Source organism: Apodemus sylvaticus, chromosome 1 (assembly GCF_947179515.1).
Source record: "Apodemus sylvaticus chromosome 1, mApoSyl1.1, whole genome shotgun sequence".
Lineage (NCBI taxonomy): Eukaryota > Metazoa > Chordata > Mammalia > Rodentia > Muridae > Apodemus > Apodemus sylvaticus.
In genome coordinates, this window is record NC_067472.1 from 48,033,773 (window position 1) to 48,322,130 (window position 288,358).

At 39.3% G+C, this 288,358-nt stretch overlaps 1 protein-coding gene across 8 annotated transcripts; it reads left to right on the top strand.

The window, feature by feature from the left end:
- The first annotated feature begins 62,953 nt into the window (after positions 1-62,953).
- Positions 62,954-204,161, top strand: Tle4 (TLE family member 4, transcriptional corepressor). 8 transcript variants are annotated; one of them, XM_052188812.1, is made up of 21 exons: positions 62,955-63,754; positions 64,278-64,375; positions 65,505-65,568; positions 66,705-66,749; positions 96,506-96,568; positions 115,292-115,366; positions 139,339-139,543; positions 140,336-140,352; positions 179,388-179,453; positions 184,221-184,340; positions 185,250-185,303; positions 185,711-185,863; positions 186,974-187,106; positions 187,420-187,613; positions 188,082-188,158; positions 197,177-197,426; positions 198,337-198,584; positions 199,660-199,807; positions 200,012-200,162; positions 200,490-200,566; positions 202,467-204,161. In XM_052188812.1, the coding sequence occupies exons 1-21, from the start codon at positions 63,710-63,712 to the stop codon at positions 202,572-202,574; spliced, it is 2,391 nt and encodes a 796-aa protein (XP_052044772.1). In that variant the 5' UTR covers positions 62,955-63,709; the 3' UTR covers positions 202,575-204,161. The 8 variants fall into 8 exon arrangements, with proteins under 8 accessions (XP_052044806.1, XP_052044815.1, XP_052044772.1 ...); XM_052188821.1 differs by having other exon boundaries at positions 139,342-139,543; XM_052188846.1 differs by lacking the exon at positions 115,292-115,366 and having other exon boundaries at positions 62,954-63,754.
- The last annotated feature ends 84,197 nt before the right edge of the window (positions 204,162-288,358 follow it).

Below are 288,358 nucleotides of genomic sequence, written 5' to 3' on the forward strand. Positions count from 1 at the left end.
GCGGCCCTGGTCAGCTAACCTAGCCTACGTGGTGAATTCCACACCATTATGAGATCTTGTCTGATAACCATACATCACACACACACACACACACACACACGACTAAATAAATATAAAAATATAAAAGAAAGAAAGGGAGGGAGGGGGAGAGAGAGAGAGAGAGAGGCAGTTGGCACCTGTGAAATGACACTGGATGTTCTCTGGCCTCCACGGGCACATTTGCGCACGTGCACACACAAAGCAGTGAGGTTTCCAACTACCAAAATTTAGAGGTTTCATTTTGGGTTCCCTCATTTTACAAGACATATGTGTGAGAGTGTATTACAGTCTTTTCTACCTAGTAAACCGTGGCCTTGAACTCTGTACTGGTGCCAACACCCGGTGAGTAAGATAAGGGAAGCTGTGTCAGGAGCAATAAAGACAGCAATGAATGTCTTTTGCGTCTAATTTTTGAGATCATGTATTATGAGTTCAATGTTGTCATCAAATAAAATATTTAACAGGTACATTAATAATATGCTCATTATTTGTCATGCTGCATGGTAAAGAGACAGAAAGCGAAGCAGCTCATATACGTGGCTATAATTATTGCTAATCATGTAGGAAAGCACACATTTGATAACCTGTCTTTATTACTTTAAGGCTTTTTGTAGCCATGTTAAGGCTTATTACCTTCCCTAATATCTTGTGTGGTTTTCATTCTATACTCATATGGACTCAGGTACACAGATAACACAGTTCATACAAGAATTGCAGGCTCATTACAGACCAGTTTCTGAGGTCTGCCTCCTTCTTCGCTGAGTTTCCTTTGTCTCACACTCTTCTTGTTTATTTTTTCTATTCTTCCCACTCCTTCCCATGTCCCATTAGGTCAGAGAGGAATGAAGGAGTTTTCTCTAGAAAACAGGTTCTAAAGAATTGTACTAGTTGCCTGAGTGTAGAGGCGTGGTGTATTGAGAACACCATGGCCTTGGATGTAAAGGGGGCTGGTGGTCCTCAGAGGTGATACTTGATTTTCCTGAGACCTACAGAACTTCAGTCTGTCCTAGTCTATGGTCTACTGCTGTGAGGAGACACCAACACCACAGCAACGCTTACAAAAGAAAGTGTTTAAGTGATGCTTGCTAACAGTTTCATAGGTTTAGTCCATTTGCATCATGATGGGAGCATACAGACAGAAAGGCAGACATGGTGCTGGAGAAGTAACTGAGAGCTACATCTAGATTCATAGCCAGAATGAAAAGAAAGCCACTGGGCCGGGGCCTGGCTTGGACTTTTGACCAAAAGTTCACTCCCCAGTCCCCAGTGCCACTCCCAGATGACTAGCATTCAAATATATGAACCTATGGGAACCATTCTTATTCAAATCACCATACGGCCCTTAGAGTTACAGTGAGTAAAGGACTTCAGATAGCAAGAAGGACCTGGGATACCAGCCGTTCTTGCTAACAAGACATCTTTTCAGACTGGGGAGGTGGGAAAGAGAAAGAGAAAAGAACCCAAGATATACTGAAATCATATATGGACAGAGAACACAGACTGTGAAAAAATTGGAACTTGAGAAAGAAGCAGTCAAAGGAGTGAATGCGAATCCACAGAGCTGAAGAAATTCTTGTCAGTGAGTACATCTGGTATCCAGTGAAACCAATTCCCCATTCCCAAAATGTGAAAAGGAACAGAATTTAAACTATTCATAAGAAAAAAAATGTATGGATGTGCAAAGACACCATCATTTTACACACACACACACACAGAGAGAGAGTCTTTTACACCATTCAGGTGCCTTCAACTTGGATCTTCATACTTAAGAGTTTCATTCTTACCCAGGATCACCATCATCCTAATCCCAGTGGAAAATCTGGCAACTTGCTGATCAGTGTGTTGTGCAGGCCTACAGATGTATTTTTCTAGGGGGTTGTGGCCAAAAGAGAGCAGAGTTATCAGCAGGTTACAAATAGTGGCTTAGGCATCTGCAATGGAAAGCTAGTGTAAGGAGAGTGGCACACAGCTTCCAGACAATGCTTCTCCTGGTTGGGGGTATGAGAGTGATAACTCATTGGTGAAAACAGGAAGTGAAGACAATGCTCAATAAGGCTAAGCAGCAGACAATAAAGTCCCCGGGGGAATCTATTGGCAAGAATGCTTGCAGGTTAAAGTCTTTCCCTAGGAATCTGTCCTACCAGTTGGAGAAATTTACCTGAGGTCACCACCTTAAGGGCTACCTGCCTCCCCTACCTTTTTTCTCATTCTCTCACAAATGCTTTGTTCTTTGTTTCAGGATTCTCAAACCAGTAGCTGAAGGTTTTATCCCAGAATTCACTTTATATCTCATAGATTATATGTCAAGTGTTAGATCTGACTGTTTCAGAGATGAATAGTGCTTACTTAACTCAAGGAGTTTACAGTCTAAAAATTTAATGGAAAGGGGGAATAAATTAGAAGGAAAGTCACATCCTTGCTCAAATTTGTATCAAAGTGATAATTGTTGTCACCAGCAGAAGATAGCCTCTTAGGGCTGAAGAGATGAACCAGTACCCAATCAGGCAGCTTGAAACCAGCTGTAATTGTAGCTCCAAAGAATCCAACACCATCTTCTGGGTTCAGAGAGAGCCTGCTTTCATAATGTGCATACCCACACGGAAACACCCTGGACTGACCTAGCCCTCTGCACGCCCGTATGTTAACAGTTGTATATCTTAGTCTTCATGCGGGACTCCTAACAGCAGAAGCTGTCTCTGACTCGGCTGCCTGCCTTTGGGATCCTTTCCCCCTACCAGTAGGAAAAGATGCTCCTAGTCCTACAGCAACTTGATATGCCAAGACTAGTTGCTATCCATGGGAGGCCTCCCCTGATCTGAAAAGAAAGAGAGGAGGAGTGGATGGGGGCTTGAAGGAAGAAGTAGGAGAAGAAGAAGAAGGGGAAACTGCAGTCAGGATGTAAAGATAAAATAAATTTTTAATAAATCTTGGAAAACAAACAAACAAATGGCCTCTGCTGGGCAGTAGTGGCACATGCCTCTAATCCCAGCACTTGGGAGGCAGAGGCAGGAGGATTTCTGAGTTCAAGGCCGGCCTGATCTTCAGAGTGAGTTCCAAGACAGCCAGGGCTACACAGAGAAACCCTGCCTCGGAAAAAACAAAAAAGAAGTTGTCCTCCTTTAGACAAACTGTCCACAAATGAATTTCTGTGATGAGGAATATGAACACCTATAATTGACCGTAGTCTAGCAACTTTAAGATAGGTCTCATGTCTTAACTCATAGAAGATGGGGTCCCCCTTACTTCCAGGGAACATATGTGGCAAGATATATAACAATGTTGGAAACATTTTTGTTTGTACCAATTGAAAACATGCACAGAGGAGATAGAACTGGGGTAGTACTTACCATTCTGCCCTGCACAGTAATGGACTGAGCAACAGAGAACGTGCTCAGCTCGAAACCCGAGAACTACGCTATATTAACACCCGCACAAACAGCTTATCCCTCTCCTTGTTGGGCTCACAATTGCTTGACACGTCTTTCTTTTCATTTACTACAATTGACACTATTAACAAATGCCACATTTATTAGGTGCTCAGGTTTGGGATGTGGCCCCAGCTCTGCTCCATGCTTTAGAAAGGAAGGCCCATCCCTTTCTTCCCAGTGATCCACTCTCTCCACAGCTTGGATGTATCCTCCTCTGAAGATATCCCAGGAGCTCACGTTGAATGGCTGGGAAGAATTATCAAATAAAATTCAGATATGTTATCAAATCTGCATTTCAAAAAATTGGTAAATAGTTCTTGAACAAGTATGCCAAGTAAAATTTGAGACAATTAACATTTAGAGTTTGAATATAACTTAGGTTTGTTTTTGTTTTATTAGGGAGGGGTGTTGAGACATGATCTCTTTATGTAGCTCTGGCTGTCTTGGAACTTGCTATGTAGACCAGGATGTCCTCATGTTCACATAGCTCTGCCTACCTCTGCCTCTCAAAGTATATCCTGTGTGATCGTTGAAAAGTAGCTAAACCCAAAGTTATTCTTGAAACTAAAATTCAATTTTAATGGGGTAGCCTATATTTTATCTGGAATTTTTTTCTCAACTTTACAAGTTTTTATATCCTCTCAATTTCTATGACATTATGATTTATATTCCATAGTCTGCACTTTAATAACTACATATGATAATTTTCTATCCATATATCTTAGCCAAGCAAGTAAAATCTAAATGTGGATGTGTGTGGATCCTGTAGGTTTAAAGGGTGACTTTTGTCTAGAAAAAAATATTCTAAACATTTTAAGAACCTAATAACTATTTGGCAGTGTTTCATATCACTCTGTGCCAGGCTGGGAAACTCGAAGTTCTGTCGTTTCCAATAGGTGTTCCTAAGCCATGACTGTGAGATGAAGACGAACTGATGATGAAGATGCCAAAGGGAAGAAAACATCACCCCCAACACAAAACACACACACTGACTCGTCTCTTGTGTGAAGCAGGCTGAAGAACAAAAGGGCAATCTCATGGAGAGCCTACCTGCCCAGAGAGCCATGCTTTTCCAATTGTACCCTCCCTTCCCCACAGTGGACTTAATCCCCACACTCCAAGTGTTTGCCGGATCTAGACCTGGCTCTCTTATCCACATACCATAAACAATGAAGGCAAAAGAAAAAGAAAAGTCCACTCTACCCTCAAGAGCTTCCTTTTGTAGAACAGAGCTGGCAAGCTCTGTGCAGCTGCATGGGGAGCAGACAAATATTCAGGTGGCTCCCGTGTGTTCTGGAGAGAAGTAGACCAGCTCAGTGTGAGGTTAAGTGCTGAAAGACAGGGAGAATGGGTACCTGATGGGAAAGGAACGCCTTTGCCCCAGAGCTCCTCCAAAGCCACTCTTTAAGTTCAGGGCTGCTTGGGACATGTGCTCTTTGAAATCCCATTGGCAAAGCATTGGAGAAATTCCTGACCAACATCACTTTCTCAAATCCTTGTCATTTGTTTGCAGTCGCCCTGTTTTTACCACCTTTCTCGTGGTTTCTGGTACACAGACCTGCCATCCCATCCCTGAGACTTCATCTGTATCCTGCATCATGGTGAATTTTTGTCTGTTCCCATTTTATTATCCCTTAAACTATCGGCATCTTGAGGTCAGAGGTGATTTTGAAATCATGTTTGTGGCTTCCAGTTTTTACATACATGACACACTTAATATTTGTTTCAAGAGTGAGCCAACTGCCTCCTGCTAAGTGTGGCAGTGTGATATATGTGCACAGGCGCGGAAGGGAGACATTCCTTTTTATCATTAATGGTTGCAAAGATAATGTACTGCAGAGATTATTTCATTTTGTTAAGCGGATTTGGTAAAGAGGGGAAATGAGTTTGTTTGGGAACCATAGGAAGCTTTTTAATATAATTGATGTGAAAGTCTTAAGATTTGGGATAAAAAAATCCTGCCCCAGTCTGCTCAGAAAAGCCGAAAGTCTGCAAACCTTGCCATTACTGAACCACACGGTGTAGAAAGGCTGTTAGGGAAGGCTAATGCCTATACAGCTGGTGTAATGAAGAAATGGAGGTTTAGGCACGGGAAACCACAGCTCCAACAGAAGGAGCTGAAAAGATATAGATAAGATTAGTGACATATGTAAAGGCCCAGATACTGTGTGACAAAGCCTACCCAGCTGAATAGGCTGAAGCCAGAAGTAATAGGAAGGCCATGTTCTCCCTAATCCTCCCAGATAAGCTGTTCCATCCAGAATTATCAGCCAACAATCTTCAGGGTATCAGGCTGAAAATGAAGTTTCAGACTGCTTTGATTCCTCATCCATAAATGAGAAAGTGCCTGAAGGATCTTTATTTATTCTCGCTCCCGCCGAAACACTCTTCAAAAAGTGCCAATATACTAGCAACAGATGCAGAAAGCCTCCCTTCCTTTGATTGACAGAACATGATATAAAGCAACCCTCACTTGACATTTCAGTTTCATAAGGTTCCTAGCAGGGGCAGAGAAAAAAATCCAGAAAGAAAAAAAAAATCCACTAGAAAATAAAGAGGATTTATGCAAACTCACATGAATGTTTTCAGAATTAAATTTAACAGCTTTCTTTTTCTGTAGCCCATATCTGATATTTTGAGTTGCAGATAAAGAATTTCAGTAGAAATAATTTCAGCCACGTGCATATTAATGTTCATGGCTTATTAAAACAAAGTATTTACATGTTAATGTTTGTTGATTACCAGGTACTTAAGTTGCTTAGTTATAAATGATTGGGGTATTCACTCTGGGGAGGAGATGTTTAATTTGGTGTTGTGTGTGCTTTAATTTAGACTTCAAAATATGTAATTGAATGAGAAAATGTCATCCCCACTTTTGCATTTCAGTTTTGAAAGGTCATCCCACAGTTAGTTTGTACATTTTCAAATTCTTGTCACATTGCTCAATAAGATATTAAAGTCAACTGCACCCCTCGACACATTTCTTGGAATTGACATATAAATGTTCTATTGAAATAAGAAGTAAGCTTCAAGCCTCCAGACATCTTAAGGAAAAGGGCTTGAAGAATCTTCGAGGTGAGCCCTCCAAAAAGATACTAATTTTTTGTTTTGTTTTGTTTTATCTAAGCCAATTCTTTATATTCAATCCAAGTTTTCTGATAGATTCTCTGTACTGAAGTAGTTAGCTCTGTGGAAACCCACCATCCTTTGGAACTCCTGGCAAACTTCAAAGCTACTTTAGATCCTGGGGTTCACTGCCTGTCATTCAAAGAGCATTTCAAATGGAAATCTTCAGATTGCAAAAAAGCTTGAGGTGAGTAAGCACACAAGGAAGAAGGAGGCCCATGGGACAAGGCTCAGCTGGGTGGCAGCCAGATGTTTCCAAAACCAACACTCTCATCTGTGTCTCTTCCTGCTTGCCCCTGCTTCCAACAAGCCAAAACACAGGGAGCAAACAAGTGTTAGTAATAATCGTATTTGGTTTTTGTTTTGGTAGGTGGTGGAAGCATGTGGGTTGCTTAGAAAGCTTGATTATTTTACAGAAAGAGGCAGAGACCTGATAGAAGCAAGCAGGAGGCAATAGTGAGTCCTCTAGCTGGGCTCTCGGACGCCAGCAGGTTATGCAGGGCTCTGTCTCCTTGTCTTTTTTGATTGGGTAAGAAATGGCTGTAATGTTTTCAGACCCTAACCAACTACCAAGGGCACCTTAGGCTCCTTAATGAAGAACAAGCTTCAGCTTGGGAGAGGGAACCCTGTCTGTATTCCTTTAGCAGGGAGTAGAGAAAGAGACAGGAAAGGATGAAGGAAAACACAGATAGAAAGCTTTCCCATAAACTTGTAGAACGTCACTGTAAAGGCAGACCTCCAAAGCCTATTCACTCAGCACTGGCATATCCACCTTCAGTGCACAATTGAAATGATGCTTGCCAAATAGATTAGGGGCAGGAGGGCATTGAGTGGAGTTGGATATCAGACTATGTGAGTGCGCCCTAGGAAAAATTTAACTAAATTTTACACATTTGTTCAACTACAGGCCCTGTCAAAGGAATAGATTTGAAAGCATATATAAAACTGGCTCCTGAAAACCTCAAGGCTTGACTCCTAAAAACATCCATGGGAGATATATTGGAATAACTGTAGTTCTCAATGCCTCAAACCCCTTCAGCTTATATTATTTATTTATTCAGCAATTCAATGGATGCTGTCTTGGGCACAATAGTCTTCTCTCCTCATTCTGGCACGTAAGACCGTAGGCTGGAAGTGGGGGGAGGGGTGTGCCCACCGTATCTTCTGCCCACTCTGGGCAAGATGAGTATGCCCTTCGATGTTTCAAAAGCATTGTGCTATAACCATACCTTAAGAAGAAACATTCTAAATCAGCAGACAATATTGAAAATGTGGTTGCTATGCAAGTTTCTCCTGAAATTTTGATAGTCCTCTTTGAAAACTCCTAATGAGAATGGAACTTTGTATGTTTTACCTCATTGAATTCTCTCCAGTAATCTCTAGGAGATAAGCAATATAATAAGCCCGAGTTCACATAGAAGGAGTCAGAACCTGACTGAGAGAAGTACATTGTCCAAGACCACACAGTTAATGAGTAGCTGAACTCAGTTCTGCATTCATCTTGCCTGACCTCAAGCCCAGCCTGTGGTCACCACTTTATATTGCTAAATTTATGACCCTTACTTTTGCACCCTTAATTTATATTGTAATTTGCTTAAGTTCAGCCTGTATCTTGTAAGATCTCTGGATCTTCAGGTTTGAAAGAAACTTCTGAATATGCCATGTGCCACAATATGAGTATATGGTATCAGTGTGTGTGTGTCTGTGTGTCTGTGTGTCTGTGTGTCTGTGTGTGATTAAAAGTCATGCCATCATTCTAAAATGTACTTTTCATGCATAAGAATACATACTTTGCTAAAGGCAGCATGTCAGAATAGCAATTATAATTTCAGGATAAGCACAAATTAAGTCTACCACTTAAAATGCAAAAACTTCAAATATACAGACTAGATTCCAAAAATGGCCATTTAACATAGAAGCGTTGAATAATTCATGCCACACTATATGGGCAAAGCTTGCGTGCAGCTGGCATCGGTACAAGTCACGTCTAAGCTTACACACTCCTGGTTGCTATTTATTGGCCAAATTTCTTACAAATGTATAATGTTGCTTATAGAGGAAAGGAATGGAAATGTGGATGAATCTGTCAAGACTCCCTGACTCTCTTACCAGGCCTTGTGTCAGCAGAATACAATATTTACAAATAAAGACTGTGGCTTTTTTTATAAGGTAAATATAGGCATACACTCATTAACACAGGAGATGCATTCCCAGAAAAGGAAGTGCAAAGTGAAAGGAAAAAAATAAACCCTGTTCATTGTGGCATAGCCCATAAGAAGCTATGTCCCTGAGATGTTTGCTTAATCATTTACAGTACCTAACAATCCCTGTTCAAGAACAGACACTCAATAAATACTTGAATGAATGGATTATCCATTGAGTTCAATGCGCTTGAAGTCCTTGCATGCCTTTGGCCATTATCTGTTCTGCATAGCTGCCACACCTTTGGAGCCTGCCCTCCAGACAACAGAAATGTCTATCTGATCTTTGCATTCTCCTTCTGCACCGAGGATCTTCCCCTAGGGTGCCTCAGATCGCCCTCACAAGTTAAAATGCCAATTGATAGGCTTCCGACCTTGTAGCCCTGTCTCAGACTGTTTCCTAACCTGCCTTTTATCAGTTGGTAGGCATTAACCTTGATCTGGTGGACACAAAGGGACAACAGAACTAAAGAGTAAACAGAGGCAACAGACAAACCCTTTCTTAGTTGAGGACAGCCCAGAATACATTGAATGTCAAAATGGTGAATGTATTCCATGGCTTAGTACCTTGAGCTTTAAAACAAAGATTTGAGTCAGTGGGGAGACTGTACTCCCATATTCTAATAGAGAGTAAGAGATTTGTATTACAGTTTTTAAAATACAGCATGCGTATCAGAAAGCGTACAAATCTAAAGAATTTATTTCTCTGGATTTGGCAGAAGTGAGGAAATCACCACATAAAGCAGATACAGATGATTATCAACAAGGCTGTGGTCTTATTCATACCCTGCAGCCATTACTCACCCCTTGCTTATCTTACTTACTAGAAATGGTTTATTCAGTAAAGCTTCTTAGTGCAATATAAACTCACCCAATGTCTTTCAGCCAGTTTTTTATCTGAGTGATTCCTGCAGAGGGTTATAGGGAGCAGTGACTCATTCCTCCCCCCTTGCCGGGGTGTGGCCCATTGCATCATTACATCATCATTTGTCTAGGGTAGGGCATGGTTGCTCCTGTCTGTAATCCCAGCAAGCAAAAGGCTGAAGCAGAAGGATTGCCATGAGTTTGAGGCCAAACAGGACTACAGCACAAAACCGTGTCTCCAAAGAAAACAAAATACAGCCGGGCGGTGGTGATGCACGCCTTTAATCCCAGCACTTGGGAGGCTGAGGCAGGCGGATTTCTGAGTTTGAGGCCAGCCTGGTCTACAGAGTGAGTTCCAGGACAGCCAGGGCTACCCAGAGAAACCCTGTCTCGAAAAACAAAAACAAAAACAAAATACAAATGAAACAAAAAAGAAAAAAAACATGGTGCCTGAGAAACGATTCAGCATTTAAAAGCATTTGTTCTTGCAAAGGACCCAAGTTCGATTCCCAGCATTCACATGGTAGCTCACAACCATCCATAAGTCCAGTTCCAGGGTCTCCTATTTCTTCTTCTGACCACAAAGGACATCAGACATACATGTAATATATAGTCATATATGCAAATAGAACACTCATAAACATAAGAAATAAATCTTTAATTTTTTTTTAATTCTTTAATCTTTTTTTTACAATCCAGTCTTTATCCCGCCCCCCCCCCACTTCTGGTCTGCCCTCTAGCTGTTCCTCATCCCATACCTCCCCACCCCCATCTTCAAGAAGATGTTCGCCCTCTCTTCAGGCCTTCCCACTCCCTGGGGCCTCAAGTCTCTTGAGGATTAGGTGCATCTTCTCTCAGTGAGTCTAGACCAGGCAGTTCTCTGCTGTAAAAGCAAAATGAATAAATAATAGCTTGGATTTTTTTTTTCTTTTCTGACTTTAGGGCTATTATAAATAACACTGTCTTCAATATTGTAGTATATTTTTTTAGTGTTGGTATATCGCACTTAAGTTAATGTTACCTAAGAGAAAAATTAAGAAAGGCATATGGTGTGTGTGTGTGTGTGTGTGTGCACATTCTCATGTATGTATATACATGTGGAAGGAGGGGACAAACTCAGGTGTCACTCCTCAGGCACTGCTGGTTATTTGGGGATGGGTGTTTGTCTTTTTTTTTTTTTTTTTTTAATGACAGGGTCTCACACTGCCTTGGCATTTTCTTAATAGACCAGGCTAGCTGGCCGGTAAGCCCTGAGTCCTAGAGACCCACCAGTTTCTGCTCTCTTCCTCTTTCCTGTTTCTCCCGCCTCCCACCTGTGCTGGAATTATAAGTGTGTACTACCCCACCTAACTTAAAAAACAAAACAACAACAAAAAACAAACAAACAAAAACTTCTTCTGGAAGTCAAACTCATCCTTGTGCTTGCAGGTACATTACTGACTTTCCTCCCATCCTGGAAAAGCATATTTTTAAATTTTGGAAGGTAACACCAAAGAAGTTCCCAGAATGTCTGAGAATTCCAGCTCCTCTGCCTCCACTGAACCTTGCTATGGTCTAGTATGGTTTTGGTCTCTTTGCTCTCTGTTTTGTCTTCCTGTGTTTTGGGTTTGTTTTAGTTATTCTGTGGATGTACAGAGGCATGAGTGTGGCTCTGTTTGTATTTCCCAAACACCTGGTGTCACTAAACATATTCAAGGTGATTGAAGTCTGTTGCAGGATATTTGATCACACTGTGAACCCAAAGATTGTGTCATTTACTGGGGAGGAAAAAACTGTTTCTAGTTGTGGTGTACTTCACCCTTAGCACATACCTTTAATCCCTTGGCTGGAATAGAGACTTCCCCCTTAGTACACACCTTTAATCCCAAACAATGAGGGTAAAGTCAGTTTGTAGAAGGAAGTACTATGTCTGAAAGTGATGTCTAACTGAGTGGCAGACAGAGTAACAAATCAGAGAAAGATTTGACAGAATAGGATGTGTCCAACTCTCAGAAGAGAAGAGAGAAGAGAAGGACGCTCCTTGGAGAGCGCTGCAGAGAGAGAAAGAGGCAGTTTTACTGGGGCAGTTGTACAGAGACAGGTTGCAGAAAGAGAACAAGCTAGACACAGGTGAAGAGGGAAGCCAGAAGATTAGAACATATTGCCAAAGTTAACATGAGGTCAAGCAGAGCAATTCAGGGGAAGCCAGATTGAATCAGTGTGGAGAGGAGTTCTGAGCCAGAAACAGTTGAATTGACTAGCCAGCAAAAGTTCAGAAAGAACTAGAAAGGGTGAAGTTATTCAGGAGCAAGTCTCAGAAGCTGAAAACATTCTAGGTCAGGATAAGATTGTATAGAAGCTTAGAGGCTTCCAGGAGTAGGCTTAGGTTATCAGACAGAAACAGTAAGGCTCCAACATGACAATTACATCTGGTGAATAAAAGATACTTTTACAGAAGTCATTTTCATAAAATGCTGTCTTGAATTATTGGATACTTTATCATTAACTACTCTTTTCTTATTAAGATGGACATCTGCTTACTTGTGCTCTCTCTCTCTCCCTCTCTCTCCCTCTCTCACTCTCTCTCTCTCTCTCTCTCTCACACACACACACAAACACACACACACACACTTACATAACTCTAGAAGGTCTTCTGTGGAGACATAGAACAAATGTTTTCTCCCTAGGCCTTCCCATTACCTGAATGGCCATTTGATCTGCCAAGTTCTCAGTTTAGTGTGCTTCAAGCTCGTCAGTTTTTCCTTGTGGCTACTCTTCTTAGCATGCCATTTAAGGGAAGCTTCTAGCTGCCCAAGTGGAAAAGAATCTCCCTGTGACCTTCTAAGAAGCCATAAACCCTTAACTTTTCAATTTAGTTCTATGATCTTTCCAGAACTTTTTTTTAAAATCTTAGTAGGAATTGTAGGATGTTTTTATGTTTAGAATAATAAATGAATCCAGCACCATTTTCAAAATGTACTCTGCTCTGCACCATAATAAAACTGCACATATGTTGGAAATAGTATTTTTTTAATGAACTTGATTTATTTTCTTACTATGTGTTTGTCCAATGTGCATGAATACAGCCTTAATTAGTTCAGTTATTTTTGTTTGTTTGTTTTCTTTGTTTTGAGGCAGAGAGTGTTATAGGAGGTAGCCCTAAATCCATGGTGGTTTTTGTTATTGTTGTTGAGATTTTTTGTTTGCTTTTTTAGCTAAATAGCAACTAGTTTGCTTTATATTCTTCAAATTATAGCCCAAACACAGAAGGATCCTCCTGCCTTAGCCTTCTGAGTTCTGAGGTGACTGAGGTGATAGATGTGAGACATTAACCTGGAATAACTGTTTGTAGACCTCAAACAATCTCTCCTGTTTTCAACAGTATCTCTGCTAGTCCTTCTCTTGTTACCTCCAAACAAACTTTAGAGTCAGATTGGCAATTTCTTCAAAACAAAAAATAAAATGTATCTTGGAGTTAGATTGTGCTATTACTGAATGCTGGTGAAGTCAGGATTTGTGTCCTAATGATAATGGGTCTTCACATAGTTGTGCTAAACCTTTTATTTGAACACTTTAAATTTTATTTTTTAATTTTAATTTTTATTTTTTCAAGACAGGGTCTCTTTGTATAGCCCTGGCTGTTCTGGACCTCACTCTGTAGACTAGGTTGGCCTTGAACTCAGAAATCCGCCTGCCTCTGCCTTCCAAGTGCTGGGATTAAAGGCGTGTACCACCACTGCCCGGCCACTTTAAATTTTATGTTAGCAATTTTGTTTTTTCATTTTTCTGTGCACATATTTTATACAATGTTTGCTACATATAATCACAAGTACTTGATATGATAAAGGAGGAAAAAGCCTTTGGGTATTTTTTATATGTTTCAAAAGATACAGACTATCAGATTGTACAGGTTCCTTCCCATCCTGATTTCAGGAGCTTTAATTATTACTAAATGTTGTTTACAGAAAAATGTCAATACGTTTGTGGAAGTGATCCTATGATTTTTCTCCTTTATTCAATCAATGAAGGCAGTTCCATTGATTGTTTTGTCATTTAGTTGTGTTTGTTTGCTTACTTGCTTATATGTTTTGTTTTGTTTTGTTTTGTTTTGTTTGAAATGGTTTCTCTGTGTAAGCTGGCTGTCCTGGAACTCACTTTGTAGAACAGGCTGTCCTATGAGTCAGAGATCCATCTGTATCTGCCTCCTGAACGCTGGGGTTAACAGTGTGCTCCACAAGGCCCCAGCAGGCTGTTTTGTCAATTGTTAAATCAATCTCCCATATCAGGAAAATCATAACCAGCTTTCTCTCCCCTCCACCTGATCCTCCTTCTTTTCCTTCCTCCTCCTGTTTGTTTTTTCCTGTTTTTTTTTTCCAACACCAGGAATTTATCATAAAGCTGCTCAAATGCCAGGTAAGCACTCTACCAGCAAGCTACCGCTTCCATCCTATTTTGATTTTTTTTCTTTGAAACAAGGTCTCACTAAATTGCCTAGAATGGCCTTGAACTCACGAAGTTGGCTCTTTAATTTATGAGCTTCCTTGTCTCAGCCTTCTAAGGAGCCAGTCATTACAGGCCTACGCCCTCAGGCCTGACTCTATTATTCCTGTTACACAGTCCAGCATTTAATTTGCAGATTCCGTTCAGAAATATTACCTCCATGTTAATAAGTTCTAAACATGGAAACCTGTACTAGTCAGCAAAACACAGAGCAGGGGCCAGAGGTGTGTAGGTCAAAATCATCATGGTGGCTGCTCTGTGGTACTGGCTACCTGCTGACTCCTGGAGAAAAGGAGCCAGCCAAGACTCTGACCCCTCCGCAGTTCTAAACCAGGGCACTTAACCAGATTGTAATTCCATTCATGTTTGTTTATCTCAGAGCTTCTGTAATAAATGTTGTTTGAGGATCAGTCAGGGTCCCTCATTTTAGAGGAGCTGTGAGGTCAGAACTATAATACTAAGATGGTAACACAAAGATTACCTGGCCTCTTTACCTCATTACTTCATGAGAGCATGAGAGAGAGTTCCAGGAACTACACATGAAGTAAGAGCCATCTATTGAATCTGACATTAGAGAGACTTACAGATACTTTATAGTATCATCCTTTACATTGTTTTGATCTAAACCATGTAGCACATTAACAAAATTACTGTCCACATTGACATCTAATGGTTTATTGCCTCATTTTAAAATAATTTAATAAATACTTTAATTTTCAATCATTGACTCCTAGAATGATAAATATTGACAGATAAAAGACTATAGGAACAAAAGCTGGAGTTCTCAGAAGGACTTAGCAATATAAATGAGTCCTGAGAACCAATGTTTGAGAACCATTGGTTTAGCTGGCAGAGTTAAGGTCATGTGAAAAGAATATGTTCTTGGGGGAATCAAATATACAAGATAATTATTTTCAAATGATCTTGCTTGGGGATCCTCTAACTTTGAGCAAAAATTGAAAGCACCTGCTTGCAAACTGACACATTCAGTCAAGCATCTCTAATGTCCCCCCAGCCCCAGTGTTCAGCAGGTTGTGGAGAAAACACTCTGGATATTTGGATGAGCAGGGGCAAGGTCCATGGTGAAATTCTCATCCAATTACCTGGTGCCCATAGACTCTGCCTAGGCATTTTCCATTTTAATTGGAAAAGTTTGCAGCTTCTTGCTTATAGCACAAGGGATAGGAAACCAGGCATGCTTATGTGAAATAAAAATAGAAGCAACTCCTCAATTTTAGCTTCTGCAGTGTTTCCCTTGAAATGGTGCCCACAGGCCTCTCCACCCAATTACTCAGCACCAGGCCTATCTAGCCACTATCTAGTGATCAAGCTCGAACCAGACTCCACAGACTATTCAATAACTCAGTCCTCAGCCTGCAATCTAAGAACCAGGGGCACAGTCTCTCCATCACATTTTAAAATAATCTGACCCCATTGACAAGAGTAAAGGTGATGACACTGCACACCATAAATGGTCCATTATGGAGGAAAGGTTTACCTAATGCTCCCAGAAAAAAAAAAAAAGAAAGCGATAACACAATAAAACCTAAGTCAATTGTTTTGTCATGCTGAAGAAAAGTTCCTTCTGTAAGACCATACATATTAGTCAAAAACTAAACAAGCTCTTTCAGTTAGCTCAAAAATAACAAGACTCTCATTAAAATAAAATTAAGAAAATAATTCAAATTGGAAAAGTTGTACAAATGTTTTTCTAGCTTTAATGTACTACCTCAGAAAATATTTGTGTCTTTACCACAATTTGTAGGCAGGAATTATCATATTAATTAGAGAATCTTTCTATTTGAACTGAGCCTTTTGCAAAGCTTGAACCCGCTTTTCCTGGTGGAGATATGATAGTGTAGCTTTAGACAAGAAAATGCATATCAATTGCTTTGCTGTATAACTTTATATACTAATATTATTAATATAAGTAAAACAATGAAAGCACGAAAGGGGAGCTGGAGAATCTCTGGGTGGCTCAGGAATTATGAGCATTTGCTGATTCTGCAGAGGACCAGAGTTCTCTTTCCAGTACCCATGCCAGGTGGCTCAAAATCAATCACCTATAACTCCAAGATATTGGACACACTCTTCTGTGCCCATATACACACATATACATACATACATACATACAAACACAGACATACAAACAAAATAATCCTCTTTTTAAAAAACAAAAAAAGTAACCTCTTCAAATTAAAAAGAACCACTAAAAATACTCATTTCCAGCCCTCTTTCATCCACCTGTAACAACTCCTATCTGAATCTGGTCTTTTTTTTTTTTTTTTTTTTTTTTTTTTTTGACTAATGAGACACTTCTAGATTGACACTTAAGAGTACACATGCCACAAGCAATCAGTCTGTAGCTTTCTTTGGTTAAAGACCTACAAGTGTGTCTAATTAATGCATTTTAGAAAGATTTCTACTAGGGAAATTCCCTAACATGCATTCCCTTACCTATATAAATACTGAAACAACAGTAATAATAGACCAATCTTTCCCATTATATATTCTTCACACAAGTGTCTGTGAGACAATGGTACATGCTGCACACGTAAACTTTTCAATTCAGATAGCTGCAGCTTCTTAGGGGTTCACGGAAATAAGGAGGGAATGCGGGCACTGGAGTAACAAACTCACCATGTTTTTACTTTCTGTTCTGGTGATGCAGAGATTTGACTGGAAAAATAATATTCAAAGAATGTAAGAATATCATTACTATATTACCTTCCAATAGGCTGTTAGTAACTAGAACTACATCATGATGCTGTATGATAAAAAGATAAAACATATAAACTTGCATTTTGTTAACAGAATTTTGTAAAATCTTCCATAAAGTGACCATTGTACTTGGAGATCCTTGACCATATTGTGTTAATATTTCTAAGCTTTCCAACATAACTATGATTTAGAAATGTGGAAATATCTATATCAATGTGTTTACGTGTGTGTGTGTGTGTGTGTGTGCTTTACCTAAGGGTTTCTATTGCTGTGAAGAGATACTATGACCCAGAAAAATCTTATAAAGGAAACCATTTAATTGGGGACTGTCTTACAGTTTGGAGGTTTAGTCCTTTATCTTCAGGTGAGAAGTGTGGTGGAGTGAAGGAAGACATGGTGCTGGAGGGGGTTGAGAGTTCTATATCTATATCCTCAGTCAGCAAGAAGGAAGAGTGAGCCAGTAGGCCTAGGTTCAGCTTCTGAAACCTCAAAGCCCTCCCTCAGTGATGGTGATATACTTTTTAACAAGGTCTAATAGTGCTACTCTCTATTATGAGAGAGTGATGAGCCTAGTGGGGCCATTTTAATTCAAGCTGCCATTATGTATATGTATGTATATACCATATATACACGTATATACAGTATATGCATATGTATGTGTATATGTGCATTATATATAGCATATATATATTATGTTTATGCAATGATGCATATGTATATGCATATGCATGCGCATATACATGTGTATATATACACATATACATGTGTATACATATATAAACACACATGTATAAACTGGGCTTATTGGCTATTTATGCTCCCTCATGGAGGTATAAGGAAGGTCAGAGACTCTTACCTGAATATCCAGCTGACCCCTACCACCTGTTGTATGCAACTGTGTCTTAGATAGGAGAAGGAGCTTCATCTATCACAACAGGGAAAAAAATACAGCAGCAAAGTTATAAAGTATGCTGTGGGCTAGGAAAGTAGCTCCGTTGGTACAGTACTTGTCTGGTGTGAAAGAGACGCTAGGTCGAATCCTCAGCACTGTATAAGTGGTGGAATACAACTATAATCTCAGCACTTGAAATGGGAGTCAGGAAGATCAGAAGTTCAAGGTGATCCTCAGCTACATAGCAACCTCAGATAGACACAGTCATGTCACATATGTTCACAGATGAGTAGCCTTGTGGCAGTGTTGAGAAGTAAGACCCCTAGGGGGTGATTCTGTCGTTAAGAGGGTTAATGCCTTTCCCCCTCGGCTGGGTTAGTTACTACTAGGGTAAGGTGCCTCTCATGCCTCTCTTTCCCTGCATGTCTGCTTATTCTTCTGGGGTTTTTTTCTTCTGCTGTTATGACGAGGCATAGAGGCCTCACCAGAAACAGCCATGAAATATTGGACTTAACCCTGTCTAGGTCCATAAATGTCTATGCTTTATAAGTTACCTTGAATCTAATACTTTGTTTTAGAAACAGAAAACAGACAAAGACATATATTATGCCAGAGGTTTATGTGTTCATTTGTATGTTTTAAAATAAGTTTTTAAATTTAAAATAATTTCATCTCAAGAATAAGTGAAAATACTCGATTTTCTCCAGGAGTGAGTAAAAGAGCTAGAAAACACAGTTTTAAAGATGTAAACACAGACAAGAAACAATTGCTCAGAGAGCTGACCAAAAAATAATTCAGGATTATAGCAAACTAAAACAAGATGAAAACACTTGTCTATTTCCTACTGTTTTATCTCCCAAGAGATGAATCTCAAAATTTGAGTTCCAAATTTATATGCACTTTTCTCTATTTCAGTGTATTGATTCGTAGTTCCTTAGAGAATTATTTTGGCAGATGTGTCCTTTTTCTAATATTTCTTAGTGAGGCCACCTTCCAAATGCTCTGCCTAAGGTTTTATAAATGTTTCAGTATGGCACATATATCTCCCCTATATGAGAAAATAGAGAGATTTTTAAGATTCTAGAAAATTCCTAGACAACAATGAGCATTAGCTTGAGATATTGTAGATGATTTTTTCCCTCCCACTAGCACCTGGACTTAAATGTAGTAGAGAAGAAGGGCTTTGTTGGAGATGGTTCTCAGGAAGCAGGAGATTTAGTGTGCAATCCCATCTTTCTCCATGGTCATGTCTAATTCTGTAGATCATGCTTCATAGCTTAACTGTGAAACTATTTCTTAAACCTCTTACTAAGAAAATAAACCTTCGTCTCAATATTTATCTGCGCTATGAATTGCAATAAGCATTTCTGTCATTTTAATACTAACGTCTAACATTCTTCAAAATAGTTTGTTTGAGGAATTTAAATAGCTTCCCCTGAAATAAACTAAATAAATGTGTGGGAAAGAGAAAACAATCGAATCTGGGCAGAAACCTAGACTGCAAGAACGGGGTGAGGGAAGGCGATGGCGGCTCACAGCATCGTTAACCTTGCGAAACTCTATGAAGTAGGCACTATAATTATGTTCGTTTTATTAAGTGGAAGAACTGGGTTCCAGCAAGAACAGTCACTTGTCAAAGGTCACAGAATAAATGGAAGGTGATCCGAGCTCCAAATGGAAGCCAAAATGCCCCTCTTACATGCACAGGGTTTGTGAACTACCAGTGGATCTTCCATGATTTCCTCAGCTTTCCAGCTTCACTTACATCTTCCTGTCTCTGTTCAAAGGGTGGAGACTCTAGAGGTCTTTGATATAAACTTAAAACCTTAAAGTTACACATTTTCAGAGCCTCAGGTCCTAGGCACACAAGGGCACTTGAGTCAGTACGAGTGAAGAAGCTAATCTGTTTTTTAATAAGAAACTCTTTATTTTCTACTGTTACCTTTTTTTTTTTATAGTACTCTACTTTTACCCTATAGGTTTCTGCAATAAAAACTGAGTCAGGGGAAAGCGAACAGAGTTTACATTATCTTTCCTGACCACACAGGACAAGCTGCTGTCCTTTACCCTTCTCACAGGTTCGAAGCTTGTTCAGGTCTTTGAACAGGTCTGATGCACCGACCACCACAGCATTCATTCACTCAGCAAAAACATTGGCGGACCAAATGTCTTTGTGCCAAGTCCTTCATAAATACACTGTGAATTGGGCAGACTTCCCACTATAGAGTTAGACTAGGAAACAATGAGAGCCGAATAGGACCTGAGTGTGGGGAAGGTCACGTGTGAAGATAGAAAGAAGCTACCGGAAGTAGAAAGGCACCATGGAGGGAGTGGGACAGGGAAAGGAACGGCCAAAAGAATTGCTTTAAAATGCCATAATGAAACCTAATTCTTTAAAGCTAATAAAAATTATTTTAAAAGTTTTTCTGTTTTTAGCAAAGATCCCCCCCACCCCCGGCATCTTCATAGGGATCAGTGCAGGAGGAGCATGAGTTTAAAAAATTACTGATTAATTTATTTCCCACAGAGAAAAGAGGAGTGAAGGGTATCAGCAGTGGCAGGCAAGGGCTAAACAGCAGGCTGGAGTGTGAAGCGGGGACACTTCAAGGTGATGTCATGGGAATCAATCCAAACCCTTTCATCTAACCCGTTCCCAGGCTGCTTCCACATGCATTGCCAGTAAGTCACCACAAACTTGTGCCGATGAAAACTTCAAGTGGAAATAATTTAACTGGAATGACTTAAATTATTAATTGAATCGTATAACCTTGCATTTGGTGTCACAATTGAGTGGTGAGTTATAGAACTCTGAAGTTAAAGAGGAAAAGTCTACTTAGAAAACTCATCCCATGGATAATGAAATTAAGGTTTAAGATTTAAGCGATTAAGGTCCGAATCACAGGGCCAGTAAATGGCCTAAGGAGAACTGAAACAGTCGTATCAAAAAAAATTATTTTGTAAACAAATTTTCAATTTTTATGTCACATTTACTTTTCTGTCTGTTGTTTAGTTCTCATTCCTCCCTGCTATAGTGTTGCCAGTTCTCTGTGTCCTTCTGTGCCTTCCTTGTTCTCTGGGTGTTCAGGTGTGTGTGTGTGTGTATGGTGTGATTTGCAATTCCAAAGCTATGCATATTACCTAATCTCTTTGAAATACAGAAGTCACCTGTAAGCACTCTTCTATCCTTCTGCTTTTACCTGGTAGACTGTCAGGAGAAACCCTTACCTAGGAAAAACTCCTCCATCCATCGCTGTCTTGCAGTGAAGGATGTCACACTAACAGTGGATTTTCTGGCTTTCTGGAAATGAGCCCTGGTCCTTTGGTTGAACCTTCAGTTGAAAAAGATTCATTTTTAACTCCAAAGCCTTCTATATGCCTCTCCTTGCTCTCTTTCAAATTCATGGCCTCTGTTTTCATTAATTGTCATTACATATGTATGCATATGTATATATATTCCTAAATTCAACCTGCTCACATGTATTATGTTGTGTGTGCTTTCCTGGTTTTATTTGTTTGTTTGGTTTGGTTTTTCGTTTTGTTTTGTTGACTGCAGATAATAAAATCTGATTTACAGACTCAAAGAAATCGGCTCTTGAGTCTTGTCTTAGAAGCCTGGAGGTAGTCATGTGCTGGCTCTGATTCAGCAGTCTATGGTGAGTCAGGAACCTGAGTCTGGATGTCTCTTGCTGCCATTGTTCAAAGTAGGCGAGCTTTCTGCCTGTGGCTTCTCAACTGTAAAGGCTGCTATGCTTTTAAGTACTATATGCCTCAGGAAGGGTGTAGGGTGGGTGAGAAGAGCCCTTTCTCCATTCCAGAGGAAAAGCCCTACCTGCCAGACCTGTTATGTACCACAGGACAGATTCTAAACCAGTTAGTGTATAAAACAATCCATCAGCCCCAGGGGCTTGTGGGCAACTCCCACCCTCCCAGGGATCTTTGTCCTCCTCTCCTTAAGCAAAATAGCATTCCTCAGGGCAGGAAGAAATCCGAAGTAATTACTGCATGGCCACCAACTGCATGGTTGGTCAGCCACCAACCCCTAAAACTCCCAGGAGAATTGTGTTTACTGAGTCCACTGTTAGCAGTTTGCACACTATGGGAACCCAGAATTGCATTAGCTATAGTATGTTTATCTTCTTAAAACCCACACCACTGTTCCATTAGTTAGTGTTTTACACAGCTTTCAAGCATTTGTAACAAACACATGATTTGATCTCCTCTATCAATTTAGGAGGAGGAAAAGTCACTCTGGCCACAGCTTCTGAGGTTCTGCTCTGTGCTGGGGGCCCTGCTGCTTTGGGTCTGAGGTGAGGCATGTTGTAATAAGGACTGCTGTGGTGACCAAACTGCTCACCCTAAGGCATTCTAGAATCAAAGTGCAGAGGAAAGACTGGGGGCCCCATGGATCTTCTAGAGCACACTCAAATTTGGCCCAGGGACTGATTTGTGTGGCCTCACTTTGTAGAAGTTTCCATGGCTTCTTAGTAGTTTGTGGGTTGGGAACCATATGTGGGATTTTAGGGGACTCTTATCCACAACATACCAATTATGTGCCTCCATTTTAATAAATACTTTTAAGGACATAGATATTAAAACATAAGAGGAAAACTTACATAAAATAAAAAAATGAAGAAATGAGGTGAATAATATCTTGGATACCACTTGTGAGATGAAGCAAGGAAAGCCAGGCTCCCAAACCTGGTTATATTAAGGTTATTTCAAAATATAAACCTCACAGACTATAAGCAAGTGACTTATTACAATTATCCCAAAAGATACTATGTATATATTGCATATGTGCATATGTAAGTAGATATGTGGATATGTATGTGTATCTATGAGGGATTGGGATTGAAGGATATCTTCCTCAAGCAACTTCATGATGTTAGTTAGCCCCCTTCTAATTAATACTTACCAATTACAAAGAAATAAAAAAAAAACAAAACCTCAAAGCAAAAACACCTAGCAAATATGACCTTAATCAAAGAGTCCTGTTTAACCTCACCAGCAATGGTACAAATTGAAGTCATGTGCTGCTGGATAAACTGCAAAGAGAAGATTATCTTGCCAAACATGAATAGCCTGCTTCTAATCAAGCCTGAAGGAGGGGCAGGCCGCACATTGCTGCCTCTCAGTCATCTTAAGTGTGAAGGTCATGCAGGTTAGGACAGGATTGGGCGGCAGACCTGAGCAGAGACTGAACCATAATGGAAGGCAGCTGGGTGCCTTGCCTGCCCTAAGAAAGGACAGTATCAAAATAACAACGTTTGACAGGGATTATGAGAAAGATGTAATGGTAATATTTCCTGATAGTGATATTCATGTGTTTGTTTTGGTGTTTTATAGGAGAATTCCTTTTTAAAAGAAATGCAAACCAAAGTGTTCAGAACTCAATGGGGGAAATGCACTTTTCATCACTCTTGCAAATTTCCCATGAGCTTGAGACCATTCCAAAACAAACAAACCAAAGCATACTTTACTATTCAACTGATCCTCACCAAAGCAAATCTTAGTAATGTCTGTATAGTATTCTGCTGTGTAGTAGTAACCAGTTGTCTATGGATGGCATTAGGTTGTTCTCAGTCTTGTGCTATTATAACCTGTGCTATTATAACCTGTGTGGCAATGGCTATCTAGGACCTTGTGCTATTTTGCACATGTACTGCTTTATAAGGTAAATATTCAGATGGGAATCATTTTAGATGATTGTTAGTGAAACACTGCTATGATTTGAATGCATTCATTAAAGTTCATGTGTTGAAATGTGATTCCCCATGCAGCTGCTGGGAGACATGCCTAATTTGAGATGTCTGGGTCACAGGACACTGTCCTCTGTGGGTAACTGGTACCTTACTATGGAAGTATTGTGCTCTGTGGAGTGACTTCCTTATAAAAGAGCATGTTAGCCTCTTTTCATTTCTTTGTCCTACCATGAAATGATTGCAATATAGGCACTGGCCAAGTTGTGGCCTTGTGATTTTGGGCTTTCCAGTGTCTAGTACAGTCAGCAATATATTTTTGTCAATTACAAATTACTGGCCTCTGTTATTCTGCTATATCATTGAAAAATATTAAGACAGAGATAATGTTCCAAGATAAATAGCACAGAATGCAATAGGGTAAAATTCACTAGCAGGATATTTAGGGTGATAGATCTGGTTAAGTATCTCAGTTCATTGATCCATTGATTCTTCCTTGTACAGTCCTCTATAGCAAACTGTTTAGTCTGGGATTACAACTGAAAGGAAATGAGGCCGTGACTGCTCCAAGGTATAGTTGGGGAGAAGAGTTTTATTGTAGATATGAAGGAGGGCACCCAGAGGCATCCGAAAGGATATAGACTAAACTGATATGAGAGGCAAGATGGGGAGAACAAAAGAGAAAAATGAGCAAAGTGGGGAGAAGAGGGAGGAAGATGAAGGAAGAGGAAGAGGAGGAGGAGAGAGTGAAAGCAGACCAAGAGAAGAGCCACCAACCAAAAGCCAAGAGAGTGATTGACCAAAATGACTAGTTTATATAAAAATCAGAAGGCGGAGGAAGAAGAGGGAAGAACGTCCACTGTGCTGGAGAGGTTTAAGTAGAGGACACGGTGAGAAGTCCTCAGAAGAGCCACAGGTATTGAGTAAGACTTGTCCTGGGTTTCTCTGGGACCTGAAACAGCTCTAACCTTTTTCTTTTTCATTTTTTCTTTTTATTGAATATTTTATTCATTTATATTTCAAATGTTATCCCCTTTCCCAGTTTCCCCCCCAGAAACCCCTATCCCATCCCCCCTCCTCCTGCTTCTATAAGGGTGTGCCCGCAACCACCCACTCCCACCTCCCCACAGCCATTCCCCTATACTGGGGCATGGACACTGGGGCATGGACCAAGGGCCTCTTCTGCCATTGATGTTGACAAGGCAATCCTTTGCTACATAGACAGCTGGAGACATGGGTCCCTCCATGTGTACTCTTTGGTTGGTGGTTTAGACCCTGAGAGCTCTGGTTGGTTGATATTGTTGTACTTCCTATGGGGTTGCAAACCCCTTTAGTTCCTTCAGTCCTTTCTCTAACTCCTCCATTGGGGACCCCGTGATCAGTTCAATGGTTGGCTGCGAGCATCTGCCTTTGTATATGTCAAGCTCTGGCAATGCCTTTCAAAAGACAGCTATATCAGGCTCCTGTCAGCATGCATTTCTTGGCATCTACAATAGTGTTTTCATTTGGTGACTGTATATGGGGTGGATCCCCAGGTGCTGCAGTCTCTGGATGGCCTTTCCTTCATGGGAGCAAATGTGGAGACAAGATATGAAGCAGAGACTGTAACCTTTTTCTTACTGTGATACAAAAACTTAAGAATCAAGCAGACTGGAATGGATTCATGTTTTCTTATTTAAAGTATGTCTTAACACTAATAATTTTAATAGAAGTTTGAAAAAGGTAATAGCCTCCCCCCACACCCTGTTTATAATGTGGAAACTCTTAAAAATTAGTTAGCTTAGTAAATATGCAGTTCTTTGTATTGCTATTAACACTTACCTCACTGTTGTGCTGGTGTGTTGGTCATTTCCAACCAGTCTAGTTTATAGTATGCCACAGGGATTCCTGGATTTAAGCTTTATCAGTTTGGTCTCATCTTTTTTTTTTTAATGTATTTTTTTCAAGTTTCTTTTCCCCACATATCTTCCAAAAATAATTCAGGAGCAAAAACATTCATAAAAATATTTCAGACATAAGTGGAGGCCACTGAAGACACTCACTCCAGGAAATTGATACTTAGAGAGCTGACAAATTGCTCAAATGGCCTTTTATGGATATTGATACCAGCTGTGCAGAGGAAGCTCTCCACCACGAATTTATCAAAAAGAGCTACAAAATAAACAACTGCAAATCTCAGAGTATCTCTAGTCAGAGTAGTTAAAGAATAAACAATAACAAACAATTAGGACACAATTATAAGGAAACAAAATCTCTTAAGGTCAGGAAAATAATTCTTCTAAATCAATGGTTGAAGTTAGAGCTGTCATCAAAATTTGCAAACCGACTATGATCTTTACAGAGGGTCAGGGTCAGGACAGGGTCTGGGATAGTATGCGGGGATGCACTGATGGCTTTGCATTTCAGCTGTGGTGACTTGGAGTGGAAGGCATGAGTTCCTGGCTGTGATTAGTTTGATTCATATCTGGGTAAAGACTTGGCAGAAGATTGCGTCATAGAGGTAGGACACAGACCTGAGCAGGCAGAATCACTGGTGCTGACACCTGGTCAGTTTGCAGCACTTTGCCATTTTACGTTAGGGATCGTGTTAGATTTCCACTAAAGACCCAGATGAGCTAGCCTCTTACATTACACCTGTCTTCACATTGCATCTAGTACATAAGACTATAGGAAAGTGCCCACAACCCCCATTTTCTACCATATTTGTTTGTATATACACGTGTTCCTTTTAGTTGGAATTTCTGCTTCCCTCATGATCAGGTGCAGGATAACATCTACCAAGGTTGGTCTTGCTCACTGACATGTGCCTGTGAGCCTGTAGATCTGTGTATATTAGGAAGGAGAAGAGGAAGTCATATTGGAGGGAGAGTCAGGCAGGAAATGGAAGATGAGGCTTAGCCTGAGGGAGTCCTTTGGGGCCAGCTTGACAAGAACGTTATTCTAAAGAGCTGAAATTAATTTTATTATCTAGCTTTCATCTATCTATCTATCTATCCATCTATCTATCTATCTGTCTGTCTGTCTATCTCTATATTTCCATCTCTCTCTCTTTCTCTCCAGATTGAACATGCTGGATAGACACTATACCACTGAGGTATACTCAAAACTGGACTAAATCTAAAAGGCTAAAGAACATTTTTAGTAGAAGAGAGATAGGGTCAGATATTTTTATTTAAGAAGATAATCTGCTGCAGAAAGGACCAATTAGAGAGGGTAGCAAAGCCACAAGTCCAGATAGAGTCTGCCTGCCTGATGAAGAATTTCTAGTGAATTTTCTTATCCTCTGTCTCTCTGGTGAACGTAGTGAGGATTTTTTTTTTTTAAACAGGAATCCTGGAAACAGAGAAAGCACTAAAGCACTAAGGAATGAGTGTTGAGGTCTCTGGGGTATGAGTCTGGCTGTGACAGTCTGGCTTCTCCCCGGGGTTTTGTTTCTTCCCCTTTCCCTCTCTAACAGAGAAGTCAGGGGTGATAGTAGTATATTCCAATTTATCATATTGGAGCATGGAAAGATAATTGAAGACTCGGATGAAGACGGCGCACACTGATAAACGCAGTTACCACTTTCACACGTGGACGCTGCCAGGGGCTTTCTAGCTTCTGAGTTCTTCAATTTTATCCTGCAGTTATCCACTGGGAGGCTTATTAAGCTATAGACTGGGTAACTCTAATTCTGCTAACGGCCAGGGATGTGGCCAATAATTTGCATTTTTAACAAGATCCCTTGGGAGTCTATGATGTTGATCCTCGAGACCGCTTTTGAAAAGCACTGCCCTAATTTATTCAACCTTATTTTCTCAAAACCCTGGCAGGACTGGTATGTCGGCAACTAAACTGCAAACTGTCTAAAAATGAGAAAATTAAGCAAACTGTGCTCTTCCCTACAGCAGCTAGTAAGCCGGAAGCAGCCTAACTTCCACTTGCTATCTTGAGAAAAAGCCCGTGCTTCCCCCATAGTTCCCTTTCTTCCACGGCTGATACTTCATGGAGACCGTGGGGCTAAAGCTGGCCATCTCTTTCCATCACTCAAATTGCCTGCAGCATGTAAGGGTGCTGTGCTCTTAATGGGCCTTCCTGGCCTTCGGTGTCTCCTTTTCTCCAGTAACAAGGCCTTTTCATCATTTCAATGCTTTAAGCTGCAGCTTCTCATTCTAGCCCTCACGGTTGTCCAGATACTGCATGTGCATTGGCTCTGACACTTCCTCTAACTTGGGTTTAGAAGGAAATACAGTCTGTGGAAGGGTGGGCCCTGTGAACACCATCTGCCTCTGATGCCTCCTCCAGTGAACCCCAGCAGTACAGGAGAATGCACAGGCGCCACTCCAGTGTACTTGGGTCTTTCTAACATTTCATGAATATTTCTGCAGGCTGAGCATGTCCTGCCCACTCTGCTTCTCACTTTTGACCATTCGAGTGTTGCCAATCAGCTACTTTCAGATATACAGAGAGGGAGAGAATTCTCCTGAACCTTCCTTTTGTTGTTGTTGTTTTTAATTGGCTATAATTGCACATGTTCATGGTTACAGTGTAATGTTTTAATATGTGTTCAATGTAGAAGATAGTTAAGGTCTATACTTGTACATGCAGCTTGGACATGGAGTTCCTCCAAACACATACAAGGGCAAGCAGGGCTGACCTCCAGGGAATCCTGCTGAGCAGCTGCTGGAGCACAAGATGGAATCATCAGTTTCCTATGCCTGTCCTTTGCTACTTTTACAGTTTTTGCCATATAGTTGTGTTACCCTCATTTCACATTTAAGAAAACATATACTTAAAATATGTAAACACTTAAAAATACAAATTAATTCTGTTTCTGATCAAAATGCTAGAGATATCAGATAGCTCAGAAAACCCCAAGGCTAAATTCATGTATTTAAGATGGTATAACCAAACACTACTCAAAACTACAGGATAAAGTAGTGTATTATAGAGCCAGGTGTGGTGGCACATATCTTTATACTGGCACTAGAAGAGGCAGGTGGATCTCTGTAGCCTGGTCTACAGAGTGAGTTCCAGGATAGCCAGCGCTACAAGAGAAACCCAGTCTCAAAAAAACCAAAACAGAAAAACAAAACAAAAAATGCTTAAGGAGGGAAAAGAAAACCAAAGCATTGTATTATAATACAGAGTAAAAGGGGTTTAGGTTCAAATCTGATGCTCTCAGCAGCAGTGACTTGGGTTAAGAACTTTCTCTCACCGATCTTCCTCTTTCCTTATCACTAGGTACTGTCTGTCTGGCAAGAGTTCTGGGTTCTGCCCTCCTGGGCATGAGGCCTGTAACCACACTTGTTGCCACTCTGGATCTTGGGGAAGCGAACAGCTCTCTTCAACCCAGGCTCTTCATTTGCTATGATTGTTTTAGCTTTACAACAGCATATCTGAGATGCCATGGATTACTTAAAATGCACATTTTATCTTCTAATAACTTCTAAGAATTACAATTGGAGTTACATCCAATTTCAAAGATTTTTTTTAAAGTGAAAAACATGTATCTTAAAGTCATTAACTGACATTTATCAAAAAATTAAACACATATTCACACACACACACACACACACACACACACACACACACACACGAGAAGGGGGGAGTGTCCAATGGTAAATGATAAATAAAGAGATAAAATTCAAAAAAATCAGGTATGCATCAAGACATTATGGGTTTTGGGGAAGAAAAAATGGTATACAATGGAGAAATTAAGTATTTCAATCTTTATATAGTTTTGACTGTAGAAGCATAAACAATTTGCACATGCCTGTAAGTAAATTAAAAACATAACATGATAATGTTAAGATTGCTTCCCTAGAAGGTTGCACTGGTGTCAAGAAGCACACTCAAGAACTGAAAGCTATTCTGTGTCTTGTAGTGACATGGCAATAGGAAGTTTTACGTTGGGCACATACCCAGATAGCATCAGGGACTTCACGGGTGGGCACTGGGACAGATCATCTTAAGCCAGCATCTTAGTGAAATCATAAGAGACAATACAATAAGAGGCTTAGAAAATAAGTCAACCTGCTCAGATACAAACTACAGGGAAACTGTGGGCCTGTGTGGTCCCCTGTTGCCCCTATGAGACAGAAAAACTAAAAAGTAATGTAGGAGAGTGTCCAGAGTACCTTTGCAGTTCCCAGGCCTGCCTGATCATCACCATGGACTGGAACTGAACCTAGAAAGATAGTCATTTGTAGGAAGGTAACAGGTCATACCTTAGTGTTTCCAAGATGACAGGGGTCCAGTTAGACCTGTATTTAATATCCTCGTGGAGGATGAGTTTGGAGAGTGGAGTGACAAAGAGGACATAAGCTATTACTTCCTTGAGGTATTGAAAGAAGAATTGACATCATTGTGTTAGGTATATGGTACATGCTCAATTAATGTTGTTAAAACTTGCCTTTGTTGAGCATCAGATGAAATTCACATCTTTAGACTATATAATTCAAGTATCCCTCACAGTTAAATCTTTGGACTTGGGGATCACAATCTAAACCTCTAAGCAATCATGCCACACTATACTTTTTTTTTCATGCACTATGACTTTAAACTGAACCCTTTTAAAATAAACTTTATTATATATGCACAATTTGTGCACAATGTTTTTTGCACACAGGTGATCCATAATACTTACAACATAATATAACACAGAAGCAGATTTTTCTTTAAATCACAAAGCCTCCACAATTTCTCTGAGTTTTGTTCTGTCATTTGACTGCATTAGATCTCTGATGTTCAATTTGCACTGAGTACATTATGGACTTCTCTAGGGAATAGAATTTTTTTTAAGTAAATGTAAAATGCTTTGATAAATCAAAACATGTGAGTGAAATTCTTAAAAATGTCCCAGTCTGTTTTGAGACTTAAAATAAAGCTTGGTCTTAACAAAATAAAATCTATTAACCTAACAGCAGCAACAGAATTTTTTTTTTTGAGAAGTAATGCATAAGGCATACTTTAAAAGGTTAGTTAGATAAACTACAAGGAAAAAGTTGATATCAGGTAATTGTAAAGAAATAGAAAGCTGTTAAAGTCTGTGTAACTGCTATATTGTAAATTAGCAATGGCATCTTTCATATTGAAAACCCAATCACCTAAATTTCATGGAATCTTGTTTTTTGTTTTCTTGGTTTTTTTTTTTTTATTGTTGTTTTGTTTTGAGACAGGGTTTCTCTGTGTAGTCCTGGCTGTCCTGGAGCTCACTCTAGGCCAGGATGGCCTTGAACTCAAAAATCTGCCTGCCTCTGCCTCCTGAGCGCTGGGATTAAAGGAGCACCACCACTGCCCAGCAATTTCATGGAATCTTAAGTCAGTAATACCTTGATAACAACAGTGACCTTGACTGGATTATTCTTAATTGCATTTTTCACTAGAATAATGTTTCCCATATGTGGTGATTTGAATGAGAATGGCCTCATAGACTCATGTTTAAATACTTAATCTTCAGTCAGTAGAACTGTTTGGGAAAGATTTGGAGGTATGGCCTTGTTGGAGATGTATCAATGGGAGTAGGCTTTATGATTTCAAAAAACACACACCAGGCCCAGTCTCACTCTCTGCCTGTTGCAGAACTATCAGGAGATAGCTCTCAGTGACATCTTTAGCACCATTCCTACCTGCCTGCCACCATACTCCCTGTCATGATGATAATGGACTAAACCTCTGAAGCTGTAAGCAAGTCCCAAATTAAATGTTTTCTTCTGTAAGTTGCCTTGGTCATGGTGTTTCTTCATATTATCAAAATCACTATCAAAATTGGCAGTGTGGTAGTAACTGTCGGTTTCCTCCAAAATCTGTACTCTCTTCTTCCTAAGCACACAAACTAGGCAATGTTTGCTTAATAGCAAAGTGCATACTTGTGTATGCAAGGGTGTGCACTGTGGTTAATAAAATCTCTCATGTGTAGCAACAATTCTGGAATTTTAGTTTCTTTAAAAAACACAGAAATATTATATGAGCATGTTTTCATTTTACTCTCAGGTATGGGCTACTTCAGAGCGTTCACAGCAGCTGCCTATGATTTGCCTTGTAGTCTCGCAGGGGCATGGTATTTCCAGCTGCAGATAGTTTCTGAGCTTGTGTGACATGGGAAGTCTGGGGACTTTTCAGAGGGTATACAACTGCTAGAGCCTCGAGAGGCATGGTGGGTTATTGGTTGTTTATTGGCTGCTTTTGGTTGTTGTTGTTTATGGTTGATCATAGTTTGTTAAGTTGTTATGCACAAAGAAGATACAGAAGAAAAAGAAATGAGATATCCTGACAAGTGAAGATTAAACTTGCCCCAAGGAGTTCAAAGTCCCTAATTAGCAGGAAGTAGTCTAAGGATAATGTCACCCCTTTCTAATCCTGATTTTATTCAGGAATCTCTTTCCTTTTCTATCCTTGTTTCTTTCTTATCTAGTGTTAGTGGGTTGAAATGGTGGAAGAAAAGGGATGGAGAAGGGTGGAAGAAAGAACAACCCACAAAGTAGTCAAAGACAAGTCATACTCATGTGTATTTCTTCAAACTCTGGCCCCTCCTGCTGTCTCAAACGATGACCCTACCACCACCATATGCTCAGAGCTATTTTAGAAGCTGTGTTTTGAACATAATAAAGCTTCATTTGCCAGAGTTTCCCATGCAGAAAAACAGATACTTACTGATACTCCACAAAAATAGTAGATAAACTCCACAGGTCCTTCATTTTACTGCACATTCAGTGAGCATAAACATTAAATGCCTTGATCCAAGACTATCTCTCCAAGGACATTTATATAGTGAACAACATTGAAAGAGAAATTCACCCTCAGAAGTAAAAGAGAGATTTGTTTATTTCCAGTAAAATAAAGTCTTTTGGGGGAGGCTAAGGGCAGATTTTGGTGCCCTATGTTCAAGGATCCTCATCTCCATTTCAAACTCACTCCATGAACAGCCTTCAATAGTTATGTCATATCAAAAGGACTTGAGGGTCAACAAGATGTTGCCTGCTACAAAATGAGAGATACAGACATTATTCTCTCACACAAGAGTTTTGTGTCTTCTTTCAGCTTTCATGAGCCTGGAGTCAGCTAACCTGTGAGCTCTTGGGTAAGAGAACATCTCCAATATTCACAGTTCTTGGCACTGGCTCACTCTCCCACATCAGAAAAATAGCAAAGAATAGAATAAGGAGTCATTGTATTTTCGTCATCTTTTATAAGCAGAACAGCAGTAGTTACATTCCAGTTTTAAAGAACAAACAATAAGGTATTAGAGTTAAGTACCAATGTCTGCCAAATAAAGAAATGAAAAATTAAAGAATATGAGTCTCTTACATGAGATGATTAAAACTGAACACATCTCCTGCACGCCTCTCAAATTAAAGGGTGGTGCTATGGGTTCAACACGTGTTCTTTCCTCTGTTGCTGAAATTTAATTTATTCTCAGTGCATTGGTATTAAGAGGTATGTATTTGAGGAATGACTTTGTCCTAAGAACTCAGCTGTCAAAAATGGGAATAGTGATCTCAGAATTGAGCTGAGGGGGACTTCTGTGCCTATTGCCCTTCACCCTTCTACCAGGTCAGCAAAGAACCATCTTGGGAGCAGAGAGCTCTTACCAAACATCACCCCCAGGGGATGACAAGACCCTGTTCCACAGAGCCCTCACCCAACACTGACTCTTCTGCTATCTTTATTTTGCATTTTTCAACTTCTAGAACTTCAGTAACTATTTTCCTACTGCTGATTAAGCATCAAGTCCAACATATTTTCCAGAATGGACTAAGACAGACACCTTATTGATAAAATGTTTGTGAAAATGGTATACCAGGTTTGGCTGTATTGTAATACTGTTTTTACAATCTCACTATACCACCCTGGAATCAAAATGCATAATAATGTATTTATGATTCTGAGAAATCCTGATGTGAACTATTCACATTATTTCACTAGCAGGACTTTCTAAACCTTCAATGAAACCCAACTGACACTGACACATTGTGAGACCAGAACTGAATGCAATACAAAGACGAAGAGTGCAGGGTTGGGTGATGCCTGAAATCCCTCTATGATTCAAATGTCTGAAGTATGTAAGAAGTGTTAACTTCATAAACAAATGTGGCTAAACACAGGTCATCTGGTGATCTACATAAAATGTACATTTTGGTTCAGAAGATCTACACAGGGCCTGGTGTTCTGTATTTCTAACTAATTCTCAGGCGATGTCAACTTCCTACTCCACAGAACATTGAGTAGCATGGATATTGTCAATGCAGGATCTAGAAAAATAATAGTTATACTCTTGATGATGATTTAAAACTATTTAACACATTCCTAGACAAAGATACATTACCACAAATACTATTGTTGTTGTTGTTTTGTTTTGAAGGGGTAGAGAGTGAGACAGGGTCTTAACTTTGTATCTCCAGACTATTTTGGAACGCCTTTCCTATCCCAAGCTGGTTTCAAATATACTATAAACTCCTTTCCTATCCCAAGCTGGTTACAAATGTGCCTCTGAGTGTTAGAGTTGGAGGCATGAGTCATCAGACTTGGTTGCAAATGTACATTAGTTATATATTTAAAGAACCATCTCTACCAGTCAACATGGGAGTGATTTCAGAATTTCTCAGTTACACTTAATGAATTCTGGGACATTTTGGTTTAGTAGAAAACTTCTTGGATTTAGTATAGGATTCTCACCCCCATGCAGTCCACTTACCTGTGAGAAGAGCATGAAAGGCAGCCAATCCAAACACTAATATGAGCTTGTGAGTAGGCCAACCAGAGACGGCAACTTACACGGTTCCTTATACACTCAGAGCTAAACATGACTAAAAATGCTTCTTGAAAGAAGAAAAAAATTTTTCTTTTGTTTTCTCCTAACTTAGGTTTGAACTCCCTTGGCCCTCGTTTCAAGGATCATCTTTCCTGCTTTGCTCTAACTGTTCTGTGCAGAATGTTTTCAGTGTAATAGAAGGCATATAAGATCATGTAGAAAGGTTACAAGGAGACGAGCTTTCCGGAAGAATAAAAAACTTAATATCAACGAAGTGACTTCCAACAATGACAATGAAGGGGAGTCTGGCATGTGCTAATTAAGGAGTTTGAGACGTGTGAATTTGTTTCCAATTATGAGATCTGAGTCCAATAATGAATTCTTTGAACCTGTTTCCAGAGTAACATATTTGGTCCCAGAATAAAATTTCATACCAATCCTTAAACAAAAATAATTTGCAACCTTTGTGACATATAGAAGGAAGAAGTCAGAGGTGCCCTGCATGATCTTAATGGGAAAAATACCATATTCAAAATTATAACCACCAAGGAGAATTCTCAATACAGCATGTGAAGTAAAAAGGAGAGGAAATGTATCTTTCTATAATTTTAAAGGTGCTGTTTAGCATGTGGGTCACAAATCCAAGAGTGAATTTCCCTTTCAATCTCATCTCTATTAATATTTTTTTCCTGTAGTGGTAGAAATGTATTCATGTGAATGTGCCTTCAGAGATAGCATTAGTTTTCTCAGAAGAACTTGGAACAATACCAGGTTTATTTGGTTAGAAGCTTTTGTTGCTTTTGTTTTTTAATGCATTTGGATGGAAGAAAGGTTGATTGGTCAGAACTTTGTCATAATGCATATGACTAAACTATATATAGGGAGTCAATAATATGTAGGGTGAAAAAGCACAGGGCATGCCCAGAATGAACAGCTGAGAGTTTAATAGACTGTCCAGACTGAGCAGGGTTTAGAGTAACCAGCAAGGGATAACAGTTCCATGGGAGGAGGACTTGGATATAGAAAGCTGTTGGCATAAAAGATGCAAAAATGGAGCATCTACTGGTACCTGGCTTGGATGGTCAGTGGGAAGAACTACTAAAGGTATAGGTGTAGCTCATAAATAGTAGCTGGACAGAGAGAACCTAAGGAACTGGTACCCCAACCACACATTTCTGCTAAATTCCAGTTCTAGATCCTAACCAAAGCCCGCAGTGCTTGGTGAAGGTAACCTCCATGCTCAGAGAAGGGTGAAAGAGGAGTGGAATGAACAAGTAGAACACTTATACAAGAAGCAGAGCGAGGTGTACAGCAGTGTAGGGAGAAAACTGAGTCTCTGTATACAGGTTCACAGGAAGCTTGTGGCCAAGGACTTCCAGCTAATGCAAGTGAAGAGAAAACAGACCATTGCATGTTTCATTCTCCTTGTGTGTTAGAGTATCCATGCTGTGTTTGCTTGGCCAAAATAAAATGGTCTCAAGCAGCCTGCACTAATGTCTCCATTACAAACAAGGGCCAAGGGTCTTAAAAGTGAGAAAAATTCTATCAGACTAAGATTTAAAAACCTGTCCCAATCACATTTTCTTATGGCATATTTTACATGTATTATATGTATGATTAATCAATCATCCTTAGTCACCATGGTAACTTCCCCCCCACACATAATTCTCTTTTGTGTGATGATGTTAATGCTCATAACTGTCATATGTTAAATGTGTACTCCATGTAGAAGTTCCTAAGATGCATGCACTATTATTTTCTCTATTTTAACATTACATGGATAAAAAGCTAAGGTGAAAGTAAGTCCATTAACTTCTGCAAATCATATTGCCAAAAATGATTGATGGTTTGGAGTGAGTCAATCTACAAAGACCAGAATTTTAAATACTCTATTGCCTTCCTCTCTGGAAATGTATTTTATTTTAATATTGAGCATGACAGTTGATAGCTTTCAAACTTTTTCTTGAAAGATAATCAATAAAATATAAAATTGTCAATGATGGAGGAAAAACAAGAGAAATGTCAGTATAAGCAAGATGAACTGAGCTGAGATGGTAGACAAGGAAAGTCCTAACTGAGTTCAGTGAACTTTTAGTTCCTGTCACTCATGAATACTCTCTGTTTTGTGCCTTTTCATTTAAACTAGATATTTGTTCTTCCCTATCCTTAGTGATTATTGCAAACACTTAAAAGAGAGGAGCCAACATTTTGATGTATCTGTGTTAATGCCCCATATTCACAGGTCTAACATAACATCATTGCCATAGGCCTTACAGTCATTCTATACCAGCTTTGTTCACTAACATGATAAGAAGTATGATTGGAATTGTGTAATGTGAATATAGTCATCATATCAGTCTGAGTGTTTTGCTGTTACTCTAATATGGTAAGGTATCATTTATAAAGCATGATAACCAAAACAAAGGTTTTTTTTCTAATAGATTTTTCTCCCCAACAGAACTAGATGCTTCTCTCTCTCTCTCTGACTGAGTGGCTTATTTTTCTACTTATTGATGATAGCTCAAATAATATGTAAAAGTAGAACATTTCAGCCAGTTAATGAGTGATTCATTAAAGCTTGGACAAAAAAATGGTTGGTGATGAAACTGAAATACGTACGCAAATGACACATCAAGGTTAACACTTGAAACTCAATTAACCATCATGAACATGAAGATGAAGTTGTTATAAACTTCCTAAAACACAGGATGCTTCATAGTTTAAGCATCAAGCAGAAGAGATGAGCAAGAATTTGCTGACTCAGAGTCCATCTGATTTGTCTGGTGCCAGTATGGCAGTCTCCATGGGGACAGATGTATGAACTGTAGCCTAATAAGGCCAATCTTGTTATGACCCTCATCTTAGCAATGTGCGAGAAGAGACTTCATTTGCTCCAAATCTAAGCTTTTGAACTATTGTAGTGGTCACTGTCATATTCGCCTCTGTGGCATCTCTGTCTTTTCCCCCTCAGATTTTCAGATTTTCAATTTCTTTTGTGGAGTTATTTTATACCAATCCTAGATCAAGTTTTTTGAGATGTTTCATGTGATTGATGTTTATACTACCGAGGCACTGGAATTCCTTGGCCATGATGACTGTTCAGAGATAGGCATATGAGCTAGGCCATCTCTTCAACAAAATTACATCTGTTTGTGTGTATTGATTGACCTATCTATGGGCATAAATCCAAACTAATCTAATCACAGTGTTGATTATAAGTATTGAGTAAGTATAAAATTTTAAGAATATTTTGCTCCTAACATGACTGGCATTAGCTATAAAATAATCAATCTTAAAACTAAGGGCAATTTACCCAGAGTTTAAGAAAGGTGTCCATGAATATAATGAACATAAAGCAGAGAATCCTGGTCAAACCTTCCCTGAAGATATAAGTAATAAATTTTTAGAGTGTTAGTCATTTTTTCTTCTATTTGCTTAAATTAGTTTGAAGTAGTTTCATTTTTTTCCATTTGCAATAAGAACGTTCTAGATAATACATTTCTTAACTCCATCTAGTGTCACTTTCTGGCTCTAAAAAAAAAAATCTCTCTATTGATTTCCCTTTTGGTCTAGCACTGCTGTGTTAAAGAAAATTGGACAATAAATCTCCGGTGTTTAGCTTGAAGAGCACAATCCGTTCTCTGCTTAACTTGGCTGCATCCGACCTGTGGTGTGGCAGAGTGAAGCCAGTTGAGAGAAAGGAGGCAGAAGTTTTAGGTGGGAAGTGGTCAAGATGTTGTGGTCTGCTTGGGGAAAAGGCAGATTTGGTGGCTAAGAATAGAATATTGTAATCATTTAGAAAATCAGAAGTAAAATAAGTAAGAAATATTGGAGCACAAACCAATCTCTTAGAAGCATCATTCTTGGAAATCATTGCAACTCAAAGGTAGGTTTCCCTCCATCCTTTAACTCTTGAAGCAGATAGGTGGTACACAGAGAGCTAGGCATGTGACTAGGCCACCAAACCGCAGGTCTGAGAGCAACCAGGCTAAATCTACCTGGTGAGGCAATGTAGGAAAAGCCCTAACCCTGTTGATATCTACTCATGAAAACAGTCCTGGGCTGAGCCCACAAATTCTTCATTAGTTTCAATTGGAGGAGACAGAAACAAGGCAGCAGACAGCAGGTACCACTTGCCTTACAGTCCTGGTTAGTATTGGATGCTTTGGCCTGGAGATCAACTTAGACCTGGTGTTAAGTCCACCTCTAACTATTATTTGTATGATCTTAAGCAAATGCTATGTTCTCCATTCTTTTCATCCACAAACTATTTTTCTCCTTAAATTATGAGGCTTAATTGACAAATGAGTGACCAGTGCTTGGCACAAAGCATGCAGTATATGCTATTTTGTCCTACCCTGAATGCTTCCATTGTGGTTAGCTGGATACACCTTTCTGGTATATTCACAGTGCCTTTGACATCTATGTGGTCTTTTTTCTTCCTTTATGTTTTGTGACTGAAATGCTACCCATCCATTAACATTTAATTCAAAACTCCCTGTTTCATCAAGCCTTACTCCCAGCTGGATGCAATCTTTCCTTTGACTCTGGCTCTTTGTGTCAGACAGAAACTACATTCAGGGCAGTGCTTCTTAATCCTGGCTGCATATTAGAACCACTTGGAAATCTATTAAAAATATTGATGGCTGGGCCCCAATCCCAGAAATTCAGATTTAATTGGTCTGGGGTGAAGCTCAAGCACCAATATATTTATAAAGCTCCCCAGGTGATTCAACTGTGCAGCCAAGATTTAGAGTTACTGATGGGTGAGTAAGTACATTCTTAAATAATGTTTATCAATGAATTCAAGCTAGGATATTAATGGCTTAAAGTTTTAATCTTTAGAATACTTGCATTTTTATTAAAATCAATGCAATGCTATGATCCAAGAATGCAAAGGTAAATAAGATTTTTTTTTAAAGTGTCTAGCCTAAAGGAAGGAATCACAATTTAACTAGATGGATGCAGATAGAATTGTAAACATAAGTGATCTGGGTACCTCTAACATATGTGTGAAGTACATCAGAAGCATAAAGAGGAAATGGATGTAGCAGAAAAGACAGGAAAGGGACTTCAAAATGTGGATGACATTGAGCTAAATACTGAAGATGTTAGAGTGTTCCAGCCCATATATCTTTCTAACAGAGTAGATAAGGCCACAGTGAAAAGATACTGAAAAGCTGCAGGCTCTTCCCCAAATCTTATTCTACATATGTAACCTGGGTTTGTGGGAATGGCTCCTATGAACCAGCTTCTAGCTTGCCTTGGAAATGAAGAGAGGAAGAATTGCCTTCCAAAACCAATGCACAGGAACAATGGGTGTGACAAAGTTTCTGAACTATTGTAAAAGGGACTGGACTGACCTGAGACTTTATTTTCCCATTGTTTGGGTATTCTCCAGGTGTCAATTTCAGTGTCATGGGCTTGCTTTTTTCTTGAGGCTGTGGGTGCTATCAGTTTCTGGATTCATGGGTTCTCAAGCCTCCCACTGTCAGAAGCATTTTGAGTGGCCTTCATTAAGCTAGATCATCTTCTAGGAAGAGAAAAAAAACATAAAGATGAGCTATGGGAAAGGTGCAAGATAGCTGATTAACCAAGGCTGGGACAGATGTCCATCTCTGGATAATCACTATGGCCAAAGAAATAGAGTCTACAGAAAGTTTTCTGATAGTAAGGGCTATAGTTAAAATAGGAACTTCTTAGAGAGGTATGTGCTGCTTATAAAATAACAAGACTGTTGAGATGATCTGAATGATAAGGAGATCCTGCCATCTCTTGGCCACCACCTCTTTCAAGTACTCTCTCCTCTTATTTACATAATTTCCCAAGTGATTTTCGTCGTTAACTGATGGGGCAAATGTTTACAGTTCTCCATTTTGCCCACAGCCACAGTATTCACTCTAGGATTTTGTAGTAACTTCCATCAAGAGGTGGAGCCAAAGCTGGACACAATTACATGTGCTTAGAATATCAGCTACTCAAGAAATTGAGGTAGAATGATTGCAAGCTCAAAGCTAGCCCGAGCTAAACACTGAAACACTCATCTCCAAAATGCTTTGTTTAAAAAAGAAAGTAGAGCTGGATCCCAAAACAGGCTGGTCACTGGACTTCCTTTCCCTCAGTCTCTTCTCCGTTTTTGTCCCTGCAGTTCTTTTAGATAGGGAAAATTCTGGGTCAGAGTTTTTGACTGTGGGGTGGCAACCACATCTCTCCACTTGATGCCCTGTCTTTCTACTGGAGGTGGACTCTACAAGTTCCCTCTCCCACTGTTGGGCATTACATCTAAGATCTCTCCCTCTGAGCCCTGAGCAGCTTTCAGCTGCCAGGTCTCTGGTACATTGTAGAGGGTTCTCCCACTGCTTGGCCCAAATTGGGATCCAGCTCAAGGGAAGGCTTCAAGGCCTGATATTATTACTGATGCTATGGTGTGCTTACAGACAGGAGTCTAGCATGGTTGCCCTCCCAGGGGCCCAACAAGCAGATGAAATAGTCAGGTGCAGATACTTACACCCAAACCAATGGACAAAAGCTGGGGACCCCTGTGGTTGAATTAGGGAAAGGCTGGAAGAAGCTGTAGAGAAGGGTAACCCCGTAGAAGGACCAGAAGTCTCAACTAACCTGAACTCTTGAGAACTCTCAGACACTGAGCCAAACAACCTGGCAACATACACCAGCTGATATGTGGCCCCCGACACATACACAGCAAAGGACTGCCTCATTTGACCTCAGTGAGAGAAGACACACCTAACCCTGGAAAGACTTGAGGCTCCAGGGAAGGGGGAAGTCTGGTGGGGTGGGTGGGGACATTCTCTTGGAGACAGGGGAGGAGGAATGGGATGAGGAACTGTTGGAGGGTGAACCCCAGGAGGGAGAAAAAATGATTAAAATTAATAATAATAATAATAATAATAATAAAGAAGATCTACTTAATAGAAAAAAAGAAAATAGACTTTATTTTTCCTCATCTTTTGTGACTTACTAAAGTCAGCAGAATAGGATATAAGGGATTAATTATAGAGTAAATCTGATTTCAAGAAGACCTACGTGCTTTTGCTTCTTTCAAAACCCTGCCATCAACATCAGAACAAGCCCAAGCTGGTTTGTGGAGGAGGAAGGATAATGTAGGCAGAGCCAGATGGTTCTAGATGAGTCTATTCTAGACCAGTAAGCCACCAGCCAAACCACCAGTTGAGTCACAGACCTATGAGTAAGCTCAGCCAAGACCAGCCAAGCCTGGCCAAGACTAGAACTGCCCAACGAAGCCACAAACTCAAGAGCTAAAGGAAAATGTTGTTGTTTTAAGCTACTGGATCTTGTGGTTGAATGTTAACAGAATTTTTGTGGAAATAGATAACCAATATAGCCACGGATTTACAAAACAGAATAATCCCACATTTAACCACAGATATAATCATTCTACCTCAGTGCTACTAGCATAATATCCAGAATCAGAGGGTGGTCTGATCCCATCCACAGCATGCAAATGTAATTCTTCTATCACGAACAGTTAATGCTGGTAGAAAATGACTAGACCGCAGTTGAGGCTTCTCACTTAGAAATGGGGAAAAGGCAAGGACCCAAGTTACTGATTCTTATTCCCAAATACTCCAGTGTAATTTTGGATCTCCCTGTCCCTCTCCCTCTGTCTCCCTCTTCTCCCCTCCAATGTGTATGTGTATATGTATGTGTGGTGTGTAGTCTTAGCAAGAAGGTAATTCCATTATTCTCTCTCTCTGTCTCTCTGTCTCTGTCTCTCTCTCTCCCTCTCTCTCTCCCTCTGTCACACACACACACACACACACACACACACACAAAATCCAGCTTGAATAATAAGATACATGATGGCTTTAGTAGGTGTCATTGGCATCACAGTATTGAATCATTTTCCTGGCAATACATTGAGCTCTTTAATTGGCCAATCTGGAAACTCAGTTTTTGCCAGCTGGGCAGTTTTCCTCTTCCATTTTCTTCAGCTACAACAGGAAGATAGAGGAAAGGCACTTGGGGAATTTTCATAGCCCTCTAGCTTACTACAGTTGATTCAGGAAAACTTAGAGGGCCCTGGATTTCCTTAGGGATTAAGCAATTCCTGGCCCCTGTATTCAGGCTTGGGCTTTCTCTTGCAACATCACAATCAACTAGTCATCATTGCCAGAACTATAGTCCAGCTAAATATCACCCACACTCTTTTGCTCTTAACCTCTTTCCTTAGCGTTTAGTTAATGAATCAGATCTTTGCTTATGTTAAGTGGTTGCGAGGGTGGGTGAAGGAAGTAAGTAAAACCTAACCTCTCTCCTAACCCTAGCTAAGGAATGAGGAAAGAAAGGCAGATTAGACTTCTTAATTCTCCAGGGTTTTCCATGGAATTCCATAACATGTTGAACTGAGAAACAGTTTCTTAAAATTTGACAGGAATGGCAGATCTTCAGCAGTATAGAACCACTGCTGACAGATGCAAATGGCTCTGTTTGACAGTGATCTCTCTCTTCTGATGCCGTTGTGCTTTCCAAATGGGTGAAGTTCACCTCTTCTTGTAGCATTGTACAGAATGTCCCAAGAGAAAGTCCCCAAAAGCCACTACTGTGACATTTTTCTATCACATCCTCAGAACTTTAGCTTGATGGATGATACGTGGTTTGAATTCCGCAGACTGGCATTTAAGTAAATAGCATCTATCTGTGGAACCACGCCAGATCTGAACTCCAAGTTTTGAAGGCTGTTTCCCAAAGCAGGGTGCTCTTTCTAGAACAAGCATATTCCTTGAGCTCAGCTCCATATTGAAGACTTCTCCAGAACTGGCAGTTGAGCTGCATCCAAAGCAGCACTGAGAGCAACCCCAGGTCATGTCCAGGTAGTATGTACAAGATGCTCTTGATTAGGTAGTTCTATTTGCTAAGGTCAAGGGGTAGCAGAGTAACACAATAAGGTCATTTTTGATACTTTTGTTCTATATAAACTTAACTGAAGATCAGGTCTGTTGTGTGGCTCTGTCTTTACAGAATGAGAGTTTAAATGTTGATAAGCATTTGAAATAAAATCTAGAAAGAGTCTAATGAAAAAGAATCACCTTAACTTCCCAACAGAATACCATTGCTTTTAAGAAAATGAATTCACTTGTATAGAAAATTCAATCCTGTTCAGAGTTTGTTTATATTTAAATATACCATAGCCATTCCCAGCTGAAATTATCACATAGGCACACATATTTTCCTTTATAAATAAAAATTCAGATAATAGTCATATTCCGTAAAAGCAATCTTAATGTTTTGAGGCTCAGAATATGTACTCTATCTGAACCTGTTTGATAAAAATCAAATACACTTTAAAACTGTTAGAATCATGATAAAAGTTACATTTACCGGTTTTGCACTTTGAAAACTGCAGGTATCAATGGATGGGTATGTTATATTTACCACTATGCACTTTTATATTTTGGAAACTTAGCATTGACCTGTTCTTTCCAGAGTCTTGTAATCTCCTGAGCCACTTGTCAGACCATATTTTAGCAAAATGATGGTTCTAGCACTCCATCCATAAAGAAGAGAGGTTCTGGCCGAGGCTCTAATCCTTCCACTAACTCTCTGAAACGGCCAATGTGTGGGCATGTAAGAAAGCCTAACAGAATCAGATGATGGAAGGAAGTTAGCTAAGGCAGCAGATTTGGCCTCAGCCTTATCAGAGACTGTGATAGTGGCAGTGTCCAGTCCGTGGGACAAAGAACATAGCATGTGCTCAACAAATACTTGCTAAAATTCTGACCTTGTCCTCTTTACTTTTATTAGCCACAGGCTTATCCCACTGTTCCAGACAATGTGTCTGAGCTCATCAGGAAGTGCTACGCCAGTTAAACCTGTTCTCCTTGATGAAGGAGGTAAATTCTTTCCTGGAAACCATCATCCAGACACAGAAAGGAAGTTCTATTAATAAAGAAGAAATAGATAAATGAATATTGCCTCGACAGCTAATGATGTCTCCAACTAGGAAAGGGATTACCAATGAGGCAAGAACTCTGGTCTCCTGACAGACATCCTGGGAGTCTGGACTAAGGAAATGAATACCTAATAAACATGAGCCCTAATCCCAAGGGTCAAGGCCCTTTGCTCCGGCCCAAGAATAGATGTCCCCGCAGAGAATCATTTCATTTGAGAATCAGGCTCTATATCTAGATATGAGTGTGTAACCTCCAAAGGGAGAAGACATCTTCATTTCAAAGAAGCAGAATTACTGCAGTTCAGTAAACCTTTCCAATCTGGCAGGATTCTGTTGAAGGCTGAGATAGTCCTAATTGTTCAGAATTAAAGGCATGCTTTCTGCCATGTTCCCAAGGTAACGTGGATTCTTGTTGCTCCATCCTACACTAACTGCCTCCCAAGGGCCATCCCAGGCTCCTGATCTGGCTCTGGCCTCTTCTTTCAGTGTGGACTCTCCCCTAAGGCCCCACTAACCCAGCAATGACCCTTGCCCCTCTAACCTTTCTCTGAGTCCACTTCCTCTGACCACAAGAACTAAACAGCTCCATGCTCTGCCCCACAAAGGCTCCAAACAGTGGGCCTGAGGAGTAGCTAATTGGTTTTTTACAAGCCTCAGATAATCCAGACATTTAAATATTGATGTTCACTTCTGGGTAGCCATAAACACGAAGGGAGGAAACAGCATATGTAACCACTTCCTCTCATTCATCTCACCATGATAATGGCCTTCATTCAATAAGCCCAGCTTCATAAAAAGAGGAGTCATTCAAATTCAAAGGGAAGATCCAATGTGCTCTGTCATCATGACACAACAGGCCATCCGTTTGATGTTACCTGCTCTGCTTACCCAACACCTATATACCTAGATATACACAAGTGTACACACAGGGTTGGGAGTAGGAGGAGAACGAGAGGAATCCTGGTCCTGAACTGAAGGGAAAAAAACCAAGCAGATGATGCATATCAAAGCTGGAAGGCCATGGTGTCATCTGTGAGGAAGATACACACAGACCGTTAGGATGCCATGGGTAGACCACAGTGTTGACATGCCCCAAAGAATGCACAGTTCCATTTCTATTTCTCTCCCAATCTTCTAATCTTCTCTGGCCCTTTTCTGCTTTGGCATACTGATCTTAAAAGACACTTCTCTGTGTATCTCTGCCATCTGCTTATCTTTCTCTTGCTTTATATTATTTCTTAAAAGTTCCATCACGAAGCAGACATTAATTTGTTGCAGTGCTAAAACTCTTGTTGTTACCTGTAACTGGCAGTTATGATTAAAGGTTTATAATCCACTGAAATACCTGCTTGCTTCTAAACTAGGATCAAGGAATAGCATTAAGACCTCACACAGCAATCTTAATAATACCATCCTTAGGTTCAGTGAAAATATCATTAATGTCACAGTGACACTCACAGAATCACAATTTGTTGACTTATTCATAATTGAAAGTTGATCTGTCTTGCACAGACTTTCATGTTAATGGACACTATATTATACTGGTGTGGGTTTCCCTACTATCACTCTTCCGAGTCTTTCCTTCTTGAGAGCAGTGCCTTCATTACTCTGAGGCCAAGAGTCACAGATTCACTTGTATTACCAACAGATCTTGATAGAAGCAGTTTCTCCCATTTTTCTGTGAACTGATAAATACCTACCTCAGCAGCAGAGATGAAAAAGAAAGAAAGAAAGAAAGAAAGAAAGAAAGAAAGAAAGAAAGAAAGAAAGAAAGAAAGAAAGAAAGAAAGAAAGAGAAAGAAAGAGCATCACTGGATTTAACAGTCTGGGAGACTTCGTTCTCTCTCTAGTTTCTCTGTATCAACACTCAGCCTGCTTAGGTGAAATGCTCAGCCTTAGATTTCTGCCTTTGTTCCCAATTCCTGCTCAACATTGCTTCTGGGTACAATGGGAAGGCCTATGGAGCTTTGTGGCAAAAGTGAAAAGAGAGTCCTCAGAGACACAGAGTTTACTGTGGGTGTTTGTGGAATCTGCTGCAGAATATCTCTGGGCTAAGGAGCTAGTGACCAAAGAGGCCTTCTAGGAGTGTCTGCGGCAGAGTGATCAGGAGGATGGTCAGTTGGCTCCTCTAGTTCCATCATTGTTATCCATCCCTCTGATGGTTGAGTTCTACATTTGTCCTTGATTATACTGAGGACTCTGAATGGACTCTGACCTGGCAGCTTTCAACTGCTGTTCTATCACAGTGACTGTCTTTTTAAGCAGTTTTTGGAATTCTGAAGCTTTTTAAAAAATATTTATTTATTATTTATTTATTTATTTATTTAATGTATGTGAGTACACCTGTAGCTGTCTCCAGACACACCAGAAGAGGGCATCAGATCCCATTACAGATGGTTGTGGGCCACCACCAAGTGCTTGCTGGGAATCGAACTCAGTACCTTTGGAAGAGCAGCCAGTTCTCTTAACTGCTGAGCCAGCTCTCCAGTCTGAAACTTTTTATACCTTTTGGGTCTCATTCAAGCAACAGAAAAATAGATAGCAGTTTAGTAGGCTCGTGAGCCACCTCACCCCCACCCTGAGTGTACATGTATGTTTATAGTGACAAGGCCATCTGTGTTTGCCTAGATGGTCTACAAGAGTCCCATGTGGAAGGCTAATTTTTCTTCTTCTCCCCAATTTAACATGCCTCACTGAATTAATGACGTACTAGCTAGTTATACCAGTGTTCTGTATTAGGAAGCTCTGACTCACCCTGATTCATCCTCATTGGAGGCACGAGAAAGTATGCAAATGTGTACCTATGAAGTCAGCAGAGTGGCTCGTGTGCCCAAAGGAGTCCTGGCCCCAAGTGGAAAGATGGTGGCCCCTCTGCACCTGGTTTCCCTGCCCTCTCCATCCCTGCATCTGGTGATGCAGGTTCTGGGTTTAGTGGTGGAAGAAGAACAGGCTAAGGGTGTTTTTGGTTCTTGTTTTATAGTCCTCATCCAATTTCACTATCCCGTTTTTCCTCAGCATCTTGTTAACTGCACGCAACTCCCCATGTGATGGGTTTCATATGTGTTTTGTTTCAGAAGCCTAATTTCAAAGAATACCATAACTCACAGCAAAGTTCTCTTTTGTACTTAGAACGCAAATATTAACTCTTTTAAAAACATATTTTATAATTATTTCTAGAACAATCCTTAATTTTTGAAATTTTGGATGAGTAACAAAGTAAGGAGGAATTCAGCTTTAAAAAAAAAATCTATCAGGAGTGGGAAGATGATTCAGGGCCCAAAGGACTTACTTCATAAGCCTGAGAGCATGCATTCCATCCTTAGGACCTATGCAAAAGGCTAAGCATGGTGATGTGCACCATTGCAGCATAGGAAGGCAAAGGCAAGAGGCGATACGGAGGCTTGTCAGCCAGCCGGCCAGCCAGCCAGCCAGTCAGCCAGTCAGCCAGCTTCTGTGAGAGACACTGTCTCAAAAAGCAATTAGAACAGGATACCTGATGTTGACATATGGCCTCCATATACACCTGTACATGCACCTTCAAAACTCTCTCTCTCTGTCTCTGTCACACACACACACACACACACACACACATACACAGGTCAAATAACAAAATATCAGAGCAAATTCTGCAAAAATTAAAACAAAGCAAAACCACATAAACTACTTAACAATGTAGTTTCTTTAGCAATTTATTTTCTATTTTATGTGTATAAGTGATTTGTATGTGTATATGTCTATGTGTATACATACCACATGCATACCTGTTGGCTATGGAGGTCAGAAGAGAGTGTCAAATCCTCTGATACTGAAACTGTAGATTACTATAAGCTACCATGTGAGTGTTGGGAACTGAACTCAGGCCCTCGGCAAGAGCAAAAAGTGCTCTTAACTACTGGGCTGTAGATTCAGCCCCAACATCACATCACAAGGCCTTATCGTGAAGCAATGGTCAGAATGGTCAGAAAGTAAGTTCTGACTGAGAAACAAGCGATAAATATATCTCTACTTATCCTCCCATTTTATTCTGTAAGTTGGAAAGCAAACTCTGTATCATTATGTTTCTTAGATTTCTCCCACAAAGCTACATCAGCTCTTGCTTTCACTGTATACACCATGGATGGTGATTTAGTAATTGACCTCTTCCTTAGTTTCAAATTAACAACATCTCTCCCATGAAATGGAACCCTGGAGCCCTAAATGCTTTTGTAGTCTTTGGGTAGCAATCTATAACAAGAAATGAACATTTAATTCTAATTGCTATTCAGTATTAATATATCATAGGCAGAAAGAAGTTATCTAGGAAAATTGATATTATATACAAATTTGACATTTTAGCAGTATTTCGGAGCAGGACCAAAGAGAAAGCCAGGGGGATGATATCATATTGTAGAAGTTTTGTCTGCTACTGAAGCTATTTGTTCTTTGTTCCTTTATGAAGAAACTCTGGGTCTGGAGATGCAGGCCTGTGATACTAGCTACTCTGGAGGAGGAGGCAGGAAGACTGAGTAAGCTTAAATCTTGCCTGGTCTGTAGAGGGAGTTTAATGCCAATCTGGGAACTTAGTGAGACCCTATTTCAAGAGTAAAAGCTGGGAACATGGTTGATCTGATGATAGTTATTGGGATAATCTACTGCTTTCTGATTGGATTAAAGGAAACATTGCATAGGAGGAAACTCATGCCTCATACTGTAATCTTGGCCAAGAACCCATGGCTAGGGCAGTCAGAGGCCCTTGGGGAAAGGGGAAAGAAGAGAGATATGCAATTATTTTAGATTGGGGTTGGGAAGGACTCCTGTGAAACTGTGTCTTCTTGACATGACTGGTACACAGTCATTTGTGGCTGCCTGCATAAGACCTGTACTAGATCAAGACAGTCTACATTTCTGCATGACTCAGAAGGAGTGAGGTCCCACACTCACCGGAAGAACTATTGGCACTAGGCGGTTTGCAAGGGAATATTGATTTTCTTCAGGGCTGTGATCCATGTTGTTTGCCTACATTCTAGTGGGTAGTTCTATACACATGTGCATATGGGCAGCTCTATTAGACTTAATGGGCTATTCTCTAAAACAGCCAACAGCCTAGAGATAGAGTTCAGCTCAGTGCCAGACTGCTTGCTGTGTGTGTAAAAGGACAATTCTAACTCTCCCATATTATAGAGGTAGAAGATAACCAACTAAATGGACAAAAGAAGAAGAAAAGCCCAAACTCTCCAGAGAACCCTGATTCAGTAACAGGCTGAGCCTCTCTTTCCAGGAAGCAGCTGCTTACAGTAGGAAGAATGTCTGATAAGGCCCGACGTTTGTACAAGCCTCAGGGCACTGACAACAGAATCTAAACACAGTTCTTAAATTGGCTAGTCGATATATGATCGTGGAAGATTTCAGAAGAGAACAGAATAGGACTGCCTAGATTTGTAAAGTACAAAGACTTTCAAGGTGATATGGAGTCTTTCTTCACATTGTGTTTACAAGCCTCTTTATCATATTTTTAGCTGAAAAGTTTTAATCCTGTAGATCCCATTTAAAATAGACTGTTTGGAGCTGGGTATGGTGGTGGATCAATGCAATATCGAAGTTTCAGTGGAAACCAGAGGATAGCAAGGTCATGGCCAGTTAGGCTACACAGCTAGACACTCTCTGAAGCAAAAATAATAAAGTGAGAAGAAAGAAACCAACAAAAGGGATACTTGGTAGGGCCAGATACCTTTACTGATTTATTTTGACATGTATTTATCTGTACCATATTGGGCAAAATTGTGTATGTATGTGTATTGTGGGCATTGCACTGATTCTCATAAGCCTGAGTTCAACATAGATGTTGTCCAGGATGGAGGTGAGCAAACTCCTAAAATTCACATCACAGAGATTACTTTTGGATATTGATAATCAGCTAAGCCACTGTCAGTCTTGCAAACTGATGGTTAAGATCCTAAAATAATGAACTTTTTAGTTAAATGATTGCCACATGTCTGGAAGAAGGGCCTTTCTTTTTCTGGTCACTCTGAATGGCTTCCTCTGGTTGTACATGCAATGTAGCTTTTCCTCATCCATTTCTCCCTTTGTTTGAGATAGGTCCTGCATTTCCAACCAGCAAGTTAATAGGATGCAAAGCACAAAGAGGGCCAGGGAATCTGTTGGTTACAGTCTACTTCCTGAGGCTGTGGCTCAGGCACTGCCTGCTGAAGTAAGGGAAAAGGCACCGCCCAAACATAATCCAAGGAGAATGCAGGCTGATGCAGCACAGAGATGCTTTGTTTAAGGACGGCAGAGATTTCTAGCAACTATCTGGAAAAAAAAAAAATACGCAGGATGGGAGGGAGTGTAACCAAATAACAAAACAAACCCAAACTAAAAGAGAATCTTCATAAGCCAGCACAAGGACACTTTGTTTTGAAGTGCACACAATGAATTTTAAAGATCTTTGTTCTGAAGGAAATAAAGTATTATGAAGGGCTGACACATTTGATGGATGGATGGTTTCTAAAAACCACATTATCAATTACTTTTTTTTTTCTTATTTGGCTCGAGTCCAGTAATTTTTATTTGAACAAGCCACATGCTAGCATGGATTTGATTGCAGGAAGTGCCTGGTTGTGGCTAAAGAGCCCTGTTTTACTGAAGGGCTTATCTCTGCTGTCCCCCTCCCCCTTGCTGATGGGACTCTGATAGGAAAGACACAGCTTCAGTTGTTATAAACAGTCTAGGATTGTTTGCTAGACCCGCCTGTGTTTTGCTTGCAGCCTTCTGTGGTACAATCCAGGGGACTCATCCAGCAGCGCTCCAGAAAACAAACCCTTGAATTCAGCTTGTATTTGTCTTTAACTTGGGTATGAAATTTTGATTCTGCTTCTGCTTGAGTATCACAAATCTGTGTTGGTTAGAAAAAACCCCTGAAGAGATTATATTCTTTTAAAAATTCTGGATTATTTGCTCAAGTGAATCTTTCTGGGGGGGGGGGAAGAGGGGAAGAGCAGTCACCCTAAAATGTCTTAAAATTCTTTTTTTCAAACAATATAGTGCACCTGTTCTAGGGTTGTCTTTTTATCTTTTCAAAACACATATATTAGAACACTGTTTGCTAGTACAATATAAGACATACAGCTAATTAAATGATATTTTTAAGTATTAAGTATCCCCTCCCCTCTGTGACTAATGAAAATGTGAGAATGATCATCAGTTGGCAGGAAGTTACCCATGAAGTGACTGAAAACACATTCAGAAGTATGTGTGTCAGTATTATGTGATCACAGCTTTACGGCTGTGCTGCTTGTATACCAGCATGCCATAAACTTACAACATTTCTAAATTCCCAGGGGTATCAGGGAAACCCTAAGCTTTGGGTGTTTACCTAGGTCTACATCCTGGGTTCTTTCTGTATTTTAAACACTAATTTTAATGATTATTCTTCTGCTGAGAATTAAAACATAAAATGATGATTTAGAGAATGGGCCATTTGATTATTCATCAGTACATGAGAACAATTTGAATGAATTAGAATTTAATTCCGTTCAGTGGAAGAAATATGAATTTAGCAACCATTTGTTGATAAGGCCATTCTAAAAGATCTCACAGCATGAATATACAAAGTGCATTAAACTAGGTGTGGTGGTGCCTGCCTAGGGTCTTAGTATTTGGGGAATTCAGGCCTGAGGTTGATAAGTCCAAGATCACCCAGGGTGACCTAACAAAGTTCAGGGCAGCTTAGATACCTAGCAATCCCCGTCTCCAAAAGCTGAACAAAATGGATTAGCAATCACAATCCTTTAAAGCAAAATATAACCAAAACAATTATATATGTGCTTATAAGGTATGTGTGTGTGTGTGTGTGTGTGTGTGTGTATGCAGCTTGTGAATACATGTATATATTGGATTTGAGTGTTTGCAGGGACATGTAGACATAAGATGTGGGTGTAGGCACTCCATATATATGGAAGCCCGAGGTTGATGTTGGACTCCTCGTTTATCATTCTCCATCTTATTTCCTGTGATAAGGGTCTCTTACTGAAGCTAGAGACTGACTTTTGGCTAGCTGTCCAGTGAGCTTTGGGATCCCCTGCCTCCAGCTCCCCAGCCCTTAACCAGGCAGGTTTCCACTTGAGGCTCTTTATTTCTGCCCTCATGCTGAGCCATCACCCAGCACCGAAAAGGTCTTTTAAAAATATCAAAATTATTTACAAAAACTGGTCATAACAGCATATCCCTTTAGTCCCAGCACTTGAGAATCAGAGATGGGGTACACATAGTTTTAGACCAGTCAGGACTGCATTATAAGACCCTGTTTCAGAAACAAAAATTAAATACCTCAGTGTCTTATTGTTTTTGGCAACAAAGAGAGTGGTTTGGAAACAACAAATAACCTTCTAGAAAATAGTCTTGGATTTGAATCTGACTCAGCGATTTTCTACTTGAGTGAAGTTATAAAAGTAAGAAAACCCGTCCCGGAAACCCAAAGGTTTACTTGTAAAGGCAAGTGAGAGGGAACTTATGGTATCACATTTAGTTCTATTTTATTTTACTTTATTTTATTTTATTTTATTGTATGTGCTAGAAATTGAACCTTGGGTCTCACATGCTGTAGGCAAACAATTCTACCACTGAGCTATATTAGTTCTCTTTTAAAATTTTTCTATCTCTTTAAATTTTGAGGCAGGGTCTCACCAAGTTGCCCAGGTTGGGTTTCAGTTTACTGTTGTAGCCCAGATAAACCCTGACCTTTCAATTTCTCCCAAGTCTTCCTCTCAGGTAGGTGAGATTATTGGTTGCCAAGTCCTTGACACACTCTCAGAGACATGGTCATGACTAGGATGGTAAGGGAATGAAGAAAAGACAAACGATGGATCCACTGCAGGAAGCTGGGGTCGGTTGGACTGGGCTTTCTGATGGAGAAGCTGCAGGAAGCCAGAGCCCAGCATGTTTATTACAGAAATGAACAGGGAGGGGTTGGGAGGAGGAAGTCTATGCTATTGAGTACAGCTGGCAAAGAGGCAGGGTTGTTGTATACAGATAAATGATGAGGAAAGTTTATGATATATATCTGGATCAAGGGGACAGGTTTAACTAATGTAGGTGGGTGCAGTTTCTGTTTGGAAAACAGTCTTCACACTGTAAAAAAACTATGGTGGGCATTTTCAGGACACATTATCAGGTTTTACACATGGACCAGAAGAATGTTTTGCCTTTGCCCTCGGAGGCTCATGGCAGGGGAGCAGCAGGGATGGGAGGCTTTGTCTTCTGCCATAGGTCTGAGGTTCAGGGACATGAATGAGTATGTCCGTGACAACAGCACCCGTTCTCTCAGGACTTCGCTGGCTCCAGTCTTCCTCCGCTCCCTACAATTGGCCTCAACCACCAACCCGTACCATGTTCAACCACTGACTGCTGCAACAGTGCCTTGCAGTTGCAGGGAATGGTAGGGATAGCATAGGTCCTTTGCAGGGGATAACAGAACATTCTCCCCAAATCCTAAGAAACCAGATCTTTCAATACTTTCTTTTTACACCCAAAGTCAAAGTAAAATTGCATGTCCTCTTTTTATTACTTTTTAAATTCCCATTGAATTGACAAGTTAATATTCTCATTTGACAACCCTTCTTCCTTAAGTGATGACTTGAGATGATTTGGGCTTTAATAATTAGTACATTTCTAGTTGTATATGCAGTAGTTTTACATATAATAATGTTTTAATTAGAGTTACTTGACACAGTGTTTATAAATTTCCTGAGCATTGCATAAATAATTAGAAAATGTATGTGACTAACATACATTATTTAGCAAAAATGTAATTTTCTCAAACTCAAAATTAGTGTTAAATACAGTTATTTATATCAAATTATTGTAAACATTCCACCCTCAATCTGATGAGAAATATAGTTAGCATTCGTTTTGCAAGCACAGTAGTTAAGCTTAGCATGGGTCTCTGAATGTGACTATTTTTTACAATGTGATTCACTTATTTCCTGTTTTTGGAAAAAAAAAAGTTGGAGAATAGATAGATCACTGTATAGCTGTCTAATGTTACAAAAAAAGTCTCCAAATTAAACTTGCAGTAAATATCTAGCAATTCTTTTACCTTTCCACTGTCTTATTAAAGTATATTTATACATGACATTTGCCATCATAATAAATAATTTTCCAAATGATTGGTTGCATTCTAGAAAATTTAAAGATCCTACAATCCTTCAAGGAGTTAAAAATAAACTGTTTCCTTTCTAGAAATCCTAAGTGCCAGCTTTCTTTTACTTGTAATGGAAAAATTGTCTACATAGCAAACCTATGCAGTATTTAGGTCCTTCATGAACATCATTCTTGAAAAGTGTATGATTATTTTCATCATGCTTTTCCTTTTCAAAGCCTTAATTCCTTCTTTAAATTCCCACTGGATAAATTATAAAAGGTACTTTGCTTTGAGTTTCAAATTGAGAATAGGAAATGAGTGAATTTTCTTCATCTCTTTTGTGTAGATCTTGCAAAAGTCAAATCTATGCTAAGCTACAAAATAAACTGCAAGGGATGAAGTCTTATCAGGATATGAAAGCCAGTCCCAAGGTCTGTGGATTTTTGCCTTGTTTTTAGACATGCATATGAACCATGTGGACCACTCTTTTCTGAGTTGTACTTACCATTTGGTAAGATAGTTACAACAATTGCCACTTTTCCCCCCCTACTTAACAATTTTATAAGGGACAATACAATTATTGTACAACATTAAAGGGTAGCTTTAGTATACTGGAAAGATATGAATTCTAAAAGCTCAGTCTTTATTTCCAACTTGTTTGCTTACTACAGTTGTATAAGATTAAACGGACTATTGGTTTTATAAAAGCTCTGTTTGTTAGGGTGTACAATGGGCATTTTAAAACTTGTCTATCTCTTGGTGCTTAGTAATATGTGGATATATAATAATAAATGATGGAACTCTATAAACACTTATGATCAATTCAGTCGTCTCTCTTTAAAACATTGTGTTTAACAGATGCTGGTAATAGATGCTGGGAAGATAACTGTCAGGATCACATAGGCTCTATAAGAGAAGCAAAGTTCTGGTCCGAGCTCCTGTGCTGACTGACTCATGCCTGCCTGCAACCCCAGTTCTAGAGTATCAGGGACTTTCCTCTGGCCTATGTAGGCATCTGCACTCAAGTTACATACACACTCATATACATTTAGTTAACAATAAAGCTTTAAAAAACTAGGATAGGGCTGGAGGGATGGCTCAGCAGTTAAGAGCACTGACTGCTCTTGCACAGGACCTGGATTCAATTCCCAACACCCACATGGAGGCTCTCAACTGTTTGTAACTGTGGTTCCAGGGGACTCAACACCCTCACCCAGACAGACACAGGCACAAATAAAACACCAATGTGTATAAAACATAAATACATGATAAAAACTAGGATTAAAAGCATTGCAGTTTTGTTCTATGTAAAAGCAAACAGTGAAGAAAGAGGGCAGCTCTGAGTGAGAATTTCCTACGGTGTCAAAGCCTTTTTCCGCAAAGGAGCAGAGCAATGGGGTGGATACCCAGCCTGACTCTTGTACAGGAATTGCAGTCAAAGGCAGGCATGGGATTCATCAGAGTTGTCCTAAGCACTTTAATCTTGAGAACGTGAACTGAGCTGAATGGTAGCCGGAGGAGTCCACATACAACTGGCCAACTGGCGCTAAGGTGACAGACCCTTACGGTTTAGGCTACTTTGTGAAGCAGTCACTTTTCACCAAGTTGTCGTAAGCCATTGCCCCCCAAATCCACATTCCAGCAGTTTATTCCTTGGGAAATTTAGAAAGATGGGCAGAAAACATAATCACATTTAGCAAAATGATCTTGACTAAAAGTCCTCTCTGAGTTAAGGATCCCACTTCAAAATGATGGTTTTAGAAGTGCCATTGCCTGTATCTAGGTAAGAAAGGGTATGGAGACCACGTGGATCTCCTCTAAGGAAAGACTCCATGTAGGTGAGATCAGAAAGGTTTCAAGTTGAGCAGATTATAAGAGATGAAGAAATAGGCTACAGGTAGAGGCAAAGCTATAAGGGACTTCCATTAATTACTTTCTTGTATAGAATGATGGGTTTAACTGTTCTTTCCTACACCTATCCCGTTCTCAAACTGCCAATTTCGAAAAGTAAATATGCAGTTTTGCTCCTGTAAAATCTGCCCTGCAGGTTGTTGTGATAGTTAGCGAGAGCGGGCGCCTGTGTGAAGGCGCCACGATCCACTGCACAGGTGTGAACCCCGCTGTTCTCTGAAAGCCAAAGTACTGCTTCAGCACAGCTCATCTCCCTTGAATCTCACTTATCAAGCCTTCAGACACTTCAAGCAGGCAACAGAGAGGGGGTGGTGCTTCCTGTGGCTGTGGGAAGACTCAGTTGCTGCTTTTGCCTCGAGGCACCAACAACAGTCCTTCCTGGATTTGCCATCCACCCACATCCCAGCAATAAAACATATGTTTAAAAAGGCTTAAACCAGGCAGGTGAGCTGAAAAGTATTTAAATTGCCTACTTGAATTGACTATCTACTTGTGGAATTTGGGTTTATGCAAGGTATGCTATAAGGAGGCAGGGGACAAGGAGTTCTGACGTCCTTTTAAGGGCTTTCAAGTTGTGTGACCTTGGACAAGTAACTTGTTTGGGGGTCTCAGTTGTTTAGCCTTTAAAGTAAAAATAATGATACCCTGTTTTCGTATAGTCACTAGACAAAACAGAATAATTTATTCAAGGTTCCTTCTAGGAAAATGATGTTAATGTGAGTTTTTCTCCAGGAAGAGATCATTTTGGATAGCAGATTTCTCATATTTAACTAGCTTGATCGACCTAGAATGAAGTGAATCTACAGTTCTCTTTAACTAACTGCCTAGTTTGGTGAGACTTCTAGGGTCTTCTTCAGGTTTCTGAACTTCTGCTGCTAGTTTTGTCATCTTCACACACTGAGTCATTGGGTACCAACCTTTCTCAGCATGAGAAAGATATTTCTTGGGTTGCATATGAGCCTGGTTCACTAGTCCACTCCTTATTCATTGTAAAAACCCGATGGGCCTTCCTTATTACACAAACACAAACCTTGTTGGTACCTCTGCCCTTAGGAGAGAGAAGGGCCTTAGTTACCACCAGATGAGAGTGATCTTAAGAGGTTCAAATAATACACTTCAGTGAAGAATGAGGAGTGCTCTTTTCTCCCTGAAGTCTTCTCAGTATCTCTGTAAGTTTGTCTATTCCATTTCTAGACCATTCACCTCCCAGTAAAACTGACAACCAATGTCTACTTGCTTTGTATCCACCAAGTTAAGAAGGAGCATCCCAACCAAAAGGTAGCTCTTGCATCAACACAAAGGCAACAGGACAAAAAAGGTCTTCTCCTTTGGAGCTTGCGTTTCTCTACCTGCCCCAGAGTCTAGAAATCTGCCACTCCCTGAGACACTGACATGATAAGCTGTTTCAAGTAATAAGACCACTGTGTTGTTATCTCCATCTTACCATAGATGAAGGAGTGGCGAATCTTCTGCTGATCTAGAAATGGTCTCCTTGACTCTTGCTGTTTCTGCGGTGCATTCAGAGCAGACCTACTGTTTCTGAATTGCAGGCAGCATCAACTCAAAACTAAAATGTGACTGCCACTCATTAGTGAGCCAATGGCAGAGCCACAGTTGTGTGTGTGTGTGTGTGTGTATGTGTATGTATGTATGTGAATTGCAGCACGTGTTTCCAAACTCAACTACCTACAGATAAAAACATTATTGACTTGGACTCCTGAATTAATCTTAAATTTCTCTACCTGCTCCATACTTGTCTTTTGTTGTTTTCTCTTACCTTCACCAAATTTTTCTGGATTTTACATCACCTGATTTGTTTCATAGTGAGTTTATTTAATATTTATTTATTCATTCACTTTATAGCATAATCACAACCCCCCTCCTTCTTCTCCTCTCAGTCCCTCTCTCACACCCCTCCTGAATTACCTCATCCCATTTTCCTCAGAGAAGAGGAGCCCACCCACCCATCCATGGCTACCAACCCACCCTGGTATATCAAGTTGCAGTAGGACTAAGTGCATCCTCTCCCTTTGAGGGCAGACAAGGTAGCCCAGCTATGGGAAAGGGATCCAAAGGCAGGTGACCATAGTTAGAGACAGCCCCTGCTCCAATTGGTAGGGAACCAACATGAAGAGCAAGCTACACATCTGCTATGTGACTGTAGGGGGGCTAGGTCCAGCCCCTGCATGGTCTTTGGTTGGTGGTTTAATCTCTGTGAGCCCCCCTGGGCCCAGGTTCATTTACTCTGTAGGTCTTTCTTTGGGGTCTTTGATCCCTCCAGCTCCCTCAATCCTTCTCCTAACTCTTCCACAAGACTCCTTGAGTTCTGCCTATTGTTCAGCTGTGGGTCTCTGCATTGTTTCTATCAGCTGCGAACTTGTTCTTGACATTTAGGTCTGTGCTTAAAACATCATTTCTTCCAATAACCCTTCCCATCTGATGCAGGTTCATTTCTTTGCATAGCATTTGTCTACTCCTCCACATTATGCTCCTACAGAGATACGCAAGATCCAACAGAGAAGACACTTTTTGTTGTTAACTGTCAACCTGGGTCCATTAAGAAGAGAAAAATACAGTAATCTAAACAAGTAAAGTTCCATATAAAAAAATTACCCAAGAAGGAATCTAAGAGAAATGACTGGTAAAAGGTACAGGGCTCCACATCAATTTCTCTCCACCTTTTTTCTACTTGTTAATCCTTTTTGCTGGGAAATTTTGGGTAACCTTGGGTCAAAAGGTCCATTAAGAAGGGATACAAATGAAACATTTACTGATAATAAGTGAAAAATAAATTTGTCATGAAATAACTCATTGATGTATATATAATTTAATCATTAAAGATGAAAGGATATTTGCATACTAATGAGATGGAAGTGCTTATTTATTTTTACACAAAGAATTAAATCCCAGCGGAATATCTGATGCTGCTTCAGGACACTTCAACATTTTTCAGAGTCGACAGATATTATGATGATCATCATCGATTCCGAGAGTACCACTTTGCATAAACACATAAAATAAACGGCAGGGGTATGTTTAGGGCCACTTCGGAAATTGTTGGAGATTCTGTCCTAATCTCAAGCCAAAATTCATTGAATGATTTTTTTATGAAGCTCAAGTCAGCAATTCAAACAGCAATTTTAAAAATCAAACATTCTAACACAATCCTATCCAAAGACATACTAATTTGATACTTACATGCAGAAGAATAGTGGTAGGAAAATATTAAAAGTCTGTTTTCTATAATTAAATTATTTTTCCACAAGAGCGGAAAACTTTGTACGTACACTAAAAATACTGAAATTCATCACTTACATCAGTCTAGACTCAGAACACCAAGGTGATCCAGGGAGCATTCAGTGGTTCTGCATAGCATGGTAGTGTGTACTTGTGTGTTAAGAATCACGGCTACCATCTTGCAGTGTAACACTGCAGAAATAGATTCATCATATGTTGGATTTTGAATCAGTCTTTGGTTATGTGTTCAGAATTCTTTTTACTGCAGTCATTTTGTGTGTGTGTGTGACACACACACACACACACACACACACACACACACAAGGCCCTAGTACAAAATAGATATAAAGACAAAAATCTGCCCCTAGTACTGAGATAGAGTACCCCTACCCTCCTACCCTTACCCAAAAGGAATTGCTCCTAGAAGACCCTGAAGTCTAAGTGCTTAGAACTTGACCTTGCTAGAGAAAGCTGTTGTAACCAGTAGAGACACAGGTGATTCCAGCTGGAAATCTGCTTTCTGGAACTTACCAGAAGTCCACACACTAGAATCTGCTAAAAATGCATCTTTTGCAGTATTAGGAGAAACTGTGGAGGGAGAACACTTGCTCCAAAGCCACCTAACCATGGACTGTAGACTGAAGGAAGCTGCTGAGTGCTGTCTCCTCCTGCTCCGTATCCCTTATCCTTTGGGGAAAGACCCTGCACACACACTGGACTAGGAGGCAAACTTCTTTGTCTTGGAATCTCTCCAGGGCTCTCTATTGATGAACCTTTTCTCTCACCTGGAAAATATTTAAAGGGCCCAGATTCAGCTTTCCTGAGCCCACAAGGAAAAAGTTAGAAAGAGGGGTAATAAATCAGTAATCGCCATGTTTGTTGGTAAATTCTTTTATTTTGGTACTTCTTATATGCTCAGTTGGTGTGTGGTAAAATTATGATTTATAACCTCTAACTTAGTAAAAGGTGTGCTTGGGATGGCATCTGTCACTTTTGAGATTGAACCTGGCTAGGCCTGGCTTTTAGAAACCATTGGTGCCACCAAAGCCATCTCATATGAAAACTCTGGAGTCACCCACCCACTTTGTGGTGGAACAGAATACACCCCCTAACTCATTTCCCAGATTGGCTCAACAGTTTGTGTTAAGAAGCAAGGTTAGGGCAGAGTAGGACAAGATCAACATTCAGTGTAGGGCAGGGCTGAGAGAATGTGTTGGCCCATTTGACAGCTTTCAGATACATGTTACAAAATGATGTAGATCTGCCACAAGGCTAAAATGTGACACATATACACAGGCTGAAGTTTAAAAGTGCATCTAAAAATTAAGAAACAGTGTTTTCTCCAGCCACTTTCTCTTGATTTAAAACTGGTGAGAGAATTAAGAGAAAGGTCTCTCCTATAAGCTGATATTTCCCACCAGCAAGGTTTCTTTCCACCCTGACCCTTTCAATAGCCCTTCAGGCTCAAGCATCTGGTTTCCTGTCCCAGGAAATGACTGCACGGAATTTCAGTAAGTTGGATCCTAATGACACAGCAGCTTTCTATACTGAGAACACAAGGCTCAGATTTGCCAAAGCCATCAACAAGCATTTACTGAGCACCAGCTACATGCCAGGCACCACCCAGGGCATTTGGAGCACAGCCCTGATTAACCAAGTCCCAGTTCCCATGGAACCTACTACCATTTTGATTGAACCGGAGAAAGAACATGGACGTTCCCACAGAGACGTTGTGGTAATAAAGCCACTAAAAAGTTCCAGGGAAAGCAAATAAGCAACCTCAGAAAACTGCGGCTGTTCTTGTTCTGAGACTCAATGTCCTAGTGCAGACATGATTATCACTCAAGCCTTCTGAGAACGACTCGGAACACTGCTGTACAATGGACATCTGTGAGCTTCAGGAAATAACTTAGGGCCAGCAAGATAGCTCAACAGGTACATGCACTTGTCACTTGATCGCCAGGGCTTGGGAACACACACATACACACACACTCACCCCCAACACTAAACATGTAAAATTTTTCAAAATTTCTAAGCAAGTTTTTTTTTTAAACAGGCAAAATAGAGACATTTTGCTTAACTAATACTTTAAAAAATACCGTCCAAATATGCAATTAGTGTTGAGTTTTTTTTTTCTTTAACCTCATGTGTTCTAAAATCCTCTTTATGTGAATCCCCTTTATTCTGGATTGGCCGCATTTTAATAATTGGATATGGGACAGAGGCAAGCCCTCCATCCTCTTATTTTGGAAATAAAAATTATTTACAGAACAGAAGCATTGTATGAGCCTCCGGGATTTTTAGCAAGACTACTGAAGACTTTCTTTGCCCGGGTGTCCTCAGTGGCCAGTACTAGTGAGGCCCACAGAACGCCTTGAATTGCGCATTAAGCTACCGATTCCTCTGCCGAGGAGAGCGCTATCATTCGGAAAAACGGGCTTCCCACTTTTGTTGAACCAACAACTGTGTATTAGCCTGCACTTCGAGTTAGAGTGGGACTCAAGAAATAAATGTCCCAAACGCAGCGGCCTTGGCTACAATCCTGCTTGACTTTTTCCGAATTCTTTTGATTGCCCAGAGGTCAGAGGTTCCTTAGCTCAGCCTGAAGACTTCAACACCCGCCAAATCTCAAAACTGCCACGGGCTGCCATCCCCAGGTTCTGACCCTCTTCCGTAGGCCGTCACAGGCTCAAGGCCCGACCGTCCACACTCGGACCCTCTTTCAACCCGGGAGTAACTTGACTGGTGCTTCTAAAGAAAGGGAATGTCAGCGTCTGCCGGCTGGGAAGCCCCGGGACCGGCCCAGTGCACGCCTCCCGGCTGCGGCTCTAAACCGGGCGGACGGCGTCCGCGCTCACGCGGAAAATTATGCCGGCTCCAGCAGCGCGTAAAATGGATGTGAACCGCACGGAGTGGGATCAGCGCGATCCTCCCTCTCTTGTCTCAACAGGGGTTTCGGCGCGTTGCACAAGGCCGAGCTTGTCTCTTTACGGAGACATCGGGCCCTAATTAGTGAGCACCCCGGCGCGGCCGCCTAGCCCGAGCTCCGCGTCGAGCAGGAGACGAGCCTCGGAGGGCGTCTTCGGACCGGCCTACAGGCTCACCGCCGCCGCCATCGCCGCCGAAACCTGCTTCTAAAGATGCAGCCAGGGCAGCAGCGACAGCAGCCGCTGCGGCTCGCCACCCCACGTTACTTTGATTGACAGCTGAACAAATGTTTCCGCGGTTCGAACGCTAGCGCTAGGGAACAGCGGCCAGGGCGAGGCTCCGCCCCGGGCGGGCCGCTGCGCCCCGCCCCTGCCAGCACCAATTCTTTGCAGTTATTGGTCGGAGCTCCTCATCACGCCCTGTCCCCACGTGGGTCCAGACTGTCCGGCTCCGCCCTCCTGGCTTGCCATTTGTCAGCGGTGAAATGATGGGCAGTAACACAGAACGGCGATTAATGTTCAGCTACCTCCGATTGGTTGATGCGGCGCCCTCGCGCCGCGGGAGGGCGGGGCTCCTGGAGAGCGCCGTGGAGAGCGCGCGGGGCTAGCCGGAGACTGTAGTCAATCTGGAGGCATCCTTGGCCACAGTAGCCACACGAGGACTACATCTCCCGGGATGCTCCTTGGGCCCTTCGCGGATGGTCGTGAATATGTATCAGAATGTTAATGATTAGCTGCTGCTAAATTTGGTCAAAGAAGTCACCTACACAGAGCGCGTTGTTAGAGCGGTTCCGAGCGGGCGTTCGGCTGTTGGCTGCCTTCTTCCCCCTCTTACACACTCGTGTATTATTTTGAGGTGGTGTTCGCAGAGTTTGAAAGAGAATTTTAAAAAGCCGCAAGCGTTTCGCTCTTTTATTTTTATAATCCCCTTCAATTTGGGGCTAAAAAAACAGGAAGGAAGAAAAGGAAATGAAATGTGGTAAAAGAAGCTAAAAGGTGCCTTTTAAAAGATCGTTGCTGTGAAGTGAAAAATCTCCAGAGAACCCCCAAGCGCCGCGAGACCTCTTCCGAACCAAAGGAGTTTGCGCTCGCTCTCAGGGAAGAAGCGACCATTCATTCCGAGGAATAGCAGCCAATTAAAAGACAAATAAAAAAAGTTTGGAGTGGGGCGCGAGCAGGCGGGCGGCGCTCGGCGGGCGCGGGGCTCGGCGGGCGCAGGACGGACGGTGCCCGCCGCCCTCAGTGACGCCCGCGGGGAATGCGGAGCCGGCCGCCCGCGCCCAGCCGCCGCGCCTGCCTGCCGCCCGCGTCACGCGAGACCCGCAGGCCCGGGACGCCGCCGCGGGGCCCTCGAAGCGAATGAGCCGCGCGCCTCTGCCTGGCGCAGCCAACTAAAGCGGCGTGGATGATTCGCGACCTGAGCAAGATGTACCCGCAGACGCGCCACCCGGTGAGTGGCGCCGCGCCCGCAGCCCCGTCCGCGGCCGGCCGCTCCGAGGGTGCGGGAGGCGACCGACTTGTAGCCATTTTCTTATTGTTGTCTCTGAAGCCCCGGGAAGCAGCGCGCCGCCGCTCTCCGCCCGCGCGGCTCTCCCGAGGGGGGCGAGCCAGGCGGCGCGAGTCTGCGGGGTGGAGGGCGCCGGCGGCCACAGGCCGGACTCGCTCTGCTAGCTGACGGCCGCTCGACGCCATGGCGCGGCTGCCCCCGACGGGCCACTTTCGATTCCGGGTAGGGAGGGATGGGAGAGCCGGGCCGGGGGCTCGGAGGTTGTGGGGGGCGGAGGGGGGGCGCGGAAGCCGGGCTGTGGAGCTGAGCGGAGGGAGGCCGCCGGGAGGCATCCGGACCCCAGCAGGGGAGCGGGAGGCGGGAGCTGCGCGATCATCCCCCCCCACCCCCCCATCCCTCAGACCGCGGGCTGTCCACCCCCCACCTGCGATGTGGGCTAATTAAATATTTTATTGTTGTTCTTTAGGCACCGCATCAGCCTGCTCAACCCTTCAAATTTACAATTTCAGAATCCTGTGATCGGATTAAGGAAGAGTTTCAGTTTTTACAGGCTCAGTACCACAGGTAACGATATTGACTTTAGCTGATCCTTCTGTTTGCTTAGCTCTTGTCTTACCCCCCCCCCCCTCCAAGACTAACCCCGTCCTTTCCCTCCCCCCCCACCACAAAGGTATTACCATCCCCCCTCCCCCGTGGGTAGAAAAGGCAAGTCAGGGCCTCTTTTTTCCTTTAGGCAGGTGTAAAGAAATTGAGAATTTTCTCCTGTAAACAGAAAAGGAAACAGAACAATCGAAACTGAGGAGACTTGGAAAACGCTGAGGCCAAACTTTCGATATTGATTTATTGGGTCGGGAGAATGGAAGGTTGGGAAGATTCTGGGGCCCTTTGACTTCTTGGTTCTTTATTACTCTGGCCTTGATTTCTTCCTTCTGCCATTCCATCCATGGCATAATTTAAGAGCCAGGGGAAGTAAGCAGTGAGCCATTTCATTACTTTTATTAAAAAACAAAACAAAACAAAAAACCCAACCACACACACACACACACACACACACACACAAACCCTAATGCTTTCTTGTTCAAGGCTCTTAGACTTGGAGTGCTTTTGAAAATGTTTGTTTCACCGGGTCCTTAGTGATGCAGAATTCTTATTGCATAAATGCAAGAACCCAAACAAGCTGCTGGACCAGATCAATACCTCCCACCCCCACATGGCATTCAGTTTGTCTGTATTTTTTGGAGGGGGAAAATTGTCAGAAGACCGTGTTGCTTCTGATTTTCATTAACCTCATAGAATATTAAAGGTAAAACCTCCCCTGTGGCATTTTCACGTACTTAACTTTGCTAATATATATAATTATTATCGATGTTTATTTCCTTGTTTTAGTAAGTGAATTTAGTGAAGAATATTCAATTCTGGGTGAAGTCACAGAATTCAATTGGGTAGAGGACTTATTTCTTTAAAACATAAACCCCTCTTTCCCAACCCCCACAGTTTAACCTTATCAAAGAGGCCAGTCCAGGCTGCTGATTGTCCCTCACTCCTCTCTCCTCCCTTTCGCTAGTAAAGTGCTGTTTAATATCATTGATTTGACCATAGGAGGTGATGATTTAGAGGAAGGGATGTGGATTTGGAGTTGAAGGATAGAAGTTAAGTTCTGCACTGTACTTAGTCGATTTTATGTCTTGAATAGTCTGAAGCTGGAATGCGAGAAGCTGGCCAGCGAGAAGACAGAGATGCAGCGGCATTATGTCATGGTAAGAAAACTGTGTCACAGATTCAAAGTGCTCATTAGCTTGGGAGACTGAAAGCAAGAATACGTTTTAAATCGCTGGAGGCTGCAGGCTCCATCACAGTGTTGCTGAGGTTGTGGGTATGTGTCCATTAGCAACCTGTAATTCTAGGTGGTTATAACTTGGCTTTGACAACCAGCTTTGATTTAAATTTTCAAAAAGTTCAGTTGCATGGGGTATAATTTTCTGTGCTTTGTTTTTACAGATTTAAAAAAATGGAGAAAGAACTCATTTATTTTTTTTTTTTGTTTAGTCACAAGCAAAATGTTTTTGTTAGTGGTTTTCTTTGTTGTTTTATTGCTTTTGCTCCAATTGTAACCAGACAGTTTTCCTATATACTCTTAAAATTACATGCATTTTATGCCTTTTAATTAATAATTTGGATACAAAATGACACCAGACCCCATCTCAGAAAATTTCCTACTCATCATGCTAATCTGTTTATATTTTTGTGTATATGCTTTCAATTTCTATAGTGTTATTTTGGTTCTTAGGAGTGTTGATTTGAGCTGCCAGGTTTTTTGTACTGTAGCTATACGCCCATTCAGACAAATCAAATCTATGTTTACAGAAATATAATGAAGCATTTTTATGATTCAGAGGTGTATTTTGTGTTGAAAGAACTTACAGGGTGATGCATTAATTAATTTTCTATCCAGTTCTTCCACTTTGCATGTATGTGTAGACACTAGAAACAAGAAACTGAGCTCTGAGGCAGCATCACCTTTTCTCAACTTTTCTTTCAAAGCCTCAGCATCTGGGTGAGATATTTCTGCTGTGCTTAGGAATTAAGAGTCATGTGGAACCAAATTTTTATGACTTTTTCAGTTCATTTGCTTATGATGTAGAAAGACAGTTGTACAGGTTAAGAATGCTGAGTTTTAACATTTATTAGTTTTGAGAGTTTTTCTCTTGGGGTATATCTTAAAGTGGCTTCAGGTTTTTTAAAGATAGTAATTGGGCATCCTTTTTACTTCTTGAGTGGGTTATTTTGGCTAAGGTCTTTGTTAGTTGCCTTGTTTTCCGTGTGTGGACAATTTGAATATACTGGAGAGATGATTTGAAGGGTACAGATTTAATTGCTTTTCCTTCTTTGACAGTATTATGAAATGTCCTATGGGTTGAACATAGAAATGCACAAGCAGGTAAGTTATTTCTTTATAATCATTTTAAGTGACAGTCATACTCATGTACTTTGAAAAGAAAATTGTGTATTTGTGATTTTTCTTTTGTACATTTGAGACGTCTACCTATATCTTCAAAAACTTGGGGGTGCCTAAGTTCTTTTGCATGTGGTTCCTCTTGTTCCATATTATCCTAACTTTTAGTAATTTAAAATTATGTTATTAAATCAGAATGCATATTAAACTTTCCTACACTTTCAAAAACAGCATGTAGAATTTAAAATGTGTATATTCTTTTTGTAAAGAGTTACCTTATATATTTCAGGCATCAAAATTCTCTTATGAAAGAACTTTCCTTGGAAAGTATTAATGAATAAAATTGTAAATTGTGTGAAGCCTTCATTGCTTCCCTGTGAAAGAACAGAGGAGTGAGCTGGGAGGATCAGATGAAATCTGCAGAGCTATAAAAGAAATTGATGTAAAATCCGTGCACTAGTCCCCGGAGCCTACTTAGTAGATCTTACCAGGAAGTCTGGCTTCGACTTCCAAAATTTGTGCAGAGTAAATGAACCTGATAGGAGGATGTGATTAATGTTAAGCCCTGGGTCTTGAAATCTAGCAATTAGTTTGGGGCTAGGGGATGAAAAGCATTGGTGTAGGTGTATATGACTACTACAGCTGCTACAGGGTTTTGTTTTTGTTTTTCTTTTGTTTTCTTTTGTTTTTTTGTTTTTTTGTTTTTTTTTTTTTTTTGGCCAGAGATAAAAAGAAATGATTTGGTTTAAGTTCCCTAAATGGAAAATATAGCCATATATATGCTATTTAGCAATGGTAACTCCTCCAGGACGCATTTCTTTGAAGTCATCTCCTCTTGAAGGACTTCGGAGTCTCATCAACCATTTCAGAATAGATACCATGTATATTTGCCTGCTGAGTTTTTCATGCCTTACTTATTTGTGGTTGGGTGATGTATGTACCTTCTAAGATTAAAAAGTATGAGATGACAATGTCATCAGGATGTAAGAATTCTTTCAACATGGTCAGAATGTACCCATATTATAGTTCATTAAAAGACATCTCTTGGACAATAAAAGCAATCAGATAGTATTTGAAAAATAAAGTTGGGGAAAATTGCAACAGTATTTACATTGATGACTTTATTTCAAGTTCTGTTTTACTCTGTATGCTATTTGGTTGTGCTAATGTTAGCATATTATATACGGTGTATGCTGATACATACATGTTGGAGTTTGAATGGCATATACTTAAATTTTTATTTTAGTATCTTTGCCATTTTTAGATTAGATAAACAAATGCTGCCTAAGCAGAATGTATCCAGCATATGAGTGGACTCCCTTTAGCTCTACCTCACAGGAATACCATTACCTGAATACATTCTGGCTCTTGAGCATACTTTTTGTTTGTTTGTTTTTATGTACCCTCCCAGAACTAGTTTCTCTAGAAGGAATGGACACGATGAATGCCTCTCATTTTCCCCGTTGTATCCTTTCCTCCACATACCTTGATGTCTTCATTTTGGTGTTGGGGTAGATATGAGATCCTTTAATTTTACACATTTTGAACGACTATGAATTTTGTCATCTTCTTGTCCAGCTGGCCTCAAATGCCATCCATTTAAAACTGAGAAGAGTACACTTTGTCTTTCCCCACCCCCTCTTGCTTTTGAATTCAATCATATCAAGAATCCCGAGGGCAGTTTATCACATTATGAAATACAGACAGCCCTGCAAACCACCTACTTATTATATTTTCTTTCTTTCCCCGCCTTAAGCGCAGAGGCAGATCTGTCTTTATTTGTTTTCCTAGGCAGACAGCCTTACTTTCTCTTAGCCTCTCTTCCAGATGTACTCGCTGGATACCCTTGTAATGGAAAGGAGCAATAATGCAAGGAAGTTGCCCTGAGGCATAATTGGGCCTATTTCTCAAGATCAGTTTAGGCTTATTCACTTATTAGATTTGTGTCTCAAAGGGTTCAAGAGTAAGAGTCCCAGGAGGCCTCAGAAGTACCCTAGTAATTGGTGGCCCGATATTTGAAACCTTTGTGTATTTTTTGTTGTTGTTGTTAATATTCCTGTGTTTCTATTCTTCTTGGCTGCAGCCAGCCACACAGTAGTTTTAGAGGAATTTTTTACTGGGACAGAAAATGAAGGTTTTGAAGAAGCCATGACTCCGTGACTTAGCAAATAATGGATAAACGGATGCTAGTGTGCAAGCAGTGATGGACAGGGAGGGTCCCCGTCCTCCCCTCCTCGTAGGTGATGCTCACCATCAGTCGCCCTGGGTTGATTCGGATAGAGAACCATAAAATGAAACCTATGGGGAATTTGTCATTCTGAAATGAAAGCTAATGTAATTAGTACCAATTAAAGTACATTTAGTAAATTGGATTTAATCTTAATTAAGCCTGCATAATGTTGCCAATTTTTAACAATTATGTTTGAGAACATAATTAATTTAAATTTTGGTAACTGAGTAAATAGCATTAGTCTGGAAAAATTAGTGGATTTTTTTTTTAAAAAGGAGAACTCAGTGACATGACATGGAATTGGAGCATAAAATATGAATGTAATTTTTAGTAATCTTTTGTAGGATTGATAGAGCTGGACAGATGAAGCTGGGAAAAAACCATCCGGAGAAGTACAAGTGGAATGTTCTAGGCCACAGTGGGAATTAGTACTTTTCCATTGTCTTCAGATTTACTGTGGATATGGGAATGATAATTAGGACCTGGTTAGAAATGGCCTGGAATTCATTTTGATGTCTTCAAAGTAGAGTTTTTAAAAATGAAAACGCATTGATTCCTTGAAGATTTCCCTGTCTACAGGGTTTGCTTTTGCTTTAGATAGGACAGTTGGTTCAGGGTTCTTGTTACTTTCTTCTGATCCTTTATATAGTGTGACTTTGTGGTCAGTGACCCTGGACAGATGGGATGTTGTGTGTAGTTGATGCCACAGCTAGATGCTGCTTGTTCGAGTACTTTGCAACTCTCTAATAGAAGAATTCCTCTCTAATGGAGTCAGACTCTGGCTGTTGCCACTCTGAAATGTTGATATTGGATGTAGATTAGGAACCGTTGATGTGTGAATTCAACCTGTAAAAATGAAATAGGTGAACATACTGTGTTGTAAAAAGTGGGGATGAGAGTAACTTGCAATTTCTTATGTGTTTTATAACCGGAGTTCTCTTCTAAAATTTACTTGCTTAGTACACGAATTTTAAAAACGGTCAGAAAACCTTTGAATTTGTGACACTTAAAATCTGTATGGAACTTGTACAATTATATGAAAATAGGTGTTTTCCATATGTGCATATTCTTGTGTGTAATTATTTTGTCCTTAAGCAACAAAAATTTTATTTCATCCCAAGCCATGCAAATTTTATTACAAGACATGGGCCACAACCATTTGAGTGCTGCTAAAATATTAATTGAATAGAAATGAAAGGCCTTTCCAACTGATAGAATATCATAATCATAGCCTCTTTGGTCAATGGTAAATGATGATAAATGACATTAGGAACCTTTTAGCAAACTGTACTAACTACAAGGGGGGAAGCAGTATGGATTTGCATTATATCTGATACCCTCTAGTACCAAGTGGATTGCCAATACTGCTTGTTTAGCATTTTCTAAGGGCAATAGGATATTGATTTCTGACTTACAAGGAACAGCTCTATTTTCACCATTGAAAAGTATTGCAGGTTGTTAAGAAGAAATTGACTTGAAGAGGCCGACTGCTGCCCATCATGGAGCAAATAAAGCAAAACTGCCGAAGCATGGTGGAGCAGCGAGACGGGCCCTCAGCAATTTGTTGCTATTAATTTACCATGCTCGACAGCAAATCAATCGGCATCTACTTCATCTGCTGGAGAAAATGCTGTCCAGGGCAGATAAAAGGCTCGGCATGGTACGGAGAATAGACTGGCTTGGCCAAAAGGAGGCTGCAGTTAATGTGTAAATAAGTGAAATCAAGGCCACTGTTGCAGAGGAAGCAGTTGTTAATTAGGTTGGTGCTTTTTAGTGATCTATTTTAGAAAGCAGCCTAGGATTTGGAGAATAAGGAGGAATTTAGTGAGGTTCAAGTAATATATGACTGGCTTGACATTCCAGCCTTCAGTGCACTTGATTTTAGGATGCAGACAATTTATTTGGGGACAGCATTGCTTGCATTGGAAGTCAAATTATTTAAAGTTCTGTATAGGACATATTTCTTTTAAGATAATTTCGTGGGGTGTTATTAGTGATAGCTTATACATCTTATATTGTATATGTTTATATTTGAAAGAATGCCTGGAGAAGCATGTGTCTGAGTATGTAGATAAAAGTAAAAATTTTAAATAGTGGCTTCTTTTCTGAAATGAGTATGGCTAAACTCTTGCATATGTGTACAAGGGAAGCATTATCAAAAGTGGGGTGTTCTATTTGAAAATAACAAACAAGCCAAGGTAGGATAGATTTTGCTTAATAAGCTTTCTTGTGTTTTATATCCATTAAGGAATAATCTACTGCTGGGCATGGTAGCACACACCTTTAATCCCAGCACCTGGAGGCAGAGGCAGGCCTCTTTATATTTGAGGCCAGCCTGGTCTACAAAATGAGTTACAGGACAGCCAGAGCTACATAGAAAAACCATGTCTCAAAAAACCAAACCAAACCCTAGAATGTCTGAACAAATATGGATGGGACTGGGCTGGGAAGTTTTAAAGAGGAATACAAGTAAACGTCTTATGGTTGAACATAAACCCAGCAGGAGGAAAGAGAGAAAGGGAGCTCATGTCCTTAGGATTTTTGTACTTCATTGAGGTTTGAAGTTTGGAGCAGCATTTTATAATTTAAGATTACTGATTACTGATAATCTGATTAATAGTACAGTCGAGGTTGATTTTTTTTTTTTAAACTTCTTTGATTTGGAAGTTTTAGAGTAGGGGGCAACTTTACTCCTATGTAGTAAATCTAAATGGGCATAAATTTAAGTTAAGATTGTTTTCCCCATAAACTGACAGAGGATCTAACATTGTGGCAGTTAATACCAGGTTTCTTGGGCAAGACCCAGTGAGCTTTTTATGCTCTGCAAGAGGACCCAGAAGGTGAAATTTATAACCCACCAGGGTGTGTATATGTGTTAAGGGGACTGTTTTCTAAATTCTTTGTGTTCTTTTCTTTCTTGTGTAGGATTTTTAGTTTTTGAGGTACCATAGGAAAATATACAATTTGTTTTCTCACTTTCAGTAGTGATTGTTGAGTTGGAATTAAGAGTTTCCTTCCAATAGAAGTGAACATTTATTATATATCTGGCATGTGATTACCACAGATCTGGGCATACTGCCAAAAATCTTTAATTCTTATAAAGATCCCAAGAAAAGGATTATGTCTAATCAAGGGATGATTAAACAGGGTCAGATCTGATCATGGTGATATAGTAATAGGTGGTAGGTTAGAGTGGATTGCCTAGGAGGTTGCACTGTTAGGAAATGGATTGGTCATAAATTAGAGATTCAGGCCCTAGCTCATTGCTGGAATGGAGAAGCCCTTGGCTACTAGAATAAACGTTATTTCTGTCTGTGAGCACCTGGACTTAGGACTTCAACCCTAGAACCCCTTGAAGAATCTTCTAGCTGCCTGGAGTCCAAGGATGGAGCCAATCAGGATCCGCTTTCTGTCTAGGCTGCCTCAGTGGGTGGGAGGTCCAGAGGGTGACTTTCCTCTGGCCTCCCTGTGGCAATAGCAAAGCTACTTGCTGCTGCTTGGGAGGGATTTGTCTTCTCTCCAGGCTGCCTGTTTGTTTATGTACGAAGGGGTCTTCTGTTTAATTTATCTTTTCCTGTGGCTTCTTAGACTGTCTGAAGACAAGGGGACTGTTTGTTAATCATCACCTCAGGGTTTCTGAAGGGGAAGCTGGGAGGGGAAAATGTGATGTTTTGTGGCCTCTTTGTAGTTCAGAAGGAGGTTCTTAGATGCAGGAAATCACACAACTCAAAACTTTTAAATGAAGGCAGATGGTTTGCTTTTCCTGCTGAGAATTTCTTTGTAGTATTCAAAGGCATATTTCCTACTCACTGCCCTGCAGTCTCTGCTTCCTATTGTTTATTTTACTTATCATTTTGATTGACAAATTTTTATTTAGGCAGTATAGCTCTGAGCTGTGTTGGACTTATGAGCTAGACAAGAATGAACTGCATCTTTAGATGCTTTCTCTGTCTCAGTGAAGGTTCACGGCTACATTTCACATTTAATTTTACTTTTTCCTTCGCCCTACACAATAGTTAAAGAGAGTTGGTTCGTTATATTTGCTTTTAATAGTAAACTTTTATTACATTTCATATTTGATAGCATGGGTTGTGACTTTGGGTTAATAATGATTTGCTAGTTTGGGAAAAGAGATGTGATTCCTAAAAGGTAGTTTCCTTTATCATTTTCATACCTTCTTTTACAAAATTCAATAGGTAGGCACCCAAATCTTCATCATTTTGAGGTCAGTCTGTTGTTTTACATAGTGAATTCCAGGCCAGATCAGGCCACATTTTGACACTGTCTCAAAATGAAATAAATTAATAAAATTTTAAAAAGAGGGCTGGTGGAGAGGTAGTGGTGGTAGTTAAGTAAGAGTGCATATTGCTTTTGCAGAGGATTGCGGTTCTGTGCCCAGCACCCACATCAAGAAGCTTATAACTGCCTGTAACTCCAGGTCTGGGAGATCTGACCCCCATCTTCTGACTTCTGGTTCTTTGCAGTATGGGCATTCATGTTGCACACACATACACGTACAATTGAAAATTAAAAAAAAAAAAAACAACTTTCATTCTGATAATAGAGTCAGGCTAGGTTATCAGCTTTACAAACAAGGCTGTTGGAAAGAAGTATGAGGCAACACATTTAAGCATGGATACTGATTTACTTTGGTGGCAGTTTGTAAGGTTTAGGACTTAAGTCAGTACACTGAAGACAGTTTACGAAACTGATAGACTAAGGGGGGAAGGCCTCAGAAGTCTTAGCCAAAGGAAAGATAGAGCTGTTTTGACTTTGTCTTAGTAACAGCTGTCAGTGGGAGTTGCTTTCTGCCTGTAAAGAGAGATTTAACTGGTCTTCATCACCACAAATCTATATACCCTCTCTGTTTTCATTGGAACTGACCCACAGCATTGATGCCAGGCTTTTGCTATTTCTATAACACAGAGCCACGACTTCAGAGAACTGTGGTATGTAACTTGCATACCATCCAGGGGGACAGATGGAAAAAGTATAGATTTTTCTTAGCTGGTTTGTCAAAGAAGCAGAATGATAAAACTCTACGATACCCTTTAGGCACTCTGTCCTCTGGGAGATGAGTTGTCTTGTTATCTTTTGGGAAATTTTTTTTGGGGGGGGGGCTCATAAATAGATAGGGATTTGGGTTATGTAGGAGCTTTTGCCTCTTGGAACAACGGCATAACTTCTTTCCTCCCTGTGTTGGCTGGCTGCAGAATGTTCAGAACTCTGCAGGACCCTTCCTCTTAACTACAGCCACCTAGGCAAACGAGAGGTTGGGAGGCAGACTAGACTGACAGTGATTCTTTGACATTGCTGCTAGTTTCTTTTCAGAGATCTCACTGTGTAGCTTTGACCAGACTTGAATTCTTAATCCCCCTGTCTCAGGCTTCTGAATACTAAGATTACAGGTGTGAGTGTCTACACCTGATTTTATTATTTTCCAACTCTGTATTCTGCTCTGAAGGTTTGTAGGTTATTTTGGTTGAAGGTCTTAGGCCTGGAAATACAACTGGTAAGAATAGTGAGTGCTGTTGGAATTGAAAAACACTAGTTCTTTGCAGAGTGCTTAAGGCATTTTACATGATCTCTTCAGTGATCTTGATGTTCCTGTAAAGCAGGTAGCAAGTTTGGATCTGTGTGCTTATTTAAGTAGCTTCTATCAGTAATGTGCCCTACAGTTTGCCAAGCAGTGTCATTCCTCTGGCCTCCTTTAACAGATGACACTAAAGCTTAAGGGCTTAAGAGACTAGCCTGGTGTGATAGGAAGGATCAGCACATGGGTGGGGATACCAGAGTTCACAAAGGTCATTGCATAGGCCTGAGGTCACATAGGAAGTCAGTGGTTGGAGGGGAAATAGTTTAACTTCCCTTTTGGAGTACTTACTATTGGCCTGACCATTTTAAAGTAACAAATGTGCTTGTTTCTGTCCTGTTCTTGGCTTTCTGCAGTAAGTAAGTAAGGTACCACAGTTGGCAGCCCATGAGTGAGAGATCTGATCTGTGTGCTTGTGATGAAGTTCAACTTCTTCCCCCTTCCCTCCACCCTTCAGTGTCCATGTCCTGCCCAGAAGGAGGCTGGGATCAGCAATTGAAATCTAAAGCTAAGATCCACTTTTAGCAAAGTGTTTAATCAAACTGGCTGCTCCCTCATTCCTGAACCATGCCATACAAACAGGCTGTTCTAGACACACTTGTTTATTGCCAGTTTCCCCTTCCCAGCGACCATGTAAGTGCCACTTTTAGAAGTGCTTTCTGCAGCACACCTGTTTTTGGTGCCATGGGATAGTTGGAGAAGGAGAGAACACTTGCATTCAGGTTGTAGTTAAGCCTCTGTGATTAGTACTTTTTTCAGGGAATATTTGGGTAGCAGAATAGACAAGCAGTACTGAACCTTCAAGTATTGGATTTCTTCCTTGTGAAGTTTGTTGGAAAATGACGTATGGAAAGAGGAAGTGAAAACAGCTGAACATGGGGTTCAGGAATGAGAACAGTAAAAGTAAAATGTATGCATTTTAGTGTGATCAGTTCTTTAAAGTTGGAAATCATTTCTAACTGAATTTAAAATTCACTTTGAACACTTTTTACTAGTCAATGTATATTTTTGAAATGTTCAACTATTAATAACTGTACATGTGGCTTGAATGTATGTGGGGAAATATTGATCTTTACTGTAGTGTTTTAAACTAACTTTTTCTCAAGTCTTTTTAGAGGGCTAAATTTGCGAGATCAGACAGAGTTTAAGTAGTGAGATGGAATAATGTTGAAAAATAATTCTAATAGTAAGCATGTTTCTATAAATTATCATGTAGGTGGTCTTCTTTTCTGAGTAACCTTATGAAATTACAGAATTGTTATTATATACTTTCAGCTAAGTTTTCAGCCTGTGACAAGGCAGAGGTAGAGAAAATTTAAATAACTGCAATAGGATCCCCCAGCTGTTTGAATTTGGTTCTGGGGATATAACAGGCTTTGCACCTTGGAGGCTAGTGCTTTGCTCCTGAACTATATTCAGCCCAGAACGTTCCTTGTAAAATTTTCTCTTAGTTTTTGAAATTTATAATTGCCTGTTAGTCCAAGAAATGTGTATTTGTTTATATAATACTTAATATTTTACAAGATGCTTTTGTCCATCTCTCATTTAAGCCTCAGTAATGTCAGAATTATCCCCATCCTGTTCATGAGTAAACTAGAACACAGATGAAGTTCCACAGTTAATTAGTAGATGCTTTGGAGTGTTTTGATTCTCTTAGGATCCGTGTTCAGGCTAAAGTAATGTTCCTGCAGAGTTAGTTAAAGCAGCTATTGTGCAAGAACTGATTTAAAGTTGTCGGGTTTTGTATTTTTCCTTTGGGGTATATACTGCTTGGATTTCAAAGTAGTATGCATTACAATGTGATTTGTATTAATTTCTTCCCAGGATAAATGTGCAAAGGGGTATGCAGGAGTTTATTACCTGCTGTATGACTAGCCCCAGAGATTACATCCTGAAGTCTGTGTAGATGCTGCTGGTCTCTAGCTGAGATTTATCTCATGGCACTTGGTGGGGGGGGGGGGGTAGGGGAAGGATGTGGCTGACAATGAACTTGACAGCTCAAATCCTTGGAGCTTTTGTGCCCCATCTCACTCTTTAAAAGCTTAGGGAAAGTTTAGACTATTGAACTTGGTTAAGAATGAGCTTATGATTTTAAACAAATGACAGTGGTAAATGAAATAATAGAGACATGTTAAATCTTGGCTTTATGATTCAGACACTTAGGAGCAATCAACTTCTTTCATGGATAGTATAAATGCTTTTTTGTTTGTTTCTGAGCTCCTAGGGAAAATTTACCTTTATGATGAGCAAAAAGGCTTTTGATAGACAATCAGAGGTTAGAATATGTTATCCTAATTCTTTTAGAAGTCTCTGAGTGGTTTTTAAAATGTAGAGTTGGATGTAGGGGGAGCTAGAAGTTAAGAATACTCAGCTAATTTAATGTGCAAGCCTGGGCTTTAGCTTTTACCATCACAAACAAAAGTGAAAGGTAGAATTAGTGGATTATTTTCTATCAATAATTTTTTTAAGTTTTAAAAACTTCTGTGTGTGAGTATTTTGCCTGTTAGTATGTCTGTTCACCATGTGCATGCAGTGCCCACAGAGGTGACCAGGGTGTCAGATCCCTTAGAATCAGAGTTACAGATGGTTTTGAGCCATTATGTGGGTGCTAGGAATTGAATCTTGGGTCCTCAGGAGGAGCAGCCAATACTCTTAATTACTGATCCTATCTCTCCAACTCCTTTTAATTCTCTATTGTATGACACCAGTTCTAAAAGTTTAAGGTTTAAGATAATGATATGTAAAAAGAAATACAATTGTTTTGTTTTCGTTTGCTTGTGTTTTTGGTAGAAACTCTGTTTGAACAATCTTAGAATATTGTAGACAGTTACAATAACTACTTTTTGCAGGTGATTCATGATCTAGAATCACTTATAGTATGGACTATTTTGTTTAGCTTTGTTCATCTTTTTTTCAATGTCAAAGTTGACTGTGTTTAGCTAGATTTTTGATGGACACCATTTATCATAAGTCCAGGTTGACTGCGTACTGCATGGGTATCAGGATGAAGGAGTTGATTTTGATGTCTTAATTTAATTTCCCCATTTTTAAGGAAGGGATTGAGGTATCCTCATTGTGCTTGAAACCAAGATAATAAAGGATGTGCGGCTAGTAGGTTGAAGGATTAGTATTCAGGTCCAGAAAATCTGGCTTCAGAGTTCAATTCTGAACTACTGGCAAGCCTGCATCTTAGGTGAACCTTTCCTAGGTGAACCTTTCCATGAGTCAAGTTTTTATATTTTAAATGTGCCTGGTAGACTGCTGTTGTGCTCTATATACAACTTGCTTGAATATAATAAGCGATAAAGAATCTGATTAGGATTTTTTTCTTTTAATTTTTGTCAATAAGTGTGCTAAATTAGTGAATCTACCTATGTCACATTTTTTTTTTTTAAATTGCAGATTCTATAGCTTGTTTGTCTGATGATCACAGGCTCTGGATATTTTTACTCATTTGAAATTGTGATTTCTAACAAAAGCATAGTGTCTTCTTAACCACATGAGAATGGCTATATGATAGCAGAACTTTTGAATCCCTACCTGGAGTGGGGATGGGATGAAGGTTCTTGGCACTTAAATGTTTAATTGTATGCTTCCCCCCATCCGGCCCCAGAGAGAAATTGGGACTCAAACAAAAGTTAATTCAGGAGTTCCAGAGCAGGCGTCTCAAAACCTGGACATATTTGGTGGTACCCAGTGATACTTGAGGATGCAGTGGCTTAGTTGTACCATTGGCTTCTAGTGGGTGGAGGCTGGATATTGATATTGCTGAGCATCCTGCAGTGCATATGACCATCTCTACAACAAAGAGTATCCATCCTACAATTTCAGTTGTGTCAGGGTTAAGAAACAGCTCCAGAGAGTAAAGTATTGTTAATTCTGTTGCATTTTTATGCTTGGGCACATTATGACTTCTGTGAGTAAAGAGATAAGCCAAAAGTCAGCCTTGAATGCCTACTGAAGAGTCCTTCAAATTCTACTTGTCTTGAGTCTTTTCTCCTCCCTTTCCAATGTGGAATTGATGGGAGTTCTGTCAGGTTCTGGATGGAGACATTATATTACATGTTCTTTTTGTAATTAGTGTTTTCCTAAAGAAAGGAAGATAATAAAATCTTTTCAGGAGTGGAGACCTTTTGTTTTTCAGCTTCTTGTTGGATTCTTGATTTCTACCAAAACCACCATATGGTTGTTATGTTGTTATTATGAAAGATGGAATGTTTTAAATTGGCAATACTGCATGGGCCTTTAGAAGGTACTGGAATCATTATTACCCATTGTTAGGAAGTTTTCAGAAGGATTGATTTTTTTTTTTTTTTCCAGTCATCTTAGCAGTCCTCCTGGGACACCAATCTGGGTAGTATCAAGATAAATATTGTCGATTGGACCAGCTAGATTCAGTAGACCCCTTTGCCTGATTTGCTCTTAGCAGAGGGATCAGGACACATCTTGCTGCAGAATAGCTCTTCTCTTCTGTTCATTCACTTGGGTTCTGTTTAGGGCAACGTTTATTGTCCAGTCCTAATGAATGAATAAAATCCTGAGTTTTCTAAGTAGCTAAAGTCTGAAACATAGTGTCAACTTGACACAAAATAGAGTTATCTGCAAGGAGGGAGCCTCTACTGAGAAAATGCTTCCATAGGATCTAGCTGTAGGGCATTTCTTTTATGGTAATTGATGGGTGAAGGCCTGGCCCATGTGGTTGGTGTCATTCTTGGGTTGGTGGTCCTGTATTCTATAAGAAAGTAAGCTAAGAAAGCTGTGGGGAACAAGCCAATAAGCAGCCCCCTTCCATAGCCTCTGCCTCCAGGTTTCTGCCCTTATTGCTTTGATGATGAACTGCTGTATAGAACTGTGAACGAAATAACTTTCCTTTTCAAGTTGCTTTTGGTCATAGTGTATCACAGTGATAGTAACTGTAGCTATGACACATTATCAGTGAGCCTGAGAGTTTTGTGTTTGTTTTTGTGTTACTCTGGCTGTCCTGGAACTCAGAAATCTCCTGATTCTGCCTCTAGAAAAGGTGTGTGCCACCAAACTCCTGAGTTTTGTTTTGTCTTTTTCCCTCCTGTATTGTGCTGTAATATGGGAGATTTTAAAGTTTAGATTTGGTAGACATGTTTAGAGTATAGCTTTTAAAGCATGTCTACCTTGATTAACCTAAATAATAATAATAATAAAATTAATGCCCAGTAAAAAGTACCAACTTCATAGCTACTCTATTGTTTCAATTTTGTTTTTGAGGCAGTGCTTATTTAGGGTTTTTGATAGAGAAACATGATCTAAAAATCCCAAAATACTGTAAGTAAAAAAAGTGCCTCTTCTAGGTATAGAGTATAGAGCCAATATTGTAGCTCTAACAGCAGTTGTAGATTTGGACAGAGCATAGTACATTTCTGTATAAAAATCCACATTTCTAAGTGTTTGATATAGCTGGTCTGTGAAGGTTCTGCTTTACCCAGCTTAACGTGGAATGGATAGAATTTTTTATACTTTAGGCAATAGCTTGAAATTTCAGTTTGGGATATGATTTGGTGAGATAATGCATATCCCTGCCTTCAAATTGCATGTCTAAGTCTCCTGCTTTCATTGGTATTTGACATTCCATATGTTTGCTGTTTTCTTTTGTTTGTTTGAGGCTCACTATTACTTAACATGTGAAGGTGCACATCCTTCTGTATATTTTAGTGTATCTCTTGATTACTTAAAATAAATACATAATACAATGCAAGGGCCGTCCGTGTAAGTAGTTGCTAAATTGTAGTTAGGTAGTACTCCAAAACCATCTTTCTATTTATAAATTGACATAGTTAGCTTCTTAATAAAGAACCTAGGATTATTTGTAAAAGTTAAGATTGTAGCTTGAAAACATAGCTTTGTGAGGTTACATTATTCCTTTGTTGGAAGGTTTATTAGATAAGAAATTATTATAGTCCTGGGCACATCAAAGCTGTGATGGCTTTTATATTTTTATTGAACAACAGTTACTTAAACTCATGCTTCTTTGAGACCTATGGAGTTAGGAGAGGCAGAAGACTTGCCTCCTCAGAAAATACCATCTTTTCTTTTGGATCAGTGTAAACAGTACTGTGGAGACACTGTTGTGGGAGAAACTGGAGAGTAGGTCATCTTTCTGGCTTTGGGGTGCTGTTATAGGAAGTAGATGAAGATTAAGGAGGGAAACCACTTATGAATAGAATGGGTAGGATTCTAAGTGGGATCACAGAATCAAGAATGTTTTGTGCATCACTAATAAGTGGATATTAACCTAGAAAACTGGAATACCCAAAACATAATCCACACATCAAATGAGGTACAAGAAGAAAGGAGGAGTGGCCCCTGGTTCTGGAAAGACTCAGTGAAACAGTATTCAGCAAAACCAGAACGGGGAAGTGGGAAGGGGTGGGTGGGAGGACAGGGGAAGAGAAGGGGGCTTACGGGACTTTCGGGGAGTGGGGGGGCTAGAAAAGGGGAAATCATTTGAAATGTAAATAAATTATATCGAATAAAAAAAAAAAAAAGAATGTTTTGTGCATGTTCACACTGTGGTTTCCATTTCCAGTCTAGTTTAGTAGTAGACAAGAAGAGTAGTAGGTTTTGGTTTAGGATGCCTTTATTAAAGACCTCACATGCTAGATAGAGTGCTTGGATGTTTGGAGGAAACAAAGAGAAAGTCAATAAAATCCCAGGATCACATCTGTTTTGCTGGTATACTCTTTGGTTCCAAGAGCAAATATCAGTCAATGTTGATTAAAGCCATGTGGATAGAGAGACAGCACCGAGAAGGTCATGACTGAATTAGAGGAGCAGTAGGAACAGCACTGGGACTGGAAAGGAGGGAACCGTGTGGTATGGTAGTCCACAGGGTCAGGGTTGTGGTAATGCTTTGAAGAAGGCCCCAAAACACTACAGGGTGGGAGAAATGTGGGGCATTAGCAGAGAGACAGTGAATGGGGGAAAAACTGGTGTCAGGTGTATTGCAGTATGAGTGCCTGGGGAGGAAGGTGGAAGAGAGGGGGAGAAGTGGAGGGAGAGAAGGAGGGAGGGAGGAAAAGTGGGAGGAAAAGAATGAGTTTGTTTTTTCATTTCTCCTGATGCTGAATCTGCTCTTGTCAAGACAGATTCCACTGTTTGTGCCTGTATTCTATACCCAGACCACAAGAGAGTTAGCTTTGTGGGCAGTGGTTTGGGGAACCTTTCCTTTTAAGGAAAGTATTTGGCCGTTGGGTGACTTTATAAGCTTGTGTGAGTCATTTTGTGTGATTGTTGCCATAATTATTATATTGATAGGAATTTTAAGTAATTTCACTTTTAACTTTTTCCTCTTTGGAGATATTCTGAATATTAATATAGATTAAAAAATCCTCTAATCAGGCATTGAAGTATTTCAGTTATTCTTTTTTTTTTGTCTTATATCCTTGACCTCATGTTCCTGAATAAGTTAGTGATTCCTTTGTTGTATTGTGAAATTTAGTAAACATGAAACTGAGTTAAATTTGCTTGAAAAACTACTATGTTTCAAAAGAAATAATTACTTTTTTTCTTCTCATTATGTTCTTGATGAGCTAAACACAGAAATAATAATAGGTACTTTAGTAAACATAATACATTATTTGTGTTTGTTTAACCTCTTTCCTCAATATGGGGCATGTGTTACAGTACCCTTTTAGAAACTTCTTAAGCTTCTGCATTTCAGTTGGAATAGTAGTGATAGTAAGAAAAGTTGAGTACACATGAAATTAGGAAGTCTAAAGAGTACATTTGGTAACCAAAATACTGCTTGGTGACATGGCATGAAGCCACAGATGTAGTCTAAAGGGGTACAGGGTGTGGTTTTACTGCTCTGTCATGCAGTCTGTTGTAACTGTCAGAACATACGTTGCTTTATGGGGTGTGAAATGTTTTCTTCAAATGTGAGCACAGCTTTACATTGCCTGTCCTGCACTCATATAGCTGCTGTTAACTAGGACCGTTTGAATGATCATCAACAGGAAGGTCAGTCAGTAGAGGTGGTGGAAGGCCTAGAGGCAGTTTACTATGGATAGAACAGGCTTGGCTAATACTTTCTTTTGACTGCCCCAGTCTAGTAACTAGCAGGTAGACTGTTACACTGTTACAGAGACGATGGTGGTTTTTCATTTTTCCCCTTTGCTTTGTTCACTGAGACAACCCCACTCTAACCCATGACTTTAAAAACCTTTTTCATTGTGGTATATTTTCCAGATTAACCTCTAAATTCTTAGCATCATTTCAGAGTAAGTAACCAAAAAAATCATTTTGGTGAATTTATTAAATATATTCAGTTAAAGCAGAAAATACCACTTTAGAAGTATATTTTATTGTGGAAGTTCAAACATAATTAAGCTGATATACAATGCTAGCTTAAATTGCATTGGCTATGCTAATCTTAAATTTCATGTTATTTTCATTGTCTCATAGTATTCAGCAAGAAAATACTATTTATAATTTGTGGTTAAGCCCCAGACTAGTGGGCAAGATCTAGGAAGACCTCTGAGTGACTGTAGGCTAGTGGTTCTCAACCTGTGGGCTGGATATCAGAAACATGATTCAAAACAGTAGCAAAATTAAAGGTATGAAGTAGCAATGGAATAATTTTATGATTGGGGGTCAACACAACATGTGTACCAGTATTAAAGGGTTGCAGCATTAGGAAGGTTGAGAAGCACAACTCTAGGCCTTCACTACCATAGTTCCCAAGAGATGTAGCTATGGCCATTTAGCTCTACTAAGCCAAGAAAGAATTAAGAAATGTTTTCTTTCTTGGAGAGCTGTATTGGAGAAGCTTGCTGCCATGGAGAAACATCAACTAACTTCTCTTAAGTTAAAGTTTGGGACTTAGGACTGTTATTGTGGAGTAGGGTTACCCATGCTTTATGGACTGGGGCAACTCTGTGAACATTTGCTAAAATTGGACAACAAGATAGGGAGCTTGTACTGGAATATAATTCAACAGGCAGCTTCTTTTGTGGATAGTGTCTTTATGGGATTAATCATGGAAAGAAATTCTCAGCCGGACAACCGAAAACTGCCTTTTCTGTACCAAATGCTTTGTGTGTGTGTGGTATAAAATCTTTATTCAGTTTAACAGGAGAAAAAATGAAACAGAAAACAAGAGAAATCCACCCACCTGAACTAAAAAGTAATTGATTTATATCCTGGCCAAAAGCACTTTGTTGTTCTCCTAATTGGTGATAATGTATGCGCGTGGGGGACAACTTTTTAGAATTTGTAGTCAATCAAAAAATTCATCATAGTATCTATAAGGTGAATCTGAGTGAATATATGGGTGTAGACCAAAATAAAGTGTGATTTTTTTTTATTTGTAATCTTAAATACTTATAAAAGCAAGTTAAGTAAAAGGTTTGGTCAAATTTTAGGTGGCATGGGTATGCATAGCATGACAGTTGACATGTTCACAAGTTGGCAGCTCTGTTGGATGTTGCAGGTTGTCCTGTGAATGTAAAACTTGTTTAAATTCTTCTAAGTCCTTGTAAATTCTTCTTATAGAGGGTTCTTCTTTCCCCCACTTTTTACCATGAAGTCAATGAAAAGAATATTTCTGTATATATCTTACATAATTTTTATACTGCAGTCTTAAATTTTAGGATCATGTCATCATCAAAGAAGCTTTAAAATCAATCCCATTTGTCTCTCCTGCACCCAGAAGCTGCTGCATCTCCTTACTACAATGCATAAGTTATGCTGCACCCAGGGCAAGTATCTGTTTACTGAGAAAGCAGAAGAGATATCTTTGTCAGTAGTAGAACATAAAGACCAAGAATGCCTTTTTCTGGGTCATAGTGCACAGATTTTCTGGGACTGGTCTGTGACCTCACTCCTAGTCAATTGTGGAAGCACTGTCTGTCCTTTGTTACTGAACCAGTAAGTCTGACATCTCCTGTTTTAGATCTTTCTTTAGCCTCCTCTTGAGCCCTACAGTCCTTCCCCCTGCGTTGCAGTGTAAATTAGTGAGGAAAACTTTGTTAATTGAGAAAACCCTGAGCTTCATTCAATGCCTAAAATATAGCCACTGGTTTTGTTGTACTATTTAATCTCACCTTAAAGGTTTAATCTTACCTTAAACGATTTTATCATACCAGCCCACATAAGTACTTTTGCCATCCATATCTGGGCAGCACTCTCATTCAAGGTTGTGGAAATGGAGTTTGTGCTAGAGACTCTTTTGGCTTCTTGACTGTTTTGTTTTTGCTGGTAGCCTTTGCTGTCTCTGTATTTCTGGTACTGGATCATGTTTAAGGGTAGTGAAAATCTGCCGACTTTATGTTTATCTTTTGAGTGTCTCATGGGTAGTTAACATGTTTTCAAATGTGCTCTCCCACAAGCTTCCTTGAGGTCCATTGGGCCATTGAAAGGAACCTGTCTACCCAGTTTCTTCAGGTAGGACATCCTTAGGGGAGGACAAGATGTCTGTCCCTCTTACTCATTAGCCACACCATGTATCCAGGCCACAGGTTTTCTAGCATCTGCCCCCTGATATTCCTTCTTGCTCTCTTTCTCTCTCGCTATCTTTCAGATTATGATGGTTTTCTTTAACACTTCACTGTTCTTATCTTAAAATAGGGAGAAGAATAAAATTCTTAAATTACTCCAAGCATTAAGTAGTAACATACTTTACACAAACAGGCTGTTCTTGATTGTTAGGATGATTGGTGTGACCTGATGCAGCATTTCTTGATACCATATTTAGAATCACTCACTGGAAGTAAGGTAGTGTCTAAGTGGTCTCATCTGATAGGAGCAGTCCTGTCCACAAGGTTCTCTGAACCACTTCTCAAGCTGCATCTTCTACTGCCATTGCTTTTCCTGTGCTCTACCTACCCCAGGCTGATGTGGTAGGCTGCCCCTTTTTTGATCAGTGTTTTCTTGCCCTTCCCCTCTATTTTCATCTTTCAGGCTCATTTTATCTTGGTCCCTCAGGATAACATTCTTGCCTTAACTATTGAGAAATACTATCCATCTCATTTACTATATTATGGGCTTTGTAAGTCCTATCTGTTCTTCTATTCTTTTAGATATGACATGGAACCTGGCATAGTAGTAGAAAATTATTAAAGATTGAAGTCTTATTATGTTTCATATAAGGCATTTTTTCCCCATTATCTTTAACCCTTTTCTCCAGTTGGGGGATTGAGCCCCAGGCTCCATCTATGATAGGCAAGTGAGCTAAATGAACTATATAAACCAAGCTATCTTTTACTTTATATCCTGGAATTTTGTACATCACATTGTCCAGGCTAGCTTGAGAATATTCTGCAGCTTCGACATGCTTTGAACTTGTGATGTTCCTCCTTCAGCCTCATTAGTACCTGAGATTACAGGCCTGTACCATGAACCTAGCATCTTGTGTTTATTTCTATTTGATCTTCTTTGCTAAACTATAAACACTTCATGAGACTAGACCATTCTGCATTCACTAGACCATGTGCCACAGCTGCTAGCTCAGGTGATAGACAAAATCTGAAATCATATTGCTGCATTTCCTATGTTCGAGGTGCTTTGAGAATTCATTCTATTCTTACTCTAAAATTAACTTTCAATTTCCATCTTTCCTCTTGTATATGTTTTGTGTTTATAATCTTTCCACAACCATTTAAATATAATCAGTGGCAAAATGAGGGTTAGATTCCTAAGGCATTGAGATATCTTAACATGCTAGTAATTTGTCATCACTTTCCTAGAGATTGTCCCTTGTAGATCCTTGCTCCCTATCAAATAAAGTTCAAGCTTTGGAGTATGGCATTAAAGCCTTGCCACATGACTGCCTTTCTGTCTCTTCCCACTCACTGCCTTTTACTGCATCTATCCTGTATTCTAACATAATGGTTTCAGTCCTGCATGTACATTAGAATTATACAAGGAACTTTAAAGTGGAACACTAATACCTGAGTCCTGGCACTTGGAATTTTTGAGTTAATATATGTGGAGTGAGTTCTGGTTTATGAAAGCATTGACCCACTGTTTCATGGGGATATTGTCTGAGATTTTTTAGGGTTTTGTATTCAAGGAAGTTTCAGTAGTACTGCTTTTTGTGTACGTCATTCCAAAGATATTAAACTAGTACTATTAAATGAGAGTCTTTAGATTGAGATGTCTCAATAGAGAAGAGAGCTGTTTAATTTTGTTGAGACAGAGTGAGGCCATCTGGTCAGAGATCACTTTGCATGTATACTTGTTAATGACTTCTGCAAGGTGGGATATGGAACCTGCTTTGGGAGATGATTTTAGACACATTTCAATTCTAAAATCACTTTTTTGTCCCTTTTCACTATTCTATCCAAACCACACTCATCCTTACTCTAGGATTCTATCTAAATTATCATCTTTGTAGATACATTTTTAATACTTGAAATTCCCTTTCATATGTCTATGAACTTTTCTTTGTCATTTTACTCCTGTGTATTAACCTTCAGGACAGCAGGGATTTTCTTGTTCTCTTCACTCTCTTCAGCACCTAAGAGTCCTGACAATAGTAAGTTAATAAATTCTTGGAGAATGAATATCCAGGTAGTCATTTATTCATGGTTTAGGCTTTTACTAAGGTGCATTATTTAAATATTGTAAGTTATATGCATAAAGCAATTTAAAAGTAACTTGAAGTACAATCAACTTCTGTGTCCATGAGCACATTTATAGCCAACTATAAATTCAGTGGATCCAGGCGAAATGTGCCTGTACTGAGCACATGTTTGTTTATCTTATTTCCTAAACAGTAAAGTGTATTAAAGGTATTTATGTTGCATCTACATTCTGTCTGGTGTTATAGCACCTAGAAATGACGTTAAAAACAGACAGGAGGGGAGATAAGGATTCTTTTCAAATCCCTTGGTATTTTATGAATAAGTATTTTCAGATAAGATATTTATGGAGGATCACAGCACAAATCTCTCATGGACACTGAGGGAGATGACTATATTCTTAAAGTAAGTTAGATTATAGAAACGCATAGATAACAATAGTTTCCTTTACCTTTACTTTTCTCAACTTGCCTCATGGAGTATTAAAAGAAAACAAACAAAAAACCAAGTAGAAGTAGCTAGATGTCAGACTACAGGGAACATTTGTGGGTTTTATGGTTAATGGGGCAAGGTGGAGCTTGATCTGTTGAATTGGACTTTCTTTTTGCTGCTTAAATTTTGGGCAAGTCTGTTCCAGATGGCATCCCTCAAGGAAAAAGGGATTGCTACCTCAGTGCAAGCAGTTGAAAGAGGCTTGGATGAGGAATCAGTGATGGCTCCTTTTATGTGGAATATATCACTCCAGCAAGAAGCAAAAATTAGGCAAGATTTGTTTTCTCTTGGCAAAAATTTATAATTATTAAAATATTGAATATGAGTATATTTGTCAAACAAATTTGTCAAGTAGATTGAGGAGCTTGTTTGGGTAGCAGAAAATAGAATTCCAAGTTGGGCTTCCTGATGCCCAGGGCTGATGGAACAAGGAACACAGAAGCAGTTCTTGGCCTTCTTAACAAAGCTCCTGTTCTCTGGAGGCATTGTTTATTTGCTTGTTTATTTGTTAATTAATTTATTTTTATTGAATATCATCTTCATTTATATTGCCAATGGTAAAACCTTTCCCAATTTCTTCCCTCCCTAAAGACCCCCAACCCCTCCTTCTGCCACTACGTATATGCCCCTCCACCAGACACACTCCCACCTGCCCCTCCTCGATTTCCCTTTGTTGGGGCATCTATTGAGCCTTCACCTGACCAAGGACCACTCCTCCCACTGATGTCGGACAAGGCATTCCTCTGCCACATTTTTGGCTGGAACCATATGTACCTCTTGGTTGATGATTTAGTCCCAGGGAGTCATGGGGTGTCTGGGTGGCCGACATCATTTTTCTCCCCATGGGGCTGTAAACACCTTTAGCTCCTCTGGACCACCCTCCAGATCCTCCATTGGGGACCCCCAGGCCCAGACCAATGGTTGGCTGCTAGCATCTGCCTTTATATTTGTAAGGCTCTGGCAGGGCGCCTCCAGAGACAACCATGACATGCTCCTTTTGGTATACACTTCTTGTCGTCCATAGTAGTGTCAGGGTTTGGTGACTGTTGATAGGATGAATCCTCAGGTAGGGCGGTCTCTGCTCCACATTTTGTCTCCTTTATTGCTCCTGTGAATATTTTGTTCTCTTTCTCAGAGGAACCAAAGCACCCTCACCTCAGTCCTCCTTCTTCTTGAGCTTCCTGTGCTGGGTGAATTGTAACATTTTATTTTGAGCTTTTGGGCTAACATCCACTTATCAGTGAGTGCATACCATGTGTGTTCTTTTGTGATTGGGTTACCTTGCTCAGGATGACACTTTCTAGTTCCATCCATTTGCCTAAGAATTTTATGAATTCATTGTTTTTAATAGCTGAATAGTACTCCATTGTGTATATATACCACAGTTTCTGTATCCATTCCTCTGTTGAGGGACATCTGGGTTCTTTCCAGCTTCTGGCTATTATAAATAAGGCAGCTATGAACATAGTGGAACATGTGCCCTTATTACATGTAGGAGCATCTTCTGGGTGTATATGTAAAGCTGGGTCCTCAGGTAGTACTATGTCTAATTTTCTGAGGAATTGCCAACTGATTTCCAGAGTGGTTTTACCAGCTTGCAATCCCACCAACAATGGAGAAGTGTTCCTTTTCCCCCACATCCTCTCCAACATCTGCTGTCCTCTGGAGTTTTTCATCTTAGTCATTCCGACTGGTGTGAGGTGGAATCTCAGTATTATTTTGATTTGCATTTCCCTGATAACTAAGGATGCTGAACATTTTTTTAGGTGTTTTAGAGCCATTCAAGTTTCCTCAGTTGAGAATTCCCTGTTTAGCTTTGTACCCCATTTTTTAATAGGGCTATTTGACTCTGGAGTCTAACTTCATGAGTTCTTTGTATATATTGGATGTTAGTCCTCTATCAGATATAGGGTTGGTGATCTTTTCCCAATTTGTTGGTTGCCATTTTGTCCTATTGACAGTGTCCTTTGCCTTACAGAAGCTTTTCAGTTTTATGAGGTCCCATTTGTCGATTCTTGTTCATAGAGCATAAGCCATTAGTGTTCTGTTCAAGAACATTTCCCCTGTGCCCATGTGTTTAAGATTCATCCCCACTTTCTCCTCTATAAGCGTCAGTGTGTCTGATTTTATGTATAGATCCTTGATCCACTTGGACTTGAGCTTTGTACAAGGAGATAAGAATGGGTCGATTTGTATTTTTCGCCATGCTGACCTCTCTGGAGGCATTTTTACTGCAGCTGTGTCCATGGCTCCTTGGACCTTGATCTCTCATGGTGTATTTTGAACAGGGTTTTAATAGGTACAAGGTGGGTGTGAATATACTGTAGCATCTGTAGTTCCCATGACACACTGCATGTTGAATTAGTAACGGTTCTTTTACTGCCTATGAGCCCTGTCATGCTGCAGCATTACTAAGGTCTTTTTAAGATCTGTTCTAACCAAACTGATTTATTCCAGGTACTATTCCAGAATTTATTTTGAACTCTCCATACAAAGTGCTTTCCTAGTATAGCACTCTAGCATGTGTTCAATGCCAAAGTCTCAGATGATCAGTAATCTGTTGTAAGCAATATTAGGAGACTCAGCTGCATCTGCATTCTGTCTCTAAATAATCTTTGAAATTACATATCCTGCCAAGAATTCAGAATAGAAACTTTAATCATTGACTCTCCAATCAGGAGTTGTCCAGAATGAATTTGCATTTTTCCCCAATCAGGAGTTGTCCAGAATGAATTTGCATTTTTCCTTGTTGTCCAGTAAGAAAATATATGTTGATTTTTAAGTGACATGGTTTCCTAAATGTCAGAAAAGATAGTGTGCTAGGAAGCCAAACAGACCAATTTTGAATGTGAGTAGGTCATTTGTTTGTTACATTGATTTAGTATAGCTCTTCCATAAAAATTTTTGCCTGCTTACAAAAAAAAATGAGGAAATTCCAACCACTTGGTCTGGATTGTAGTTCATTTACAAAATTACATATTAAATGCCTTTTTGTACTCTAGCTATGTGGAATGTCCTTGCTGACTACATGGCCGCCCTCATCAAGATCATGTGCTTTAAAAATGTGCTATTCTAGGGTAGGGTGGTACCCAAGAGGGGCTTTCCCTTCTCTGAGGAGAAGAGAGAGAAGAGAGATTCTGCTGTGAAGTCATTGGAGTAAGAGGATATTTTATGGACTGAGGTGAGAAATGAGTCCGGGACCCTGGTGAAGGCGGTTTTAGGTAGCAAGACCAACCAAAACAGGAAGAGTCTCTGCCTCTGTCATTGTAGTACCTTCTGTACCAGCTGGCCGGGGCTGTGACTCATTTGCCTAGGCTGTCTAACTCAGCACTGTAGCACTATAGGTTAGGAATAAATCACAGCTTTGATTTTGGTCACCATGAGAAAACGTTCAGAGGACTGAAAGGATGTTTTGCAGTGATGGCTTTAAATAGTTGAAATTTCAATTATGTATTCAACAGTAACTAGAGGGTGTATGAAGACATTAGCAAAGGCAGTGCTAGTGCTGGAAGGAAGAGAGAAAAAGAAACGTCTAGAAATATAACCACAGAGGGAGATCTATTAAAAGGGCGATGGCAAGAAGTAAATAGATAAAGATATGCTTACCTAACAAAGTATTGTCCAGCTTTTTGCATTGAAACATGATTTCATCTGCAAATGTCTTGGGCTGCATTCATAGCAGTCTTAGGACCTGTGTGACTTGTGGTCTGTGGCCTTCAGGTTTGACATGCCTGGATATGACCAAGAAGAAATGAACAAATCATCTGGCATGGCTTTCTCTGTCTGCCAGGGTTTACAGTATAGGCATTGTTACTGAGATCTTGATAAGGACCACAAGTTGGTTTTTTATTTATTCCTGCTTCCAAAATTCACTTTTGGTTTTTTTCTCACATCATTTTGGTCATATCAGTCCTGTTGGAAAAAACTGAGGTAAATTATTTCCATTTATTGTCACAGGGAATATTTGTCTCTGTGCCTAGGTATGAAATGTGTAATTGTAAACTAGCATTCAAAGGCCCCAGTATATTTATGGAAAGAAAAGAAACAAAGTAGCTGACTGTACTTGCTGAGACCCTTGGAGAGAAGTATTAGAGAAGCATTTCAGAGCTTGCTGAGCACAGCCAATCAGGTTCTTTATCAGCTCCACCCTATACTGTGAAAGCTCAGGTTAAGTCAGCAGAGCAGTAAATTTTCCTTGCCTTCTATGGATAGCTGACTTTTCTCTTTCAACCTTCTTTCTGTATTTCCTGCCCTTCCTCTTTGAGCTGCTGAGCATAACTGATAACATTAGTTACATTGTTTTTTTTTTTTTTTCCAGACTTGAGAAATGCAGTCATTTGACCTTGTATGAGTGAGTGAATGTCAGGCACATGGATCATTAATCTTTCCTGTATAATACAGCATTCTCTGGTTCCCTCTTAAAGCTAGAATAGTATTAAATATAATATCAAAAGTCAACTAGTATGGTAATAGGTGACTACCTAAGGTTTTCTTCAAGAAATGCTTTTAGAATGTGTAAGGGTAAGAGGGAACAGCACAGTTTAATCACTGTAGAAAGTTCTCATAAGACACTTAGGCATAGACTGAAATAGCTTCCTGAGACAGGGACTCTGCCTCCCTTGAGGACAATGTCCTGCATATTGCTACTTGAGCACCACCAATGAATGTATCTTGTTAGTGCAAAGAAATGGGGTACTTGAAAGTGTTCAATAAACCAGGTTGTGCAGTGGTACTTGATAGCTCACCATATCATACAATAAAATGGCATACAAGTGAGTCAAAACATGAACCAGGATAACATTGTTGTAGTGATACCATCAGTAGAGACTTTGTTTCAGAGTAAGTCAGTGAAGTATGTGTAGAGAAGTAAAAAAAAAAATTATGTGATGTTCAATATAAAATACATTGAATATCAACAGATAGTTCCTCTTATTGAAGAAAGTAATCTTAGCCTGTTCTACGTAGTGAGTTCTAGGACAGTCAGAGCTAAGTAGAGAAACCCTCTCTTCAGAAAACCAAAATAAATAAATACATTTAAAAATTAAAACAGCTTTATTACTTTACAAAAAGTCTTTTCTATGATATAGGATAGTTGATAAGTTTTTCAACTTGTCTTGTGTCTGAGTTGAAATAGAGTGATCTGAGATTTTCTGCTGTATTCTTGCCCTTCATTATTGACTGTTGAAACCTCTGTTCTGTTCTTCATGGCTTCTCTAGAGTTAGCATGATGGTATTCAGGATCAGGTGCATAGTCAAGGGTTTTCATTAAATGGCTTTTTTTGTTGTTACCTTTTTCTAAGATATTTTGCCAAAACCAAATGGCTTTTTAAGTAGGGATGATTGCCATATTTATTGAATCTTTTTGTTTGTTTGTTTGTTTGTTTGTTTTTTGGGAATATGATATGAAGGTAGAAAATAAAAAATGATGGAGTGTGGTGAATTGAGGGTAGGAAAATATGTTTAACTTTTTTTATTAAAAATTTGAAGGAAATTTTTTTTGTGTGGAAGGGGACTGATATATGTATCTACACATGTGTGTATGTGCCAAATGTACAGAAGAGGGTGTCTGATCTCTTTAACCTGGAGATAACAGGTCTTTGACCCCTGCCAGATATGGGTGCTGTGAATGAAGCTTTGGTTCCCTGTAAGAACAGCAATTAGGCCTAAGGACTGAACCATTGCTTCAGCCCCATCAACTACTTTTCTTCAATGTATATCTTGATGACTAGAAAAGATGTAATAGAAGTGTCAAATGTTAATTTATTTGTCAAAGTATAAGTGTTTTTTTTTTTTTTGTCATTTTTGGACATGAACAATTGTCCTTTTATTAGGACTATTAATACTGATTTGGAGTATTGTGGGTGTTAAAGCAGTAGTTTAGCAGTGCCCATAAACCATCAAAGGCAATAATAACACCACCTAATTCTAACAACGAACAGTATTTCAGCATCTTTTCCTGTTTCAATAGGCTATCTGTGAATGCTTTGCTCAGAGATGCGTGACCCACATCACCTATAAATTTGATTGGAAGCCAAAGAACTGGCATAGGCTGATGGATAGCAGATTAGAGTTCTGATTAACCATGTGATTCGAAGACTGGAAATATATTGTCTAAGCCAGATTCATCAGATGCAATCAGAATTTCAAGTGGTCAAATGCAATTCAAATGTGTATTGTGGCTCTTCCTCCTCAGTTGTCTTTTTCCTTCTTTCCCCAAAGCTGAAAAATACTTCTTTGATGAATCTGCTTCTTACCCTAAAGCTGTCTGTCTGTTATTCATCAGAAAGCAGGTCGCAGTTCAGTGAGCAGAAGAAAAGATTTTAATAGAAGCTGTGCCAAGGGCTGTAATGCATCATTTTAGGGCCCTAATTACATTACAATGACAAATATCAATGGTGACAACAGCAATAACCTACATCCTTTAATGGCTGTGCTAGAAAAGGAGTTTGGGCCCCACGCCATTAGATTAGACTCAGTTTCAAAACATAGACCATTAGAAGTGTGTGTCCACAGTATTACTGGTTGATCGCTGAAGCCCAGTAGAAAGGCCTGAAAATAAATGATGCCTCCCCAAAGCTTGGTCCTGTGGGACAAAAGAGGTGAAATTAGATGACCACGGAAGTAGCAGTGTTTCCGAGGCAACTTTAGCTTTCAAAGTGAGGAATGGCCTGCTTAATTGTATGAAATCACACAGACATACCCTACCCCCTTGCTGCCAATTAGCCTGTCCAAGAAAATCTATTGGCATAACAGCATAAAGAAATTAAGAAGTCTTTTAAACAAAAGGAGACCTTTAAAGAAAAAGTTTCAAGATTTTACTCTTTTTCTGTTTGTTTGTTGGTTAGTATACATAATTTTTAGTATTAAGACTTGTTCCTTTTACGTTGGTGGGTTTTTGTTTTTGTTTTTTGTTTTGTCTTAAGTAGGTACTTAGACTTAAAATAGCTTATTAAAGCACCAAATAACTCCTTTTTTCCTTTTTTTAAAAAATGAGACGACTGAGTTTCTTTTATAGTTTTTACTGCCTACATTATGTAGGCAAATTAAAGAACTCAGTTTTCCTACATGCCCACATATTTTTTTCAGCTCTCCTAGCAAGGGACTATTTTATTTATGTAAACAACATAATGAGGAAAATATGCTTGGCAGATGGTTCTAAGCACAAGAATCATCAGTTTGGTCTGCCCCAAAGTCTCATTATCTTTTATTTCTATCCCCACCTCTCGATACAAAAAGCCTAACAACCAAATGCCTTTGAGACGCCGAGCTTTCAGCCTCCTGAATTCTATTTTGCTTTCTTACCTCAGAATTTAACTCCATTACCACTGTGGAATGTTCATCCAGGTGGAGAGGGGCTTGGTGGTTCCCATTGCAGCCTTTCATGGTGGTTTAAGCATTCTTAAAGGATGGCTAAATGATCCATGGGGCCAGGGCAGTAAATTAAATCAGGTCAACACAGTGGAGTCTCAGTCACTGCTGCTTACTGGTACTGGGCTTTGTCTGTCTCTTTAGAACTGGCTGGAATGGGAAGCCTACACTGGGAACTTCTTGGTAAATTTGTGTGTGTGTGTGGGTGTGTGTGTGCGCGCACTGATGAAGTTTTTAAGTTGCTGGCATTTAAGAAATTGCATTGCTACAAAGTTAAAAAAGGGCTACAGCATAAAGAAGGAAGACTAGATTGCACAAGCACTGTTCTGTTGTATAATGACTTAGCAAGAAAGAGTGTGTGCTTTTATAAAATGAACTGATTCTGTGTGGAATTTATTTTAAAAATCTCAGGAATAATAATTGTGTTGCATTTTCAGTCTTTTAAAATTTCTTAACCTCCCCATTTTACCACCCCATCATTAAAATATGAACAATTTTGTATGTATAAATGTGCATATATTAAAAACTGTCTATCACAAGAGATCATGCCATTTGAAGATGCATATTAAGGTGAACATCAGTAAAGCTCTGATTAAAGAAAACATGTAACAGCACATTTTTCGTTTATTATTTTAAAAACCTTCAGTTCCAAGGTAGGAGAATTGTATGCATTTTTTTTTTTTTTGTCCCTGTATTTCCAAAAAAGTTAAAGGATAATTTCTATGGTCTAACTTTGCTAAAAACCTTTCCAGGTCTCCAGATTGCTTTATGCTGAATGTAGACCTTAGTATGCTCTAAACTCCACACTGAAAAACCTTGGCTTACAGATTTAGAAACCTTTACTGTTTGCAAATATTCTACTACTCAGCAATTAATACTTACACCAGTTTACTTGATTGCTGACCCCCTTTGTTGGTTTCAGGAGACTGGGAGCTAAGTATAAAAACCTTCTGTTGTGTTTACAAGTAAAGGCTACCAGGTGCAGCTGCGCATGCCTCAGATTCAAGCATTCTAAAGGAGGAGACATTCAGGTGGTTCAGTTCAAGGTTTGCTTGAACTTAAGAGAGGGCAAGGGAGTGAGATATTTCTACACAACAATCATTTGGTTATGGAAAGCAGTTGGTATATGTAGGGAATAAAAATGTGTGTTATCCCATTAAAAAAGACTTGGGGTTTTATGAAAACAGCATTAGATTGGGCAAGGGTCCCTCCTGCTGAAGGCTTTTGAGAACTGGTTTCTAGTCAAGGAGATTAAATTCATTTTTTATTACTCTGGTGCTTGAAGATTAAATTTTAAGATGAATGCTGTTTAATAAATCCTGCTGTTAATGTGACTCTGTTGTCATTGCCTCCATTAATGGGCTTGCGGAGAAGGTAGTTTTCCTCTTCCTTAGACATTGCCAGCCATAGTACAAAGTGCATTTTAATATCATCTGGTTAATATTTTGGGAATCTAAAACCATCTGACTGCTTTCTTATATTGTGATTCTGTCTTTTTTTGCAGGCAGAGATTGTTAAACGACTCAATGCTATCTGTGCACAGGTCATTCCTTTCCTGTCCCAAGAGGTAAGATTGTTGATCTGATGGCTAGAAGTTGTTGCCTTTTTATTGATTTTTGCAGACAAGGGATTGTAGACCCAATCCTGGCGTTGTCATTTTCTTGATGTTCATATTTCACATTTCTAAAATACATGTTCTCATTTCAACTTTTGAATCTTATTAATGTTTACTGTGATATAATTTAAATGTGTTTATTAATGGAACATTTTGTATTAAGTAAAATTTAATTATTTGTCATTTTTCAAACTAGTGTTGTTCAGAATTATGCCTGTTTATTATAAAGCTCTCTAGTCATGTTACTGTAAAAATACCAGCAAGACAAGAGCTTGATCTGTATATTTGTCACAGAGCATTGAGACTCAGCAAGAGGTATATCATGTAGAAAGGCTTTACCTAGTGGATAAACTAATGGTACTTTTTGGCTGCTGCTTTGAAAAAGTTATTTTTCATTACCTGGTTAATTCTTTGTGTTGACTGTGGAATTAGAAAAGACCTCCAAGGTAAATCCAGTGTACTCATGTCTGTGTTACCTTAGGCTTTGCCGATAGGGGTCTTTTTATGTGTCCAGTGCCTGGCATGTGGCTCACTAGTTGTTTTGTTCATTACTAGGGAAAGTACATACTGTCAAAAATTCACACAGGTTAGAAGGAAGGTCTGTCTTGCTAGTGTTCAGTGGTTTCCTTTGTCCCCACTCTCCCTTTATGTTTATTTACTTGGTTTGGGTAGGTAGAATACTATAGAGAATGCTGGAAAAGGATGGTTTATTGAATCTTTTAATTGCTCTGAATCCTTTATCAGCTATAAGAAGGAAGAACTATTTCTAATGTCTTGTGGCAATAATACTTGGTACTTTGGTTTTAGGCAGAGAAGGTACCTTTCTCCCACTCTTTTTAGTTACTATGTTCTTTCAGTGCTTTTCAGAACAGCTGTTGCACACACTTGTCTGACAATGGCATGGGCTGGGTTAGGCACAAACAGTATTCTGGATTAGTATGTGCATTACAAACGTGGATTTCTGTCCGACTTATGCTGTCCATACCAGGATTCCATTTGAGTAACTATTATGTTGAAGAAGGAGACACTCGTATTCACAAACTTGGCTACTGTCTAATTCACAGGCTGAGAACCACTGAACCTCATTATCCTCTTTTATGTATTTGTCCTTAGTATTTGTCTGTCACTGGATTAGGTATGTTTTGACTAAGAGTGTCAAGGGGCATATTTGCATTTCTTTCTCCTTTCTTCCTTATTTTACAATATATTTATCTTTATTAATACCTGTGTGTGCCTCCATATATGTATGTATGCTATGTATGTGCCTGGTGCCCACAGAAGCCAGAAGAAGGCAGTAGATCCCCCCAAATGGAGTTACAGATGGTTATAAGCCAATTAGTGAGTACTGGAAAACAGGACCTAGTTTCTCCAACCCTGAAGCAAATTTTCATAACATTCAGCCCTCTCTCTAGCCTGTGTTTTCATTTCTTTCTGTTGGCCTCACCTACACTAGTGAGTGGTTCTTACTTGAAGAAGTTCTACTTGTGGAGATAGAGAGTAGAAGACTACATGATTTCAAAACTGTAACCAGGCTGGGATGTGAAACCCAAAGGTAGCAGAAAAAAAAGCTACAATACTAGGGGTGCTGTTAGTCTTTGGACCTAAGCAGGTGCAGACTGCTATATGCAATTACTAGGACAAGTTTGTCTCCATAGCATTTCCAAATAGTCTGGTTTATGGTAAGAAATAGAAGGTGGTCTTGAGGGTACTGATAAGTTATTTTCCCACATAAGTCATATTGTTTGTGTGAGTAGGGCCAGCAGGAAATGAATGTGAAGTGGTAACAGGGCTAAGCCAGAGTGGACTGGAATTAATTGGTTGAGGATGTTGTACCCTGTAAAAGAAAGCCAGGGAAGTGGTAGCAACTCCCTTTCTCTTGCTCTAGGCTGGGAGGGTAGATAGCATTCAGTCAACATTTAACTATTTGTTTCCCAAGGCTTTGACAAGTTTTTCATTTCAGTCTTTAGTATTTGTAATGACCTTACATCACAGTTTCCTGAATCATAATTCTGTGTATATCTTCTTTTACTCTTTCTAATTTTTTAAGATGGAGTATGTTTCTTAAAATTTAAGCTAAAATATGTGTATTCTCATTGTTCAGGATTGCATTTATGTTTGAGGTTGAATATGGTCTACCTTGTTTCTTTGGGGTATTCTGTAAGCAGACACCTTACTTTTCCCCTGAGGACAGATGGACCTTAATCTGGAGGGCAAGGAGGAGGCAGGTCATTAGAGAAAGGAGGATTCTATTTCCTGTTTCTTCAGAAGCAGGAAAATTACTCTTGCATGGAGAAGGGCATCACTTAGTGCCAGGACTGAAGGCTCTTAATCTGATCTTTTAACACCAGCTCTCTGTGAGACAGTGTCACTGCCAGAAAGGCAGCTGTGACATTAGCATTTATTTTTAAATGTTTATTATTTAAAAATTAAATTATTCTTTGGAGAGGAGGGTGTGTGTGTGTTTTACCTCAAATATACTTAAAAAGTTAATCTATAGTTTTAAAATTACAGAAAAATATTTTTTATAATGCTATTTCACTACAACATTAAAAACTAGACCCAACACATATAGCTACGACTATAGTCCTAGGAATTAGATAAAGATAGTGCCGCCTCTTGCTTGTAAAAGTAAATAACAAAATAACTATTACTTAGATTTTAGAATTTCACAGGACCCCTAATACTGCAATTTAGAAACCATGAACCCTCATCTGTCTAGATCCCTCCTCCCTCCCGTTTTTGTTTTGTTTTGCTGTTTCTTACCTGTATTTTACTCTAGGATTTTTGTCCTCGTAAGATACAGCTCCTGGTAATACCTTCATTCTTTCTCATGTTATACCTCATTTTCAGGCAATGAATTTACAAGTTACTGCCTTCAAGCTGGCAGTTTAACAGAAGAAACAGCAGCAGCTAACTTTTGGACCTGAATTGAGTCCTGACTTCCCAGCTACAAATCATAGGGCTTTTTCTAACTCAACCTAAGCTGTGTGACTGTTAGCAAGTACTTTGCCTCTCTCAGCCTCAGTTTCCTCATCTGTGTGATGAAGGGCCTCTACCTGGGCAGCTAGTACACACACGTCCCATGTGGGCATAGCGTCTCTGGCTACAATGGTGTCCGACAGGGCTCTAAGTTCTCTTGGGGTAAGACCTGAAACTGCTTCTAAGTGCTTTTGAATCATAGAATTTTGGAAGCATGTGAATTGATTATTTTTCTTTTTAATATTCCTCCTAGAAGTTAAAACTAAACCCAGAGAGTCTGAGCTAGCTGGACATCTGGTTATTTTCTTGAGCAATTTGAGGATTGTACCTATAGACCTAGTCTTTCTGGGTCCTCAGTCACATTGAATGATGCCAGTAAATGCTGTCTTGGTGTGTGTTGTCCCACTCAAAACCCACCTCCCCTTTCCAGGAGCTTGCATCTTTTAAGTCCACTATGATGTGAATTGAAATCTGTGTAATATTGTTGCACATTTGAGGCAACATTTTTGCTAATGTGAAATCAAATCAAAACTCTTCATTGATTTGTGTTGGGAACATTATCTCTGTAAGCCTCCAGTGTTCTGTTTAAGGAGGAAACCAACTCTACCATAAAATGTGTATTGTATGTATGGAAATAGCATCTGTTAAAGTAAGTGCCCAGTTCCTCTTCTCCTAGTGTTCTTTCAGGGAAATGGAATCTGAGTCCTAAGACATTTATTGGGCAAGGAAGAAAAAACCCGGGAAGAGTTGAAAGTAGTAATACTGCAGAAGAGCTGGCAGTGTAGGTTCAGTTTCTAGGCCTTACCAGTCTAGCAGGAGGCAGACAATTAGTTCTGCAAATACTAGCTTTCAGAAGGAAAGAGATATTTATTTATATGTCATTATTTTGACTTACCTAATTTAAATATTAAATATTGAGCACCTAATTGTGGAACCTGTTTGGAGAACAGTTGTGGTTTTGGTCCTTTTTACTTTCCTATAAAGGTTATTTTTTAGTCAATCAGCATATTCTTTCTTGATGGTAATCAGTCAAGTGTTCTAAACCTTTGAGAATTTCAGACTCCGAAATAGTCTGTAGGTTTATAATATTATAGTTGCAATTCTCTTCTAGGTGAGCAGTTCTGTTTTGTAGAGATTTGCATTGATAACAAGGAACAGAGGTTGCTATAAGAGACAGATTATATGAGAAGTGGCAATGTGATAAGAACCTGAGCTCATCCCGACTCAGGACCAGAATTTTATATTCTTTGTGGTATTGAGCAGAATCCTTGGGTTTGTAAGGCTGCAGTTCCCAGGTTTCTGTGCTAAGCTTCAGGGCTACCTGCATAATAGGGCTTATAACTAACAATTGGTGATAATGTAAAAGACCTAAGTGGATATTTGGCCATTTTAACAGAGTGCAATTTACCTAGCTGATTTATTCATTAAAAAAGCTTAGTCTTTTGTCAGTTCTTGATCTTAGGAACTTTTCTCCTATGCCCATGTCCTCATCTTGCCCAGTTTCTTTTCTATTAGTTTCAGTGTGTCAGGTTTTAGGTGGAGGTCCTTGATCCACTTGGAGTTAGAACAACTCCACTTAGAACTAGGAGATAAGAATGGATCATTTCACATTCTTCTGCATGCTGACCTCCAATTGAACCAGCACCATTTGTTGAAAAAGGCTCTTTTTTCCACTGGATGTTTTCAGGTCCTTTGTCGAAGATCAAGTGACCATAGGTGTGTGGGTTCATTTCTGGGTCTTCAATCTGTCAAAAGGACAAAAAGGCAACCAACAAATTGGAAAAGAATCTTCACCAACCCTAAATCCTACAGAGGGTTGGATTTATCCAATATATACAAAGAACTCAAGAAGTTAGACCCCAGAGAACCAAATAATCCTATTAAATGGGGTACAGAGCTAAACAAAGAATTTTCACCTGAAGAACTTTGGATAGCTGAGAAGCACCTTAAGAAATGTTCAACATCATTAATCATTAGGGAAATGCAAATGAAAACAACCCTGAGATTTCACCTTACACCAGTCAGAATGGCTAAGGTTAAAAATTCAGGAGACAGCAGGTGTTGGTGAGGATGTGGAGAAAGAGGAACACTCCTCCACTGCTGGTGGGATTGCAAGATGGTACAACCACTATGGAAATCAGTCTGGCGCTTCCTCAGAAAACTGGGCATGACACTTCCGGAGGACCCTGTTATACCTCTCCTGGGCATATACCCAAAGGATTCCCTGGCATGCAATGAGGACACGTGCTCCACTATGTTCATAGCAGCCTTATTTATAATAGCCAGAAGCTGGAAAGAACCTAGATGTCCCTCAATGGAGGAATGGATACAGAAAATGTGGTATATTTACCCAATGGAATACTACTCAGCAATTAAAAACAATAAATTCATGAAATTCTTAGGCAAGTGATTGGAACTGGAAAAATCATCCTAAGCCAATCACAAAAGAATACACATGGAATGCAATCACTGATAAGTGGATATTAATTAGCCCAGAAGCTCTGAATTCTGAAGACACAATTAACATATCAAATGATACTCAAGAAGAGGGAAGGAGAGGGCCCTGGTTCTCAAAAGACTTGATCCAGCATTGTAGGGGATTACCTGGACAGTGAAATGGGAGGAGGGTGATTGGGAAATGGGTGGAGGGAAGAGGGCTTATGAGACTGATGGGGAGGGGGGAATCTGGAAAGGGGAAAGCATTCGGAATGTCAAAAAAGAATATAGAAAAAAAATTAAAAAAAATTTTTTTTTAAAAAAGCTTATTCTCAGGTAATAGTTGTTGTATAAGAGAATCCTGCCAATTTCAGGATCCTATAAATTTTGATATTCATATTCATTATCTCTTGCCCTATCTATAGAAATGGGAGAGGAGGAGGAATAGTTTTTCTTTAAAAGGCAGAATGTGGAAGATACTCATTTTTACTGCTGTCTTTGCAGTGTCCCAGATCTAGTTACTGTTACCATGTAGCTATAAGGAGACATTGAAGTGTAGTCTTCCACCACCACCTAAAACTTGTAGTAAGGTTAAAGAAGAGCAATATAGGGATAGCTTTTAGATACAGTGCTATGCATAAGATGAAAATAATGGCTGATTATGCTGTTATGTGGTATTTATAACCTAATATATAAAATAATTATAGTTTTTGCTATAAAAATGATATATCCCAATAGTTGAAATTTTGCTGGACTGTAGCTTATCAAGGAGTTTGTACTTGATATATTCATATATCAAGTATAGAAAGGAAAGGACTACATATGAACAGATATGGACCAGGTAGACTATCTGAACAACCTGTAGAATCTGTTTATTTGTGCCTGTTAAACATCTACAATCCTAGGACTCTTAAACATTTCACTTAAAGACTAGACTGTGGCAAATTATACTTGGTCTGCTGTATTTTGCTGGCTGGAAAATGCTTTTCTTTCCTTTACCATCTCAAATATATTTTGAGGCAGTGAGGTTTAAAAAGTCCAAGTTTGCTTCCCCAAATCAGGAAAGAATCATACTGTAAGTCATTGGTTTTAAGATGTCTTTTTTTTGGAAAAATCTGCTTAAGCTGGGTGGTGGAGTCACAGTCCTTTAATCCTAGCACTCAGGAGGCAGAGGCAGGTAGATGGATCTTTTTGAGTTTGAGGCCAGCCTGGTCTATAGAGTGAGTTCCAGGATAGCTAGGGTTACACAGAGAAACCTGTCTTGAAAAAAACAAAACAAAATTAAAAAAAATAATCTTCTTAAATTTATTGTTTAATGATTTAGGTTGATCCATTTTAATGGCTTGTATTGCAAACCATTTTTAATATAATAGTTTTATCTTTGGGAATTTTGATCATACCCCTACATATCTCCCTAATTAGTGCCTCCCAGATCTACTCTTACTTCCCTAACCCCCAATACCTTTTCTTACCTTATTTAATAATGAAACCCACTTTGTGCTGCCCAAATGTATTCTTTAGCATGGGCTGTCCACAGTAGTATGGTTGAAATAGTAGCGTCCAAACCCTTAAAGAAAATAAATTCTCTATCCTCTAAAGTTGTCGTTTGTCCTTAGCTACTCAGCTAGGGACAGGGCTCACAGTCTTCTTCCACTTTGTGCTGGATTACTGACTCAGCTGCTGCAAGTTCATGAGTGCACGGCCTTGTCATGTCCAGAAGACACCATTTTGCTCAAACTCTTATTGACTTCTTATGAACATTATGAACATTATGCTGCTCTATTGGGATAGTAGTGAACTTCATGTGGTTGTGAAGTAGATGTCCCATCTGTGTCTGAGTACTCACTGACCTATTCTTTGTACTTCTGCAAACCATTTCTATACCACAGCCTAAAATAATCCTGCAGAGTGAAAGCTCCTTATGAGTAGTGGCTGCTGAAATCCTGTTACTTAAACTCGTAATCCTTGTTTTAAATCTTGCCATCATAAATTGAACAGCTTGTTTCTAGTCATTCAGTGCCAAGGAGAATGGCTATTTGGTTCCTTCCTCCTTTTGGAACTCCACAGATAGGTATTTTTGTTTGTAAGTTATTTATACAGGCAGAGCTCCTTGGGAGCTGGTGGAGGCGTCGTGTAGGCTGGATTTCACATTGACATGAAATTTCTTGTAGTCTGGGCTCACAAAGGAGCAGAGCAATTTTTTTTTTTTGTGCATCTGTTATTTTGAATAAATACTGGTTTAATAAGTGAAATAGCTAATTAGGTTTTTTTCGTTACAACATTTAATAGAAATGCTCTCATCATTAGATTTTCTAGACCATAAAAGCTAAATTATGAGTGAAAAATTCTAGTCCTTTACAGCCATCTAACATTTACTTAGAGGAAAGGTAACTTTAACTTAGGTACAAATTAGTTACAGCTTAGAGCTCTCCTTTGCCCATTTCCTTCTTAGGTTTTCTTAACCAGTTGTATCATGTTGCAAATTTTCTTTGTTTCATTGTTTATTTCCTCAGAATTTTGTAGATTAATTTGGACTTTGTACACTGCATTTACAAAGACAATGGAGGTTAGAGAGATTGCTCTGTGTGTTTAAGAGCATTGTTTGTTCTTCCAGAGGTTCTGAGTTCAATTCCTTGCACCCACATGGTGGCTCACAACCATCTGTAATGTGATCTGATGCCCTCTTCTGGTATGCAGGTATACCTGCAGACAGAGCACTCATACTTAAAAATAAATGAATTTTCTGTATCCATTCCTCTGTTGAAGGACATCTGGGTTCTTCCAGCTACTGACTATTATAAATAAGGCTGCTATGAACATAGTGGAACATGTGTCCTTGTTACATGTTAGAGCATCTTTTTGGTATATGCCCTGGAGTGGTATAGCTGGGTCCTCAGGTAATACTGTGTCCAATTTTCTGAGGAACTGCCAGACTGATTTCCAGAGTAGTTATACCATCTTGCAATCCTACCAACAATGGAGGAATGTTCCTCTTTATCTACATTCTTGCCAGCATCTGCTGTCACCTGAGTTTTTGATCTTAGCCATTCTGACTGGTGTGAGGTAGAATCTCAGGATTGTTTTGATTTACATTTTACCAATTACTTTAGCTGTTTCTTGGCCTCTTGATATTTCTCAGTTGAAAATTTTTTGTTTATCTCTGTACCCCATTTTTTAATAGGGTTATTTGATTCTCTGGAGTCTAACTTCTTGAGTTCTTTGTATATATTGAATATTAGCCCTCTAGCAGATGTAGGATTGGCAAAGATCTTTTCCCAGTCTGTTGGTTGCATATTTGTCCTATTACACAATGGAGTGCTACTCAGCTATTAAAAACAGTGAATTAATGAAATTCTTAGGCAAATGGATGGAACTAGAAAATAATCATCCTGAGTGAGGTAGCCAAGAACACGCATGGTATGCACTCACTGCTAAGTGGATATTAGCCCAAAAGTTAAGACTGCCCAAGATACAACTCACAGACAACATGAAGCTCAAGAAGAAGGAAGACCAGAGTATGGGTGCTTCTGTCCTTCTTAGAAAGAGGAACAAAATACTCAATGGGAGCAAATTCAGAGACAAAGTGTGGAGCAGAGGCTGAAGCAAAGGCCATCCAGAGACTGCCCTACCTGTGGATCCATCCCAAATGCACACTATGGTGGATGCCAAGAAGTGCTTGCTGACAGGAACCTGATGTAGTTGTCTCCTGAGAGGCTCTTCCAATGCCTGACAAATACAGAGGCAGATGCTCACAGTCAGCCATTGAACTGAGTATGGGGACCCCAATGGAGGAGTTAAGAGAAAGGACTGAAGGAGCTGAAGAGGTTTGCAACCTCATAGGAATAACAATATCAACCAGCCAGACTCCTCCCTAGAGCTCCCAGGGACTAAACAACCAACCGAAGGGTACCCATGGAGGGACCCATGGCTCCAGCCACATACGTAGCAGAGGATGGTCTTGTTGGGCATCAACAGGAGAGGTCCTTGGGCCTGTGAAGGCTTGATGTTGTAGTGTAGGGGAATGGGAGGGTGGGGAGGCGAGAGTGAGTGAGTGGGTGGGTGGGGAAACACCCTCATAGAAGCTGGGGGATGGGGATGGGATAAGGGTTTTTTGGGGGGGCTGGGAAAAGGGATAACATTTGAAATGTAAATAAAGAAAATATCCAATAAAAAGTAAATGAATCTTAAAGAAAAAAGAAGTAGATAATAACACATAGTTACATAATAGTGGTCATATGAATTTGATAGAGTTATAATTCCAAATGTTGCATACATTTTGAGGAGATAGGTTCTCATTTGTTCCTTCTAACATGAGGTGAAAACAACCTTTCAGGGCATGTGATACAGGAGGAGTATTGTCTAAGCCAGTTATTTTAGCATGTGGGTACTGCCTTTCTCTGAATCACATTTTTATGATCAGAATAATTGTGAAATTAAAGTTGAAAAATGTGATCAGTCACTTTCTTACTTGACCTTTGGGAGGGAAGGAACAAAATACAGTGGTTACACGCACTGGTAGCAGTGTTATCTGTCTGTAATGGCTCCACCTTAATGCCTCATATTGCTTGTCAACGTTTTTAAGAAGTCAATGGCTTGTGGTAACATGGTTTGATGTAGGCGAGCTTGGCTGAAATCACCAGAGAACCTCTGGTGGGCAGGCAAACCGAGATACTTCTACAACCATCTTAGGGGGAGAACATTTAAAGTCTGCCTTACAGTTGGAGTAGTTTTGTCAGTTTGGGAAATGGGTTCCAGTGCATTCTATGCTGAGGATGTCCTGAAGTGCGTGTTCGTAATATATATGCATTGACCTTCAGAAGATTTGGTCCCAGTTTGTGATTTTTACATTGAGGTGTGTGCAGGGTAAATATTTAAAATATTTTCTTTCCCCTCAAAACCCTGAGCTATCAGAGAATATAATACTCCCCTGTGTTCTTTTGGTTGACTAATTAGCTTGCTTCACCTGACCATGTGTTTTAATCACAATTGAGTGGCATAATGGTAGCATTATGGTCTGTTTGACCTCAGGAAATAAAAGATGACTCTCAGGAGGTAATTTTCTTTTTCTCCTGCAGGTTTAATTAAATGTGGGCTTCCCTCCAAAAGCAACATTGACAGCCTTGTATGCATTTTTCCAAAATTAATATATGTTTGAAAAATCTACTATCTTTGAGTGAAGATAGATTTCAAAGTACTTTGCATATAAGCAGAGTTGCATTGTCTAATACAGACGTAGTAACGTTAATTTAAATTATAATTAAGGCTTAAGAAAATTCAGAACTATTTTCTCAGTTACACTAGAAACATTCCCAGTGCTTATTCATTTGTGGTTGGTGGCTGACATATTATTAGTACAAATGGAACCGTGTGAATATTGTAGAAGGTTCTATTGGACAGCAGTAGACCATAGAGCTTCCTTATACAAATAAAATGAATTATGTGTCCTTTTGTGAAGAAGGGAGGAGGCAAGGCAAAGTTATGAGTAGGGAAAGACTTGAACAGTTTTTCTAAAGAGTTCCTAAGAGCTTATTTATATGCTGTTTTTTACCTTTTAATTGTTTTACAAAGTAACAGGTTTCTTTATGGTATTTTCATACATATTCAGTTGTGGTTGAACTCCCCTCTCATTCCTCTTTCCCCCATCTTTCTGACCCATTCCTCAAAGTCTTCTGTTCCAAGTATTTCCCTTCCAATGTCCTATCACCTGTGCTGTTACCCACCCTACTGTATTCATTAAAGCCCTACCCCCACCTTCTAATGGGTCTCCTTTTTTTTCTTGGTCTCTACACACACTCCACATATGTACACTATATAAAACTAAGAGACTGGTATCTTTCTATGTGCAGAAAAAAAATAAAAATAAGATGTTTTTCTGAACCTGGGTTTCCTCAATATTTTCCAGATCTGTCCATGTTTTTATAAATTCATTTTGTAACATTGGAACAAAATTCCATTAGCATATATTCAATGCAGTTTCATTAATATTTATTTACCAGTGATGGTCAGCTAGTCTCACTAGAACATCAGTATCCATTGATGTGATGGTAACTCTGTCATAAAATAGAGTCCTCTGTGTGTGTGTGTGTATGTGTATGTGTGTGTGTGTGTTTGAGTTTGATGGTAGTTCTTTGTAATTTTTGAGAAATTTCACACTGATTTCCATAGTGGATGATAGTTTACTTGTTCACTAACAGAGAATGAGACTCTTTTTTTGCCACATCCTTGCCAGAATTTTTGTTAATTTTTTTCTTTTGATGATAGCCACTTAGCCAGAGTGAAATGAAGCCTCAGAATAATTTTAATTTACATTTCCTTGATGGCTAAGGACACTGAAAAGTATTAGCAGTTTGTATTTCTTCTTTTGAGAACTCTGTTTACATCTGTAGTCTTTGATCCTATGTTTCAAGACGAAATTGTTTGGTAGGCTGTGTGTATTCATCATCTGAACTGTGGGGTTTGAGAAGATCTTCATTTTGCCAAATGTTGGTGATTTTTATGTTTTATAATATCTTTTTTTTTTTTTTTTTTTTTTTTTTGAGAAACAGTTTGGATCACTAGGACAGGCAGATTTGTGGGGTATATTTAAATTGCATAGTAAGAATTCTTTAGTAGATAAGGATTTCAGTGAGACTTACAAAGCATGGAGTGGTATTTTTACTTGAACTTGATCTGTTCAGTTGCAGCCAGTGTTTTGTGTTCTATCCACATTGAGTATTACCTAAAGAATGAACATTAGAGCCTTTGAATAACCTAAGAAAGTTTAACCTGAAAGGGAAGTAAATTAAAGACATACTATTTTCAGATGCCAATTCAGAGAAAATGTTGGGGTCAGTGGGAAGCTTTAGGAAAGCAGATTTTAAATTATAGTATTAGGGTTCATTATCCTCCAGTAGAAAAAACTTATTAATAAGGTATTGTTGTATTCTGTAGCTACCTGCAGCTACTACGAACTGGGTTGCTGGAATAGAAGCTGAGAGATAGATGGGGAAGGGGCGAAAAGAAGGAGATCAGGTCAAGTTTACTGATCGAGGCCCCAACTTTAATGGCGGTCAGACCTTTTAACAGTTTGGGCAAGCCCTTTCCCCCAGACTCCAGGCTGAGTTCCGGCGAAGTCAACTAGCTTCGCCTGTCATTGGCTCAACTGCTCAGGCAGCTGGATGGGTCACCTGCTTAATTCAGGAATTCTTAGACCTGGAGGAACAGTGAATTTAACCTTCACTCTGAGCTTCTCCACCCTAGGATAAAAATTCCTGCTGTAACCTACTTCCCTATTGTCCGGTCTTCAGATTCCTGCCTGAAGCCAGGGGTTGTCCTTGGCTAATGTCAAGTTCCTACCATGTGGCATGACTCCCCAATATGGCTCTGTACAAGGTATCATGAGTTCTTTTCAGAGAATGACTGACAACTGGCTAGAATGCTTCAGAGGGGAGTAAACTTGTGGATACACTGTTTTTTGACCTCTGGATGGTATTGCAGTTCTCCCATACCAACCCAGATAGCATTTGGTTTTTAGAGTCTTGTTCAGTTCTTCATAAAACCTAGTATCTGGGTCTCAGAATCTCTAAAGGGTCTTCTAGGGCCAAATTATGATAAATGGGTGGCATTTATCTACACATGGCTAATGCTTCCTATTAGGAAGAACATTTGGTTAAGTTATGCTTTGAATATCTTTCGCCTGCTGTATTGCATGGCTCTCTAGCTGTCCTCACTTTGTTCACTCCCTGCCCCTGCCTTCAGTAAATTCCATTTTACTAAACTCCAGAAAAACTGATAGAATTCAGTGGCTTAAAACATTTTAATAATGTCTCTCTTTCTACCTGGATAAAATATAGCTGTTTGTCATGTCATGCAAAGCCCTACATTGATGGGCATATTCCATTTTTTTTCAGATATTATTCCTACCATTATGTGCATATCTAGAAATACCTCTATCATAACTCCTATATCTCCATGCATTTGCTTTGTTTTAAATGCTTCTTCCACTTTAAAGAGATTTTGCCTGCCCTAAAGCCCTTTATATCCTATTCTGCCTGTCCTTTGGAGTTCCTCAACCCACAGTCACCCACAGGCTTCTTTGGACTTCACAACCTTTGCAACGTTTCTCCTTTTGCCTGTTTTTTGACTTTTTATTTTTCTTTCTTTCTTTTTCTCTCATTCTTCTTCTCTCATTCTTTGTCCAAAGAAGTCCTTCTAGTTTCAACTGTCAGGTCAGCTTCCTTAGGGACTCATCCTCTAATACTTAGATTAGATTAAGATATTTCCTTGATAAATGATTGCATAACATCCTCTAATTTTCTCTCGGAAATGATTCCCCACTAGTAATTATAGAGCTTTTTGGGTATTAATTTCCCATCTTTCTTCATAAAGTTTTTAAAATTTAGATTTATCTAATTTTCCATCTGAGAGTTTTACCTCTGTGTGTGTTGTGTTTTGTGTGTGTGTATGTTTTATACGTGCATTTCCATGGAGGCCAGAAAAGGGTATTTGATCCACTGGAACTGATGTTAGAGATGATTATGAGCTAATGTGTAGATGCTGAGAATCAAACCTAGCTCCTCTGCAAGAGCAAAAGTGCTCTTAACCTTGAGATTTTCTTCAGCCCTTCTTTGTAGAATTTAAACTGTGAGACCAGAGTGTCTGGTCTGTTGACATAATCTTAACCATCTTAACCTCTGTGTCTGCTGCATATTAGGAACTTTATACATATTTGAATGATTGAATGAATGAATGAATGAAGGGGTGGATGAATGAATGATTGAATGAAAAACAAAAGGCTTTCCTTATTCCCTCCTAAAACCTCTAATTTTATGTCTTACATTTCCTTGTACTCTGTCTGTGGGCTGTATATGAATATAAAATGGGAGTAGTAATCTTACTTTTGTATTTCCATAGCTAGGAATTTGGTGTTCATTATAAGAATCCTGATCACTGTTGCATTTCTGCCAGTATTTTTCCTTCCAATATGTGCAAAATTGTTAAATTGTTTAAGTTGTAACAATTTTTGTTACTTTTCTTATTAACACCACATTTCTTATCTGCCTCAAAATACTGACATGACAGATGTTGGCCTTGTTATCCTTTCTGAAAAATAGCCCTTCTGAAAAAACCTACTATACACACAACTAGTTCATAATGGTCTGTTTATCAGTAAGTTGTATTGTACCTACACGGGCTTATATCCTTTCAATTTCATGGAAAAAATGTCCAGTGCCTTTCTTTTCTTTTTTCTTTTTTGTTAGTAAGTAAATCTTTAATCATGGGTATTGGAACAACGACGGTGAACTGAGTGGAGTTTTGCTCTCAACTTCCAATACTTTTTCTCTCTCTTATCATTTTCTTTAGGGTTCACTGGAGAATTCTGAAACTTGTTTTGGGAACGAATCTCCAGTGACACCACTAGACAGAAAAAGATAAACACCATGTAGATATGTAGAGTCCTTTCCAGTTTCATCCCAAGCATGACTTTTTTTTTATTAGATGTATTCTTATTTATATTTCAGATGTTGTTGTAATATTTTTCTGAATATTAAAAAATAATATTAAATATTAAATAATAATATTTTGTAACTATGAAAATATAGAAAAGTAATTTAATGTCCAGATTTTTGCCCCCCCAGCAATACATATATTCTTTAAATCACAGTATTCTTATATACACCATAAGTTCATTTTATTTTATGTGTCCTTCAATGGTTTTCAGTAACTCTGCAGTCATGAAATTATTTCTGCAATACAGTGTGTTTTTAAATACTAAAGTGTATAGTTTTCAATATTTTAAGGAATAAATAATTAGACATATTTTGTTTCCCTTAAATCACAGTCATACCCTTTGATTGTTAATATTTCCTCAGTGATACTTTGTTTGATAGTGCTGCTGAAACATAGAAAGGATTATTCCCTTCTGCCGACTGGCTGGGTCTAACATGGCTGTGTCACCCCTTGATGAGTGGTATCAGGATAAGCAGAAAGTGGGGCTGGAATAAAATGAGAGTGGAGTATGAAGAGATAACAGGCACAGTGGAACAGCCATCGGCATTCTAAGAAAGTGTGAAACATTTTGTGAATTTTCAGAGTCAGGGAGCTTGTTTGCTAAAAATCTGAGAATGAAAAAAAAATACATTTATACTTGTTGGGCCAGCTTTAGGGAATAGTGTGGGTTTCTGTCTCAAGAGTTACTACCTTCTCCCATTTGTGATCTTTTTGCCTCCTCTTCCTGCCTGGGTTTTAATGTTCATGCTACCTAGTGGATATGTCCAGTCTGTGTGGTGATGTCCTTACCATGTTGTGGAGTGAGGAATGATGGAGTGTTACTGGTGCTTTCAGAACTAACGGGAGAGGTGGCATTGTTTGTCTTAGCAAGCTTATATTATAAAGGTGCTTAAACAGTGCATGTTTCATGGATTGTGAATAGAAATAGGGAAGTTGAATTCCAGTCTGCAGGTAAAGCCCAGAAACTGTATTAGCCCTTAGCCATTGCTGTCAAAGCAGACAAGCTGAGTCACGACTTCCATTTTTATGTTAGCTTCCTAACAAGTTACTGTCAGATCCAATGGCAGATCAGTAAGTTGAGTTTTCTCAAAAATGTACTTGATTTTAATGGCATAGAGCCTTGCCACCTGAGGCATTTTTACCTGTCTTAGCAGCTGGGATACAACTTATGAAGCAATAGTTGCACAGTCCTGATGCTAGAAAGGCCTTATGTAAATATGTTGGGTAGCTTTGTCCTAGGTAATGTTTTTTGAATATTTAATTAAATAAAGGAGTTATTTCAGTAGATGGAGATATGGCAATGGTAGGAGCTTGCGGACACAATGGTAAGTGAGTGAATGCATGAGGAGAGTGAATGCTGTGGTTTGCATTGTGGATGAGTGTAGATGTTATCTTTTGTTTGACTTTCTTGGAAATTTTAAGCAGCTGTCCTTGAATGTTGCAAGTAATAGGTGAAAAGTTTATAACTCTGCACATAATCATTGAGGGAGCTGGAGAGATAATTCAGTGGTTTGGAGTGGTTTCCAGCACTAAGGAGAAAGCTTCACAGCTGCCCATAACTCCAGTACCTGTAGGGGATTCAACACCAGGGCACACAACAGGCAGATACACACACATAGACACACATTTTAAAAATGAATGAAATATTAAATCTCAGAGTCTACTTTGCAAATGCTGCTCTTTTCACTATACTGAAAACTATCATAAGTTTAAAATAGTCTTTGAGCTAGGAACATAGTACATGCTCAGTAAACGTGGCATTGGGTCAGACTGCCTTAATGAATGAAGGATGAAGTTATTACTGGCCATTTTATTGACTTGTACTCTATTCCTTCTAGGTTTGTATATTTATGTGTTTGTGTCTACATACTTGCTTGTGTGATTATGTGTATATGTGCTCCTGGAAGTCAGAGATTGAAATCTTCATTTCACCTTCAGCTCACTTTTTGAAACAGTCTCTCACTGTAGCTAGAACTTGCCAATTGGTTGTACTGGCTGGGAGGATATTGCAGAAATCCTTTCTCTGCCTCCCTAGTGCTGGAATTAAGTGCATATTGTCTCAGCTGGCCAGCGTGTGATGGGGGAATAGAGTTCAGATCTACTCACTCTTTTGCAACAAGCACCTTACTGGTATCCATTTTCAAGACTTTTATTTCAGAACGAGAGAAAATGGATTATTACATTCTAGCAAATATGAGAAAGTAAGTAGACAGATATTTATAAAAACCAAGCTTACTTCTTAGGTCATGAAGCTCCTACAACTGAAGCTCCTACAACTAAAAACAATTCACAAGTTTATCATTTAACAGTTAGTTTCTAGTGAAAACTTAAGAGATATTAATCTCTTTTTGTATTAAGCAAAGGATGAAAACATCTTAATATGTAACTAATTTAAGGCAGTTTCCTCTCCCACATATGCTTCCTCTCATGCCTGTATTCAGGTCAGAAGTAGAAGTTAAGTTATAGTATCATATATGTTTGAGAGTTTTGAAGTAGAAGCTTGACAGTAAGGGAAAACTCCATGTTCAATGCCGAGCTCCTTGCATGTTATAAGTAGACATGCATGTTTTATAGTTGAACCATGTATTTACTTAACATCAGTGAAGGACACATGTTAAAATTTTACCAGAGATCAACTACCACATGTCTCTTCTGACGACACAGAGAAATGCCTGTAACATAGCCTTTTGTCTTTGAAAGCTATTTGAAAGATTTCCAAAGGGGCTGTAGAGATAGCTCAGTAGTTAAGAGCACTGACAACTCTTCTAGAGGTCCTGAGTTCAATTCCCAGCAACCACATGATGGCTCACAACCATCTGTAACGGGATCTGATGTCCTCTTCTGGTGTGTCTGAAGAGAGTTACAGTGTACTCACATAAAATAAATAATATTTTTAAAAAAATTGCCAAAAACCAAAATGTGAGTTCTGTAGATCAGACTCTTCACCTGAGTTTAGTTGGGGTAGTGTTTACACTGAGGGTCTTACATCACTATTTGTATATATCTAGGTTTGTGAATGTCCCATATAAACACTTCTATGTTAGTTTTTTATTTTTACCACTATTATAAAACTTATTAATATCAGTTATTGCTTATTATCTTTGGAAATGAATCAAAGGTGGATAGGTTTTTTCCAATAGTAATGACTCTAGTGTTTTTAAAAATTTTTTTTTTTTTTTTACATTTTAGTTTTTCTGTTGTATTTTTAAAATGGATGTGAGGTACTTCAATTTCATTTGCGTGTTTGTTTAGGCACACAACCCTTTATGACAGAAATACAAACATAGACTTTTACACTTCCAGGAGAGATAGAACATGGAATTAGAAATAACTTTTTGATGTTCATGCTGATAAACTGAGAGGAATTTAAAACTCAGTACCTGTAGGGAATATGTAAAGAATCGTTTTTCCCTGTAGGTGGCATAGAGAAAAGGGAGTAGCAGAAAGAAACAGGTGGGATGATTTGAGCTTTGTCTTTAGTACTGTCAGATGTTTGCTTAGAGTGCTCTCTTGGCCTGAGAATGGAATCTGGGCAGACAGTGCAGATGTAGGAGGCATCTTCCAGGAGCACAGATATGTGTACATCTGACAACTTGTTATTCCTGATGACCCTGGACATCTCGGGTAGTCATCTACCACCTGGGGATTTTATTTGGAAATCTAGAGACCCCCCAAATGCTATTTTGCATGTAAAGTTAGAGGACATATTAGGAAAAGTTGTTCTGAGTAGAAAACAAATAATTGTATTCTGTTTCTGATCTTCATTTATAGCACCAGCAACAAGTGGTGCAGGCTGTGGAACGGGCCAAGCAGGTGACCATGGCAGAACTGAACGCCATCATTGGGGTACGTGGCCTTTCCATTTTAGCTCTGATCTTAGTGTGTGTCCTTAGCTTTCTTGCTTTTCTCTTTTTAAATTTTGTTCCCTCAAAGGGGCAAAAAGTAGTAGATGACCACAGTGAATTAAGCTCTTCCCCTTCAGTCTCTGGAGGCAATTGCTAGCTTCTCAGAAGCTTTGGGCCAGTTTACTAATTAAGTTGGCTCCTGAAAACTCCCTGGAGGAGACTGGACAGCTCTTTCTCATGTTTATTTACTGTGCCATTAGTTTCTGTTGCTAAACTAGACAGAAAAAAAAAAAGATAAAAGATTGCTCGGATGTTACAAATGACCTGATTTTTTTTTTTTTTAATCTTTCCACAAATGACTTAGATTGCCTTAATAGTACTTTAAGTAAAATATGCAGTTTTGTATCTCCTCTCCTACTCTTTCTCCTCTTTGATGAGTGGTTCTAACAGGGTATGCAATTTGTATGAGAAATAGTAGATGAACTAAAAAAAAAAAAAAAAGAAAGAAAGAAAGAAAATCCGTGGCACAGTTGGAAAACCCTAGCTGGCAGTAGTGACAGTGGTCTTTCCTAGAACTTGCTGGACCTATAGGTTTAGACATTCACTGTAGCTCCAAATGTAACAGCTAATAAACTTAGAAACAACAACAAAGAAGAAAACTCTTGCTTGTGAGAAGTCCAGTATTAACTGAACAGTTTATGCAGAAGTCCAAGCCAAACTTTGGCACATTCTAAAGAATACTCCATTTTCTTCTTCTGCTCCCTCCCAAATGCTTTCTGTTGTGTATAAATTATACACACAAGTCTTTTCTCTTTTTTCCTCAGTATATCAAACACACTTTGAAATGCTAATAATTCCATTTACTTTCATTAAAATTGAAATTGCTGAGTGAAGATACAAATAAGGGTCACCTGATAATCAATCTGAAGTGAAGACGCTGCTTCAATTATGCCAACTGTCCTTTCACAAGGAGATCAGAACTCAAGGATCACTGTACTGGTGTAGTAGTAGCAGTAGTCTGATTGTAGCTTGTTACTTAATGGGCTATTTGAAGGTCTGTTTTCTATCTCTGACCACAAGAAAAAAAATGCTGGTAAATTAGCAGACATCATAAACAAAAAGGAGTTATAAAAGTGCCCCTTGGGAAGGAAAGGCTAAATCAAAAGGGCCTATGGACTCAGGAACCTCTCACATGTTTTTATGCTAGGTGGGGAGCAGAGGGCAGTGGAAAGAGAACATTTTATGACTTGTTTTAAGTTAGTCTAAGTTTATTTAGTGATTCTGCATGCATGAAATTTTTTTTTGGTGTGTGAATGTGTGGTTGTGCCAGGATAGAATGTATGTGTATGGCTTTGTTTTTACATTATTTCTCACACGTCAAACATAGAATCTACCCACAGTTGTTACTCTCTGGCAGTGTGCTGTCTGAGAAACTTGCAGGGTCATTTCATGAGTAGTTAGAAGACAGACAGCAGTTCCTACCTACATCTGATTAGCACCTGTTATTAGTGCATTTTTGTTATTTATTTTTGCTTTTCTAGTTTCTAGTGACCATGTTGTACAATTGAAAAATGAAGCTAAATCAGACCTATATTGTTTTAAAAATGAGGACAGCTAAAAATTACGTTTCCTTACCTTTATCATTTTGCATATATTTTAAAGTCTGTTTTTTTTTCTTCTTCATTTGGAATGGGACAATACATTGCTCTTAGAGAAACCACTTATAAATTGTAGTTGTTACTAATGGACATATTGTCTATATAGATTTAATTATTAAAATAAGGCCAATTTAATTTTGTAATCTAAAAGCTTACTTGAAGAAACTAATTCAGTAGAGCTGCATGCTATGAAAGCAGCATGTGTTGGTGTTGATGGATTTTGTGGAGTTTCAGACTATTTGTATTGGGACTAAGAATGGAGTTAAAATTACATAATCTGACTGTTCTGAAAAACAGATCTTACAAAGTGAATGGAGCCATCTTGGGCAACCAAAAACTGAGAAGAAAGGAACCTGGTTACAAACTCATGTGACTTCTGCTGCTGACTTTTTTTTTTTTGTTCTTTTTTTTTTTGTTTGTTTGTTTGTTTGTTTGTTTGTTTTGTTTTTTTAAGCATGGTGATAGTTTCTATAAGTAGGTTTCAGAGTTTATGTAGGATTGTGGGATTTTAAATGCACCCGTGTTTTCAGTCCTCTTGAGCATCATACTAAGTAGTGGTAGCATTCCAGTTTTTAAAACCATTTATTTATTTGTGTTGGGATGGTGGGATACTATGCCATCTTCATTGTAGAGCCTAGGAGGCGTCTTGTGGGAGTCAGTTCTCTCCTGCTACTGTGTGGAATCTAGGGATTAACTTCAGTTTTGAAGCCTTGGTAATAAAAGCCTTTATTTGGCTGAGCTGTCTCACCTTTCCAGGAAATGGTAGTACTTTGATTTGTTACCAAAATGATGATTAACCAGGTTTAGAGTTTTTAACTTAGATGTTAGAATGGAATTGGCAGTGAATTTCTGAACAGAAGTGACAGCATTTCATCTAGGAGGCATAGGACCCATCTACACCACCTCAGACCTTCATTTATTTACCCCTCCATGTGCACCTGCTTTATATGTATGCACACCATCCAGACAGGAGGGAATGTTCCCAGATTTAATGAAATCTGATGAAGCACCTTTTAACTCTGCAATATTATTCTACCTTCATTGGTAAATGAGCCAAGCCAGTGATCCGTGCAGTTTAAATGCAAAAATGCTGAAGTGAGCCTGAAACCTGGAGAGGTGACTGTTCTCCTGACAATAAGCTAGTTGTGTTTAATGGAATGAAACACAGTTATAATGATTTCTTTCACAGGTCATGTTCAGTTTAAAAGTATTGATAGATTGAAATAACTTAAATATCATTCTATTTTTTAATTATAAGAAAGAAAACCAGAAACCTCACCCCCCCTTATTTGTCTGCAGTTACTGTCTTGTATTTTGATTTCACATTTAAACTTTCCTTGAGCTACCCTAAACGGGCTGGCGAAATGTTATATATGTAGTTTGGTCCTGCCATGTGTCCTGCTAGCCACTGTGTTTTTAAATTAGAATCTCTGTGAGATTGCGCTGTTGGAACAACACACAAATTGCAGTTTTAAATCAGTAATATGATCTAATTAGAAATGATGTTTTCATTTCCTGTATTATTAAATTGAGTCATCTGACTGTCTTAAAATGCTTTTTAAATCCATTACACTATATAATCAGTGCATGCTGTGTGAATGTGGTTATGCTTAATAAAGGAGGCTAACACAGACTCATAAGAATTCCAACAAACTTCTAGTAAGAAAAAGTTTCTTAATGTGAACATTAGAAAAAAAAAGATTTGGCTTATGAAAATAGAAAATGTATTTTTTAAAAAAATGCATCCTCATTTCTGTGCTAACTTTTTAAGGGGAAAATGATATAAATGTAAGCATTAAAATATCCCATCCCAATAACCTTTATGAACAGGTATGCCATGGTGATGCAGGAAAATTCAGTTTAGCACCAGAAACGCTGAACTTCAATTTTTAGCAGTGACATTTTAATGATAGGAAGTCTGCAAAATTATTTGCCATCAATTGTGAAGGCAATAACAAGCCTTGGTGGTTTTTCACACTTTCTGTGTTAAGTGCTTTCAGAATGACAGCGTAAACTGTGTTAGAGAACTCCAAGGAAGGAAAACTGATTAAAATGTTCATGCTTGAATGGTGCTGATGGAATAGTTCATTTGGACTTTCTCTACCTCCTGCAGCTCAAGCTGAAATATTAAAATTCAGTGGATTTAAATCTCTCTCCTCTCAGCTCAGGAAAAAAACATTACATTTTAATAGGTTTTAAACCCATAATTCATTGGTTTGGAGCAGCACTATTAAATCTATTTAAATATTACTTGTATTACTAAAGAAATGATTTAAATGCCTTTGCCTTTTACTATCCTATGTATTTGAATTATTTTTTTTAATGAGGCAATATTTACTGTTTCTATTTTCTGTCTTAGGACTTCATTGTCCTTGTCATATGATTGACCCTTACTGAGATATAAATTGTGTGTGCTTATTTTTCTGCTGACCCTCATTTTGTGTGTGTCTGTCCACAGATATGCATTTGTTTATTTCAGATTGACATTCTAGGGCTGAGTCCCATACAACAATTTAGAAAATATGTCCTTTCTTTGCCATTATAAATTTCAAAACTACTATTTTATGTTTCAAATGCATGGGGATGAAAGTCTTTAGATAAAACCTTAAGGGCGCAAGTGTATAGGATGTGTGAAATTAGTGTGTGCACCAGGCTCAGCATTAAGAGCAGTAACTATTTATTGTAGAGGACCTGAGTTTGGCTTCTTAGATTCATCCACATTAGACAGCTAACAACCACTTACTACTACAGCTCAGTGTGGTCTCATGCCTCTGGCCTTCAAGGGCACCTACACTCACTACTTCACATATACATAATTAAAAATTATAAAAACAAGTTTGTGTAGGGTACCTATAGGCATAATGTTATTATTCACTATGTAAATTTTACCCTTGTATTCAAATACTGGTTTCTCTTTACCATTATCTGGCTTCAATCATTGTAATGCTTATGTTAAAACTCTCCTGCCTGAAGTTTATGTAAACAGTCTTCAATTTATTCTTTGCCTTGTCAATAAAAGCTGGAAAAGCCAATGATTAGGTAATAAAAAGAATAGGGAGGGACTTCCACCAGTAAGGGAGAGAGAGAAATCAAGGGAGGGAGGGAAGAAGAAAGGATTCACCATGTGGAAGGGGTGTGGAGAGACATCATGAGAAAGTATACCTGAACCCCAGAGAGCCAGACCAATATAAAAATTTTTGGGGATTTTGTCTGAGAGGTAACCAGATTAGATTAGAGGATTAGAATAGAATTATAATGCCTAGTTGTGCTTTTAAGTTGTAAATAAATCTTAGTCTTTCTGTGTTGTTATTGGGGAACTAACTAGGATGAAGAAAAACAGCTGCTCTAATTTACTGCATATATTTATAATAATAATGTTACAGTATTTCTTCCCTTTTATAAGAATTGTATAATGTATATATCTGTGAATACATAAACCTCTAGTAAGATAAGCCTTGAAATAAAATGAAAAGCACACTTAACTTTTTTTTTTAACAAAAGCCTAAACATAGTAAGTATCCAAGAACACTTTTTCTTTCTTTATGTTCAATAACAAGTCATCAAAGGCCTTGATCTGTCCTGCTCTCCTCCTATACTGAGCATAGCTATCATCTCACACTACTGAAGTTGTCTTTCCTAGGCTCAACTCATTCCATTAACATATATCTCTCTATATATGTTGCTGCTAAAAATGTGCCACAGTTTGAGGGTGCCAGATAGGGAGGGCTTGCTTTCCTCTTACACTTTGTAAAAATTGATCCTTCAAAGAGTCCCAGGAGGATGATACTGAGTTGCCCACAATAGCCATAAATTTAAGAATACCTCTTTCTTTTCCCAATACCCTTTCCTTCAAGACGAACACCAACACCATTGTTTAAAGAGTACAGCAGCATGTGTTAGCCTTTCCTTTACTAACATTTGTATCATCCTCAGGATTTAGCTTCATAGGTATCAGTTTGTGGATGGGCTTTATTATGTAGGGAGAATACTGGGTCATATGTAAGAATTGTGGCTTTTTTTCTGATGTCAGGTCTATGTGTAAACAGTCTTTAACAGCTCGGCATTTACAGCTTAAGTTACTTTTAAAATATAAGCAAACCTATGGCCAGTTAATTTGTTTTTCTCTTTAGACTTTACTATTGTTACTTTCTATTGCATATAATATGAAACTTTAAAATGAGTTATAAAGTAGAATTTGTTTTCTCAGAGATTGCTATTTCAACTTGGTTATTGCCTTCACTGAATAGTAGTCCTGGAGCTTAAAGGCTTTGGAGAGCAAGACTTTTTAAACTGTATTTTCAACCCATTTCATTGAAGGCATGTTTATGTAGTTCTGGATACAGATACACAAAGCATTTACTGATAATAAATCATAAAGAAATTTACCATAAAGTAGTTCTTTGTTGTGTGTATGTATATGTATGCATATAGTTTTACTAATTAGTAAAATAAAAGAATATTTGCATGCTAATGAGATACATAATGCTTATTTTTACAAAGAACATTGAGTATTTGATAATATAAGATGTAGGGTAGTTCAGAGTTTTTCAGAGTTGATCAGTATTCTGATTTTATAATACTTAGTGCTTACAACCCCACTTCACATAAACAGAACAAAATGATCAGTGTAGGGGCACTTTCAGAAACTATTGGAATCTGTCCTAATTCTAAGCAGAGTTCACTTGGTGATTATTTGTGAACTCAAGTCAGCAACTCCAACTGCAAATGCTAAAATCAAACATTCTAACATAGTGCAATTGAGAGAAATTCATGATAAAGAATAACAGGAAAATATTGAAAAATCTTTATTTTCTGTAATTAATTAGACCATTATGGTTTTATAAGGGCAGAAAAATTTGCATGTATAGTAAAACACTGCATTTTATAGCATACAGCAATCTCAGTTATGAGCTGAAGTATTTTAGGTGATCTTTACTGGTGTTGTATGACTTGATGTGTTTACAAGCAAGGCTGCAGTGCAACTCTGTGCCATAGTACAGGAGAGCACTGCCAGAAACACCTCAGGTCGGTAATACATTTTACCTTTTGGTCATTGCTTTTAGAAACATTTTATTGTGGCCTTTTGTTTGTCTGTTTTTACTTACTGTTTAAGAAGCTTGCTTGGTTGTGGGTTGTGCTGGGGGAAAGTGCACTGTCCCTGGGCCTTATGCACTTCTAGGGCTCTGCTTATATGTGAGCTGTGATGATGATGCTTAAAAATGAAGCAGTTTTGCATCAAGTAGTTCACATAGTTTATGTTGATTCTCTGCTCCCTTTTTCCTTTGGAAAAAGGAACTGCAGTATTGAGTGATGTAGTCATAATTCAATCTTTGTGCTGCAGTTTGCTGAGACTCTTAAGAGGCTTTGATTTCACTTCTCTTGTAACAAAGGCTCTCATATATTTAAATAATTCTCAGCTCAATTTTCACTTCAGAACTCAAAAATTTTCTGTGTTAGGGGTATGATTTCTGATTTGTTGCTTGTGATATGTATTCAATTAATTTTTATTAGAGCACTTCTCAATTAGTAAACCAGTTAATTTATCTCCTCCAAACTGTTGATAACCTGAAATATTTTTTTTTCCTGTTTACGGAGGAACCTTCCTTCCTTTCTTCCTTCCTTCCCTTGGTCCCTCCCTCCCTTCTACTAATAACTACATATATAGCTCACTTTGAAATGAGCACAGTCGCACCAGAGATATAGAAAATGTCTACTGTTGGGTAACCGATGAAGCTTAAGGCCAGGTGAGCCCTGGGATTCCTCAGGGAGAAAAACTACTAGATTTGCTAATCTGAGCTTGACAACCTGTGCATAGACTGGATTCACTATTACACAGAGAAAGCAGGTTTGCTCAAAGTAGCTTGTAGGCTGGCAGCTCAGAATTTCTAATCTCTTTATTTTATATACATAATATATGTATATATACATTTTGTATGTATATGTGGATGTGTGTGTGTGTGTGTGTGAGTGCACACACAGGCATGCACACACACGGATCTGTATAGTTTGGCCCTCCACTTTTCCCTGATGACTTCTTCTTATGGTATTTCTCCATGCAACATCACCAGCTAACATTCAGAAGTCTTATTGCTTGTCCGCTTAGCCTGTCTTTTGTATCCCTCAAAAAACTGAGAGGGCAGAGCAAACACGGGCTGTAAGGGAGAGACATACTCACCTGGAACAAGTTTTACTCATTGTGCATGACTCTTGGGACTTTGGGAAAGGTTTAAGGACTTTTAATCTGAACACTCAAAATTCCTAAGAAACCAATTTTAGGTTTCTTCTACCGAAAAGTGCATTTGCATCATCAATGCTGTCTTAAAAGATCTTTTTGAAAAGATTAGAACTACTCTGTGAGTACACAGTTAGTTGCCACATATTTCCTTTTGTCAATTTAGCAGTTCTGGTGCCTTCACAATACCTTGTTTAGTATTTTCATTTGAGGTTAAGCCTCAAATTACACCTTGTTTAAGATTTGGAGTTGTTAAGTTTTCTGGTTTTACATTTTACTGTACAAATCCACTTTAACACATCTTAACAGTTTTTTTTTATAACCACCATCATCCAGCCCTGTTTCTTTAAAGATAAGTGTTTTTTAAATTTTTCAGACTTATATATTTTATTTTATGTATGTGAACATTTTGTCTGCATGTTTTGGGTACACCATGTCAATGCCTGGTGGCCACTGAGGTTAGAAGAGACCATCAGAGCCCCTTGAGTTAGAGTTATGGATAATAGTGGGCCATCATGTAGGTGCTGGGAATTGAATACATATCCTCTGCAAGAGTAATGATTGCTCTTAACCATTGATCCATTTCTCCAGCCCTGCATATTTTAGTTTCATAAAAATTGTTTTGAGGGAATAAGCTCGCCTCTACCCTTCATTCCCCTGTTTTCTTTTTGTAGACAATTTCTTTTCCTCTTATAACAAGGCTCTTAAAACAAGACAAAAATGAGGCTGTAACTATTAATGAGAATTAAAAATACTCATGTATTCTTTTTATATTTATAGATAAAGTTTTTAGATATCTGGAATTAAGAAATCAAGAATATATGTTTATTACTGACATTTAATATTCTTTTAAGATTTAGTTCGGTGTATGGATTTTGACAGCTGACTATAGTAGAGCTGCTACCACAGTCAGGGAGTAAGCTTGTCCCTACCCTTCATTCCTCTTTTTTCTTTTTGTAGACAGTTTCTTTTCCTCTTGCATCCCCTCTGGAATAAAACTTGGTTTTTTTTTTTTTTTTTTCTCAAAGTGAGCTTGCTGGAGAATGTACTGTAAGTGGACTTGTTATTATGTAGCCTTTTAAATGCCACTTCTTTGAACATAAGACCTAGGAGACTTCACCATGTTCTTGCCTTTGTCCATAGCAAGGGTCCCATGTATTGCTGAGTGATTCTCCATTGTGAGTGTAGTCCAGGCTCCTATTCAGACAGTTTTCAGAGGACAAAGGAATTGTCTTCAATTTCCAGTGATTGAGAATAGTACTACAAGAAATAGTCACATCCACATTTTTGAAAGTGAATGTCTCATTTCTTCTGGGTGATTACCTAAAAGTGAAAGTGCTACGTAAGTGATATGCTGAGTGTGTTTCAATTTTAAGTGCTATACTGTTTGCCACAGTGATCCTGCTGTTCTGCAGTCTTGCAGATGATAGGTCTAGAGAGTCTTTGCTCTTTATCCTCACCAACTCTTGAAATCACAGCTTTTTAGTGGGTGGTTCTCACTGTGCATTCTGTTTTGTTTTTTCATACATGTTGATGATGGTCTTAGGGTTTCTGTTGCTGTGAAGGGACAGCATGACCAAGGCAACTCTATAAAGGACAACATTCAATTATGGCTGGCTTATAGGTTCAGGGATTAGGTCCATTATCATCAAGGCAGGAGCATGGCAGCATGCAGGCAGACTTGGGGTTGAAGAAACTGAGAGTCTACATCTTGATCCAAAGGCAGACAGAAGACTAACTTGCAAGCAACTAGGGAAGAGTCTCAAAGCCCCCACCCACAGTTACACTTCTTCCAACAAGGCTACACTTTCCAGTAGTGCTCCGAGCCTAGTTTAGTGAAACTGCCACAATGATGTCTTTTGATGTAGGTATCTCTGTTATCTTCAAAAAGTGTCTAATAAAGTTTTTACCTTTTTCCTTTAGTCATTTATAAGTTTTGGTTGCCTTTTAGTATCCTAGATAAAACTATTTTATGTTTTTGTAACATAAATCCAGACTGACTTCAGACATGCGTCATCCTGCCTCAGCTTGCTGAGTCCTAAGGGCACAGTCATGAGCTACTATGTTGAAGAACACACTTTTATTTTTTAAAAAATAAGGTAATTCCAGTTTGCTAATTGTTTTTTCTTATCTGGTTTTTATGCTATTTTTGTATCTGAGTAATACTTAACTCATCACAAATAGTTTTTCCTATTTTTTTCTTTGAGAAGTTTTAAGTTTAGGTTCATGAACCCATTTATTTTTGTTATGGTGGTGGGTTTTATTTTGTTTGCTGAATATACAAATCTTTTGTTAAAAGTGCTGTCTAATTCCTAGCTTTAGTGCTCCAGTTCTTCATAGCTGCTTTCTAATATGATGGAATTTTTGAGTTTTGATTTTTGGGTGGTGGTGGTAGTGGTGGTAGTTGTTATTGTTGTTCCTTTATTTTAATTTGCAGACCAAGGCTTCAGTGATCTTTGTTTAAAACGAAAATCAGATCTCATTGCTTCTGTGTTAAAATTTTCTGGTCATTGACCTTTTTGCTTAGGAAAATTTTTAAGGGAAATGTTATTATCTCACAGGGTCTACAGACTTTACCCAGCCCCACTCCCACCCCCACCCCATTTAACAGTTGCTAAGCAGGACCCAGTATGTCTTGGTGAAAGTTGTGAAGCAGGTCTTCTGCTCTCCACAGTGCTCTCTTCATGTCTAGATGATACTTTCTTAGTGCTTTTCTTCAAATGTTCATTCAGATGGCCTTGCCTCAGGGAAGGCCTTCCTGGCTGTCAGCCCTTTTTATGGGTGTGTCATCCCTTTGGTTTCTGTGCTATTAGCCTCATGTATTTTCTTCATAGCACTTAGTATTGCTTTGTGTGTGTGTCACTCTTGTTCACTGTCTAGCCATGGTACTAAAACATTGGGTATTTCATATTTTCAATAAATGTTTATAAAACAAATATTAAGCTCTATTTTTTTAAAGTAATATGACTTAAAATATTTAGTAAATGTATCGGTGTTCTATATTTTGAACTGTTACTTGCCCTTTTTTTTCTCTACAGCATTGGACCCAGGTTGAAAGGAAATATAGTCTAGTAGAAAAATACAAACCATAGTATGAGAGCTTAGTAATGTCATTTAAGTTTTCGTTTCTATAAAATTCAAGACTGGAGACGATAGCCACCATTTTGTCTAGTTTAACCTTATACTCCTACTTTAATGATTATGGAATTGTTATTTTAAAATTTAGGGTCCTTTTTACCTTAGTTACTTCTCTAGGTTACATTTCTAGGCTTTTATTCTTGACCTCAGAAATTTTTTGGATTTTTTTTTTTGTTTCAAGCAGTATGCTAATAAGCATTTATATATGCTTTGTTTAATTTGACATTAACTCTATGTAGAAATAGTCACATAACTTTATAATAATGAAACACAACTTAGAATCGAGAAGTAATTTCTGTAAGGGATTATACAAGGAGGAAAGCGCAGAAATGTGTTCTCTGCTTCTACTGATTGTCGGGGTGCTGTCATCCTTTATTTGTTCTCTTGACTGCTCTCCCTTTTTCAGTGAGCATCTTGTCTTTAGCTTCAAATATATTATCAGGGTGGCTGAGGGCTCAGTGTTGGGAGGGAAGTTGGAATGAAGGTGACTGATAAACATACTGATTAGTTAGCACAAATTATCTGATTTAAGTCAATTTCATAGATTGGTTGCATTATCTTGATCCATACCATGCTTTTTCTTGTCTGCTGACGTTACTCTTACATGTAAGAATCAAAAGTTGTAATATATATTAAAATATTACCAGTAAGATAAAAGTTTCTTATCTTTCAATACAAAGGGTCTCAATGCAAATGATTTTTGAATCTGTGCGGATAGGACTATGTAATAAAATTAACATCAAAACCAAATATGGAATAGTAAAACATTATGGAATATATGTACACAGAATGTTTATGTCTCTAGAAGTTTAAGAGGCATTGTTGACATGATCTTTTTGTGCACTGGGTAAAGATTGTCTTAGTATTATTCAAATTCTGATTTTTCTGCTGTAGAAAGTTAAGTGCTGAACCCAGTTAGTTACACAAATTATTACTCACATGGCTGCATCATATCTTGTAAAGTACTGTCCAACAGCTTCTGATTGATTTAATAAAGAGCTGACTGGCCAAGAGCTGAGGCAGGAGAGGAAAGGCAGGACTTCCAGGGAGAGAGAGAACTTTGGGAAAGAGTCTGAGGGGAGGGATTTGTCAGTCAGAAACTTGAGTATGGGACTAGAGGAAGAGGTAACTAACAAGCCGCATGGGGCTATAGACAGAGCTAGACAGTCAAGTTTACTTAGATGAGTTAGTTCAGGGTCTGTTAAGCCAGTGCCAAGCTTTTGTAATTAATAAAAGGCCCCCATGTTGTTATTTGGTAGCTGGCCAGCCAAGAAAGTCAAATTATAGGGCATTGCAGAGTTTATTCAAAATTTGTTAATCAGGAGTTTACAATGAAGTTTTTTCAAATATTGTCTATGGAGTTAGGGACAGAAGGGCTTATTACGGACTGGTGGTTGTTAGCTAATTGTAAGCAATGGCTGAGGAAGCAGGTGACTGAGAGAGAGGAGAACAAGGCAAAGGCCAGTCAGGGAGAAATCAAGTTAGAAGTCATAGGAATTGCCTTATGGTTTGAATAATTCTTTCCTTCAAATTATGTTATTATTTCATTGTAAGCTTTGTTCCTCTTTTGTGGTTCCATTTTCTTGTCTTGTGTTCATATGTTGCTTATGAGTAGCAAATACTTTGAGATAAAAGTAATACTCAAACATAAAACTTAAAAAGCGTTGACCTAATAGGAATAAGAGCTACCTCTCCATCCTCTTAAGAAAAACTCAAGATGGATCACTCTTGAAACCTTTTAAAGGTTTGTTATGTTCCTTACTTTATTTTGTTAGTGGAGCTATAAAGTTGGAGAGGTGAACATTGCCCAGATTTGTCTTCTGAGCAGCAAGGCAGTGCCACTTAGGTGCGGAAGCAAAGGGGTAGTTGTTGTTGTTGTTATTATTTTTCCTGATGTGTTTCTTAGTTAACTCAAAGCAATTTGTAGATAAAGGTCTGTACAAATTTCATACCTAGGAGAAGATAATCATTGAGGGTGAACAAAGAAAACACCCTTCCAGTGGTATAACAAGGTCCTCCAGAAGTGTCATGCCCAGTTTTCTGAGGAACCGCCAGAATGATTTCCAGAGTGGTTGTGCCAGCTTGCAATCCCACCAGCAGTGGAGGAGTGTTCCTCTTGCTCCACATCTTCGCCAACACCTGCTGTCTCCTGAGTTTTTAACCTTAGCCATTCTGACTGGTGTAAGGTGAAATCTCAGGGTTGTTTTAATTTGCATTTCCCCAATGACTAATGATGTTGAACATTTTTTAAGGTGTTTCTCAGCCATTCGAAATTCTTCAGGTGAAAATTCTTTGTTTAGCTCTGTACCCCATTTTTTTTAATAGGGTTATTTGGTTCTCTGGAGTTTAACTTCTTGAGTTCTTTGTATATATTAGATATTAGCCCTCTGTCAGATGTAAGGTTGGTTAGGATCTTTTCCCAATTTGTTGGTTGTTGTTTTGTCCAATTGACCATGTCTTTTGCCTTACAGAAACTTTATAATTTTTTGAGGTACCATATGTCAATTCTTGATCTTAGAGCATAGCTATTGGTGTTCTGTTCAGGAAATTTTCTCCTGTTCTCATGTACTCAATGCTCTTCCCCAGTCGGATTCCCCAGCATGCAGTAAGGACACATGCTCCACTATGTTCATAGCAGCCTTATTTATAATAGCCAGAAGCTGGAAAAGAACCCAGATGTCCCTCAGTGGAGGAATGGATACAGAAAATGTGGTATATTTACACAATGGAATACTACTCAGCAAGTAAAAACAGTGAATTCTTGAAATTCTTAGGCAAATGGTTGGAACTTGAAAATAGCATCCTAAGTGAGGTAACCCAATCACAAAAGAACACACATGGTATACAGTCACTGATAAGTGGATATTAGCCCAGAAGCTCTGAATACCCAAGATACAATTCACATATCAAATGATTCCCAAGAAGAAGAAAGGAGAGGGCCCTGGTCCTGGAAAGACTTGATGCAGCAATGTAGGGGAGCACCAGGACAGAGAAGGGGGAGGGGGTTGATTGGGGAATGGGCGGAGAGAAGAGGGCTTATGGAACTTATGGGGGGGGGGGACTGGGAAAGGGGAAATCATTTGGAATATAAACAAAGAATATAGAAAATTTAAAAATAAGAAAAAGATAAAATTGGGAAGTTGATTTTAGATTTTTAAACAACTTGCTAGAATGATCAAGAGTAAAGACAGATGATGGTAGTTCTTCATTATATGTGGGTTTCACCTTCTATAACGAAGGCCAGCATTCTACATGCCTTGTCCTCCTTACAGGTAAGTGGGCACGTGACCTATTCAAGTTACTGAGGTATAAAGAAGTGTGGTTTCTTTAACAAAGGATGTTTCTCTTCTTTAGAGAAAATGTCTTGCTGTCTTGTTATATGAGAAATGAAAGTTATTTAGCCCACTTTTATTGAGCATTCTATAACTTGAAGAGTTTTAATGCCATGTTTCTATATATAAAATAATGGAAACAGCCTGAATATCTAGTTACTGATAATCACTAAGTGAATACTCACCTATTACCAACAAAGCAGCATTACTTAGAGATACAAACAGCAGAGTAAACTGAAAGAAATTTTGATGTTTTCATGTAAAAATTCTTATGCATTGAAAATACATACATGTAGGACATTAGTGTTTATTTCGGCTAGTAGGATTATTTTTGACTTTTAATTTTTTTATCTCTTCATTTCTAATTGCAAAAACAGAACGAAATTCTTTTTGTTTTCTCTCTTTTTCTATGTAATTGGTTTGATCTGCTTAGTTATGTGAGGTCCAGTTTTACAAGGTATCCTGAGTTTCCTAAGTTATTCTTAAAATCCAGCTCACATAACCCTGTCTTTGGAATTGTCTCTTTTCCTCTTATTTTTTTTTTTTTTGCTTCCAATTTCTTTCTGTTTTCCTGCTGTTCATTCTTGATTTCAGTGTAGTCTCTGCATAGTATTCTGAACTTCAAATAATTAAATACCTTTTTGTTTTATCTTAAAATAGTCTTTTTAGGCTATGTTTAGGCACGATTTATTTTTCAGCCAAAATTATAGTTTTTAAGTAGTATCAGGATCATAAGCATCTATTGATTATATGTTATAAACTCCTGTTCCTGGTTTGTAGCTTTTCTTCTCATTTTCTGTAAGGTGACAATAATAATAAGTACTATGACTCCTTGTCTTACGTGGAGCTTCTTGTGGCCTATTTAAAGCACTAAGAACTAAGGGCTGTAGAGATGGGTTACCGGTTAAGACGACTTGTTGCTCTTGCAGAGGACCTAAATTTGGTTCTTAGTGCCTGCATCATGGCTCACAAGTTTCTGTGACTCTAGTCCAGGGTGTCCTCTTTCCTCTTCTCATCATATACATTGTAGTCTCTCACACACAAAATAAGAATAAATCTTTAAAGTTCTGAGACATAGATATACTTTTATATCAAAAGTAAGCAGATAAGAGAACTTACTGTATGCCAACAGTTTGTTATGGGTAACAAATTGTTCTTAGGGAGGAAATGCAAATTTGATTCCCATATCTCCCAATCTGTAATGTAGTCAATTCAAGAGGTAAAAAAATCTTAAAATTTTAAAAAGTATTATATTTTATTTAACTTCCTAAATGAGTCAAAGAAAGCTCAAATGAGAAAATGATTAATAATTTTTATTACTCAGTTAAAACAAACACAACTGTTTCTTCAAACATTCTTACAAAATTAGATGGTAAATGAGTAAGCAGGAAAAGGCATTCATAGGGCATAACCAGCAAAAGCGTATGATCCTGATCATACTAGTTCTAAAGTCCTCAGCAGCCAAGTATGTCAGCACATACCTTTAATCCTAGCATTTGGGAGGTAGGGGCAGGTTGATCTCTGTGTCCAAGGCCAGCCTGGTCTGCATAGTGAGTTCTTGAAAACCCAGAGCTATATACTAGAGAGGCTACTGTCTCAAAACGAAAATAAAGCAACAAACAAAACAACAGAAAAAAACCAAAAGCAAAAGAACACCAGAACTGGAGCCCGTGTGATGTCTCAAAGATGCTTGCTGACTAGCCCAGTGGCCCGAGGTCAGTCTCCATGGCCCTCCCTCATGGTGGGTGAGAACTTACTCTGACTCCAACATACACAATGTGGCAGGTGATGTGCACGCGCGCACAGACAGACACACACACACTAAGCATAGTGTATACATAGTATTTAATATATATGTATGTATTTGTACTAAATTAAAAGCGCTTACTTTAAGGTTTTATTTTCTTTTATATGTGTATAAATACATGTACATATATACACAGCACACAGGTAAAACAAACATAAGCTGTTAAATTGTTGAAAAGCAACCTAACTAGAGATAACATCTAGGGTTCCTTCTACCTCTCAAATTCTCAGATCAGATTCAGGGAACATGAAATATTAAGTTTTTTAAGTGTAGCCATTTTAAGAATGTTCAAGTAACTACAGAAAGTTTTCTCATCTCAGTTCTTCCACTTGATGACTTCAGTAACTAAAACTCACAAAATAGAAAAGTTAGTTTGACTGTTAAAGTTTTTTGAGCACCTTAATTAAACCTTCATTATTTACCTAGAATTAGATTCCCTAGTAAAGCCTAAATCAACTAAGGGGAAGAAAAAAGTGACAGCACACTTTCTGGTGGTAAGGTTAATAAAATCCCCCTGTTTGGGGAAATGACAGGGACATGTGGGCCAGAAAAGGTCAAGGAGATGGGTGAGGAATATAAAATTTTCAAGCCGAAACAAAGAGAGGTGCTAAAAGGGGAAGGGTCTGCTTCCCTTCCCCTTAAGGTAGAATTGAGAAATCTGCCAGAAGTAAGCTGCTCCTTGTTCCGGAATGTGTATATGTCTGACCTTTGCTACCTGCAGCTAGAATGGAATGCTGTCCTAGAACCCCGTTGTGCATTGTAGTAAGCTTTGGTGAAGTACAGAAGTCTCTCCTTTTCTTCAAGTATTGAACATCTCAAAAGTGAGAATATTTCACCATTCATACTTAAATACGTATCTTCAGTGGACAAGAGTGTCATGGTGTTGGAACAGTGCAGTTAACATACTTCTTTGGTCAGTGTGAGAGCTTATCGTCTTATAACCATCTCCTTATTTTTGTTACACTTTTTTTCTTTCTCAATTTAGGGTTCATATATACTCACCCTTCTATCCATCTCCCTTTATTCTTTTCTTCTTTGCAACAGATCCTACTTTTCTGTATTCTTTTTTTTTTTTTTTTAACATTTCAAAGATTCTAGACTTGCGCCTCTCCCCTCCTCCCATATTCTAGATTTGTTTGTTTCTAATTTTTTTCAAGGTTAAAATCAGGTTAAGGTTTTTGTTTTGTTTTGTTTTTAAGTAGGAATACTACTAGAATGATGTTATATATTTCTAAGTATCACATTGTGGAGAAGATAAGTAATCTATGGATTGATTCTTGACAATGAATAACCTGTTTAACAACTTTGTACCCCTAAATTTTATTATGTGTTTTGAATTAATTCAGAATGAAGAAGTAAATACCTTATGAAAAAGAGATTCTCTCCTGTGGTGGACTTATGATAGCAATAGAAAATAATTGATGCACCTTCTGTGTGTGTGTATGTGTATGTGTGCACACGTGAGTGCATTTTGAGAGGGTATAGATACCTTTTTTAAAGTAATAGTAACAGGTATAATATTCATAGCTACGTTGGAAAGTAGATGTTAGGACTGTCTCACATTTACGTAAGAAACAAGCTTGGGAACATGAGGTGAATGTTTCTTGTACACTTCCTTGAAATGCTTCTTGAATAACTTTCTCAGATTCAGTCCAGTCTCGTAGTTAGTAGCTGGATTAACAAACAGTGCTGTCTGTATTAAAACAGTTTTTTTCACCAGTCACTTATATTACCTCTGTCCAGTTCGTAGCATGGTATGTTCTCTGGCTCCTTCAGTCTGTTTCAGTTTGCCTTTCCTTCTTGTATACGAGATCATTCAGTTATGCGCTGCCAATGGCTGATAGGATGGGTGTGTGCTGTGGAGCCAGTGGCCTCTGTGTTTGAGAGTCTGTACACCTGGGAACTGTTCTTTAGTCATTGACATACAATGTCTGTACTTCACTTGTTTTCTCAGGGTACCAAGGAAGGACTTATGAGAATTAAACAAACAATAAACACTATTTTGCCATCCTTTATGTCTGTCTTTTAAGATGCTGTGAGGCTGTATCCTTATTGCCAGTGAGTTTGTTATTCTTCTGATACAGTTAGTCTGGATAGATTTCTTGCTCTCTAGCAAAGCTCTGCCCTGGGCCTCTTTTGCTTTGCTTTGCTTTTGAAAAACCACCAAGGTAAGAGGGAGCTAGGGGGTCTGAACCAATATATGGGCTCTAAGTGTGTTGTTTCTAATGAGGATGCATAGTGTTTGAGAACTTTGCGGTTGAGAATTTGGTAGATATGAAGGGTTCAGTAATGAGCAAGGAAACCTTGGGCTGGGCAGAATTCAGGTTTAGGGGCAGTGTGTAGGAGCTGTTCTACTCTAGTCAGCACCTGCTTCAGCCTTGGCTAGTCGAGTCCTGGTGATCAAATAGTTGAGGACCTCTGATTTAAAAAAAATTCCTCCTTTTTACTAATAGACAACACATATAAAATTGAATTCGGTTCTTTCTGAACTTGAGAATATAAGGAAATAGTTGTTTGTTAAGGGATATCCAGTAAAATGCAATTAACAGTTTGTGCCACCTTTCTGCTAGGTATTTTCAGTCATAATTACTGGTTTTTCAGAATGGAATTATCTGGCTAGAGTATTTACTTGAGTTTGAAGTTTGCTGTATTTTAATCCTTGAGTAACCAGTTAGGAGAGGAACAGACGTAATTTATTCTTTATTGTTAATAATTTATTCTTTTATATTTTACCCCCAATCCTTAATCGTAGTCTGCCCCATTAGCCCCTTTTATCTCCTCTCTGTCTCTCACTAAATCCCTGCCCCCTCTGGTTTGTTTGTTTTTAGTATATTTTAGTGAACTAAGGCATACAAATAAAGATATGACCTAACAAAAAATATTAGTGAAAATAAGTTTTCTAAGATTTTTTTTTTGTCTCACGAGTTTTTGTTATGGTGGAAAATATACTTATTGTTAAATTGATTTTACAGTTTGTGCCTTTTTCTTTGGTTGTTTTTTCCTTGATGGGGGGTTATTTCCTTTAAAGTTAAATTATTATTATTATTATTATTCAGCTTCTTGATTTTTATTTTCCAGAGCAGTAATTCATCTTGAATTACTTTGATAACAAATCTGTGTCAGCATTCTGTATCCATATTGCCCTTCCTTTGATCATTTAAAGGAGAGGGTAAAGTAGGAAACCTTACAGGGTAATGCTGTGCAGTAAGTGCAGGTGGGCAGGGATCCAAGGGTTGTGGACTCATGGTTTTGCAAAGCAGTCATAGGTAGTAGCTACAGAAAGCCTACTTTTTTTCACATTCTGCTTCGTCAAGAATAAGCCACAATACAAATTGTTTTTGAAATTTAACTCTTGAATTTCATTTGATATTTAATCTATTAAAACTGCTTTTTTTTTTAAATGAAGGTTAAGTGTCTGAGTTAAGTTGGCTTAACAGGTTTTATTTAAAGAAGGTAGTATCTAATGCTGGCTGTAGTTCTAGGTCAGCTCTTTTTTTTTTTTTTAATTTTTAAAGATTTATTTTATTATTATATGTAAGTACACTGTAGCTGTCTTCAGACACACCAGAAGAGGGCATCAAGTCTCATTATAAATGGTTGTGAGCCACCATGTAGTTGCTGGAATTTGAACTCAGACTTCTGGAAGAGCAGCCAGTAACAGCCATCTCTCCAGCCCTCTAGGTCAGTTCTTACAGTGAGAACTTGGGCACAAACTTTAAAACATGGCCACTAAAGTCAGAAAGGAACCTGTTATGCTTCTGTGAAAGTCACTGGAATCTTTTAGTATCTATGTTTTATCATACACATTTTAATGACATTGTTATATTTAATGTTTTATATGTAGTTTTATATTTTGAACACAGTAAAAACCATTCCATCATGGAGAATACCATGATAAATATATTTTATTGTTTATTGTAGGAATGAGTGACTTGTGCCATGAGTTTATGATAGCTCTTTTCAGTTTGTTTTCTTCTAAAAACCTATTCAAACTATATGCCATTTAACAGTAGGACTATAATTGTTACAATTCTTAAAATCTTCAAGGACTTTTTAGAAACAGAAGTGAAAATGTAATGTCTTTAAATGTCCATAGTCTATCATGGTCTGAATTCTGGAACAGAAAAGGTACATTGGTGTGCGATAAGCAGGGTCTGAGTATGGTTGGCAGCTTGGCTGACACTGTGGTGGTGTGAAGTTTTCTAATTTGGTAAATTTAGTAAAACATTATATATGGCATTAATGTTAGTGGAAGCTAGGCAAAGAGTAATCGGAAATATGTTCACTTGAAACAAAAGCTTTGAATAAACTCATATGACTGAGTATCTTGAGTTCATTGGTTTAAGGAAAGTTTGATGGTAGTTCTCCTTTAAGAAATTTGAAATTTATACAAAAAAAAAGTTCAACAATAAAAACAAGCCCGTAAGTCTTATGTGAAGAGGTGCTAAGCTCTTTAGTTTCATCATGATACTATGGGTCTTCCTCATTTTAGATTGTAGTTTATTTTTAAATTGTCACAAATGAAAAATATAGTAGAATCTGCTAGCTTTCTTCTTATTTTAAATTTTGAACTGTGTATCATTAGACGAAAATAAAGCCCAAATTTATTTGCTTATAGGATGGTGCTGACCTTAGTTGATAATCTATTTGATAAATACTAAGAATAAGAAATATCTAGTAATTTGTGATTTTTTTAAAAGAAATAGCTCTATACATAAACTTATAGCAAATGTATTTCCATCTAGCTCTCCCTATAATCTTTATTTTCTTGGGTTATTGAGTGTTATTTATATGATTTGTCCTCAAGTGCCATCAGAATTCAGAGGTAGTACTAGAACATGTACAATCAGTGATTGAATATAATCAGGGTAAGGCATTCCCTTTACAAGGTTGGAATAGAAGGATGAGGAGAATTTAAACACAGAGATTTATTTAGTACATATGCATATTGGTGGTAACTGGTAGTAATAATAATAATAATAATAATAATAATAATAATAGTAATAATAACAATAATAATTATAATATTAATAAATGGAGGTTTGGAGCACTTACTCAATTGTCTACTATTTCAGGCAACTGATACTAGTTTTATGGAAGATCTTGCATGCTAAGAAATCTGAAGTGCTTTAATTTGGGGAGTGGCTATTGTTTTTAAAACCATGGAATATTTTTTCAGAGAGGCATTTTTATTAGAGTAACCCCCTTTTGTTTCCCTGCTGTATCGGGATGAATCCTGCTCTTTGATGTACACATAAAGGAGGAGAGAGCCATATGTCCCCTGTGTGAATGATTCTGAAGGAGAGCAGACCAAAGGGGACCCAAGAAGCTTACTGTGCTCTCATGTGCAGCAAGACACACTGGGATGTATTTTCTGTCCTTGAAAATATCCTGGTTGAATGGAAAAATAAGGCAGTTAATTTTTACTATCTTTAGTGAGAAGAACAATATACTGGAATCACTAAATGTATCATTTAGGCTGAGATTTTCTTTTTATCATGAATTATAACACAAATATTCTTGAGCATATCAGATAATGTGCAGATGCTTCTGTTTCTGAAGGTTTGATGTCATATAGAGACTCCTGCAGTCAAAGAAGAAATACATTCTCAGGTGCTTGTAGTTCCTTGAAAGTTGAACTTAGAGATAGAAGCAGCTATAGGCCCAAACCATACACAGAAATATTAATGAAATTTCAAGGAAAAAGAAAATTGGGATAATTTGTCAATAAGTTGAACTAGATTTTAAGGTAAATTTAATATGTATTTACTTAAATTCCTGTATTCATCACATAGGTAATTTTCTACATATTTAGAAAATATAATTTTGCATGAACACTTTGGTCATAACTAAATAATATTGAAGGATGATCGTGGACATGATTTAGGTCATTCCATTGAGGAACCATCTCATTTTTTAATATGCTTTCCTTCTTTTTATGCTTTATATGATTTTTTAATAGTTTCCTTCCAGCCCTTCCCAGCTACCTTCCCTCAAACCCTGCTCATGCACCTCTGCTTTCAAGTTAATAGCCTATTATTGTTACACATATATGTACATGTGCATATGGGTGCACAATATCTATTTATAGAGATATAGATGCATACCAGCTAGATGTATTTATATGTATGTTCATATTTATTGTATATTTATACATTATACATCATATATAATATATAGGATATATACATATGTATTTCTGTACTGCCTAGTCCATTTTTATTGTTTATATGTTGAGTAACCAATAAGGGTTGCTGCTCCCAAGGTTCATGCTCCCAAGGAAGAAACTACATGCAGTTTGAAAACTACAGGTAGAAAAGGCTTCCTGTGCATGGACTGTGAGGTTAGGTTGGTGGAATCGGAGTTCTGCTCCTAGTTTCTATTCCTTGTGTACTTTTGTTTCAGTTGTTCAGTTTTACTTGCTATATGTTAAATGTATGATCCAGAAGGTCATACAGGTCAGCAGGAGAAAAGAACTGATTCATGATATACTTTAGTCACATACAGGAAGGCACACAGGAGAGGAAGAAGAAAGTAAGTTATTTGAAGAGAGTAAAATTTCACCATTTTCTTTGAAATACTGAAAAGCTACTTTAAGTTTGTCTTTATAGAATAATTTCATTTTTTGAAAACTAGTGAAATCTTGCTAAGAAAGAAAATTATAGTTCTTTGTCTATTTTAGATTTAGCATAAAAACTGGTTTATTTAAAAGAAGAATTAATATTTAGTGACTATAAATGTTGGTCTTAGATTTACCCAGCAATTGTTCTGATAGACTTTCGTTAGCAGGTTTTGAGTTGAAAAGATTCCTGTTGAGGGGTGTATTTAACTCAACATCCCCCCTGTCTTCTCCTCTTGCCCAAGCAGCAGAGGCAGCAAACCTACCCATAGTGGCTCCTGCAGCCAGGCTTGATTCAGTCTCTGCTGAGGTCAAGCACTCCCATTCCAACCTCTTAAGGGCTTTCTCAATGTGTTGCCAGTGTGCTGGTAAAAATGACTTTAAACTCTTGTCAGCGTAGTTACTGGTGCATGCATCATGGTCCCACTCAAATAAACCTGTCACAACACAAAGTCAGCTGCTAGAGAAGAGTACAAGGGCAGGCCTCTAGCTTTTCATTCGAGCATCACTAAACGTGCACAGAGTGCCCAATTATTTCAGCATTATTGAGCAAGCCTACAGGAGAACCCAAGCCTTGCTACATTGGATTTTCTTTAGTAATTTGCTCAAGTGCCACTGAGGACACTTAAAGGGCTTAAAAAACTGTGGCTGCAACCAGCTTCTTTTTCTGGATTGTTAATTCAGGTTTTCTCTTTCAAATTAACTCTCCCTGCATGCTGTGCAGTGGTTCTGGGACAACTGTTTAACACTAATTTTTTCGATTTTTAGCTTTTCTTGTTCAACATCAATGCTTTAACAGTTATTCACATATACATTTTGATTATAAATACATGATAACTCGGCCTGTGCTTTTTGTTCTAGAATAAAATATAGAGATTATGTTAAAGAACGTTTAGCTTTTAAAAGGCATTTAAACAGTTTACCATTTTGAAAATCTAGGTTATTTACCCTACATATTAAAATAACAACAACAGCAACAAAACTCCCTAGATTTTAGAAGAAAAATAACACATCAGTTATACATCTCTCCTCCTTCCCCTTCCCTTCTCCCAACTTTGAAAATGACTCAGGATGAGGGTAACTCCTTCTTGGTGTACAAGCTTGATTTCATGATCTATTTATACCTACTGTTTTTCTTATGGACTATACAAGGGACAAATTCAATATCTGTGTCTAATTTTTCACAGCAGCAACAACTCCAAGCTCAGCATTTATCACATGGACATGGTCTGCCTGTGCCTCTGACACCACACCCTTCAGGGCTTCAGCCCCCAGCCATTCCACCCATCGGTAGCAGTGCAGGACTTTTGGCCCTCTCCAGTGCACTAGGAGGTCAGTCTCACCTCCCAATTAAGGATGAGAAAAAGCACCATGACAATGATCACCAAAGAGGTGAGTGAGGGGATTAGTGTGGCATTATCTGCCTTCTAGGGATAGATTCCATATGCCATCACTTTCTGTCTCTGATTTTTATTTTGCCAGTGTCTAAATAAAAGGATTTCCACCAAAAGGCAGATTATTTATTAGAAGGAGTCCTGTGTCTCATGGGACCCTCGTGGTTGTTCAAAAGGCAAAGAGCTGTTTGCAGGTTTTACCACCCCATGCCCTCCACTGCCTGTGCGTTTGTGCAGTGCTTACTGATAATTTTCAGTAGGTAATCACAAGAGTGAAAAAGAAATTCTTCTACCATTCCTTTATGATAATTTATGCAGCACAGGGACAGTTTGTTGGTTTAAAAGGGTGTAGCTTGTAATAAAAACATCCTATCTACTGCTTTTTCAGTATATTTACCAAAGTTTAGAGCATGGGCAAATTGTTCATATGACATAGAGATAAATTTATCTTATGTGATGCTAGGAATATTATAATATTTGTTTTAGAGTTATCTTAATGCCATGGTACAGAGTTGACTCATGATTATAAACTCATAAGTGGAAAAGTCAATAAGACATAACATAAATAAGAATGGCTAACTTTGGTTCATTTGAAATTATGTCAAAGGTGAACCAGTGCTTTGTGAATCCTGTTAGAATAGTATTAATAATTAACTTTAAAGTTGACATCTGTTCAGTTTATTATTTAGCAGGGTCAGGTTTGATAACCATGATTTTATGTAAACTAACTAGCACTTTTCTTTTTTTCTTGCCTCTCTGTCTGATTGTCTTGCTGCTGTTCTGCCTACAGACAGAGACTCCATCAAGGTAGGACTCATAAACATTCAAACACAAAGATAGTGTAAAGGGATTCTGAGTAATGCGAATAAATCTAAAAATGGATTCTTTGAGACTTAGAGACCAGTATTTACCAATTATGGTCACCTTAGTCACATAGTCTTTTTGAACAATGGTCATATCTTTTTGAGGATCAGATTTGTAGAACATGGTTGACTAATATACTGAATTGCTCATATTTGGCAAAAAATGCAAGTGCTTTAAGATACAGCAGTGAAGTAAATGTATTGAGAAGAAATATGTCCTTATCAGAAAACAATCAAAGCATTATACATCTGTTTGGACCGGATGTATAGTATGGACTCAGTGGGAGAGCTTGTGCTTAGTATGTGAAGGCCCTAGCTTTATGCTCAGCGTGAAGGGGAGGAGACAAAAACCTTCCTTAAGAGTATTTCTCTTTACCAGAGGCATTGCATTTTCTTTTTGTCATACTTGGGTTTGTAGTGTGGCAAGTAATTCTTTGAAGATTTTAATCTGTTTCACCTGCCTTCTGTGTTTCATATTATGCAAACAAAATACAGACTGTTATGCAGGAAATGAATAAACTATGAATGTGTTTCAATCACGCTTGAGTCAGGTCCAGTTAAATATGTTATGTGCATGCATGCGTAGTTGTGTAGCACATACCATTGTATTACCCATCAGAAGTAATGTAGTCTGGTACACTAGCCCAGGGTATGGATACTATTGTTTTGAGTTTTAAATAATTAAATGCTGTGGCCCATCAGTGGTTTTCAATCTTTCTAATGCTGCCACTCTTTAATAACAGTTCCTCTTGTAGTGGTGACCCCCAACCATAAAATTGTTTTTGTTGCTACTCCTAAACATAATTACACTACTGTTGTAAATCATACTATAACCATCTGGTTTTGGGGGGTCTTAGGTGATCTCTGAAGGGTTATTTCACTGCCAGTGGGGTTGAGAACCTCTGGGTTATTTAGACCTTTTGCATTTTTTTTTGTGAACTATATATGAAACTAAAGACTTTCCCAGACATAGGTCTTTGCTTTGACTGTGAATAGTACTTTTCTCTTGACCTTTTGAAAATTAAAATTGTTTTCATAGCCCTTAAATAACAGAAATTCAATATTTAGTATATCCATTTTACCATTTGGGAATCTTTGATTTTAAAAGTGCACTTGCAATCCCAAACAACTGCCAACAATTAGAACTATACACATTAAATGTTAATTATTATATATTTGTAGTTGTACATTTTGTTATATCCTATTCACATCAGTACCTACATTAAAAATTTTTTTAAAGTGTAATTACATGTACATTAGAAGTAATAAGTAAATAATGTAGTCAGGATCAGTTGATAGGAACTCTAGGGAAGCCTGTCTGAGGCTCTAATATAAATACTCCCTGGTGACTTATGATGAATACATACCTTTAGGTAGGCCAGTGGACTAAACAAAAGACTCCTCTCCAGGTCCATTCACAGATGATTGTGAAAACATTTATCCACCACTGTATACTTTATGCTATTTACATTTCATATGACCCCCACACAAGAAAGAATAAGATGTATATTTTTAATCATCTATCATCCAAGTGAGCCTGGACATGTCAGAATACCCAGAAGCCAGAAGAAAGTAATAAGTTGCTGTTTTGCTCTGATTTATTATGAATGACAGCTATAAGTCCATGCTTGAAGTGTGCTGTGTGTGGTCTGGGATTGTCTAATAGGTTTTCAAGGTGAAATAGTTGGCTATTTTTTTTTTTTTTTACATGTTTCTGTGATGGCTTCAAATGTGGCAGGCAGTTCTATTGAACATCCTTATCCTTATGTAAAGAGTTCCCAGTTAAGAGGGGCATTTTATGGATGTTGGCTGATATGTGGCTGGGGGTGGTTTGTCGCAACCAGTTATCCAGTTGTCTGCTATTTGGGCTAGAATGAAATAATTCATTCATAAACAATAAGTCTCCTTAACATTTAACAGGTAATGAATGTGACATAAATTTCCTTCTGGCTCTAATTTTTTCCCTTTCCTCTTCTAATCTGCAAACAGGCAGCTCTTGTACTCTAAATAATAAGTAATTTTTGGCCATCTGTCAAAAGGAAATTTCAATACAAATTTAAATTAATGGTGCCTGAAATTTTTATAGCTCCTCTAAAAGCCTGTAATGTGCAGAAAAATCGGAATGTGCTGGTAGTAATTAGTGTTGCATGTAATGAGGATGTGGGCAGTGTTACACCGCTCCGTTGTAACATTTGATATGGTAGCAAAGTTTTGATTTATACAAAGTTATTGCTGGGTTTAATTATGAGAGACACTCTTAAAAATGTTTTCCTGATGCTACTGATTATTAAACGGGGCAGATTTGAGAACAGCTTATAAGACAGACATTTAGGCTCACTATAAAGATCCAAGTAATTAAGGTGCTTTTCCTTGAGAAACCAAGTAGAGCAGAGCAATCATTTACTGAATTGCTAGGCCTTTCCCTTTTCCTTTCCCCACTGAAGTTTCTGTCCCACTAAATCACATGCTGTTGGCTTTATTGATCTAGTCTTCTTTAGCTCCAGTAGCTGAGTTCATTCTTAAGCCTGTTATTTGCAGACTTCCATCTGAAGTTTTTTGACATTGATAGAGAATGTAAATATGGATCTAAAGGAGAAAGCACTGTAGGGAGTCCTAGAATCAATTTACTTGGTCATGAGAAACTAAAACATTGTGTACAGTAGTACTGTTGAAATAAGGGGCCATGGCACCTGCCACCTTCCTTATTTGTCTTGGCTGTCTGCTGACTGTGACCAGTAGTAAGCCCCACATGGCAAGAAACCAGTTGCTTGAGGTATTTGTTCTCCAGGAGGAGATCAAGTGCTCCAAGCCATTCAGGTCTTATATCACTCTCTAGTTTTCAACCGACTGAAATTGGGTTAATAACTTAGAACAACCACCACCAAGCTGCCTAAACTTTATAGAAACCTAAGGCTAGAAACTGCTCTCAACTACCATACCCACATCCAGTGTCTACATACTCTAGGCAACAAACTTAAGGTCAATTGAAACAAAAAAATCACAACTAGAGAATGTTTATATTAGCTCCGTGATTTCTTCCCAGATGCTAATATTGAACATATTTTCATTAAAATCCCTTTATTTATATACATAGTCCTCTTATGATATCTCTTGAATATAGCACTCTTCTGTATCAGAACTGAAGGATTTGCCATTTCAGAAGTGCAAAACTTTTTTCGCTATAAGTGGTGAAGATTTTAATTTTGTTACTTTGTCAAAATATCTTGCCCAAAATACTGCATGCTTTCAGAGAATCTGATCATTCTCATTGTCCAGTTACCTCCAAAACCTCCACACTCATTTCAGATGCTGAATGCAGTATTTGATTGTAACCTTAGAAATTCCATCAATATTTAGCTTACATTTTACATCGTAATAAGTAGAGATGTTGCACTTAATTTTAAAGGTTTACATATGATTTTTCACACTAAATGCTTTTCTGTGTGTATGCATATTATGCATTTATCCTATGAGAATTCTTTGCTTTTGCTTAAAGGATTTTAAGGTAATCTCTTCAAGTTGTGTGTAAGGCAATGCCTGTTTATTCTGCTTCATCTGTATGTTAGTTACTTATTCTGCACAGATGACTAAAACATCTTATGTTTCTGTTTACTTTCCCAGTTAGTCACTGTTGGCAGTAAAGGTTTATCACTGGAAAATTAGACGGGTTTTATGTTCATACTGAAATATATGGCTCAGTCCAGGAGAGTACTGTTGCCTCATTAGCAGGGTGTTACAGGTGAGAGTGGCTTTTGAGCCTGAATTAGCAGAGTGATTACTACTATTTGCCACTTCACTTTGCACATTAAGATTTAATGGCCAAAGTTCTGTTCCAGGATCTGTAACCTGCATATGCTTGCACCAAACCCTCCCCTCCCCCAAATAAGCATACTATTGTTCCTGTCTCAAAGGATTCTCTGTTTAAAAGACATGTGTTTTGAACGTGTTTAACTCTTTTAAATCTCCTATGTGAGAGAAAAAGACTGATATGACTGAATAAGAAACAGGAGGAAAAGTTCAGGAGAGGTCTAACCACATGCCTTGGGCAGTTTTGTTGTACATATTACTATATGGATATTAGGTTTTCTGGAAAGCATGGTAGGGCAGTTTGTATTACTGTAGATTTTAGAAAGGCACATTGTTTTGTTTTGTTTTCTTTTGTGTGTGGTTTGTTTTCTCCTCTTTGGTTTGCTTTGGCTATCCCAGAACTTGCTTTGTCAATCAGACTGCCTCTGACCTCCTAGTTCTTAGTGCTGTGATTAAAGATGTGAACCACTACCACCAGCCCTTTGATTTCTGAAAGGCATAAAAGAATAGAAAGTGAAATTTAAAAGCGAGGAATAGAAGACACTGCTAAAGTCCTATAAAGAATAGCTAAAGAATTAAATAAGAATAACAGTGGTAGACATGCCTTAAGACTTGTTTTTCTTCAGTAGTCAGTAATCTAAAGAAAATTGGTTTTCTGATTTCCCTTTAGCCACACCCACTCTGTCCACGAACTGTTTCTTCAAACCTAGGGAAGAAAAAATGTTGATGAGGTCCCCTGAGTCCCCAATTAACTTCTTTCATTTTTTTAAATATAGACCCTTCATTTTAATTTTTTTCTAAAATGGTTTTTAATAGATATTTGCTTTATTTACATTTCAAATCGTGTACCCTTTCCTTGTTACCCTTCCTAAAATCCCCTATCCCATCCCCCGTCCATCCCCCCCTCCCCAATTTCCTGATTTGTATTCCCCTATTTTGGGGAATCAAGCGTTCACAGCACCCATGGTCTCTCCTCTCATTGATGTCTGAAATGGTCATCTTCTGCTACATGTGTAGCTGGAGCCATGGGTCCCACTATGTGTACTCTTTGGTTGGTGGTTTAGCCCCTGGGAGCTCTGGGGGTACTGGTTGGTACATATTTTTGTTCCTCCTGCAGGGCTGCAGATCTTCAGCTCCTTGGGTCCTTTCTCTAGGTGTTCCATTGGGGATCCTATGTTCATTCTGTTGGTTGGCTGTGAGCCCTAGGAATTTTGATCCATTTTCCAATAAGGATCAAAGTATCCACATTTTGGTCTTCCTTCTTCTTGAGCTTCATGTGGTCTGTGAGTTGTATCTTGGGTATTCCGAGCTTTTGGGCTAATATCCTCTTATCGATATTAGTGTGCATACCATGTGTGTTCTTTTGTGATTTGGTACTTCTTTCAATCCTTTGGAGACACCTCCATCTTGCACATTGAGATCCTACTTATAGCTGTAACTTGCAAAAAGCAGGTGCCATGCTCACCCTATTGCACAATGTAGGAAAGAGTGTTGTGAAGGCCCTGCCAAAGGTCATATTCCCCGTGCCATCCTCAAAGGAAAGCTCTTTGCGATTTAGTCTTATATTTTGTGTTAAAAATTAGAAATTATTATTAGAAACTAAAAATTAGTCTTTTCACTGAAGTATCTTCAAGTATATTATAGATAACATGCATTTGTCCCTTGGGGAAAAGGTACACATTCATCTAAATAATAATGTTTTTTAAAGACTTGTTTTATTCTTGCCTGTATTTATGTGTTGAAGGTTGGATGTGCTTATGACTTGAAGGACTGTGAACCATCTGATGTGGCTGCTGGGAATGGAACTCTGATCAGTGCTCTTAACTGAGCCCTCCACATTTTTAGGATAACCATGATGTCTTTCATTGCTTAAAAAAATAATGTTTATTATTAGAGATGCAATATTGATCAAAATACATAGTAATTGAACTTGTAAGTATCCACAAAAATCATTTTCTTGAAATATAATCCAAATAGGATTCATTATTCTTTTTGTGATAACTCTTAAGCATGTCTTAACCTAAAAAGATGTCCTTTCTAATTTTTTTCTAATGACACTACAATTTTTTTAATTGTTGATTTTCATGTGAATGTATGTGACTGAATTTATGTGTGTCTTACATTTGTACACCTGGTTCTCCCAACAGCCAGAAGAGGGCAGGGCATCAGGTCCTCTGGAATTGGACTTAGGCTGTTGTGAACCACATGTGATACAGGTGCTGGGAACTAAACCCAGGTACCTTTACCAGCTGAGCAGTTCTTCTGGACTTGGTTTTTTTATAATGCCCTTCTCAAACCAAACTTTGATTTATTTATTTTTTTTCTTTTCTCATTGACTCACAGATTAGATTCTCTCAAGAAAATAAAACTTTAGTGGGAGAGAACTTTGTAGTGTTTATGGGGTAACGTATGTATTTAATATGTTCTTAAAATCCTATTAAAATAGAATTCTAGTTTACATTAAAGGAATATTAAAATATATTTTAAGTTAGTCAATACTTCATTTGGAAAGTAGATTTATATTTTCAATATGTAGTAGTCTCCATATAAAAAATACAGGTGGGAACTCTGTTTATTGATGATTAGTATTGCATTTCCCCCACTTTTAGTATGTGTGCTGTCAAAGCAAGCACAATCTTGCTTTTTGTAACATTCATTTTTTTGTTCATCCCCACATGTATATGTAAATAATACACTTTATTCTTTCTGTCCTCCAGTCATAAGTAAAAGAGTGTTCCTGTTATATTTAAAACCACAAGGAAGCATGTGGAAACATCTAGAATGTGAACTAGTTTACAGGGAGCCAAAGCTAGGTTCTTGATTAAGTCTCTTTTTTAGTGCCAGATAAGTTGTGTGTCATATCACTTAAGTCACTTAACCTCCCTACACCTCAGATCTGCAACTCTAGGTATATTTGGAATGTAGTTGTTATGTTTTGTTCAGGCCCATCCTAGAAATGAATTTGGAAGTGAAAATCTTAAAGTGTAGGACATAATGTATAATGGTTTGAGCAGTGAAAGTGGCCATGTCATTAACCAAACGTGCACATTGGTAATTGTAATTCTTTTGGGGGTAGGTTGCTATAGGGGTTGTTTAATGTAGTGCCTTCCATTTTCGAAAATATAATAGTAACTTGAAATGTTTTAGCATTATTGTTGCTTTCTAATTCGTGTAATGGCATTTTTTTTTAGTGTGAATTTTATTGTTAACAGTTACCTTATCAAAGACCCATCAGGAACTTTTGTTCTGTTGGTTTATGATGCACTAATTTGTGCAGTATTAATTGATCCCTGCCTCCAGGCATGTAAGCTGTGTGAAATGTAACAGGTGCCCTAATTCCAGAAAATGTGTTGTAATTGTTTGTTTGTGGAACAGATGAATGAATGTCTGTAGGGCACAGCTGGTCCTCAGGTGGTGAGCATGAGTGGATTAATGATGTGACAGGGGAGTCACGCTTGTTTTGCTGCACTTGCCTACACCGATTGCTGAAGCAGAACAAATATTAATTAACAGGGTAGGCCGATTGTCAGATCTGCCTTCCCTAGCTGATTTTGCAAAGGTAGTTTAATTCTTTTCCTCCTTAAACCAACAGTTACTAGACATTTTCATCTTGATGCTTATTATCTCTAATTTTCTTAATTAGACTTCATTTTTCTCTTGAAAAAAGATTATATAATAAATTTATGTTTAACATTTAAAAATATTTTGGAGAAGATTGAAGTATTACGCTTGGCACTAGAATTTCAAAAGCATTTGTTTCTCAATGTATGCATAATTTTTTCAAAAGAATATCTCCCAAGTATTATTAACAATCTTTTGTGTTAAAAAATACCTATCTATTTTGGGTGTAGGAAACACAAAAATGACCTAGAAGGATACTTAGTGCTTTTCTCTCTTTGGAGCTTCTGTAATACTACTTTTCAGCCTTCATAATTTGGTCTGTGGTGTACTGTGAAATAATTCATATGTCTTCAGGCTTAGACAGCCCTCTGCATATGTGGAGTCCACTAACAAGGATCATCAGCACTGTAACTTTGGACTTGGAGAGTCTGTCATATCTAACCATTCCCATGCAATGGTCTGTGACAAAGCAGAAGAGAATTAGAAGGCCGAGGAACAAGTGATAAAGAAGTTTGCTGAGGCCTAAGTGGTACTTCTCAACAAGTGTTTGGTTTAAATAAGCTTTCTGCTGTTCATAGAAATAAAATCATTTCAGGATTGATACTGCTTAGTCAGATAATGCATGTCAAACTAAGTGTTACAAGCACTTAATATTCCAAATATTAAGGACCATAAGTCATATTGATTTAAGTTTGCTAGGCAGTTCATCAGAATAACCCATGTGTTTCCTTCCTATATCTGCATTTAATAAGATGTATACTGAAAATCTATCTAACTCACTGTTTTGTGTTTCTGACTTAAGCAATGCCTGTTTGATGTTAGTTTTCATTGGTGGTCAATACTACTCTGGGGTTGGTGGTTGTGCCTAGATTTATATCACTAGAGATCAGAGCAACCTGTCCCTCTTCTTCCTTACACTGTTTAATATTCCATCCCCTGTGCACTCATTAAATGTTCCTGAAAAGCTTATGTGTTCGTACCTCACTCTTTGTTGAACTGCAGGCAGTGAGATGGACATAAAAATCCTTAAGTGTTCTTGTAAGTGAGATTTCAGAATGTGGATAGGGTAAGTGTGAAGAATCTTTTCACACGGAAGTGGACTTATTATATAACTGTATCACATCCTGAAGGATTCTTCAATTTTCTTCTTTAACTTGGTACATTTTGAGCTCCTGATGGTCCAGACTTGAGGGGAAAAGAGCTGTTGAGGGTGGAGTGAACAAGCCTGGATGTCACCTTAGAAGAGTGCCTCAGACGGTCTAATAACACCACTTTGTATTTAGTCCTCCTTAGGATAATCTTAATTATTCTTGAAATTTGTGAAAATTCTGTTTAGCTTTTAAAAAAAACTTATGTTTTCTTGAGTGACATTTGCCCCTTTGAAAAACAATATAAAATTGGAAATGCTAATGTTTTGAGCCAGCTAAGGGAGGAAAATAAAAATGTCACCATGGCAACAAAGCTGCTTTCTAGATGGTTTCCTATGATATGCCTGAACCAGAGGCAGATGTCTGATTTGAGAATCTTGCCTCCTTCAATGTAAACAAATAACTTCTGGGCAGGTGTTGGAAATAATATGGAAATCCTATTAAGGGGCCCTGGGTTGCTGTCAGTCAGGAAGCCTGTGCTACAAAAGATCTGGTTGTCACATAAAGGAGCAGAGTAAATTCTCATTAGGCTTGAGCTTTTCCCAGGAAATGATTGTCTCCTTGTGTGTGTGTGTGTTTTTTTTTTTTTTTTCTCCTGTGAATCTGAATGTAAGCTGTTGCTTCTATTGATCTATTCACTGGCTTTTTTTTTTCCCTCTTCATTACAGATCTTCCTTGTCTGTGCCAGCCCATATTCTCCCCTTCACTCACTACTTCCCTCTAGATTAACACTTGATCTATTTTACTGCCCTGTGATTTTAACCTACCAACCTGGAGGTGTGGGGGTGGGGGGGTTCCTGACGGAGGAAGTGCAGCTTGCTCCCTGAGCATGCCTTACAAAGAGCCAGGCTAATTGGATGGATTCAGGGCTCAGGGCTGTTTGGAACCAGCACTGTGAGCACTGGCTGTGAGCAGAAAGACTGACCTTATATATATATATACATATACGTGAAGTTATATTTTCATGAATTAAGCAATAGTTGAATTATGAAGCTGCATTGTCCAGTATTGTAGGTGCATGAAGCTTTTTTTTTTAAACTTAAATTAGTTAAAATAAAAATATAAAACCCAGTTTCTTAGTTGTACTAGTCACATTTGAGGTGCCCAGTGGCCATAACAAGGGAGACATAGAATACACATCATTGCAGGAAGCTTCCTTAATGACACTGAAACATGAGCCTGATTCGGCTTACTGGTTCTGCTATTTCATCTGGCTAAAGCAAATTGCTGATATTTAAAGGCATGGTCTTCCTGGATATGTAGAAAGTAAGGGCCATGCTGGGCTTGGTAGTGGAGGACTCTAATTCTTGTCACTGAGAAGACTTAGAAGTTCACCCCATTTAAGGCCAGCCTGAGTAACTTAGTGAGACTATCTTATAATAGAAAGTAAAAGGTAAGCTAGGCTAGACTGGGCTGGATTGGGCTGGGCTGGGGCTGAGTGATAGTGAATATTTGCCTGGCAGGCTTGAGGGCTTAGGGGACAGAACTGAGGGGGGGGGGGGGGAGCCAGGTAGGCAGACCAGAGAGGCTGGCTATATGTGTATTGGCTTTGATGGTCAGTGCTGGTGCTGCACTAATATGGTCATCTCTATAAACTGGTTTAGTATTTTATTCATTTATATTTTGGCCATGAGATCGACTGATCAGTTTAAAGAAGTTCTTCCTGAAATGGAGCTGTAGGGAGATGTACTTTCATGGTTCAGTATAGAAATCTATGGCATGGGGAGAGTGGGAAGTGTCACAGGTTGTAGGGAGAGGTGCTCTTTATAATACTTATAAGGTTAACAATGGATAAACACAAAACAAGGCTTCAGAGAAATCACATTATTATTATGCAGCATTTCTTGGACTATAGTCCCTGAGATGCACTTCATAAAGCCAATAAAGCTCACACTGGTGGTCTCCTGTTGCCCTAGCAACGGACCATGGGGCACAGTGTATGTGAAATGCATGAACATCTGCGAATTAATCTTTCTTGGTTTGTTCTTTTCTTGGCACTGATTGGGCCACTTGCGCTTGGGCCTGTGACACTGAGTGTGAAGGGTAATCTGGAGCTGTCCCCAGGGCCTTGCCCTGAGTGGGTGGTGGAATGAAGAGTGAAGGGAGATTTATCCAGGTAGTGCATGCAGGAGTAGAGGGATTTAGCCTGACAGCACTCTCAGTGGGATGTTATTAGCTTACTTTCTGGTGGCATGTGGAACTGAATAAATTTTTTTGCTAGTAAATCTGGACATCATTGAATTTATTGGGCTACCCTGAAAAAATAATCTACAGAAAAAATTAAAATAATCACTTTTGTTTATACTAGTTATCATACTTGAAAGCTCTGAAATTACCTTGTCCTTGGCTTAGCCCTTGCCTTAATATTAGAGTATTAGTGGTCTGAATCACCTTTCTGAATTGGATGGTTAGGCTGGGATTTGTTTTAATAATAAAATTCGGTAGTTACCTAGTATGACCTTATTTTCAAAATTTCTGAATAAACTAGTGATGTTTTTGTCCTTGGGAGAACAAACTATAAGCAAGGTTAGGTTCTCCACCAACCTAATCTTCTTCAGTTTCTGGATTGACTTCTTCAGTCTCTATTTTACACACTGCTCCCACCTTGCTGACATTGGTCTAGCTCCTCAGATTGCATACTTCTTCCTGTTCTTCCCAAATTCTCCAGTGTAAATAGTTCTGCTCTCCCTGGTCGCTGTCACTTCCTTTTACCCTTCCTTGTTTGCCGCTTCTGCCTCTTTGCTTCTCTACCCTTTCCTATGGCTCTTTCTGGGGAGAAATAAAAGAATGCTGTGGCAGGAAATACTATCATGATGGAGGTGGGCTTTTTTCTTTTATTTTTTTTAAGAGTAAAACATTTAGTAAATACACGAAGACAAGAATCTTCACAGTCCATTTGACTTGTTTAGCATTATTGAAGGATATTTGACAGAGAAATTACTTAATTCTTTCAGTTCAGATATCTTTTGTATCAAAAGCAAAAAAAGCATAAGTGAGATAAGGTATTTATTTTTGTGAAACAACTGGTTAAAAGTTCCTTTAACAGTTCCTGACCTTTGAAACCTGATGATATTAATAATTAAACTTGACTTTCTTATTTTATATGTATATGAAAGTATGTGTGTATATATGTATGCGTTGTCATCTAGCAGACAGTCTGTACTGTTTCATTGGCTTACTTAGTAATGGTTAGAGATATTCTTTCCATAAATAAACTTTTTGTAGAATCAGTGAAATGAGGAATGTGGAGACTTTGATCATTGTCACTGTCAGGTGATTTCTCAGATTTGGGTAGGGAGAGTAACCATTGTTGCTTCCCTACTTCTCCATCTGTAGTTCAGATGACCTCTTCTTCCTCTGTAAAGTGAGCAGCTTTAGTTATTGACTTGAAACCAGCCTGTAAAGTAGAACAGTTACAGGAACCACAAGGTACCATTAGAAGGAAGTAGAAATCTTAAATGTGGCTTTCCTGTCCTAGACTACTGTTTTTTTAAGCATAATTCTTTATGTCAAAACCACTAGATTTGTGGTACCTTGTGGTAAGAGTAAAACCCCAGAATTAAATGGACTTGGTGCCTGTCACTTAGTCAGCAAGCTATCAGTATAGTGACAGTGATGACAGGAAATAAATTCGAATTTCTACTTTTTCCTTCACTTAGTTTTGACAAAGTATTTTAAAAATGTAATTTAGTGCTTTGTAGGTTTAAGAACTAGAAAAAAAAAGAATAGCACTGTAGAAGATATTTGGTTAGCATTTAGATATTTTATCTCTTATTTATGTTAGCTTGACAAACAGCTTTGATTGATTGATTGACTGACTGATGTTCTGGACATTGAATGTAGATCCATGCACATGTTAGGCATGTACTCTACCAGTAAGCTTTAAACAGTATAGAACTGTTTTGTGGAAAGAGTTCAGTGTTTTAAGATTGGTCTTCTGAAAACTAGTTAGATCTGCAATGTTGAGTCACTCTGAGTAAAATTTCAATGGTCATCTTAATGCCACTTGTGTAAGTATTTTTCAGTTATGTATATCATTATCAAGTATACCTTTTTTAAGCATGAAGGACACCGGGTGTTAATTATCAACCCTTTGGTGTTGTCTTTATTGGAACCTGGTGGGCTCTCCTGTATTTTCTTAGAGAAACCTGAGTTCCTCGGCTTTCTTATTGCCTAGATACTGCCTTGATGTCTAGGTGCTCTCAAGCAATTTGGGAAGCCTCAAGAAGGGGCCTGGATAAATCCTGGAAGTAATACCCAGGCTCATAATTTTGACTGTTTGTGTACAGAGGTGATCAGTTGTTGAGGCCCTACCTCAAGTCAGGAACCTTTTTGCCAGGTTCTTTGGTTTCTGTTACATTTCATAAATCATACTCTTTTGGAAGAAAAATGGAGCTGGGAGCTTTTGCATCTTGAAATACTGGTTTTTTGAATAAACATTTTTATGAAAACTAGGCCAGGGAATTCTAAGATACTTTCAGGATCCAGTACTTTTAAACTACATTTGCAGCTTGTTTACAGAGTCTAACTATACTTAAAAACATATTCTTTTCAAACCCCAAATTTATGCAGTACCCAAATTTATGCTTACAAAGGGGAGAGAGTTAAGTGGAGCTCTCTGGGGCTCTGTATTAACAGACCCCCCCTACTTCTCTCTCTCTCTCTCTCTCTCTCTCTCTCTCTCTCTCTCTCTCTCTCTCTCTCTCTCTCTCTCTCTCTCTCTCTCTCTCTCTCCCTTCCCCCCTTCCCCTCTACCTCTGCCTCCCCCTCTCCCTCTCCCTCTTCCTCTCCCTCCCTCCCACCACCACTACCACTGCACACACCTGCTCCTAGGCAGTGCTGAGAATGCCATGCAAAGGTTAGACCTAAAAGGATTAGTCATTAAAGCCTTTGGCTTCGTAGAACAGAGACTATTCACTCACAACTAGCTAGGGTCATGATTTCTGTTTTCATCTGCTTTTCTTCCTTTATTGCTCTCTTTTGGTTGGCTAGCTAGAAGTGCCACAGGAATATTTGAAGAGGCTTGTTTAGTAGTTTATGTGGGAAGTTGTTGAATTATTCACATAGCAAATGATTAGACAAGGACTTGTCCATCTGACTGAATTATTCTACATGTTTGCTGAAGCAGCTACGAAGGTGAACAGCGTTTCTTCCTCCATAGGATATACAGTGGCAGTATTGACCCCATCTAGTTATTGGGTTTCAGCCTTTTGTTGACATTGTTGTAAATGAAAGCAGCTCCTGCCGATCTCTGAGCAGCTGGGCTGGATAATTGTGAAGGATTCCTGCTTGTTGCTGTTACCCTGGTGTTTGCAGTGGGTTGTTTGCTTTGACTTTTGTTGAACTGTTGACAAAAGCATTAGATACAAATGGGAACAAATAAAGTGGTGAGATGCCAGGAGGGCTTGGAAGAAGTTGTAGATTTTATCCTGACTTAAAGGAGGATAGTGGAACTTACCTAAATGGAAAACTTTATATATAGTTATATATAGTTATAAATAATGTGTTTTAGAGACCAAACTGGAAAATGATTTGCTGATTATGAACATAGGCTCTTTTGAAAGATCAAAGAACTAATGAGGCTATCAGTGCTATAGCCCTGAAAAAATGCCATATCATAATTCAGCTTCTCTATCAGGTGTGCTGTTGACCAGTAATGATACAATGGAAATAGTTTTGGGACGCCCTTTTAACAAGCCTATCATTAATTTATATATATATATATATATATATATATATATATATATATATATATATATATATATATATAACAAAGGTTGTTTAAAATTGAGTGATGACAAACATGATGTCACGATGGGGGAATTAGGAAGAACCATATATGATAAAATAGTATAGCCAGGAAAATGGAAGTCATTTACTGGAACACTTTTAATTTGGTTGAAACAGAATACTCTTTTGTATATTCAAATGTGGAGTAGCTCAGCTGTTTAAAAGCCAGAAAATTAATGGTATTTTTAGTGAAATAGCAAAAGCATGTCAACAGCATAGCTGCAGATGATAATGTTGGCATTTTATTCATGAGGAATTATCAATGCACGTTACAGGACAGCATGTGTGACTGACTGAAAATGATTGAGTGTTGGAGAAGCTACCATCCTTCTGCTCTAAGATTTCACTTTGAATAAATGTTCTATGGCTTTTTGTATATGTGCTTTCTTTATTAGACCCCAGTATGTAGTCCTTTTTGGCCCTGGGTATTTGCTCACAAGCCAATGAGTTTGTTTTCAGAGCACAAATTGTCAATGGACGTGAATCATCTTTAGAGAAGGGACCCTGCTCACAGATTCCTGTCAGAAAATTTGTAAAGGTAGTCTAAAAACATTGGCCAGCAAAACATACCACAGTGCAGTGAATGGAAACTGTCACAATTTTTTTCTCATTTAGAATAACTAATGAGGCCAGAAAACTGTTTATGAAATATTAGCACACCTAAATGGAAACTATACTGAGGGAATTAAAATGCCCCCTAGAGCAGTACACTTTGATGTACTGTTTGTCAAATTGACTATATTTTAGTGAAAAGATAAGCCCTAACTTGGATTTGTATGCTTCGGTCCAGGGTGCTCTAGTCCTATTAAGGGATGTTTTGTTGGTGCTGCTATACTCCGTTCTGGAGCAAAGGGGATACTGGGACTCTCTTCCCTGTTCTTTTCTCCACCCTCAGATATTTCGTTCCACCCCCCACCAGTAAAGAAGGATTGTATTCTCTTTGCCTTTCTGTAATAAGGCTTTGGCTAACCAAGTACATGGATCAAATCTTAAGAAATAGTATAAATACTGACAGAGTGGGCATTTCAAGATCGATCTTGCAGGTTTGTACTTTATGCAATCCTGGAGATCAGTAGTCAGCTGAGTGTTGGCGACTTGATTTGCAAATACAGGTGTACATTGTGTGCTAGTTTACTAAAAAGTGGTGTAAAATATAGCTCACAGTCTTCTGGTTCTCAGCTGGTATGTTTCTTATTCCAATAATGAGAAACAAAAGGATCTATGTCCTGGAGTTCTGTATTGAGTAGAAATATTGCTCTGAGATTCAGGAGTTGTCATTTCTCCCAACTTTAGTATTCAAGGGGGGTGGGGGGAAGAAAACTTGAAGAAAAAAATAGCAAGACAAGTTTATCATCCTTAACAAGCTTTAAAAAAATAAGAGTAGGAGGATATGAAACATCACATGCTTGTCTCAGCCAGATTCCAAAATTATGAGAGACCTTAGGCAAAGGCAAAGCACAATAAAAGACACGTAAGTGAAAGAATGAGTTCAAGGGAAATGTACTTAGGCCAAGACAAATAGATTGGGACACTGTGCCTAAGGCGGTGACTGGATCTGCAAGGATAAGCATGTTTTCACAGAGACTTTACAGCCTTCTCTGTAGCTTTACTCCTCCTGCTGCTTTTCCTAATACTCCTCCTCCTCCTCCTCCTTTCCCACTGCTTAAGCAAGTATTCATACTTGCTTTGCTCTTAAAGCTAAAATAACATCCTTGTAAAGAGTGAATCAAGAAAGTGCTTTACATACTGTTTGAACCTAGTTCTGAAGGTTGGGAAGCTGGCTTACCTGTTGGGACCTGTCCATTTCTGTGCTTGTTTCAAGAGGTAAATCAGGAAGACAGTGGAGGGATGCTTGCTGTGACAACCAAGGGTAAAGGATTTGCACTTAGCACGTGCTTATTGTTACTCCTTTAAAATAATTCAGCATACTATATGAATAGTTAAAAATGAATTGGGTTTCTTTATTCTTTGGAATATTTATATTAGCTTGTGTTCCATAGGCAGACTGACAGCAGAAAGAAACAAACTAGAAATGTGTGAGGCTGTGGGGGAGATTATTGTGGGATTAAATTTTGGTACAACCAATATGAAATGGATCTTAAAGTGCTGATGATATAAAATTAAGTATAGGTATCTGAGGGAATTTTGTGTTTCAGGATCATTCAGCCTCTGCCGAGATCATAACTTTTATTTGTTTGAGAGCAAGATCACTTGCCACTCATAATACATGAAGTCAAGAGATCACACCGGAGAACCTGGTAGCTTCTTGTCATTTTAAATCTTGTATAACAAAGGCTTCTGTGCTAGCACTGTATATAGCTTCTGCTAGGAAAGGCCAACAACTACCTGTTCAAGAGATGAGTGGACGGCTGAAGAGTGTGGTTTGCTGGTGTTTTACACAGTGCCTCTTTTATTTTCATGTCAGATTATCTGTGAAATGGACTTGTCCCTCTAGCGCTGTAAAGCTTCACAGTGCCTCCTTCCTCTAATTGTGTGGGGAGGGAGCATACCCAGCAGAGGCTTGTTGAGCAGAAGAGATTCTTATTATTTTACTACTCACACACCTAATCCCTGTCAACAAGGTTGGCTATTTGGGGAAAGAACACACATCCCTGCACTATAATACTGATTGATTTGCAGCTTCTTTTTCTTTGGGCTGAGTTAACGTAGGAATCTCTTGAGGCATTAAGAATCAGCTTTGGTGTTGTGCATGTGCAGGGAAGGGGCCTTTTGCAGCATTTAGGGTACTTGGTGGCAGCAGATGCTGATCCAGCAGGCTGTGCCCATCCTTGTCTGAATCCTGAATCCTTCCTTCACATAGTATTATCACAAGTAACCTCAGGAGCAACTAGCCTCACTTTTCTATTACAAATCTATATGGGGAAAAAAAAGTAACTGGGTTTAGGGAGGGAGCTTTGTGCATTTTTGAGGGGTCAGCATTTTGTTGGTTCATTTTGATTTTGGCATGAATTTCCCTTTAGTTACCACTGGTGTGCTATGACTACAGAATGAGGGAGACCATCTATCATATACAGGATAACCAGAATGTAAAATCATATTGATAAAACGAACAGAGGTATAGCCTATTTCATGATTCTTAATACAAATGCCAAAGATGCCAGAGCTCTTGAAAATAAAATGTTGGGCATAGGGTGGTACTTGCCTTTGGCAGATAGGAGAGCTAGGATTGAAGGTTGATGAAACTGAATTTACCAGTTTGGTCAAACTCTCAGAGCCTTCTGAATTATGAGATTTTTGTCTTCTCACATGAGCCAGCAACTGTTCTAGCAAAGATCTGTTTTCTAGAGATTTGCCTCATTCGTTAAGTGGAAAGCTCTTTTCGTGGATAATCCGGGTGAGGCTCGGAATCATCATGTCAGATTTGGGGCAGCCTCTTTTTACCAGTCACTAGACCCTTGTATTTTCAAAAGTAGGTCCACCAAAACACCCAATAAAAGACATCTTTGTGTTTTGTAATTGTTCTGCTTTCTACCCAACTGGAATGCTAGTTTACATGCTTAAGCTATGTTTGCAATTTTGTTAAGAGGGATTCATATTTCTGCAGTCATCAAATTAGGCACCCATTTTGTTTCTTTGAGAATTTGTTTTATGTAAAATTATAATTTTGCTAGCTCAGAAAATACTAAGAGGAAGGACTAGATTAAGTGGAAATTTTATATAACCTTATAGTTTGGGGGTGTGGGGACAAGTGGGAGTAGGTAGAGTAGGGAAAACATTCAGCCCAGGGGCTCAGTTAAAAAATGTTGGTGGAATGGCTCAGCTGAATTAGTAACTGCCACCAAACTTGACAGACTGAGTTCTTTCCCTAGGACCCACATGATGGAATGAACAAAGGTGGCCTCTGACCACTACATGCATGCACTCCCACAAACAAAATAAATAAGTAGTGTAATGAAAATATTATAACATTTTAAAAAATGTATTTCCAATCAATTTAGATAGTCTTAGAGCATTGTAAGATGTGTTAAAGCATGTTTAAAATGTCAGCAGCCAGTGAAAAGGGCACTGCTGATAGAAAACTTTGGCCTTCAAGAACCTAGAGGATATATCCCTAAAATAGATAAATGCCAAAAGAATTGTCTAGTATATTGATTCCATAAGGAATGAAATTCCATAAGGAATGAAAAAGCTCATTCTGTTTGACTTTTTAAATCTAGAAATTTTTAAATGGTTGTAATGTTTATTCTGGGAGACAGACAAGTAACATCAGATAATAAATAGTATTATTATGAGTAATTTCTAGACCTCAACCCATTGTCCACTTAAACCAATGTTGAACACAACTCTGTTCATTAGGCAAAACTCCATGAGGTTTGAGACTTTTCATGAAGCACATTTGGCAAACCAGGAGAGTGAGGTAGAGTCTGTCATCATTTCTGCTCATTTTAAACTCTCATAGCCTAGGCTGTGTAAGTGAGTGTAAGTTAAAGACACCAGGAGGCCCTCCCATTTAGAAAAGTACTTACTTATTATGTGAGCTGCTTCCATTTCATGCTTGTCAAATCAACAAAACTTTAAACTAAATAGATGCTTCTTTCGTGTATTTTTGATTGCGCTCTTGTGATGGTATTCCTTCTATGTGACTGATCTTCTGTAAACACATCTTGTGTGTACTTCACAGTTTGAGGACCTCTAAAACCAGTGAATGAAGACCATTTTTACTTTACAGCATTTTAGAATTTCACCACACAGCCTTGTGTGGTTTGTGTTATATTTTTCATTTCCAGCAGATGTATCTTTTGCAGCTTTTAGAATTTGTTATCTGATTAATTAAAATTTATGCTAATGAAAAATCTTGACAGCATTTAGCTTGTAGCTTTATCAGTTTGTTGGAGGTTAAAAGCAATGTTTGTATAATAACAGAATTCCCTGATTTGAATTTTATAGTTTGATTTCATTTTTACTTCATGGCCAACCATGGAGGGCTGTTTTGAGTATAGCCATTAGCTGAACTTAGTGGTGATACTTTATAACCTAAGTATCTATACTTATTCATATTGTAAAAAATCTGTTCAACTTTTTACTTTTCCGTAAATGCTATGCTGCCAGCATTTTTGTTCTTATTCCCTGCTTGCTAACTTGTGGAGATTTAGGGCACAGATTAAGTAGCAACTACTTGTGAAAAATACTGTTGCTAGTTTTCCTTTAGAGTCATTCTTTTCTATCCTTCTGCTATCTCCTCTTGTCTCTCCAAAAAAAGCCATCTAATATACGTAGAAAGGAACAGATGGGATAATTGAGTGGCAGACAAAGAAATGCTTGATCCAGCACTTTATCGATTTATGGAGAATGCCTTGATGAATTAACCTAAATGCTGAATGATATGATGAGTGTCACTGTGAAAATATCAAACTGAGACCTGTGTTTGACAAACACATTGGGTGGATTCTGCATCCATTCTCAAAGAATTAAGACAGAAATTAAGTCTTAATGCCAGGCCTCGTGCTACAGGCTACTTGAAAGACTCTAAAGAGAATTTCAAGTAAAGAACACCTGGGCAACTTAGCAAGTCCTTGTTTAAAAAGCAAAAGAAAAAATTGCTGGGGCTATAGCTTAGTAGTAGAATGCCTGCCTGCCATATGTGAGGTCCTCATTTATTTTTTTATTGAATTAACCAACTTTATTTCAGACCAAAAAAACAAAAAACAAAAAAACAAAAAAGGACATGAGAACAGACTTGCTAAAAAGATTTTTAAAGTTAATGTTTTTCTTTTTTCTTTCTAATTTTACCTTATGAATAGATGCCTAGTCTACATGTATGCCTGTGTACTACACATACACATACATATACGTATATGTGTATGTATATGTGTATGTGTGTGTATATATATATATATATATATATATTATATATATATTATGTATGTATATGTATATGTAATGTAGTGCCTTCAGAGGCCAGAGGAGGGTATCAGAGCATCTTAACTCTCTGCAACTGCAGTTATAGGTAGTTATTGCCATGTTTAGTTCCTGGGAACTGAACTGGGGTCCTCTGGAAGAGCAGCCAATGTTCTTAACCACTGAGCCATTTCGATAACCCCTTTAAAGTTGTTCTTAATTTTTTTTCCCCACCAGTGATTTTTTATTCGATAAATTTTTTATTTACATTTCAAATGATTTCCCCTTTTCTAGACCCCCACTCCCCGAAAGTCCCATCAGCCCCCTTCCCTCTCCCTATTTTCCCACCCAACCCTTCCCACTTCCCTGTTCTGGTTTTGCCCTATACTGCTTCATTGATTCTTTCCAGAACAAGGGGCCACTTCTCCATTCTTCTTGTACCTCATTTGATGTGTGGATTATGTTTTGGGTATGTTCTTAATTTTATATATTCTTTTGTAGAAAAACTGTGAGACCATGGATCCCTGCAGGCCTTGTGCTTCTTTCTATTGTCTCAAAGTTGGTAATTTTTATACCAACAATTAATATAATTGTTTCTTCATTAAGCTTTTTAGAAGGCACTTCTGTATTTTGATATAATCAGAGATAACTTTAATTGGTTTCTTTCCTGAAAACAAAGTTGAGACTGTCTGATACTATCAAGATGTAATCTCATCATAGCTCTCCTTGAGAATTTTGTAGGATTGTCCATCATTACCTCTACAATATGCATGTCATCAAACTGTGGATGCTGTCTATGCTTTGCTTGTGAATCCAAAATGGGCTGTCTAGGAGTTTAATCCCTCATCAAACTCTTGATACCTACCTCATCAGTGTTTTTGCTGTATTTTCTTCTCTTTTGAATGTTAGATTATATATGAGAATGAATATCACATAAGTAGATGGCTCAGTCTAATAAGTAGTGACTGATATAATTAATAAACAGATCCAGTGAACTATTTTAGATAGATGGATGGATGGATAGATGGATAGATAGATAGATAGATAGATAGATTGATAGATTGATAGAGATAGAGATCTATCTGTTACAGAAAATAAGTGTGTGAACTATATTATAAAATGTATGAAGCAAGGCCAAAAAAGAAGTGTATGGAGAAACATACAATCTCAATGGTGCGGAAGTCCACAGATATAATTTAATTTATATGTATAAATTCTCTTTTGATATTCAGTGCCTTTGTCTCCTGACTCTCACTTTGTGGTGAACCTGACGTATTAGAAACAGAAGAATTGCACAGGCTTCAGTCAGAATCCATGAAATGCACTGGATGTCTTGTGCTTATCAGGAAAATTGTATTGCATTTGTGAGTGAGATACTTATGACATTATTTCCCTCTTACTCACTACAGGGCCTTGGATAAAGCCCATCTCCCATTTTAACCTAGTATTTAACACTGAACTAGTGTACTAAGCTTTGTATAACAGCTAAAGACTAAGATTTAGTCTGGAGGCATTTATGTGTTGAGGAACTAGAATAATTTCATGTACTTAACCATTGTAGTGTAAGGAAATCATCATCTGTCAGGTCAGTGATTAGTGTACTGCTTTTATTATAGAGCAGATAGACCTACACTCCAGAGTAGGGGTGAAAGTTCTCTACTCTCCTCCCCAGAATGATAGCACTCCTGTAAGGAGCTATCCATAAGATACCAGCCTTCCTTAGTGTTATGTGTTCTCTTGAGAATTAGAGATCTGATAACTTTTATCTTAAAGTGGCCATTGTAAGTGAATATTAACTTTTAACATTATATAGATGCTGGTATTTAGTAATGTAAATTTTTTTCCTTCACTGTTAGCAAATGGAGCCTGACCTGAATTAAGTTAATATACTACCTTTAAATTATAGATTATTACTCCAGACCCTACTGCAATATATACTAGCCCCTCTCAAGTACTGAGCATACTTGAATTATAAAATTCAAGTACATCTGATTCTTAGGCTTTCTTGGTATTCTCCAATTCTAGCCACAGGATTTGCTCATTTGTTTTATTTCATTGAAGAAAACAAAAACAAAACAACAACAAAAAATCTTGTCCATTTCAGCTTTTCACACCCATGTATTATGGGACAGTTATCTGCTACAGTACTTATTTGTTGTACTTTTTTTAAATAGAGAGGATAAGGAGGAAAGTTCATGCTGTTGCTGCAAACCATTTATTCAGAACTTTCCTGTCTAGCATCCTCTCTGTAAGTTAGGCCATGGGCAGTTGGTTGTCTGATAACGTTATTGGAAAGCAACTTCAGACCTTGTTCATGCATTTAAATCTCAGAGTATGTAGTATGTCAAGGTAGAGTTGGGTACTCAGCACAGCCAGCATCTTACCTCTAGGTTCTGTAGAGAGTGTCCTGAGAACTAGGTAGTGCTGGGAACTTGATAGAGCCACTGTGGTTATTGAGTCCAGATCATTTAAAAAGTATAAAAATTTATGATACTCTTTCAGTTGTATAGACAAGGGATAAGCAAATAGTAGCCTCAGACCAAATCTACTACTGCTGCTTTTTGTGTGGCCTGTAAAAGGAAAGTGGATTTGCACTCTTAAAGCATTTGTATAGGTACAGGAAGGAAAATGCAATATTGTCAGGTCTTTACAGAAAAAGTGTCAGCTTGTGATGTAGATCACTGACATATCTCCATCCATATTCCTGTCTTTGAGGCTAATTTTTTTTTCAAGTCTTCAAGGCTTGTCATTCTTAGAGGGTCTGCTTTTTTTCATGAAATACTAACCCTATCATAACATAGTTTTATATAGAATGTGCTCAAAGGAATACAAAATTCAGTTGACCATAAACAAGCTATTTTACTGATACAGAGAGCCAGTGATGGAGCTGCCATGATGTTTGATTCGTCAACTTCAAGTTCTCATTGTTCTGGTACCCCTACCTCTTGAGTTCTTCTAGATTACAGAATTGTACACTTTGAATACCAAGAATTATTTGTAAAATACCAGGCAGTTCATGACTCTTAAAAGAAGTGGTATTTTTACAACAGGGATATAATTCATATAATTCTGGAATGCCACTAGCGTAATTTAGAGATTAGACAAGAAGGCAGTTTTTCTAAATTTTGTCAGTTATACTAGTATATAGCTTTGTAAAAATTCTCATGCTTTATCCATGAATAGATAAAACTGTAGATAATCTGACTGGCCTTGTCATTTCACTTTATTTTTGTTTGGTTATTAGTAAAAATCTTCTGGGATCCAGAACAAGAAATCCCTTGTTCTAAAACTTATTTCATGTCTTGTTAGCTTTTATCATCTTAATTGGCCACTTAGTCTTAGTAGTTTTACCAATATAATAATATATTGATACTATTAAAGCTATATTGATAATATATTAATAACCACTAATACTAATACAAATACTTAAGTTTTGTGCAACAGGCTGTGTATGAGGATAACATGGGAAAAGTGTGTTGAGAAAACGGTAATAAGTTTATAATAGTTGTAATTTTTTGCCTGTACCTAGTATGGATGCTTGACAACGAGAGAAGGGGTATACATTCTGGCATTGTATTCACCAAGTTAGATGGCTGTGTTAGTTTGAATTGTGTAAAGTTTCTTTCTAAAACTTAGTACTGGAAAATCTCAGCAGTCTTCTAGTTAGCTGAGAGTATGAGTGAGAGATTTTATCCAGGTTGTGCTAAGCTACATTGACATTGTTTATATAACTCTGAGCAGTCTAGACTGTCTTCATCTCAAATGATAAGTGTCCCTATGTATCTTTTGTTACTCCCTTAGCAGGCACCTAGCTAAGGCTTATACTTTTGTCTGTAGTCTGGAAGAAACTCTGTTGGCCTTAGGTTTGTTACTGACCAAAACACGTGGGTGTCAAGGCACTACCAGCTATGGACTCTTGGTAAATAACTGTCGGGAGTCATGAATGCCATGGCAGCCCATATCCCACAGTGGTCCTGGAGGCAGGGGAATATCTGCCCAAGTGGGAACCAGCTTGGAGTCTGGTGTGTGTAAGTCATGGTGCTCTTATGTCTGTGTGAATGCCTCACACAGTTGCAGTGCTCTTCCACCCCCACCCCCACCCCCACCCCGTTTCCTGTCATTGGAACATTGGCAGTGCCAGCACTTGACTGCTTCACAGATGTAGCTTAAGCCCAACCATCACCTCTCATGTTGAGATAACACAAAGAATATTGTTTCCAAGACAACTTTGATGAAATGTCAGCTTTCTCTGGTTGTTAAACTCATACAAGAAGCATTGTTACATTGATTCATGCTGAGTAATTTGTATACCACAGTAGTTTGTTTGGAAACATGCCTGTTGTTCTTTAAAATAAGCTTAATGCTAGATTAGAGAACAGGGTTTGTTCTTGTTTATACAAGCTCATTTCTAAGGCATTTAAAATAAAGAGCTTGGGCCTGTATGGTATTTAAAAACCCTTCACATGATGTTTTTAAAACAGATCAATTTCAGCATTAAAATGTTAGGAATTCAGCCAAGGAGCATTCAGCATGGATTGTATAGCTATAATGATAATGTATTATAACTATCTTCTTTGAAAGTGATTGTAGCAGCACAGTTGAACCTGGTGAATTACATAATTTAAGAGTGTTTGCTAGAATACTGTTGGAGAGGAATTTTTAAGCCTTTCCTGAACTAAAGCAAAATGAAAGAAGGTATTTTATTATGCAGTATTTAAATCATAAGAATAGTCACCATAGAATATCTAGAGATAACTCATTTAAAATGAACAGAAGGTCATATGTCTGAATGTCAGATATGACACCTAACTTGCTTGCCAGAACATTGGAATGTAAGAGAACATATTTTTAGCTACCTTATTTGAATTGGAAATGTTTTGTTTACTACCTAAAAATTCTGTCAAATCAAAGATAATCTTATGATTGAAATAGTATTGAGTTCAGAAATTGACTGTAATTTGAACTTAAATACCAATCATACAATTTAGGCATATTTATTGTTAATAACTTTTTTAAAAGAAATTGCTCATTTAGGCATTCTTCATCCTCAACCTAATCGCTCATCTCTCAAGTTACTTATGTATGTTATGTTTGTTTTAATTGGTTAATTTTGTTGTGGTGGGTGTTACATCCTGTCTGCTGCTATCTTCCTTCATCCTCGAGTCAGAATGTTCTGGATAGTTTCACCTCCAACTTTTCAATATAAATGTTATTTCTTTGAAGAACTAATACAAGTTGAATTCTGTCAGTTCCTCCAAAGCAGAAAGACACGTGGCAGGATTGCAGAGGATGAGAGGAAATGGCAGGAGGTCTACATAAATGCTGACCTAACATCCAGCGTGACAGTGAAGCTGGTGTGTGTGTGCAGAACAGTCTAGAAGGTAGTTGCTGAGACCTGGGAAATATGTCACTCATGAGAAGTACATATGTAAATGAGAATGTTTTTCAAGTTACAGTTCTTTGTTGTCAAGAACACATGCTTAATAACTGATTATCAAAGCCTTAAACTTATTAGGTATATAATGTTGGCTCCTGTAATGGGTTAAATTGCATTCATCAAAAAGTTGACATACAGTTCTGACTCCTGAAGTCTATGAATGTGACTTACTTAGATGTAGGATCTTGCTGGTCACACTGGAAGAAAGGTTTATCTGTGAGTTTTGTTTCGTTAATGTAGCCATTGCTGTATGATAGTAAGTTACAGTAATAAACCACAAGTGATACATGGTTCTTTTTTTTTTTTAAGATATTTTCTTTATTTATTTACATTTCAAATGTTATTCCTGTTCCTCCTTTTCCCTTCAAAAATGCCCTATCCCATCCCTCCTCCCCCTGCTTACCAGCCCATCCACTTCTGCTTCCCTGTCCTAGCACTCCCCTATAGTGGGGCATCGAACTTTCAAAGGACCAAGGGCCTCTCCTCTCATTGATGTCCCACAAGGCCATCCTTTGCTACATATGCAGCTATGCAGCTGGAGCCATGGGTCCCTCCATGTGTACTCTTTGGTTGGTAGTTTAGTCCTTCAGAGCTTTGGGGGCGGCGGGGGGGGGGGGCGGAGGTTCTGGTTGGTTTATATTGCTGCTCCTCCTGTGGGGCTCCAAACCCCTTCAGCTCCTTAGGGTCCTTTCTCCAGTTCCTCCATTGGGGACCCTGTGCTCAGTCCAATAATCGGCTGACAGCACCCACTTCTGTATTTTTCAGGCACTAGCAGAGTCTCTCAGGAGACAGCTATATCAGGTTCCTGTCAGCAAGCACTTGTTAGCATCCACAATAGTTTCTGGGTTTGGTAACCCAAACTATATGGGATGGATTTCCAGGTGGAGCCGTCTCTGGATGATCTTTCCTTCAGTCTCTGCTCTACACCTTGTCTCTGTTTCTCCTCCCATGGGTATTTTGTTCCCCCTCCTAAGAGGGATCAAAGTATCCACACTTTGTCTTCCTTCTTTTTGAGCTTCATGCCATTTGTAAATTGTATCTTGGGTATTCCAAGCTTCTGGGCTAATACCCACTTTTCAGTGAGTGTATACCATGTGTGTACTTTTGTGATTGGGTTACCTCAGGATGATATTTTCTAGTTCTACCCATTTGCCTAAGAATTTCATGAATTCATTGTTTTTAAAGCTAAGTAGTGCTCTATTATGTAAATGTACCACATTTTTTTGTATCCATTTCTCAGTTGAGGGACATCTGGGTTGTTTCCAGCTTCTGGCTATAATAAATAAGGCTGCTATGAACATAGTGGAACATGTGTCCTTATTACATGTTGGAGCATCTTCTGGGTATATGCCCAGGAGTAGTATACCTGGGTACTCAGGCTACTTGGCATCATCTGAATCCAGTTCTCCCACCACAGCAAATCCTGCATATCTCAACACACTGGAAAAACAAGATTATAATTTAAATCACATCTCATGGTGCTAAGTGAACTTTAAAAAGGATATAAATAACTCCCTTAAAGAAATAGAGGAGAGCCAGGTGTGGTGGCGCACGCCTGTAATCCCAGCACTCTGGGAGGCAGAGGCAGGCGGATTTCTAAGTTCGAGGCCAGCCTGGTCTACAGAGTGAGTTCCAGGATAGCCAGGGCTATACAGAGAAACCCTCTCTCGAAAAAAACGAAATCCAAAAAAAGAAATACAAGAGAACACAGGTAAACAAGTAGAAGTCTTTAAAGAGGAAACACAAAAATGCCTTAAATAATTATAGGGAAACACAACCAAACAGGTGAAGGAATTGAACAAAACCATCAACGATCTAAAAATGGAAGTAGAAGCAATAAAGAAATCACAAAGGGAGACAACTCTGGAGAGAGAAAGCCTAGGAAGGTGATCAGGAGTTGTGGAAAGTATCAACAACAGAATATAAGAGATAGCAGAAATAATCTCAGATGCAGAAGATACCATAGAAAGCATTGAAACAACCTTCAAAGAAAATGCAAAAAGCTCCAAACCCAAAACATCCAGGAAATCCAGGACAAAATGAGAAGACCAAACCTAAGGATAATAGGTATAGAAGAGAGCGAAGATTCCTAACTTAAAGGGCCAGTAAATATTTTCAACAGAATTTTAGAAGAAAACTTCCCTAACCTAAAGAAAGAGATGTCCATGAACATCCAAGAAGGCTACAGAGCTCCAAATAGATTGGACCAGAAAATAAATTCTTCCCACCACATAATAGTTAAAACACCAAATGCACAAAACAAAGAAAGAATATTAAAAGCAGTAAGGGAAAAAAGTCAAGTAACATAAAAGCAGACCTATCAGATTTTACCAGACTTCTTGCCAGAGACTATAAAAACCAGAAGATCCTGGGCAGGTGTCATTCAGACTGTAAGAGAACACAAATACCAGCCCAGGCTACTATACCCAGCAAAACTCTCAGTTACCATAGATGGAGAAACCAAGATACTCCACAACAAAAACAAATTTACACAATATCTTTCCACAAATCCCGCACTTCAGTGGATGATAAATGGAAAACCCCAACAAAAGGACGTCAACTATACCCTAGAAAAAGCAAGAAAATAATCTTTAAACAAACCAAAAAGAAGATAGCCATATAATCATAATTCCACCTCTAACAACAAAAATAACAGGAAGCAACAATCACTTTTCCTTAATATCTCTTAATGTCATTGATTCATGTTTAGAGCTTTTATAGTTGTCAGTGCTGAGGCGGGTCCAGGCACTCTGTATGATTTGAGCATGTGTATAGTAGTAGGGAAGAGGTCAGGGGGTATCAGCCAGCATGCAGCTCACATTTCATGAGGGAGGTATAAACTATCCTGTGATCACTTCAACCTATAGCAAATCACCTCGGTTTGTTGTTTTAGACTGCATGTTTTTATTTCTTCTGAAGCAGTTAAGCTTGCCTGTGGTCTTTCCCTTCATGGACTGGGTTACTGTTGCCATGATCAGTTGTCAGTGCCTCTAGTACTTTCTAAGTTATGCAGTTTGTACCCTGTGCAGTCATCTGTGGTTGGGCCTGTTAATACCAATGCTTCTCCCTTCCTGCCTCTCACATTTTAAAAAATAGAACTTGACTTCAGTTCTTTCCGCACCTCTCTTTTGTTAGCATTTTCATATCCTTTGCATTTTTTCATAACCTTATATAAAGTACAAGCTTTCATTTCATGTGTTTTTGGCTTAAGATAGTCTTATAAATAAACTCTTACCCATGCTCCTATTAATCACTGTAATGAAGCTGGGTTGCAAAACAAAATCCAAAATAGGACCTGAGTTATTGGGAGTGGGGGTTCAGTTAAGCAAAAGACAGGGATTAGGAGAAAAGACAGAACAGGGAATAAAGGGGAGGATGAATTTGATTGAAATACATGTATATATGTGAGAATGCTCCAGTATTACTTAATTATGTATAATTAATATATGTTAATTAAAATCTTTCTTTTTTTATAAAAAGGTTTTGGACTCGGTCAGATTTGACTCTAGATCTGCTAGTGAGCAACCTGAGTATCCCCTTCCCTGTCCTGCCACACCTCATCTTTGCACCTTTTTCCTGATACCCTACTGCTAAGTATTTTTTTATTTTTCTAACATAGTAGCTAGGCTACTTTTATAATGTGATCAGATCCTTATTTAAAGAGTTGTCTTCTGTTATTAACCATTTATTTGTAGTCATACATTAATTGCCTTATTTCAGGAATTTTGGTTTCCTTCTATATAAAATGAGAAGGTTCATGGATGCTTTTCAAATTTTAATGAATAATGAAAAAAATAACCAGTTTAGTTACAACACTGATGCTCATTTAGCCAATGATAGGAAACTGCTGAAAGTCTGTACCATCAACCCCCTTCTTCTCCTGCCCCATTTCATATGCTATGCAATGCAAATGTACTACCATTGAGCTACATTCCATTGTTGAGAGAGAGAGAGAGAGAGAGAGAGAGAGAGAGAGAGAGAGAGAGAGAGAGAGAGAGAGAGAGAACACACATGCATTGTCAAAGTGATAGGGTTAAGAGATCTTGGAAAGTCCCCGATGCTGACTTGGCTGTCTTCTTGCATCAGCCTCCCAAGTGCCTGACAGAGGCCTGGACCACGCTCTGAGTAACAAGACTAGATGGTTTCTCTGGGCCCTCCCTGATAAAGAAGGGGGACCTACCTACCTTATTCCATTTAGTAGAACACATTGGAACTATAAGCTTTATTTCTGTTAAGAAGGCCTACCCAAGCTGTCTTCATATTCTAGTAGCTCAATCTCCTTACGCTGTATATCAAAGGAAAGGTCAAAAACTGTGCATTTGGAGCTTGAAAAGACCTCTTTCTTGTACTTCTTGTTTTATAACTTGTCTGATTTTTTTTTTTTTTCCTTCTTCTGGTGTTGATGTTTTGAGGCTGAAACTAAACATGCCACTTAAAGTAATACATAGTTTAGATCCCACCTTCAAGTGTTTCCTTCTTATGGCTATTTGCTTTGTATTTCACATGTTCTTTTATTCCACAGCAATGGTGATGCTACAGCCATCAACATAACTATAGTGAGATGTCTCAGTCCTTTTGCTCAATGTGACATTTTGGGCACTTAATTATACTACATTAAATGCTATGCTTTGCTGCAGAATAATTGAACTGCTGTGTGAATAATATCTTTGGATTAGCTTGAAAACATCCCTATTGTATAGTTTGATATTGTAAGCAGAAGTCGCTCTTTCAATGTATTTTACAGAATTATTTTTATATTACTGTTTAGTGGACTAATGTTGACACTGAATATCAAGACTTTGATGTTTTATATGGCATTCTTCCCCACTAATTAACTTCATTAGTATAGCGGGGAAGAATAACGTATAAAACATCAAAGTCTTGATGTTTAACAACAATTTTAAAGTCTTAACACTCTTCAATTGCCAAACACATTCCAATTAACTGAAGGAAGGTCAAAGATTGTGTTTCCCCTCTCTAGTCTTCAAAGCTTTTCCAGATTATTTTCTGGTTGGCACTTAGTTCTTGAGCCTAATGCTAATCTAGACAAGCTAAAGTAGCACGTGAAAGACAGAAATAAACTTCCTACAAGCTGTAATAGAGTCTCATTGAGAATCACTATCAACAAAAGGCAGTCATGAATTCTTTTGAGTACTAATGGGAAATGAGTATAACTGATAGAATAATGGGTTTTATTACTTTGTTTTCTTTTGTCATAAAAATCCAAGGCTAGAGTTTGTTTTTGATATTGCTTTTGAGACAAACTTTCTCTGTGTAGCCCTGGCTGTCCTGGAACTCACTCTGTAGGCTAGGCTGACCTTGAATTCACAAAGCTGTGCTTGCCTTTGCCTGCAGAGTGCTGGGATTAAAAGGCATATACCACTACAGCCCAGCAAGACTAGGTATTAAGAAAACAAACAGTTTCTTAGGTTTACAGTTTTAGAGGCTGAGGCATAATAATGGGTTGCGTTTTATGTTTTCTTTTGTTGTAAAATACCTGAGGCCTGGGTATTTTAAAATGAAAAAGATTTCAGTTGGTTTATAGTTCTTGAGGCCAGCCTTAAACAGAGTGGATCTATTTGTCATCCTTTGGTGGGAGCCTTGTATGACATGACAATGGCATGAACATACATGTGGTGAAGTAGGAAAGTAGAGGGATTCAGGGCCTGTTCAGAGTATAAGTAATACCTTTTAAGAGCAGGCTTCTCTCTGTTGCTTAAGTACCTTGCACTAAGCCACATCTCTTGATGGTTCCATGACCTTTGAACATACTGGGGTCAAAGAACAAGGGTGTAGTCGGCTCATCTCTGGATCGTCATGGACTTCTGTTCTCCTAAAGTCTCCAGTGTTGTTAAGTTAGAAGGCTCAGAAAAATTGTCAGAATTCCTAAATGACCAGTAATTGAGCAACAGGAACTACTACTCCTTCTAGGTCATTACAGTCCAGTATGTGCTTTTCTTTCTTTCTTTTTTTAATCCCCCATAAGGATTTACAGTAGCAATAATGTAATTCAAATAAGCAATTATTGTAATTGACCTTGATGATAAGTGTCTTTGGCTTTTTACCACAGTTTGCTTAAATTCTGAGGATGGCCAATTATCTTATAATGCCCACTTCATTCAGATTATTGTTTTAATTATCACATTCAAAATACATCTCTTCGTTAGCATTGTAGAATGATACAGTGTAATAGGAAGGTTCCATTCAGGCATTCAGAAACGGGTTAAGAGTTCGTCACTATCTCAGGACAGCATTGTGATTAAAGTTTTTCTCCCTCACAGCTCTGAACTATGGCTTTGGAATTTGCAGTTTCTTATGCAGTTCATTATGGCAGGAGTGGCTGCAGGGTGAGAAAGTCTAGGATCTCCCTGAGCTAATTGTGTTCTTGCAGAGGTCCCTAAGGTGATCTCATGCCAGTGTGTATGCAGTTCCAGTTGATTAGGCATTATAATTGATAGCAATCAGCAGTGGCTTGCCATTAGCTTACTCTGCCTTAGGTCAGAGGTTGTCAACTGTAGAATCACCCACGAGTTTTGTAAATATAATTGCTCTGGGATAGGGCCAGGGTGCCACAACACACCCATCTGCCTGCCTCTCTCCCTCCTTGCTCCCTCTTACTCTCTTCTTCTTTTGTGCTACAATGGCTGAGAGCCATTACAGAGACCTCAGATTGCTTAATTCCTTACTGGTTTGTCTTACTCGCACAATGACCTGATGCTAAACAAAAGAAAACCTTTTTCATTCTAGAACTCTAAAACTTGCCCAGGTGCTTCATATGCTTAACATAGCCATATTTCAGGGTTCAGTACTGTAACTGCCTAGCATTAGGAAATTTAAATGGATAATCATACTCCTTCAGAAACCTGAGAACACTGTTTCTTACTGTTGTACTATGCTCTTATTTTTCTATTGCCAAAAAATACAGCCTTTTCTCATTTTTCAAATTTTGCATGTGTGTGTATGTGCATGTGTGTTAGTGTACATGTGCACGCGCAAGGTGAGTATTTATAGCTTAGCATCATACTTAGTATACATGCCACTGTGTGAAGATTCATTCTGCTTGATTTTATCAGTGTAGTTGTAAGCCTTTGGGCTGAATTTTTCAAACTTTGATAAGTGTAAGGATACTGTTTGTCACATGATCTATATGGCCCTATAAGCCCTTTGAAGCTAATAGTATTCTTATGAGGTTCTTCAGACTCCTCTATTTAAAGTGCATGAAGCTGATGTTATTGATCAACCTATTTCCAGTTTTATGTTCACATACATACTTCTCTAAAGGAAGCTATTTAGTTATAACTCTGATATGTTTTTCTGATCCATCGTCTCATCATTCTTGCTCTGTGATTCAGCCCTAGTAAATAGTTGCTGATTGAAGCCAGGTTTCATCCACTAAAACCATCTTTCATGATCTCATTCCAATTTTTGCTAATTTAACTTAACATGAATTAATATGCATACAAAATTCATATTGTACATTTATAATTGTTCTTATTTTTAATTGCAAAAGATAGATGTGAAGATATTTTCTGTTCATGAGATTTTGAAAATTCTTACTCTAGTAACTGCAAAAAAAATGATTGAGAATTTAAATCTTTTGCATGATATTGAACTCTTAAGATCAGAGTATCTTCACTGCCTACCAGTGACATGTAGACTAAACACAGGCGTCATCACATTTTTTGTCCTATCCTCTAATGCCACCTCCTACTCCTCCCTCCATGCACTCCAGTTCCACTCTCTAATTTATCTCCATGTACAGCACAGAATGTTTGCACTTTTAATGTATTGATAGTTTAGGTTATGTCCCCTAACTGAGGGCCTTTGCCTGTTCTTTCTCCTGTTGTCTCAGGCCCAGCAGAATGTCTGCCACAGACACAGAGTAGGGCTCAGTAGCAACTTGTAGACTTCACTAATTATAATCAGCAAGTTAGTGCAGTTGCGTTGTACTTGATTTCTTGTTACAACCATTTGCCAAGTTTTGAGACGCTGGATGTGCCAGGTGTAAGGAACATTCCTGTTACCATGAGTCAGCATTGTTCTAGAGGCACCATTAACATGAATTCTCCATGTTGGGGTGAAGGGAGAATGTCTGAAGGAAGCACTAAGCTAAGTGTGTAGCTACAGGCACAGAATGCAACCATCCTTCAGATATTTTCATCTGGGGAAGAAGTAAGAGGTTCTTTCCCGTGAATCATGGTATGCACTCACTAATAAGTGGTTATTAACCTAGAAAACTGGAATACCCAAAACATAATCCACACATCAAATGAGATACAAGAAGAAAGGAGGAGTGGCCCCTGGTTCTGGAAAGACTCAGTGAAACAGTATTCAGCAAAACCAGAACGGGGAAGTGGGAAGGGGTGGGAGGGAGGACAGGGGAAGAGAAGGGAGCTTACGGGACTTTCGGGGAGTGGGGGGGGGCTAGAAAAGGGGAAATCATTTGAAATGTAAATAAATTATATCGAATTAAAAAAAAAAAAAAAGAGGTTCTTTCCCAGCTTCCAGCTGCCCAGAGTGAGTTCTTGGCCAAGGCTTGTGGCCTATTCCTTTCAGGACAAGTTCCAGAATTAAGCAGAGGAGAAAGGACAGTATACCTGCCTCTTCATGAAGTTATCGAAAGTAATGTCATTGGCTGCCTTCTCACTCCATGCCATAAACTGGATAGTTTAAACAGTAGATAGTCTCTCAACAGTTCAGGAGGCTCAGCAGTCATAATCAAGGTACCTCCTATTAAGAATATGTACTAAGGCCCTTTTCTTGAGTCATAAGCAGCACCTGACTGTGCTCTTCGTATAAGTGGGAAGAGCAGATGCTTGCTCTAGCTGTCCTTCTATAAGCTCACTCATTCATCTCTTAAAGCTCCACTCTTGACTTAATCCCTTTTTAGAAACCCCACCTTCAGGTACCACACAGTGGGGTTTAGGTGTCAACATGGGAATTATATTAAAACATAGGCATGCAGACTGTAACTTGCAGTCATTGTAGGGAATAAACCCAATTTCTGTTGGGCAGCTTTGAAAGTTGCCTAGAAGGATTGCTTGACCCAGAATCACTTAATTGATAAATGCTAGACCCAAGGCTAAAACCAGAGGTCAATAAGCACGTGCTTATTGCATTCTTTGTCTTTTTTATTTTTATTTTTTTGAGATTGTCTGCTATACAAACAAAGCTTGTTCACCTTCACATCCCAAGTATCTGGCATAAGGCCAACATTCAGCTTAAGGTAGCTGGCATTTCAGTGCATGCTTTTTTGATCAAAATCTTTCCCATTACAGGCTAAAACTGAAGCTCTGCAGTGCTCTAGCAACTAACAATCTTTCCACCCCACTGTCTGTTTCCAGTGGGAAGAAGTCAGTGGATACTTGTCTTGGAAAATTTTCATCAGTGGCCTAAATGTCTGTGATGTGACATTTGATTTATCCTTTGTTCTTGGATATGCTCTTGAATGCTCTAGCTTAGAATTTTCTGAAACAGATTACTGCTACAAGGTACAACAAACTACATGCCAGAAGAGTGGACATTGATCCTATTAGCAGAAGGCTGCTTTGTGATGCGATGTTTATATACATATCTGCATGCATGAAAAGAGAGACTAGAGCACTCAAGTTACATCTGGGTTGTAAAATACTTCTATTCAGTCATTTGCTTAGCAAACACAGCATTGTACTTGCATTACAAAGTGAAGGATGTTCATTGAACCATTTTAGTCTTTAATAGCAAAAGTGTACCCCTGATCTGGTGTTCTTTCTCTTTAGTAAAATGGTCATTTATCAAATAGTTTTATTTCTCCATATTGCAAGAGTATTTTCTTCTAGACCATTTCTAGCATGCTGCTATCACTGAATCATTTAGCTTGATGCTGAATTACAGTTAGTTCCATTCAGTTCTGTTTACTGAGTAGCCTTGTAGTGATTAAATGTCATAGGGTACACCAAGTATACAAAAGTAATTAACCCAGAAAGGACATGTTAGAATAAAGGTCAACAGCCTCTTTAGCCAATAGTGCCAACAGCAAGATTAAGTATTGACAGAGGTGTTGCTAAGTAGGCCTAGAGAAGAGGTGGAGGGAGGGTGTGTGCGTGTGTGTGCACACATGTGCACATGCTCGCATTCTTATAAGGGTGAGAAAATCAGATGGGGGAAGAGGAAGAAAGGCTACAACATCATTTACATTTGTGGAATGGGGTGCTAAAATATTTCTCATTGGACTGTAACTTAGCTTTCTACTTCTTGTTTAGGAAGTGGGTGAGAGCTGTAGTTCGACTTGCCTGTCAACATTTCAGTACCTTTTAATGTCAAGCTCTTTCTTGGTTTAACCAGATTAGTCTTTTCAAAATTAAAATATGTTATTATATCACTTTCTCTCTTCCCTTTCCTAAATCCTTTCCCTCCAACTCCTTCATGCACCCACACCACAACTCTCAAACATATAGCCTCTTTTCCCTGTTTTTTTTGTTGTTGTTGTTACATATGTGTATTATGTGTTAGCACAGACAGATAAATACAAGTGGGTGAGTGTTTTTGTTGTTTGTATGTATATGGTAACCAGAGTAACTACAAATCAATCTTTCCTCCAGTCAAACTCTGTATCTGCTAATCTAGCTGTTAGTGAAAACTATTGCTTAAAATCATCTCTCTTGAAACCTAAGTATATCTAAGTATTTGTATCTCTTACACATATATCTAAGTATTTGTATCTTATTTGCTTTTATCCCACTATATTGAGTTACTAGCAATCACAGATAATAATGCATTATGTTGTTTTATTTGCTAAAATTTTACCTAAAATAACAGGTAGTCTAAAACTTAAAAATCAACTAGTAGACACCTTTTTCTCATAAGTATTACATTTTTTCTGTCTTAGTTGTCCTTTTCTTTGATTCGTATGTGGTGATTTAAGTGCCTGGGGAGGAACTAGAACGATTTTTTTCTTTCTTTTAGGTATGAGCATTAGGAGGAAATCCCTAGGGATTGTTATTTTCTAAATGACTATGACAGAAAGACTGCTGAGAGCTGTATTCATCCTGGTTTGGGTCTTTCACACATGATTCCCTATGATCTCACCTGTTCACTAGTCAGTCCATTAAAATAGTGATTCTCCCCAGTCCCAGCACAGCATTAACAGGGATGAAACTAACTGGTTGAAAGTGGCCCATCTCCTGGATAGAGGTCTATCCCTTTTAGGGATAATGAAGAACTTGGTGGCCTTGGTATTTTTCTTCAGCTGCACTCATCACCTATGCAGCAAGAGGCACAGACCCTGAAAGAGGACCTGCAGCATGGATTGGGGCATTGCAGCAGAGAAGGAGATCACTTCATACTTACTTCTTAGCACTATTCTTACCTCTATCTCAGCTCTACAGTTTCCACTGCCCCCTCTTAATACCTTTTAGTTTCATATCTTTGTCACTCTCACTTTCAAAATCACCACTTTTGAAAGTCTGCCTTCTTTGGTGTATAAGTACACAAACTCCTACACACCCTAGCCCCTCACACACACAACTATTGAATATCAATAATCTAAAAGAATATGGTCAAACAATATATTCTTACTACATATGCAAAATGTCCAGTCTAGATAATAAAAATCATATGTGACCACATATAGAGTGACATTAAGTGAGGGAAGCTAAGTCGCCTGTATAAGAATTAAGCCCATATCTTTGGCATCAAAATATCATGTTTTTGCAGGTATAATTGCAAGAAAAAAATAAATGTATTTAGTGAAATTTCTGGTGCAGAGTCAAAAGCTTTATTCCAGGAAGAGGAAATATCAGTCAAAAAACCTCAAGAGGACATTAAGATAATGTTCTAATTTAAAATCAATTGTATTGATACTTCATAAATTATTAGGCATTTTATCCTGACCAAAGAATGCATAATGCCAAGACCACAGAAACAAAGCACAAGACAATGCATAGCAAAGCACTATTTTTCTATTTCATGAAGGGAAAAAAATACATACCCCTTTGAGTTATAAATACTGTGACTTCTGATGGAAGGGCAAACAGTGGAATTCATTTCTCGTTTCTTCACTTAAAATATATTCAATACATTCTTGTTGGGTGAGCCCATAAGTGAGTGAAGATTATACAGTTGTTTCCACCATTGCCAGTGAGGATTGGCTTTTCCTACAGGCTTATTATAATAGATGCTAAGTACTGTGTTCACAATATGAAGTCTTCAGTTCTTACAGAGTCCTTAGAGTCATGCCCCCACCCTATTCCCACCCTTTGGAAAATGAAAACTAGATAAATTTTATTAACTTGTCCCAGATAATAACAGAAGTGATACAGACTGGTCTTGAACCCAAGACTTTATATCCACTCTGTGAAACTGAATCATATCTCTGGTTTGTTGTTATTTTGATTATATGTAGCACTTTGTCTCGACCCAAGTTTTTTTTCTTAAGAGAAATAGATAATAACAACAAATGGTTTTTAAGAGTATGTTCTTCATGAAATGTTAGAGAGATGAAGCATTGTAGTAACAATAGACTTTATTATGTGGAGATTTAATTAAATAATTATTTTAACAAGGGCAGGTCTTCAGAAAGTTCAGTAAATTTTTGAACGTGAGTTGATTTATGTTAATTTGAAAAAGCAAATTCTGTGAGATTGTCTGCAGAGTGTGCTTTTTATGAAACCTTTAATCAAGCAGACCATTTAAATAAGTTTTGGTGTAATAAGCAGTAAGCCAACACCAGTTACTGACTCTGAACTTTGCCACAGTTAACAAGAGTGTACTCTGATTTTTAGTTAATTTACGTAAATCTAAATGTGATACGTGTTGGTATTTGAGACTTTTGTATTTTGACCAAATGTTTTTTATTTTTAAGGTATTTTGTTTTTCATAATTAAAGATTATTTTCATTTGCTCCTGAATGGAAATGTGAACATTTCTAGCAGTAGTATTCAATAAAAATATTAATCATTTACTGGATGCTATTGGATATGGTACCATGTTATTTTGGTGTGCATAAATTTATTGGGGCTCTCAACTTCATTTCAAAACCTCTTACAAGTATTTGTAGAATGTGCAATGCTTCATTGTTGCGATAGAGCAAAACGATGGCTTTTCAGAATTAAAGGACTTGGGGATGTTGCTCAGTAGTTAAGAACATTTACTGTTCTTGCAAAGAACAGTTCCCAGCACCCACCTGATGCAGTCATTTACAACTCCAGTTCCAGGGCATGACACCATGGTATACCCTCAGTGTACATTTGTACCCTCAGGCAAGACACACATGTTTGTGAAATTAAAAACTAATCTTTTTGAATGAAATTAAGTCACCATTGTTTTCTTTTGATGTAGGCATCAGTCTTCAACTTGAGGAATTGTTGCTTCAGGACTTCTGTTGTATCAATAAAGGACTTCTGGGTATTTTGGCTTTCCCTATCTTTTTTTTCCTAAGATAAACTTACCATGACCCATTTATACTAAGATTTTAGAGTTCTAGAACTACACTGCAATTAGAGTAACCTGTAATTTATCATTCATATGATTATTATTATTTTTTCCTTTCGAGACAGGGTTTCTCTGTATAACCCTGGCTGTCCTAAAACTCACTTTGCAGACCAGGCTGGCCTCGAACTCAGAAATCCGCCAGCCTCTGCCTCCCAGCGGACGCCACCACCGCCCGGCCATTCATATGATTATTTGTTGAGAATAAAAGAAACCCAAAAAGCAAAGCAAACTCTAATTAGATTTTCATGGTGCCCATTGGCTCTTCCTCATCCTTGTTTGCTGACTTGCTCTTTAATACTTAGTAGATATGAAGTCAATACCAATGGCCAGTGAGTTTTAGGAAGTTTGTTAGCAGGTAGGTGGGGATGCAGACGAGGTCAGAGGACAACTTGGAAAAGTACTGTCTCATGTTCCACAAATGTGGGTTCCAGGGATCAAACTCAGGTTTTCAGACTTAGTGGTAAGCACCTTTATCTGCTGAACTATCCTGCTATCAAATCATTTTCTTGGGTGTTCATTCAAACTTTAACATATTCTTTCTGCTTATAATCTGCAAATGGGCAGGGGTATCTAAGAGTAGTACCCTTGTGAATGGACAGGAGAATTACTTTGGTAGACACTTTAAATCAAATTAGTAAATCCTGTGTGAATATAGTATTTATAGTCCTTTCTCTGTAGTGTATAATCAAAACTTTATTATAATTGTTGAGAGGTGTGTTTTGATTCATTGAAACCCTATCATTAAGGGCCATTGGAATATCTGTGCTGAGGGGAAGCACTACAGGAAGGCCTAGAATAGTCCTCACATGAACCTTCTCTTTCCTCTTCTGTAGTAAATGGACTAACCCATACTGTGCACTGATCTATCAGCCCTGCTGTTGTTGAGGAGCTAGACTGTGCGCCTAAGACTATTTTTTGAGTCTTACATAAATTGTTTTTTTTTTTCCTCTCTCTCTCTCCTCTGAGTAGGTAAAGATAGTATCTTGTTATCCCAAACTACAAAGAGACTGGGTGAGAGTAAGCATCATTCCTGGGGCTACAAGGCTGGTAAATGGGAGACTCCATACTGTCTGACTCCAGAGAGATGCCCTTGTGTGCTATTACAGAGTCTCTGTTATTACAATTAGCCAATTATATTAATATGGCTTTCTTTGGAGAGTATTTTATAGAACTCTTTCCCATACATGGCCATCTTTGATCTGGAGGTTGACAGGTGTGGGCCACCCATTTCTAGTTGCTGGAGATGTTAATTCTATAGTCAATTTGCCCAAGGCCTCAGTAAAATCAAGGTGGATTTCAGAATAAGGCCTAAAAATTTTTCCTTTTTTAAAAAAGCCTGGTTTGTAAATCTAGGCATACCTGAGATGTGTTTGTACTGCCAGTATAGTTGGTGTTTTCATATGGAACTTACAAGTTTATATTTTTCTCTTGTGTTCTTTTTATGCTACCATTCCTTCTTATCCCCTTAAACAAACCATTTCTTTTCCTGGTGAAAGTGGGTACTTATTTTTAAATGAAGAGCTTTAAAAAACATTAACATCTAGACTATTTTTGGATTCTAAATTGATCACCATAACACATTTGCTTATATGTATGATAAACTGTAATGAAAATATTTTTCTGAATAAGTCTAAATATTTAGATATATACAGTGCCATGATTGAGTTCCAGTAAGTGACTTAGATAGTCAGCTATGGAAATAATCAGCCTAACTAAAGTTTTATAATAATCAAAGAGATATGAAAATAAACTTTTCCAGTGTCTTGTTATTTAAATCTTTCTCATGCTCAGGAAACCCAAGTGCCTATCCAATAGCAGAGTGCTGGACGCCTAAGTTTGTGGTGGAAACCCATGCATCACTTTAACTCTAGAGCTCTTATATTACTAGGGTATCACTGATCACCTCGATACTCAGTGTACAGCTTTACCTTGAAATGCCAGTGATAACTATTTTATTATTTTACTAGCGAAATCAAATGTTTAACTCTGTTCTCCAGTAAAATTATGACAGGGGCCTTGAGAGATGGATGTCTCGTTGAGTTCAGATTCCCCCAAACCCACATAGTAGTAAGGTGGGCATGGTAGCTCCTCTACAATCCCAGTACTCGAATGAAAAACACCCTATTGTAGAGGAAGCTGCCTGCCTAGGTAGTCAAGCATAAATCACAAGGCCTGAATTCAGCAAGAGACCCTGCCTTAATGAATAAAGTGAAAAGACATCAAGGAAGACAACCAACCTCAGACAGCACGTGCCATGTGTCTATATATACACCAGTACCCACCCATGCACACGTATGTTCAAGTATGCACACATACCATACACAAGCACACAAAAGGAAGAGCTGTCCATACAATGAGAGACAACAACCTTAAGACAAAATAAGCTGTTTGATTTTACACATATGCCAATACATAAGCATGAAGACTAAACAGGTTATTACCTTTTAGCGTTAATATTTGAGAATATGTTCAATACTATTTAGAAATTGTTTTTTACTCTTCAAAAAGTGGAAATGACTGTAAGTAGATTGTCAGACAGGTCAGGGTTAAACACATGCATGTAATACACATGCACACACACACACACACACACACACACACACACAACTTTTTCATCACCGACTTCATTTGTAAGATACTGCATCTTGTAGGTAAATGCATCTTGTTGGTAAAGGGATAAGATGAAATTGTGGAACTTCCTTTTACCCCCAAAGGCACCCAGCCCATTGTGCTGAAATGATTTCCTGTGGAATTCCTTCAGTGACCTTCTGCAATGTGTCTAATGTAGTTTTTGGTCTTTGAGAATTTTATACAATATGTTTTGCTAAATGTTTTAGTAGGAACTAGTGCATAGAGTTTACAGAGCATTCATCTAAACCCCAGCTAGGTTGGCTAGAGTAAGGACGGGCTTAGGATCGATAGCCTCTAACAGTGATCATCTCCTTACTTAGTAGTTCATAACACAACCCCAAACAGCATCCTTTAGAACTTTAGGCATGCCATACACTATGACTCATCAGAAATAAAATGGAACTTATAGAACCAGTAATTCTGGCCTCTAGTAGTTTAAAGGCACTGGCAAATGCCCATAAATGTTAATTACTATCAAACTAAGATATGGAATAGGGATCAAATGAATTGGTTTTCTATGAGATAAGTAAAGTTCTAAAGGAGAGCTTTGCTGAACAGTTTTCTAGGTTGGTTTTCAGATTTCAGGCCAAAGGATGTGTTTATGATGATTCCTTCTTCTAGAACTTTTTCCTTGATACTTTAGTTTCAGATATTATTTTTACTGCTTTTCAAAATGAGCCAACTCTTAACTAAGCTGCATTAATATCATCCTTGGAAATCTGTCTTGGTGCTCTTCTTAAGGGAAATACCTACTCTGCACACCTTTAGTCCTCCTTAATATAGTAGTTCAAGTCTGGACCTGTTCCTTTTCAAACTGCATGTTTATTTAAACTTTTTCTTTGGTCAATCTGTAACAGACAGGATGGATAGGTTGAGCTTTTATTGTTGTTGGTTGGTTGTGGGGGGGAGGGGCGGGGTAGTGGTGGCAGGGGGTCGGTCGGATAGGGTATGCATGGAGCTCAGTGGACAACTTGAGGTATTGGTTCTTGCCTTTTACCTCTTTTGAAACAAGGTCTCTTCTTGTCCATGACTGTACACCAGGCTAGCTGGCTTATAGGCTTCTGGTATTCTGTGATCTCAAAGTTCCATCTCCCTGTGGAAGGGCTGGGAGAACTGGCACATATGCACCTTCTAGATTCAAATGGGGTTCTAGAGATCAGCACAGAGGCCCTTATGCACTACATACTGAGCCATCCCCAGACACTGACAGATCATCAAGGGTAGTTTCAGTTTTCACATTTTCAAGCACAGGTTTAAGCTCTCATCCATGTGCTGACTTTGTGGCATAGAACCACCAGACTTCAAATCTTGTCACAGTATGGAAACAGTCCAGATTAAGTGTGTGTTGAAAGAATAAACATGAAGTCTGAGGCGTGAACCCTTTTCCTCTGTCTGGCCACAGTGATTTCCAGAAACAAAATGAGTAAGCTTATAAAGAATATGCAGAAATATAGTCAATGTTTGCAAAGATCTTTTTTTTTTTTTTTTTTTTTTTTACACTTCTGTGTGTTCTGGACTGTAGATGTTAGGCTGAGCAAAATATTCTATAAGTATGATCATATGATCGCATGGCCACCATATTTGGGTGCTCAAATCTTTAATGATTAGCTTTCCTTTTAGTTTTTAATGAAAAAATTATTGATTATCCTTTAAGCTTAACTGTATTCAATTTTTCTGTGGAAGTTTCAAATATACACTTTCTGTCAGCCAGTAAACTTTATGAAACAAAACAAAGAAAACCATCCTGTCTTTCCCTCTGCGCTGTCTCCTTCGTTCCCCAACTCCCTTGACAGCCTTGGACAGTGTACCATACTTGGTGTGCTTGAGCCTGGATTTGCCCCTGGGGTTATATTTAAGCCTCTGCCCTGTGTATTTCTTCTGCTCATTTTTCTGCTTTGTCTTTCTCTGATTCTTATTTCTGCTCTCCCCCCATCTCCTCTCTCCTGTATCCTCTTAGTTTCCCAGGCATATATTACAGAACAAAAGATTTATCTAATTGCTCTGTTAAATGAATGGCTTTTTTAGTCTTGTTTCTATTTCTAATTCCAGAGCTCTTCCGTATCTCCATCAGCCAGTTTCCGAGGTTCTGAGAAACACAGGAACTCTACAGACTATTCCTCAGAGAGCAAAAAACAGAAAACAGAAGAAAAAGAAATTACAACTCGCTATGTAAGTTCATCCACCCCCATTGCTTTGGGGGAGGCTAGTTTGTCTTGTTCTTTATCAATTGGTAGTTTTAACCATTATCAACCAATTTTAGAACACAGTAACAGTGTCCTTTACAAGATTTTTTTAAGAATTACTGTGTTTTTCTCTGTGTATCAAGCTATCACCACAAATTATCAGAAGACTATGTTTATGTGTATGAGTACATGTGTGTGCAAGACTGCAGTGCTTTCCTATGGCAAGTTATCTACGACCTGGATAATACTAGGTTATTATTATTTCTGTTAGGATTGGTAGAACTGTATGTGATTAACTTAGAGATGATGTAGAAATAATGTAAAATCCAAGGTGTTTGGATGGACTAGAATATTGAAGAAAGGATGAGATTTTGTGGAAGATACATGTGTAGATCTGTCCTTGACATGAATTTCCTCTGAGGTCTGAGCAGGTCAGAAGAGAAGGGAGCATGCAGGATAAGAAGTGTGGAGGCAAGTGTTGGTTGTTCTCTCCCTGCCATTTGGGTCCCCACAGGACTGCAGGCTTCAAAAGAAGCTCATACTTTGGATTTTTGCTTTGCAGTTAAACCACACAGTGACTTATTCAGATTTTATAAAAGCTGCCAGACCAAACCACACCCTACCACTTGTAGGATGTTTAGGTGGGCGTGAAAGTTTGTGTTCTAGAGTAGTAAGCAGGCCATTTTACTTCAAAAATGGAAAATGGAATCATTATTACCTAGCTGAAAACAGAAACTGAAGAATATAGAAAACAGTATTTTGCATAGTATTAAACTCTGTTGAGTATAGTTTTCATCAAACATAAGGACCTCATGTGGGCACAGAAATGTACCTGAAATTGATGGTGCTTCTTTTTCCCCTGGGGTAGAAATGATGCCTTTCTTCCTCTTTGCAGGACAGTGATGGTGAGAAGAGTGATGACAACTTGGTAGTTGATGTGTCCAATGAGGTATGTTAGTAGCTAGCCCTGCTTCCTGCTGCTCTGCAGCTATGGCAAAGGCAATTGTCCAAAGCATTACTGACTTTATACATTGGTGGGCCTTTGAATTTGCTGCTCCTTTCAGACATTCTGTCCTTTCCCACCATTAGAAATAACAGGTGGCAGTGGTCACCCTACTGAGTTTATGTTCCTTGCAGACTCATGAAGTTTTTGGTTTTTGCTTTTGTTTGGGATTTCATTTCAATAACATGTTTTTTCCTTTAGTAATTTCAGTTAATGTTAATTGATTAAAGTCCAGTTAATTCCAGACATTTTGTACTCTCAAGTAAGCTACTAAGTGCTTTTAGTTAGAAGTGTCTCCAGTAAAGGATTCAGTGCTGTGAGTCAGTTGTCAGTCTTACATGTTTGTCTTGTAGGATCCATCTTCCCCTCGAGGAAGCCCAGCACATTCCCCAAGGGAGAATGGCCTGGACAAGACACGTCTCCTCAAGAAAGATGCCCCCATCAGCCCTGCTTCTGTTGCATCTTCCAGCAGTACTCCTTCCTCCAAATCCAAAGAGCTTAGCCTTGTAAGCTGTTCCCTAACCAGAATTGACACTTCCAAGATAGTTGTTGGGTTTGGGGTTTTCAGTTTTTGTGTATTTCCCATTTATCTCCAGGGCTTAGGTTTTCAGTTTAATTAGAAACGATGTTTGGATCAAAAAGGTTTACTAACTTAATGATATTTTTTTCCTGAGTCTGTATGCTTGAGAGAGAGAGATAGGTGGATGAAAATGAGAGAAAAACATCATAGTAAAATTGAAAAATACAAACTGGAGTTAGTGCAATGGTCTGACTGCCTGTGGTTTGTGGTGAACTGGCTCTGGAGTTTCACTGTCATTTTATTAGTAGCTTGATTTGAATTGCCAAGCTAGACACAGCTGCAATAGTTTAGCTTCTGCCTAAGTACTCTCTCACTAATAAGAGGCTGCTTTAACTCAACACAAATGCCAGACTGAACTTCCCACAGTCTTTATATCTCCCTGAACCACCTCCTATACAGGACTGTGGAGTTGATTGCATTTGTGTGTTGTAAATCCTCTTTTCTCTTCACCACTTATTTTCAATTTTTAAAAAGCCATATGTGTTTTTCAGTGACCTTTGGAATTCACAGCTGAAGGATCAGAGGATTCTTGTGTTTGTGTGCAGATAAAGAATATATGTGTTTAGAATGGCTGGAAGGCTAGATTGAGGTTTGGGGTCAACCTCTGTCCTTTTCTTCTGGAACTCTGGTTGTCTTTTCATGGCCTCCTTTCCCCTCTGGGATCAATGGTGATTCATGTGTAGGTGTATCCTGAGAGCAGCGAGTCAGATACGGAACTTCTAAGGATGTGAACAGTATCTTGGGGGCCTGACTTAACCATGGCCACCAGCATTAGCCCACATTCAGGATGCATGTTTGGTGAATTTATTTTGGCCTCTGAATAAGACCAGGTTCTTATAAAAAATTTCCTGAGTTCAACTTCAGATTTTTCTGAATTGTGTCTTCTTGATTCTTTCCCAGCTACTTTTAACTGATGCAAGATATAAGACAAGCTAACGAAATTCTCTCATTTCTCTGTTTTGTTTTGCTTGCTCTTTTACTATAAAAGTAACTCTTAAAATCATGTTCTCATGGCTGATATTCCATCTATTGTTAGAATGAAAAGTCTACTACTCCTGTTTCAAAGTCCAATACCCCTACTCCACGAACTGATGCACCTACCCCTGGCAGTAACTCCACTCCCGGACTGAGGCCTGTACCTGGAAAGCCACCGGGTGTGGACCCCTTAGGTTAGTAAGGAAAAAAATGTTGTATATTTATTTATACTTCTGCTTTTTTTTTTTTTTTAATTTACCCAATAACATCCGTTAAAAGTAATAATGGCCAGCACTGACTGACTGTTACAGAAGGTAAGTGTTCTAAACCAAGCATCCAAGTTAACAGGTTGTTAAGTGTTCAAATAAAAATGTATAAATGAACCACTCCAAAGACCTGACTGATTTTGAGAGTAGTAAAATCAGTTCATGTGAACTATGGCTTCTATTGTTGACCAACTGAAGAATGTGCAACTACTATTTTCTATGTTCTTGACTTTCTCTTCAGCATCCAGCCTGAGGACCCCGATGGCTGTACCTTGTCCATATCCAACCCCGTTTGGGATTGTGCCCCATGCTGGGATGAATGGAGAGCTAACCAGCCCTGGAGCCGCCTATGCTGGGCTACACAACATCTCCCCCCAGATGAGTGCAGCTGCAGCAGCAGCGGCGGCAGCAGCAGCCTATGGAAGATCACCTGTGGTATGTTTACATGCTTTTATAGAGTCTCAGAGCACACGGCATTCTTTGTTTTGTAGCTTATATAATACATTTATCAATGGATTGAGTGTTATTAATAAAGATACATGTGATTATGTTTTCTTTGTAAAGATACATCTGTTTTCTTTGGGAGGGTGAGATAATTTATGTCTTCTTAAATTTAGTAGTCATTGGAAATTTTAAACTACCAATGTATACCACATAGGAGAATAAACGTAATAAAGCCTTTTTGTCGTAAGCCTCAATTATCAGTATAATTTTTTGTATGTTCCAGTCCTGAATAAAGGACCATTAAATCCTAAGCATCCTCCTGTCATTTTATCAATAGATACTGCTATGTCTGTAAAATTGTATTTTCAAATTATCTGTGATCCTCAGCTTTTAGGTACCATATTGTGCAAAAGCATAACAAATACATCTTTTTGTTGTTTTGCATGGGCACAATTTTAGGTGGGATTTGATCCTCACCATCATATGCGTGTGCCAGCAATACCTCCAAACTTGACAGGCATTCCAGGAGGAAAACCGTGAGTACCTTTTGTCCTTTGGATTCATTATCTACAAAGCTCTGGTCCTTGCTTTCTTTTTGGAATTGGGACACTGCTGAATAGCATCAAAGTAGTTTTCATTTCTCTTAGCAAAAGACAAGGCATAATAAGGTTCAATTTTGTGTGTTTCATTTAAAAAACTCAAGTCTTCATATGAACTGTAAGTTGGGATGCAGCTTTGGCTCCTCTCTCTGTTGCTGGTTTTAAGGCAGTTGTTCAGAAAGTGTGATGTTTATATGCAAACTTACATGATTAGAGAGAACAGACATGCTAACACTTCAAAAAATCAGGACAGTCTTCTGTTCAGTTCTATTTCTAGGAAAGGTAGTTTGCTCATTCGGCTTCTTTCCTGTGAGCTGAGCATTTGGAATGTCTGTTCACACTCTCCTAGAGTGATAACAGACCAAGTACAACACACCTCTTCCAGCCTCTTTGTATATTCTAATTTCATCACATTCTGTTCCTCAGGCTTGGTTTCTGTATACATGTGCTCTTCTGTCCTCACTACCTAAGCACAGTTCTAATTGGATTAGAAAATTGGACAAGAAAACTTTCAGAGTAATATTTCAGTCTCAAAAAAGAAACTTTTCTTCCTTCATAGGAAACATTCTTGCCTCGTTATATACATGTTTGCTTGTGAGCATCCCTCCCCCTTACACACACACACATACACACACACACACACACACACACCCCTTTGGCATCTTTCCTGAAATTGAACCCACCATACATATGCTACATTTCCATTCTCCTGTACTATCCAGACTTGACAGAGTACAGAAGTCTCCCTTTCCCTGGCTGCTTGCCTGTTGGACATTTATTCACACTGATCCTCCTGTATCAACATTTTCTGTGACTCACTGTCTCACTTCATGTCTCTGTTAGATGCCCTTATAACAGTGGTCTGCACTTATAACTCTTGTCTTTAAATAACATCCCATTTTGCCTCCCTCCATGTTGCCATTTTCCTCTACTTTTTTTGAAATAGAGTTTCACTGTGTACCCCAAGTGATCTAAAGTTGTTGATCGTCCCACCTCTGCCTCGTAAGTGCTGAGCTGGTATCAGAGAGGGGCACCATTATGCCCAGCTTTTGAAAACTTACTTGTAGCCATTGTCTGCCTCTTTCCACTTGAATATGAGTTCTGTAAGAGCAAAATCAGAACAGAATCTTCCTTGTTTTTTTTTTTTTTAATATAATGCTCAGAAATATTGATTACAGGGTTGTAGGGTTGAAAAGTTCAGTTGGTACAAGGTGCCATATTTGATGCTACCCCTTTAAATGAAAGATATTTTGATCATAACCTGGCCCTCCCCCACTCTTCCTAGAACCTTCTTACCCACCCAACTCCATGTTCTTTCTCAACAAAGCAAACAAAAGTGTACACACACATATATAAATACATATGGATTCCATATTGCATTGGCCAAACTACTCCTGAGCACCCTATAGAATAGCAGTTATACTTAGTATTGCCCAACTGAACATTTTACCTCCCTTGACAGCTATCGTTTGTAAATGTTACTTAGTGGTGGGCCTTTATGTCCACTTCACCTTTTCCATGCTGGGATTTTATCTGGCTTGAACTTTTTCGGGTCCTATATATGCTGTCACAGTCACTGTGAGTTCATATGTGCAACAGCTGTTTGATCTCAAAGTACTACTCCCTTGGAATCGTCTACTCTACTACCTCTGGTTCTTAGAATCTTCCCACTTTCTCTTCCACATAGATTTTGAGCCTCGAGGGAAGGGGTGTGATCTAGATATCCCAAGCACTCCAAAGTCTTTCATTCTCTACACATTGTTCAGCTATGGGTCTCTATGTTAACTACTGCTTGCTACAAGATGAAGCTTCTCTGATAAGGGCTTAGCAATGCGCTGGTCTATGGGTATATAACAATATGTCATTAGGAGTTTTTTTTCTTTTTCTTTTTTTTTTTTCTTCCTTTTTTTCCATTTTTCGAGACAGGGTTTCTCTGTGTACCCCTGGCTGTCCTGCACTCACTTTGTAGACCAGGCTGGCCTCCAACTCAGAAATCCGCCTGTCTCTGCCTCCCAAGTGCTGGGATTACAGGTGTGTGCTACCACGGCCCAGCAGGAGTTGTTTTAGTGCTATGTTCATTTAGCAAAATCCCCTAAGGCCCATAACCTATCTCATTTTAGATTCTTGGCCTTGTCAACAGTGTCAGGTTTGAGATCTATTTCATGGTGTGGACCTTAACTTTAATTAGACAGTAATTAGTTCCTTCCGTAAGACTTGTGTCTCTATTCTATCAGGGGTATATTTTCCAGGCAGGTTGCTATTACAGTGCAAAGGGACTGTAGCTGAATGAAGTTTAGATTACTATCTTTTTCTCCAGCAACGTGTATAGTGCCTTCTAGCATTAGGAACAATAATCAGTAGGAGATGAAGCTTCTCGTTGCGTAGCAGCTCAATGTTTCCATGTTTCTAATTTTTGATGTATATATATATGTACATGGTATGTATATATATAAGTACATGGTGTATATATATATTTGTATATATATGTACATGGTATATGTATATACATATATACATATACCATGTACATATATGTGTGTGTATATATATATAAATATATATGTATATGGTATATATATCTTCAGCAATAGGGTCTACCCATCAGGTTATAGAAGGCTAACTAATAGCATGGTCAATAACCTGTAATGTTAAGCAGGGGGTGGGGTTGACTATATGGTACCTTTAGTCAAAAAGTTGTGCGCGTGTGCACACACACACACACACACACACACACTCCTAGTACTGCAGGTTTTGTTTGGTAATATATGATGTCTAGTTGCAACATTGTCTCCGCTATTGTATGGTTAATGCCATTTAAATCTCTTTTATATATTTAGGAAGCTTCTACAATAATAGGATTCTATATGGTATTTTTTATATGGTGCATATAAAAAGACCTTCAAATGTAGTTATCCCTACCAATATTCCCTTTCCTACTGTGCCCTCCCACCACTCTCCCCATTTAATTCTACTATTCTAGTTTCCCCCATTATTCATTTACATTCTATTTCCCCTTCCTTGGAAGACTTTTAGTCACCTACTAGTAAGCTAACTCTAGATGTTCTGAATAGAACAGACACATTTAAAATTTAAAAGCTAATATTCATATATAAGAGAACCTGCAGTACTTGCCTTTTGGGGTCTGAATTATCTCACTCAGGATGATTATTTATATTTCTATTTATTTATCTGCAATTTTGATAGTATTTTTTTCAATATCTGATTAAAGAGTTCATTGTGTAATGTGCCATATTCCATTGTGAAATGTACCGTTTTCATTATCCATTCATTCACCAATGGACACCTAGGGTTTTCATTTTCTGATTGTTAGGAATAAAGCAGAAATGGACATCGATAAGTAGGTATCTTTGTAGTAAGATGTAGAATCCCTTTGGTATAAATCCAAAAGTGGTGTTCTAGGTCAACTTTTTGAGGAACCCCCACACTTAATTTCCATAGTGACTGTACCAGTTAGCAGTCCCTACCAAAGATAAATATTCAGTTAGAGAAGTAACTTTCAAAGTTGGGCAGTGGTGGCACCAGTACTTAGGAGGCAGAGGCAGGCAGATCTCTGAGTTCAAGGCCAGCCTAGTCTACAGAACTACTTCTAGGATAGACAGTACTACATAAAGAAACCCTGTCTTGAAAACAAACAAATAAGCAAACAAATAACTTTCAATGCCTTAAATACTGCATAGTTCACAGTTGATGCTCATAATGCAAATTTATTCAAAAAGTAAATAAATATGATATGCTGATGTCTTCCTTCTCTAACTTTCTTGTTTTGTTCCTTCAGTGTTACATAGATATTTGCTTGCCACCTTAGTGACTCCTTGTGGTTTTTTTCCCTTCCCCCTTTCACTTGCCCTTCAGTGGAAGCATGCCTGACTGACCTGGACTCTGTTTTTGTTTTTTATCTGTGAATAAAAGCCAAGGTTGTTCCTTCAATACCTAACTTTACTACAGACTAACCCAAATGTCCCAGTTGCGTCAAAAAGCTCTATAAGCCAAGTTATTGAGTAAATATTTGGCTTATTAATAAGGGAAACAAGGCAAATTAGACTTTGGGTTCCTTGAGAGTTGAAGATATAAATATCAATTACCATAAAATTCTGTGTACTTGTGTATGCTATGTAAATAGTAGTTGACTGACTAACAAGTTTTGTTGGCCAAGAACTTTGAAGGTGAAAGATTAGTCTATTTCAGGCAGTGACTAAACAAGGCCCTGGGATTAATCAAACAACAGCTCAAATGCCTCTAAGTTCCACATGAACTGAGAGGAGATAGAGGGCTCTTTTAGGGAAGAGGTACAGTCAGTTCTTCAGGCCCTGTTGACAGTCACCAAGTCAGTAACCATTAGAGGTCGTAGAGTGGATAAGTTGAGGATTCATTCTGTAGGTCAGTCTTGAAACCCCAGGAGTGTAAGTGTGTTTGGAATATTTAAAGAAGCAGTGTCCAACCACTTGAGAATTACAGTCTGGCACATGATGCTTCTGAGCCTTGTGCTTGATTCTCTTCCTTCAGTCTTGAGTAATGACACTAAGTACCATTACCACCGCAATGGACAACTGCCATGCTTTCCCCCAGAAACCTGACTAAAACTTAGCATTTTAATAAACATACAAGAGGTTGTTTTGTTTTATTTTTCCCAGTCATTCATGTAGTTGGGCTCTAGATGGTCACATGGGAGGTACTCTGTGTATTGTATTGATAGAAATTTTACTAAAAACCTTGAAGTAAAGTATAGGTTTTTTTTTAATTACTTAAATTCTTAAAGTTCTAAATCTTAAAATTCTTAAAGTCTCATTAAATGAGACTTGGGAAGAATTTTTTTATTTTAACAAAACTGTCAGTAAGAATGTATAATGGGAGAGATGAGAAGCTTCAGGAAGTTAGCCTTGTGCCGCAGCGGGTTGTACACCAGACCATCACAGAAGGACACCACATAGTATGAGAAGTTGCGCTAAGCCAGCCATGCCACCACCCACTGCTTCTGCATGTGTGGCTGTCCAGTTTCATAGATGATGAGGTGGCCCAGGTCCTGCCAGTGTCGCAGAGGCAAGGGGCAGGAATGGTGTCCCTTGGTTGTCCTGTTCCTCTTAAGCCTTCTCTTTCTTGCCCATCTAGAGCTCATTTGAACCACTGAAAAGTCTTCAGATGAGTACTGTGGAGCCAGCTGCCCTGATCCTAGATACTCATGAGCTGAGGCAGGAGGATGGCAACTTCAAGGCAGCCTGGACAATTTAGTGAGCCTCTGTCTCAAAAGAGTGTAGCTCATGGTAGAGTGCTTATACTGCCTTGCATTAGTGAGGTCCTGGGTCCAATGCCTAACCCTGCACACAAAGTATATCTTGGCCAGGGATTGGACAGCAGTAGTGAGGGTGGGTAAATGGCAGTGTTAATACTTCACTGTCACTGAGCTTTTGGGGGGTATCCTAGGTGCCCTCAGAGGAACATCCTTGGAACTGGACTGGCATCGGCCATGACAAAAGCTTGCTCAAGGACACACTAGTCAGTGTAGCACCAGGTCCTTAAGGCTGTGCTGGCAGACTCTTTGAGTGGCCAGAGAGGTCATGTGGTAAGTCAAGGGCAAATGGACAGTAGCTAGGCAGATATCAGGCACCAGGAGGGTGGGTATACACATAGTCCAGCCTGGGCTCTGGTGGGACCCATCCTGCTAGGTAAGCACAGGAATAGGGATACTGGTCACTAGGAAGCTGTTTCTGTCAGAGAGGCAGGGGTCCACACTACAGGACTAGCTCTGGGCTGCTCTGCATCATCATGACTGGAGATAGACAAGAAGAGAGCAGAGAGGACAAGAACAGACATTCAAGTGGACCATTTCCACACATGCTGACACAAATAAGACTGTTTGAGGACCAGGATGTGACAACACGATGCTAGGCTACACACTGCAGCAAGGGGATGGGCCATTCTGAGGGTGTTCCTTCCCATATTCCCAGACATCTCTGGCCACATGCCTACCACAATGGGCCCAGTCTACAATGTCCCAACTTGCAGAAGGCCCTTAACACCTTCCCGGTTGGGCTGGAGCCGTTAGGCAGCAGGGAAGGGATTTTGGCCCTGATTGTTGCTGGGAACCCTGCAGGAGGCTCTGATCGACAGAAGTCTTGCCACATTGGGATCAGGGGGCTATAACAGCTATTCCCAACTTGAAAAATCAACCTCCCACCTTCCTGGGGCATCTCACTCAGTGGTGGAGCACCCGTCCACCAGTGAGTAGTGCTGGTATCAGTACGGGGGATGTTGGAGGGTGACAGGGTGTGGCAGTGCTGCTCCAGCATCAGTTTCAGGTGGGAGACTGAAGGGTCCATGTGGTGGCAGAGGTTACTTGCTGACATGCTGGCCGCAGCTAGAAAACTGGGAGTAGAGAAGTAGAAAGAAAGACAGCTTTGGTCAGTAAGTTGGGGCTTGAGGCCCAGGCTGCCTTTGCCTTGAGTTTTTATCAATTTGGGATCTGTTTGGATCATTGTCCCTTTATTAAGAAAGAATTTGGTTTGGGGTGGGGGAATGTAGCATAGCAGAGTAGTACTTGTAGACACCTTCAATCCCAGGACTCAGGATTAAATTCTGTCTTGAAAAACCCAAGGGAGAGAAAAGTACAACAGTACCTGAGCTTGGACTTAACCTCCTTTTCTTTCCTGTAAGACCTAGTCTTTGTGACCCCTTGATTGCTATTGGTCAACTTGTCTCAACCTGACTCCTGTGAAGTCACCCTTTACTCTGCAGCACCCCTCACAACCTGCAAGCCACCAATGGTGTTTCTTGAGTGCTTTCCTTGGCAGCTTCTGGATGAGTTAGATTTCTAGCTTCTGTGAAAATCCTGGTCCTTTCAGACCTCTGTTATTTGAATCCACCCCATCTTCTACTTTGAGGGAGTTTCCCTTAAAGATTTCACACAAGGCTTAGAGTGTGACTAGTGTCTACTATAAGTGAAACCCCTGATGGCTTTTTCTGTTCCCAGGATCATCTCTAGTGAAAATCTGCCTTACTCAGTTTCAGTTACTTACATTGAAAGCTCTCATCGCCCCAGATGTTGTGTCCACAGTTCAAGCATCCTATCCAGTATAGTCTTACATGGCTTTACAATTTCAATTGCAAATCCTGCTCCCAGCATTTCTACCAGATCTCACAAGTTTGCTCTACTGAGCTAACACATTGGTGTCAAAGTCCTTTTTATTTGACTCAGAAAATACCATCTATCTATTCACTTCCCAGCCTTTCCAGCCTTCCCACCCTGCCCTTAGCAGCTGTGGCATGCCCTCAGTGCTGGACTCTTTTTGTAAACATTACCAGCTTAGACTTTTGCAGTAAAAAACTGTAAACTATCAATGTCAGTTACTTTTCTGTTGCTTTGATAAAACACCATGACTAAAAGTAACTTTTGGAAGATGATGTTTATTTTGGCTTGTGATTCTAAACGGCTAAGAGTCTGTCAGAGCAGGGAAGCAGCAAGGAGCTGGTATGGTGGCTGGAGCAGGGAGCTAACAGCACATGTCTTCAATTGCATGCAAAAAGCAGAGAGAAAGCTGTAGTTGCTGGAGGATTTTAATGTCAAAGCCCTTCATACTTCTTCCAGCAAAGAAGCACCACCTAAAACTCCCTAAATAGTACCACTATCTGGATAACACAAAATTCCAGTACCTGAAAACCTAGGGTGGCATTTCTCATTCAAACACTATCACACTATCTCAGCTTTGATTCTGATCTCTGCCTGGTTTAGTCCAAGCTCCTATTTTTCATATACCCATAAATGCTTTCTCTTGGTAAGGTACATATTTCTCCAAAAGGGCTGTGGTCCCTAAGAGCTACCAAGATAAGCTCAGCTCCTACCCACCTGCTATTGGGATCTATTTCCCTTCAATTAGTCTGCATCCCAGAAGCCTCACTATGCCCTTGCTAACATTAATAGTTGTCTACTAAAAGTAGAATCTATGATGAAGACTTTAGGACCAGTTTAATATTTTCATACCAGAAGGTTTTTAAAGCTGTGAACTGGAAATAGAAGTGCTGAACAGACAGGACAGGACAGTTCAGGTTCCCATTACTTTTGTATCTTTTAGAATTTGTGATTTTGAGTCTGATCAATGTGTTAAAACTATTTTCTTACACATCTGCTCTTTCAGTGTTTTTAACCTACAGAATCTGGATTCTTCAGAGCTTCATAATTTTAGCTTACTGATCTCTATTAATAACTCATTTGATTGATAACTCATTTGATTGGACTGAATCCATCTATAGGTAAAATCTGTTACAGCCCATGGAATCACAAAAAAAATACAAAGTCATGAAAATTCAGAGTGAAAAAAATAGGTTTTGTGTTTGTGTGTGTGTGTGTGTGTGTGTGTGAGAGAGAGAGAGAGAGAGAGAGAGAGAGAGAGAGAGAGAGAGAGAGAGAGAGAGAGAATTAGCTATCCTATTTAGTTCTCTAAACTATAGACTCATCCTTTCTTTTTGAACTACTGATGTCACATAGTAACTATTAAAGAGCCAATTGGTATTTGGTTGTAGACCTAGCAGCATGTCTTGAAAGCTAATGTTATTGTATTGTACCAGATTCATTCTTTTATTATTTCTTTGTTTATGCACATCTAAAATGGCACTGAAAGAAAGGATTTTTCTCTCTCTTTTATTGGACAGTTTAATCATATTTCCAAGGAAGGTAGTTTAGTGGATAGAGTGTGTTTCTAGTATGCATGAAACTTGGGTTTGATATACATCACTGCTTGAACCAGACTTGATAAGGGCATACTTCTAATCCCAGCACATGGGAAGTAGAGATTGGCAGGTTAGATATCCAGGACCACCCCCACCCCCCCACTATACGGTGAGTTTGAGGCTACCCATGCATACATAAAATCTTGATCTAAAAGAAAACAAACAAAAGTTAATACTTTCTACATTGTTCCTCTGTTTTTCCTTTCTATACCGTAGAGCATACTCCTTTCACGTTAGTGCTGATGGCCAGATGCAGCCTGTCCCTTTTCCCCCTGATGCCCTCATTGGACCGGGGATCCCCCGACATGCTCGACAGATCAACACCCTCAACCATGGGGAGGTGGTGTGTGCAGTGACCATCAGCAACCCCACAAGGCATGTGTACACAGGTGGCAAGGGCTGTGTAAAGGTCTGGGACATCAGCCACCCTGGCAATAAGAGCCCCGTCTCTCAGCTGGACTGTCTGGTAAGTAAGCAGGGATTACAAAGACCCTGACTGTGAAAACCATAGCAGTCCTAAGAGAAAATGGCGGGGAGGGGGGGGGGTTCAGAGTGATCCAGTTGTTTATGTGTGTTATGTGCACCTGTGCAAATCTGCATTCTCCCTGTCCCCAAGGTCAAAGGTAAGTCACTTGGTTCAAGAATACTGAGTTCCATACATTATTTCTACAGTGCATACCTGAGAACTTTCTGAAGTCCAACTATTCGTGTGGCTCTCATGCCCCTTAACTGCTGTTACCATTGTCTTTGGTTTGCACAGGAAATTGAAGCTTACTTTTCTTTCCTTATATCAGAAGCATTGTTTGGTGCATCACATAAGCTAACATAATTAAGTATACATATGATTTCCACAAACTCATGAACAGGGGAGACAGTTTCATTTCATGTCTTGCTGCCTGTTGTTGACACTTCATTGAACTCATAATGCCTGTTTGTCATACATAGTAATGCTAGACCAAAAGAGCCAACTGCCATGACTTTTAAGTGATGTGGCTTTCACTGAGGCCCTCTATCCTCAGCAAAGTATGGCACGCCTTCAGAGATTAGAGAACTGCAGTGGTGTGGACACAGACAATATGGATCTGTGTGTGCAGATTACATCCAGAGTTGTTTAATTTGGTGGTGGGAGTGGGACTAGATCTTTGCATTTGGGTGCTAATTAAGATTAACTATCTTGGTACTAAATTTTGTAGATCAAGTTTAAATACTTCCTTAATTTCATGTAATTTTGTAGCATTAATCTACTTTATCATTGTCATAAGTATAAATGGCTCATTAACCCAGAAGGGAACACAATACTTTTATGGATTTCTGCTCTCATGTTAATGCTGTTTTCTTTTCCTCATGAGTAATTTCATGATGGCTTTTGTCTCCAGAACAGGGATAACTACATCCGTTCCTGCAGATTGCTCCCTGATGGTCGCACCTTAATTGTTGGAGGGGAAGCCAGTACATTGTCCATCTGGGACCTGGCAGCTCCAACCCCACGCATCAAGGCAGAGCTGACGTCCTCAGCCCCTGCCTGCTATGCTCTGGCCATCAGCCCCGACTCCAAGGTCTGCTTCTCATGCTGCAGCGACGGCAACATCGCAGTATGGGACCTGCATAACCAGACCCTGGTGAGGTAGGTCCACTGAATCTACTTCTATGTTGACAGAGAGAGCTAATTTACCACATGATGCCCAAAACTCTGTGTGGGTGTCTTACTGTGTATATATGTTTGTGTGTTTATATGTGACTGTCTTGGAGTATAATTACTTTCTAAAAAATGTTACAAACTAGATGCACTTTAGAGATAAATTTTTTATGTGAAATCTTACTTCCATACTATATCTTATTTCTATTTCATTTTAGGCGCATACACGCATACACACACACACAGTAATACTAAATTTTAGAAGTGAAGGTAATTTTTACATAATGAATGTTGTTAGAATCTTATGGGCTCATTAGATATTTGTGATTTGTTATCTGTGCCTGCTGACAGCCATCATTACCCCTAGCTCCTTGGTGAGAAGCCATAGTATATGGTTATAGTGTTATAGTAGGTGATGCATGGGTTGCAACTTCAGCAGTGGTTATATGACTCTTGCCAAGGGCCATATAGAAACTCTGAACCAGTTCTGGTAGTTTGCTGCTTACACTCACATGGCCTAAATTGTCTGTGTTCTCATATTTAAGGCCAAGGGGATAGCAAGGTTATAGAAATGAGAATGAACAGTATGATTTGGAAAAGGGTGTGAGAAAATTGGGAAATTTAGCTGTGAGGCAAGGGGTGTGTATGGAAGAGGAGAAGGGCCATTTGCACTCTTATTTTGAAGGGCTACAATTCCACAAGCAAAGTGTTTGTTCTTGTGGCTTTAGGGTAAGGTTCAGATCCTCAAGGCCATTCTCAACTATGAAGTGAGGACCGGCTTTGAGCTCTCTCCTTCATGGCCTCATGTACATTTTGCCAGAAGTGTCCCTGCACAGTAGATCACACAGAGTGTAATTCATTAGGTGTTTCTTGTAGCGTGGCCTTTTCACCCTGCACAGCCAACACAGATACATGATATGTTTTGTTATTATTTTGAATAATTAGAAGCATAAACCAAATGAGATCTGTAGATAAATTTGGCACTGAATTTGATGAGAAAAGAGTTCTCAATTCAAATAAAAACTAACTTTTCAAGGGCTTTCTCTCCATTTTACATTTTCAGGCAATTCCAGGGGCACACAGATGGAGCCAGCTGTATTGACATTTCTAATGATGGCACCAAGCTCTGGACAGGTGGTTTGGACAACACTGTGAGGTCCTGGGACCTTCGTGAAGGGCGGCAGCTGCAGCAACACGACTTCACCTCTCAGGTGTGGCCTGTGTGGGGGTAATGTGACCTACTAAGAGAAAACGTGTTGGACTTGAATGAATGTGGATTTCTTAGAGATCATCATTTAGAATTGGTTCTGTCTGTACATTTTGAGTTTTGTTGATTTCCTCTATATTTAAGGAGCATACCCCCTGGTTAGTAAGACCTTATCCTCTGCAGCAGCTACCGTTTGTTTTAATTCCAGATCTTTTCTTTGGGCTATTGCCCAACTGGCGAGTGGCTTGCCGTGGGGATGGAGAATAGCAATGTGGAAGTGTTGCATGTCACCAAGCCCGACAAATACCAGTTGCATCTTCATGAGAGCTGTGTGCTATCACTCAAGTTTGCCCACTGTGGTAAGCAACCCCCATTTTTCCAGTTTCTATCAACCAGAATGATTTCTTGGTTTTTCTGTTGACTCATTTTAAGCTAAGTCTTTACTCTTTAGAACTATATAGTTTACTTAACCATGCATGCTTTCCTAACAAGCTATGTAAATTTTTGGCCTTAATCCATTTTATTCTTTATCACAACAATCAGTGACTCATAAAATCCAGAAGGTGGGTGGGCTTTACTTTTGAAGTGAAAAGGCACTCTTATTTGTTATAAATGGAATGAATTTCTATATTAATTCAGCACTCTCTGAAACAAATGACAAAGTAACACAAAACCTCTTCCTATAGGCAAATGGTTTGTAAGCACTGGAAAAGACAACCTTCTGAATGCTTGGAGGACACCTTATGGGGCCAGCATATTCCAGGTAATGCCTCGCTTGCTGAGTGACCAGGCCTGTGCTGCCTGCAGAGCTTTAGCCATGTCATCTCCGTGCATTCTATGAGTGGGGCGCCTGCTTAAGTGCTTTGAATTTACGTTAGGCCACCTGACACCATTTCTGCCATTAAGCAAGACCCCACCTGAAGCGGGGACCAGGATTGGTTGCACAAGGGTCATCTGCTCAGATTTCTGATACTGTCACTGCCAATCCTGAATTACCCCATGACTTGATCTTCTTTTATATTTGAATTAGGGGTTTTAGGTATTCTGGTATCTGTGGCATTTTTATGTTTAGGTGTACATTTTCTGTTTTAAATCTTTTACATTTTGTGTAAATACCTTCATGAGTAATATCAGCTCTTCTCAAATTCTTTGATTTGCTTTCTTTTATCACTTCATTTTTCCAAGATTGTTCTAGAAAAGTCCAGTCAAACTGGATTAATTTTGTAAACTTCTTAGAGACACAATGGAAGTTTATGTAGTTTTGGAAATTATTTGAAAAAACACCAGATTTAGACATTGCACAAACACAGACATGCACATGAAATCTCTCCGTTTGTTTGGGGTTTTTTTGTTTGTTTGTTTGGTTGGTTTTGGGGTTTTTTGTTTGTTTGTTTGTTTGGTTGGTTGGTTTTGTTTTATTTTTGCTACAAATTTGTGTGAATTTTATAGGTGAGTTAATGGTTCTCAATTTTAATTTGTAGTTAGAATGTTCCTTTGTTTCATGTTTCGGATTAATATAACAAAACTTTCAGGTCTATTGATGAAATGACAAGTCATAATAGAGTTGATTAATTGTCTGAATCCAAAACAGAACACCATCCAAGGTTTTGGCATGAAAGGACAGAGTAGCTGGATAGAGTTGCTGATGTTACCGTTAGGGCACTTGTACCTTCCTTCTCCCCTTTCTTTTCTATGACACAAGGTTTCATTATGTAGCCCTGGCTGGCCTGGAACTCACAGAGATCCACTTCCCATTGTCTTCGAGTGCTGGTATTAAAGGCATGCATCACCATGGCTGGCTGAAGCTTAAGTTTTAATACTGGGGATTCTGTGACCTTTTAGGTACAGAAACTAAAAGACTATTTTTTATTAAATACAAGTATTGTATCTATATGCTGGCTTGGGTATTTGAACTATTAACAATTACAATAACAAAGTTTGACATGCAGTATAGTAGATACTTGTCTTCCATCTATAGCTTCAGGTGCTCCATGTGTTCTCCAGGGTACTATCTTACACCTTGTGTGTGTGGTCTGCCCTCATCCCTTCGTCACCCCTCACCTCTCTCTTCAGTGGAAGGTGTTTGTTTCCAACTGTTGATCTCCTCTTATGTTTTCATGTTTTATGCTAGTAGGAGTGGTCATTTTCACTAGTGTCTGCCATTAGTTGTTAGACCTGTGCTGTACTTGCTGCTCTGTGGCACCACCAAGACCTAGGCTACCTGTCAGTGGCAGTTGAGGTCTTCTTATGACTTCTACTCTGGACTGTCTAGAGAATAAAAGGGGATTTGTTTGTTTGTTTGTCTGTTTACTTTATTGTCTGCTTGCATGTCTATGCACTACGTTGCATACCTGGTAGCCCCTAGAACTGGAGTTATAAACAGCTATAAACTGCCATGTGGGATCTGGGAATTGAACCCATGTTCTAGTGAGCTATCTTTCCAGCCCCAGGAATAGAGTTTAAAGAACAGAGTGCTCATTGCAGAGTACTCTGAGTTACCTCTCTTTTGATGCCTAGCTTAAGCTAGGGATGGTCTAGTACTGCCATATCTAGGAATGTTGGGACTGCCCTGTGTCTGTAGCTTTTGGGTGCTCTGTGGCCACACCCACCAGTTCTGCTTCTTAGTTCCTGTATGTGACATTCTTGATATGTTTCTTTCCCAGTCCAAAGAATCCTCATCGGTGCTTAGCTGTGACATCTCTGTGGATGACAAATACATTGTCACTGGCTCTGGGGACAAGAAAGCTACAGTTTATGAAGTTATTTATTAAGGACAAATCTTCGTGCAAACTGGACTCCTCCTCATAGCACTTTGCGCTGTTGTACTTTTCTGTTCACCCCTCTCCCATTCAAAACCAAGGATTTTCCAATAATCATTGCAGTTGTGGAGTAATGCTGTTCCATAGCCCCACTTCCTCCTTGCTATTGAATTGTGAATACTCATTAAGAACCTGTGATACCAAATCTTCAGCTATCGACTTGGAAGAACATGGAATACCTAACAATGAAATGGAATCTTTAATTATGTATTATATCTGTAATATATTTATTTTGTTTAAAGAAGGCTTTCTAACAATGACTGACTAAATAAAGTTGTCCGCTCCTGCATTGATAATGAAGGTGCATTGTATTTGATGCTCCACCCCTCCCTTTTGGTAAGGGAGGGGAAAGGAAGGCTTAAAATAACTGATTTAAATGTCACTAAATGTAGACTATTGACTGTATAGAGATGTGAAATGTATAATTACACATGGAAGCAATATGTTGCTGTGTTATGAGGTTGTTTTGTTTTCTACTTATATTAAAAACATTTGGAAATTTGGCTGTTTGAACAAGTAGATTATAACAGGCCAAGTACTATTCCTTTGAGTCTATTTGGGCAACTTTAACCAATATGTCTATAACTTTAGATTACATTCAACAAAAAATAATTAGATGTTTTTCTTTTTTTTATTTTTTACTTGTTGACAAGTATCTTTGTAATATGTTTTTAATTCCTTTTTTATTGTATTATAGACAGATCAAAAATTAAATTGGGCCTCAAAGAAAGAAATTTCTTCTAAATATTTTTGCCAAATCTACTGGCAGAGGGAGCTGTGTCTCTGGGCAGTTGTGATGCTGTGAGACAGGGCAGGCTGTTTTGTGGCATGCTCTTTAGGAGCTGCAGGTACGGAGTACTGCTTGCCTACCGCTGTGCAAAGCAAGTCTTACACACACACATACACACACACACACAGGCCAGCAGAGGAGGGTTTGCAGAACCCACCCTCTGAAAGCCACAAAGAAGAGACTCTCTGGGGATGATGACTTGCTTTATTTACCTCTGGTTCTTTCCATGTCTTAGTTGGATGTCCCTGAAATGGACACAGGCTGTGCCATTGTGCCAGAAACATTGTGTTATCTTTTATGTTGTTGTTGTTGCTGTTAAACTATAACATGTGATCCTTTTTTATTATTTTTTGTTTGAATGCTTTAAAAAGATCTTTTAAGTCTGTGGATCTGCTGATGTACAGTGCCTTTGCTGCTATGGATCAAAATCAAGAACTGTGTAGATAAACTTTATTGTATAAGTAGAAAAATCACTTAATTTCATACTAGAAATGGATGGATGCTGCAAGTTGAAATGGACTGTCATTGACGTTCTTTGTGTGGTAGCAAAAAAAAAAAATGGTGTCTTAAGTGCTTAGTGTTTGATGTCATTAACAGTTTCATAAAACTCTACAGTGTAGAAAGATTTTGATACTAAACTGTGCATTGTACATAGTTCTAACGCATTGTATTGGCCACCAGTACTTCTATGATGGTAGATTGTTTGTGCATTCAGACTTTTAAGCATTAAACATAAATAACTTCTAGAATGCTTATTTTCTAATTATTTTTACTAATTTTGTCTTTGCCACTCCCTATATTAAAATCATTAGTTATGTTCAAGTCAGATTGTTAAGTACTATGGGTTTTGAACTGTTGGTATTTTTATTTCTTTTTCCTTTTGAGATACCCCAGAAAGCATGAAAGAAGTTACAGAAGGCAGGTGGTTGCCAAATATTTACTGTGCCCCTCATTTGTTGACAGTCTTTCATCTAGAAGCTGTCCAAAACTCTCCATCTTGAACCATTTAGATTTATACTGTCATTCTGGTACATTAGCCACTTAAAGCTATTTAAACTTAACTCTTGGAACTAATTAATATTAGAAATCTTCTCTGCCAGTAACACAGACTAAATTTCAAGTGCTCAATGGCCCCACAGGAGCTAACACCTTTTGTACTGGACCTCACAGATTTCTGTGATGTTTCCCACACTGTTGTAAATGCTCCGGAGCTAACACAGCATTCAGAATTTGGCAGATTGGATCATTGCCAAGTGTTGGGGTTTGAGGACTTTCCAAGACACACAAGTTTCTGGAAGCATCTTGGGCTAGATTTTTTTTTTTTTTAAAAGACTCAGGCAAGGAAGAACTTAAAGGAATCCCGATTTGGGAACACCAAGATAATCTATAGTGATCAGCCGTAGGACACCCGGCTAGGTACTATGTGAGTGGATTCCAGTGTCTTTCATCATGTAGACCAAAGCAGCAAGTCCGGTGAGATGCCATGAGCTGACTGCATTGCAGGACGGTATGCAAATCCACTGAAGATGCTGCGAAGTGAGATAGTATTTCTTTTCTTTTTTTTTTTTTTAATTTTTATTTATTTTTTTATTGGATTTGTTTTTTTCAAGACAGGGTCTTTCTCTAAAGCCCTGGCTGTCCTGGAACTCACTCTGTAGACCAGGCTGGCCTCGAACTCAGAAATCCGCCTGCCTCTGCCTCCCAGAGTGTTGGGATTATAGGCATGCACCACCACCGCCCGGCTGACATAGTATTTTTTAATACGTGACCATCTACAGGGATCAGTACCAGGTAGGGTGACACTTTTTTTTGGGTGTGGAAGAAATAATGATGGATCTATAGAGGGCTTCGAACTTCTGTTAGTCCTCGCCAGTGTGGTTCTGACAACATAGAAAGTCAGACGGAAAAAACAAATCTGCACACCAGAACACACGACTTCTTCCGAGTCTGGTGGGGTTAGCTAGAAAGGCAGAGAGAATTGGCTTTATAAACAGACTTTGTGGCGATTGATGTCTCTAAATAATGCTGAGAGCTTATCCATTCCCCAGCACGTGGCTTAGAGAAATATATTTACTTTTCTTCTCTCTGTGACGAAATACCTGGTGGAAACAGTTCAAGGGAGGGTAGTCAGGTTTTTGTTAGGGGTGGGAGGAGGAGTTCGTTTGTTCGGTTGCAGCTTTGCTCACTATTGCAGAGATGTTTCAGCCCAGCTGAAAAAGGCATGGTAACAGTATTGGTTCAGTTTTTGACAGTAGGTAGCTCTGATTGGGAAGCACAGATCATAGACTGGAACCAGAGGCAGGAAAACTTCCAATGACCCTTCCCTAGTGACCTCTAGTGACTTATTTCCATGCCTCCTAAAAACTCCACTGCCTCCCGCAAATAATACTACCCTACCAGCTGGGGAATAAGTTCTAAAAGCAAGAGGCTATGGGTGATATTCCAGAGTCAATCCACTGCTGAGTTGGGTATAGAGAGCCTATCTGTAGAAATTGGAGGCCTGTCTTAATGTACACAGAAGTTTTGCCCATAATTGTTGAACTATATAGATAATTTTAAGGGGCTGGGACTGTGGGTCTGTGGTATGGCAAATGCTGATGATCTGATATCACTGAAAAGAAGGAAAATAATTACTGAAACTCAGTTCTTTTCACCATAAAATTTGCCCTGTGTATAATTGTTTCAGAGTCTGAAGAACAATGAAGATGCATCTCTCTAAAGCAAGAGAAAATTTAGTTATAATGGGAGGACAGAGTAGTTAGTATACAAACTATAGAAAAAGGAAAAGCCAGAGCAAAGGAGCCATTGGACCTTCCTAAGACAGGTGGATCTGGTGCAAAGTAACAGACCTCAAGATTTCAGAGCTGCACACCTCACTTGTGATACTTGGCAAAATGATTTCATGGGGGTGATCTACCTGGAATGTTGTATGTGCCTGCAACACTTACAAGTGCCAGGAATTAACCTCTAGGTTCAAACTACATCACACAATCACAAAATTCTGGCAACCAAGAAGAAAGGATGGCATTCTGATGCACATGTCAACCTGATGAGCACCCTGAGTGTCAGCCAGGAGGGTTGGTTGCTTTTTGGGTGCCTCAGTGAACCTTCATGCCCGGTGCTGTACTGAAAACTGACTAGGTTATTTGTTGATTGGTTTCTGGCAATAGTAAGAAAATTAGTCCAGAGATTAATTGTCCAACCTTGAATAAGCAATTACAAAGATCAGTTTTTAAAAGGTGTTAATTCAGCTACATTCCAGAGAAACTTAAGAGTTTCAGTGGTGATCTGGGTCTTGTCACTTCTCGGGTTCTGGGGTCATTTACCATAGACAGTAGCTAGCAGCTGTCTCTCTTTTGAGCTAATTACATTTATTCACTTTTGGGGTGGTGACAGATTATAAATTGGCAATGGAAATGGTTTATTTTCAATAGCTTGAATACAGCACAGAGTTTTATGAGTGTTCAAACACTGTTGAGCCAAGGGCAGGGAGAACTCTTTCCTATTGAGCTGCTCTGTCTGTTTCCTTTTGATTAGGTGTTTGACAATAGGTGTAATGGGTGGTAGAATTTTGTACATCCCAGTTAGGAATTTGCAGGACATCTGGGCTTGCCCTTCTAGGCTACATACAGAATTCTCAGCTGGGACTTTCATAGTTCCCATAGGACTGACTTTAGGGTACTGTGAGCATAGGAGCCCTGTTTGATCTCACAGTAGGCCCAGCAAGATGAGATGGGATATCATAGTCTTGTTTACATAGAAAAGACCAGAAGGGAAACACTATTTACCAAAACTCTAGTGGGAATTTGGGGGGGCTAGCTGACTTGGATCCACGGTTTCCTGTTTTGCAGTCCAGTCCAGAGTCACTGTACAGCAGAACTGGAGCAGAAATGGGAAGGGGCATTTACAATGCTTCCACCTAATTGCACATTGCTCTATGTCACCCAAGTCATGCAACTTGAAAACTCCTTTGATCAATAGTAGATTGTTTTTAGAGTTCCTGTGCTGTGACCCCCTCCGTAGGTTAAATGTTCTGGTATCTCCTAGGAAACTCTTGGCTATGAGTTGAGCTGGTTTAATTATTTTTCCTCCTGGGAGGCCTCAAAGTTCTAGAAGGACTCAGTAGGAATTCATCATGAGAGACCTGTGATGCAGGGACCTGCCTCATCATAGGCTACTAGAAAATGGACCAGAAGAGATGCCCTCAGGAAGCAAGGAACAAAGGGAGATATCAAAACTAGTGTCCTGCAAGCAGAGAATTGTTCTGTGGGTAATAACTTCCCATTACTTGAAGAACTGCAAATACTTCAGTCCTATTAGAGTTTAACTTAATAAGGAGAAGCCAGGTACAGCTGTGACTAAAGCATAGCCCCTTCCCCGAAAGCAAAGCTTTGGAGAGTTATTGAAATAAGCGATTCAAGCTTATTGTTAAATATCTATCACATGTTAGTAGTTCATGCTTTCTCCAAGCAGCCATGTTAATGAAATCTGATTTCCATTTTTATGGGAGGGTCAGGAAAATTAGTTATGGTTTCCACAGTGATAGTTCCTCTCCATGACAATTTGGCACCATGGTTTGTGAGAACAAGAATGTACTTCTGAGTACAGGAAGTTTGAGGTACCTGCTGAACAGGACCTTGGTTTACTGCCTTTTATTGTAAGCAATGCTCTTTGATACCATTTGCATAGTTCCACAGTGAGTGTTAGTGGGGACTTGGGTGAATGGACTTTGCTGCAGCCCTCAGATGGTCGGCTCCCATGTCAGGTTACCTTAACATGAACATGGGGTATGCAGAGTCCAAAGCGCCCCGAGCTCAGCAGATACTGATTTTTGTGCAGCTCCAGCTGTAAGTGGAAGCTATTAACCACACTCCACATGGGCTTCTTGGGACTTTGTTCCATTTCCACCTCACTAGATGTCATGCTTTTGTGTTTGTTTGAATGCAGCATCCCCACACACTCCCAGAATCTTCAAAAAACATGAGGTCCATAGGATCTTGTTATTTGTATCTTAATACATCCTATTAGATGTGCAAAATTTGGATGTTCATGACCCAATCACAAACTTGTCGAGGAAAATGAGAAAAGGCAAATAAATATGTTGCTTCGGCTTCTGAAGGGTCCTTTAATGTTTGGAAGGCTTGTTTTACATGTGAGTGTGTTGTACCTTTCACCTCAGGCAGGCAGGAGTGAAAAGCTCCACGATACTAGAATTTCCATAGAATTGGCATTCACTTCTTGAAGAACCAAAGTGTAAACTTTGACCAAAAATAAAAATAAAAATCCAACTGTACTGAACTGTCCCTTGCCTTTAATTCCCTTTAAAAGAGATTAGAATTGTCCCCTAGATCAAGAGTTGACAAATGGGACCTCATAATATTACAAAGTTTCTGTAAGGCAAAGGGCACTGTTAAAAGGACAAAATGGCAACCATCAAATTGGGATCCATCACCAACCCTACATCTGATAGAGGGCTAATATCCAATATATACAAAGAACTCAAGAAGTTAGACCCCAGGGAACCAAATAACCCTATTAAAAATGGGATACAGATCTAAACAAAGAATTTTCACCTGAAGAAATTCGGATGGCCGAGAGGCACCTTAAGTGCTCAACATCATTAGTCATTAGGGAAATGCAAATCAAAACAACCCTGAGATTTCACCTCACACCAGTCAGAATGGCTAAGGTCAAAAACTCAGGAGACAGCAGGTGTTGGCGAGGATGTGGAGAAAGCGGAACACTCCTCCACTGCTGGTGGGGCTGTAAGATGGTACAACCACTTTGGAAATCAGTCTGATGGTTCCTCAGAAAACTGGACATGACACTCCCAGAGGACCCTGCTATACCTCTCCTGGGCATATACCCAAAGGATTCCCTGGCATGCAATAAAGGCACATGCTCCATTATGTTCATAGCAGCCTTATTTATAATAGCCAGAAGCTGGAAAGAACCCAGATGCCCCTCAAAGGAGGAATGGATACAGAAAATGTGGTATATTTACACAATGGAATACTATTCAGCAATTAGAAACAATGAATTCGCAAAAATTTTAGGCAAATGGTTTGATCTGGAAAATATCATCCTAAGTGAGGTAACCCAGTCACAAAGGAATACACATGGAATGCAATCTCTGATAAGTGGATATTAATTAGCCCAGAAGCCCTGAATACCCAAGGCACAAATCGCATAACAAATGACTCCCGTGAAGAAGTATGGAGAGGGTCCTGATCCTGGAAAGGATTGATCTAGCATTGGAGAGCAATATAAGGACAGAGAAAAAAAGGAGGGAGGTGATGGAGAATGGATGGAGAGAAGAAGGTTTATGGGACATATGGGGAGGGGGGATCCAGGAAAGGGGAAATCATTGGAATGTAAACAAAGAATATAGAAAATAAAAATATTAAAAAAAAACCTGATAAAATTCTGCACTAAAACCACCTGACCCTGAGCTTTTTAATTTTTGTTGGGAGGGTGGCTGCTATATCACTAGGAATTATAGGTCTGTTTATATTGTTTGTGTGATTTAACTTATGTTTCTAGTAAATTACCCACTTCTTTTTATTATTTTCAGCTTGATGGAGTTCATATTTTTAACATATGTCCTTACGATTTTCTGGATTTTCTCAGTGTCTCTTGTTATGTGGCCCTTTTCATTTCTGATTTTGCTAATTTGAATAATCTCTCTCTTGCCTTTTACTTAATTTGGATAAAAGTTAGTTAATGTTATTGAGTTTCTCAAAGAATAAATTCTTTGTTTCATTGAACAAAAAAGAAACATCCCCTTGGCAGAAAATCAAAGAAACAGCTATCTGATTTTTGTGCTGTGTGCCTGTGCTGTTATTATTTTCAGTACTAATGAGAAGCACTAAGTTACCACAATGAGCATCAACTGAGGTTTTACTTCCCTCTTTCCTGTCTCTGTTCCAATCCTGTGAGATAAAGGAATAGGGTCTCAAACTGCTTTTAAATCTTTAGGCCCACAAGTATTTAGGGGCACAGAATGCTTTAGGTCTTTTAAGAGATAACATCCAGGCATGATGGCACACACCTGTAATCAGTACTTAGTGGTCAAGGTGGGAAGCGCGGAAGTCTAATCCCATGTTGGCTAACATGAGCTCCGAGGCCAAGCTGGGCTACATGAGATACCCTGCCTCAAACAAAACAAAAGAAAACCAGGAAGATGGGATGCAACAACCTGTGTTGCCTACCAGCCAGTAGCATTCTACAGGCAAGCCCAGTCCTGTTCTGGACAGGACATCCAACTGCTCCTGCAAAGTGGGGTGTGCACTGACTACAGAAACCTACAGTTCACGTGCTGCTCACTTTTGTCCACGGTTATGAAAAACTTCCAGTGGCCTTTCAATATTTAATTTGGAGTTGAAGAGAACGGATCTTAGACTATTTTGTTGAGGATGTACCATATATACAGACGTTAAGTGCCATGATCAATAGGAAAAGACTTAGCCGCTCTGCTTTAGTCTATGTGCCTCAGTAACCACTAAGGCTGCTAGAATATTTCTCTTACTTTTGTTTTTTTAAAATGAGGTCTGGATTTTTCCCACGGACAGTCTTCATGTCGAGGGGTTTGTGGCCTGTAAGTAAAAACAAAATATGTGACTAAGCCTATATAGAGGTAGTATTGTTAAAAGCCATATACTTTCATATTGATGAAGACATTTAAAAATGCATGATATCAAAAATATTTTTTAAATTTTCTGTTAGAAAATGTGTTTTTGTTTTGTTTGTCTTTGTTTTGTTTTTGGTTTTTTTTTTTTATCCAAATTTCAAACTGGTAGGTATTGTTTTAAAAGTTTGTGTTAGTCTTGATAAATAATGTGTTTTGTTCTATTCTGGTTTGTTGTTATTTTGGTTGGTTTTTGCTTTTGTTTTGGGGATGCTTTTGCACTCTGTAACATGCCCAATAATCATATTTGAGAGATGGGTCACTCTGGAACCTTTGATGACTTTTTTGGGCTTTGGTTCATGAGCTCATAGAGGAGCCACCATGATAGTTAACACAGAATTGTTTGAGTCACTTTAAAATGTTTCTGAGATAACAGAGGCCCCACTCTCAAAAGACTGGTGGGCTTCAAGGCAAAGGACATGGTTATCTTCAGACCTGAGGGCCACTCTTCTGGCTGCCCACGCGTGTTTTTACCTGCCATTTAAGTGCAGACTCCCATCTCACACTTGTGTTAAATAACGCCACTGAGCATTCAGCAATGCAGAGAGGACTTTGTAGTTTTAGTTAACTTGCCATCCCAGAACCAAACCAACGTGGTTCCTATCGGAATTGTTATCCTGTGGGGACAGCAAGCCTGGTACAAGTTGTAGGATGTTTAGACAAATGCAAAATCAGCTCCCAAGAGGAAAATTAAGCACTATCTTTTAGGAATGCCACCTAAAATCCTGTTTTTCAGTGGTCCCTGGAAAATGTTTTCTGAAATAAATTCTGCCAACTCTAGGAAGGTGTCCCATCCAGAACTGAATGCTGGTCCAACGCTAGTCTTTCTCTCCCTGTGGCGGTAACCATATGCCAATGACTGAAATGTCAGCCTCTTTCTCCGATCGGCGACTTCTCTCCAGTTATTGGATAAGACAGCATCTTCAGCTGGTATTTGTTCTAGTAATTATTTGACTCATGTGAATAAAAGTTGGTGTATAAAGTAGGGATAACACAGGTGACAACTATGATAAAAATGCACTTTTTTAAGTTTAAAAACAAAGTTTGATTTTCAGTCTAACTTTTTAAGAAAGGTCATATCTTCCTGTCTCATCATATGCACAGAGTTGCTAATGTGTGTGGCCACGGATCCTGTGCTGCATGCCTTGTAGGCTCGTTCCCTTTACAATGGTAAGCTAAAATCTTTCTTTATTAAGTTGCCTTTGGTCATGGTATTTTATCACAACAACGGAAAAGTAACAGACGTTGGTACCAAGGCAAGTGGGATTATTCGGGACATCACAGGTGAAGAGGAGAAATCAACTGCTGGATGAGCACTTTCATCGTGGTGGGTTTGTTTGGTTAGGTTTTTGAGAAACATGCAAGACTTTGGAACTTGTGGATGGAAAAACCATTGAGTACTGTAAGCAGTGCTTAACCAGTTTTTCTGATAGGAACGTAGTTTACAGGAGTGCTAAGAGAGATGTGAACAGTGGATATCTGATGGCATAGAAGCTGAGAGAATATTCCTGTTTTAAACTACTACATATGGAAGTGATGTAATAATAAGGCTTCCAGGAAACTCAGGCCTCATCAGTGTCTTGCTCGAATAGTAACAGCCATCTGTAACCTAGTTATTTTTGGCTTTCCATCAAATTGTTAAATCAGTAATGGCTTTCAGGGTCACTTGTCGCTTTTAGTCATGCCTGCTCTTGCCTCCCTCCTTAGTGGTCATATAACGTTAACTTGTCAGGAGTCTATTGGTTGTATCCCCCACAGAGGATACAACCTCCCCTGTACTTATAATGGAGGAAAGAAAGGGCCAACAAAACTGAACTTCTAGAAAGAAGAATGAAAAGTTGTCAAAACAAATGATCGCAAGACTAGACTGCAAGGCTGCTTGCCCTGAGGGCTCCTTCTGAGACGAAGGAATTAGCTCAATGTGTCACTGCATCACTTTTCCTCGAGATGGTGGGAAAGGAGCTGAAATCTGGGGGGTTTCAATGGTCAAAAAATGCTTTAAAAATGTTGATTTTGTGTTGATTAAATTACTTAATGATATTTAAGAATTAGTGGATATTAAAGCTTTCAAGAATTCCCTAAATGCAATGTTAGTGCAATTTAAGAATCAGGAATAGATGTGATTATTAATTCAACCTCTAATTCGCTCTTGTAGAAGAAGGACATAGCAACCAAGCAAATAACAAAATTATGTGAATTATTTGCAACATGTGATAAAAGATGTTAAAATATTTTATATGTAAATAGCTTTTTGCAAAACAATCAGAAGATGCACCAAAGAATTAGGCAAAGGATTCAAGGGGAAGGGAAATGAGAATTCTTTCATACACAATTTCAAGAAAGTTGTTTTTTTCATCTATCAACCAGGGACAAAATGTTCTCACGGTTAAAAGGATGAGTATTAGACATTTTCAGGACTATGGATGAGAGTTAAAGTGGGAAAACTCTGAAAAACTTTGGAGAGTGTTCTAATCCCAAGAATCTGCATGAGTTTTGATGGAACAATATGGTTTTTCTTTGTCTTGATGTGTTTTAGGGTATGGTCAACATTGGAATTTTTGCTTGCTTGCTTTCTTTCTTGCTTGCTTGCTTGCTTGGTTTAGCTTGTCTGCTTTTTGAGACAGTCTATTTGAGACAGGTCTATGCAGGCCTGGCTGGCCTAGAATTCATAGAGTTCCTCATATTTCTTCCTCTGGATGCTGGAATCAAAGGTGTGTGCCTCCATAGCCACCAAAGATTTTTTAGGGAAAAAAAAAGTTATTTTTTGATTTAAAAAATTGGAACCTAGTTCCAAATAATAACAGTTAAGTGTCTGGGATTGCAGAGTTTAGAGAACTAAGCTAATAGAGTGCAGGGGTCCAAATTGTGTGTGGAACCATTGAAACAGGTTTGTATAGTACTAATCTCATCCCACTTTTCCTATCTCCTGCTCTCTCAGAACTCTTTTGTTAAGACCTTATTTTGTTAAGGCTTATCCTCATGGTGGAAGATATTGTTTTAGTGGACAGTATCAGCAAAAGAGAAGTTGACTCACGACTTCTCTCAGTTTTAATTAAAAAACAACTCCATAAAAAAGACTCTGAGGGTGAAAGGTTGGTTCAGACGGCTATTGCTTAGTTTGAATGTACTCTTGAAAAAGCTCTTTCATCAAATGCCTAAACCCCAGTTCATATGTTAAGGATGTTTGGAGAACCGGGCTTCTTGCCATATGCCTTAAATTTCAGCTACTCTGAAGAATGGAAGCAGGAAGATCCAGTCACAAGTTCAAGACCTACCTGGGCTAGAGAGTGGGTGAACAATTTAGTGAAGTCCTATCTAAAAATAAAAAATGAAGACAAGTTGGTGGTGCATCTCAGTTGCAGAATACTTACCTAGCATGTAGGAAGCCTTAGGTTCAATCCCCAGCAGAAATAATAAACAAATATATAATATAAAGATCTCTGAAAATGGGGCCTTTGAAAAGTCCTTGGGATTAACTGAAATCAAAAAGGTGTGATTCCCTGTGGCTTTATTTTTTTTTTTTCTCTTTTTTTTTTTTTTTTTTGTCTTTTTTTTTATTTGATATAATTTATTTACATTTCAAATGATTTCCCCTTTTCTAGCCCCCCCCACTCCCCGAAAGTCCCGTAAGCCCCCTTCTCTTCCCCTGTCCTCCCTCCCACCCCTTCCCAGTTCCCCGTTCTGGTTTTGCCAAATACTGTTTCACTGAGTCTTTCCAGAACCAGGGACCACTCCTGCTTTCTTCTTGTATCTCATTTGATGTGTGGATTATGTTTTGGGTATTCCAGTTTTCTAGGTTAATAACCACTTATTAGTGAGTGCATACCATGATTCACCTTTTGAGTCTGGGTTACCTCACTTAGTATGATGTTCTCTAGCTCCATCCATTTGCCTAAGAATTTCATGAATTCATTGTTTCTAATGGCTGAATAGTACTCCATTGTGTAGATATACCACATTTTTTGTATCCACTCTTCTGTTGAGGGATACCTGGGTTCTTTCCAGCATCTGGCAATTATAAATAGGGCTGCTATGAACATAGTAGAGCATGTATCCTTATTACATGGTGGGGAATCCTCTGGGTATATGCCCAGGAGTGGTATAGCAGGATCTTCTGGAAGTGAGGTGCCCAGTTTTCGGAGGAACCGCCAGACTGCTTTCCAGAGTGGTTGTACCAATTTGCAACCCCACCAGCAGTGGAGGAGTGTTCCTCTTTCTCCGCACCCTCTCCAACACCTGCTGTCTCCTGAATTTTTAATCTTAGCCATTCTGACTGGTGTAAGATGAAATCTTAGGGTTGTTTTGATTTGCATTTCCCTAATGACTAATGAAGTGGAGCATTTTTTAAGATGCTTCTCCGCCATCCGAAGTTCTTCAGGTGAGAATTCTTTGTTTAACTCTGTACCCCATTTTTTAATAGGGTTGTTCGGTTTTCTGGAGTCTAACTTCTTGAGTTCTTTATATATATTGGATATTAGCCCTCTATCTGATGTAGGATTGGTGAAGATCTTTTCCCAATTTGTTGGTTGCCGATCTGTCCTCTTGATGGTGTCCTTTGCCTTACAGAAACTCTGTAACCTTATGAGGTCCCATTTGTCAATTCTTGCTCTTAGAGCATACGCTATTGGTGTTCTGTTCAGAAACTTTCTCCCTGTACCGATGTCCTCAAGGGTCTTCCCCAGTTTCTTTTCTATTAGCTTCAGAGTGTCTGGCTTTATGTGGAGGTCCTTGATCCATTTGGATTTGAGCTTAGTACAAGGAGACAAGGATGGATCAATTCGCATTCTTCTGCATGCTGACCTCCAGTTGAACCAGCACCATTTGTTGAAAAGGCTATCTTTTTTCCATTGGATGTTTTCAGCCTCTTTGTCGAGGATCAAGTGGCCATAGGTGTGTGGGTTCATTTCTGGATCTTCAATCCTGTTCCATTGATCCTCCTGCCTGTCACTGTACCAATACCATGCAGTTTTTAACACTATTGCTCTGTAGTATTGCTTGAGGTCAGGGATACTGATTCCCCCAGATTTTCTTTTGTTGCTGAGAATAGTTTTAGCTATCCTGGGTTTTTTGTTGTTCCAGATGAATTTGATAATTGCTCTTTCTAACTCTGTGAAGAATTGAGTTGGGATTTTGATGGGTATTGCATTGAATCTGTATAGTGCTTTAGGCAAAATGGCCATTTTAACTATATTGATTCTACCGATCCATGAGCATGGGAGGTTTTCCCATTTTTTGAGGTCTTCTTCCATTTCCTTCTTCAGAGTCTTGAAGTTCTTGCCATACAGATCTTTCGCATGTTTGGTAAGAGTCACCCCAAGATACTTTATACTGTTTGTGGCTATTGTGAAGGGGGTCATTTCCCTAATTTCTTTCTCAGCCTGCTTATCCTTTGAGTATAGGAAGGCCACTGATTTGCTTGAGTTGATTTTGTAACCTGCCACTTTGCTGAAGTTGTTTATCAGCTGTAGGAGCTCTCTAGTGGAGTTCTTTGGGTCACTTAGGTAGACGATCATGTCGTCTGCAAATAATGATAGTTTGACTTCCTCCTTTCCAATTTGTATCCCTTTGACCTCCTTATGTTGTCGAATTGCCCGAGCTAGTACCTCAAGTACAATATTGAAAAGATAAGGAGAAAGGGGGCAGCCTTGTCTGGTCCCTGATTTCAGTGGGATTGCTTCAAGTTTCTCTCCGTTTAGTTTGATGCTGGCTACCGGTTTGCTGTATATTGCTTTTACTATGTTTAGGTATGGGCCTTGAATTCCTGTTCTCTCCAAGACTTTAAGCATGAAAGGATGCTGAATTTTGTCAAATGCTTTTTCAGCATCCAATGAAATGACCATGTGGTTTTGTTCTTTGAGTTTGTTTATGTAGTGGATTGTATTGATGGATTTCCGTATATTGAACCAACCCTGCATTCCCGGGATAAAGCCTACTTGATCATGGTGGATGATCGTTTTGATGTGTTCTTGGATTCGGTTGGCAAGAATTTTGTTGAGTATCTTTGCATCGATGTTCATAAGGGAAATTGGTCTGAAGTTCTCTTTCTTTGTTGGATCTTTGTGTGGCTTTGGTATCAGCGTAATTGTGGCTTCGTAGAAGGAATTGGGTAGTGTTCCTTCTGTGGCTTTATAACAGGGCAAGAGATTTGGGCTAGCAGCTGGCTTCGTCTTGCCATGTGATGCTTTCTCCCATTTTATATACTACAGAAGAAAGCCTTTACCTGCTAGACCCTTCAAATGCCAGTATTATGCTTGTAATTCCTCAGCCCTAGACTCAAAGACAAGTAAACTTGGATTCTTTATAAGTTGCTTGATCTCAGATAATTTGTTATGGCAGGATAAAATGGACTAAGGCAGCCACTGATGCACAGTAAGTACATTACAATGTCGGTGGTCCTGTCTTTGACTCAGGTGCCCACTACAGATGAACTGAGAGTGGCCTGTATGGTGACAAAAACATGGGTGTCATGCAGACAAGCTGGAAGAGTAGGTTGTAGCAAAACACTTGATTCCCCACCCTCAACATGATTAGCCAATTGCTAAATGAACCTTGTATCTAAAATGTATAAATAATAGGAGTTAAGGAACAGGGGTTAGAGAACAGATACCCATGAGTGACTAAAAGTACTGGCATAAGAAAAGGTCTTGACAGACATGTCACTAAGGCTGTGACCAGGTGCTTTCCTGGGTACACTCACCTGCATGGGAATGGATGCCAGGGGCTATTGTTTTTCACCTTCTTGCAATATGATTGACACTGGGGTAATTCCTGTTAGTATATGGCTACCTAAATAAACACACATATTTGTAGTGTGGATGCATGTGTGTTCTTTCTGATTTCAACTCTAAGATTTAGGAGAACCAGTGTATATATTGGGGGATGAAAGGCTAAGCCAAGTGAAGCATCTCACAGCAAAGAATCATATTGAAGAGTACTAAGCAAAGTGTGTTGTCAAGCCCTGCCTACAAAACACCTTTGCATCATTGAGCCTTACTTAAAAGTTGTACTCCAAGATATAGTGAAGGTTTGTGTGGCCTGCCTTTGACTTAACCAGCATTTCATAGAGCATTCCTTCCTTTTGCATTTACAAAGCTTGAACTTGTAGAGCTTCTTTCTAACCCCACATAAATGGTATACCATTGTATTTGCATATGTATGAAACCACTCAAAATAATCTGTAACTAAATCTGTAGCAGACAATGTGGAGCCTTTAACTAATGTAGTTTCAGCTCCCTGGGGAGTTAGTTGTCTCTTCAGAAAGGAGGGACATGTTTCTCCTCCAATGCTGGGTCTCTGCTCAGCCATTCATCGTAGAGTTGTGACAATTTTCCCAGCCACTACTGCCCTGTTCATTGCTTTAATGAGCATGTAGTATGTGCTAGGATCAGTTTGATCCCGATAGACTTCGAAGAGGCCCAAGAAACTACTCATTCCCATAAGAAGCCTGCACGAAGTCCGCTTCTCCCCAGGGCCTACCTGTCAAGTCAGCACAAGCACATGAGAACTGTGCTGTTTTGAATTCTATCTCTGAAGAGTTCGTCTGCTCTGACGTCACCTGCTGATGAGCACTACATGGAAGAGAGAATCAAGAGCTTTGTAAAATTCAAGCTCAGTTACATCTACTTTATCCCGCTGGTCTCCTGGGCCTGCCACTCTGTTTTAGAAGGAAATTAGATGTTCTGACAAGACTGTTCTTCAGAAAGCAATGTTGATTATTACCTGGTATTCTGTGATCCTATGGCTGTTTGCAAATTGATTTTTTTTTTCCGATGACAATGTTTTGTTCTAGTATTTTCTAGGTATGAAAACAGGCTGACTGCCCTGTGATTTTCAGGACAGCCCTTTTTCTCAACTTCAAGTATAGATTGCTCTACTTTTTAACCAGTTTTTAGTATACCTACTGTTCCCTGTCCAATCTCTCAAATTGCCTGTGAAAGACATTGTTAGCCTTGCTTTGAAATTACCTAAGGACAAACACCAAAAGGAAACAGTGGTTGAAATTTTCCATTTCATTTAAAGAAAAGGAAAGTGTGATAACAGAAACCATGATTTCTGGTGTCTTTCAGGCCTGAGGAGACTTGAGAGCAGCAGCCCAGCCGGTCTGTCACTCACAGCTGAAGGGCGGGCCTTCAACAGTGTCTACAGTGTGTACAGGGGCCATTCCACACAGCAAGTCTCACCTATAAAAGTAGCAAGGCAGTTAGATGCTTAAGGATATCTATTGAACCATTTCTGACCTTTGGCAAGTTTGCTTTCTCTGAGACCTGTTTTCCCAGATTATAGGATAATATACATGTCTGAGATGGAAAGAGACACTTCCAGATGAGAATAATTGAAGGCAAGTATAACCCACTTCCTCTCCCATTATACAAGAACAACACTGAATTAGGGGCAGTGTTAATTAATTAGTATTCTGTGGAATATAGGGAAAGCTGGCAAGCGTAAGAGGCTGCAGGAGAAAAGCAGGGATCTGCCGTAAGCTGCCCCCACCTTCCAGAGTCTGGACAGAAGGATCATGGACTGAGCTTTTCTCTTGGATAGCTTCTTTCTTGGCACCATTGTGGGATCCTTCATACTCTTAGCTTTGGAGTCTAAAAGGAATAGTTCAGTCAAGAGAGCTTTGCAGCTCCCAGGCAGACAGAACCATTTCTGAATTGCAGAAGCACTTAATTCTTTCTCACTTTAGGTGTGAAAGCCACTTGGGCGACAGCCCAGGCAGGGTATTGCAGACTAGGAGTGAAAAAAAAAAAAAAAAAAAACTCTTGGCCTCTGAAAAGAAACAGTAGGGGGGAAAATATTCAGTTACCATTTACAAAGAGACCAAGAGGGGAAAAAAAACTGCATTTAGTAAAACTTGCTCTGGCAACCGTGCTTAAGACTCTCAAATTTGGAAGTTAAACATGGGGAAATGTTCTAAACGGATTGCAGCCTATTTGTCTATCACTCTCTTTCTGAAGTGGCAATCTGGGTGACTGGAAAGTACGAACACATCTCTATTCTGGTACAGCTTGCAGAGAGCTGCAAGCTCAGAGCAGAGTGGGTCTGTTGGGCGGCTGCTTATAAATAGATGGAACTTGGTTCACGCCACCGAGGGCGTGCATCTGTTTGGTTGTTTTCCATGTGTGTGAGGGCAGCTAGTGTGTATGTGATGGGACAGCTTGACTGCTGTGAGCCAGCAAGTAGTGACAGAAGGAAGAAAGGGCCCAGTGACTAGCCATGCTCCGGTGTTCTCTGTTGAGGAATTTTAGGATGTTTCCAGAGGCAAAAATCTAAGTGGCTTCCTCATGCAAGTCTCTCCAAGTTCTGTGAGGCACGAGAAGGGAACTCTGAGATGCCACACAACCCTAGAGCTACCCCTATCTGTAGCTATCTGGCAGAAGTGGTAGTCATTTTCAAGTCTACAGGCTGGTAGAAAGTTTGAAAGGATTGTATTATAGATATAAAGTATAAGGGGATGATCATATTCCAGTAGGAAAATAGCCTTAGAGAAGAGAAGATAATGCATTCATTATGGAAAACAGCACATGGGTTCTTCCAGTATGAAAGCGGAAGAGCCACGTGACCAGGTCATCCCCCTGCTGTGTTTGTATCCAGAGGAAATGAAATCTGTGCCAAAGAAATATTTGTACTATTCACAGTGGTCATGACCATCGTGACCTAAGGGAATTGACCTAAGCATCCATCAGTGGGTGTCTGGGTAAAGAAAACGTGAGAAAATGCGCAATAGAAAACCAGTTAGCCCTAAAAAGACAAGAAACTTCTGTTATTTGTGACAGCATGAATGAACCAAGCATGGAGTAAGACAAATATTGTATGATCTGAGTCAGGCATGGTGGGACACTTGGGAGGTAAAGACAGGAAGGTCAGTTGTTCAAGACCAGCCTAAGCTACATTTCAAGTTTGAGGCAAGCCCAGGTTACCTAAGACCTTGATTTTGTTTTGTTTTGTTTTTTGTTTTTTTTTTGTTTGTTTTTGTTGTTGTTTGTTCTCAATAAATCATCTGATGTGGTGAAATTTAAGTCAACAAAGAAGAGAAAGTGGATCAAGGTAGATACTTCAACACAGTATTCTTCAACATAATAACTATAGTTAATATTGATATAGGATTGAAAAATAAAGATAAGAGGACAGCTTTTGGGTGTTTTGAGCACAAATCCCAACAATCTGTGAAGTGATAATAAACTATAACTTTAGTTTAGCCATTCTATTGTGCATACTGGCATCAAAATATGTTGACCAACGAGGATTGCTATTCTTAAGAAAAGGAGGGTAGCATCTGTGGAACAGCAGCTAAAAGTTGTCTTCTGCCTTCCACACATTCACACATATATGTGCTCACACATCCTCACATATGCGCCTGTGCACACATGTGTATACACCCCACAAAGTAATAATATTTTTTAAGAATAAAATGAAGTCATGTGGTACTGGTGGTGTACACCTTTAATCCCAGCCCTCAGGAGGCAGAGGTAGGTGGATCTCTTTGGGTTGCAGGTCAACCTGGTCTACAGAGCAAGTTTCTGGTCAGCTGAAGCATTTGCTGAGTAGGTCACTGCATCTACAACCTTTCACTGGCTTTCTAGAGTGATGTAATTACTGCTATACACAGCATACCTCTTTAGCTCCTATAGGTCCACTCTATGATCTTTACTAAGTGATTCAGTCACCAAACCATGTAGCTCTCTGAACATGCCCTTACCATGAATCGACATTTGACTTTGTGTGGTTGGTGGAAGCAGGGAAAACCAAGGCTTAGGAGAGCAAGGAGATGAGCATGAATCTCTTTGTGTTGGGTATCTCTCCAACTTCGCAATTGGAGGGTGATGATGGCTTTACCTTCCCCTCCTTGGAGAAAAGGTCCACTTTGAGTTGCACCTGGGCCCCTACTGTCGGGGAAGACCAGCTAGCCTTCGCAGATAGCTTGGGTGCTACTCATGGTAGAGGGACCAGCAGTGGCCCCCACTCTCTGGCAGTTCTCTGGATGCCATATAAGATAGCTGTGCATCAGGCCTGCGTTACTGAGGCATCCTTTGCACTTTGTCAGCCTTCTGTGAGCTCCTTCAGCCTCCTGCGTTCCTGAAGGGCTTGTCCTTAGCACCTTCCACTGGGCCCTTGGAGGTCGTGAGCAGCAGCTGTTCCTCCAGCTCTGTTCCCCCGCCCTCTCCTTGCTAGTTTCTGGTTCAGCTTAGAGGGACAAACCAGAGTTTATCTTATGGCTAGTATCTGGATAAACGAGACACATTCTAATAGCTTAGTGTTTCGTGACCATCACCAGAGAGATGTCTTAAAACTAAGCTTCTATCAGTTTTTGTTTCTTCCTTTTAACTTGCGATAAAAAAAAAAGTGTCCATTTGTATCGTAAGATACATTTTGTATCATAAGTATGTAGTCTTTCAGAATCTTAGTTCACCCAAACTCTTCATTCTTAAAGTTAGATCAAGGATAGGGTCATGAGACTGAGGATGTTTTCACCAGGTTATGGTAACCCACAAATGAATAAGCAAAGGAGTTTTTCTTTGTTTTGTTTTTTGTTTTTTAAAGGCAATAAGATTTTTGAGCTAATTAATTCAAAGAGGGAGTCTTTAGTCTGTTTGACAATATCTGTATGTGTTAGAAACGTCCTTCTTCACTTTGTGTTGGAGAGACACAACCACAACGTGGCTAGAGAAGGTGAGCCAGCAGGTTTTTTTCAGAGAGAGAGAATGTATTTATTTTTAATTAAAACAACAGGTTTCAGCTCGGGCGATGGCATACACCTATAATCCCTGCCCCGAGGGGCTCAAAGGGGAAGACTGGGTTCAAGCCATCCTGAGTGCGTAGGGAGATCTTACCACCAAATAAAAAATAAACCTATGCATTTTATTTATTTTTGCAATATAAGAAAAGTCTTTGTTATAGCTGATGGAGACAGCAGATGGCTAATGTTTGGTTTTAATGATCTATCTGCCCTCCTCCTGTGCAAATGATCAACTATAAATGTGATGTTTGCTGCCTCACGATCCTATACCTGCATTGCCCACCTCATTAGTGGAGAGGTTATAGGGATGTAAAAACAGAAGGGACTAGAAAGAAGGAAGAGATCTGATTTGCTGCAGAACAAAACAAGCAGACAAGCAGAAGGGAACCCGTGTGCGCATGCGTGTGCGCGTGCATGCGCAGGCGCGAGCGCCTGTAGCTCTATGTATATACATACACACGAAGATGTCTTACATATATTCAGTACTATGGAGATTATTTTCAGGTTAACTAGAGTTTTTCATGATTGTTTAAGTGCTTAGAGGTCTTTGGGCAGACTGTTAGTATCAGAAATTGTAAGTTTTAATTTCTTGGTCTGTGTACTCCTTCCTTCTCTTCATTTCCCCTGCCTGTCCTCCATACTAAGCCAAGATCAGGTGAGGCTGGATTTCCTAGCCTCACACCTTAGGGAGCCCTTCTTATCACAGAGACCAAGGTAGGCTGACTGAAGCCTCCTGTGACCTGGGAGCCAGAGCTCAGTGCTGGGACCAGTAACCTTAAGCCACACCCTCAGAACTAACAACGTGTTGACTTCCACTTTCGGACTCTCACCTTTTACTTAAAAGTCTTGAAGACTTAGGGATTGCACTCAGGCTAGTACATCAGAGGCCTGTGTGAAGATCCGAACCACAGAGGTGCTTAGGTAAGAGGAAACGGGTAGACTCACTTGTCAAATTGTTTTGCTCTGAGAACAAGGATATAAGAGTGTCTTGTGAAAACCACTATTGTTCCCGGTTGTGCTAAGCGTCTATTTTCTTATTTATATTCATGGATGCATAAGCATTTACAAGTCACCTATCATTTGGAACACAATTACATGGAATCTGCAGAATGTTGTCCATTATTTAATAATCTAAATTTTCCTAAGTCGGTGGCTGTATACCTATGTGAGAAGTTGTAGCTTCCAGTAAACAGCTCTAGATACTCTTTGTGATGTGGCGAAAGTATCTTTTTGTATATTTATGTAGAGATGATAACAGTGTGTAATTTTACCAGTGGTAAAATTGTCTACTATGTATGATCCCAAAACAGTGTTTGAACATGGTATGTAAGATAATTTTGTGGATGGGTCTGGTTGGTACTGACTGCATCAGCAGAGTACATTCTCTTAAAATAGATAATAATAATAATAATAATAATAATAATAATAATGATAAACTAAAGAAACTCTGCAGCAATGATATTTGAAGAAAAATGCCTATTTTGGCATTGCTATCAATTGAATGTAAAATATGCAAAAGTGTTGATTATAACATAATTAGCGTTGCTGAAACAAAAGCAAGAAAATTAAATTTTATGGGCTGTATTTGTGAGTTAATAGTGATTATTTTATAGCTCTCAAGCATCACTGGACCATCATGGAGACAGGCAGACATGTATAATACAATTAAGGCAAGTCATTTTGGGAGTTAGCTGAGTCTCAGCCAAGCAAAACTACAGGGTTAAGTGCAGGTTTTTATTTCATCATCCTGAAAAGCATGCATTTATGTGAGGAAGGGGATAGAAAGTTTGTTACTTACGGCTTCTCAGCTCCTTTTTATTTGTAGCCATTTATGGCAGTGTGGAGTACATTGTTACATTGTTACTTCTCCACATTTTTGCCTACCTTACCTGCTCCCTTCACTTGCCTTCTTGTTCCTGGGATACCCGGTTGTTTGCCTCACTGTCCCTTTATTTCCTCTTTGTCCTTATATCCATCAAGTGTCTAAGAGTGTGCTATTTCTTTAATTTTAAACATTAAATCGAATGCATCTCTCTCTCTCTCTCTCTTTCTCTCTCTCTCTCAGCAAGAGATTTCGCTCCTTGTCATTGTCATTGTGTGAATGGGATCCTTTTCTTTTTTTCTGGGGCCACATAAGAATCAGGAATTTTTAAACTGGTATCAGGAGCTGGCCCTCTCACCTCCGGGCATCAGGCTGAGTGCTGAATCCTTGTATTTCAAGTTTCACAGATGAGCAGTCTGTGGCTTGCAGGCTGCTGTTGGGAGCTGTGATCAGTCCAGGCTCACCCAGTTCTGGCATACATATCATCCAACCCCCTTCCAGGTTGGTTGCAGCAATCTGGCTATACCCAACACCTAACCCAGTGGTTCTCAACCTTCCTGAGGCTGTGACCCTTTAATACAGTTTCTCATGTTATGGTGACCCCCAACCATGAAACTATTTTCATTGCTACTTCATAGCTGTAACTTTGCTACTGTTATGAATCATTATGTGAAAATCTGATATGCAGGATATCTGATACGTGAGCCATGTGAAAAGGCCGCTCTATCTGCAGAGGGGTCTGGACCCACTGATTCAGACTGGTGCCTTATCCAGTCTAGGGACACCATCTTTGCTTTTTGGAGTTTCCTTCACTGCCTCCTCCCTCTTTATCCTTGGGGAATCCTGACCTTTTGCAAAAACACGTGTCTTAGGCCAATCCTGTGAGGGAACTGTGCTATTATAGGTCACAAACTTCTCCAGAGCAAAGAACTAAACCAAAATATTTGAGTATCTGCTGGAAAGAAGGGAAACAACGATACAGGAAGAATTTAAAGAAATTTCAACAGAAATTTGTTACAGTCTTCTAATTGCTAAGCAATAGGTTTGGGTGCACATAAAATAGACTGAATGCTTCCTAGCAGAGCTTATACATCAGGATAGAAGATACTCAATGACTAAGAACACACATTAGTATAAATTAAAGATTGCGCTAGAGCACAAATAGAGAAAACATCAAAAACTTAAGGAATTGAAAAGTATTGGGCTAAAAAGAACTGAAGAGATTGGGAAGATTTTTTTTTAAAGAACCTTCTTTATAGAAGACTCAGAGGAGCTTAAATATAGGTAAACTTTAAATGTTGTGGTTTGAAAGCACTTTTGTTTCATTAGTACTAGGGGGCTGAGCAAGTGCCGAAGCTGAGATTGGATTGACAGAACCAAAGAGGCTTCAAGCCGGAAAAGAATGGAATAGACTCCTTAAATGACCATGCCATAACTTTCCTAGATTAAAAATAAATATAATTTCTACTCAGTAATTAGAGAGAGAGAGGAGAGAGAGGCACCTGTATCTCAAAAACACCTAGTAGAAGAAGTCTCTATAGAAGGCCAAATACCATCTGCTTCCATTTACTCAAAATCCTAGACTAGGCTAAACTAACCTGTCAGGGATAACCGGAATAATGAATGTCTGGAGATAGCTGAGAACAAAGAGAAAATATTCATCTTATCCAAGATTTGGCTTTGAGAGGCCCAATCTGTGTCAGAGGTTCTCTGCCAGCACCCTTCCAATGGTTACTTAATATATGTGAATTTTATTGTGTGTATACTTTACTCCTGAGTAAGTAATCAAGAAGGGAGAGGGACGGAAAAGGAAGAGGCGAGAACAAAAAGGAGGGACAGGAGAGAGAGTGAGAGAGAGAGAGAGAGAGAGAGAGAGAGAGAGAGAGAGAAACAGAGAGAGAAACAGAGAGAGACAGAGAATACCAAATATTGAACTTAATTACACATTCTTGATGGAGTTTTGAGGGCCAAAGGCTGCAAATATCCTGCTTGAGAGATTTTTTGTTTTGAAGAAAGTACAAATTGACTTGTATTCAGAAACTACAACAGAGAAACACAAGTTAGTCCTCAAATGTTACCTGAGCCTCTTGGATGGGAAGGCGGTACTGACTACTGCACCAGGGACCGAAGCTTTCTCCTTTTGTGACAACATTTTAAAAGCTGAGGTCAGTACTCATAATCTAGTCTCATGCTAGTCATAAGCCACACCTCGTCTGAAAAGTGCTACCTGCACGCATCGTCAGCCTCCGCGAATTCCGTGTGGCAAACAACTGCAGATCCTTCCGTGAAGAGGCAACCCTATAAAGACAGACTTAATTATAAGGGTAGAAGGTGAAAAGGTGGGAAAGCCTGGACAGCCAGCCGGTTAAGGACAGCAAACATTACTTCAGCACTTTCCTGAAAGTCAGAGCTGTCAATTATAAATAGCTATGGGCGTTACGTTCTAGGGTCACAAAAGGGAAATGTCCAGGTTAGTTAATTATCGGTGCCAGGTGGTGGGGAGTGGCTTGAGCTTTGTTGGGTATAGACTCGTGCTCCTCACAGCACAGTCAGGGCCACCGGCAGCACCATCTGAAATCTTCTCAGGCAAATTCTCATCCAGTCTCACATCCACTGCCCATGCGCAACAGCCAAACTAGATAATCAGCCTGGCGCCTGATAACGAAAACAAGGAGAGTACATGCATACAACACAATTGCGTTCAGCCACAAAAACAAGGAATCTTTTTCATCTTTTGGGACAACTTGGATGAAGCTAGATGAAATTCTGTTAAGTAAAACAAGCCAGGCACAGACAGATGGGTATCCTGCGAGTTCACATCTTTGTGAAATCTAAGCACGCTGATTAGGAGTGGGAGAGAGTAGACTGTAGCCGGTGGAGTTCCGGGAGACACAAGGCTGAGTTCCTGCAGTTCAGCAGATGTGCGTCTCAGGTCGAGCCCAACCGTATAGCCTGCTCGCCAGAGTTTAGAATATTGTGAATATTCCCAACCTGCTAATAGAAGATTTTAAATGCTGTCAACAACAAATCAGTAAGTGCTCCTGTTAGTTCCTTTGGTACAATCGTTTCACAGTACATCTGAACAAAACGCTGTGCCCCATAAATATACACAGTTTTGTCAATTAAAAACAAAAATGCCTGCATTTTAACACGAACAAGGACTTCTGCTTTCTAGACTGTAGAGACAGAGAATGAGATACGCTTTCCTTTTTTTTCTCCCTCCCACTTTTACAATTTTTTTCTCTGGTGTAGCCTTTATTAAAGCTTCTGATTCCACAAGGCAAAGCCAGGGATTTGCTTGCTTGCCAGTCTGAGTTCAATTTCTGTAAGTCTGAAACAAGTCTTCTGAACTCAGTAACCTTTCTTATCGGAGGCTGATAAGTGTGGCAGACACACCCAGTCCACAGACCTCCTTTGAGAAGCCCTGACCTCGATCGTACCTCCCCAGTGCCCTGGACTCCTGGCTCACAATGGCCCTTGAGGCTGCCTGAACCCAGGACAGCCTCACTCTAGGGAATGAGAGTCAACCGGAGGTCACGCCTTCATCCAGATTGGTCAGAACGTTACTGCACTCATTACACTGCCCCCTTCAGCTGAAGTGCACCAAGCAAGGTGTTAATCCATCCGTACAGTTCCTGGTTTTGTTTTTTTTTTTTTTTTTTTTTTTTTTTTGTTTGTTTGTTTTGTTTCTTTCTCTATCAAGATACTGAATTCCAAGTATTCTGGCCTCGTTTCCGCTGGAGTGTTGATATTATGGATTTAAACCAAGTTTGTTTTCACATCTCCGGAGTTTATAATCCGGGCTTATACTTTTCTGCTAAAAGGTTAGGTGGCTGACTTTGGCTGATCAGAGCACATTTGGAGTCCATCAAATTTTAATTTATGAATAAACACAAGGAGACTGTCTCTCTCCTGGATATAAATTGTGGAGTTGGTTTTTTGTCACAGGAGACAGAGATGTTGTAAAACTTTTGCTTTAATCTCTTCCCCGTTTGGCTGTCCTTGTTCCAGAGTCGGGTCTTTTAAAATCTTGTTAAATACATTACAGCTTGTTGCAGCCTCTGTTTATATGAGGGCCTCACTAAGGGGAGGTGTCAATGATGTAAACATTACATGAAAGTAAGGGTTGCAGGGGCGAGAGCAGTGTTAATGGAGCGGCTTCCACAGTGGGAAGGGCTCTGACACTGACCAGGGCTGCTCTCCCAGGGAGCCACTCCCTTGCCACTCTGCCTTTTAGCAACCTTTAAAAACTATCTGTGCTTGTTTACACAAAAGTGTTTCAAGCCCTCTTCTGCTATAAATTGTGTATGGCTCAGCCTGTGCATTAGGACTCATACTAAATGTCTTTATCTGGAAAGATAAAAGAAATATTTACGATTCCTTTGAAATGTATTTGCTTTTCCCACGGCTTTGGCTAATAATGAGATCAACTAAAAGGAGCGGCCTAAGAACTGCTGTTTATCTTGCAAACAGTAGCCTAAGGCCTCTGATGTCTTCTAACGGCTAGAGTCTAATGAATAATTAGGGCATACACACACACACACACACACACACACGCACACACACACACACACACACACACACACACACTTTTTAAAAAATATATACCTGTTCTCTAAGAAGAGAAGTTTGTCTGGTTCTTAAGGAGGAGCCATGATGAATTGTTTCAGTTTTCCAAGTTTGTTTCTTAAGTTCATATATGATTAAGGTATGCCCTAAAGGAAATGCAAATTAAAAACATGATACAATCTCATTTCATTCCACCAGGCTTGAGTGTGTAAAGTCCAAGAGCATCAAGTGTTAGTGAGGATGTGCTACAAAGAGAACTTTCCTATCAGCTGGTGATGATGTGATTTGGTTCAGAAACTTTGTAAAGACAATTTCATTTTATAAAGTGGAATTCATTAATACCATACAACTGGGCATTTCCCCTCTTAGCCAGGCATATTAGGGCATTATTATATAGGTATACTAGAATTGAGACAAGAATCTTTTCATTCCTATAATTTCTAATAGTAAAATGCTCAAACAGAAACTCCAAATGACTATTGTGTGGTATTTGATTCATAGAATGGAAAACAATACTGTTGCAAAAATGACTTGAGCACAGCTACACAGACAGGTCAGCATGCCTGACTCTGAAAATGTAAGATTAGATTAAAAAGAAAGTTTCATGGGACTGCACAGATAATATAGGGGTTAATACCACTCACTGCTTTTCCAGAGGCCCTGAGTTTGGGCCCCAGTGCCCATGTTTGGCAGTGTAATTGCCTGTAACTCCAGCTTATCAGCAATCTAACACCCTCTTCTGGACTCTATAGACACCTGCACATACATTGAATATGTGTATAGCATGCACAAGTGTAGATACACATATAATTTTAAAAAATGTTTAAAAAGCAAGTTCCAGAACAATATACACAAGAAATTTTCACTTGAATAATATTAAAAAAGTAAACCATGAGCTAAACTAAGAAAGATACGGCTATTATGATAAAGATGATTAAGGAACATGAAGAGATTATTATTACTAACTCAAAATGAGATAGTAGTTACATTTGGGGGAAGAGAGCAGCAACAATGGAAAATCACACAGTGGAGTTGAGGAAACCATGTGTCCAACTGTTAACAGTGTTTTAATTATTGTTTTGAATTATGTATTTGCATGCCTGTGCATGTTTGTGTAAGTGCCCACAGAGGATAGAGATATAACATGTCCTGAGCTGAGGTTATGGGTGTTTGTGAGATGCCTGATGTGGATGCTGGGAGTCAAACTCTGATCCTCTGCAAGAGCAGTATGCACTGTTAACCACTGTGCTGGCTAATTTTGTGTCAACTTGGCACAGGCTACAATCATCTAAGGGGAGAGAATTACAATTGAGAAAATACCTACATAAGACTGGGCTCTAGCTAAACCTGTATAGAACATTTTCTTAATTAGTGATTGATCAGAGGGGGCACAGCCCAATGTGGGTCAGGTAGATGGTTTTAGGTTCTATAAGAAAGCAGGGTGAGAAAGACATAGGGAATAAGCCAGTAAGCAGCACTCCAGTATGGCCTCTGCCTCTGCTCCTGCCTCCAGGCTGTGCCTGTTTGAGTTGCTGTGGGAGTCAAAAATCCCTTTCTTTCCCAAGTTGCTTTGAATGCTATTTTACCACTGTGATAGTTACCCAAACTAAGACAGCATTGAGTCTTCCTTCTATTCCTGCCTCTCCCCTTTTGAGGCAGGGTTTTACTATATCACCTTGATTAACCTGGAACTTGCTAATATAGCCAGACTGACCAAAACTCTGTTTTCTGAATGTTGAGTTTAAAGGCATATGCCCAGCTCTGTGCAAATTTCTGAAATTCTGGACAAAGTTTTAAAATGCAGAAATATGTTATATAACATGCAAACATGAAATTCCTCATAATATAATGCCAATACATAGAAAAAAAAAAAAACGTTGGCTTGAGAAGCAATCACATGAAACCAGTATCTGTTTGGTTGCAGTAGGCTATTCTTCAAATTCTCAGTAGCTTTATGAAGAAATCAAAATTTCTTTTTCGATCATGCTACATGCTTTTGACTACTGTGGTCACTCCAGGACCTGAGCAGTCAGAGATGCCAGAGAAAAGCACTGCTCTGACTTTCACTGTAACAGGAGTGTGTTGGGGAAAGGGGAAGCCTGAAGAGTCAACCAGGTTGACAAATGTTGAGGTTATTACTGTGTCTTTTATTTAGTGTTCCAGTAGAGCACAGGCTTTTTGTGCAGTCAGTATTGCATTAAAAGGTTTCTTTCTTGATAGTCTTGGGAAGGAATCCCTCCTGGAGATAGAATACTTTTGTTTCAAAAATAAGCTAATACACACCAACTAAACTCTTCCAATCAGGGTAAGTTTTCTTGTGCTCTCTCTGTTATCTGTGGTGAGGAAAGGCTCACCACTCCCCTTCCGAGAGCTGATGAAAGGCAGGTCACAGTGGTGTAAGAGGTAGACTGGCAGACACAGCAGCAACCGTCCAGCATAGCAACTAGACAGTACAGTTACTGGCCAAGGGTCCCGCATTCCTCCATGGGTATCAGATGGGGCAGATGGGAGGTACACCTAAATCCGTATTGTAAAATGGTGTGGGAAAATGTGCATCAGCAATGCTGCCTAGGAGATGAAATCTAGCTCTGTGATTTCATTTCTCCTCTATTCCTCCTGTTCTAGACACTGGGACCAAGTAGACATATTATAATATCTTCATTCCCCACATGAAGCGACAATGCAGTATTCTTCAGTTCTTACCCCTTTGTCTTTTGGCCAATGGTGGAGCAACTGCTCTGAGGAAACAGCATATGTTAGGAGTCTGAGTATCTAATGACTATATTGAAAGCTGGCCACACAAATCCAGTGGATGATGGATGATGTAGGCAGCAAATAAGCTTGGATTTTTGGAGCTTCAATGATCTAGAAGTTGTTAGTTTTATCAACTAGTGTTAGGTAACCGTAAATCATGTGAAGAATCGCAGCCCTCTAAAGCTACAGCTGGCAAGGTCCTCTGCTGGGATGAATTTAGATAGTTCTTTGGGATAAGTCTTCCTGGTGCATAAGAATGTCTTGTCATCTTTTCTAGAAAGCCTTAAAGTGGGTAGGCAAGCCAGACTTCACCCACATGGTGAGTGATCATCCAGATTTGGTATTATAATTTGAAAACACATACACGCCTCATTGATTTAAAAAATTTCATCTCATGTAAGAATTTTCTGGTAGTCTGTAATTTTGAAAATTGGCTTACCTTTGCAAATGATATACTAAGAGCCAAGTATTTCTAGAAAAAAGTGTGATATGACTTCAGAGTTGGTGTACTAATTCTGTAAATGTCTGTCCAGGCTCCTTTTTTTTTTTTCTTCAGGGAAGAGTACTAGAAATGATAAACTCATAAGGTGAAAGGATCCAGATATGGTTTTAGTGTGGGAAATAGCAAGAGAGGCATGCACAAAGGAAAAAGGACTGGAGTCTGAAATAGTCAGATAAAAAGAGCTTCCAGTTGTTATATACGCACATCTTACATTAAAGAAGGGCATTACACATGCCAAGGAACTAGAAAGGCGCCCATGAGAGATGGAAGAGGAGACATTAAGGGAAGTGGGGATATGGGTGATAAAAGACATGCAGCATAAAAATGAAAGGGTAAATAACTGGCTGGGTGGATTTAGGTGGGCATGGAAGGTGGGGCGTTGTGGGAGAGCAGCCAAACCCAAACACATCTGTAAACATCATAAGGAAACCTGCTACTGTGCATGGCGAAGCTGTGCAAAAACTGTGGAAAGTTAGAAGAGGGATAGATCTTCATGTTTGTGCTTTCTGTGTTTAAAATGACTTCCTAGTTTAATATAAAAAGCATATTTAATTACATATATATATGTAGGTATATGAGAAGACATTGCATGTCCAAGAACTTCCAATGGGAATAGCAACGAAACTGCCCCACTGAAAGAGCCTTGATTAGTTATTGTGCTGGGTAGACTCATGGTCCCAGGTAATTGGAAGGCAGAAAGCAGCAGAGCAATGGCAAAGTTTCATTGACACTGTCAGGAAGTTGGGCATGTCTCTGCCTCTCATATTCCTTTGCCTGTAAGTTCTCACTGAAACAGAGACTGGAAATGTGACGTTTAAAACTTTTCAAGTGAACCAGACGACGGTGACACAGGCCTCTAATCTCAGCTCTTGAGACAGAGGCAGGCAAATCTCTTGAGTTAGAGGCCAGCATGATCTACACAGTGAGTTCCAGCACAGCCAGGGCTACGCAAAGAAATCCCATCTGGAATAAACAAAAACAAACAAACAGACAAACAAAAAATTATTCAAGTAGCTTACATTAATTGGACGAAGAGGAGCAAATATAATAATTTGGTGTCTCCTCTATAATCATTCTTCTGAAAGATAGCTTAGATGGGGAAATGGTTGCTGTTATCCATCCAGGACTATATGCTGGAACCGTGATAATGATAAAACCGTCCCGGAGATTGTGGAGATAAAGTCTATAAGTATCTCAAGCCTGCCTCCAAACAGGAAGCTCCTGATGGTCTTTAATGACCTCTGTGACTTTTGTTATCTACACTAATTTACATTCTAAGTAACACAGTGGGCGTGGTGTGCATGTGCTTCTGTGTGGATGTCCTGGAGCTGGGGATGAGTGGTTGTTCTGCCCGTGCTCAGTCATACGTTATTACTCACTGGGGAACAGCTAGCCTTTCTGTTGCCTTACTCAGCAGCTACACAGACCGGCAGGAAACTAGCCTTCTCCACCCAACTGTGACTTCATTCTATTAGCCTGAAATTTAAATGCAGAGTGAGTTAATATAGCAAACTGTACCCCAGTGGCCTCCAATTTGTTCTCTTTTCACTTAGAGGGTCAGGCCCCATATACTTATGTCTCACAGTAGCTGTACAAATTGTACAAGACTCTAAAGATATCAAGCCAATCAGAAGTAATAAGACAATAAAGGGCAGTCTTTCCTCGTTGTAGGAAACCTCTGTGTGTGAAAATACAGATACATTTACAACGACCATGCCTCTGTAAAAGTGTGGTCCCCTTTCAGAATCATTTAGTTTATGCCTAATAATTTGCTGAAACTCATTTCTTAAATGGCACCATTTCCTTATACATTGATAGGATATATCCAAATTCGTTTTACTTCAAAATTTCACAAAATCCATCTGTTACATAAAGTGATATGTGTGGGCTCAAGTGCCTCCTGGGTCCAAATGAAATAGATGGAATTTTACAGTGTAACTGTATTGACATGAATAGCTGGGGAAATAGCTCAGTGGTAGGGGTGCTTGCCTAACAGGTATGCAGCCCAGAGTTCAGATCCCCAACACCACAAAAGAAAAAGAAAAACAAGCAAAAGGAGGCAATCAATATGAATATCCTGAGACAATAACTTAGAAATGTTTTCTAAGGCAAAAGTAAAGGGAATTAGGTGGCTTTCCAGTTCACGCAAGGTCACACCACCTGTATTTCTTCCTTGTCACATGTTAGCTTAGTTCACATACATCTTTTCCCCCTGGCACTCTAGAGCCCATGTCTCGTGTACTTTATAGCTTTATGTCTTGTGCATTTTTAATGTCACTTAAAACGTTTTAATTCTAAGTAATTTGGCTTCTTACAGCCTTGCTGTGACACTACAGAAGATCAGAACTAAGTAATCATGGTCCCTGAAGGCAAGACCTCCAGCTACTAAAATAGGTCATACATCCAGTAATATACCTTCAACTTCTCATACCGTGGAGGGTAGATGAAGAGGCTCCAGTGGGAGGCCAGGCATTCACGTGGGCTGCATTTGCATCTGGAGTCCATAGGAAGTGCAGTCATGGAAAGCTGGAGAGCTAGCTTCCTGTGTTGGAAGGCAGCATCCTTCTTCTCTCATGTTTCTATGGAGAAACCCACGTTCACATCTGTATCCTGGCCCCTTGCAGCTTGCTGGAGCTTCATGGGAGGAGAGGTCCTGGTGAATGTCTGAATCCATACTTGGTTTGAAAACGAATGCTGGAGATGTGCTCAGTACCATCTCTGGAATGTTATGACCTACTTCAGGCTCTTGAGCAATCCTGGGAGAAATGGGGATGACAAGTTTTTGCCTGGACTCTAAAGATGAATCTCTATGGGGAAAAAAAAACCAATTAGACAAATGGCATCACTGGTACAGATGACATATATTGCTACAAACACCTTTTCTATCTACAGGCTATAGTCTGTTCCCTTCCCAACTTTCTTCATGCATGTGTCCTCATCTGTCAGTTTACATTGTGACCACATCAGTGAGGTTGAACCTACCTACAGCTTCTTGGATCTCTCCAAGTATCCAGTGGGGTGATAGGTTCAGAAGTTTTACTTGCTTTTCCTTGGGAGCAGCCAATGCTGATTCCACTTGGGAAGAAAACAGCCCTTCTCATTCATTCTTGAAGCTTTAACTCTCTTTCTTTCTTTCTTTCTTTCTTTCTTTCTTTCTTTCTTTCTTTCTTTCTTTCTTTCTTTCTTTCTTTCTTTCCTTCCTTCCTTCCTTCCTTCCTTCCTTCCTTCCTTCTTTCTTTCTTTCTTTCTTTCTTTCTTTCTTTCTTTCTTTCTTTCTTTCTTTCTTTCTTTCTTTCTTTCTTCTCTCTTCTCTCTCTCTCTCTCTCTTTTGGTTTTTCGAGACAGGGTTTCTCTGTGTAGTCCTGGCTGTCCTGGAACTCACTCTGTAGACCAGGCTGGCCTAGAACTCAGAAATCTGCCAGCCTCAGCCTCCCAAGTGCTGGAATTAAAAGCATGCACCACCACTGCCCGGCTGGCTCACTTACTTTCTTCCAGTCATTGTGTTGTTGGCCCTGTCCCTCTATCTCCATGTTGGATAAAGTGCATATGTAGGCAGACAGGCAGACACATACACACACACACACACACACACACACACACACACACACACACACACAGAGAGAGAGAGAGAGAGAGAGAACAATTGTAATCCCTGCTCCAAGAATGGCTAGCAGAACCTCACCTAAGTGTCTGAGTGACAGATCTCCCTGCAGGTGAGCCCTGGTGACCACTTTCTGTTCTGTCTCCCCCACCCCCATTTGACCATAAATTCAAGTGTGGGTAGAATTGAGAGAGTGTGATATACTAGAAAGCAAGAACCTATTACCTACCACATGTGAGTGAGAGTGTAACTGCTTTGAGTTTTAACTGTGTTGAGACTCAATTTCTTCATCTGTGAAATGGATAAACAATCTCACAGCTGAGTCAGCAGGAGCCAACAGAAGCCATGAGACTTCAGACCATATGTGTTTCTAAGGATGGATAGGTGTTCTGTGTGCCAGAGTTGCTTGAGAAAGCAGAAAGGGAGGCTATCCTAAAAACCTAGACATCTTCTAATCATGTGCTCTTGTGCTTTGAATACTAGGAAAGCCTTCACTGAGATTAGTGCACAGGACAAGCCTGGCAAGGTTGTTCCCTTCTCCTCCCTTGCCACACAATCCTCTGCAGGGTCTGATAGTTGTGTTTGCACCTGTAGATCTGCACAGGCGTCCCTAGGAAATCGGGGAAGAGGAGGCAAAACGGAGCATTCTCATGTAAGGCATGGGTGCAGTTGGGCTTTCCTTCCTGAAACTTGTTTATGGACTTGTCAAGTGTGAGTTCCCCGAAGCTGACAGGGTAAGGCTACATTGTACTCTCAGATGCTCTGATTCAGAGTGAAGTGAGAGACCTAAGGTTGGGAAGTGGCTGGAGGTCAAGTGTCTAAATTTCCAACAGCTGCTGGCTCTTTACTGCCTCCCTGCCTATAGGAAGGAAAGTGGCCTGGCCAGCCATGGAAAGAATTCCTGATGTGTGTGGTCACTTGAAAAGCCACAGAACTATGCTGTGGTCAAGGCTTCAAGGGCTGGAAGGGTTGGGCTTGGAAGGAGGAAGGCTGAGGCTTTTACCAAGCAGGGATTCTTTCTTTAGAACAGCTTTCCAAGCAGCATGCTTTGGATTGAGTCCAGTCCCTGGGTTGCCTCTGAGAGATGGATGGCTGCCCTTGCATATGCTCGTCCTGCCGTCCTGCGCTGACTGGGTGCTCACTGTGTGTCCAGTGGGGCTTTGAAGCACTCTAAACTCAATGCACTCATTTCCCACAGCACCTCCACAAGGCGGCCGCCATCCATCCCCACACTACTCAAAGAAACTGAGGCAGAGGGAGATAGTTTTCTTCATAACTTTCCGTTACTAGCACTTGTTTCGGTTTTGCAGCTATTGACTAGAAAATAGCAGTTTCTGCAGATCTTTTGCTAAATGATCTGGCTAGAACCAGTTGTTCACTAAGCAATTAGCATGTGTATTTTGATGGACTATTGGTGAGTACAACAGGGAACCTTAACTTATATTTGACCATTGCATGCCATGCAGCTCATGGCCCAGATGATACTTACACAGAGCACAGCCCTGTAGCCAGGTCTTATTGCTTGTTAAAGCAAGAACATCAACATGTGCTTTTCTACAGAATTTTTAAAAGCGGGGGGGGGGGGGGGGTCCTAGCAGTGTATCCAGTTTGAATACATTTGTGCAACAAATGCTGCATTTTATTTTGTCCACTGGGATGATTACCTTAAAATAAATAAAAAAAGATTTCTAAATGCAATTAAATGCCCAATTGCCCCATTGGCCATCATTAATATTTTTTTGCAGGATAGGAGCAGCTTTTATGATGCGTTTTAGATCCCTTTGAACCCAGAAGAATCTGCTTCAAATTGAACTGGCAGTATGCAGGGTAGAATGCCTGGAGCTGGAAGCTATGAGAGACATGATGTAATTACCAAAGCATGTCAGATTCTTTATTGTGATGATAAACTAGACATCAGATGCCAGCAGATAGCTTAAAAAACTGGAGCAAAGGGAGTTAGGGAGGATCTGGAGGAAAGATGAAATGAGTAAGGCAAGAGGTTCAAAATTCAGTCTGTTAATTCCAACCATCTCCACTCTGCTTTCATCCTGGTTGTTTTAGTAGTAACTAGCATAGGTGAGGGCTACAGGGGAACTATGCTGGACCATGCCGAACTCTTACAAGCAAAAGGAATAGTCTGTTAGGACAACTGGAAAAGGTGGTGGGAAATGAATGGAGAGTCCGCCTCTATCCTGCTTTTAGCCTGTGATCTTGGTCACATTGCGTTTTCAGATTCTTCCCGGTGCCTTTGGCCTCTTCAGATGGATTAGTTTCATGAAGATGGGAATGTTAGTAGTTATTCTTAGGCAGCCCAGCTAGGGTTTGTGGTCCTATCCCTCCTCCTCTCTTCCTCAGTTCCTTTATACCTCCCAGCATGCATCTCTGAGGCCACTGGGTCAACAAGGCTTCCTTGGATCGTGCTTACTTCTTCCATGTCAGCTACCTTTAATCTTTTTCCTGCGTGCTTCCTGTATTAGAGCACACACCAAAGTATCTTGTAGTTACCTTTATTATTTCTGTTTATGTCTTCTCTTGGCCAAAAGCTCCCTGAGGGCAGTATCCATGTTTTGTTCATCATTACTGCTTCCGTATCACCTGGCACAGTGCCCTGTACAAAGTGGATGCTTAATAACTTCTTGTTGAATTGAAGTAGCTTAAAAGTCTCCCGTCATCCAGCTTGAACTGAGAACTTGAAATGTTTCTGCAAGAGTGAAGATCATGTAGTGGATTGAGAGAGGTCTTCCAGGGAGGGTGAGTGTGCATGCCAAGCTGCTCTGCTTCTGTTCCTTCCTTGGGCAATTGATCTTTGTAGAGTCCATTTCTCATTGCCCCCACCTCCATCCCCACCCCCTAATCCTTCTTGCATTTCCTGAGATGAACTGAGCTGCCTTGTTTTTCTCATAGTCTCTCTTAGCTTGGTTTGTCAGGGACAAACGTGTGTTCCAGGCTCCAATAGTGCTTCTAAGCTGTAGCCTCTCCCCTCACAGTGAGATTTCCTCTGGAATGCAGGACTGCCCTCCTCTCTCCAGGAGCAGGAGCAGGATGTCATCTGTGTTGGGCCAGAAAAAGATGGGGGTAATATAAACAATGGAAATTCCTTTAATATCTTGGGGGGAAGTGCTTACTCTTAGCATCCCCAAGGCAAAACTTTCATTGGCTTTTTAAAAATAACAATTATGATGACTTTTGTGCATCTAAGAGTATAACAGCAAATGAACACAGAGATCCTTCTTTCCTGCTCAAATGTTCTCATTTTATCTTGGGACATCTGGCTTAGGACCTAGGGAATGTGCCATATCTGTAACTTCCAGCAGATAAAGTATTCAGTACCCTCTGTCTATAGACCTTTATGTTAATTTCTGTCACCTCTACTTACTCAGATGAGCTTGACTTTTTACCACACTAGAATATTCTTGTGGCAAGTCTTAAAATACAAAAATGGAGATAAAGTGTTCTGGTCACAGGAAGGGTTTCTTCTCCACTTCTAGAGACTGAGGGAGCCTCCACTTTCAGAGCCACACAATGCCACTCACGTGTGTGGCATCAGTGGAGACCAGTGTTCATTAGTTCTTCCAGTCTACTTAGATTTCAAGTGTTCTCTAAAACACCTCATTCTAGGGCAGGTTGCCCAACCCTTCCCACCTCCATTTTGATAGGGAAAAAAAGGCAAATAGCAAGCAGCTAAAGTTATTAAAACACAGAATGTCTTTGAGAACTGATAGAAAACATTCCAACAGATACTGCTATTGTTTATCCCATTGTGCCAAATTGTCTACAGTAAAGAGGAAGTTGAAAGCTGGTCTATGAAGAGGTTAGTGAAGATGCTCTGCCTTGGCTACCCTGTCTCAACTGTTTGCTCTCCCAGTTGAGTTTTGCTCAGTGTTTGTAAGGCCCTGGTTTGATGGTGTGACCTTTGTTTGTTCTCCTAGTCAGGCTGTCCAGTCCTCTGTGTTGGATGTTCTGCCATCTGTCTGCTGCTTCTGTCTCTGCTTGTTACTCTTCATTCTTTTTCTTATGCTTGCTTTAACCTTAGCAAATCCACTTGTTGGAAATGGAAAGCAGGGCTGTCACTGATCATTCTTCAGCCTTTTAAAAGCAAAGCATTCAGTGCAACAGCATCTCGAGTAACAACAGGCAATCCTGGCAACTTCTCCCCACTTTTCTGATCTTGAGGATCTGTTATGTGTTTGAAAGGCTTGAGCTCCCTGGAACCATGCTTTGGCGCTCTTTCCTCTAGATACCAAACATGAAGGCGAAGGTACTCATCTTTGTATGCTGCATCCGTTCTCTGAGCCCAGTTGAAACTGAGACTGAAGTAATTCACTCCTCATATGCTCCAGTGAGCAAATCTGATTAGACAGTTATGCACCTTTAATCTGTCCCTTCTCAGAAATACTAAATAAGCTACTGGGGCTGCCATCTCCAGAAACCACAAAGAATAAATCTGACCTTCATTAGGAGCCCTAAAAGATGCTGATATGTCTACTTAGTTCTTGGAGTCAATGATGTGAAAGGTAACAGATATGTTGGAAGGGTCTTAGCTCTCTGTATTAAAAGGAAAAATGTGCAGCAAAAACATTCTCCACTCCATCATATGTTTCAATATGCAGGATGAGTAGGAAGGGAGAATACATGTTAATAGATATTTAGTGGCAAGTCAAGGATTCTTTCTGCAGTCAGTATGCCTTTATGTTCTACATTTACATATTTCCCCTAAAAGACTATACTGACTACCTTTCAAGATGGAAATGCATATCACAAGCAACCACGGATTTAATGGGATATAAGAAATTATGTTCTTCGCTCATGCTTCAGGGGTCAGTGAGATAGCTCTGTTGTTCTGGGTGGGGCCTTTCATGTGCATGAAGATAGTATTGGTTTAGACTGATATAGATGGTCCTGGTCTGGCTCTCTGATTCTGTTTCCTGTTCTGCCCAAACTGAGAGAGGAGCAACACTGACCAGAAATATACTTGGGCCCCTGGGGTCTAGGCTTGCAAGGGAGAGCACCATATTTCCACCTGGGGACCTTGCGGTTTAATTTACTAAAATTTGTAACTTTATGCTTTATTTTAATGATTATATGGCTGATCCAAAAGTGAGAGGGTAGCTTTATTCACTGAGTGGGGAGGCCGTGCAAGATACACAAGAAAGATTTAGGAATAGAGCAATTAGAACAATCTAGCCCTTGGACTACTTGGTGAATTTTATTTTTCCTGAGAATCATCGCATTTGCATGTTCTCTGTATTTGGATTCCTTGCAGTGATCACAGGTTTTATTTTGAGAACCAAAACGTTGCCTGTTTAATACATCTTGGAGGAAAGTTAATGGGTACATTTCCTTATTAAAATGATCTCTGATCTCACAATAGTCTTATAATGCATTTGAAAGTTTGTGCTTTAGTGGCATGACAAATTTCTTCATCTTTTGATCCATCATGGTTCCAAGGAGTCAAAACTATAAATGTCATCTCTAAAACCCTTAGGGTAGAGTATAAAGGCAAGGAAACAGAAGGAATGGTGTCTGGAAGGGAAGAGACTAGAATAAAGAAGTACTGAGCCCAGCAGTCAGATGGGAGTGGAAGACTGGGAAGGAGAGACACAGGAACAGCAGAAAGAGGCACGCGGGATGTAGCTCCAGCCACAGCTCTCAGATTGTATAATCCCTCTATCAATGCTGATGCCCTTCGTTCCTTGGATTACTGGAAGAATGGTTAGAAATGTATTCTGCTTTGATTGTATGGCTACTGCAGTAGCAAATACTCATTGGCTTGAGGGTGAATTGTAAGTTTTTTGTAAAAACAAAACAAAACAAAAATAGAGTATGTGATGATGGTGGGTGATATTTTCTTGACAAGTGTTTTTAAGACTATCCACAGGTAAAGCACCGAACAGACTTCCAAGGATACAGTGAGTTTTGTAAGGATGTTTGTAGGAAGCTTGTAGGAAACTACTGTGTCCTTTTTGGTATGTGTTCCTTGGGATGTTCTCTCTCTCTCTCTCTCTCTCTCTCTCTCTCTCTCTCTCTCTCTGTCTCTCTCTCTCTCTTTCTCTGCCTAGAATTTAAATTCTGGGCAGAGAAACCACTCAATGTGACTGTTTTAAAACTTTACTTGGTTCCTCAAAAGTGCATTTAATAATTATATTTTGTACAGTTTAGATTCATGACACTAAATGTTTAAAGTCAGTAGTGTATCAAATCTGGCATATTAATGGTGCAGAGGAAATATTTAATAGCAGGTACAAAATTTTTACAAGTTTTACTAATAAAGGATAATTATATGTTAAATATCTATACAACTATATGTTTAGAAACTGTCTATTGAAAATAGCATCTTTTATTTTCACAGCCTATATATCCTGAGCTGATTTTTTTTTTTAACTCTTATAAGGACATTTAATTGGGGCTGGCTCACAGGTTCAGAGGTTCAGTCCAATATCAACAAGTCGAGAGCATAGCAACATCTAAGCAGGCTTGATACAGGCAGAGCTGAGAGTTCTACATCTTCTTCTGGAGGCTGCTAACAGAATACTGGCTTTCAGGCAGATAGGATGAGGATCTTAAACCCATGCCCACAGTGACACACCTACTCCTACAAGGCCACACCTACTCCAATAGGGCCACACCTTATAGTAGTGCCACTCCCTGGACCACCTATATACAAACCATCACAAACATCTTCTCTCAAAGAATCAAAATTAATTATATTTCAGGACACAGAATGTTGATCACAAAAAGTTTTATGATCTTTGTACTATATTCACCTTAGCCTGAGCTGATTCTTAAACAATGTGTGGTACATGCTGATCAGGTTTCCAGATCCCCAGGTTAGTGATGAGAAAATAACGACTCAGTCAGTGTCATCCTGCTGATAACCTTCAGAACCAGATTAGGACTGGTCCATGTGCCCAACTAGGACTTTTATAGTGTGGCATTATGACTGTTAAGACAGAAATGAATAGCTAGGGCTAGGCTTAAGCAGGTATAGAAAAACAAGACACCCTGATTTCAAGAGCTAATTAGAATTTCATTTGGGAGACTGAAATGCATGGCACCTTTGCAGGGTAAGACAACTGCAAGAGCTACACAATGACGCGCTACCTTGGACTATTTTCTGTTTCTGTGACTTATTATTTTTGGTTTATCTTTCCAAAAGTCCAAGTGCATTATGCCAACATCTATCTATTCTGTTTTTGGTTTCGAGCTGTATGCTACTTTCACATAGGGCAGGAAATAGAAGGCAAGCAAGCATGTGTCAATGAAACAGAAAAGGGCCAGGTTCCGACAACTGAGAGGCATTGATCCAAGTGTGAAGGCAGATCCCCTGTGACATCACATGCCTTCCGGAGTCTCCATCATCTCTCCACACAATTACATCGGCGGCAAAATCCAACAGGATGCTTCACAGGGACAAAACGTGTTTAATCAGAACAGGCTCTAGGGGAACAATGGCTGGTTCTGCCAAGAGCAGGAACAGGAGAAGTCAGACCTTCTGTGTTTAGAAGAAGAATCTTGGGTCCATGGCAATATTTTCTTCCACTATGTGTATGTGGAAAAGGGAGTTTTCTTTCTATAGTTGGAAGAGGACTCTCATTGAGGACGCTAAATAAAGAAACTAACTGAGCAAGAAACTAGCGATTGAAAAATTAGGGGTCATAAAGAAAAGCTATAGCAAAAGATATAACTGTAGACCTCAGATGCCACTTGGAGCTTCAGAAAGCCCTGTGGCAGAAGAGGACTACAACCATGTTTTTACAATGTAGCCTTCCATATCAAGCTGAGTATAATTCTCTCTTTGCAGAGAGATGGCCTTAGGACTGCCTGCACAAAGAGAGTGGATGGAAGAGGTGCTGTGTGATTATCAAGGAGGCATGCAGGGCAAAGCAGCGTCCACCCTGTTATTGGAACCCACTCGCCGTACTTAGGTGCTTTCAATAGAAAAGACTTAGGTGTTATCAAGGATGAGCCAGCACTTAATACAATTCCCCTTCCTCCTATTCTATTTTATTACTTTTACTATGTTATTATTAGAGTCAAGTCATTGAATGAAAATTTTATACAAAGGAAAAGAATGAAGGCTTAGGTTAAAAATGAATTTGCTCATTAAGAGGAAAACAGAGAAGGATTAAGTAGGAAAAGATAACAGTAGCCCCTGCTCCTAAACTGTCTATAGTTTATTGCTCCAGAGTCTTTCATTTTTTGAGGGATATCTCTGGCTCATTCATTTCTCTTACTTAGTTAGACTGGTAACTTCTTTTTGTTTTACACTCCCCTTGATTATGAGGTTTTTGTTTTGTTTTGTTTTGTTTTTTTGTGGTGACTTCCAAGGTCCCATATCTTCCATTCTTTCTTTTTTCTTCCTACATTTCCAATTTCTCCTCCCTTCTTCCTCTCTGGATGACCTACTTCTTCCCCTTGGATAAACATGTTTACTCTCATTGACTCAACAAACATTTTTTTGAGTCCTTATGAGTGTCATGCACTCTATCAGAGTTCAATATACCCATGCCGGGCTTTACAAATACTTTTATATCTATCTATGTGATATGCATTGATCTTTATGTCTTCTAGTATTAATGGATGTTCAGACCTATACATATATAAATTGCCTTAAGTTCCTTTTTTATAGATTTATTGAAAATGTAAGTATTATAAAGTAACTTGTGACTGGGAGTTTGGTTCAGTGATAAGTCTCCTTTTTAGCATGTGCAAGGCACTGAGTTCAATTTCCAGCATGACAAACCTAAATAAAATTTTAAAATAAAAGTGTTAGGGATGCAATTACAGCTTATCTCATGGTTTCATGCTTGTGAATTTTATTTACAAAAAATATGGCAAAATCACCATATTATATAAATATAGATTAACATAAAATGTATGTTCTGAAGATGAAGATCTAACAAAGTTTAACAACTGCTTGAAAGATGGAACAGCACTGTTTCCTGCTCCTCTCACCCTGGAGGGAATATCTGTTTACACATGTGTTTACAGATGGAATTGGGGTAGCATGATTGATGAGAAAATAATTTTCCTCTTGACTCATATAACACTGGGTCAGACGCAATCAAAATATTCTCTGTGACGGCAGCTATTGGCGGTGGAAACTGTGCTCAAGGTAGGTGTCGAGAGGAAAGACCAGGAAGCACCCTCTCGTTCCACCAGGTCTTCTTGCCTCTCAGAAGCATGTATGAATGGGATCATCGCAAGCTTGGACTCTAGGGTATCTTGGTTGCCTTCTTGGGTTGCTACTATTTGCTGACATGAGCAGAGATGTTCCAGAGCAATAATTGGAGAAGCATCTTAAAATCATTCGCACAGCTGAAAGCAGGTACCTTTGCTGTTATTTATATTGGGCACAGACTACACCATCTTCCGGTTATACCTTCTTGGCATTTATCAAATTTCACTCAAAATGTACCTTGCAAAATTATTTGGTTTGGAAAAATACAAGAAAGCACATTATAAATTGCCACATAGCTTTTTTTTTTTTTTTTAAAATCCACCAAAGGACTTAAAATTGACTTAAACCACTAACCCACCAGGGCTGCTATTTATATATTCAGATAATATGACCATACATCAAGAAAAATCTATCCAAATGGAGGGAAAAAGTGACATCTGTTCAACGGTGACCACTAGAATGTTTGGGTGCTTTGTGATCATGTTCCTTAGGATTTTTTCCCCTTTGAATTTTAAAACATCATCGGGGCTTTTGTTATGAAATTATTTATTTTATGTATGTGAGTACATTCTTATTCTCTTCAGACACACCAGAAGAGGGCACGAGGTCTCATTACAGATGGTTGTGACCATGTGGTTGCTGAGAATTGAACTCAGGACCTCTGGAAGAGCAGTCAAGTGCTCTTAACTACTGAGCCATCTTTCCAGCCCCAGATGACAACTTCTTAATGAAATCAAACCAAAGGGAACTCAAGCAAGCTAACAAGGGTCCCCATGAAGTTACCTTTCATGAGAATGGCTGAGTCCTGATACACAGGAAACTTTGTAAAGTTCAGCGTCCCCTTATTATTCCATGTTTCCTCAGTTACTGAGTCTCCACTGGGACATGCTCTTCCCTGAGAGACCTTTTGGCACTAAACATTCAAGTAGTTACCAGTTCATCCCTAACTCTGACAGTGGCCTTGTTAGGTTGGGGACCCTTGTTAGCTTGCTTGAGTTCCCTTTGGTTTGATTTCATTAAGAAGGTGAAAGTGTCTTAGCATCTTACTGGACACTTTTGCAATGTGAAGATGTGTTGTTTTTGTTGTTGGTGGGGAGAGGAAGGGGAGAGAGAGAGGAAGAGAGAGAGAGACAGAGAGAGAGAGACAGAGAGAGAGAGAGAGAGAGAGAGAGAGAGAGAGAGAGAGAGAGAGAGAGAATGCATTTAAAACTGAGTTCAATATGGTTGGGTTCTAATCTCGCATTTTTTAGCAAAGGCACATTTTTCTTTTGGATCTCAAAGCTCTGCTGGCTGCTATCTGCGGTAAGAAATACCGTCCTGAGGCAGATGCCTATTTCCTCTGCCAGGCTGGTGTGGAAGCCGACCCTGTTTCCTCTTCCATCTGGATGCTGGGGAAGCAGTAAAGAGGTGTCAAGCATTCTGCCCCAAACATTCTTTCTCACCCTCGGGCTCTCCTGCTATCTAACATCTTTTAAAATAGCAGCAAATGGCTCCGAAAGAGATAGCTTAAGCCTGTGAAGCCAGGACAACATCTAAGCAAGCTTCGAACTACAAGTCCTGGCTTTGAATCTCAGCTCCTAAGCAGCTTACTGTGGACAGTAATGGAGGGTGTAATCTTAGAGTTCCATTGCAGAGTCATTAATATGAATGTGAAACACCCACAGTCTGAAGGAGATGGTTCTGCCCAGTTTCTATCGGGAAGGAGTTGCCTAGTTTTGGCTGTTTATGCATTTCGGGACACTGTCATTTCTGGTGATGAAGTAGAGAGGAGAAGGGCTCTAGGAAGGTGTTTCACCCACTCTCCTGATCCTTGATGCTCAGACTGTGGTGGAAGAAGGCACGGAACATTGCTGTTTTATGCTGCAGCAGCTGCTGCTTGCTGATCAAAGTGGAACTCACAAACATGTCTTGTACAGACCCAAACAGTAAATATTTCAGCTATTTTGGGTCATGGTTCTTTGTTACAACCTCTGAGCTCTGTTGCTGCTGAGTAAAAGTAGTTGCATATGTGATATTATTCAAATTAAATTTTATATTTAAAAAAAAATCACACTGTTAAGACTTGCTTGGTACAAGGGCCACAGTTTTCTGGTCCTTAACCAATAGATCTACCTTTTTGTATTTTAGGTTACACCAAAAATATAGTCTTGAATAGCTTATGATCATTTGAGAAAATAAAAATTAGAATATTTCTGGATAACTATGTTAAGAAAATGTGAAGAAGTTTGAGACCAGGAGAGAGGGCTAGATCTTTGGTTGTTTGTGGTTATCTCTGTGTCTAGTAAGCCATACCTTTCCATTCTGCCATCACCGAAGCCCTGCATGTTATGTCTGTGTATATATGTGTATATGTGTATATATATGATGATACACACACACACACACACACACACACACACACACATTTGGAATTGAACTCAGGTTGTTAGGCTTGCTCTGTCAGGCTTGCTCTGCGACTGCTTTTGCCCACTGAGGCATCTGCCAGCCACCTGCACCTTGGGTTCTCATTTTCGTTCACTTTAGCATCATATTGTTCCCTTATCACACAGGGAGTTAAAGATAATCTGGATGCCTGCTGATTTTATGTTGTCATGAGAACTATGATTTTCATACTTTAGAAAAATCAATTATCCTAGCGCATCTGGAAAAAGATACAGACTACAGGTGACAGACAGTGTGTTGGGCCCCTCTTATGTACCTACCTGCCATTCTAGTTGTTACTGTAATTTGCTACCAGCACAATGAGAAGACAGCAACCTTCCCTAGAGCCAGACTGCAAAACTTTTACTTCCTGGTTATAGTTTCTTGGCAATGACCTTGGAATCGTTCTTACTGAGTTTGAAATTATAAGGACTTTGGATCGCCACAGGGCCAACTGGAGATGAGAAAAGGGTTGGTCTTCTCTCTTCCCTCTACTCTGATTACTGTAGCTCGGAGTTGTGCTTCCTAAAAGCCTGTGACCCATCATGATGGGATGCTTTTGCCAGTTTCCTAAATCATACTGTTTTGGCTTTGACTTCTGTTTCCCCTCCCTTGCCTGCTCTCATTTCTTGGGATCATAGCTCCAAGTATAGACTAGTAAGCCTCTGGCCTACTCCCTACTTTTAGAGAACACAACTACACTAAGAAAAGACCTGAACTTCCATCATTCGCTTGGACAGACTATCACAGTGTTTGCTGAGGGTGATATTTGTGAGGAGCAGGGCATTTGGTCTGGTCTAGATCAGTCCTGGGACTGTCCCTTTAGTACTGGGCTGTCACAATGCTAAAGAGACACCTTCTAGGGCGATGGATCCCTGAGGGAAAAATGATTCCATGCAGCATACAAGCAAAGGCCAAGAACTGAGGAAGAATTGAAATAAGAAGTTACCGAAGACATATTGGAGTAATATAGTATAAGCCCCTAGAAGTCAGGATCTAAGAAGCTGCTCTGTCAGTTCCATTAGGCAAATGGAACAGATTCTAAGACTTATAGCTAAGAGAGGACGCTTGACTCTTTAAAGAATTTTATGAGTTGTTTTCTTTTTACCAACAATCTACTTGCTGTTCTTGATCATGAACGATTGAGTGGGTAGGACTTGGGTTAGGTAGAAGAAAGGAAGGGACATTTCTTCCCCTCTTCCTGATCATGTGCCCCCTTCCCTTCCCGAGGCTCTAAACCTACTCTCCTCCTCATGGTTATAGGCCTAAGTTTGTCATGGGAACAGAAACGGAGTTCTGCATTGGTTGAAAGACTGAAGGTTTGATTTAGAAAAGATTGTACCTTTCAGATTGTATCTGGAAAAATAAAACTGTTCTAATGCCTGAAAGTGACTGGGAAACTATAGAATCTGCCTCAGATATTGTCACAGGTCAGGGAAGAGAACTCTGGCTGCATTTAAGGCTTCTTAATGAACTACATACAGCTATTTACCTTCTCCAGTTTTATGTATTTATTTATTTCTAATCCTTAAAATTAACACACAAATCTGTCTTATAGGTTTGTGTGTAAGGATCAAATAAAATTCTTGATATGCCCGTAGATGTATAAGTCACTAGACCTTCCCAAAGAGAAAAGGAAGGCACAGGCCAAGCCTGACTAGAAAGAGCACAGGCAGGGGACAAGGCTGCTGCAGCTGCTGGTAATATGAAACAGACATTTTCACTCCATGAGATACTCCTCAAGAGGCTCTTTACCGTGAGGTAACCGCTGAGTGTCATGTGTGCCCAGTGTTTCCAGTCATTCTTGTTTTAAATACTGACCCAATTGTGATTTTTCTTTAGGTATCTCAACTGGATAGGTACCATCTTAGTTGTTTTATAAGTCAGTCCTGTTTCTATTTCATGTCTGTCAGAGGAGCCCAACACTTACCCATCATCTTCTTGACGACTTTGCTGTCTAATTTTCTCTTTGTTACCTGGGAATATGAAAGGCACAGTCCACCGAGCTTAGAACACTGTTAGGTGCATGAAGCTGAGGCCCAGATACACATAGATATATATTTTTTTCTTATCAAATGTTATAGTTTCAGCAATTTAATTCTGGGAGCACATACATAAATTCTGCTTTAATTCATAAACTGTTATTTGTCACTCAAATGAAGATGTCATGTTAAAGATGAATTTACAGAATTGTCAGAACCAATATTTTTGACAGAAGAAGACATGCTCCCTCCTCACACTGCAGCACTTCTGTGTTACAGTTTATTCTTCTTATTCTAACTCAAAAAAAAGTGCAACAAAGCACTTGGTCCAGAGACTGTGTCCAAATATGACTTTAAGAAGGTTTTCTAAAAATTCTGTAACCAGTAGGAAAGTGCTCCTTCCCTTCTCACCAGTGTCTCCCTCACCTAAATTTACTTTATAAAAATCTCCCAGGAGAGATCAGGACATGCCGATGCATGTCCATCATCTGAACAGTGAGAGACTAGGGATGAACGATCTCCAGTTCAAGGCCAGCCTGGGTTATGCAGTGAAAATGGGTCTGAAGAGAAAGAAGCAGGTGATGGGGAAGGAAGGAAGGATAGAACTTCTGTGGTATGTGTTAATTATGTCAATTATCTACAAAAAGTTCATAGAAGAAGGCTTAACATCTCTTTGATTCCATGAATACACAGGGTGTCCTCACTACTAGCAATAGCTCATTCCTACCAGGCGTGCTCCAAACACATGCCTGCTTTGTTTGAAAAAAGGAAGAAGTCTCCGGGTGACCATGTGAAGCATGTTCAGTGATGACTCTCAAGTAGTCTGGCCTATAGTAAAATGCTGAGAGCATACAATTTCACTTATTTTAACTTAATTTTTTGATTATTTTAACTTAATTTTTTTTTTATCTCCAGATGTAACTCCACTGTCCCCTGCCCAGATGCTCAGGTGACTTGCTGTCCTGTGGGCCCCATGTGCTTGATATTCATTGTAAAGTCAAGCAGTCTGTGTATTGAAATAGCTAATGGTTTACATATAATCTAATTCCATGGATTAACCAAGAAATTAACCATGTTATTATTTTAATATAATTACCCTCTTTATATTACTATAAATTATAGAAAATCCACTTTGCAAAATTGATACAGAAAGGATGTCAATGCTGAATAGTTATCTTCTTTACTTGGTTGGTTAGTCACATACCTCATTTCCTGGAAGAAACTCTTTTTAGAGCCAGAGATCAGTGGTCCATTCCCATGTTGTGACTATTGGTTCTGACCTTTTCTTTGCCATAGGCTTACTATTTATTAGTATGCTCACCACAAAAGACAAGAAGACGTTCGGAATGATTCTGCTTGGTTGCAAATATTTATAAATATTAAAAGCAGATTTTGTGAAGGGTAAAGAGCTATGTCCTGCTTGAATTCTGGCTCCTGTTGAGAGTGTTCAGTTAATTATAACAGGCCGATAACTCCCTCGTTACCATGGCTAACTTAAAGCTGACTGTCATACAGATTGGCTTTACAGATCATAACAGTGAATAACAGACTTTCAGAAAGATTGTCTTAAAGACTTCCCTTCTGTGTTTGGAGAAAGAACTGATTGTGAGAATAAAAATGAGGTGGAGAGCTGGCCCCGGCACCAAAATGAAAGCCTGTGTACTGTGAGAAGCATTCAAATAATTTTTTAATGAACTAGTTTCTTTGACTCCTTTTAAGACCTGTATGTAGAGGGAAATAAAAGCATGACAGGAATATAATAGATGAGGAAAATTAAACAAGATCCTGTGCCATTAGTTATGACTGACAAGCAAAAGATAATAGCCAAAAAAGCAAATGGACTTTATTAGCAGAGGGAGATAATGGTGATGGGACTTTTACAAATATATCAGGGAAGAAGTAGACAGCAGGGTTTTTTTTTCAGGTTCAGTGATCTCTAGAGATGGGTATAAACACAAATGCCTCTGAGATGGCTATGATGTTGATGTTTAATTCTGTATTTACCTGAGAAAGGACAAGGGGGCATTTAGGTCACCAAATGAATAATAAAGACATTTGCAAACATGCCTGCTAAAAACATTCAGTAAGTGATGGTCAATACTCGCGGAATTTGAACTTAGATAATTAGAAAACCCGGCTGACACACCTCCTCTTGGGTGACATGAACAATACTATTGTTTTTTTTTTTTATTTTACCAAATTACTTGGAATGCATAGTTTTAATAAAACCATTGTGTTGATACAGCATGAACTAAATATCTAAATGTATTGAGCTCTGGAACTTATAACTTTCAAAGAAAGCAGGGAGAGTGGTGAAATAAATATTTCAATTTATGCTCTGTGCCTTGGTCTGCGCTTTCTGCTCACTTCCCTCTTAAATCAGAAGGTCAAGGGTCAGAAAAGATTTGACCTAATCCCTTACTTAATGTGAGTTTTAAATGGAGAATCATGCTTCATCTTACCTCCTGCCCACATTAAGGAAAAAGATGTTTTGTTTCCTGAAGTAAAAGACATAACAATGATAGGTTGTTTACTCTCTACAGCATATCTCCATGGAATAATCTATTAAAAATTGGGAAAATAATACTTTATTAAGACGGTAATACATTATCTGAAATAAACAAATTGTTTACTAACATTAGCTTACTGGTTAGCAAGGGGGTGGTGACAGATTATGCATTTGTTTATATTTAGCAATATTTTTGTTTTTGTTGTTGTTTCATTGTTGTTTTGTTTTGTTAAGACTGGGCTTCTCTGTGTAGTCCTGGCTGTCCTGGAACTTACTTTGTAGACCTGGCTGGCCTCAAACTCAGAGATCCACAGGCCTCTGACTCACAAGTACTGGGATTAAAGGCATGCACCAGGCTAACATTTTACCTTTTTTGTTTGTTTGTTTGTTTAAATTTTCTATATTCATTGTTTACATTCCAAATGATTTCCCCTTTCCTGGATCCCTCCTCCCCATAAGTCCAATAAGCCCTCTTCCCTCTGCCCATTTCCCAATCACCCCCTCCCATTTCTCTGTCCTGGTAATCCCCTACAATGCTGCATCAATCCTTTCTAGGACCAGGGCCCTCTCCTTCCTTCCGTTTTGGGAATCATTTGATATGTTAATTGTGCCTTCAGTATTCAGAGCATCTGAGCTAATTAATATCCACTTATCAGTGACTGTATTCCATGTGCATTCTTTTGTGATTGGGTTACCTCACTTAGGATGATATTTTCCAGTTCCAAGCATTTGCCTAAAAATTTCATGAATTCAAAGTTTTTAATTGCTGAGTAGTATTCCATTGTGTATATATACCACATTTTCTGTATCCATTCCTCCATCGAGGGACATCTGGGTTCTTTCCAGCTTCTGGCTATTATAAATAAGGCTGCTATGAACATAGTGGAACATGTGTCCTTATTGCCTGCTGGGGAATCCTCTGGGTAAACTATATTTAGGTAAATATCTCATGCTATGTCTTTTTAATTTCCAAATTATTTTGTCTTTTATGAAAACTTCTACAATTTGATCATAGGATTCCCTTTGTTCTTCTTTGGCATGGAAATAAAAACAACACAACACAAAACAAAACCATCAGATAATAACATTGCAGAGCTATTGTGGCAAAGAGAAACAGCTGGTATCACTTGGTAGAGATTCACAGGCAGGTGGAAGAGTTGGAATTCGCTAGAGTGGAAAAGGGCAGAAGCCCAGGCATACATGCCCTGATGACAGGCCAAGGCAAGACTGAGGGCATTTTTGTGGTTAGTGGTATGTATTCTGTTTCTTTGCTTTGGTCTGAAGATGCAAGTATGACAACAGCAACCATATTGTCTATGTTTACCTGTTCAGATATTTTCTTAACCATTATGTTAAACAATATCGCCCAACAACTACTTATATGGCATTCTCATTGTGTCTGGTATTAAAAGAAACTTAAAGTTGATTTTGTATGTTCTTTTGTGATTGTGTTACCTCACTTAGGATGATATTTTCCAGATCCAACCATTTGCCTAGGAATTTTATGAATACATTGTTTTTAATTGCTGAGTAGTATTCCATTGTGTAAATATATCACATTTTCTGTATTCATTCCTCCATTGAGGGGCATCTGGATTCTTCCTAGCTTCTGGCTATTATAAATAAGGCTTCTATGAACATAGTGGAGCATGTGTCCTTATTGCATGCTGGGGAATCCTCTGGGTATATGTCCAGGAGTGGTATAACAGGGTCCTCCGGAATGTTGTGCCCAGTTTTCTAAGGAACTGCCAGACTGATTTCCAGAGTGGTTGTACCAACGTGCATTCCCATCAGCAGTGGAGGAGTGTTCCTCTTTCTCCACATCCTCAGCAACACCTGCTGTATCCTGAGTTTTTAATCTTAGCCATTCTGACTGGTGGAATCTCAGGGTTGTTCTGATTTGCATTTCCCTAATGACTAATGATGCTGAACATTTCTTAAGGTGCTTCTAAGCCATTCGAAGTTCTTCAGGTGAAAATTCTTTGTTTAGCTCTGTACCCCATTTTTTAATAGGGTTATTTGGCTCTCTGTAGTCTAACTTCTTGAGTTCTTTGTATATATTGGATATTAGCCCTCTGTCGGATGTAGGGTTGGTGAAGATCTTTTCCCAATTTGTTGGTTGCCATTTTGTCTGATTGACAGTGTCCTTAGTCTTACAGATACTTTGTAATTTTATGATGTACCATTTGTCAATTCTTGATCATAGAGCATAAGCTCTTGGTGTTCTGTTCAGGAAATTTTCCCCTGTGCCCATGTCCTCAGGGTCTTCCCCAGTTTCTTTTCTATTAGTTTCAGTGTGTCTGGTTTTATGTGGAGGTCTTTGATCCACTTGGAATTGAGCTTAGTATGAGGAGATAAGAATGGATCAATTCACATTCTTTTGCATGCTGACCTCCAGTTGAGCCAATACCATTTGTTGAAAAGGCTATCTTTTTTTTTTTTTTCCAGTGGATGGTTTTAGCATCTTTGTCAAAGATCAAGTATGTGGGTTCATTTCTGGGTCCTCAATCCTATTCTATTGATCTACCTGCCTGTCACTGTACTAGCACCATGCAGTTTTTTTTAACACTATTGCTCTGTAGTACTACTTGAGGTCCAGGATACTGATTCCCCCGGAAGTTCTTTTACTGTTGAGAATGGTTTTAGACAAAAGTCTTAAGGCCCAAAGAAATAGATTGTTTTCTAGGTATGTTTTCTACTCTGCCTCCCTAGTAAGGAAATTTAAATTAAGACTTAAAAAATGCAACTATACATGTCATCCAATTTTGTTTTTCTTGTTTACAAGGATGTGTAGAACATTCTGTTTAAAGAGAAATGACAGTTTGGCAAATCCCCCATATAGTTCTACCCCATTTGTTTTATTTTCATCTCTCTTTAGTGTGAAAATAAGGGGAGACACAGTAGTTGATTTTTCACAAAGCCTTACTGAATTCCACTACTGTATATCCAAACTCCAGATTGTGCTTGACTTAGAAATAAGGGGAAATGACCTGATTAATCATTTGGTTATATAAGCCAATAAAGATAAACAGCTGCCCTTTTGTGCCTCAGGCTGATTGGTTCCAGGACACATGCTCCCCAGATAACAAAATGCCTTGCTTATAGCTGACACCCATCCCTCCTGCACTTCCATCATCTTTAGATTACTCAATGCCTACTAGGTTATTTTTGCAAGGCAAATGGTTATTAGACTGTATTGTTTAGGAATCGTGACAAGGAAAAACCATTTGTGTATGTCCAGTGGAGACTATTTTCCTCAAATCTTTTCAGTTGGAATTTATTTGTATCCTTGTATATGGAATCCATGGATATAAAATGTTGCCTGCTTTGTGTGATGTCAACCACTCAACGACCCTTTGACTCATTTGACAGAATGAAGGCTGTCTATACATGAAATCTCCTTGCCAAAGCATGAAAACCAAAAATGGAATTCTACAATAATTTTGATCTCTATATATGTATAGATTCTACCAGAATTTTTGAGTTACATTTTGCAGTTAATAAACATCTGGTCTCTACTCAATCTTACCAGTCTTGAAATCAAAGGCAAATATCAATTACCAAAAATTTGAGTATGTTTTTATCGACACTGTCTTTTCCCTCCTTCCCTTCCCACAAGTCAATGTTGAACTTGTAATGCACCCCTGCAACACTCAAGACTCTCGCACCCCATCTTCTGCGTTTTGAAGAACAGGCTACTTTTCAATTTAAAAATGACATCAGAGAACTCTTACATTTTGTCAGGTTTTTTTTCTTTTTTTATTTTTTCTGAGGCAGGGTTTCTCTGTAGTCCTGGTTGTCCTGGAACTCACTCTGTAGACCAGGCTGACCTTGAACTCAGAGATCTGCCTGCCTCTGCTTCCCAAGTGCTGGGATTAAAAGTGTGTGCCACCACTGCCGGGCATATTTTGTCAGTTTTACAGTTTCTTTGCTCCTCGAATGCGGAGTATCCCCACCTCTGAAACCTACCTCTTCTGATTTCTGTGGGCTTAGGAGTATTGTTTGAATTTATTTAAATGTTGAAACTTCTCTTATGGTCTTGAAATTTATTCCTTCTCTACTCAATATTTTCACCTTCAGTGTTAATGCAAAAATCTGACTTTGATCCTCTGGAAAGACACATCCTAGAACATATGGAATGAAGCTCCCTTACAGTGAGTGTAGGACCGTGAAAGGCAGCCTGGTTCCTGGTTGAGCTAAGGTTAGAAACCCTGGTGACCCTAAAGGGATGGCAGGTGTTTTGCCTGGTTCCCAGACAGTAGGCTCCTGACACAAGGTCTCAGCCCTCCATAGATTTGTGGCCAAGAGTCATGCAAGGGCAATGCCCCAAACCCCTTCACAGGCAGAGGACGTGACTGTCATCATATAGTCCAGCTCCCTGTGGCTGAGCAGTTGCGGGACACAATCAACCCAAAAACAGAGCATAAAGGATATCTTTCTTTTCTTCTCACTTTACTATGTCATGCCATGCGGGAACTCTAGAATTCAGTCCAGTTTGGAAAATTTGAAAAGAGAATTAATGAATATTCAGAAGATTAATTTTTCATATTTCATACGTTACAATATAATTAGTATTTTTAGTCTACATCTCATCTCATCTATCTTTTTTTTATTCGATATATTTTTTATTTATATTTCAAATGATTTCCCCTTTTCTGGCCCCCCACTCCCTGAAAGTCCCATAAGGCCCCTTCCCTCCCCCTGTTCTCCCACCCACCCCTTCCTACTTCCCTGTTCTGGTTTTGCCGAATACTGCTTCACTGAGTCTTTCCAGAACAAGGGGCCACTCCTCTGTTCTTCTTGTACCTCATTTGATGTGTGGATTATGTTTTGTCATCCCATCTATTTTAAATAATTTGCTAAATACTGCGACTATAGCTAATATTTACACTGAACTTAGCCGAAATACTATAAGACTGCTAAGATTATCTTGGTACATATTTTCCTGAACTGAAGATTATAAAAAGAGACTTCTACATAGTTTGTTTATCTTATTTGTCTTTGGTTGAATTTTGAAAATATACATAATGCCTTTTTGGTGATGTTCTACTTTTAAAAATATATGAATCATACATTTCATTATAATATTAAAGGTTAATGAACACTTTTATTCCCTACACCTTCCTAATTTTGTATTTTATCCATATTTAGGCATGCTGGTGAGATTTAAGTGCTTGTTTATTCAATTAAAAGTGCCTTCTTTCAGTTCAAAATTAGTCAATTAGGTAATATGGCAGTTTAATATTGAAATGATTTAACATCAGGAAATAAATCTAATTACTTTGTTAAGTATATTTTTGAATTGCATATGAACTAATAGATATTGTACTTTCCCCCCAAAGGATGACACTGTGGCTAATATGAAAATACAATCAATTTATGTAAAAGTAAATTTAAATTACATCTATAAAATAAAAAAGAATTTTTTACTACAGATTTGCTTTATATCTATGAACATATCTAATAAAATGGTTAATTCTCATGTATTTCTTTTTAAAACAGTTTAAATTTGGAAACATCTAATGGAAAAAATTAAGTGGAAAAGTGAGTAATTTGTCTTCTTTTTGTTGTTTTATTAGGTTTTTTGTTTTTGTTTTGTTTTGTTTTGTTTGAGATAGAGTCTATCTATGTAGCCCAAGATGACCCGTCTTATTATGCATGTCAGGCTGGTTTTAAACTCAAAGAATTGCCTGTCTCTGCTTCTCAAATACTGGGGTCAAAGGTGTGCATCACTATGCCATTTTTGGGCTTTTCTTTCAGTTATCATCATACTTAACAATTGCCAGTATTGTTCTGACAAAGAACTAAAGGCACATTCCCTGTACTCAAAGGATAATGTAGACAGAGACAAAGCTAACAAAGTATCCAAACATCAACTTAGTGGAGAAGTGGGACATGTGAAGTTATAAGTAATACTATACAAATACAAAAACATTTATTAACATTTCATCTTGAGACATGTCAAAGTTTGGAGAAAAATCATCCCAAAGGCTGTGTTTGAGAAAATGTCCTGTATTGCCCTGTGGACTTGGAAATGCTAGGGGCTCTGAAAGGAAAGAGTGGCCTCTCCCTGTTTCCCTTGGTAGTTATTGTAGAGGACTCAGGAGGGACAAACAGCTCAAATCTTCTCCCATGCAAAAGCTGTACTGCCCCACACCTCTCCCATACGCAGCCATAGGGGCTTCTAGAAGGCCGCTCTACTTTGATAATTCTGCCAGTTGTTTCCATATATTCTTGAATCTCACAATAATAACACCGATCTTGAATATCTTATAATCTGTAGGTTCTTTATATCAGAATTCGGAACATTCCATTTCTGGTGAATGGATAGTAACATCTTTACAGAAACATAAATCTGAGGGCAGTTACTAAAACCTAAGCAGAGGTGCCATGCTATGAGTGCTACAAGCACACAGAACTAAGAAAGGCAAATTTCATGGCTCTTGGGCAGAGAGGTGGACTTAGCCATATCAGAGATTCATTGAGGAACAGTCCACGGAAGGGAAGACAAGCAGGATTGATACAGAATGCTATTTCGTGCTGAGGCTTGCTGCATACAAAGGAAGACAGAGAGGAAAGAACCAGATGTTGCAGAAAAGCATGTGGAGGAAACCTGAGTGACTGGCCCACTGCAGCCACAAACAAAGGCATTTCTATCAGGAGTGAAAGTAAATCACCTAGGAACAACATTTAAGTTTCCATAGTAAAAAGAATTATAAGGAAGACTAATATATTGGATTTTATAGAAAATTGAGTTGGATTTCAATTTCTGGCAAAATGTAGTAAACCCAATGACAAATAGTACCATAGTAATAATAGCTTTGTGACAGGGCTAATTTTCCTCTGTCTTGACCCTGCTTCAGCCACCTAAGTTCTGACTCAGAGGTGACCCCCATCCTACTCTTGCCTATGGGGAAAAGTCCTTTATAAAATTGCCCAGCCCTGTCCCAGGGATGTGAAGTCAAGCAGGTAACTGCAGCTCTTTGCTCCTGCTAAACTGCTAGCTTGCTCTGCTTCCTTTTATAACTGCCAACCAGGATATGAATTTTGTCTTTAAAGCTCCCTGCAGAAAGCAGTCTGGGCCACCTTGTGAGAACTGTTTCTCTACAGGTAGTCAGTTGCTGGTTTAACAGAAACTCTCAACTTCGGACTCTGGTTTTGTTGAGAGGTCCTTGGGATCTTTGCTCCATGACAACTTTGGGGGCTATGAAGTAGCAGAATATTCTTAACATCATGTAATAAGCATATTGGTAAACAACAATGTGAACATTCAAGACAAAGAAACATCGGGGACTGATGATGAGGCCACTGAGGAAGGTGGGGTGAATGACTTCCAGGGTGGGGAATGTGATTTGTCTGCTTGGCCTGGAGATAGGGTTTTGGTTCTAAAGTTGCTGGACATATATTTTAGTATTGGACTCTCAACCATGTAAGGAGAGGGTGTGAAAGAGCAACTGGGACTCTCTCTGTGTAGGCACTGGATGGGAATGGGCCAAATCAAAGACATATTGGGCAAAGAAAACAACCATAAGGAAATGCAAACATGCCAGCCTAGGAAGGTTTGATAACAACATTGCTTCTGTGATTTTTCACTTGGATACCAAATGGAAAAAGCAAGACTTTAGGATTCTAAGTATCCTTAAATGGGCTTATTAAGATACTTGCATAATTTTATAATCTGTGAGCCAAGAATTTATGGCAAAATTGATCACTGCTTGTCAATCTTTTTGGCTTGGTGGCCAGAAAAGCCAGGAAACGAAGGTTTGTTTTATTTTGTTTTGTTTTCAGATTTTCTAATTTTATTTTCGTGTGTATGAATATTTTACCTATATGTATGTATATGCATCACATGTCTGCCTGGTACCCATGGAGATCAGAGGAGGACATTCGATTCCCCTGGAATTACAGATAGTTGTTGCCATAATGTAGGTGCTGAACTTGGGTTTTCTGGGAAAACAGCCAGTGCTCTTAACCACTGAGCCATCCCTCCAGTCCCTGGACATGGAATTCTTATAGTTGGACACAGTTTCAAGCTATCTCTTCTGGAATCCCATTGTGCTAGTTAGGGTTCTCTGCAGGAACAGAACTGATAGGATGAACACAGGCAGGCACAGACATGGATACACACACACACACAGACACATACACATAGAGATGCAGACACACACACACACAGACACACAGCTACAGACATACAGATACGCAAACACACATACATACACAGACACACATACATACACAGACACACATACATACACAGACACACAGACACACACAGACACAGACAAACACACACGCACACACACACACACACACACACACACACACACACACAAAAGCTTCCTTGTTCCACATCATTTTATGGAAGCTGCCATGAATGAGAAGATGTGGCCCAGATTTAGAGTATATCTTCCCATGTTAAATGATCTGCTCAAGAAAATCCATTACATGCCTGCCCAACTACTTGGGTTTTAGTTGATTCTAGGCGTATCCAACCTGACAACCAAGATTAGCCATCATCCTTACTTACTATAAAGTGAAAGTAAACATAGGTTTATAGTCCATAATTATAAAATATACTAGGAAAAACATCCAGATAAAGAATTAGTAGATTGGACAAACAACTGAATTTTAAAAAGCCTCAAGAACTTAAGGAAATAAAGTCAACTTTAAATACTTAAGAGTGTCTAAAATATATTCCACACGATTACACTTTGTAAGATAAGAAAAGAACCTCAGGAAACCAGAAAGCAATGATTCAGTTTGTAAGCAGTAAGGACACTCAGTCAGCAGGCTTCTTGTTTGCACCAATAAAGGACATAAACATGTTACAAATATCAAGGGTGAAATAAGAAATAACACAATAAGACAGATATGTGTCCTAAATTTGGTAGTTAGAAGTCAATGACTTCAACTGCATTAAAATTAGAAAAGCAAAGGCTAGGCATGGTGGTACATGTCTTTCATCTAGCAATCTGGAGGCAGAGGCAGATAGATTTCTGAGTTCATGGCTAGCCTGATCTACAGAGTGAGATAAAAGGACATCCAGAGCTATACAGAGCAGCCCTGTGTAAGGAAACAAAGAACAACTCCCACAAAACCAAACTGAACCAAACCAAACCAAACCAAACCAGAAATTAGAGTCTTTCATTGGTTTGGTTCTCACTGATTAGGTCAGACTGGCCCCTCAGTAAGCCCTAGAAACTCTTCTATTTATGTCTCCTCAGCATTGGGATTACAAACATGTGCTATCTTATCTGACATTTTACACGTGTTCTGGGGATTAAACACAGGTCTTCGTGTTTGCTAAATAAGCACTTTACTGACAGAGCTCTGGCCCCAGACATTTAATGTCTTTAATATCAATTTTTTAATTTGTGTTTTTTGTTCCTCTACATACCCTCTACTAAACTCTACATTTTTCTTGTTGAAATACGACATTGGTTAGAAGGGGCTATTTCTTTGTATCTGCTGTTGGACTTTTCCTAGGGCTCCAGGAACAAATGTCTATTCACCCTACATAGGGCACCAACATTAGACCAAAGAAACAGCTCCATTTATGTCTAACTTAATGAAGTTAGTTAATTGAATTCATAAGGATTACTTACAGGAATATAGGTAAGTGGTTAATTATAGAACACAGTTCCTGGGACTGGTGCTCAGTGGTTAAGAGCACTGACTGCTCTTCCAAAGGTCCTGAGTTCAAATCCCAGCAACCACATGGTGGCTCACAACCATCTGTAACAAGCTCTGACTCCCTCTTCTGGAGTGTCTGAAGACAACTACAACATACTTACATATAATAAAATAAATAAATCTTAAAAAAAAAAAAAAGAACACAGTTGCTAAAGATAGCTGCATCGTGGAAAAGTGCAAGTAAGAGAGGTGGACAACTGCTGAAGGCTGAATTACTGGAGCTCCCTAGCGTAGCTGGAGAGGTCAGAGTCTCCTTTTCACAGGAAACTGTTACTTATGCAGCTTTGGGGATGGATTTGTGAGTCTTGAAAGTTTCAGAAACTTCCTGAGCCTTACAAGGTTTGTTTACTTCCTGAATCTTATTAGCTTCTCTGTGCTTAGAGGCAGGATTATTTCAGTTTGGAGGAAACAGCTACACAGTACCATTGGCCACCACACATTCTAACATCAATATCTTACATTTTGAATTATTTATAGAATAATTGTAAATATTAGAATTCTTGAAGGTGATGAAATTTACTTTTGTGAAGAGATTCACTTTTTTTTTGTTTCCTAACATAAGTAAATTTACTTTGCATATTTTTAAACATTCAGGATCTTACTAATTTAATGAAGTTAATCTTTGAATCTTTTAGAATCAGAATTACAATCTCTTTTCTCATTTGTAAAAGGTATGATGATAATTTCTAATTAATTTTTGATGATTAATATCTTTTTTTAAAATTTTTTTATTCGATATAATTTATTTACATTTCAAATGATTTCCACTTTCTAGCCCCCCCACTCCCCGAAAGTCCCGTAAGCCCCCTTCTCTTCCCCTGTCCTCCCACCCACCCCTTCCTACTTCCCCGTTCTGGTTTTGCCGAATACTGTTTCACTGAGTCTTTCCAGAACCAGGGGCCACTCCTCCTTTCTTCTTGTACCTCATTTGATGTGTGGATTATGTTTTGGGTATTCCAGTTTTCTAGGTTAATATCCACTTATTAGTGAGTGCATACCATGATTCACCTTTTGAGTCTGGGTTACCTCACTTAGTATGATATTCTCTAGCTCCATCCATTTGCCTAAGAATTTCATGAATTCATTGTTTCTAATGGCTGAATAGTACTCCATTGTGTAGATATACCACATTTTTTGCATCCACTCTTCTGTTGAGGGATACCTGGGTTCTTTCCAGCATCTGGCAATTATAAATAGGGCTGCTATGAACATAGTAGAGCATGTATCCTTATTACATGGTGGGGAGTCTTCTGGGTATATGCCCAGGAGTGGTATAGCAGGATCTTCTGGAAGTGAGGTGCCCAGTTTTCGGAGGAACCGCCACACTGCTTTCCAGAGTGGTTGTACCAATTTGCAACCCCACCAGCAGTGGAGGAGTGTTCCTCTTTCTCCACACCCTCTCCAACACCTGCTGTCTCCTGAATTTTTAATCTTAGCCATTCTGACTGGTGTAAGATGAAATCTTAGGGTTGTTTTGATTTGCATTTCCCTAATGACTAATGAAGTTGAGCATTTTTTAAGATGCTTCTCTGCCATCCGAAGTTCTTCAGGTGAGAATTCTTTGTTTAATTCTGTACCCCATTTTTTAATAGGGTTGTTTGGTTTTCTGGAGTCTAACTTCTTGAGTTCTTTATATATATTGGATATTAGCCCTCTATCTGATGTAGGATTGGTGAAGATCTTTTCCCAATTTGTTGGTTGCCGATTTGTCCTCTTGATGGTGTCCTTTGCCTTACAGAAACTTTGTAATTTTATGAGGTCCCATTTGTCAATTCTTGCTCTTAGAGCATACGCTATTGGTGTTCTGTTCAGAAACTTTTTCCCTGTACCGATGTCCTCAAGGGTCTTCCCCAGTTTCTTTTCTATTAGCTTCAGAGTGTCTGGCTTTATGTGGAGGTCCTTGATCCATTTGGATTTGAGCTTAGTACAAGGAGACAAGGATGGATCAATTCGCATTCTTCTGCATGCTGACCTCCAGTTGAACCAGCACCATTTGTTGAAAAGGCTATCTTTTTTCCATTGGATGTTTTCAGCCTCTTTGTCGAGGATCAAGTGGCCATAGGTGTGTGGGTTCATTTCTGGATCTTCAATCCTGTTCCATTGATCCTCCTGCCTGTCACTGTACCAATACCATGCTGTTTTTAACACTATTGCTCTGTAGTATTGCTTGAGGTCAGGGATACTGATTCCCCCAGATTTTCTTTTGTTGCTGAGAATAGTTTTAGCTATCTTGGGTTTTTTGTTGTTCCAGATGAATTTGATAATTGCTCTTTCTAACTCTGTGAAGAATTGAGTTGGGATTTTGATGGGTATTGCATTGAATCTGTATAGTGCTTTAGGCAAAATGGCCATTTTAACTATATTGATTCTACCGATCCATGAGCATGGGAGGTTTTCCCATTTTTTGAGGTCTTCTTCCATTTCCTTCTTCAGAGTCTTGAAGTTCTTGTCATACAGATCTTTCACATGTTTGGTAAGAGTCACCCCAAGATACTTTATACTGTTTGTGGCTATTGTGAAGGGGGTCATTTCCCTAATTTCTTTCTCAGCCTGCTTATCCTTTGAGTATACGAAGGCCACTGATTTGCTTGAGTTGATTTTATAACCTGCCACTTTGCTGAAGTTGTTTATCAGCTGTAGGAGCTCTCTAGTGGAGTTCTTTGGGTCACTTAGGTAGACGATCATGTCGTCTGCAAATAATGATAGTTTGACTTCTTCCTTTCCAATTTGTATCCCTTTGACCTCCTTATGTTGTCGAATTGCCCAAGCTAGTACCTCAAGTACAATATTGAAAAGATAAGGAGAAAGGGGGCAGCCTTGTCTGGTCCCTGATTTCAGTGGGATTGCTTCAAGTTTCTCTCCATTTAGTTTGATGCTGGCTACCGGTTTGCTGTATATTGCTTTTACTATGTTTAGGTATGGGCCTTGAATTCCTGTTCTCTCCAAGACTTTAAGCATGGAAGGATGCTGAATTTTGTCAAATGCTTTTTCAGCATCCAATGAAATGACCATGTGGTTTTGTTCTTTGAGTTTGTTTATGTAGTGGATTGTATTGATGGATTTCCGTATATTGAACCAACCCTGCATTCCCGGGATAAAGCCTACTTGATCATGGTGAATGATCGTTTTGATGTGTTCTTGGATTCGGTTGGCAAGAATTTTATTGAGTATTTTTGCATCGATGTTCATAAGGGAAATTGGTCTGAAGTTCTCTTTCTTTGTTGGATCTTTGTGTGGCTTTGGTATCAGCGTAATTGTGGCTTCGTAGAAGGAATTGGGTAGTGTTCCTTCTGTTTCTATTTTGTGGAATAGTTTGAAGAGTATTGGTGTTAACTCTTCTTTGAAGGTCTGGTAGAATTCTGCACTGAAGCCATCTGGTCCTGTGCTTTTCTTGGTTGGAAGACTTTCTATGACTCCTTCTATTTCTTTAGGCATTATGGGACTGTTTAGATGGTCTAGTTGGTCCTGATTTAATTTTGGTATTTGGTATTTGTCAAGGAAATTGTCCATTTCCTCCAGATTCTCCAGTTGTGTTGAGTACAGGCTCTTGTAGTAGGATCTGATGATTTTTTGGATTTCCTCAGTTTCCGTTGTTATATCTCCCTTTTCATTTCTGAGTTTGTTAATTTGGATACTTTCTCTGTGCCCTTTGGTCAGTCTGGCTAAGGGTTTATCTATCTTGTTGATTTTCTCAAAGAACCAGCTCCTGGTTTTGTTGATTTTTTTGTATGGTTCTCTTTGTTTCTACTTGATTGATTTCGGCCCTGAGTTTGATGATTTCCTGCCTTCTACTACTCCTGGGCGAAATAGCTTCTTTTTGTTCTAGGGCTTTCAGGTGTGTCATTAAGCTGGTAATGTATGCTCTCTCCATTTTCTTTTTGGAGGCACTCAGGGCTATGAGTTTTCCTCTTAGCACTGCTTTCATTGTGTCCCATAGATTTGGGTATGTTGTGTTTTCATTTTCATTGTGTTCTAAAAAGTCTTTAATTTCTTTCATTATTTCTTCCTTGACCAAGGTATCATTGAGTAGAGTATTGTTCAGTTTCCACGTGTATGTGGGTTTTCTGTTGTTTCTGTTGCTATTGAAGACCACTTTTACTCCATAGTGATCAGATAGGAGGCATGGGATTAGTTCTATCTTCTTATATTTGTTGAGGTCTGTCTTGTGACCAATTATATGGTCGATTTTGGATAAGGTACCATGAGGTGCTGAGAAAAAGGTATATTCTTTTGTTTTAGGATAGAATGTTCTATATATATCTGTTAAATCTAATTGGTCCAAAGCTTCAATTAGTTTCATTGTGTCCCTGTTTAGTTTCTGTTTTCCTGATCGGTCCATTGAGGAAAGTGCAGTGTTGAAGTCATCCACAATTATTGTGTTAGGTGCAATGTGTGCTTTGAGTTTTAATAAAGTTTCTTTTACGAAAGAGGGTGCCCTTGCATTTGGGGCATAGATGTTCAGGATTGACAGTTTTCTTTTTGTATTTTTCCTTTGACCAGCAAGAAGTGTCCCTCAGGGTCTCTTTTGATGACTTTGGGTTGAAAGTCAATTTTATCTGATATTAAAATGGCTACTCCAGCTTGTTTCCTGAGACCATTTGCTTGTAAAATTGTCTTCCAGCCTTTTACTCTAAGGTAGTGTTTGTCTTTGACCCTGAGGTGTGTTTCCTGTAAGCAGCAAAATGTAGGGTCCTGTTTACGTATCCATTCAGTTAGTCTGTGTCTTTTTATTGGGGCATTAAGTCCATTGATGTTAAGAGATATTAAGGAATAGTGATTGTTACTTCCTATCATTTTTGACGTTATTTTTTAAATTTGAATGCTTAACTTCTTTTGGGTTTGATGAAAGGTTACTATCTTGCTTTTTCCAGGGTGAAGTTTCCCTCCTTGCATTGGTGTTGTCCTCCTATTATCCTTTTTAGGGCTGGGTTTGTGGATAGATATTGGGTAAACTTGGTTTTGTCATGAAATATCTTAGTTTCTCCATCTATGGTGATTGAGAGTTTTGCTGGATATAGTAGTTTTGGTTGGCATTTGTGTTCTCTTAGAGTCTGCATGAGATCTGCCCAGGACCTTCTAGCCTTCATAGTCTCAGGTGAAAAGTCTGCTGTGATTCTGATAGGTCTTCCTTTATATGTTACTTGGCCTTTTTCTCTTACTGCCTTTAGTATTCTTTCTTTGTTTAGAACATTTGGTGTTTTGATTATTATGTGATAGGAAGTATTTCTGTTCTGGTCCAGTCTGTTTGGAGTTCTGTAGGCTTCTTGTATATTCATGGGCATCTCTCTCTTTAGGTTAGGGAAGTTTTCTTCCATAATTTTATTGAAGATATTTGCTGGCCCTTTAAGTTGTAAATCTTCACTCTCATCTATGCCTATAATCCTTAGTCTTCTCATTGTGTCCTGGATTTCCTGGATATTTTGGGTTACAAGCTTTTTGCATTTTGCATTTTCTTTAACTGTTGAGTCCATGGTTTCTATGGAATCTTCAGCATCTTAGATTCTTTCTTCTATCTCTTGTATTCTGTTGTTGATATTTGCATCTCTGTCCCCTGATTTCTTCCCAAGGCTTTCTATCTCCAAAGTTGTCTCCCTTTGAGTTTTCTTAGTTGCTTCTACTTCTGATTTTAGATCCTGGATGGTTTTGCTTAGCTCCTTCACTTGCTTGTTTGTGCTTTCCTGTAATTCTTTAAGAGATTTTTGTGTTTCCTCTTTCATGACCTCAGCCTGTTGACCAAAGTTCTCCTGTATTTCTTTAAGAGATTTTTGTGTTTCATCTTTCATGACCTCAGCCTGTTGACCAAAGTTCTCCTGTATTTCTTTAAGTGTTTTTTGCATTTCCTCCTTGTTGGCTTTTGTATTCTCCTGGATTTCTTTCAATGATTTTTTTGTTTCCCTTGCAAGGGCTTCTAACTTTTGATCCATTTTCTCCTGAATTTCTTTAAGTATGTCCTTCATGTGTTCCTGTACCAGCATCATGACCAGTGATTTTAAATCCAAATCTTGTTTTACTGGTGTGATGGGGTATCCAGGACATGTTGGTAGAGGAGAATTGGGTTCAGATGTTGCCATATTGCCTTGATTTCTGTTAGTGACGTTCCTGCGTTTGCCTTTTGCCATCTAGTTCTCACTGGTGTTAGTTTGTCTTGTCAGTGCTGGACTCCCCAGTGCAAGCTGCCCCTTCCCAGTTGGCCTCTGGTGCACAGCTTACCTCCTGCACTGCTTGTAAACAGGGTGCTGCTGCCCAGGCTGTTCAGATCCCAAAGCAGGCACCCGAAGGTTCCCGCTGGGGCCCGCTGGATTCACTGGAGCACACTGACTTCTCCCAGCTGGCCGCCCGGAAGCCCAGCTAGCCTCTTGCAGGACTTGGAGATGTGGTGTGGCCGCCCAGGCTGATCTGGATCAGGAAGCGGAGAGAGTAGAGCTGAGGGCTTCTGCCTGAGGCCTTGCCCCAGATTGTGTCTGTGGACCAGATGGAGCCCGTGTGCACCCCCAGGGAGTGCTGACGGTGTATGCTGCTGTGACCTCCCCTGTGTTCTGCTCACTCCGCTGGGCAGCCGATCGCCCAACCGGGCTGGCGCACACAAGGTTAGCCTGGCCGCCCAGTCCCTGAGTCCAGGCAAAAGCCTGGGAGGCCAAGGTCCGAGCAAAGTTCCCCTAGGGCTATTACTGTTAATTGGGTCTTCCAGGTGACTAGGATGGTTGGCGTGCGCGCCCGCGCTCCCTGAAAGCGCTGGGAGAGTCTGCTGTCCTAACAACCTCCTGGGCGGGTTGACTCACAGATGGCCCACCAAGTCGCCCAGTTCTTGGGGTCAGTCCTGTGCCTTTTGGGGCCTAGACCCCCGCTTTGTTAGCCTCAGGCTATGCCTGTTACAGGTCTGCCTGCCAGAGCTCTCTGTCGTCCTGCAGGCAAAATGGCGGCGCGTGCGCAGGCCTGGGCAAAAAACCTCCTGGCTGGGTTGGCACCCTGATGGCCCCCCACGACCAGCCCAGGGCCTGGGTGCAGGCCAACGCCCGTCGGGCTCAGACCACCGCGGTGTTGGCCTCGGATTATGTTTGTGTACCTCAGTCTGTCCGATCCCTGGAGTCCGAAACTAAGATGGATGCACCTCTCCTGACTGGTGGGAGGCTTAGTTCTGAAGTGGCTTCCGTGCAGGAAAGGCGCCGCACAACTGCAGCCGCTTGCCGCCCGGCTGGTCAGCGAAGGTCAGTGGTCGTGGCGCAGGGCCTAACTGGACCCTGTGTCGCCTTGGTTCCACTGCTGATGGCCCTTCAGCTGGACCAGCCACTGCTGCACTGCCGCCGCCGCCACTGCTGCCGCCGATTAATATCTTAATACACATGGAAAGTACTAAGAATAGTGTCTAGGACACATGTATTTCTATATAAATCATTCCTTTGAATTTTTTATTTTATCAATTATTATTATGAGTGGGCTGTGTGTGTATGTGTGTGTGTGTATGTATGTATGTATGTATGTATGTGTCAGTATGTCTGCACTGAATTTGTGTGGAAGTCAGATGACAACTTCATGGAATTTATTCTCTCCCATCTTTTTATAAAAAAGATTCATTTTCAATTTTGTGTATGCTGTTTTGCCTGAATGTATGTCTGTGCTGCATGTGTGTACCTGGTACCCTTAGGCAGCAAGCATCTTTATGTGCTGAGCCATCTTGCTGATCCAGTGATTCTTTTAAATGAAATAAGGAATGTAAATTTTAAGCAAAAAGTGGATGGAGCAGTTCTAGAAGAAGACAGTCATGTTGGCATTGTTTCTTTTTCTCTGGAGTGCTCAATAACAGGAAGACTGTATGAATGAAGGTTGTGACCATTGTCTACAGTGGTACTTGTGGGATTACAATGTGGAAGGTCAACATTTGCTTCAGAACCATTAGAAGTGAGCTTGATGCCTGCTCTAAGATTCTTCAGCATCCTCAGGGCAGAAAGGAAGTTGAGCATTATAGAGATGAATTTGAGTTTAGGTGTCTTAGATGGTCCCTAGAAAAGAGGAGTTCACAAAGAAGTGAACATGTCAACACCTCATCCACCTAGATTCTTTATATAATGAACCAGTCAGTAGGCTAGAAGGCTACCAAACAAGTGAAAGACAAATGGATGTTTTAACTGCTTTCCTATATTTTAGAAGTATTAAGAGATTTTTAAATGAAGTCCAAAGTACAGCCGACCATAATCCGTCTGTTTGGAAGGCAGCCATGCAATGAGATGAGTGTACAAACATCACCACCCAGCAATGTGGGCCCCAGACGTCAGGGAATGTGAGAAAGACTGAAGGGTATGTCTTTTCAGCATCTAAGGTTAGACCCACCATCGCCCTCCAGAGGTCAGTGCTCCCCATTACGAACCCTGACAATGCTCTAAGTTTGTTAACTATTTTTATGAATTGCATCTTTATTGAATTTAAGGGAAGCCAGTTTGAACTCGTGTAATTTAAAATTCATCAAAGAATATGAGTCAGTGGACACAAGCACATTTTTGCATTGGCCTTTCCTCAGGATGTTTTTCTGCTGACAAATTATAAACGCTGGAAGTTCCCTAACAGTAGACACATTTGATTGTGGACAGTGAGATTGTGGTTGCTCCCATCAGCGTTTGACAAAGTACATGAACCATAATTTGGAATCTGAAATGTAAACCTTGAAAGAACTGAGCAACTTAGCAGCTCTGAATCAAGTGTAAACAATAGAGTGGTATGAAGAGTTGTTCTCCCCAAAATGTCAGGTTCCATGGAAGAGTGCTTTCTCTATTTGATCTGTCACTGGAGCTCTCAAACATGACACTCTTTGAGTATAATATACTTTGATGATAAACCAGATTAACTTTCCCAGTACAACTGAAAGGCCACCTGTTGCCAGAATGGCCACATTCCTCGTTGGCTGTCTTGTAGCTGTCATCGCTTCAATACAATCTGCAGCCGACATGCTGGAATATAATGAATATGTCAGAAGTTGGAGGTCAGCCATCCAAGTACATGAAAACTTGGCTCGCCTACAGTGTCAGTGTGGAGGCCTCCCCCATCCTTTAGTGCAGAGGATTTCTGCATCACTAGATTTGTTTGCACAGGGTTTGTTTCTGTTGGATGGGTGCACTTCTGAGAGGCTGTCAAACAGCCCATTCAAATATTTTCAGTGTGGAAAAACAGGGCTTCCGGTTTCAAGCTCTTTAAATAATAGGGGTTGAGAATTTTATGGTAGTTAGTGGTGTGTGTGTGTGTAGTTCTGCTGTAGTGCTTATTAGAGATATAGCCAAATAAATAGTTCCTAGTGTTTTGATTGGTATGGACGCAGGTCCCATTGGAATTGCAGAGCTACTGGAAATATTTTAACTGTGCTCATTCTGGTCCTCTCCCATTCACTTTAGACATCCAGTGGGGTTGGCTCAAGTGGGCACAGATGAGTTAGCTCTAGGCATGGGGAATTATAATCTGGAGTATTTGGCTATATTTATAAAATACAGAATATTTCCAATGGCTCCGTACAAAGGACCTGCATGATGGCCTCTTTCCTTACAGCACACTTTTTTTTTCTCCCTTTCTTCTTAGACCAATGGTTCTCAACCTCCCTAATGCTATTAAAACAGTTCCTTATATTGTGATGACCCCAACCATAAAATAATTTTCATTGTTATTTCATGACTGTAATTTTACTACTCATATAAATAATAATGTAAGTATATGACATTCATGAATCTGATATGTAATTCCCATGTCAAGGTCATTTGCCCTCCCAAAGTTGTTGCGATTCACAGGTTGAGAACCATGCTGTGTTCTAGCTGACAGAGGCTTGGAGAAGTCCTCTGAAGTCTTGCTCAGTCTGATTAAGAAATCATTATTTCTAGAGAGAACATTTGAGAGTAGACTTGGTTATTGGTAAATAGATGATTGCCCCAAACTATGACAGGATAGCTAAAGGGAGAATTCCGTTCTTGGCTGTCATGAGGACAGTTTCTAAGTCTTGACACTCTTGAGCCTCCTACTGGATAACAACTTTTTGCTGGGCAGGTCCTATGCATTGTAGGGATTTAGCAAACTTTCTGATCTCTATCTATTACATGTGAATAATACCTCCTTAGTTATGACAATCCATATGTTTCCAGATGTCTTCTCCTTAGGATCACTGTTTTCAGTTGAGAAACTAAATGGTGCATCAAGATCCTATAGAAGCTAATCTTATGCACACATACATCTTTCTGACTTCTTTAATTTTAACATCAAAATATCAACTTAAAAAGAGAGGAAGATTTATCTCACTGTATGCCATAATTCAAATTCCTGTGCCTGAGGAGGAGAATTGGTCTGGGGTAATTTGGTAATCAGAACAGTGATAAGCTGAGAGAGATCACTCTTACTTGCTGAGGGACTTTGCTCTGTGTCAAGTCACTTACCTGTGGTACTTCTTTTGATCTTTAACAAAAGGAGGAGTTAACGACTTTATCATCCTACTTACTTGTAGGTGAACACAGTGCAGCTGGAAACATGGAAAATGTTTTTATCTGAGAGTTTTTGCCCATGTTTAATAGTAGAGCTCAAATTTACATCCAGGTAGCCCCACCTGGAGCCTGTGTGGAGAATTACTTACACATAGTAGGCTGGACCACAACGGAAAGAAGCCTGATCCCAGGGATGAACTGTTGTCTGTCTCCCACAACTGACACTCAACACAGTTCACCCCAGCATTTCTACATAACTTAAGCCCCTGTGAGTCATATCCTATAATCGCTTTTTCTTTTCTTTTTCTTTTTTATGAGAACACAGCGGCAAATAGCTAATTTAAAATCATCCCTGTCAAAAGAAGATAAGAAAATTACATGTGGGTTTGATTAAAAAAAAAACATTTTATAGCTCTTCTAAAACACTTGTTAAATTTTATCAAACTGTGACCTTATAAACTTGGACCCCTGATGCATGGGTGAGCCGTGTGCTCAGTAGCAATGCAAAGTTCCATTTGCCACTCACTCTGTGTTAATTAACACTGGTTAGACTCTGCTATTGACATCCATGATCTCTAACATGTCTAACATGTGTTGATAGGGAGGAACAGCTGACTTCTGTGTCATAGGTCTCTGCCAGGGAAAGTTAAAAAAAAACAAAACAAAACAAAGTGGTCAATAGCAAAGAATAATGGAAAAAAACAGGAAGAAAAACAGTGTCTGCAATGAACCCACAGTCTGGAAAATGAAAGAACAAGTTCTGCATCATCTGTATTTTCTTAGTGCCAGTCCCAAGCATCTCTGGCCAGTCCCAGTCATCTTGGATGGCTGACCTCCAACTTCTGACATATTCATTATATTCCAGCATGTCAGCTGCAGATTGTATTGAAGCGATGACAGTTACAAGACAGCCAACGAGGAATGTGGCCATTCTGGCAACAGGTGGCCTTTCAGTTGTACTGGGAAAGTTAATCTGGTTTATCATCAGCCTTCTTCCTTTCTTATGTGCCCTCTCTATTATGACTCCCATTACTGAATCTATCCTACTCTCACTCCCCAAAATGATAGTGAAAATAACACGAGAGCTTTCTCTTTAGCGTTTCCCCTCTACGGCTGTGTATTGGGCTTCCTCATTCATACTGGGTTGGTACTCAAGAATGCTGCAGCTTTTGGAGTAGCCTTGGGAAAGTTGAGCTGGAAACACATGGAAATGAATTCCATCCATGTGGAAATAGCAAAGCTTTCATTAACGGAAGGAGGGAAGGAAAGACCAGAGATTGTTATTGGCAGATTTCACGTATTCCTTTTAAAAATATCTTTGTCATGAAAGAATGTCAAACACATCCACACTCGTGACCAATCTTGTCCTATAAAATGTTGGTTACTTGTGGGAGTAAAATTGTTATACTTAGCAGCTGTGTTAAGGATTCCTTAAGATTCTGTGGCATTGGCCACTCTCACAAGGCTACACTCATCTCAAGGTGGTTCATATTGCTCACTAGATGCTGGCGGTCCTTGGTTCCTCATAAAGAATTAGCAGAGAGTGCCTTTAGATCTCTTTCATGGGGACAGCTCTGTACAGCATCTCACTTCAGGGCAGCTTGCTTCTTCAAAGTGTCCTAGGAAAGAAAACAAAAGAGAACACCGTATTGTGGAAAAGGTGACACCCTATATCCTTGTTATATTCTAATTCCTAAAAAAAGCTCGCTTCTTCTTGCCTACACCCTAGCAAAAGTGAAGGCACACCAGGAGGCAGAGTCATCTGGGGCCTTTCTAGAAGCCAAACCTGGTAACTATCTCTCTATTCAACTCTTCTTTCCAACAGTCTTTTGAAGCAAATCTCACATTTCACACCATGTCTTCTGTTCAGCACTGTAGCATGCTTCCCGGAAGACAACCACACTGCAGCAGATTCAGCCCCGCAGTGCCATTAGCACACCTGAAATGTCAGGACCCAAATATGTTTAAATTTTTAAATCAGTATCCAAATTTTAAGTTGCCTCATGGATATCTCAATGCTTTAAGATTGACTGACACATTTCAAAAATGTCTTTGAAGTCACTTTTAATCAACGGCTTCTCTCTTCTCTTTAAAATTCATTTGAAGTGAAGGAACTGGTTTGTTCGACCCAGTGTCCCGGTAGTCTGCAGTTTGCTGATTGGATCCTTTGGCATTAACTTACCATATCCTTTACATTTCTCAATAGTTGGCTTCATGTGCATATCCTCTCTAGGTCATAAGACATCATAGCTTTGGGTGTCTTCCTCCTTTATTGTTAGAAATATGTATTATTATTGTTAATTGTGTTTCTGTGTGGATATGTTCATATGAGTGGAGGCAGTCATAGAATACGAAGAAAGGTTTGGATAACCTGCAACTGGATAACATGTCTAGATAGTTGTGAGCAACCTGACATGGGTGCTGGGAACCAAACTCAGGTCCCTTGAAAGAGCAGTATATGCTCTAAACTGCCGGAGGCATCGCTCTGCCCCCTCCCCCTGTCTGTCTTATCTCTCTGTTTGTCTATTAGATATGGTCTGTCACTCAACATAGAGTGCTCATCAATTTGACTATCCTGGCTGGCCAATAAGCTTCAGGGATCTACCTGGCCCACCCCTCCTCAATTCCATACCTCAGGTTGGGATTAGTAGTTTGCAGCTGTGCCTGGCATTTACATGGGCATTGGGGATAAAAACTCAACTCCTCATGCTTGTACAGCAGGCATGTTAGCAAGTGAGTCATATTCTTAGCCTAACCCCAACCCCTTTTCTTGCTGGCAGGGTCTCATACTGTAAATCTAACCAACTCTAGTTTCTCTTCCTGTCCTATCCTCCAAAGTATTGGATTCTGTGCATGTGCTGCCTTGCTGGGCTGACAATCATTGATTTTTAAAATAGCATTGTATTTTGCAAATTGAAATAATGCTATCTCCTATCATCAGAGGCATTAAGGGATTTCTCAGAGGGAAGCTGTGACACCGCTGTCCTTGCTCAGCATGTGTACACTAGTCTTGGATATTTATGTTGTCACTTCATTGAGCTATATGCCTTGCTGCCATCGCATGTGTTGACTTTGATATTTTGCTTTTCCCACTGCTTGCTGTACTTCTGTACTGAGAGAAGTCATTGCCTAGTAAAACCCTTGTCATAGAAGTTTCTTGCAGTGGGTGACAACACAGAGCTCCTAAGTGGCTGACATACTGAGAGTGACTGTAGAGTGTTTAGCACAAAACCTGGACATCTATGTTTTTCACTTCAAGGCCAAGGGGACAGTTTGGGGGAAAGGGATGGATTCCAGATTCCTTTCTGTTGCTGTGATAAAACACTCACTAGTAGTAGCAACTTAGTGGAAAGGATTTATTTAGTTTATACTTCCAGGTTATAGTCCATTACTGAGGGAAGTCAGGCCAGCTCAACCAAAGAACTTGAAGGCAGCCCTGCTTGTTGTCCCATGACCAAGGGACTCACTCACAGCCAAAGAAGTACAGTAGGAACTATGAGGGATACTGCTTACCAGCTGGCTACTGTGATGAGGTAGAAAGAATGTGATAGTCAAAGACTGGGAGGCATGCTGTGAAATACTATCCTCTGCATATGACATGGCAATTGCAATCAGGGGCTATAGCTACCTGCACAAGACTTGCATTTTAAAAAGGACATAAAAGTAGGATGCAAATTAGGCAGGAAGAAGGGAGTTATCAGGTCATTGGGAGTGGAGGGGGGAAGTGAGAGAGGGAATGAGTAATGAAATCCATCACAATTCATTGTGTATATGTAAGAGATTTAAAAAATATTTTCAAAATCAATCTAAGTCAAAAAAGGAAAAAGAAAAGAAAAAAGTGATTGGCAATTAGCTCCTTTGGATGCTTCTATTTTTCTCTCTGTCCCTGTCTCTTTAACTCTGCCTGTCTCTCTCATCTACTTCTATCTGTCTTCCTGCTTGCCTGTCTGTCCATCCATCTGTCCATCTGTCTATCATATCTATCTATCTAAAATATCTTCTATTATCTATCTATCTATCTATCTATCTATCTATCTATCTATCTATCTATCTCATCACATTTCTTTATCTATAAATAATTTTCCAACAAAATAGTCTGGCTATCAGTTACTTTGAATATAAAAGTGATTTCAACTGGATTTTTTTGGTAGAATGCTTCCTAGGCTTTAGGAGATAGCATGTGTAATATTAGCTTGATGAATACATGGAAAAAAATCCTAAAGATTAATTAACAAATTACTAGTAACAATGAGATTTTGGGGAGTACTTGTTTTAAAGTTTTTTTTTTTAATCTTGGTTTTCTAAATTCTTTACAATGAATAATATTTTTCAAAGGCAGGAAAAAGCTGCACATATAGAAATGAACTATAAATGCTAACAGTAATATCCAAATGGTGCAGTAGCTTGTGTAGGAGAAGCTTAGACATCAACAGGACTGTGCAATCAGAGGCCTTAGAAGTTTGTGGGTAGACAGACTTGGCCTCATCACTATGTAGCAACACCTCCCTCTTGGACTCTGAAATTACCTTGATCCTGACTCACTGAAAAAGCATCTCCAATCCTTGCTAATGTTTCTCAAGTACTCAGGTGTGATGATTTTGCGAATTTGGAAAGAGCCCTGGATTCTTTCATGTGAGAAATACTTTTTTTGTAGTACCTTAATCAAGGTATTTTTGCCAATGGCTTTTTATTTTGTAAATACATGGAAGTCCATAAAAAATAAGTTGTAGCAAGTAATTTCAGTGAATACAAAATGAAAAATGTAAGCGATACAGCATTTTGTTAGTTTAGTCAACATGTCTTCTTTTCTTGGTGACAGTTAAAGTAACCATGTGTTTTACAACTATGTTATCAGAATTAGTGGAATATGTTGATAATAGTAATGTGAAAGTAACCAGCAAGGTGGGGAACATAAAGAATTCCATCTTACTGTGTTCTTAGGAGACAGGAGGCTCCATCTTCTCTCAATGCATCCTTTCTTGTTGATAGTCCTATATTTCCTTGATATTAGCCTCACACATTTCATACATTTGAACTATACCATGAACCTAGCAATAACTTTGCTGAAAAATGAAACAAATACAGAGTTACCATTTCTCTCTGATAGTTACATATCCTTTAGTTAACAGTTTGACAAAGCACACACTTTTATGTATCTCAGGTCCAGATGTTGTCTTGGGTTTACCTGGACCTCTTTGTAGCATAAAACTGTAAACCTATTTTACAATTTGCTTCTCTTCTTTGCATAAGGACTAGAACAATTGCGAAGCCTATATAGTATTCCAGCCTTATGATCAATTGCTATAGTTTTAAAAGCATCACTACAATTTCCCTCTCTTCATTAAATTACCTATTGATGGACATTGAGCATTTAAGAGTCAGCTGGAAAAATAACACCTATATATCTCATTGAACACAGAGAAGTGATTCTGATGCTGAACTAGAGCCTTCACTCCTGCTAACTAATGCTCATGGTACAGGAAGGTACTCTGCATGCCAATATAGCTAAAACCCTCCAATCTACAATGTGACCTGCCCAAAAGATATGACGTAATAGCACAAAAGTTGTGGAAGTAATGAGATACTACAACATTGAATTTAAGGCCCACTCTATGAGACGGAACCCATGCCTGACACTGTTCAAGTGGCCAAGAACTTGAGACTAGGTAGGCCATGTATCAAGGGGAAAAATCAAATACTATTGTTGTTAAAGAAATGTAGCAATAATATTATTCCTAACAACATTTGCTATACCTATAGATCAGTGTGTTGCTCATCTGTTATTGGAGAAGTTTCTGCCTGAAGTATATGGGAACTAATGTAGAGATCCGCAATTGGACAATGTGTCAAGAATGAGAGACCTTGGAACACTCAATCCTAAATGGGATATCTTCATAAACTGTCTTCTCTCAGGGTTCATGGAACTCTGCAGGAGAAGCAGAAAGATTGTAAGAGCCAGTGGGAAAGGAAGACAGTGTAAATAATCATCAGACTGATGCACACACAAACTCATAGAGACAATGGGTATCACCATACACAGAGCCTACCCAGGTCCAAGCCAGATGGGGTCCCAGCACTGAGAGGGGAAGTGAACATGAGCTCATATCCCTAACCTAGAGGCTATCATTAAGTGTTATCCATTCACAAAGAAAAAAATTAGTTTTCTGCAGTAGTCTTATTAGATACACAAACCTCCCTTAAGGGCAGGCCCCATGGCCAGCAGACAATGACACAAAATAAAAAATATTATTTTTGTTTGTTTGAGCATATTCTTTTAACTTACCGATCTTTGGCTTATATATTATGATTTATGATTTTATATTTATGTGTGTGTGTGTGTGTGTGTGTGTATGACTTTCTTGTGCTTTTTCTTTTTTCTGTTCTTTTTTTATATTCTGTTTTTTCCTTTTTATTAGAGAGAAACAAGGTGTGAAGTTGGGTAGGGAGGATCTGGGAGAAGATGAAGGAGGGGAAACCATGATCAGAATATACTGTATGAAATATTTATTTTCAATAAAAAAGTAACCAGCTAGGGGTTTCTGATATACTGATGATGATAGCGCAGTCCAAGCCGTCTGAAAGTCAAGAACAGACACACAGGGGAAGTACCTCCCAAGGTCTTAAGGTCCGAGAAGGTGGCTATGCTAGTACTGAGTAGAATAAACGAGCAAGTAGAGAGGCTGTGCATGTGCCCCATGCAAAGACATGATAAAGGTTTTATTCCATGTGTGTGCCCAGTAACCAAGCTGATCATTATATATTCCTCACATGTATTGAAATGTTTTCTTCTCCATAAATATGTGCAATTATCCTGTCAATTAACCATCAAGAGAGAAAAATAACACATATCATCAAATCCCCTCAGTTTCAAGATGCATATGGCCATAGATTCTCAGAGATTTGGCCATTTCTGCTACTTTTTACCACAACATAGAGAGTATGACAATATTCCACAAAGACAATGATCCTTTGTTTCTTAGTTAATTTTAATATATCTTTCTCAAAGTCATTCCAAGTGACAATTATGATTCCCATTTAAAACGAGGTTCAAAGCCATGCCTTGCTGGCAAGCCGGGTGTCTCTGCTTAGGTGAGACTCGCGCAGCTCTCTAACCTTCCCCACACATGCTGAATGGCACATGTGCCGGCACTGACTTCCCTGTCACAACTTCCTCCACTGCCAAGCTTCTCTTGGCACCGATTAGAAAACTATACGAACTTGAGATATGTTAAAATGTGAAAAGTTCTCATCTCAGATGATGGAATAGCATAATAAATAACATCCACCGAGGGGTTAGTGTGGTAGGTGCTTCTTCTTCTCATCTCGCTCTTTGTAATTACTGCAGACCTCACTTACTGAAGAAGAAATGGGATCTTAGGGAATGAAGTCGGTCTTGAATTTGAAAGTACATTTCCTCTTCACTCCCACACTTCTAGTCCCATCAAGCTTTATGTTGTTACATCTTTGGTAAAACCATCTGTCATGGGAACACTGTCAGTCTGTGTTGTCCCTGGTGGTCACTAGCCACTTGGGAATATGAGATACTTTAGATGTGGTTAGTGTAATGAAGTAACAATTATTTTATTTTATTTTATTTTAATTAATTTACTATTAATTGGACACATGTGGCAGTGACTCCCACAATAGTCAGTAGAATAGAGGCAGGTACCTACAGCTTTTCTTTTGCTAGTTTGTGAGTTCTTTCTTCCAGCCTTCTCCACCCCTTTCCTTCCATCTTTTCAACCCACTAACATTGGATAAGATAGAAAAAAGAATAGAGAGGAAAAGAAAGAGATCCTTGAATAATGTCAGGGGCTGGAAAGGGGGTGTTGTTATTGTCATACTACTTCTTGCTGAAGAGGGGCAAGTTTGATCTTTGATGTCAGGATATCTAATTCCCTCTCCTTCATGTACACAACTACTTAATAAACCATGACGATCAACAACCAACAACAATCAACAGCAACAAACCAGCAACCAACAACCCACTCAAACCAACAACTTAGTCTGCCTCTCTGGGGCCTAGCACTTATATACCCTCTGAAAAGTCCTCAGAATTCCAAATGTTACACAATCACAGAACCTGTCTGCAACTTGCAAAATCACGCTCCTGCTATAGCACAAAAAAATCCTAGTTAGCTGCTGTGGACAATCTGAAGCAGTCCCACATCTCCTACCTTGGATTAAAATGAAAACATATTCTTATAATACTTTTGTTTATTTTAACAAAATTGAAACTCTCACTAGCAGCACCTCCTCAGAAGAATCTGCAGTCTAGCAGTTAAGGAGTATAGTCCCCATTTCTTGTGGCAAAATGTATTTATTCAGAGATAACCTACTCTGAGGCCATGACCTCTTTGACATAAAGGGGCCATTTTCATGGCCTTCTGGAATCTGGTGAGCCCTCCTCTGCTTTTTTTTGTTGTGTTTTGTCCTATTTTGTTTGTGTCAAACAACAATTATTATAAGGTATATTTACTTAGGACATAGACCTTATTTTTTATTGGTGAAGTTATTAACTCTTTACATTTGTCAACTATTATACATTTAATTATCAAATTTTTAAGTTTTAACTTACAAAACTTTCCAAGTCAGTTTACATGGAAAAGAGAATTGATACAATTTTCCATATTTACAGGGGGAAAGACTGAGATCCAGAGAGCATGTGTGAGCTAGGGGCTCTAATCTTCAACTGTGAGGACCTACCTGGGCTTTTTATATAATCTAGCTTCTGGTGTTTTGTGCTTTACTTTCATTTCAAGAAACCATTTCTCCAGGCTTGGGTTCAAGTGTGTCTAATTTTCAAAATAAACAAATTCTGCTGCTGGAACCTTTGACCTGGATAGAGGTGGTACCCCAGAGGCAGTTGAGGTGAGATGATATAATTTGAGGAATTCCCCCTCTCAGGGATGAGGTGTTAAGTTAATGGTTCTCAATGTTCCTAATGCTGTAACTCCATATGGCTTCTCATGTTGTCATGACACACAGCCAAAAAATTATTTTGTTGTTACTTCATAACTGTAATTTTGCTACTGTTAATGAGTTACAATGTAAACATCTGATATGCAGGATATCTGATATGCAACCCTTCAAATTATATTTTGTTGCTACTTCATAGTACTAGTTTTGCTTCTGCTATGAACTATAATTCTGATACAGAGGATATGTGTCTGATATGCAACCTCTGTGAATGGCTCATGTTGTGGGTTGTCCTGATGTTGTTTGTATTCTGATGTTAATTTTGCTTCCTCAAGAGGGGCTGCCCCAATGAGGAATAGATCACATACTCAAGTCATTTTATGTAAACCTTCTCCTCATTTTAACTAGTTAAATAAAGGCTAGAGCCTGTGATTGGGCAGTGGAAAGGAAAGGTGCAGCTGGAGGTTTTAGAGAGTGGGGGACGCGTAGAGAATGAGGGAGGAAGAAGATGGAGGAAGAAGAGGTAGAAGGAAAATGGAGCAGAACCATATGGCCTGGAGAAACTGCAAGTAGCAAGGGATCTCATAGCTGGGGAATAGAGTAAGGTGGTATGAAATCTGCCCAGTCTAGGTGCGTGGCTTATAAATGTTGTAACTGCGTTGTGCGCTTTTGCACGAACTTATTGGGGTTTGAGATTTACTGCAACAGAGTCATTCTACCATAAGAGGGTCTCAACTCCGAGGTTCAGAAGCACTGGGCTAAGCAAAGCCTGAGGACCCCACCCATGTTCTCTCACTGAGTGAAGAGGTCCGTGACTTAGGCAGGGGCCATTGCAGCAGGGCTAACTCCCAGACTGTCCCAAGTGGCCATGCATGTCTGTACTTAGAAAACCAGTATGTCCAGACCCTCATTTGTCCCAGGGTATTCTGGTTGGTTTTAAGTACAACTCTTTTTGTAATTATGCGGGAAAGGGAAAACAGACAGTTACTTTGTTGAATTTTGTTTTCAAGTTAAACACACACAACTCTCTTTAATAAAGTACTGTACTTGACTAAATGTCCTAAGGAAGGGAAGCTGGTGGTTGGCAGAGTGTAGTGCATGTGCATGTGCCATCTGCCTGCTTACGCTGCACACTTGGAAAATGAAGCCCTTGATTCTCATGGTAGTGACACCTGTAATCTTGTCATCTGTAGCAGCACTTAACAGCTTCTCTGGGCTTTCCTCTCAGGGCTACACCATTTGTGTTATAGTTAGACATATGTACAAATTAATACTGTATTTCTGATCACTGTAAGGTGCAAGTAAGTCCAGTGGAAGTTATAGAGCAGAGAATGAGTTCTCCAGATGGGCCCTTAGTCTTTTGTTTATCAAGAACACAGAGTGGTGAAGGAGTTAGTGACTCAGTATTCTTCAAGTGTGGAAGCCATCTTCCTCTTATCCATCTGCTTCCCACAACAGTGAGGGCCGGTGGGAAGCTTTGTAGGGATTTCCCTGCTTTTCTTCACACCTTGGAGAAAATAGTAAAAAAATGCATGGGAGAATAATAAGTTGGGAATGTACTAGAGGCATCTGCTGGGTGCATTCTGGCTGTTGGTAGAGTTTAGCCAGAGCACTTTCCCCTCTAAAGCAAGGGGGAATGTGTCCCCTCTGACCTCCAACTTCTCTTGAGGATGTGGGAAGTAAGAACCTGACCTCCACCTTCTTCACACACATCCTTGCTTCCCTGCCTTGCAATGTCCCTCACTCTGGAGAAGCCACATTCTACAGATGGAGGAAAAACCTTGGATCATCTTTTCCAGAAAAGTGTAAGATTTTTGTTACCATGAGGCATTGTGTGCCCATCATTTTGGGATTCTTCTGCTTGTTATAAAGCAGAGTACACTGAGTTTCAGGAACCACTGCTATTTAAGGCTTGAATCTGAAATCCACCATTAGTTTAAAAATATGGATCATATTTTTTCCTTCGATTTATGAAATCTTCAACTTTCTCTCTGTTGTTGGCTTGAGAGGAATTCCCTTTTATGTTTTTCCTTTGTTATTTTTTTTTTTTTGTGGCTAGAATCAAGGGAGACAAGGTAAGGCTAGTGTTTTATGAAGTCTCTTTTAAAGTATTTTGAGATTATGGTTAATGGTCTGATTAATTTTCCAAGGACTTATATTTAGTGTAAATTCTTCTTTTAAATATATATATAATTTGGGAACTTAATCAATAGTGTATATACATCTTCAAAATTTACTAGCACAAACATGAATGGATGTAAATGAAGTTTGGATAAAAATTTCTTAGTAGATCATTTCCTAGAACCTCCAGATCCCATGCTGAAATGTTAGTTGACAGAAGGAACAATGAAAAATATGCAGATTGTATATATATATATATACAGTGTGTGTGTGTGTGTGTGTGCATGCACATGCGCACTAGAACCAAGGAAAAATTTTTGCTAAAAAAAATCCTTAAATTTTACTATTGCTTAGCTGAACATTAGCGCAGAAATTCAGATCTAGAAGCTGATCCTTGGATGTTTAATTCAATATATTATTAGTGTATTAATTGACCAAAAAGAGAAAAAAAAAAGTCCAAAGAATGTGAAGGAGGCGATACAGGCAGAATAAATGTCTCTCCCCGGGATCTGACTTTCCTCTGCAGCTCTTATAGAAGGTCCTCCTTACATTATTCAATATTTTTGGCTTATTTATAATTCCCAGAGGAAATGCTGCACAAAGCCACAAATATTTCAAATGTCACTGTTATCATTGAATTACTCCTTCAGACTGCAAATGAAACCAGAAATGTTTTTGCCATTTAAAACTTCCAGTAGAGGAGTAAAGAAAACACAGTCTTCAAGGTTAAGCAGATGTGGAAAACATACATACACTCAGCTTCTTATGTTAATGAAAGAGGAATCCTAATAAATACAACAGATTACTATTACCCATTCTCTCCTAGTGAACACATGGTTGGTTGTCAGGTCTACAAAGAAAATCCTAGCAGCATACTCATTTTTAAGATCAGATTTGTGGATGTTTAATTGAATTTATTATTAGGAATTAATTGGCCAAAAAATTCTGAGGAACATGAAGGAGGAGACAGCCAGAATAAATGGCTTTCCCCGAGGATCTGGCTTTTCTCTGTGGTCCTTAAGGAAGGTCCTCTTTGCATTATTCAAGGTTTTTGGTTATTCTTGGTTGACTAGAATGCATCTGTCATGCTTTAATGAATGCATTGGTCTATGTAGTATTGGACTTTATTTACTCTGTATGTATGCATAGGAAATGGTCATAGGAATTCATTTCTTCTGCTTCATTTTTCTTCTCTATTCATCCTTCATCTTGCAGGAACCATGTGTGTCTCTTCTCTGATGACACAGGCACACACTATTGAATGCTCTGGCTTGGTGTTAACTTCAACATCTAAGAAAATGTGAACAACCAATGATTGATGTGCACCTGACTGATGAAATGTGCCAGGATCTCCCTAGAGAGTTACAATTGTAAATCATCATTTATAGTGCTGAGAAAAATTACAATGGCCATTTCTGGAAGGTCTCTATATGTCTTATTTGAACTAAAAGGATAATATCATCAATCCAAGAAAGGAAACCATCTTCTATCTTTCTGTTATTATTAGGAATATAATCTTACTGGAAGAGAAAATTCCTAATTCCTAAATTAAAACAAACAAACAAACAAACAAACACACAGAAACGAAACCAAACCAAACCAAACCAACAACAACAAAAAAACAAAAACAAAAAACAAAAAACAAAACAAAAAAACCCCCCAAAAACCCAAGGATCTCTCCAAGGTTCTAAGCAATGTATCCTCAGAGGACCTGGCTACTTTGGGTGGACAAGTAGGGTTGGTGTTGTACTTCATGTGCTCAATAAGCATTAAAATTTAAAGCTTTGGTGACTTCTAAAGCCAGAGAAAGATTTTCTAATATTTTTTTTGTTCTTGTTATTTATATTGTTTCCACTAGGAAAGAAAGTCTTTTTTCTAAGTCTAGGTACAAATTTAATTGCAGTGCAGAGTGCCAGGGAAGATGTGAGGAGAGAGACAGAGACAGAGATGGGAGAGACAGAAAGACAGACAGAGATAGAGAGAGACATACATAGAGACAGACAGAGAGAGACAGAGAGATAGAAAGATAGAGACAGAGAGAGACATACAAAGAGACAGAGGCAGAGGCAGAGGCAGAGGCAGAGGAAGGCAGACACTCTGCCTTGGCATTTGGTTACTGTCCTGAGATCAGGCCCAGCTACCCTACACAAAGGCCCAGAGGAAGCACCATTTTTAACATTCATCTTGAGACTCACTGTGACTCTATCATTGTGCCAGCTCATTTGTCTACAGTTTAAAATGTGTTACAAAGTCAAAACTTAGAACTAAGATTCCTTCACTTCCTGATACTAGAGAGAGCCTAGTGCATCTGCTTGTTTGGATCATTTCTAAGCATTTCTCAAAGGTTAGTTCCACTTTTCAAGTTTGTGTTTTGAAGCCATTGAAAACTGTTTCTATGAAACTTTACCAGATTAGGATTCCTTTATAAGATTTTGTATCAAAAGATATTACCATTCTAAAGGCTTAACATTATTCACTTGACCATCTTATTTTATTTATAAGATATCCTTTGAACCTCCCCTTCTAGATACTCTTTGTATATCCTTTTTTAAAAAAAAAATTTATTATTATTATTTTTTTACTTATTCACTTTACATCTTACTCACTGGCCTCTCCTGGTCACCCTCTCTTACCAATCCTTCCCCCTCCACACTCCCCTTCTCCTCTGAGCAGGACTTCTCCTGGGTATCTCCTTCCCCAACCTCCACAGCACTTCAAGTCTCTGTAAGGCTAGGCTCTTCCTCTCCCATTGAGGCCAGACAAGGAGCCCAGCCAGAAGGACATGCCCCATGCCCCAGTGGAGCAATAGAGACACCAACCTACCCACAAAACTTTCAACCCAATTTATCCTGTTTATAGGAATTGTAGGTATGGGAGTGGAACAGAGACTGAGGAAATGGCCAACCAATAAGTGACCCAACTCCAGTCTCATCCCATGGGCAAGCACCAATCCCTGACACTATTAATGATACTCTGCTATGCTTGCAAACAGGAGTCTAGCATGGCTGTCCTCTGAGAGGCTCCATCCACCAACTGACTCAGACAGATGAAGACACCCACGTCCAAACAGTGGATGGAGCTTGGGGACACTTATGGAAGAATAGGAGAGAGGATTGTAGCCTTGAAGGGGATAGGAACTCCATAGGAAGACCAGCAGTCAAATTCTCAGGATCCCCTGAACCACTGGGGATCTCAGAGTCTGAAACACCAACCAAAGAACATACAGGGCTGGAGCTAGGCCTCCCACAAGAGGCAGATGAGCAGCTTGGTCTTCATGTGGGCCTTGAACAACTAGAGAGCGGGCTATTTTGAAAGCTGTTGCAGGAATCACGGTGGAGTAATAGGACTCCTTCACCCTTCCCACCTGGTCTGTTACCAGTGCCCAAGGTGCCTTCTGTTCTCATTTTTTCCCTAATTTTGCTTTTTACTCCTGTTATAGAACTGTTTTTGAAGAAAGTGTAAGCCAAGAGATTTTGTTTCCTCCCAGAGCTTTTGGTGGTTTTATGTCTTATAGGAAAATCTTCGGACTGCCTGGCCAATACACAAGCTCTTTCATCACCTCATGCTTTCATTTTCTCCTTCATCTCTCTATGGGCACTGTATGTTCACAAGAGTGACTCATAATGTTTCCCATCTTGGAACTCATTCCTTTTCTACCACTTTGGAAAACCTCTCCTTGATATGCTCCCTTCAGGACCCTTGCAACCTTCCTCTCAAAAGAAAAGAGGTCAAAAGGTCTTGTTGTGGAAGCTGTAGTGTGTGACAGTGTGTTCCATAATATACTCTTTCGTCCACACTTCTTTACTTACAAATGTTCATTGCAATGAGTCATTTATCTTGTTTGAGGCCTCTGGGTTCTGCTACACTATCAATACTATCTCCTCACTGGGACTTTTCTCTGATATCTGTTGTTGCCCTTTGTCATAGAGATTCTGAAGCTTTGGGTCTGTAGAATCAGCCCCTTCACATGCTCCAGTACTTCATAGATGGGGATGTTGGGCTGGGCCCACTGAAAGCCCTGGATCTGGGCCTGGTAGTATCAGAGCTGGTCAGTCCACCAGCATTCCTGCATCCACATCACTAGAGTGAGCTCTCTAGCACTGCCCAGCTAGGTCACCCAGTATAGCAGCTGGCAAGGGCAGAGCCAGCTCTCCTGCTCTCCTGCTCTTGGGCCAGCTCACCTGTACTCCTGACAACAGAGTCAGCTTTATTGTGCTGCCAGGCAAGATATAGGGCCTGCTATCCAGTGTGCTACAGCTGGGGAGGGACAGCACTTTGCTGTTCTCATGACCTGGGGCCAGCTCTCTTGCCTGCCTCAGGAGGTAAGGGTTCAGATAGAGGGAGGGCATCTCACCCTCACTTACAAGGGCACAGAAGTGGCCGGGCAATCTCTCCCATGCTCAGATCCTCAGGGTCAGCTCTCAGGCATTGCCTGGCCAGCTTTATTGTGCTACCCAGGTGAGGTGTAGGACCCCTAGGTAGCATCACTAGCTACTCACATCAGGCTGGTCCTCACTATCCTCACATCTCTAGCTCATAGTACACACATCCTTCTGCTTCCTTTCCTATTCTACCTCTCCACCTCTTACTTGTTTATCTTAGTGGATCCAGGGCTTCTGGGTATCTGGGATCGTCTCCGGAGTGCTATGCCCTACCTGTGTCATGTAACACTGGGCAGTGGTGATTTCCTGGGTGCTTTATCGAATGGGCTGCATGTTGCTGGCCTGGGGTCACCTTGTATGGGTATGCCCTGCCTAAGCAATCTTATTTTCAATGAAAGAAACAAATAGGAGTGAAGCAGAAGTAGTTGGAAGTTATTAATGAGCTGTCTGAATGTAGTGCAGGCTAATGTTCTCAGGATCCAGGAGCCATCTCTTCTAACAGTTTTTAGATTTAAGGTCTCCGTGTTGAGTTCAGTCATAGGAAGCCCTACATTTAGATATGGTAAGAAAGTATCTCGCAAGCCTATATTTTCCCAGTACATTTGGTTCCCAATCTTT

Excerpts from the sequence above, each read along its gene's own strand:
- Tle4 (XM_052188812.1), top strand. The coding sequence starts at position 63,710 with ATGATTCGCGACCTGAGCAAGATGTACCCGCAGACGCGCCACCCG. Across the intron at positions 65,569-66,704 it reads TGCAGCGGCATTATGTCATG|TATTATGAAATGTCCTATGG; the intron begins GTAAGAAAACTG and ends CTTCTTTGACAG. Across the intron at positions 187,614-188,081 it reads CCTATGGAAGATCACCTGTG|GTGGGATTTGATCCTCACCA; the intron begins GTATGTTTACAT and ends GCACAATTTTAG.